The sequence below is a fragment of the Dryobates pubescens genome, chromosome 10, assembly GCF_014839835.1.
Source record: "Dryobates pubescens isolate bDryPub1 chromosome 10, bDryPub1.pri, whole genome shotgun sequence".
In the NCBI taxonomy this organism is placed as follows: Eukaryota; Metazoa; Chordata; class Aves; order Piciformes; family Picidae; genus Dryobates; species Dryobates pubescens.
Window position 1 is genome coordinate 36,719,107 of NC_071621.1, and position 288,358 is coordinate 37,007,464.

The 288,358-nt window shown below is 44.1% G+C and overlaps 2 protein-coding genes across 2 annotated transcripts; one reads left to right on the forward strand and one right to left on the reverse strand.

Moving 5' to 3' along the window:
• Window positions 1-41,097: 41,097 nt before the first annotated feature.
• TMEM135 (transmembrane protein 135) lies at window positions 41,098-229,689 on the reverse strand. Its single transcript, XM_009901512.2, has 15 exons — window positions 229,467-229,689; window positions 209,842-209,969; window positions 206,135-206,227; window positions 184,887-184,920; window positions 149,245-149,310; window positions 111,262-111,308; window positions 63,704-63,745; window positions 61,676-61,822; window positions 59,607-59,676; window positions 52,366-52,533; window positions 48,175-48,238; window positions 47,420-47,496; window positions 45,335-45,433; window positions 43,692-43,759; window positions 41,098-41,505 (listed from the first exon to the last, which is right to left on the reverse strand). Exons 1-15 carry the CDS (start codon window positions 229,605-229,607, stop codon window positions 41,373-41,375), a joined length of 1,377 nt encoding a protein of 458 aa, XP_009899814.1. The 5' UTR covers window positions 229,608-229,689; the 3' UTR covers window positions 41,098-41,372.
• Window positions 229,690-249,925: 20,236 nt separating this feature from the next.
• FZD4 (frizzled class receptor 4) lies at window positions 249,926-253,247 on the forward strand. Its single transcript, XM_054164673.1, has 2 exons — window positions 249,926-250,257; window positions 251,444-253,247. Exons 1-2 carry the CDS (start codon window positions 249,994-249,996, stop codon window positions 252,770-252,772), a joined length of 1,593 nt encoding a protein of 530 aa, XP_054020648.1. The 5' UTR covers window positions 249,926-249,993; the 3' UTR covers window positions 252,773-253,247.
• The last annotated feature ends 35,111 nt before the right edge of the window (window positions 253,248-288,358 follow it).

Here is a 288,358-nt window from a genome sequence, read left to right on the forward strand (position 1 = left end):
CCAAAGATTTAATTCAGTACAAGCTTCTAGTGTATTATGAAGTCTCAGTAACAGATATGTTTTAAACACTATTTCTTATTTGGTGTGTTTCCTTCCCATGTCAGCATGAAATTTTATATGATACTGAATTCTATCTGTTGTAATATTACCACCATAATTCACTGTAACACTGAACCCTAGCCAGAGATTGTGAAATGAGCCATATCTTGTTAGCTAATGTTCAATCTAAATCATAATGATGTCTTAAACCGTACACTAATTCTCTGCTTCTTACTGAACAACCTCAGATTATGGCCTTCATCATCTTGCTTGTACAGAAACCTGCAGGAGTGACTCCATTGAACTAAATACTATTGCAATGTGCTATGAAAACTCTGTAAATCTTTGCCTTTTAGAAACATCTTGCAACAGGTGTTGTTTCCTTTGTTTTTCACTGATACTTTAGAATCATGCTGCTCCACAGCAACAACTACCTACAGCTACCTCTACAACTGAGGAGAGGTTGAGGGAGCTGGGGTTGTTTAGCCTGGAGAAGAGGAGGCTCAGGACAGACCTTGTTGCTCTCTACAACTCCCTGAAGGGAAGTTGTAGCCAGGTGGGGCTTGGTCTCTTCTCCCAGGAAACCAGCACCAGAACAAGAGGACACAGTCTTGAGCTGCACCAGAGGCAGTTTAGGCTAGAGATGAGGAGAAAGTTCTTCCCAGAAAGAGAGATTGGCCATTGGAATGTGCTGCCCAGGGAGGTGGTGGAGTCACTGTCCCTGGAGGTGCTCAAGAGGGGATTGGACGTGGCACTTGAAGCCATGGTTTAGTTAGTCCTGAGGTGTTGGGTGACAGGTTGGACTTGATGATCTCTGAGGTCTTTTCCAACCTTATTGATTCTATGATTCTATGGAATTAGCCATTGTACTATCTTCCATGTTACTTCCATTCAATGAACTGAACATTATCAAGGAAGGGCTGATGACAAGGAAGGAAAGTGTGGAGAATTACACACACTACACTGCCACATTGAGAGGGAAAATGAGTCACTCAGAGCAGTCTTTTTTCTCCTTTTAAACTGATGGAATGGACATTGTTGTCAGTTCTGCAGTGCTTATATGAGCAGGACTCTCCAGGTGGACAGATGTGGATACTGAATGATTGAAAGATGATACAAGGCAAAAGAAATATTCTTTTAGTCCCAGCTGTGTGAGTTTTGTTCTACAATGGAAAAATTACTCTTTTGCTGCAGCAAGCAGCCATCCACCCAGGGTGAGTTTCCCTTCACTTAGCCATTTTTGCAGTTTTCCAAGGTCTTAGAGCGCTTCTTCATTATTCTCTTTTAAAAGGTCTCTGTTGTTCCTCCCAGTATTCACAATTTGGGAATATTCATCTGAGCTAGACAAAAAGTTTATGAAGTAGGTATGAAATAAGCCTGGAAGTACACCTTGCTGGACTTCATGGGGGTGGCAGGTGTTGGATGCTCCTCATTTAACAACAGTCCAACCATCAGCTCAGTGTCCTGAATTCACACTCTCTATGATTCCTATAGCTTAGTTCAAATCATCTCTTCTTACTCCCATAAAGATAGATAATAATTCTGCAAAAGAAACCAAACCCAAAGGATTCAAATGCATCACTTTACCAAAAGTAAGCATCTTAGGTGATTTAGGCCCAGAGATGATTTAACTTCAACTAAAGAGACATTTCTTGTAGTATGGCAGGAAAAGATATGTGCTATTGTTTTTCACTGTACAAAATTTAAGTCTAAGAACTCGAGTTATACTGAAAAGGGACAGAAATTAGCTCATTCTCTAATACAAAATCCAGACCTACTCCACAAAAGAAATCAAGAAGGCAGAGGCAGTTTCTTTGCACTAAACTTGCACTAGACTGAACTGACAGAGATGGGAAAAGTATGAAGAGGAAGAGAAAGACTCCTGCTGTTTTGGGACTAGCTGAGCAAATAGGAACTCTTGGCTACCACACTTGTCTAGGAGAAGTGATTGCTGAGCCAGGCAATTATTTCTAGGGGAGAGCACTGGCTTCATTCACTCGCCTTCTGAAACAGCTAGCAACTGGCTGAAGTTTATATCTTAACAGCAGGGAAGTTTCCCTCTGTTTTGTGACTGCTCCACACAGAAACCACAGTCAGGGTTCATTGAAGTATGTTCTGGAGAATGTCTCTGACTCTGTGGTTCAGCACTGAACGAAGCAGGATGAGTGGAAGGAATCAGTAGTTGGTCCAATACCATATGTATGAGATGGAAAGGCTCACTGCCTCTGCTGCAGGCAGGAAACAACTATGACCTCTGAAGTGGCAGTGCCAGTTTCTCTCCACACTATGGGGTGAAATTCTGTTGCCATAAGCATCATCCTACCTCATAGAGAAAACAACGTTTTTGTACCTTCATATTTCCATCCCTCTTTTCTGCTTCAGAATTTGAATGAAAGGCCAAAAAGCACTACTTAAAACCCAAGCCACGTCTATTTTGTATTCTTACTGTGCCAGGAAAGGACACACAGTCTGTCTGTAAGGTGCTCTGATTTATTCAGTCCCCACTGTTTACACAAGCAATCAACATTGTTTAGTGTAGGCTTCAGCCTCATTAATATTCATAGGTTCCACTGTGGTCTCAGCTGACCTCAAGATTTCAGATAATACCTTCAGTGTCTCACCAATAAGTAGTGTCCACGTGAAGCCAGGCACCACCATGTTAATATTTATGTGGACAGATGGATTTGCTCCACACAGCATTTGTGTTTTTTTCTAGCACAATATGTGATGCCCACTTGGGAATGGTGTACAGCATCCTCACAGGGAAAATCCCTCTCCTATACAGCAGTCAGACGGTCAGAGGTGATTCCAAGCTGCAAGTTATCTTTGTGTCACAACAACAATTTTAAACCTTCTAAAAAATCTTATCAGTGTGTTTGATAATGTTTTTTATCAGTTATGAGGCAGACCCTTCTGTTATGAAAGACAGACTCCAGCAGTGGAGTTTCTTGCAAAGCACAGATGCTACTGCCAGGCACTGCATACTCTCCTTTGCATCACAGAGATACCCTCCAGTATCTGTCCACGAGTGGGTGCTGAAACAACCTTATTTGCATTACTTCCAATTCCATTCACTTGTAAGACAGCCCTTGATGAAAAGAGATATAACATCAACAGGCAGTTTTGGCAACCATTAAGAACATCCACAAGGAGCAAAGCTTGATGTTGAAGCTTTAATGAAACTGCACAGATCTGCAACAGCCTGAACACATCACCTATCCTACATTTGATTGTATTCAGCTATCAAAGAGAGGCCCTTCAATATTTAGGTATAAAAGAAGTGTGCAAAATAATCCAAGCAAGCCTTCTGCATTAGGATGAATAACTGCATTAGGACGGATTTAATCAAAAGGTAGTTCATGTTTGGCTAAACCTTGCCTCCTAGGAAGACAATGGAAGATATTTTAAGTGTTAATCTATTATCACAAGTTTTCTTTCTCCCTCCCTTTTCCTTTTTCTCACTGGAATTATCTTACTTTCACTTCAGGTCCTTATATTCTTCTCTTCCCCCTGAAAAGCCACACCTTGAATCCTGTGTCCAGTTCTGGGGCCCTCGGTTTAGGAAAGATGTTGAGCTGCTGGAAGGTGTCCAGAGAAGAGCAACAATGCTGGGGAGGGGTCTGGAGCACAGCCCTGTGAGGAGAGGCTGAGGGAGCTGGGGTTGTTTAGCCTGGGGAAGAGGAGGCTCAGGGGAGACCTTATTGCTCTCTACAACTGCCTGAAGGGAGGTTGTAGCCAGGTGGGGATTGGTCTCTTCTCCCAGGCAACCAGCACCAGAACAAGAGGACACAGTCTCAAGCTGCACCAGGGGAAGTTTAGGTTGGATGTTAGGAACAAGCTCATCATAGAAAGAGTGATTGGCCATTGGAAAGTGCTGCCCAGGGAGGTGGTGGAGTCACCATTGCTGGAGGTGTTTAAGAAGAGCCTGGATGAGGCACTTGGTGCCATGGTTTAGTTGATTAGATGGTGTTGGGTGATAGGTTGGATTTGATGATCTCGAAGTTCTTGTCCAACCTGGTTAATTCAATGCAATGCAATGCAATGCAATGCAATTCTATTCTACTCTACTCTACTCTACTCTACTCTACTCTATTCTATTCTACTCTATTCTATTCTATTCTATTCTATTCTATTCTATTCTATTCTATTCTATTCTATTCTATTCTATTCACCATTTTAGTGACTGTTGTCTCCTTCCCATGAAGGCACTTGCTCACTGTAACAAACCAACCCTTCAGCCTTTCCTTTCAGAAAGGCTGAGCTGTGTAATCCACTCACCCTGGAACTTCTCTCAGCTTTCATGCCATCTCATGGAACCGCAGACTACCTGAAGTTGGAAGACATCTCTGGAGACCATCTAGGCCAAATTTCAACTCAGAGCACGTTTACCTAGAGAAAACTGCTCAGGGCTGTGTGTAATCAGGTTTTGAACAAATCTCAAGTGTTAATACAAATAAACAATCAATAAAGTGTTTGCACAGGTGGGGGTTGGGTTGGGGTTTTTGTTTCTGTTTGTTTATTTTCTTCTCCAGAAACTTTGGCTGTACAGAGTAATCCCTCATGCTTCTCTTGAGGGGACAACCAGTTATGGGAGGGTTGCTTTTATTTCTGTCATTCTGACAAGAAGAAAACAGAGCATTAAAAAATCAGTAGCCTCAACACACCGTGTGGTATTTACACCACTTAAACACATAACCAAACACCAAAGAGCCAGGGGCTTTCCTTGTGTAGGAGAAGACAGGCACATATTGCCTGTCTTGACTGGTCAAAGTCTGAGGGTACTGCGAAGAGGACACATAGAACAGTTGGGAATGTTTCTTTCTGTTTTCATAGTCAAAATGCCAAAACTGACTTTGCCTCTGCACTGGTTATGAGTTTGAAGGATAAAACACAAACAGCAGATTACAGTGTTCAGAAGAGGGAAGAAAAAAGATGAACTACCCTCTATGAGAAAAAAAGGGAGTTTGGGGTCAATAATTGTGAGATTCACCTCACCTAACTTTGTGTCCCAGAGTTAGACTTCTAGTCACAGGTGGCCATTTAATCCACATCTGTTGTCACTGGAGAAAGAGGCAGCTTCTTTCCATTTCTCTTTGACATCAACTGAGTCAAGCCCTGCAGGTTCCTGCCTTTCTTTCCATCGACTAAAAACAGCCTCAGAGGATTAATGAACATTAATTTATACATAGAACATATTCAGTGAGATTAATTACACAGTCAGGTTAGAAACCTGTAAAATATCTTTGTGGCAATTTTAACTTGCCTTTCTGAAATCAGGGACCCAGCAGCAGACACAGTCCTCCAGATATACCTCACAAGTGCTGGGTAGGAAGGAAGACCAATCCCCTGGCTGGCCCTGCTGCTGCTGCTTCAGCTTCATGCATGGTTAGCTTTCACTGCTCCTAACTCTGCTTACAGAAAGCTGGTCCAATGAAGAATGATTAATGTTTACCCACCCAGACTATCACACCCTAGGGCATTATGACAACAGCATTAAGATCCAAAAGTACAATATTAGAATATTATTTTTTTACTCCACTATAGTCATAAGGGTATTAGCTTTTGAGAGAAAAGGAAGAAATATGACAAACCTCTGTGATTTATGCATTCATCCAAGCCAGCCAGAATCACCTAGGAGACAAATAAATAAACAGAGCTCTGACACTTGGATGGTCTAGACTAGAAACCACAGACCTCACACCAAAGTGTGAGACAAGACTCTCATAAATAATAGCAAAATGTGACTCTATCTAATGTCTTTTAATTGCATATTAATCAGCTTTCAACCAACAGCAAAACTTTCCAAAACAAAATACAGAGCACATAGAATAAAACTTTGGGTCAACAAAAATTGAAAGGAGGTTGTAGGCACAGCCCTGTGAAGAGAGACTGAGGGAGCTGGGGTTGCTTAGCCTGGAGAAGAGGAGGCTCAGGGGAGACCTTATTGCTCTCTACAACTACCTGAATGGAGGTTGTAGCCAGGTGGGACTACAGGCAACCAGCACCAGAACAAGAGGACACAGTCTCAAGCTGTGCCAGGGGAGGTTTAGGCTTGAGGTGAGGAGAAAGTTTTTCCCAGAGAGGGAGATTGGCCATTGGAATGTGCTGCCCAGGGAGGTGGTGGAGTCCCCATCCCTGGAGGTGTTCAAGAGGGGATTGGACATGGCACTTGGAGCCATGGTTTAGTTAGTCCTGAGGTGTTGGGTGATAGGTTGGACTTGATGATCTCTGAGGGGTGTTGGGTGATAGGTTGGACTTGATGATCTCTGAGGTCTTTTCCAACCTTATTGATTCTATGATTCTATGAAATATCTATTCTAGCTGTACATCCAACCTATTTAATAGGGTTTGGCAATTTTTTTTCCTATTAATAAAAGGCTATTAATATTTTTATTAATATTTGCCATATCATTCATAAATTAAGGAACTCTATTCCTTAACAGAGGCAAAAGAATGTCCTGGACCTAATACACCCAAGCCCAACCCAACCCAGCCCAGCCCACCAATCTTGGGCTCCTTTTAGAAGGTGCATCATCTCCTCTGTAACCTTCTTTGGGACCTGCCTCTCTCCTGTGTGCCCAGCCCCTGGAGGTGCTCATGAGGTGTCTTATGGTCTTGAATATCAAAAGGTTTTTTTCTGTGGCTCACATTTCAGGTTAATACATTTTGTCACATATCCTCCTAAACTCTCAGACTATTGCCATGAAGTAAAAAGCATCTGAGAGTTTCTCCCTGTGCTGCCTAGAGGAATGGATGACAAGCTTTATAAGCACATGCAAGGAGGAATGAATTAGCACTTCACCAAAGCAGTAACCCCAAGCAAGAACTCCTCAATACACACATAAGTGATTTGAAGACATTTGTGTGCAGTGCCACTCGATTAGAATGGCTGTACTAAAAGTGATGAAGAACATCAATACTCTACTAAATAATTACATCACTGCAAGGGCACTTTTAATTCCCAAATTTAGTCCTCCTGGTCCTCAAATCAGAACAAATGGTTCCTTGTGGAAAACAGGGCCCCCAAAACAGACAAATTTGGTTCAGAAGCATACCAAATTCCTTTTAAAATGAGTCTTTAATGCCAGGAACACAAAGATTAACCATTTGGTAACGTGGCTTTTAAGCATTCCACATGAATTTGCAGTTACAATGAAGCTTCCTGTGAAAGACAAGCAACACTCTACACAAACTCATCTGCCAGCTCAGTTCAAAAACAGAGTGATGGAATTGCTTTGTAACATGGCCTCATATAACATAATCCCTTGTGCTTAAACTGAAGGAGTAGAAAATAGAGCAAGTGTGTTGTTAAGCACTCTGCAGAGTGGTTGCAGTGGCCCTCCTATGGCGCCAGCCAGGCTAGACCTCTAAGTGAAGGTCGTGGGTAAAAGATTTCAAATGGATCTCACATCCATATTGCAAAATTTTATTTGCACAACTTATCAGATACATATGATTGGCACAGAAGCTGGTTCTGCTGGGAATGCATGTTTTTCTCTGCCTTATTTTCCTCAGAGGGAATTCTCCACTGGTCTTCTGGAACCAAATTTGTCTTTGACTATTTGAACTGCACAGAGGGACCAGACCATAACACTGAAGCTGGCTTAAGAGGTCCAAGTCACATATTCTGTCCCCCACTTAATATGTTTAAATTTACAGCCTGCCAATGGAGCAGAGACAGGAGGTGGACAAACTGGCAAGCTGACAAGCAGGACTGGCTGGAGGAAATCTGGTGATGATAAAAGGAAAAAGATGAGGAAACCAGCAGCACTGATCGCTGCAAACAGAGATTACCACACCGAGATCAGGCTGCAGCAAATTCAGAGTGGTGCTCTGCTAGGGAAGGGATGCATGAAGGTGGCCAAGGCTGAAGAAAGTCCTTTTTGCATTGCAGTGCCTAGACTGGAAATGGATGTGATGGCTCAAACAAGAGGGTGGCAAGCACTGAGAAGCAAGAGTCATTTTTTGTGGCCTGTGCATCTGCAAACCCCTCAAAATATCCCCACAAATGTTGACCATTACCAGCCCACCTACAAGAAGACAAAAATGTTTGATTATTTTCACTCATTTAGGCTTTGTTGCATTAAGTAGCACTACTGATACCAGTCCTGTTGAATGCGGGAGTCCATATCTGGGTCTGGACGTCCAGGTAACCTTCCAAGTTAACCAAACAACTGTTGCTCCTAAGGACATATTCACAATTCAAAACTAGATGGTCTGAACAGACTTTGCATATATCACAGTGAGCTATGATATGAAGAGAACAAGCTAGAATACCTTCTGCAAGGTGACTCAGGGTCAAATTCTTTGGGCTGAGCTTGGCCAGTCTCTGGGGTTTGGCTGGCTGGCTTGGAGGCTGCGGTCACGCTTTGAAAGTTTTGCCAGATCAAGTGAAAGTGCTCAAGTTCTGGGAGGAGAGAGGCTTCTCACTCATCCTAAGCCTATTTGGGATATGTGGCTTTGTTACACTGTCTCTTAACTGACTGTCAGACTTCTGATGTCTGTCAAATTCAGCTCCTCTGTTCCTGTGTTTTGGTACCACACTAAAAGTTATCTGAACTTTGTGTTTCCTTCTCTTTCACACCACTGGCAAATTAAACTTGTAAGTCATGCCTTTCAGAGCTAACCCCAGGGATTCCATGAGTAACCTTAAACAGTACTAGAGTAACATTTATCCTCTTCAATATATCTGAGATTTTCTTTCAAATGTCATTACAGTGGAAGTCATGCAGGAAAGGAAGCTGGAAACAGAGACTTCAGCAGATGGAAGAGCTGAACAGTGTTACATTTTGTTCCCTGCCATTAGCTGCCTTGGTTTTGATCAGTTGAGCCTAAAGTTTGGTGTTGTCTAAAATTTAAAGTGGATTGCTGTGGCTTAACCTGGGCATTGGAGACCCAAGTCCACGTCTCAGCTGTCTCTGCAGCTTCTGTTTTTCCTATTTGACAACAGCAGGAACACCAGTGGCAAACACTGCAGAGATGCTTTAAATCCTTCTCCCTCTAATTCTATCTCAGCAGCCCACAGTGAGCTCTCAGCAGTTCTGGGGTGCTGGGCAGGACACTGGTGCTGAAACCTGGGCAGAGCTTCCCCTGCACAGCCTTGCTCCAGGCCAGCCATGGGCTCCATTCCTCCTGCTGACAGCACAGCAGCATTTCAGCAGCAGCCTCATTTATCTAACTTGGTGTCAGTTTGATATCACTTTGCTGTTGAAACCATACTGCATGGTCTTCATGAAACGCCTGGTTATGAGTGAGTCACTATTCTGTCTACTCAAAGGAACAAGTGATACAATATTCAGGAGCCCTGTGTGTTCACCTTTCCAGGCCAAAAAATTGCCTTCTCTTACTCTGGATGCTATTTGTGACTCCTCTTCATCTTGTCACTTATCTCAGCAACAGGTAACAGGGTGCCTACAGCCATCCTGCAGGGTGTGAAGCTGAGGCAAAGCTTTGCCCAACACAAGACAGCAGAGACACGGACAGCATCAGAGGCAGCCCTCCTCTGCTCACTCGCAGCCTCCCCCACCCCCACCTTGCCCTGTTGTGTGCTACAGCTAATTTCTCACCCCTTTGGCTAAAACAACACACAAGCACTGCCCCAGAGACCAGAAGTGAATCATCTCAGGCTTTAATGAAAGTGTTCTGTGCCGGTGTGAATTTGTGTACATGGTAAATATCAGACAATGAGGACACTAAGCGCTGACACTAATGGGCAAACCATGTGTGTGTGCAAGCCTGCCAAAGGATTTACATGTCCAGCTACATAGACTTTGCTACATTTAAGGCCTTTAAAATGAGTTTGGAAAGGATGTTTTAAAAATCATTTTGCCCACCACCACCACTTACAGAGTGAGGCACTGCAACTTTGTCTGCAGCTTTGTCTTACAGCTTGCAAATCACTGCGCGTGGGGGATTTGGCATCTGCTAGGAACATGTAACACACATCGAGTAACAAAGCTGATCCCTGCATAGCTCATTTGTTTCATAAGTAAAGGCAAAGACTCTACTCAATTCTCCTTCTGTAGCACTGAGATGGCAACCTCACTACTCAACTATCCCAGCAATGCTTTTAACCCTTGGCCCAAAGGCCAGCATGGAGACACTGAGCGCTCTGCTCAGCTGGCTCTGCAATAGTTCTGCCATGCTTGGGCCTGCAATGGAGTGCAGTTCTCTGTGCCCGGTTATCTCTGAGCACTGTGCTTATACTCAGAGAACAATCTCACTAATGATAAGCTATATTACTCAAAAGCTAACCTTCATGCCCTTCACTGTGAGTTTCAGCAATTAAAGAATAGTTCATTTGAAGATTTGGTTCTTGAAACGGAGGTGTACGTGTAATTCTGCCACACCTCACCCCAGTCATGCAGAAGTAACCGTTAAAGCCTGGCTACTAACAAGAAAAGTATATAAAAGTATACTGTCCTGCTTTGGAAGTAATCCTGCCTGTCTGAGATGCTGCACTTACACATGAGCTACTAGACTAGAATAGGTTGGAAAAGACCTTCGAGATCATCGAGACCAATCTATCACTCAACACCATCTAATCAACTGCCCCCATCCAATCCCACAACAGCCCACTGCTGAGCAGTGTGCCCTGGAAAATCAATTACCCAATCCTTCTGCATTTTATTCACCCCTGGTAGAAGGAACAGGTTTTAAAATGAGGGCAAAATCTTCCCCAGAATGGACTTGGATCCAGCAATAAAATCATACACGTACTCAACTTGAAAATGACAAACTGTAGTACAGCTACTTATTAGCTGTGCTTCTGCAGAGCCACCAGTCAGCCAGGAAGGTTGTGCTCCCTGGGCAATTCAGCGATGTAAGATCCATATGCTATTAAACAAATCAAGAAAGTATATTGAGAAAGCTGGTTTGAGGTATGAATGAGCAGATGCCATAGTCTGAATTGCTCCAACTTTACTGCTGAACAAGTTGGAAGCAGTTGCTGTTAGGCAGTCACTTATATCTTCCTAGCATGCTGCAGGCATAAAATAAAATGAGCTATTTTATTTCAGGGAAGTTAAGTAACTCAGCTCCTCAGCAGTAAGCCATGGGGCCACATCAGCCTATTTTCTTGTAGCCATATGTATATGCTATTAAACTACAAATCTTTGATTGTTACAAGAGGACAACACTACTTCCAGGGGGGGTAAAAAAATCACCTCAAAATATACCATAGCAAACTCCAAGCTATGCCACTAGTAGCAGATAATAAATATTAGGACTATCTGGGAATTAATGTATATATGTATATAAAAAAATCCCAACCACCATAAGGATGAATGAAAGTAAGGCAAACTTTTGACAAAGGAATGAATCCCCAGGTAAGAAGGGAATGATTTTGTTCCAGCAGAAATTAGTGCATGGTGGAGGAGCTTCATGTTACTGAAGAGGTGACTTTGAAAGAAAAAGCTGGTTTCTGGCTTTTCTCATCCTAGGAGGAGAAGACTGACTCTCCTGTCACAAATGCTTTGGTGAGATTTTTTGTGGAGGTGGGTGGAAAGGGGAGTAAGGTAAGGTAAGCACTGAAAGGATGAAGTGTTGTCCCAACGTGCACAGCTGGACATTACAAACGAAGGGAAGCTGAGAATCACTGGATGAGATAGAGAATATCCCAGAGATCAGCAGGAAGCCACAAGGGAAAACAGAAAGCCTTAGGAGGAGGGGGGTTTGACATAATGTTTTGCATGGAGGGGGAGTAACTAAGTAATGGAGCCAAGTACATAATTCACTTGGATTATGTTAAATGCTCTCAGCAGAAGGCTGGAAAAGCAGCTACACACTGAGAGGGAGGAACAAGTGCCCTGGTAAAGAGCTTTACTTTGAGCTTACTTTTGTTTCTCAGCCCTTAGCTGAGAGCAGCATTTGTTCCTGGAGTTTCCTGAGTGAAAACTGTCCCTGAAGTACAAACTACTTAGTTATAAATCAAACAGTTCCCAAATGAGCTGTTGCAGCTAAAGACGTGCATTCCAGTTCCCTGGTCAGCAATACACAGGTGGGCACCAAACAGGCAGGGAAGCAGAAGCAGCACATCCATCGCAGCAGCAGTGACAAGCAGTCACAGTGGAAAGTGGAAAGTGGAAAGTTCATAACCTAGAAGGAGGTTTGCAGAGGAACCTGAAGTGGACAACCACGGTATGGTGGGCCAGGCTGAAGGAAGATAGACACTTTCTCTTTTGGCAGCCCTATGCAGTATCTACAGATATTTTGAACTCTAAGACACACTGGGTGAAGAAGAACAAAGTTTTGACAGAGAGGACAGTTTTGGGAAGCTGGAGAAGATGTCAGGATATAAAATGTCTGTAAGCACAAGAGCAGGAACTGTAATGATGTTGAGAGGCAGCCAAGCACTCAGTGAGCTGTGATTTAGGTGCCTGGGGAATAATGCACCATTGATAACACCAATATTCATAGCGTCTGATATGGGAACTGTCTTTTGCAGTCTACATGGGGAAAGAATGTTCAACACTTGGCGTAAATCAAGCCCTCAGAGAATCTACTGCTCTGGTTTCTGTGTGTCCTCTGGCTGCCCCCAGTGTGATGCACAGAAAATCTGACAGAGAAACAAAACCAAATGTTGACGAGTGAGGATAAACACCCGACGCTTTGTGTGGACGCTGCAAGAGTTCCCAAACAATGCAGCCCAGCCCAGACTGAGCTAATTTCAGAGTTTATTAGTCCTTCACTGCTCTGTCTGGAGTAATTTGCTGAGCAAAAAAAAACAAACAAAAAAGAACATCAGCTTAAAATGTGGCAATTCCATTTGTTTGGGGAGGTTTTGTGGGTTTTCATTTTCCATTTCTTCCCTGAATTTAGCTACACGTGCATCTAGCTTTTCTGAATGATGTCCACATCTCTTCTAATGAAACTTGCTAAGTGCAGGTCACAAGTCAGGTTATAGCACTGTCTGCCATCAGAATTCAAGTTGATCAAATGAGTACTGGGAGCAGCCAGCATGGAAATGGTCTTAATACTATTAGTTTAAATTGAATTAAGAATGCCCAGACCTTACTTTATCAGAAGGGCTACAAATCTCTCCTGAGAAACCCTATATACCTTATTTTATAAGGGTAAAGTTCTTTCTGTCTCAGATGCAAGGAGGTAAGTGAAAACAGTTGGACTTAAACAACAGAAAATATGTAGAGAAGCCTGCTGTTTCTGCCTCTGAGCCCCCATCTCCTAACACCTGCACGTGCCTTGTCACTCATGCTTGGTGAACTGGATGCATCTTTAAGGCCAGGCTTTGCACAAGTAACTTTTAGCCTTAAATGCCTGAAATTGTCAGAAAGAGCAGAACAAGAAGCAAGCACTCTTGAGTGATCTGCTTAACCTGTGCCCTGCCTGCTACTCTTACAATCCAACTGCTTTATTCTAATTAGAATACAGAAGACAGAAAAAGTGTTCAGCAGCTATCCAATCTGTTCAGACCAGCAGTAATGAAATCCCAGCTCCCTTCAAATATCATTTTCCCTCTTGTTTTTATGAAGTCTGCCAAGTTCCCAAAGAATTAAGGTCTTACTCAGCTTTGCCTTGACTTCAAGACCGATAGGGAACAACATTAGCAGCCAGGAGCCCGTATCTGTTTCTGTCAAATGTTTTGTGTGGGCACAAAATATCAAAAGGCTCCTTCACTTATCCATGTGATCACTGCACTCTGAAACACAAACTCTGCATGTGTTGCAAGAACACAGAAGGGGAATATCTCTCTGGAGATATTCAAGACCCGCCTGGGTGAGTTCCTGTGTGATCTGTGTGCTGGAGGGTGTCCAGAGAAGGGGCACAAGGATGAGCAGAGGGCTGGAGCTGCTCACCTATGAGAACAGGCTGAGGGAGTGGGGTTGTTCAGTCTGGAGAAGAGAAGGCTTTGAGGAGACCTTATTGTGGCCTTCCAGTATCTGAAGGGGGCTACTAGAAAGCTGGGGAGGGACTTTTTAGGGTGTCAGGGAGTGATAGGACTGGGGGGAATGGAAAAAAAAATAGAAGTGGGTAAATTGAGATTGGATGTTAGGAAGAAGTTTTTCCCCATGAGGGTGGTGAGACACTGGCACAGGTTGCCCAGGGAGGCAGTGGAAGCCTCATCCTTGGAGGTTTTTTGCAGCCAGGCTGGAAGTGGCTGTGAGCAACCTGCTGTAGTGTGAGGTGTCCCTCCCCATGGCAGGGGGTTGGAACTAGATGATCCTTGAGGTCCTTTCCAACCATTAGATGATCCCTGAGGCCCATTCCAACCCTAACAATTTTATGATTCTATGATCTGGTATAGCTTATCCTGCTCTGGCAGGGGGGTTGGACTAGAAGATCTCTCGAGGTTCCTTCCAACCTCTAACATTCTGTGATTCTGTGATGCTGTGAATTTCCTAGCAGTAACAATTCTTGTTGATCCTTCCATTAGAGTGGTGTTGAAGCAGCTTGGTTTGGTGGGTGCATTAAACAAACCCTAAGTAACTACCAGAATGGCTAAAAAGATTTAATGTTTTGAGATATATGTATTAAATATATACATATATATACAAATATATATGTCTGTGTGTACATATGTATGTGTGTGTGTGTGTGTGCATATATATGTGTATATATATATATAATATAAAAGAACACATCATTTGCATTTTGACTTTTTGAGGCAAAATTGTCAAGTAACCATCAACTGCCAGGAACCACAGGAGGGTGAGTTACAATAATAGATTGGTCTCCATTACCACAATGCTCCTTTTGAACTATCTCTTACCCAACACCATGGCAGATCAGTAGGGAACTACTTATCTGTAAAATCTCCCTTCACACACAGCAGTCTGTCAAAAAACAGAAAAAAAGAGTTTGGTTGGTTCATCCAGCTTCTCCTGTCAGTTAAGATTATATTCACCAAAAAGGGAACAGTGTTTCTGCCAAAGGTAATATTAACATTGGTTAGCATGCGTTCTTGCAATTAAATCTCCCTGAGAAACATTAAGAAACATCCTTCTTCAGCAGATTTTACTCAAAAGCACAACCATCTGAAAGCAAATCTCATGGGGAGGGGGAGGGGGGGGAAAGAAAAGAAAAGAAGGAAATAAAGGTAAAGAAAAGAAGGCAAGGCAAGGTGGGGGAAAGAAAAGAAAAGAAAGGAAAGGAAAAGGAAAGGAAAAGGGAGGAGACTCAAGGAGAGGAGAGGAGATTCTAGGAGAGGAGAGGAGACTCGAGGAGAGGAGAGGAGAGGAGAGGAGACTCGAGGAGAGGAGAGGAGAGGAGACTCGAGGAGAGGAGAGGAGACTCGAGGAGAGGAGACTCGAGGAGAGGAGACTCGAGGAGAGGAGAGGAGACTCGAGGAGAGGAGACTCGAGGAGAGGAGACTCGAGGAGAGGAGAGGAGACTCGAGGAGAGGAGACTCGAGGAGACTCGAGGAGACTCGAGGAGACTCGAGGAGACTCGAGGAGACTCGAGGAGAGGAGAGGAGAGGAGAGGAGAGGAGAGGAGAGGAGAGGAGAGGAGAGGAGAGGAGAGGAGAGGAGAGGAGAGGAGAGGAGAGGAGAGGAGAGGAGAGGAGAGGAGAGGAGAGGAGAGGAGAGGAGAGGAGAGGAGAGGGAGAGGAGAGGGAGAGGAGAGGGAGAGGAGAGGGAGAGGAGAGGGAGAGGAGAGGGAGAGGAGAGGGAGAGGAGAGGAGAAGGAGATGACTACTTGGTTTTCAGTCTCTGAACAGTGAGATTAGTGCTAAAATAATTATGAAATTGCTCCAGTCCGAGGGAATTGGGGGGGTGAAGGGGGAGTTGGGGGAGGAGGAATTACTGAGTGATGATGCACTGAGGAAACGAGGAGGTTTTGTGTTTGCTGAAGGCAAGGGCAGGTAGCACATGAATCTGCAGGTGGAGGCTAAGGCTTACTCACAGACAGCAAACCTATGCCAGCTTCACCAAGCATCTATTTTTCACTTTGGGAGAAGGCAATTTGGACCCCAGCTCCCAGCCAAGATTAGTTTTACTTGTATTAAAATCAAATTATATAAGGAAGCCCCAGCCAGAGCCCCAAAACTCTCCTGGTTTCGTGTTACAGCTTAATGAAGCCACCGCTCGGCTTTACATGGCTTCCCCACTACAGCATGAATTACATTCAGGTTTGGCAGGAGGCAGAAGAACATATCCCCTGCTCAGGGTTAAGAGTGAATGAAAGCTGCTTGTTTATGGGCTTCCTCACAAAGTTTTTCCACAGCTGTATCTGCTTTATAAATAGACCAAGTCAAACTAGTTGCAGAGCAGCATCCACTGCAAAAGTGGCTTCTCTGTATTTTTCCAATTCATACTAAATTTGGTTCATAAAAATCAACTCTGTTTGGGTATTCTTTGCCAATGTCTTGTTTGGGCAGTTGTGCAGGAGAAGCCAGGACTCTTTCCAAACGGCCAATGTGATTATTCATTACTTTTTTACGTGTTAGTAACTACTCACACACTCTGTGAGTGGTAACTGAAACACCAGAAGCTGGAGATTACGAATGGATGAGCAGTTTTCTGGGGTGCCTTTTTGGATGAGATCTTCATGCAGAAAGCCCACAAAATTTCGAAGACTTTAGTCTTTCCAAATACAGAAAGCAGCTTTCCCAGCACTCACAAACAAATCACTTCTTTTGTTGGGTTTTTTTAAGTCAGGCTTGATATCACTGTTTGGAATAGACTAAGCCATTCTTTCTGCTATCCAATTAATCCTATACACAAGTGTGTTTATCCCTTAAGTCTTAAAAAATACTATACTATATCCTCTGACTCTTATGGTATTAAAAACAATTGCAAAGTTATTCCAATGTATTTATTACACTCCTTCAAACTCTAATTGTAAAGAGAGAAAATAAGGGACCAAGGGGAAAGGCTTTTTTGGCCCAAAATAGCAAGATAGTAAGGACAACAAGAGTAAGCTATTCAGCAAGCTGACCTAGAAACCAAGCAACTGCACTATATTCAAGCTGAATAATACAACCTTCTGCTGCACAGAGCTGAGATTTGAGGTGAGGACTTCAGCACTGCCTTGGTCTTGCTCTCTTTGACCAGCAAGAAATGTGGAGAAAACTGCTTCTTACAGCCAAAAGATCAAAGGGATGCCTCCAGGTCTGACAATGACTGCCAGAGCAAGGATCTTCCTGCTGACTTCACATGGGATATCATTCCTTGAAATCCCTTGATCTCAATGTGTCAGCATAAAGATGAGAAACCAGCATTTACTGGCAGTATACACAGAGCTAAGTCAGGGAACACCTTAGAGTTAGTCCAACCCAGCTCCAGAGTGAGCATTTGCCTGCCTTTACAAGAAATTAGCCTCTAGGTGCAAAGACCAAAAGAGTTGCCCAAGTGAAGCAACTGAGGAAGGGTGTTCCAAGCAAGCCCAAAGACTCTCAGTCACCTGTAAGCAGTAAGACAGGGAAAAGATTGCTGCTGCTGCTGCAGTCCCTTCCTACTGTAACAAAAAGTCTTGCAGAGCCATGATTTGATCTGCTCTCCCTACCAGAGAATCACAGAAGCATTCAGGTTGGAAAAGACCCTCAAGATCACCAAGTCCAGCCGAGAACCCTGCTCTACAGGGTTCACCTCCTAAATAGCCCACACCACAAACTGAACAGATGCAGGGTGGTGGACAAGTTACCAACCTCTTTGCACAGTATTGATGAATGCTCTAGGAATTAATGACTGTCAGGGCACCAACAACTGTGGAAGGGGCATTTGTCTATACATGCCTCAGATGTTGTTCCCATATAGGTTTTCTCCTCAGCCACCCCTCACCCCACCCCCCACCCCCATTCTAAACAAACAAACACAAGTAAAAATCTGAGCTTTACGTTTCTATACAAGAGAAAAATAGCATCAAAGGTCAGGTCTCTGGAATCAACAGAAAGAGGAACTTCCCTTTTCCTTCTCTGGGTTATGTTCTAGCCACCATGCTGTCTGCAAAGACTTTTACAAGTCAAAACTCCAGCAGAGACCAGTGGTCATGAACACCAAGGGAAGTTAGATCCTGGCAGGAGCAGTTCCCCATCAAGAAAGACTTGTGAGGGCCCCCAGGACGAGAGAAAGGATCATCACAACAGAGCTGGCATGGTCATATATGAGGCGAGCCATCTTGCAGGGTAAGTACATGGGATGGAGCAGCAGGCAAGAGCCATGGCTGAGTCCTCTATGGAGTAACCAGGGAATAGAGAGGATGAAAGAGGAATGTAGAAATCACACAGTGTGAAGCAAGGGTTTACCTGCACAGGAAAAATAGAGTCTTTGTGGGTGGAACTGGGAGGCTGGGGTCAAGACAAGTCCAAGTCCTCAAGATTAAAAGAAGAAAAGGATGTTCCTGGCAACGGAAAGGATTTAATTTCTTATGATATTAATTGCTCCAAACTCCATGCAAAGAGTCAACATCTTTAGAAGGTAACCCACAGGTATTTTTGTGCTATGGTAGTGCTTTGATTTCTCAGGCAATATGGCAACACCAACAGGAAGCATCTCCCAGTATATACAGTGGTGCCTTCTCATTTTTGACACCATACCATGGTGTGTAATCACACGAGTTAAAGGATCCCCAGGACGAGAGGTGTCCATACACCAACTACATCAGCAGACATGAGCAAAAGGCTTGGTGAGAGACCACCACAACAAATCAGACCCTTCCTGGGTGAGAAAGGACACCCCCTGGTTGGCAGTCCTTCTCACATATGCTGTCACACACATGTTGTTAAGCACACATAGGGCACAGCAGAGCAGTTGTTCATAATGGGCCATGACTAATTATTTTCATTTGCCAGCACATTTGGGACCCTATTTCATAACCAGTACGTTCTTGCGTGGTAACGAGACCCCAGGGTACTTACCACACTACTTATCTGATATTAGAGCACATTACTAATGTGTCTGTGGGAAGATGAACATTAACTGAGGGGCTGGAATAAAAGGTCATTCAAATGCCAAGAAAAATGAAATTCATTTCATAAAGGCATACACCAGAGCTGAATCAAGCAACCATCAGCACACTGATAGAGACAAGGCAGGCAGGTCAGCTGCAGCGAGTGTCTGCCCTTCAAACAAAGTCTGGATCTAGGGAGCAGAAGTCAGCTCCTGCTCCCTGAGGTCGTTAATGCCTGTGTCCTCTCACTTGTGCAATGCTATGGCATGGCCAGACACACTGTGCTGCCTGCAGCTGACTTGGCTTAAGAGATTACTACCACCAGACTGCCCCTGGATGTTTGTCCCCATCTTTTCCTCCCACTGCATCTGATACTGGTTATTACCCTTGCATATCCACTAGCAAAACTGTGCTCATACCCAGGTTTAGCTGCAACTTTTTGGTGCTTTTAACTTGTTCAGATCTTTAAAGAGGACATTTTGGCAGATTGAGGCTAGCAAAAACTACACCAGAAGAACTTAGGAGAAGGTGAGGAAAGGTGGTCATTGGGATGGTGGGCCAAGCCCTTTTGCATGAGACCAGATACAGTCAGATCAGCTCAATGAACCATGCAGAAAAAGAGGAGCAAATCTTCAAAGGGTGATCCTACAGCTTCAACACAGGGAGGTGACATAAGCATCTTTTTGTTCCAAGACTTGGGTCAAATTTTGTCTAACCAGGGGCTCACATTATTTCACCAATGCTGTATTTGACAGCCCAGAATGTCTACACTCTTCTGCTTCCATTTCTTCCACCAAAAGGAAGTCCCAGAGGTTTTGGCTTTTTGAGTGGACCTACAAGAAAAGAGATATCTGCCTCAGAAATGCAGGTGAAGAGGCAGGCTTGATAAAACCTGTGGAATAGTTGAGATTCATGGGTTGCACTTTGTGACACGGAGATTGTGCAGTACAGAAAGGGATCTCTTTTACAACCATAAAAGTCCTTCACTGATCAAAATTATCCATGAGGAATCCTAGATGAGAGTCACCATGTCAGTCATGCAGCATGAGAGTACTGCCAAAGCTGCTGCTGCTCTGCAGACAGGGCAGTCCATAAGCTACAGCTGCATGCCTCTCTTGTAGCCCATTTCACTCCAGCACACGAAAAATAAATCCAGAAACAGAACTAGCCAAGAGCAGAGTACATACAGCATCAGAAGTGCCTGTCTGGGATCTGCCAAGCTGATCCTGTAGAAGAGGAAACTGTCTCTGTGCCAGCCTGCTTGGGAGGACTAGTATCACGCAGAAATCAGGAGCAGCACACTGGCAGAACCCAAGCACAACCTGAAGGTGCTGCAATGCTCCACCCTGTCAGCGCTGCTGCTCCCTCCGCAGCGGGGAGCTCGACACCACATGCAGATTTCTGTGAGCACTTGCACAATCATACAACCCCCAGAGGGTCCTGGAAAGTCTCTGGTTTGCACTGTAGAAGCTGCAACATGATCTCCATTATATCTTGCACTGCATATGGAAGAGGCCTTGCTCTCTGATTTGGGAATGGTACCTTCAGTGACTAAGATAGTGCTGCTTTTTATTTCATCCCACCACAAATGCTGGCCCTGCTGGCCATCTGTGATTTGGTCCAAACCCCTAAATGGCAAGATGAAAACATACTCCAGGTCACCAGCAGCTTTGTCTTTATCTCAAGAAGTAGAAGCTCAATATCATGGGCAACTCCCATTCCTTGTCTTGCATCATTCCCTCTGAAAATCCACACACTCCTGTTTTCTTAACTGAAATTCACAGAAGGGAGATTTCAGTGCTGTATACATTGAGTGACCTGCAGAAGCATTCCATAATCGACCAGGCTGGATGTGGTTACACTGCCTTGTGTTGCAGGGGCAGTACCGACACCGTGTGTCCCCATAGCCAGTCGCTGCAAAGCCCAAGTAAGATTCATAGCATAGCCATAACAATCTCATCAGAAAGAGGTTTGTGATTGAGTTGTGGGAAATGGATGAAAAGCTGTGGATGAAAAGCTGGACATGAGCTGACAGTGAGCACTTATAGCCCCTGAGGCCAACCATTGCCTGGACTTTGTTAAAGGAAGCAAGACCAGGAGGTCAAGGAAGGTGATCCTGCCCCTCTACTCCACTCTGCTGAGACCTCGCCTGGAGTACTGAATCTAGCCCTGGAGGTCTCAGCACAAGAATGACCTGAATCTGCTTCAGTGAGTCAAGAGAAGAGCCACAGAAAATGATCAGGGGGATGAAACTCTTCTCCTACAAAGAAATGCTGAAAGAGTGGAGAATATTCAGCCCAGAGAAGACATGACTCCAGGGAGAGCCTACTGCAGTCTTTCAGTACTTCAGGGGGGTCTATAAGAAAGATGGAGACAATCTTCTGCAAAGTCTGCTGTGGCAGGACAAGGGATAGTGGTTTTAAACTAAAAGAGGGGAAATTTAGACTAGATATGAGGAAGAAATACTTTACAGTGGGGATGGTGAAACACTGCCTGAGGTTGCCCAGAGAGGGGATGTGTATCCCATGCCCGGAACAATGCCAGGTCAGATTGGACAGGGCTTCCAGCAACCTGATCTAGTTAAAGATGCTCCTAATCACTTCAGTCAGGGACTAGATGACCTCTAAAAGTCCCTTCCAACCCAAACCATTCTATGATTCTTTGAAATGTCATTGAAGACATTTTAAAGCCAGGAGGAAGCGTGGCCCTGAGATATCTGGGATCATGAGAGTTACTCAGAAGGCTCAAATACCCTCTTTAGAAACGGTGTGGGAAATTCCAAGGTCACTCCTGAAGATGAAGCTGGTAAATTTTCCTCCTGTATATCACAGGCATTACATTTGAAACAAACCTAGGGGGAATGGAATGAAGCTGGAGGTGGGGAGATTCAGGCTGGAGGTGAGGAGGAAGTTCTTCACCATGAGAGTGGTGAAGCCCTGGAATGGGTTGTCCAGGGAGGTGGTTGGGGCCCTGTCCCTGGAGGTGTTTAAGCCCAGGCTGGATGAGGCTCTGGCCAGCCTGATGTAGTGTGAGGTGTCCCTGCCCATGGCAGGGGGGCTGGAACTGGATGATCCTTGTGGTCCCTTCCAACCCTGACTGATTCTATGATTCTTTTGTCTAAAGGACTAAGTTACTGGAGTTAAGGGCAGCAGCCTAACACTCCTGAGTGTAAGTATAGCCAGAATATCCCACAGGCAGAAAGGAATCCAGATTTGTCACATAAATGATTTACTGTGAGTTTTTGGCACAGCTCTGCTACTCGGATTGAAATTCACCCCGAAAGTCCCCTTCCATATGCCTGAGATCCCGTGGCGCTGGTGCTTGTCAGTACAATGCAGCAATCACTAACTGGCAGGTTGACCAAATACTTTCCACAGTCACAAAGAACAGATGTTGCACCATTGCCTCTGGCTATTCAAGACAGGAATAAGCGGTCTTTGTGCTAATATAGTGACTTCTATTGCCCCGTGATCTCAGCACTCTTTCATATCTCTACTGTCTCCTCTGAAATAGGAACAATGATCCATTAGCACAATAAACCAGGCTGGAGTGGCTACCAATGCATTAGGAGAGGTCAGGCAAGCACAGGAAACTTCTCCTTGGCCAGTTCAATTACTAGGGTCTGTTAATCCTCCTAGCATTCAGTTCTGCCCCAGAGAGCTCAAGGCTGAATTAGCCTTTTAAAACCAAACCATTATTTAAAAGAGTTTTGCACGGTTCAGCTTGAGTAGAATTTGTAATTTTGGCTGATTATTTTCATTTTGTGGGGGAAAAAAAATGCTGTAAATCATCCTCTACTGAAGCCATTCTTCTACACCCATGTGGCTGTTTTTATCAGAGAGATTGCTTTGTTTTACACTAAACTAAGCCATCTCACAGCGCTGCGAGTTACAGCCCTGACAAAGATGCTTATTTCTCTCATAAAGGGGAACTTGCCTTCCTCACCTCCCCAGCCTGTCCTTCCTGTATCCAATCTCTAGAGCACTCCAGCTGTGTGAGCAATCCCACTGTGTCACTGTGATCCCAAAGAGATCTTACCCCTGTACCAGCACTTCCGAGAGGCACCCAGTCTTGAGTTCCCAGAAGGGGCATCAGAGGTTTCCTACCTTCAATTTTGCACTAGTTCATCAGAGTTCCTTTAATTCATGAGGTTCAACAAGGGCAAATGCTGAGTCCTGCACATCAGTACAGGTGAGGGGTTGGTCTGATGGGAAGCAGCTCTATGGAGAAGGACCTAAGGGTGCTGGTGGACAGCAAGTTCACCATGAGCTAGCAGTGTGCCCTTGTGGCCAAGAAGACCAAGTGTTCTGACATTCATTAAGAAGAGTATGGCCAGCAAGTCAAAAGAGGTTCCTCTTCCCCTCTGCCCTACCCTGGTGAGGCCACATCTGGAGTACTGTGTCCACTTCTGGGCTCTGCAGTTCAAGAGGCACAGGGAGCTACTGGAGAGAGTCCAACAGAGGGCCACAAATTTGGTTAAGGGACAGGAGCATTTCTCTTATGAGTAGAGGCTGGGAGACCTGGGCTATTTGGCCTGGAAAAGTCTGAGAGGGGATCTTATATATGCATTTAAATATCTAAAAGGTAGAAGTCATGAGAATGGGGCTGGACTCTTTTCAGTGGTGCCCAGTGATAGGATAAGGGGCAACAGGTACAAACTAGAACACAGGAGGTTTCACTTGAGCATAAGGGGTTCCATCACCTTACTTTGAAGGTGAGGGAACACTGGAACAGGCAGCCCAGAAAGGTTATAGAGTCTTCTTCCCTGAAGACTCTCAAAATCCATTTGGACACATCCCATGTGCAACCTGACCTAGGTGTACCTGTGTTAGCACAGTGGTTGGACTAGGTGATCTCCAGACCTCCCTCCCAACCCCTGCCATCCTATGATTTCCCCCAGGCAGGCAGAGTGATGACAGGGTGTGCACTGGAAGATGCACCCAAGATCTGCCCCTGCTTAGGAGGGCTGAGCAATGATTTGCTCTCCTGTGTTGTTCCTTCTTTTAAGGCCTTGTGCACTGCAGTGTTCAGAACAGCCCTATGGAATGTTGCTGGTTCCAAGGAAAAGTTTCATCTAGTGCTTTTAAAGCATTGCATGTTTCTGCATGCTCCTGCATTGCCAACGTGGACATCATCCTCCTGAGCAATTCCACATTTCAGACAGCCCCAAACCTCTCACTGTTTGCCTCCCATGATGCACACAACCTATCAACACCCTCTTGTTGGATTCATCAGTATTTCAGTCCCATTTTCAGGAGCTGGGACCATCACACATCCTGATGTGATTCTTCAGGGGCAGAACCTACCTGGCAAGTGTCCTTAAAAAGCCAGGAGGTGAGATTTGTTTCAGAAGAGGGATGCTCGACAGGGTGCGATGTTTCTCAGAGCCACCTTGAGACTGAACCAGTCAGACTTTAAGCCACTCAGAAAAGGATAAGAAGCCATGATGGCTGAATCTGTTCTCATTTATATTCTGGAAATTTCTGATGCTTGAGAGGAAATATCATATGTAAATAGAAAGACTCTGAGCTGCAGATCCTTAGCAGTGGATGAAACCATGAAATTCAGCTCATCACTGGATTACTCCATGTGTTCCAGTGATGCTAAATCCCAGGCTAAAAGGAACAGACATCAAAAACAGGTGACCAAACCCCACACATTTCAAGGAGGTTTTCATATCCAATCATTCCTTTGAAACAGAAAGATAAAAGCACAAGGCTTGATAAGTATTTATACAATGCCACCTAGTGTCATTTTGATCAACTTTTGCTAGCCCAAAGACCACTCAATATTCTGAAAAACTCGGTGTCCTCCGAAGTGCTTTTCAGCTACTGTAAACCAGCAGCAAAGATTCCGTGTCCAGAGCTCATCCATTATCTCCATTTTCCCCATGCTGTCTGTCAGAGTGCATGCAGGAATGTATCTGTGAATGTATAGAAGACATTTAATTCTTACTCTTCTTAATTTGCAGCTGTTTTATGAGGCACCTTTCAGTGTCACACGCCAAGAAACATGATTTGTATGGCACCTCTCTATCTAGAACACCTCTGAGGTCACTGGAGAAAACCTCTAAGGATGATGTCATCTGACCCTAAAACAGACAGATGAATCACGACCCCAAAGTGCCTCTTTCTCTCTGCTAACTCCACTATTCTGCAGTAGAGAAACAAGCAGAGTCTACCCCCAACAGGGGTAAGCAAAACCTCTGGAGAAGGGGAGGAGAGTAAGCTAGAGACTTCTGGCACCAGGGTGAAGGCTCCTGCCCCACCTAAGGGCTCACAGATCCATAACAGATTCAATACCATTTAAAACAGAAGGGGTCAGATGTGACTACAGGCAAGACTACTAGGAAGGACCAGCAAGTCTTTGCAGTGGGTCAGTCACTGTTGAGGGGCATAGAGGCACCTGCTGGTGAACCTGACTACTCATCTAGAGAGGCTTGATGCTTGTCTCAACCTACCACAACAGGCCAGAACCCAGGATGTTGTAGAGAGACTACCAAAGGTCACCTGGCCCTCTGACTACTACTACTGCATGGTTTAGTTGATTAGGTGGTGTTGGATGATGGGTTGGACACGATGGTCTCGAAGGTCTCTTCCAACCTGGTCTATTCTATTCTATTCTATTCTATTCTATTCTATTCTATTCTACTCTATTCTATTCTGCACAGTATCGTTCCTCTATGTGGGCACAAACCATATTGCCAAGGGAAACCCAGACACTATCACAAGAAGTTATAGAGCTCAGGGGGCAGCAGTCAAAGGCATGGGGACCCAGGTGGTGTTGTCCTTAACCATACTGGGGAGGGGAAAGGGTGTGAGGCCCTATGAAGGTAAGTCAGTAGTTGGCTGCAAAACCAAATGCAGGATTGCCATTGCTAGGCAAAGGCCACAGACTCCATTCTGTCTCTGCAAGTCCTCAGGGCTTGTCAGACTTTGCTCAGTCGTGTCTTGGCTCGCCTCAGGTTTTGCTTTCTCCAGTTCAACTGCAGCAGTTTTTCTCGTGACCACTGTAGCTATTGCCTAATTTGTCTCCTTTGTAACAATAATCTGGTAAACCCATCTTTTTTAATAGAAACAACAATTATTCTGTACTAAATATTTGTGAGCCCAGGATAATGCAACATTGTGCAGGAAAGCAAGGCTGGTGTGGCAGCAGAAGCCCTGAGGACAGAGGCAGGGATGTGATGACAGCAGGTAGGGCCTGACTGGAGAAGGGACACTTAGGCACTGGAGACTTGCAAAGCTAGAAACAACTTACCAGTGGTCTGTTAAAGAAATGCACACCTGACCCTGGGCAAAACAGGTTTAGGCTGAAACCAGGAGACAAATGAAGGAATCTTTTCACTTAAGTCCTGTTGATAGCTGGAATGGTCACCTGCTATCCTGGGCATTGATCTAGAAAAGCTGTTAAGCCCTATGCTTAACTTGAAAGAGCACTAATGGAAATCAAAGCCTGAAGCAAACTGGGTTTAAGCAGAAGATAAAATACCTTGCTGAACTGAATATGTTGTTTATACAAAAGTATTGCAGCTCTGTGAAGAGGAACAGTTTTTCCAGTTCACTCATGGTTAAATAATATTCCAAGTACAAATCTCACAATGCATGTGTAGTTGTGAACACAAGCTTACAAATACCTCCTTACTGACTACAAGGATGAGCTGGCCTCACAGTTAGGCTGTTTGCTACACACCCACTTAAAATTCTATGGTCTTAATCTAAATTTGTAGGGTTTAAAAATCACATCTTTAGAGCAGTAGTGCCAAGGACAAGCTTAGACCTCAGAGAAATGTAGTCTTAAGCCAGCTTTTCTTTCTCTGTTCTTTTTTTTCTCCTGGGGAGAATCATAGAACCAATAAGGTTGGAAAAGACCTCAAAGATCATCGAGTCCGACCTGTCACCCAACACCTCATGACTACTAAAACATAGATTGGGGTTTTCTTATTTTGAGAATGGAGAGTTGTCCTCCAGCCTCTGCAGTAGTTCACTCCTGCAGGCTCACAAGGCTGAATGATGCTCTTGCACCAGCTATGGCCCTGGTGGAATGCTGCTGAAGTTAGCATCTGGTGAGGTGACGTGCGTTGAACTGAGGTGAGAATCGGACTGCTTGCAGTAGCCCTGATTTACTGAAAAGTGAAAGGAAATCAGCGTAGAGATTTTGAAGCCTTCTCATGAAGATAACCAGGTTGTCTCTCATGCTCAGACACTAAGTGTTGAGAGAAGCAAGTCCTCAACTGGCATGAAGTAGCACACCTAGGCAGGCAGAGCCCTCCCAATGTGTACCTGCTGAAAGCTGGATTTGGAGGCATTAATGTCCTGGGATGACAAATGTAACCTCAGGTTCCTTAGGCTGTTTTCTTGCTGGTTGTCTTAGCTGCAAATTCAGCTCTTATGGGATGGGAATGGCAGTGAGTGGGGAGGGAATTGGGCAATATGATACCCTTAGGTCCTCTTTCCTGGCTGGTAATGTACTGCTGTTTCCCATGTGGATGTAATTATGCAGTACTAACCTTTGAGCCACTTCTGGTAATCCTCTACCAACATTAGAAGATATTCCATTTTGGGCACATCTTGGTTTTCTAACATCCTAGATTATGCAGTTTCAATGGATCAGACATCAGTGGGCTGGCAATGAACAGAAAACAGGAAAATTTATCTTTGTCAGGCCAGGCAGTGAGAAGTAGATGAATTCCATACAGCCCATATTAAAAACAGGTCAACTTCTATTAACTGTGTTTGGCTTTGACTACTCCATTACTTGCACTAGGATTCTTCCCCCACTCTCAGAGGTCAGAAACAGCTATTTCTACCTGCAATTATCAGCTGCATAAAGGAGAGTAAAGCATGGAAAGAATCTAACCAGAAACAGAGCAGAACATTTATTATCACTGGCAAAATCTCATGGACATGAAATGACCAGATCTGGGCAGGGAACTGGGCCAGATGACCTCCTGTAGTGCCTTCCAAACTACATTACTCTGTGATTCCCTAACAGCAGAACCTCCTTCTGTTGTATAACTGCAGGATGACTGATTGTCTTTAATCAAAACCAGCTCTCATTGTTTGATCCCAAACCGACGTTCAAACGAAGCAACCTTCCGAACGAACAGCACCAGGCAGGATGTGATGGACACTGAATACAGAGGAAACAAAAGAAAGACCTTGAATAGTTTTGTCTAGTGTCAGAAATGAGGCTGAAAGCAGAAATGGAAATACAGCGTGATCCACAAGTCAGAATAAAGAAAGAAATGGGAGTTTTTACTCACCAAGTCAAGGAAGATTGAGGAACATAGCTGCTGAGGAGGGAAGGTGCTTCCAGAAGTAGCACTCTGCATGTGATAATTATCCCCTAATGGTACTTTCCAGCCAGGTCCAAAACCCCTACCTCCTCTGCAGCTGTGTCATCATGACTAATGGTGGCTCAAGACCTGGCCATGTGCTGCAGAAACAGATGGGCTTGTCTGTGGGGAAAACGCACCCGACTGCTCACCATGCCATAAGGGGAGAGAGGGGCCCAGAGTTTGTTCATTTTAAGATCTCTGGCAAGGAATTTTTTTCCTCTTTCCTTAACCCAGGATACTCAGGAGAAATGGGGTTAGAGTCTGTCATGCTATTGCTGTCTCCATGAGGTCTCAGTTCCTGCCAGGAGCCTTCTGCAGTATGGGCTTCCCAAGGACTGCCAGCCTTCTTTGGGCATGTCCACCTGCTCTGGCATGAGGTCCTTCACAAGCTGCAGTTGGATATCTTCTCCATCATCAACCTCCTTGGGCTGCAGGGGGACAGCCTGCCTCACCCTGGTCTTCATTGTGGGCTGAGGGAGACTCTGTTCTGGCACCCAGTGTAGCTCCTTCCTTCTTCCCTTCTCGGTGTCTGCAGAGTTGCTGCTTGCATTCTCACTCCTCTCTCCAGCTCCACCGCTGTCAGGCAGCGATGTTTTTCCTTTTCTTAAATACATTATCCCAGAGACACTACCATCATTGCTGATGGACACAGCCTTGGCCAGGGGCAGGGCCATCTGGCAGCTAGCTGACATTGGCTTTATCAAACACAGGGGAAGCTTCTCCAAGCTGCTCCCAGAAGTCACCTCTCTAACCCTCCCACTACCAAAACTTGCCCACACAAACTTGACACTTGCCATGTTGTGAATGGTCTCTCCCTTGGGGATGCCAGGACCCTGTGTGGAGGATAAGCAGCACACTAAGGTGGGCAAAGCTTGGCAGGAGCATTGCCTGGGAGAAGGGCACCAGCAGGGCAAAAGAGCACCTGCTGGTCCATTTTTCTCACCCTTGTGGCTCATCTGAGCTGACTTACTTCACAGCTTTTTCAATGCACTGGTGTCCCTGCCTCCCACTGTCCCTGACAGCTTTTCCCCTGGTCCCACTACCATCCAGGGTACAGTCCTCCAAGCTCCAGAATGCAGCAAGAGCCAAGGAGGACAGGAAGAATGAAAAGACCTAACACTGAGAGCTGTTGACATGGGCCACATTTCTTTCTTGATGTGAGCAGGTTTGGTCTTGCTGCTTGGCCAGGTGCCTAGAGTAAATATCTCGTTTAACCTTCTATTTTAAAAACAAGTCATTGACCAAAACCTTTCCAGTTTGCCATTGTCTTATAAACACTTTCAGCATCTGCTGGAAAAAAAATATGAAATGGAAGTGCAAAAAATGTATCTTTCAAAAGATGATAATGAGTGTTTCATCATAAACAATGAAGAGACAGCTGGAGCCCTTCCAAAGAGGAACAGGAGACAAGGCAGAGAGCCTTGCTCAGCCTCTCCTGGCCCTGTGACTGTGCAGGGCCACTGTCCTTGTGGGCTGGGGGATGCTCTCCTCCACTGTCCTCCGTTCCCCTGCATGTGCTGCAGAGGAAGAGTATTTATCCCCTGAATCTGTGTAGAGACAAATACATCAAACACTTCAAAACAAAGCAAATACCAGGAACAGCCATGCTCATGCAGGGGGGAAAAAAAGGGTCCACCAAGATGCTCTGCTTTCTGGCAGGACTTGGCATTTCCCAGCTGCTGCAGAGTTTCACTTTGGTTTCTCCTTTTTTTTTTTCCACCTGCATCCTAATGAAGAGAGGGAGGATGCCTGTAAGGAGCTAATCTGGACAAGTGGACTCAGCTGCTCCCTGAGCCCACACACTCCCAGCCTGGCTTGCTGTAACCTGGTACTCAGGATCTTCTTAGAATAGATGCTGCTGACAGCAACTGGCACAGAGTATCCCAGCTCACATTCCCACGGGAACCAGGAAATAATATCTTTCCAATTATTTCCAGACCATATTGGCTTCCAATCTGGCCAGTCAGGGACTTAAAGAAAAGGTTCTTCTGCAGGGTTTGATGTGTCTTAGTGTCAGGGCTGCTGAACATTTGTCCAAACTGATTGGCATGTACATAAACACAGTTTACCTCTCCCATTTCACCCCTCTCTGTCACCAGCAAGCTCACTCACTTCTGTCCTGTCTGCTCTTGCCCTCCAAACCCAGAGAGCAAAGGATTGCTCTATTGCTGTTTCCTTTCTTTCAGCTATTTCCACTTCTTTCTTATTTTCCTTCCCCCTTTGCAATAGTATGAAGAATCTTAGAAGCATTTCCAGTTGTGTGTAATGGATAGAGATATTTTGTAGGTTGGCTGCTGGACTTGAGACCCCCTCAGAGACTGATCTCTGGATCAGCACTATTTTTATTATGTCACTCTTGTATTTTGTAGGAATGAAACCTCACAGAGGTTTGGGGATGGAAGCCCTGCTTGGGGCTTTGTTGGTTTGTTTGGGTTTTTTTCCTGGTGTAAATTCAGCTCTCTGAAAGACCTTCTGCTGATCAATCATCTAATGATGAAGCAGCAGGGCCAGCACAGATTGCCAGACACTCTTTCCAAGGACTTCTCCCACCTTAGCTCTACATATGCTCTGACTTTGAGGGTGCAGATAGTTTTACAGGACAGGTATAATCTTTAATGATCCTGGAAAAGGTTGCAAAAGATCCTTCACCCTCTGGGTCATTATCACAGCACACAGCTGTGTTCCCATTAGGTTCTATGCACCCAGGGCTGTAAACATGGTGCTGCTCAGCAAATCCGGTCACTTGAGCCAGCTTTGTCATCTGCTGATGAACCAAAGCCATGTTCTGCAAAGGTCCCAGCAGATGTGGAGTGCAGGAGAGGCTGTGGTGGGAACCTCAGGCTCAGCACATGAAGATCAGCCAGTCCATGGTGGTGGGTCCAAACCCACGTTTACACCCTTTGCTGGAGTAGTTGCCACAGCAGGACATTAGTGTGGCTTAGCATCCCATTATGATGAAGCAAGGGGAGGTCTTGTACCAAAACCTCATAAAGGGCAGCAGAGCAGATTCAGACCTCAGAAGTATTTTTGTTCTCATGAAAAAATAACACATGGGCTTTACCCTGCAAAAGCAAAAGACAGCTCCTTGTTGACATGAAACCCTTTGGCTCAAAACATCCCTGCCATGGGCAACGCAGGGCTCAGAGACCCACACAGTGGGTGCTGCCCTCCATCTAGGGGGTTCAGGGAGCCAAAGCTTGCACTGCACTGAAAAGCACCCCAAGAGCAAACCTGCCAGCACCCATCAGCACCCTTGTATCTACTGCATAGGAAAACCATGCTGGTGGGAGCCCTTGTCCTGTCCCCTGCCAGTGTTCATCAACAAACTCCAACCAAGCAAGTGATTTCAATATAAACACAGACATCAGACTGGATCTCTGACTTCTCAGCTGTGTCATCAGCAGGTGCCAGTTATGAGGGTTTATGCTCATTGCAGAGGGGGTGTGAAGTTTTCTAAAAGGACATGGAATTCAGGTCCTGCTGCAATGAAGTCTTTTGCATCAGAGGAAGCTGCATCCAGTGCAAAACCCATCTCATACTTCTTTTTTTTCTCAGCTAGAGCAACCCCAAAATTAGAAGGCAAGATTTTTGCCTGAGTGAATTTGAAGGCTTCAGCATGGCAGGACTACATGCAGAAAAATCCTTACCAAAGACAGACTGCTGAGGAGGGACAAGGAGATGTGTATCAGTGTAAGAAATTAGCTTGACCACCATTTATTTGACAGATACAATTTAGCTGTATGCTTTTATTTCCTATGGTTAATTTTTAATTGGCAGTTGTGCCTTTACCAGAAGAAGATTGGTATCAGTGCCCAACAGTACAGCCCTTCATGAAGGTGGCAAAGGGATTCATACACAGTTGCTAAAAATGTGTTTCCTTTTTATTCTGCTTTGATTAAAAAAAAAACCCAAGAAAATCCAAAGTCCCTTCTCACTGCAGCTTCACATTAAATGAGATGAAGCAAAATGAAACCTTGTCAGCAAAGTTCCAAACCTCTAATACCCACACAGCGATCAGCTGTAGGTGTTCGTGCTGTTGGGTGTATTTTCACGTGTGCCTAAGCCACCTCAGGGCATCAGGGCAATCAGGGATGTGGATTCCTGGGTGAGGAGTTTTGGAAGCGTGTTTATTGCTAGGGAAGTATTTATTGCATTGGCAACTGAGCACTGTGTGCAGTTAAGAGGCTTCACCTTCCACAGGGGAAGGCCAAGCAGAAAGCGGGGTCTGGTCTGGGTTTTCCTGACAATCACTTGGGCAATGGCCTCTGTGGCTGGAAAGTATGAGCAACTCAGTTTGTAATTAAAAAATGAATGGTTTTCTTCAGCTCTTTCAACTGGAGCAAGCCTCGAAAAGGAGAAGAGAGTGGAGTCCAAACCCCACAGCACCTTACAGCCATGTTGCAGGTTTGAAGGTTGAGCTTCTCCCAGACTGTCTGGATGAGAAATGGGTGATCTGCCTGGAAAGGGGCAATCTCTCAGACAGAAGGATGGCAGGAAAGCAAGAGCAGAGATCCCCTGACCTTCTCAAAAGATGATTCCACTTCCATGTGCTGGTGTCCCCATCTCTCCTACTTGAGCAGAGCTGCTCGGGTCCATGCTCATTGTCTTCCCTTTAATGCTGTCCAGTTCTTCACAGATGATCTCAGATCCTATGGCACACACAAATTAAACCTGCAGAGCAACGCTTCCTCTGCTGCAGTTGCCACTTGTGTAAAGAGGAACCCCAGCCAGTTCAAAAGAGACATCAGAAACGTCAGAGTCAAGTCCTTATCTCTGCCTGCCTCCTGGTTTTGTTAGCACAAAACGTACTGGTTTCCCCGTGGAGTTTAACATAGGCCCACCTAGCTTATCATCACCATATATGCTGGAAGGGCCTCTTTACCCTTACATGGTAATGGCTTGTTTTAATCCTTCATTTCCTGAACTTCAAGGCAAGAAAAAAGCATGTTTGTTTAAAGAAGCAGCACTGAAAGGATGCTGATGAGAGCAGAGAGAGCTGCTTGGAAGCCAAAACATCACCAGACCCAAGTGGCTGGCCATTGCAGTATGTCCTCACATCAGGCTGAAGATACCCCTCTGGAAAATGAAAATGCTCCTTCTGTGCTGCAGCAGGCACCTCTGCCCTTGGCATCACCTCTGGGAAGGTCTGCTCTGGCCAAGGAGGGAGGGCAGGGATGTATCTCCTCCCCAGGACACCCACAGCAGTGGCCCTGTGGCTGGCCCTGCCTGGGACACGCTGGCTGCTGCAGCCGGTGTGCAGCAGGGACCACAATTAGTACAGCTCTGTCAGCAAAATAAATGTCAGCCTGTGACCTTCCCAGTAAATTCAGCTTGACCTCCAGAGAGCAGGGTGAGGGCCGAGCAAGAGGAAACAGCACATCCACCTTTGCTCTGCACGCATCCCGTTTCCTCCCCTGCTTCAGCGGAGCAGCAAGTTATGGAAGTTAAAATGCATGTCACCCTGCCTAACCCCAGCCCTTGACAGAGCAGCACTGCCCCCTCCTAGAATGATTGCCCACAAGGGAAACGTGTTCATGTCCCTTACTGGTTCAGACAATTAATTTGCAGCTACGCTAATGAGTCGGAGAGCTCTTTGCCCGACTTCTGCCACGCTGCCAGGCGCTCGGCTGTCTGGGCAGAGTCCTTCCCTCGCAATTTCTCTGCCTATCTCCTCAGGCCAATAGGAAACTCCATGACTCACTTTCCTCCCTTGCAGGAGCTATAAGGGATGGCTGGGAATCAGAGACTTCCTGTGAAAACAAAGGGACAAAGCCCTGTCTTGAGAGGTCCCATCGGGACTCTGCTGAGTCCCTCCTGTCGCGTTGTGCCCTGCAGCGAGCACAGCAGCAGCCCCGTGGTGGTGCTAGGGGCTGCGGGAAGCCCTGTCCTCTCCAAGCATCGATGCTGCATCAGTCCCTGTGCATTGATGTGTGCCAGGGGATGGAATGGGCAGGCTCTCAGCCTTGCCATTAGCAAGTGCCTTGGCATGCATCGGCCAGGACCAAGCAATACATGGCCAGCAGATGCTGGGATATGTGGCATACAGGAGGTTGCTTAGCACTGTCACACTTGAGGACATCTATGTAGGGGAAGCAGCATCACAAAAGGTACATAGAGGTGTTCACATTTGAAAGTAGCCCATGGATGGTGAGTTAAACTGCCAGCTGGGGTGGGTATTGAGAACCATGGCTTGAAGCTGAAGCACCAAAACCGAGAATGAGACTCCCTAGTCCTCTGTGAGTCTAACCTGTGCTCTCATCTGCTGCAGGAGAAAGAGCACAGGAATGGAGGGACATCTTTCTTCTATGTGATGGCATAAAGTGCTTAAATAATAAGGTGTTGGGCAACACCTCCCAACACAGCAAGCAAAAGGTCACTTTAATAACACTGAAAAGTTTTAAAGACCAAAAGCTCAGAGAAAGACTTGGTCTAAGGATCTGAGCTGAGGACTGAAAATCTGGCCCCAGCCTGGCCCTAGGTTCCCGGGAAAATTACTTTTCATTGCTGTTTTATTTGGACTCATTCTCATCTCTGTGAGAATATTCTCTTCCCACCCCAATTTATTAAAGCAAAATAATTTCAAAGTCATTCATGGAATCAAAAATTAATCCCATGCTGAGTGGTATTATGATTGCTGGAGCAAGCCATAATTTCTATCCAGCACCTCTGTCTACATACAGATCAAAGGCAGCATTAGGGCCAAACACATCCTTGGCTGAGAAAGGCAGCCCCACCACTGCTGTTCCCAGCTGAGCTAAAAGGTCGAGCCCACCCCACTGGATCATCTCTGGATTTTACATGCCCTGGAGCAGGGATACAGATAATCAGCAACTGGAGGTTACTGTGGGCTTGAATGAGAATCCTGTGGGTGAAGGGAGACCCACAAGTGAGCAGGAACTCCAGGTGGGGTGAGGAAGACCTCAGCATAGGCCTTCCCACATAACTGCAAATGCTGTTTTTCAGGCTCTCTGTTTCAGGAGCTGCAAAGCAGCAAATGTGAAGCTCGAGCTTGTGCTCAGAGAGCAGATGATCACTGGGGACTGCAGAGAGACAAGTTTCCAGACAGGCCAACGCGTGAAGGGCACTATCAAAGGAGGAGGTTTTCCATCAATGCAGTTTTCTTCTAGAGGTTGCAGACTGCAGGAGGCCATCAGGCATGTCTCAGACAGCAGCAGCATCCTGACAGTGGCTCAGTCCTGTTCACTAGGACTGATATAATCCTCCCAGTCCTTGGTTGACTCTAGTGGCATCCTGGGAAAGTCTCCCAAACATCTGAGGAAGCCTGAAGAGATGATGAGATGAGTGTCCTTGAACATAACAATCTGAAGCTCTTGCAGGCTGCCAGTTTCCTGCCCTGATTTCATCAGGCTGAGTGGGCAGTTGAAGGTGCTCTGCTGTTGATTCCATCAAGAAAAACATACATGAAAGCTGCTGATTTTTAGCTCCTTGTAATCCTGGGAGTGTGAAGTAGAATTATCAATTCAAATTCCAGATTTTTCATTTCCCTGGTGTCCCCTGCATGACCAACACTGCTTTCCTTTGGGGACCAACAGCAGAGTTACACTTCACTGAACACTGTGGCTGTAGGACTGACCCACCGGAATAAAGAGGGTTGATCTCCAGGACACCTCTTTGCTGTCAGTGTGGCCCTGCAGAGGATTCAGCTGGCTTGTTATAAAAACAACTAGATTTCCACCTCCCCCCTGGTATGCTGGCTGGCAGATCAAGGCCAGTGGCTTTCAAAGATTCAGTCAAGGCAAAATTTGCTAACCTGTTGCAAAAGAACATTTGGGTTGGCAGTTGTGACAGAGCTTCATAGTTCCCTCCCAGAAGCGAACAAGCAAAGTCCCATTCCAAGCCACCCTGACAAGAGATCCACCCTGACTGAAGTTGTGAGCAATTGCAGTAGTGATAAATTTGGGACTGCAGCCAGGAGGTGTAGATCAGCTCCACACAGGACCAGTGCACTCCCATAAGAGACCACTGGCCAGGATGCCTTCCTTTACTCCTGGGGAAATAATATTCCCAGCTTGATGGGGCTGACACGAAGCACTGGGTAAAGACATGTATGGAGGGAACAAGTAAAGGTGCAGGGACAGGACCACCTTTTTGGGAGGCACTGATGGAGATGAGGCTGGTAGAAGTGCACTGTGGCTCAGTAAGCCAGGAGCACTGTGGCTGTCAGCCAGGGCACCTTCTAAGAGTGGGGAAACATACCCACCTGCTGCATACCTCACCAAGCTGGTGAGAAACAGTGCATTTTATTGAATAGAATAGAATTAACCAGGGTGAAAAAGACCTTTGAGATCATAGAGTCCAACCTATCACCCAACATCATCTAATCAACTAAACCATGGCACCAAGTGCCTCGTCCAGTCTCTTCTCATCTAGGCTCTTTTAAAACACTTCCAGGGATGGTGACTCCACCACCTCCCTGGGCAGCACATCCCAATGGCCAATTACTCTTTCTGGGAAGAACTTTCTCCTCACCTTGAGCCTAAACCACCCCTGGCACAGCTTGAAACTGTGTCCTCTTCTTCTGGTGCTGGGAGACTGGCAGAAGAGACCAACCCCCACCTGCCTACAACCTCCCTTCAGGGAGTTGCGGAGAGCAAGAAGGTCTCCCCTGAGCCTCCTCTTCTGCAGGCTAAGCAACCCCAGCTCCCTCAGCCTCTCCTCACAGGGCTGTGCTCCAAACCCCTCCCAGCTTTGTTGCCCTTCTCTGGACACCTTCCAGCATCTCAACATCTTTCCTCAACTGAGGGGCCCAGAACTGGACACACTTTCTTGCAGACCCTACATTCCCAGAGACAAGGGCTGGTGCCTCTGGTGCCTGAGGAGCTGTGGTGAGCTGATGGTGTCCTACCAGCTCTGCCCATGGCCAGGTTACCCTGAGAGGTAACTTCTGTCCAAGTGCCTGTTGCTTATTACACAGTACTCAAAGCTCCTCTAGGTGGATGTGATGCACTACTAATATGGTCCTAAACCCACCTGGCAGTGACGGCAGCAGGGTGAGAACCGCACGGCACGAGCCGCTCTTTTTTCAGCCTTCAGGTGTAGTTAGAGGTGATCTTTGGGTCACTTTTTTCAGCTCCTGGGAATGGTCAGTGACAAGGAGTTCCCCAGTTGAGGTACATGTCATGGGGGAGATTGAGGTTTAAGATTTTATATTAAATCTTCTCAAGCTTCAGCTTGAGCTTCTTTTGGTGCTGCCAAGTCTGACAGCAGAGGAGATGGTGAGGGCCTGCCCCACGTTGCTGTAGAGGAGGCCAGGTCTTGTCTCAGTCCAGAGTTGTCCTCTCCTCCTGTGCTGTTGACACCACTCAGATCTGACAGGTGAACCAGTGGGGGCACTTTATGCCTTAGTTTCAAACTGTTTACAGGGTATCATTTTCTTGTGTACACAGAGATGTAAGAGCATCTGAGTGCAAGCTGGATTCAAATGATAAATCCTCTTGTAAATATGATCACAGGTCACCTGGGCTGGAGAATGCAGAGTTTTAGGGCTTGTTTCTAGGTGCAATAGGCAAAGAGCAAAACACCACTTCTGGGCTGTTCAGAGCTGGTTTATGTTTGCATCAGAACAGTGCAAGCAGCAGTACTCTAGTGTGGGACTCTCTCACAACAGGGCTGCTCACCCCAGCCCATTCCACCCTTTCTTGCAAGCTTTGATGGCCTGCAATGGGAAAGCAAAGTAATAGCAAAAACACAGAAAAAAGCCTTGCTCTTGTCCCTAACCCTGTGTGATCAGGTCTTCTGTAACCTTCAAGCAGCCCTGGGAACACTCCCATCAGCTCCTGCTCCCACAGCCATGGCAATGCTTTCTATGTCTCTGTTGTGGCAGCTGAGGGGGAAAAACATCGATTGGATTTCACCGGCGTGAGATTATTCGTCCTCCTGCATTTCCAACCAGCTTTTTGCACCATGGGTAAAGCCTTGGCATTAATAGTTAAAATTCCTGAGATTGTGCTCTGTTTTAATTAGCAAGTGGAAAACTCCCTGGCCTGTGCCAGGTGGAAAAAAAGTCCTTAAGATCAAAGTGGGCTCTAATTCACATTTCTGCTTGCCACGTTCAAAGGAGTCCATTGGAAAAATAAATGTCATGTTTGATGGAGATGGAAGGACAAAATCCATCAGCTGAGTGCATGCTGTGCTGCATCCCATGTGAAACAACCCCATTTCAACGTGGCCAAAGGCAGGGGGAAGCACTGAGTGATTTTGCCAGTACATCCACGATGGCAATTTTAGGCTCCTTATGGGGGGGGGGAACCCTTTGCCTCAACTGTTACTGTAGATGTATCTGCATCAGGATCTCCTGCTAAAAATAATACATGAAACTCTGTAGCTCAGAGGAAAGTGTCGAATTCTTCTGTTGTGTCCTCAATGAAATGGGAGAACAAGCCTTTGTTTTGTAGAAAGAGGTGACTTATGAGACATCCTCCCTCGAACTGAGTCACCTGCAAGTACCCTCCAGTGCTGGAATCACCTGGGTACAGAGTGAGGAGTGGAGTGAGGAGAATGCTGGCCAGCGTGAAGGTTGGACTTGATGATGTCAGAGGTCTTTTCCAACCTGGTTAATTCTGTATTCTGTAAGCTATTGTCATTGAAAAGTTATGAGGAACATGGAGCTTCCTGAACACACCAACAAAACCTTGTACTTTCTAAAAGCAGCTTTGTCTGGAGACATGCGAGCCTGGCAAGGCCCCTCTGCAGAGCCCTTCCACCCTCTAGCAGATCAACATCTGCTCCCAACTTGGTGTCATCTGCAAACTTACTAATGGTGGACTCAATCCCCTCATCTAGACAATGAATAAAGATATTGAATAGGATTGGGCCCAGCACTGATCCTCGCTGATGTCTCCAGCTTAACCACGACGCAGACAAAAAGTCACTTGTTCAAGGAGCAACTGTTTATTATTGGGAAAGACATTAGGGCTTAATCTTTTTGTTCTCTTGGGTACACTTGATTTTAATAAAAATAATTTAAAATTTTAAAATTTCTCTTACACTACATGAAAACAACTCCAAACATGGACTCCGGCTTTTGGAGGCAAGAAAACAGACGACAAAAACTCTTGTTTAGCTGCTGAGATGTAGCACTTGGATTTCCTTGGAAACTCACACAGAGAAACAATCACAATTGTCATTCCAGTGAAGAAAATGATTCCACCTATAAAATGCCCTGAAGGCTGAGAATGGCATAGGGTTACACTAGAAAGTGATCATAGGATAGTGTGTGAGTAATAACATATTACTTAAAATATATAACTTCTCAGACTTTACAACATCAAGTATTTTAGAGCACGTTCCAGTGACTACAAACCTACTATGATCCTTTTAAAGTTCTTGCAGAATCAACATTTATTTCCCTCAGAGGAATTTTAAGGTATTTTAAGCAATAAAATATTGCATACAAAGTAGCTTGCAGGACTTTATTCACACTAGCTTGGGTGACTGCTCTTTCACAGAACGAAGCACCTGTCGGAACAGAGATAAAAGCATCCCTGCTGCAGTAGCTGAAGAAGCAGATCTTGTGCACAGATTGGTACAACTCTGATGACCTCTCTGTAAATCTGATAAAAATGACTGCATATTCAGCAAAAAGAAATTAAACTAATAGGAATTAAAATGTGCTTAAGGCTGGGGCAGGATTACAGTGTTAGGAGACAAAGACTCTAGTAATTAATCCAATGCCTACTATCTGGCAAAGACTTTCAATGAAACACTGATTTCTCTTTCCCTTCTTGATATACATGCAACCTACTGCACTTTCCATTCCCTGACTCTTTTCAGTTGAATGTGAATATAGTTCATCTTTTCATTAAGTTGTAGGGTAACAAACACCATTCACCATCATCTGAATGGGTTCTGATATAAAAATAGCCCCCTTAGAGCAAAACAAACAGAACAAAACCCAACAACAACAAAAAAAGCCAACCAATTAGCATGCCAGGGTCTCACTTAGGTCACCAACTCTTTATCTGCAGAAATACAGGGGGCAAAAATGAGATGGAATAGGTGCAGCAGTTATTCGCATCAAGAGCCAGATTAAATTGAATGTAACTGTCCCAGTTGTGGCTAGCTGGTGGGCTGAGGGAAAAACCACTCTTCATGGAGCAGGAGGAAAAGATCCTATTAATATGATAGTCAAACCCATTCTCTTGTAACAGCCTAACCTCAGGGTCAGTTCCCTGTCAAAGGACATGCTGGAAACGCTGGCTGGCGTCGCAGCTTGACGAACGGCTCAATGCCATCTGAGGCGACAATGTCAGGCCCTTTAAAAACAAACATTTAATCTCAGTGTATTTTGGGGCATTTGTTTCTTCTGGTAGTCGTTGTTTTGTTCTTGGCTTTTGTTGTTTTTGTAGCTGTCTGCTGTTTCCAGCACCATCTCAGAGGCTGGAACGTTTCATTCCTTCCTCCGCTGGTTTTGTCCTTTTCCACTTGGCAGATATTGGCCACCACACCCCGCGGCTCCTCACGGCGCAGCTGGCACTGGCACTGCTGCCTTGTTTTCCTAGTCTGTTATCTGTATTGCCAGTGGGATTTACAGCCCTGGAATGTGATTTCTCAATTAATATGCATTTTCTTTTCCTAAGGAATGCCTTATTTTGCAGCCACAGCCATAGAAAACTACTGTGATGGTTACACAGTGAGTGGGCAGTGGCTGTTTTGAGATACATCAGTGACAATTTAGAAAGCCAAGGAGGCACTTTCACCTGACTGTAATAGATCAGGTAAAGCTGTGGACCTGTACTATGTCATTTGTCTGTCTTTGCAAAATTAAGAATTCCTTTTAGTTTTAGCAAGAAATATTCTGTTGGCAGGGGCTACAGAATATTGGAAATGATGATGCACATTTCTGTTTCACTTCTCTAAATATATTACTCATTTGTTTAATTCATTCAGGAATCTACCACACTGTCAACCAGCTACAGAAACCCAGAAATATTCTCTGTGTACAGAAGGGGCTTAATCACTTAGCCACCCTTTCCTGTGAAGTTGCAGTATCTTTGATTGGTAAAAAGCATTTCTCATTGCAATAATACTGAAGTGGAGCCCAAAGCCCCCTCCTTAGGTAAGACTGTTAGTTAACTTTGTGTGACAAAATGCTGATCACATTCAAGGACAAGATTTACTGCTGCTCTCAAGACTGCTCCAGCGGTAGATCTGGCGGTACAACAGTGTATCTTGGGTCAAGCTTAGGTGTGAAATCCTTGAAGTTCTTAGATGCTTCGGTACCAAATACATCTAAAACTTTCCTGTTCATGAGAGCAAACCTGAAAAAGAAGAGTCAGGAGAGAGTCAGCAGATTGTTAATTTACTTTTCAAAACACCCAGACCTTCTAGCAGCCTTCCAGTACCTGAGAGAGGCCTAGGAGAAAGCTGGGGAGAGGCTTTGTACAAGGGCCTGCGGTGACAAGACGAGAGGGAATGGACTGAGGCTAGAAGACCCAAGTGTGAATCGCAGTTCTATCGGTGTTACAATTTATTTCCATGTCTTTAGACTTGAAAATTGTTGAGTGAAAGCCCTATGAAATGACAAGAATCTGCCTCTACTGAGAGTGTCAAAATTACTATAGCAGAGATTTACTTCAGATAAAATAAATGAGCAGAGTAGGATTTCTTTCCTTTCCTCTCCTCTCTTTCAACTAAAGCCATCTTAGGATTAGCACGAGAGGGGAAAATGCAGCCAAAACTGAACATCTGGAGTGACATCATCCCCCATATCATGTTTGTACAGCCTCAGAGGTTGCCTGCAGACTGCCTCCAGGCATCTCGAGGAAAGCTTCCCACTATGTCTAGCAATTTATTTGGTCACCTCGTGTCCAGCTAAGAGTGTACTGTGCCATGGGGAGGGCAGGCTCAATATGCTCCAGGGACTGCCCTCTGATTTCACTTCTGTTTTTACAGTCTGGGGAGCTCACTGTCACAACAAACTTTACCTTTTATAATCCCATTTCACATCAAGATTTGGATGCCTTGTTTCTGCCGCATACTACATCAGTAAACCAGTGTACACTTCACTAAATCATGCTGCAGTGTACATTTATGGTTATTATAATCAGTGAAAATCTTTCACTAGCTTTCCAAGAAAAATAATTCCTGTCCCAGCTGAGACAGACCTCTGATCAAAAACTACTGCATCCTCAAGGTATTCTTAGGAAGTACTCTGACATCTCTAGCAATGCCTTTAAACACGCAGTAATAGCGTCCTGTGGATCAATGCACACAGCAAGTGATGTCCTCAACCTGTTCAGTTGTTTACCAGATTCTTCATATTCCACTGAAAACTGAAAGCATTCCACCCTCCAAAGGTAAAAATGGTTTCAAGTAAAACATTCATCTGCTAAACACTCTTAGTGAAATTTAAGTTTTTGCTTCTGTCACCAAGCTAAACGTGTTGGTGTCACTTCAGCAGCACACAACTTCAAGTGGATTGGAAACCATTTGAAAGAACAGGATAGAATAGAATAGAATAGACCAGACCAGGTTGGAAAAGACAACTTTGAGATCATCAAGTCCAACCTATCACCCAACACCATCTGATTGACTAAGCCATGTCACCAAATGCCTCATCCAGGCTCTTTCTAAACACCTCCAGTGATGGTGACTCCACCACCTCCCTGGGCAGCACATTCCAATGGCCAATCTCTCTTTCTGGGAAGAACTTCTTCCTAACATCCAGCCTAAACCTCCCCTGGGGCAGATTGAGACTGTGTCCTCTTGTTCTGGGGCTGGTTGTAAATACTCTGGCCTGTATTAGGAATAGTGTGGCCAGCAGGAGCAGGGAGGTCATTGTGCCCCTGTACTCTGCATTGGTTAGGCCACACCTTGAGTACTGTGTCCAGTTCTGGGCCCCTCAGTTTAAGAAGGACATCGAGACACTTGAACGTGTCCAGAGAAGGGCAACAAGGCTGGGGAGAAGCCTTGAGCACAAGCCCTATGAGGAGAGGCTGAGGGAGCTGGGATTGTTTAGCCTGGAGAAGAGAAGGATCAGAGGTGACCTCATTGCCCTCTACAACTACCTGAAAGGTGGTTGTAGACAGGAAGGGGTTGGTCTCTTCTCCCAGGCAACCAGCACCAGAACAAGGGGACACAGTCTCAAGCTGTGCCAGGGGAGGTTTAGACTCGAGGTGAGGAGAAAGTTCTTCACTGAGCGAGTCATTCGTCATTGGAATGTGCTGCCCAGGGAGGTGGTGGAGTTGCTGTCCCTGGAGGTGTTCAAGGGGAGATTGGATGTGGCACTTGGTGCCGTGGTCTAGTTGTAAGGTCTGTTGGGACAGGTTGGACTTTATGATCCTTGGGGTCTCTTCCAACCTTAGTTATACTGTGAGACTGTGATACTCAGGAGATTAGTCCTTATATACTGCTACTGCTCTGCTGTTGACAACTAATGAGCTAGAAAGGTGAATGTGATCAATGGTGTGCTTAGACAAGCCGTGAGACAGCACTGGTTACATACCTGCCCTTCGTTAGTCGTAAAAGAAATTTCCAGTACGATGGTCTCAGGTTCTGAACTTCCATGACAGCCTGCAAGGAAAGGATTCTGTCAGAGCCAGGAGACAGCATCAGGCAAAAGCTTCATCTGCTACAGCATGCTGCCAAAGCACTCAAAGGATAGTTATAGAAATAAACACAGAGGTATTTCAATTAAAACAAAAATGATCTCATGATTCATGAACCAAAGTAGCTGTGTGCCAAGGTCCAGCACCGCCAGCAGACAAACCACTCACAGCTCAAGCTGATGCTCTGTATGATCACCACCAGCACAAAGGGATGCTCCCAGAAGACTCTCTTTCAAAAGTGGTGGCAATTAACTTAGCTCTCATTTCAGACAAAGCAACAATAATCCTCATTATTTCTACATACATGATTTTGCATGTGTGGCTGCCAAATTGCCCTGCTATTTTATCCTCCACTCGCTGCATTTTGTGATCTGCCATTTCTTGTAGTCAGTCACCCTTATATTTCATCTTACCTCTCCTAAGTAACCTTATATAACCAAACTTTTTGTCTCCTCTCCATTCCTTTACTTTTCCAGGTCACTTATGAATATAGTGAGTAACAACCATATCAGCATAGGTCCCTTTGCTAATTCCCCCTTCCTTCATCCCTGCTAAACCTAGCAATTTATTTCTAGCCTTGGATTCCTTTTGCAATTAGTGGGTAATGAAAAACCTTTCCTCTTTTCTCATAAGAACTTTATTTCTGTTAGCCTGATATATAGCCTGATCTATATAGCCTGATTTGCCAAGAGTAATTTGGAGGTTTCAATGCTGCAGACCTTCAGGCACATCCCAAGCTCTAAAATATCAGTTTCACTTTGATGTTAATACTAGAATGAGAGAGATTCCCAAATGTATGGGAGCAATGAGCAGGAGGAGTAGAACTGTCCTGCTAAGCACAAGGCAGTAGAAGACTGCTTTAAGGGCATTTTGTAGTCTCTTTATTGAGGGGTACAAAAAATACATACAGCTATGAACATCCAGAAACCATTGAGTGGATGTTACAGCAGAAGATCTATACATGGAGAGATGCAGTGGAACAGTAATTTGAGTCCCACTGAAAAAGAGCTTTTCTCACTGTTGCAGCCAATAAAGGGACTGAGGGTGAAGACATGTAATTACTTGGAAAGTGCAAAAGATGATAACTACAGCTTGTTTCAAACATAAAAGTTCACATTTTCCTACTAACTTTTGCAGACACATTCAAGTAGGCAATGTGAATTCAAGCTAGCTGAAAGTAAGAACTATTAGTTGATTTCAAAAAGCATAAAATATTACAACATGTTGTTTGTCTCCTTGACTAAGAGTCTGGACACACTGCTATGAAAGCCCACACACTTATGTTAGTTTTCTCCTCAAGTGCCTTTTGAGATCTTTTCCAAAGAATTCAGTGCTTTGTGTAAGACATTCAGCTATAAGCATATGAGGAATTTGAGCCCAAAAGTGACTTCCCCACTGTGACACTCAAAAGCAGGCTGCAGGAGCCCTGATTCACAGCATCTTGCTGGAATCACTGTAACGCTGTAGCCCTGTGCTCCTCGAATCCATTCAACATCTGACTCAGAGAACTTTGTGTTCTGTCAGAAGGGAATATACTCACTGCCTGAAAGCATATTGCTGTAGAAAAGGCATAGATGATGCTGTCTGCATGAGGAAAATAGGGAACCTTCCCTGCTTCGATGCCTTTGAAATACATAGTCTATAAAAAGAAACAAGAAACCATAAATACAACAAAATAAACAGCACAGCTTTTCAGTTTTTATTTATTTCACCTTTTCAAGGCAATATGGCAACATTACTACCATTGGCTCACATATTCTTGTGTGTGCCCACATATGTGACTGTGAGAGAGCTTACGGAAGTTATCCATGATGAATAGAGCAAGAGGCTATCAATGTATAAACCAGGGCACAGCAAAAGCTTGAGTGCTACAACAGGGTAGGATAGACCCTAAAGACAAGGAAGGGAAAGTTTGCTATGTTAAATTCTTCACTTTTAAGAAGCAGAAGAACAACGCAGTGACTATTTCAACAAAGTGAATATTCACTGCTCTTAAACAGCTTGAAATCACATACTTTCCTTTCTGAGAAAACATGTAAAGTTTATTTTCCTGAGCACAGCTTGACCTTCCAAAGCAGCACACGCCTCTTTGGTCAGTTACCCTTGGCTTGAGTAAGATGATGAAAGCAGTTAAGAGAAAAAAAAAAAGAAAAGAAGGATAGCAAAGACAAAGAAAGAACACACAGCACTTTCCTTATTTCATTGCAGCCACAATGTCTCCAAGTCCAGAAAAAAACCATCAGCAATGCAAGACAATATTGATTTTTTTTACAGCTAGTATACCAAGCCAGTATGGGTAACTGGGATGTTATACAAGCAATATGTGAACTACCTTCAGAGCTTGATCTAGCATTACAAGCAGCAAGAACAAACAGACTAAAACTTCCCTTCTTATGTTTAATTTTATGCTTTAAAAAGTTCCTTCTCTGTATATTCTTTCAAATGGATTCTGCTGAATAGAATACAGAATACAGAATTAACCAGGGTGGAAAAGACCTTTGAGATCATAGAGTCCAACCTATCACCCAGCACCATCTCATCAACTAAACCATGGCACCAAGTGCCTCACCCAGGCTCTTTTCAAACACTTCCATTGATGGTGACTCCACCACCTCCCTGGGCAGCACATTCCAATGGCCAATCACTCTCTCTGTGAAGAATTTCTTCCTAACATCCAACCTAAACCTCCCCTGGTGCAGCTTGAGACTGTGTCCTCTCATTCTGTCACAGGTTGCCTGGGAGAAGAGACCAACCCCCACCTGGCTACAGCCTCCCTTCAGGTAGTTGTAGATGGCAATAAGGTCTGCTCTGGTGATGGTGGTAGATAAATATCACTAGGGAAGGAGGCCAGGAGGCCCTTGAGGTCTGCAGGTCTGCTCTGTGATTCAGGGATGATGCACAATAAGAGAATGCTCTCAACTTATCCAGCAGGGAAATAACCATGACCAAGTCCCAGCTTTATGGAAAAATCACAGTAAGAAATCAAAAGCTGGTGAGCAAAGTAAAATAAATATCCCCAGATTCTACAGAGTTGGTTTTTATTTTCCCCTGAGCTCCTAATCTTAACAAGTTCACAGAAATATTTCAAGCCTGCAAAATAGTAATTAGAATGAAGTTCACTGGAAATCTGGGAATCCAATCAGCTGCAGCATGCTGACAAACAATTCCGGCTATAGACTAGAACCTAAGCTATTCTCAGTTATCTTACACTGATGAATGCCAAAATTAGGGAACAAAGGCAGGAAGTCAAGCTGTAGCCTTTGGCAATAAATCTGCAATTAAGGCCTAGGTTTGATTTATGTTTCTGGCGAAATAGGCATTCTTGGAACTCTCAGATTTAAAAGCTGCAAAAGCTGCAAAGCAAAGGGCTATCAGGAGACTGAAAAAATTCAGGGAAATACATGTGGAAAACAGTGGATGAAGGGCAAATGAGTTACAGAAAAGAAAATAAGAAAGAAATGAGACCATAGAACAGCACTGCCTCTTGGCACACTCATTCTGAAACACACCGCCACTGCACAACTTGGTATTGCATGGGAACAGTCTGACAAAGCCTCTGGAGCTCATTTTCTTGCTTTGAATAATAGATGAAATGAAGAGATCTGTTACAAGGATAATATCTTACCTCTACTAATTTGGATGCCAGATACATAGAGATATTGGTACTTTTGTAAAACATCATAGAAATGCCTGCTAGACACCCTGTAACAATTAGAAAATGAAAGCATTGTTAAGGTTGTGATTTATTGCTGCTGTTGCAGTCTCTCAGCTAAGAGCCACTGCCTAAGATTATGATTTCAGTTGCTGCAACAAAGTTCAGGGATGTTCCTGTGCTGCCCATCAAAGTAAGGTTTATATCAGTACAAAAAGGAGTTTTTAAACACTGAAATAAATCTCTAGTCCAGTGCTTAGGAGCACAGCATCAAACTTCCTCTCTCACTCCACAAGGAAGAGAGAGCTCTGAGTTCCAACACGTGGTACATGCAGCATCAGACAAAAGTCATGGCAAAAGAGTCCTCCTTTGGAACCTGTGGAGCCCACCCTTACAAGTGTGTATTCTGCCACAAATGGAAGATTCAGTACTTGAACCTTGCATCTTCAGAGTTGGAAAACAAAGGACAAGTTCACATTTGTACAAACAACTACTGCTGTCTCTAAGGCTGATGGTAGAACTCTCATCATTTGACGGCATTTGCCTTACAGTTTTAATTGCAGCTTTTTATTTGAAGCTACCTGAAACATCGGTGTCACTTTGACACAGACTCGATGTACACAGTCCTGTTTTCACCCCAGAAGTCTGAAAAGGGAATGAAAGCACAAACAAGAAAATATTTGCAGAGTCCCAAGAGAGGCAATGTAAACTTCTTGTCACAGACTCACCAGCTACAAGTGCATGAAGCTCATCATCTAGGTTTCGCACCCAGCGCAGGAAGCAACTTGTACCCTGCAGGAGAAGAGAGAGCAGGGTTAGCCCTAGGTATTTCTCTTTCATAACACATTGACTGGAGATACTCCTCTACAAGCCAGTGGATGTAGCATGCAGTAAGAATTAAGAGTGCAGAGTGATAATACCCATAATCCACAGTACCTGAGACATTTCAGTGTCTTCATGCACGGTTTACCATGACCATTTCATTCCCAATCAAAGAGCAGATCTAATTTGGATACCTATGTCACTCCAAAACCTATCTTGAATTGACAATGTCCTGGTTTCAGTCACAACAGAACTAATTATATATATATATGTATATGTATATATATGTATGTATATATGTATGTATTCTATGTAATTTTGTTTGGTGTTTTTTTACTTTTCAGCTCAGCCTCCAGGTGCAGTTCCTGAAGTGAACACCACAGCTCTGCAGACACTCTCTGCTTCTAGGAGTGATAGGGCTTGATGTTTAGTTACTACCACGGACTGGTATGCAGAAAGGCTCTTGCTTATCCTGCTCCTATGCAGATTAAGGTCACTCCTGTATCTTTTTCACCATGTTGAGAGTGCAGCAAGAGGTTGCAGCTGCATGGAGGAGCAGGCAGGACAAGTGACCCTACATATGTCATATTTGGTATAAAGCTGAGGGATCACCAGGGCTAAGCCTCTTCTTCAACAGCCAGCGTGCGAGGAGGACTCTGTCCACTCCACCTTCAGTCCCAATCTGAGTATTCCTGAATCCATCTCTTGACTCCAATTCCCACCTGCTGCTGAGTCCAGTCTGGAACTTCCCCAGTGCTGGTCTGTTGCATCAGTGGTGATGGTGATGTAGCTGCCATCAGGGGGGCTGAGGTCAATACTGGGTTTGTATAGATCTGCATGTATTTCACTTTATTGTTACTGTTTCACAAAAGCTGTTTCAGTTTTCTTTTCCAATCCCTAAGTCCTTCTCCCTATTCCCTTTTTCTTCCTCTTTAGGAAGAGAGAGGGGTTAGCAGAGAGGGTCTGTCACTCATCCAGTGGCCAGCCCAGCCTTACCCTCGACACATAGCATCTCCATTTGCTGTAGTTGTCTAGACTTTGCCATGATGAGGTCTGTTTTCAGGTGCACACCAAACACCTTGAGATTTTTCCATATATCCAAAAAATTCTGGAACCAGGAAAACACATCAATCTAAAAAGTTAAACTGCATATGACTAAAAGACACAGTGAAAGGCACAACGACCTCTTTGCTGACACAGACAACAGCACACAGCTGTTGAGGCCAGAATATATGCAAGTAACTGTGGCTTAGGCTGCATTAGAATACCTTTAATTTGGATGACTGTAGGCTGCCAAATGATCCAGACTGTTCCACATCTGCCTCACCCTCTGCATGCTTTGGAAATCCATATTCTCTCTCCAATTTCTGTAAATTTCTGTTTGCTTCTAAATGGTTCAAGTTCTGCTTAGTTAGACCCAGTCCAGTGCTGATGGGTGTGACAGACTGCTGATGCCTACTTTGAGATACCTGTGCTAGTCTCTTGACACTTGTCACGTATCCTTCTCAAAGAATCAAACACTGGAATATGACTATGGATGTGTTGGAACATGAATATGTTGGAAGGGACCACTGGAGACCACCTGGGCCAGCCTGAAGCAGGTTGAATTAGGGCAGGTAGTTCAGGAACTTGTTGAGTTCTGAGCACCTCCAAGAATGGAGATTGCACAGCCTCACCAGCCATCCTGTTTCAGTCTTTGGTCCCCCTCACAGGAAAACTATTTCCCTGTATTTCTTAGGACTCTCCTGTATTTCAGCTTGTACCCATTGCCATCCATTCTCACACTGCACACATCCAAGAGGTGTAAGTAGCAATAAAACCTCCCCTGAGCCTTTTGCTTCTCACACAGCATATGATTCAGTCCTCAAATCATCTTGGTGGGCTTCGAGTGAACTCACCACTCTTGGAAACACAATGAAACAAAAGAAGCAACATGTTGCATCCCACAATGGACACTGCATCACAGATGGGATCTCCCTAGCTATTGTGCAGTGCACACTTTCAAAATACATTCCTTGCAAAGCCTCTGACACTCTGCAATTAAGGGAGTCAACTCACCTACTAGTAAACTAACTGAAAAAAGGAAGCCAGGCTACCACAGCCAACTTCATTTCTGCAAACCTGTGTTTGCTGACACCAACTAACAGTAAGAGGAACAAAAACTACCAATAGCATGGCTACTACAATCCTACAATGGCATTTTAGGCTGCTTTTAGGGCCAAGATGGATATTTTTAAAAGCAGCTCATAATTCAGCTTCTTTGGGTTTAAAATGCATCAAGCATTTAATCTTTTTGACTGTGGTCTAATCTTTTGGAGTGACTCAAACCCCTGCTGCCTTACATGCTTACTTCTAACTGGAAGAAAAAGAATGCCACCCAAATTGTGGCAGTTATAGAGCACAAACAATAACAGAAAGCAGAATCACAGAAACATAGAAACATTAAGGTTGGAAAAGACCTTTTAAGATCATTGAGTCCAACCATGAGCCCAACACTACCAAATCCATCACTAAGCCACGTCACTAAGCACCACAACTACATGACTTTGAGCTACTTCCAGGCATGGCGACTCCACTACTTCCCTGGGCAGCCTGTTCCAGGGCATGATAACCTTTTTGGGGAAGACATTTTTCCAGTGTCCAATCTAACCCTTCCCTGGCACAACTTGAGGCCATTTCCTCTGGTCCTATCACTTCTATCTAGGGAGAAGAGATGGATCCCTACCTCACTACAAATTTCTTGCTATCACTATCACTTTTTGCAGTGAAGTGCTATTTATCCTGAGTAACACAGGACTAGCTTCACTTTGCAGAGCAAGTATTATGGTAGTTAAAAATGACATGTGTGATTAAGAATACAAATGAGCAAAAGCCACTTCAGCACTGCACTAGGCAATATGTTCTCCCTCAGGGTATGTGCTTTGCCACACTTGCTTTTGGCATGAATAAACAGAGTTTCACTCATTCCAGCAGTGCTGTCTGAATGCATATCACTCTGCAACCTACCGCCTTGCAAGGTCGGAGGAGGACAGACATCCAAGGGGTAAGTGCAATGTCTCCTCAGCTGCACGTGATGTATGTTCTCTCATCTCCAGTTACTTAGTGTCAAGTAAGAATTCTGAATATTTGAGCCCCAAAAATCTGCAAATGCCTTCTCTTTGGCAATGCTGCTGCTGCTCCTGCAGCCACCACTGGCCTGCACCAGAAATAGTGTGGCCAGCAAGAGCAGGGAAGTCATTCTGCCCCTGTACTCAGCACTGCTTAGGACACACCTTGAGTCCTGTGTCCAGTTCTGGGGCCCTGAATTTAAGAAGGACATTCAGACACTTGAAAGTGTCCAGAGAAGGGCAACGAGGCTGGGGAGGGGTCAGGAGCACAGCCCTGTGAGGAGAGGCTGAGGGAGCTGGGGTTGCTTAGCCTGCAGAAGAGGAGGCTCAGGGGAGACCTTATTGCTCTGTACAACTACCTGAAGGGAGGTTGTAGCCAGGTGGGGGTTGGTCTCTTTTCCCAGGCAACCAGCACCACAACAAGAGGACACAGTCTCCAGCTGTGCCAGGGGAAGTTTAGGCTGGAGGTGAGGAGAAAGTTCTTCCCAGAAAGAGTAGTTGGCCACTGGAATGTGCTGCCCAGGGAGGTGGTGGAGTCACCATCACTGGAGGTGTTCAAGAAAGGATTTGATGTGTCACTTGGAGCCATGGTTTAGTTAGTCCTGAGGTGTTGGGTGACAGGTTGGACTTGATGATCTCTGAGGTCTTTTCCAACCTTATTGATTCAATGATTCTATGATTCTATCTATGCTAAAATGGTTTTGTGTAACATCGTTGCTTTGATAGCTGAATTCACTTTCTCTGAAGTACTCCCTATCTCCACATCTTGATAACATGCTGCAAAATCCATTTGGTTTATTCAGAAACAATCAAAACCCCACACAGAATGGAAGCTTGGTTTCCTATGTGCAGTTTGATTACTGCAATACTATAGAATTTGTCCCTGCTGTGCCGCAGCAAACAGCAAGCAGCTAAACTTTTCAGCTCTTCAAGTTCTGAAAAGCAGAATAACCTCCACACATTCCTCATTTCTGTATTTTATGAGCTTACTTTGTATATACTGACAAAAGATCCCAGAAAAGCTGCAAGCTGGAAATTTTCCTTGCTGTAGAAGAGGGGAAGTATCTGGGATGGTTTTGTAAACAGATGCCGGAAGGCGGATGGAATCCGAAGGCAACACTGGATCAGGTAACCGATGCTAAACATCCTAATGAAGCCCTGGAGAAGAGAAAGAAATGTTTTGTGGTGAGAAACCATGAAAGCAGAAGAAGAGGAAACATCTACAGAAGTAATTAGTTTTGACACTGAGCAGATCAAAACCCACTCTGCAGATACAATGCAAAATGCATGCCCATACATCTGTGTCTTTCGAAATCAAGATCTGCTGTGTTTGGGCTTTTTTCCTCCTTCCCCTGTAAAACAAGAGAGGCAATAAAATCAGACAATTGACTCTTCTCTAATTCCATGAATACATGAAAGGTCTCAAGGGACCAACTCCATTTCTCTTCTGCTCTGAAATTCTGTGCTTTGAAATAGTCCTGATGACTTAGTTTCCAGGTTACTGACCAGCTTTTGACCACAAATGGGGACAAAGAGGAAAGCAATGCAGTGGAAAAAAAGAGCACTTCTGCACTCAAATGTCAAGAGAAAGCACCAAAGGAGGAGAACTCCACAAAAAATACATTTCAGAGTGTGTGAGAATTAGAACTAGATCTGGATGGTTTGGCATGGGCTCAACCAAACTGGAGGCTGAGTGCTGCCTGCAACAAGAGGAAGAGTGCAACTGGAAGAGAGATTATGTGCAGAGCTACTCAACAAGGGTAACGCAGCTTCCTATGATTTTTTCTTACTGCTTCACCCTGGATACAAATCTGCTTTTGTACACCACGTCACAAAACCACACAGACTTTTTCTTTCCAAATTCTTCTCCCCAGTTTCTTATAAATTCCTCCACAGCCTCTTCTCATTATTCTTACCCTATGGCTGAACTTCTCTAATCATTCCAAATAAAATCTATTCATTTTTCAGCTGGAAGATGCCTTATCTGAAAACTACCTGCACACTCCCTACTGGCAAATAAGGCAGGCACCAATTGCTCATGGTCACTGTAGTAGCTCAGTGGACACTCAGAGACACCAGAACATTCCAGTTAAAGGAACAACTTGCAGAGACTTTGAGTCAGCAACCTTTCAAACACAGCAACTCAAAAACGTTTTGCCTCCTGCAGAACTTTTTAATGCATCATAAAGCTTATAAACTGTATTGTGGTTAAACATCCAGTAGTAAACTCCTCCTGAGGCAATCACTCTCCCTGCTGCTCAAGAAGTGGTTTATGAGAACCAAGTGGAAGAAAATACATTGCATCACCCAGTAGCTATGGATGAAAAATGTCCACTTCTCCCTCTGCTACACTTCAAGGTATGCAGATGATAAGTACTGGAGAGCTAGTGAGCCAGGGTTTCCTGATAGAACCATGAAAACACCCAGCAAAAGGTGTGCAAGGAAGGCAGGGATGTAAATGCACTGTGGATTTTGTGTAGTTAAAATGGCACAATTAAGATGAATGTTTATTCACCCCTAAAATGAAGAGGATTACATCACCAGGTATCATTACATGAAGAGAAAGTCCTGAACCCAGCAGTTACGAACCAAGCCAAAAGCATGAGAACAAACAACGGTACGGTGTGTTTGGCACTTTTTTCACCTATCTGCAGGAAAAGTAACTCTGATGGGATAAGGAACAGTGCACTAAGGGAACTTTAATTCCAACTGGAAACACCTCAAGCATACTTGATTGGGCAGTGAGGCTGGTGAAGGGTTTGGAGGCCATGTCATATAAGCAGTGGCTGAGGAAACTGGGTTTGTTTAATCTGGAGAAGGCTAAGGGAGATCTCACTGCTCTCTACAGCTGCCTGAAAGGAGGCTTTAGTGAGGTTGGTGTTGGTCTCTTCTCCCAAGTAACTGGCAACAAGATGAAAGGAAATGCACAGAAGTTGTGTCAGGAGAAGTTCAGGTTGGATATTAGGAAAAATTTCTTTACTGAAAGAGTGGTGAGGCATTGGAACACACTGCTCAGGCAGGTGGTGGGGTTACCATCCCTGGAGGTACTCAAGAAGAGTCTAAATAATAATAATAATAATAAACCAGGTTGGAAGAGACCTTCAAGATCATCATGTCCAACCCATCAACCAATCCAACACCACTTAAACAACTAACCCACGGCACCAAGCACCCCATCAAGTCTCCTCCTGAACACCTCCAATGATGGTGACTCCACCACCTCCCCGGGCAGCCCATTCCAATGGGCAATCACTCTCTCTGTATAGAACTTCTTCCTAACATCCAACCTGAACCTCCCCTGGTGCAGCCTGAGACTGTGTCCTCTTGTTCTGGTACTGGCTGCCTGGGAGAAGAGACCAACATCCGCCTGTCTACAACTTCCCTTCAGGTAGTTGTAGAGAGCAATAAGGTCACCCCTGAGTCTCCTCCTCTCCAGGCTAAGCAACCCCAGCTCCCTCAGCCTCTCCTCACGGGGCTTGTGTTCCAAACCCCTCACCAACTTTGTGGCACTTTGAGATAAAGTTTAGTGTTCATGGTAGTTGGGTTACATTTAGACTCAAAGACCTTAAAGGTGTCTTAAAATTGCACCAAAAGCACCGCATTTATCTATTTGGCTCACTAAGCCAACAGGTGAGTCTACATCATGCCTGTAGGTGCTTTTCCAGAGCCAAAGAAAGTTGCCCATCTTAACATCAATGCACAATATTGTAAATTTTACCTTCCATAAGAAGGCCTCAAATGATGCCAGAGATAGAAAACACTGCACTACACAGAGGATACTATAACACAAGCAAGCAAAGAAAACTCTGCCAAGTGCCATTTCTCCAGAGAGTCTGAGTTGCTCCGCTGATCAGCCAGAAGCAGCAGCACAGTGAAGGCATGGATCTGCAAAAGCCATTCAATACACATTCTTTTTTTCCTTCCACCCCCCCTACCCCTGCTTTGGAGAAACAGATTTCTTTAAAAGTTAATAATACAGTCCAGATAGCAGCTGTAACTCAAACTCACAAAAGCAAGTGCCAGTGGCATCCTGGCCTGTATCGGGAACAGTGTGGCCAGCAGGAGCAGGGAAGTCATTCTGCCCTGTACTCAGCACTGGTTAGGCCACACCTTGAGTCCTGTGTCCAGTTCTGGGCCCCTCAGTTTAAGAAGGACATTGAGACACTTGAACGTGTCCAGGGAAGGGCAACGAGGCTGGGGAGAGGTCCCAAGCACAAGCCCTGTGAGGAGAGGCTGAGGGAGCTGGGATTGTTTAGCCTGGAGAAGAGGAGGCTCAAGGGAGACCTTCTTGCTCTCTACAACTACCTGCAGGGAGGTTGTAGCCAGGTGCGGGTTGGTCTCTTCTCCCAGGCAACCAGCACACCACAACAAGAGGACACAGTCTCCAGCAGTGCCAGGGGAGGTTTAGGCTCAAGGTGAGGAGAAAGTTCTTCCCAGAAAGAAAGATTGGCCATTGGAATGTGCTGCCCAGGGAGGTGGTGGAGTCACCATCACTGGAGGTGTTCAAGAGGGGATTGGACGTGGCACTTGGAGCCATGGTTTAGTTAGTCCTGAGGTGTTGGGTGCTAGGTTGGACTTGATGATCTCTGAGGTCTTTTCCAACCTTATTGATTCTATGATTCTAAGTGTGTGCACGTAAGCAGAGCTCAGCAACGTGCCGAACTCAGCCAATGTGGTGCAATACATTGGGAGCTAGTTAAGATATTTGGGATTTGTTTGGGGTATACAGTAGCCCATGCTCCTTCAAGAGAGAGAAGCAGAGACTCTAATGATGATTCCTTTTAATCATCCTAGTCATTAGGTAGGTCATGAGGGTTACCTGCTGGCATCTGCAGCATCAGCAGAAATAACGGACAACTGGAGTCCTGCTGCTGGCTAACATCTCCTCGTTGCAATAGAGTAGAAACCAACAGAGGGGAAATATTTCACTGCTTCTGGTACTTCTTTTCAGACATTTACAAACCTAAAGCATTTGAAGTATTTAAAATATGAAGGGCAGCCTAAGAAATCAGGTGGAGTGATTACTAAAGGTTACATAAAAGCCATCACAGATTATGTTAACTAGCTAACGTGCAATTAAACGTGAAGCAGGAGCAAGAAAGCATGCAATGACAATTAAAGCACAGACACGATAATGAGAAGACAAGATGCTCAGGGGTAAGGGAAAATACAGGCCAGCAGGACATTTTGGCAATAAGAGCTCATCAGATCATAAGCAGATTTGAAAGCTCCCTTACAGATTTGGAATTCCAAAAGCATGCTCAAAGCATGTCAGCTGACAGTTTATTACTGATTGAGTCCAGGGACAACCATAGGGAGAACTGAGAGCTTTTTAGGAATGTTGGATCTTCAAAAATCCAAATACATCAAAATAAAACCTTTCACTCATTTTAATGTGAAAACAAAAGTCACAGAAAAGGCAGGAAATTCAAAGACCTGGCTGCCACTTCAGTGATACTTTCATGATTAAATTACTGCAGTCAAAAAGCCAATAAAATACCATACAGGGCTGGTATGAAGCTCAAATGCACAACTGCTTCCTCTGAAGAGAGAACAGCCTCATAAATTTGTATTTCATGTAGTTGTTAGTTTTAGTCAGGTCAAGACTTGATTCAGCTCCATTATCAGCGCTGTTTTCTCCTTCCCTCATTCAGTTTCAAGGGTATATGATATCTGAACCAAATAATGCTGAATAAACCATTAAGCAGCACTCCTGAATATCTGCATTTTGAATTTCCTGTTGGTCTCATCATTAACACATCTTCCTACTCATCTGAAAAAGGACAGGGAGAGCTGTGTAAGGACAGTTAACTGTGATCTGAAGAGCTCGTAACCTGGAATCAGATTTGGGACACTTCACTTGAGTGACTCAACAAGACTACTTCCCATTTCACAAAACACAGAATTGTCAGGGGTGGAAGGGACCCCAAGGATCACCTAGTTCCAACCCCTGCTGCCATGGGCAGGGATAGCCTCCACTAGACCAGGCTGCCCAGACTGGGTTGACATTTTCTTGGCCACCTTTCTATTTTAAATGCACTTCAAGCTCATTATATTCCCTACTGGTCAGATCATCTCTCTCTTTACCCATGAAGTCTCACACTTGTTCTTCCAGCGGATTATGGTGGTTTTCCATGGAGAAGAGGCATCAGTTCCATTATGAGTACTCAAGAGAAACCTTTCCTTGTGGTTCTGACCACACTTGTAAAACAATACAGTGCTACAAGGGTGCTTATAGATTTGACTGCTGAGCATGCACACAGAATGTGTAAGGATTTTCTGTGAGATTAATGAATGAGGTCAGGAAGCAATTCCAGACTAACAGTGGTTAAGAGCCAGTTACTAAAAAATATGCCTGGGTAATGAAAGACAACACTTGATGTAAAAGTGCATCTGACACTGGCAAGGCATCCATGTAGTAAAAAAATGCACACTAGGAGACAATACCATCAACAGAGTCTGGAAATGCAGCACATCAACCCATAAAATCACTTCTGCTTAATTGTAATCTTTGTTTTGAAGTTAGTCTTCACGGCAGTCTTGGACACTGATTTTGAAGGCCAGACACTGATATCTCTGGGGAAAATCATAGAGTTGTTTGGTTTGGAAGGGAGAATAGACTAGACTAGACTAGACTAGACTAGACTAGACTAGACTAGAATAGAATAGAAATGAAATATAATATAATTAGAATAGAATAGAATAGAATAGAATAGAATAGAATAGAATAGAATAGAATAGAATAGAATAGAATAGACTTAACCAGGTTGGAAAAGACCTTGGAGATAATCTCAACTAAACTATGGCACCAGACCATCTAGTTCCAAAACCCATGACATGGTGGGAAGGAACACCTTCTACTAGACCAGGTTGTTCACAGTCCCATCCAGCCTGACCTTGAATACTTCCAGGGAGGAGGCATCTGCAACCTGCTCCAGTATCTTGTCACCTTCACAGAAAATAATTTCTTCCATACACAGAATACTCAGCAAAAGTGAGCACTGAAGGAATTGCTGCCCAAGTGAGGCAGGAGGCACTGAACAGCAAAAATCCATGGCAAGGCACTGAACAAGTGCAGAACAAATGTAAAGTCTATGTCGCCCAAAGAAGTTATGCCTTGAAGAAAAGAGCCCATGCATGAAACATTAAGTGGACTGAGTGTGGTGAGAGGTTCTGAGATTATAATTTTAGTCTGGGTTCTCTGACCTACCACAGAAGTGTGACATAACTATCCCAAACTGTTGGTGAATGCTCTGCTGCACATTCCCATTGAAACTGAGCAGAACGCTCCAGCACCGTCTCAAATCCTACCAGCTCAAGTGCAACTTATATCCATGTGACACAGCGGCATGCTAACACACTGCAGTGCAAAAACAGTGTTAATAAGCACACATGGATACATGTTATGCTAGGTCTCTTGTGATGATAGATTTAAGCCTAGCTCTTCTGAGATAACATTAACCATACATAAAATCTTAATGAAAATAAGTTCTTTTTGAAAGTGTTATCAAAAGCATCTCCAGATACCATAATCCATTGTTGCTACTCCATATATATACATTGGAAATTATTAAGTGACTGAGATCTGGTGGAGTCTTCCCAACTCCTAAAACAGGCACAGCAGGTGGCACCACCTGTGCCAGTCCAATGCCAGCCAAAACAGAGCTCTGCACAGTACTCCTCTGGAAAAAAAATATGCCCTGATCACATGAATAATGGAGGATAAATCCTGCCACTGGACAGGAACAGCTCTTCCTGGGTGCAGCAACTGTGACCAATCTCTCATTACCCTGAGCCCATAAAACAAATGAGTGGAGAAGCGAGCCCAGCGTGCCAGAGCGGCGCAGCTGCGCGTGTGCCAGAGCGGCGCAGCCGCGCGTGTGCCGGGGCCGTGCCCTGCCAAAGCAGCACATTCCAGGTGCTTTATTTCGGGTGGAGTCACAAGTGGGCTCAGCCCTGCAGCGCATCACAGAGTTAACCAACTCCCTCGCTTGCTAGCCCGGCTTTTCCCACGCATTTTGTGTTACTCATTCACTAATCTGACAGACCAGAGAGCTTCAGTCCCACCACCACCACCCCAGCCTAAATTGAGAAAACCTGGTTTTGGGCTTGTCACATTGTCAATAGAAGGAAAATGACTCATAGGCTACTTTCACACTTCCCGAGCATATGATTTTTCCTTTTACTCTGCCTTTACCAGAATTTGTCAATCTGCCTTCTTCTGCACTTACTTTAATACAATATGAGATGCAATTATCTCCATAGTGTTTACAGCATCGATGCCTTGGGCCGTGTTTGCACCTGCAGAAAAGCACAATGAAACACATATTGACTCGTAGCTGTTTTCAGCATCATAAATTTTTCTCACCTAAAAATACATAAAGTGCTATTTTCTCACCACTCATTCCCCACATTACCCATTGGAGGGCACCCTGAACTTTTATGATGCCATAAAAGGCCAATAAAAACTAACAATACTTTGGTTGTACAGCAAGAAGTGTCTGCACACTTACTTGGATTCAAACTCTTGTCACGCTACACACTGAACACAAAATAAAAGAACAAATTTTCTGCTGTGGCCAACACAGAGTAGTGTTGTGACCCTCCCAGTTTGGCTCTGTGCCATGGTTCTGGAAGGACACTTGACCAAGAATCTTATTACCTCTGTCCTCACATCATTCATATCATTGTAAGGTTCACTGAAGGGCAATGAAGAACATACCAAAATGCAGAGATGCCCTGTGAGACTTCTGTCAATTAGAAGCTATCTGTCAGTTGAGCTGTTTCTTCTCCCCTGTAGGTTTTCCTGTGGCTCTTACTTCAGACTGAGAATTTGACTATAGGCATTTAAAAGAGACTGTCCTGGGCTTGGCTGCATGGATTGCACAGTTAGCCCTGCATTATACAGAATGAAAAGTAATGCCACACCAGGCCTGAACCTCCTATTTTGCTGCAGTCAAGTATTTAAGTTTTAATGCAAAATAAATCACGCAATTTATATACTGCGTCAAATACCTTCGAAGTTTGGCCTTGTGTGCTATAAAGTCTAATGGCCATAAATCATCTGTGAGGCCAGTTTGTGTAGCAGAAATTGTAATGAGAACGTGATCAGGTTACAGGCATTTAGACTCAATTAGATTAAAAAGAACCATATGGAAGTGAAACCTGTGAGAGCATTAGGACTGAAAACTGAAAGTTTTCTATGTGGCTGAGTCTAGAGTTTCAAAACCTTGAAGAAAAAATGCTCTTCTCCACCCACAGTCCCTTGGTCCTTGTATTTAATGAACAGTGGAAGGGCTAGGAACTCTCTCTAGCTAAACAACTCAGCTAAAAGAATCTGCATATGGCTGGAGCTGGGTTTGCTTGGAGGTCTTTTGTTGTCTGATACAGTCAGGCCTGAAGAGCCACTGCTGATTTCCTTCATACTTTTCAATTAAAACCCACAACAAATCATAGGAAGTCTCCACATGATGTAGATCACTTCATGTTTGTTCATTATTTGAGCAAGTAAGATGAGCTAATTCTTTGAGAACACAACACACTTAAAAGACCTATTTCTCTCCTGCACACCACCAGCTAAAGATCTCATCATAAAACTGCTCCTGGAGAGGTCAATGAAAGTGAAGATTCACAGTTGTGGTACCTACAGACTCCTAGTCCACTTTTCATTCCATCTTCCCTGTAAATGAATGACTCCTGAGCTACCCAATGTGTCTAAAGCAGACAAATGACACACAGCAGAAGTACACAATTTGAACACATTGGACTGAAAAGCTTCTGATGTCGCACCTTAAAAGCGATACTAACGGACAATGCACTGGATCCTGTAGCACAGGAGATCGAATCTCTAGATCTAAGCTTGTGCAAAACAGTTTGAGACTCACTATTTCAAATCTCCTGACAGTGGAGGAAGGCCACGTGCTACCAATCCTGGTCTTAGGCACTTCTCCTTTATGCAATGCAGGGATGTAGGTCCCCAAGGAGATGATGTTATGGTCACTTATGGTGACCTAAGTAAGGCGTGCTGCTGTGCAATTTCCCCTCAGCTTCGCTACCCACAGCAGCAGCACGCCGTGAAACTGCAGAAAAAGCAACCACCCCCTCTGCCCCTTAGACCTGACTGAATTCATCCTCCCTTGTTAGACCACTGCATGTTGCAAGTCACTGCTGTGAAAATTAAATGCAAACCACTGAATTCCAAAGCAAATCCCTTATAAAACATTGTCAAATACAAGGTAACAAAGCATCAGAATAAGCTAATTAAGAATGAAGCATTTTGGGTTGTTTTTCTTTGACTCACACTTTGTCCATAAGCTTTTTTATTAGAGTCAGTATGTTCATTGACTGTGACACTTTCTCACAATGCTTTATCTTGGTGTCTACTTTTGAAAACACTGCTTCAGGTGAAAATGAGTGAGTAGGGATTTCTTCTTTGCCAACAATGAACCTGAAAGAAAAATCACAAAACAGGACCAAAACAGTAATTATATAAATAACTCAAAGACAAACATCAAGTCTCTAAGACAAACTTGCAGTCACACTAAGGTCTGCAAAAGACAATGCATACAGCTGCCAAACCTTGTATCTCTTTGAAAAGATCCCTCCACCAACATATATTTAAACTTCAGCACAAGCCCTGTGAGGAGAGGCTGAGGGAGCTGGGGTTGTTGAGCCTGGAGAAGAGGAGGCTCAGGGGAGACCTTCTTGCTCTCTACAACTACCTGAAGGGAGGTTGTAGCCAGGTGGGGGTTGGTCTCTTCTCCCAGGCAACCAGCACACCACAACAAGAGGACACAGTCTCCAGCAGTGCCAGGGGAGGTTTAGGCTCAAGGTGAGGAGAAAGTTCTTCCCAGAAAGAAAGATTGGCCATTGGAATGTGCTGCCCAGGGAGGTGGTGGAGTCACCATCACTGGAGGTGTTCAAGAGGGGACTGGACGTGGCACTTGGTGCCATGGTTTAGTTGATTAGAGAGTGTTGGATGATAGGTTGGACTGGATGATCTCCAAGGTCTTTTCCAGCCTGGTTAATTCTGTATTCTATATTCTGTGTAACAGTCACTATTGCTGCTGGGATTTATTTTAACAACAATATTACTGGGACAGTCTGTCTCCCATACAAAAGAAAAACAGCAAAAAAGAAAACCAAAAGGCACACAAACTATCTCAACTATTTCATAGCACAAAGAGGTTTCATAAAGGTTGATCACTACTAGAATAGTTTTAGAAAATATCTGTCTTATAAAATCTTCAAAATGTTTTTGCTCCCACCAAGAGCATCAACTTTGTTTTGCTTGGCTTCAGCCTTAGCCCTCTTTCTTCACCCAGAAGTTGATACTGTCAACACACCAGCTCATCTGAGATGGAGAGTTATTGTGTACTAAGGACAACGAAGGACATAATGGCAAGATGTTTCTTAACTCTTGGCACCAGAATCCAAGTTACTGTGGACTGTGGTAGCCTTGCTGAAGGTGTAAAAATGCTGCTTTTCAGTGTGCAACTGTGAACTGTTGAGTTCAGAAAGCAGCATTTTGCACGTTGCTGCAGGAGGGTTTCTGGACTACAGACTAAATTCTTTAACTATTTGCCACTGCTATCAAATTCCCTGGCTGTTTCATAGCTGCAAACTCCATAACATCTCTCTCACTACCAACATCAAGTCTGTCTCTTGAATTCATCTGTTTTCACCACCTGTGAGCTGACTACACCCATGCACCAGGCTGTCCCAAGTGACAGGCAGCAGAGTATGTAAGGGAAAGGCAACAATAACCTTTGTATTGCTGACATAGAAGAACTTGGTATAACTACCACAAATAAATGAGTAACACTAGAGGGTCCCATCGCAGAGTAAATTCTAGGAGAGCCTGGACCACGATGGCAGACAAGACATAGGGGCATTTTGAGGACATCTCAAATGAACATGCAACAAATCCATGCTTTATTTGGGTGCTGGTTACAGAACTCCTGGTGTTCATTAAACATTGTGTAAATGCAGCAAATAAACTGCAAACCCCAGCAGTGATCTGCTTCCAGGAGAATATCAGGAATCACAAATCCCAGTTTTAGAAAGAGAAAAGATTAATGCCCCTTCAGATCCACTCAGCTGTGTGTCTGCGTTTCATTTAATAACAGCTCCCAATATAAAACTTTCCTCCCTTGCCAGCACATTATGCCTTCTTCAAAATATTCTGGAAACCCCAAAAGCTGGAAAAGTTTTACAACAGCAACATTTTTCTAAGGAATACTTTTTTTTCCACACAATACAGCTACCACTGTGCACGATTCCTTATAGTCTTCACTTTATGCTACATACCCCCAGAAAGTTTACTTACTTCAGTGCAGAGTATGTAAATCCTTTCAAGCCATCTTTGCACCTGAAAAATAAAACCAAGATTTCTGTCTGTAATGGGCTGCTTTCAGTAGAAAGTTTTATACATCAAATATTGCATAGCAGGACGAACATTAGCTTCTCATTAGTCTAAACCAACACATCTGTAACAACTCTCCAGCTGCTCCCAACTTTGCAGTTGTCATCACGACCTTGAGACATCTCTGAAACAGTGCACAGCATATACAGTGCCAATGCTTCTCTCCTTTACCCAAAATTTTTAAAGCATGGTGACAGACCACTGGAGTGAAAATGGAAGATTTCCTTTGACAAAGAACTGTTGCCCTATGGAAGTCATGAAATAGATGTTACTGCAAGGAGCGCTGATTGAACACCCACCCTCCTCTGAAGGAATGGTTATTCTGACTTGGAGATTAATTGCTGCCCTTTGCACAGTGCTGATCTCTGCAGCTTGCTACCTGAAGAAGACTCAGTCCAAAAGTCCTGGGTTTTCAGTTATACAGTGGTGGTGCTGATCCTGAGCTTCATTATATAGATCCTTCCTTACAGACTATAGGGTTTCATGTGTGAGCAATGGCCACAGAAAAGCACCCAGAAAGCTGAGAAAGATTTCGGTTATTGACTTTCTTCTGCCGAGGATACACCAAAAGGAGCTGAAGCTTGCAGCCATTCTTGGAAAACTTCTTAGTGCTGTGTTGGTAGCAAAGTGAAGAGCAGATTCTTGAGGGTTTCTCCCCTTCTTTTAAACAGAAATAAATGATGGTAAAAATGCATTCCTGGCACACTGCAGAAAGCACAAACTGATACCTTACCAACAGCATCATTTCAGAGCACAGCTACTCTAAGAGAAGGCAGGAAGGTGGTCACAGCAGCTTCAGAAGTGGGAGTGGGTGAACACAAATCTTTGCTTACTGCCTGCAGAGACCAATCATTTGAAATGACTGTACCTAAAACACTGGTCATGCATATATGATCTATAGGGGCCCAAGGTAAACACATAGAAATATAATTGCTCCCTGTATCTTTAATATAGCACTTTGTAACCAAAGACATGCAAACATTTCACTTTGTCTGACTGCTTTACCTATGGAATTCAGAAGCTGAAAATGATCAGAACACTTTTACAGAAAGACGGACTGAAAGACAGATTGAAACAACTGCTGAACGATGAACAAATGAAAGCAGCTTTGCTCAGAGATCACAGCCAGTGCCTTGCAGAACTACAGAGCTCAAAATGCAGAGGGTTTAGACACACCTTACCCTCAGAACCACGATCTGGCACCACAAATCTGATTTTAAACCCACAACTGACTACAGGTTAAGTGCCCTTTGAGTCAAGGGTGTTCAGCTGCCAGCTCAAGGATAAGGCCTTCATTTCCACTGTTCCAGTAAATTGAAGCCATACACAAACAGGCATATAAGAGTTCCTAGAATAATACTGAAACAGAAAAGTAATTACAGAATGAGCATAATGATGTTTTTGACTTAAACACTCCAATGCAACTGCACTTCCCCTTGCAAGAGTTCCTTGACTACACCACCAGATGTCCCTGCCCAACTAGCGCTGGAACAGACCTGACCGATGCCAGCCGACAACTCACTTGTTTTAAACCAGTCTCAAAGGACTTGTCATTCAAACATTTTCTTCACTAACACTGAAAATCAGAAGACATTTGAATCCCCAAAACCGAATGCAGCACTCCAGCCCTCTCCTCATTACTCCAAGAGAAATAGAGAAAGATTTGTAATGCCTGTTCTAATTGCATGATGGAAGTCAAGGCTAACCAATATTTTATTGTTCTTACTTTTCTGACGTTCATTATTCTGTACAGAGCTACAGCTATGAACCCCCTTGCAAAATGACAAGTTCAATGTGTGGCTCAACAAGGAATAATACTAAAGATAAAATGCCATTTTTCCCCCCTTAATTTCCCTTTTTTTAAAATAAAAAATTAAACCAGTGCAAAATGCAATTACACTTCTCAAACAGGATTGTGTTCATGATGCTGGCTGGCTGTAACGTCTTGTGTAGAATCGACATGAAGCTTGTAGAAAACTAATAGGTAGATGGAAAGACTGAGTGCTAAGGGTGTCAAAACCAGTAGCCCTAGAGAAAAAATACTGTTGATGAAGAGTAATTCACACTGTAATTTCCCCTTCCTTGACAGGACAATTTTGCTCTTACAAATGAAGCAGCAAACCTGGAGATCTAATTTTTGGCTTTACATCACGAATTCTGTGTATTAAAGGTTTCAGAATACTGGCCTAGAGATTGAAGTGGTCTTATTTATTCACTCACCAGGTACACAACAATACCAGCAAACAAAAAACCCTCTTCACACTGACTTCAAACATTTTGGGGTTTGTTATGGTTTGGGTTTGGTGTTTTTTTTTGCAGGAGGGTGACAGGACAGAACATGACAACAAAACTCCATGCACAGACATCACAAATTCAGTGACTGGCCTGGAGGGTAACTGCTGAGCCCCACTGAGAGCTGCACATGGCCAGTTTCATGAACACCTGGCTGCTAATAACTGAACTAAGACTAACGATTTGCTTCATACAGCCACTAATTGGTAATAATAATGCCACCACTAATTGGTAATAATAACTTTTACTCAATGCTTCATTGCTCAAGGGGTGAAAAAGCCTGCACTCTGCTGCTGACCCCTGCCAGCCACTCAAGCTGCAAATGAGAGCAGCAAAATGCCTGAAGTGCACCTAGCACCACAGAGACTGCTGAGGCAGGAAAAACTTCTGTAGAGTATTATAAGCTTGTTTGCAGGGTATTATTCATCCTACAAAGTCTGAGACAACAGGTGAGCTGCATGCCATTAGAGCTACTCAGCATAGCTCATCTCTGCTCCATTTCTGTCTGGATGCTTGCCTGTGTCTCAGGTGATCCTGTTCTGGCAGGATCCTACCATTCTACCATTCCCACTACCCTGAGTGTCCCAGGGACTAGATCCTCAGCTGCAGGAGGCTGGCACTGTTTTTCCCCCAATAATTTAAAGGGCACCATAACCTGGTTACAGTTTCCCATCAGAGAAGAATTTGTCACTGGTACAAAGCTTGTGGCAGCAGCAACTCAGTGAGCTGTGCCTCTTGGGCACCACATCAGATCACACAGCAGAGATACTCTGCTTCACTCCAGCTTGGCTTTGACCAGAGGCATGGTGGGAGCCAGAAGAATAAACACCAATAAATTTGGGTTCTCCCAATTCCCCTGCTGGGACAATTTTGACACGTGAGCAGATCGGGTCCATTTTAATTGTGCATATTGACAAATCAAATTGAACCCATGGTCACACGTTTATTATTTTCATAAGGAAAACAGCAAAAGTGGAATAAAGCCAAGCCTTGATACTCCCTAGACTTCCAACATGACACAAACTATCTCTAACTATATTTGTGTATGGAAAGAGGTACTGTATATGAGTTTACACTACTCTCCATTTATCCTGTGGGAAGGAGAAGTTCCCACACTGAACTGTAAGGCTGGATGCCAGCAACCATATTTTGAGGGTTTTTTATTAGTATGTCTTCTCATAACTCTTCTAAAGCTTGTCTCCATGACCATTCAATATATCCTGCACAGTTAAGTCATCTGAGGAAACAGGTCACTTTTCCCCCATGGAACTGGTAAAGAGAAAGCAGCTCTCAGCAACAGCATATGCCATGTTTAACAACATCCCTATATGGCTTATGTTCTCCTTCAGGGTAAGATTAAATTAGCAACTCCTATATGCAGAGGTCTCATTATAGCCATGTGGAGAGGAAACACTACAAGTATAGGACACGTGCTGGCATATTGCTGCAGCACATCTGCCCACAAAGACCTGTCAGGGGAACCACTTTCCCAAGTTAAGGTGTCTTGTTTTATAGAGAAAGAAGGTTCATAGTGGTGAAATGTGACTGCCTCTGAACACACCAGCTACATCTCTTGCTGCAGGAACTAAAAGCTGTCTACAGTCCTTTCTGAGCTGTGCTGAACTCTAGAGGAGAATCCATTTTCTGTTCTCGGCTCCTTAGAGAGATTATTACACTGAAAAAGAAACTCAACCCAAAGGAGTATCCATACTTCAAACTCAATTGTGGTCCCCTACCAGATGTGCAAATGTTTTTGTCCAGCCACCCATACTGAATCACATCTCTTACATACACTGAACAATTATCACATCAAGGCACCTGGAAATTCTGAGAGCAAAAATAATCTGTTCCATGCACCATCTGCTGTGAACTTTAACATCTCCCCCAGTATTAAATCTAAACCCTTTCTCTGTGCTACGTCTCCACATCCCAATCTTTCCTAGGTGGTGCAGAAGCAGGAATAATCACTTTCTTCTTTTCCTCCACTTTGCCAGGAGTAGGGTGGAAAAATTGATAGAAAACCTTTTCTTTCCCTCCCCTCAACCAAGGATCAGGAAGGAGACCGAACCACGTTGGACCACAGAACCACAGGAGAACCAGTGACAGACATTAGATGGTGGAAGACTGGAACAAGTTGCCCAGGGAGGCGGTGGAGGCCCCATCCCAGGAGACATTCATGGTCAGGATTGATGGGGCTCTGAGCAACCTGATGTAGTTGGGGATGTCCCTGCTTACTGAAGGGGCTTGGACTAGAGGACTTTTAAAGGTCTCTTCCAACCTAATGCATTCTATGATTCTACAATAACACCACCACACTGGGAGCTGCTTCCTCCAAGACTCAATGGAATCACAAGGCACAACTTGTGACTTGTACAGAGGAAACCCAGAGGCAAACTGAAGGGACAAAAAAAGAGATTTGTACCCAGATTCTCTCTCATCTGAACTTCCCCTTTTCAAGATTACACACTTATCTTCTTTCTACTTTTACTTACAGTTCTTGCCTACTCAACCCAAGACTATGAAAAAAAAATTAAGGGATTATAACCAAAAAACTCTCATCTTGCATCCCAGAGAAAACACGTATCTTGTAGAAGATGGGGAAAATTAAGATTCAAAATAAGTGAAGTCTCAGCAGAGTTGTAGTGGAAACTCTTATAAAAATGGTACCTCACACTATTAAGTGTGCAATGCAGCTGGGATTGAAGTGCAATGAAAACTCTCATTGCTTATGTTTCCAAATTAGATTGACAGCTTAACTCTTGTGTGTTTAGATAAAATGTCCAAGGGTGTATCCATGACATTTCTTCTAGCTGTGCCCAAAGTATAAAAAGATCATAGAATCATAGAATCAGTAAGGTTGGGAAAGACCTCAGAGATCATCAAGTCCAACCTAGCACCCAACACCTCAGGACTAACTAAACCATGGCTTCAAGTGCCACGTCCAATCCCCTCTTGAACACCTCCAGGGACGGTGACTCCACCACCACCCTGGGCAGCACATTCCAATGGCCAATTACTCATTCTGGGAAGAACTTTTTTCCTACCTCCAGCCTAAAAAGGCTGTGTTTTTGTAACTATTACATGCAGCAAATATAGAACTATGCTTAAAAAAAAAAGTAAGAAGCAAATGGACAAAGAAAGAGCACACAGGGACAACATTCAGGGAAAAGGGTGAAAGAAGCACAGTAGAGGAGGTACATAGGAGGAAGCTCAGGGGAGACCTTATTGCTGTCTACAACTACCTGAAGGGAGGTTGTAGGCAGCTGAGGGTTGGTCTCTTCTCCCAGGCAACCAGCACCAGAACAAGAGGACACAGTCTCAGGCTGCGCCAGGGGAGGTTTAGGTTGGATGTTAGGAAGAAGTTCTATACAGAGAGAGTGATTGCCCATTGGAATGGGCTGCCCAGGGAGGTGGTGGAGTCACCATCACTGGAGGTGTTTAGGAAGAGACTGGATGAAGCACTTGGTGCCATGGTTTGGTTGATCAGATGGTGTAGGGTGATAGGTTGGACTCAATGATCTCCAAGGTCTCTTCCAACCTGGTTAATTCTATCCTATCCTATCCTATCCTATCCTATCCTATCCTATCCTATCCTATCCTATCCTATCCTATCCTATCCTATCCTATCCTATCCTATTCCATTCCATTCTATTCCATTCTGTTTTTCTAAAGCTATGCTGAATGCACCAATTACAATACTTGAAAAGAAAGGTTGAATCGAGATGATAAATGGTGTAGTCACCAGGGAATTGTCCCGTTGGGCTTTCATGGACATCCAGGGAATTACTTTTTTGAAGGAAAAAATCTGCAATTCTGGCAAGAATGTGACACTGCAATTGAAAAGAAAGCTGGTCTTACTGAAGTTCAATGACAATGCTGGATTCAGGCTTGCAAACCAAAGCTGTTATCTGCCAACATTTCACATCTGATTGCTAATCAACTTTCACGTTATTACTGAACATGAAATCAGATTACTAGCGATGTTAATTATCCTGCTACTTACAACATTCTCACTTCCTCAGAGATTAGTGTTTCTTGGAATGTGCATTTGTGTGTAAATGGAATTTCTCCTAAGAGATCTTGAAAACAAAGAAAACCAAAATCTTTAGCTATTTTAGGCCTTCCATGGTTTTGGATAGCAACAACGCCATGCTGTGGGTTCAGACACAACTGAGTCCCTCAGCCATGTTCCCTTCTCAAAGCCCCTACCTCACACAGCTAGTATCACAGTATCACAGTATCACCAAGGTTGGAAGAGACCTCAAACATCATTGAGTCCAACCTGTCACCACAGACCTCATGACTAGACCATGGCACCAAGTGCCACATCCAATCCCCTCTTGAACACCTCCAGGGATGGGGACTCCACCACCTCCCTGGGCAGCACGTTCCAGTGACAAATTACTCTCTCCGTGAAGAACTTTCTCCTCACCTCAAGTCTAAACTTCCCCTGGCACAGCTTGAGACTGTGTCCCCTTGTTCTGGTGCCAGTTGCTAGAGAGAAGAGACCAACCCCTTCCTGGCCACAACCACCTTTCAGGTAGTTGTAGACAGCAATGAGGTCACCCCTGAGCCTCCTCTTCTCCAGGCTAAACAATCCCAGCTCCCTCAGCCTCTCCTCACAGGGCTGTGCTCAAGGCCTCTCCCCAACCTTGTTGCCCTTCTCTGGACACGCTCAAGTGTCTCAATGTCCTTCTTAAACTGAGGGGCCCAGAACTGGACACAGGACTCAAGGTGTGGCCTAACCAATGCAGAGTACAGGGGCACAATGACCTCCCTGCTCCTGCTGGCCACACTATTCCTAATGCAGGCCAGGATGCCATTGGCCTTCTTGGCCACCTGGGCACACTGCTGGCTCATGTTTAGGCGGCTGTCAATCAGCACCCCCAGGTCCCTCTCTGTTTGGGAGCTCTCAGCCACTCTGACCCCAGCCTGTAGCTCTGCATGGGGTTGCCGTGGCCAAAGTGCAGCACCCGGTGCTTGGACTTGTTGAATGCCATAGTAGAAGCAGCCAACATCAATTAAAAGAGCTAACTGATCCAGGAAGTTAAGGATTCATCTGCTTAGCTCAATTGGTTTGTCGAATCTTAGAAAGCAAAGTCATTTTGCCACTACCCAATTTTAGCTGTTTTCTTACAAGGTTTTATTTTAAAAAAAGGGGAAAAAACCAAACCCAAAACCAAATCAGGCAAAGAACAACAATAGGAAATGGTAAAGAAAAATCTCTGCAGTATCAAGATGGGAAGTGAAACTGCCTCTAGGGACAGGGGAGACACAGAAAGGTACCTAGACGTGCGCACCAACCCACGTCCACCTCCGCACAGAGGCTGCCCCGGTGCTGTTCCATTGTTGTTAGAACAATGAGAACAGTCAGTCAGTCACCAAAGGGACAGGCTGTCATGAGATTAAAAAGCAAATGAGCCTGAAATCACGCTGGATTTGGCTCAGGTTAAACAACGGCGATGTCTGCGGCGATTCCGCCTTACACGGAGACCTGGGCTAAGTTTATCTCCTGTCAAATTGTCCTCTGGCTTTTTCTGTTGGCTCTCTGCAACTGGAAAACCAACCAAAATAAAAAAGGCAAAAATGAGAACAGAAAAAGAGAGGCTAAAGCTGATGGAACTGTATTTTGGCAAGCAGGACTAATGATATTTGCAGGTGATTCAGTATTTCAGTGAGCTAAACCTCTCCTATGTGGATGGACTGATTAATTCGGGTATCCAAGAGACATGGATACAAGATTTCCCTTCTGCAAACGATCCCATAATTGGATTTGAAGGAACTGTGTGGCTGTTTGCTTTGTCTCAATTTGGGGAAAATGTGATTATCAGGACATGATCCATTTATATGTTTGTATTAAATTACCTCTATCTCTGACATTTAATAAAAATGACTTCAGTAATCAGAATAACTTTGTAATAAAATGGAAAGCTATGAAAAGATTGGAAATTAAAAATTATTCTGTTAGGTTAGGCTAGAGAGCAAAGGCAAAGATGAAGATTAATTAGCTATTTGTAATGACTTAGAATAGAATAGAATGAACCAGGTTGGAAAAGACCTTGGAGATCATCCAGTCCAACCTATCACCCAACACCATCTAATCAACTAAACCATGGCACCAAGTGCCTCATACAGTCTCTTCCTAAACACCCCCAGGGATGGTGACTCCACCACCTCCCTGGGCAGCACATTCCAATGGCCAATCTCTCTTTCTGGGTAGAACTGCTTCCTAACATCCAGCTTAGACCTCCCCTGGGACAGCTTGAGACTGTGTCCTCTTGTTCTGGTGCTGGTTGTCTGGGAGAAGAGACCAAACCGCCCCTAAGGTAAGAAGTACTTGAAGGAAGATTTTCACTCTGTTGTTCAAAAATATTCTTGTCTAAAATGTAGAACATTACTGAAACCACCCAGACTGTAACAACTAGGTACTGAGCCATAAGCATCAGGACAACATCAGTTTGTTTCTACACCCAAGCTAAATAACCACATTGCAAAGTTTGCTGAAACTTAACCTTTTATTTCTGGCTTTATAATGCTCCTTTGTGATGGCTGCCCCACGAAGATTTACCTGCTTACCTGGACTTCACACACAGATCTCTGCTCTGTGTAAACATGCTTCTGAGGCTTTTAAGTAGGATAGGAAATCTTGAAAATGCATTAAAATCCCAAAACTGTGCTCGATGAACCAAAGAGTGAATAAAGTACTTGCACACAGCCACAGAAAGAACGATTTTGAGAATCAAATCTCAGTGCTACCACAGAAATTCCCTTGAGGAACTCCCCTGCTGGCTTATACTGTAGCAAGGGTCCAGATTTTGTTCTAACATGGTATTAGTTAAATTATGACAGTGCTGTTCAAACAGATATTTTAGTGCTGCACATCTAGGTGTAACATTTGAAACAGAATTTGCATCATCAGAAAAAAAGTAAATTGAGAGACTGGTGATGAAACTCGGAGTGCAATAAGCCCAAGCCTTTAAGGCCACAATCAGAGGGAGAACTGTCACCTCTGTGATGTACTTCTGATCTTTTTCTAGTCTAACAATCACATAAATGTGGCTTCTGAACATCTGTAATGCTTCAAATATTATTTTTCTTTCCCAGCAAACAACTTCAAAAAACCCCACAGCTCCCTAGCACGTTGTGTGCAAGCACCCAGATAAAACACAGAGTCTCTCCACAAAGATGGAAAATGATACTAATTATATAGCATGGAATTCTTAACTAATTTGACAGAGTGAAAGAACATAGCATTTATGAAAATACCAACCCAAAAATTATTGTTGGTAAGTTAATTGCTGTTTATGAGATCAATAAAACCTCCCACAATTGTGTTTGCTCTGTAAATATACCAGGGGCACTTACAACTACCACACAGAAACAGTGACCGGGTAAGTGTCACTGTCATAACAGAAGGAGGCCATCCAGAATACTGGCTAATGTTATCTGAATGAAGACATAACAGAACCCCTGAGGCAGAGTCAAAGTTTGGTTTAGGTCTATCAGTTTGAACTGAAATCATTTGTGTATGCAAACATATCCCGAAGGAAATCACTACGAAAAAGGTGTCAGAAATTCCTCAGTGACTTCACTCATTTTCAGTTAGAAAACCTCTGCATTCTATCAAGCACATCCATCACTTGATAGCTGTCACTGCTCCAGTAAGAGGGAACAAATAACAAAGACAAGTTCCCCCCAAAATCACAAATGCAAGATTTGTAAGGGTAAACTTTGCTTAGTTTTGGAGTTGAATAACTTTTTCCCATTCATCCCTTACATGTCATCTCATTGCTAGAGAAGGGCAGCTGCAGAGTGATTATAAGCCACCAATGCTACTGCAGTAGTGAAAAAGCCAAAGTAACTTCAGGATGCTTTAGACAAGTTACTTTTTAAGTTAAACAAAAAACCTCATCCTGTCTGGGAAAGAGGGAACTAGACAAAACTGCAATTCAACTGGCTTCCTCAGGAGGAAGGTGCCTACTGTGAGAAACCCTCACACGTAAACAGCCACGAGGGCACGTCTGAGAATCAAGGAGGTAGCATTTTGTGACTCCAGATGATAAGCAGTATGTGTCATAGCCTCTTGACTTGATTCAGGCTTTGGACCCTGAAGCACATGACATTTTCTTTTAAAAACAATCAGAGAAGCATAATCTAATGGCAGATTACTAGAAAGAATACAACACTGGTTACACAAGAGTAGTAAGAGGGCAGCTATCAACGACTTCTGACAAGCTGGAAAGAGGTACTAAGTGCACTCCACTCCACTCCTGGGTGTACACTACTCAGTAATTTCAGTACTGAGAGAGGAAACAGGGGGGCTAATGGGGGGGGGAAAGTGTATGCATATTACATTTGCAGATAATACAAGGAGAAAAGGGCTACAAGAGAAAGAGATAAGCTCAGAAAAAATAGGATGCTATCCATCAGTAGCATGTGCATCATATGTATGTGAAACAATCCACTACACAAATCTAGGTTGAGAACTGTGGAAGGTGAAGAAAAAGCTGCCACTGAATAATTCCACTCCTTCATCAGCTAAAATTAATTGTCTTATGCATCACACTCATTTGAGGGAAACCAGAATAGAGCAATGAGAATTATTCATAAGGAAAGTTTCAAATCACTGCAGTTGATCAGCCTAAAGAAGAGGGGAGAAGCTTAGAGGAGACATGGAAAGAGGAAGCTGGGAAGAGGTGGCAAATGTTCACTATTAAAGTTTAATGCAAAGTGAATAATCTGCTTTCTTCAATGTTTGTGTGGGGAAAAAACACTAATGGACTAAAGTTGCATCAAGATACATTAAGACACTCAGAATACATTGTGATAAAAATAGGAATAGCATGTTTATATGTCCTGGATTCTCCACTCCTGGAGATTTAAGGAGGAAAAAAAACCCAAAAGTTAACCAGACATTTGACATGGAGTAACTGATGATTCCTTAAGGCTCAGGTAAAATCGAGCAGTCTCTCAGGATTTCCGTGAGTCTTTTTATTGTATATTAAAATACACAGGGGAAGGAAAAGTAGATGGCCTTGAGAGCTGAAGATTTCTTTGTCCTAGTAACAGAGAAGTATTACTGCAGTGAATGAAGATCCAGAAGGGACACTCACTCTGAAGGCAGTGTTCTACCCAGGTCAGCCCTTCAGCGGAGAAAAGCCTCAAAGAAATACTAAATAAAGGCAAGCAAATAAGGTTTCAGCTTTGAATTAACCCATTTGCTGTTAGAGTTTTCTTTCACCTCTAATGCTAAAGTCACAAATGTAACCAAATGTCCTTCTACAACTGAATTTGTGTTGTCCTCATTTCAAACTCAGATAGAAGGCTCAACACACTTTGTTGTCCCTGAAAATATGAAGTCAATAAAATGGCGTGGCAAACAAATCTTCATGTGGCTGCAATCCCAGCAGGTCTGGGAAGAGAAACTGTTGGATTATGTTTATTATCCAGAAGTGAAGGCCAAATTTGGACTTTAAATTCAGCTATGAGAACCTGAAGAAAAAGTCCCCCTAATTGTTACCTCAGTTATGGGTCTGCAAAAGAGGTGCAAGCAGGTAAATAAATCCATATGGCCGCAATACTCACATAGAAAAGCAACACAACTTAGCTGCGAAATACAACCAAGGGTCATCCTAGAAGGGCCAGAAAGCACATCTGCCACTACTTCTGTCTTCAACACAAGTGAGCAGCCAGCAGGAATTAACTGTTCTGCTTGCTTGTGCCAGGTACTTTTTCCAAAGTCAACATTTTGTAAGAAACTATGTCAGCTGTGACTGACGGGCCACGGATTCTGAACGGGAAGATGGATGTGCTTGTACACATCCGGGTTAAGCAGCCCATCCTTTCCTTCCTTTTGCTGTGAGTTTTATTGTATGGAACGCTTCAGGAAACATGTTATATCTCAATCTTGCTTCTGATGAGTTCACTTTATAAAGCTTTAGTAAGAAGAAACAAATAAATAGGAATTTCCAGTCACATGCTCCTTTAATTCCATCAGAAACACCAAGATGTAGCAAACTAAAGAAAGAGTGCAGTATGTGAAGGTAGCTTTTGGTCCCCTTGACCTGCTGATACTACACATTTTAACAGCAAAGGAGAAAAATCAGCTGACAAAAGATTTGCACCATGAAATATTTCTTAAATTCTGACAGCTGTCCAGGGAAAAAGTTCAGTCTGCAGGACATTTGCAGTGTTTTCTTCAGGGGATTACATTTCCCCATCTATCTCTGCCCAAGCCAGAACATGTCTGTTTTCTAACTGCACCTGATGCTGACTCACAAAGTGCTCTGGATGCTGCAAAGACATGACAGCAGATTAGACAAGGCTGCTTAATTTTTAATTGGCAGTAATTAGGTGGAGATGAAGCCAAGTTCTAGTGGCATGTTCTTGGCATTTTTTTTTTACCACTTTGAAATACTCATCAGTGTTATGTAAACAACTTTACAAACTTCATATAGCAGATGGTCATTCTTGGCCCTATACCATTTCCAGTGTTTATAAAAGAAGTTATAAAATGTACTTCATCCAGAAGCTAGGAGTGGAAAAAATTATTATGGTTTCAGAGTTTCATTTGTAGCAAGTGACTACAGTAATAGCTTTACATTAGTAGAACAACCACAAGTCAACAAAATTATGCTTAAGCTGGGCAAGTTATTGATAAGTATGTGAATAAGGCAATATGTACCAGCTGCACAGTCGTTTAGCCTACCAGTTCATGGATTCATAAAATGGTTTGAGGTGGAAGGGAACTTAAAGATCATCTATTTCCAATTCCCCTGCCATGGGCAGGGACTGGGTGGCTCAAGGCCTCATCCAACCCGGCCTGGAATGCCTCCAGGGAGAGGGCATCCACAGCCTCCCTGGGCAACCTCCTCCAGTGTCTCACCACCCTCACTGTAAAGAACTTTCTTCCTAATATGCAGTGCAAGTCAAGTTTCCTCAAGTTTCACTACTCATGTTTTCTGCTGACTACAGGCATAGAATAATACCCAAGAAGAGCAGTATTGTACATGTTTCACCCAAAAGACACTAACAGCTGAAGGTGAAAAGCAATGAAGTATTGGTCAAAGTGAACTAAATTTAAGGTTATGAAATTAGGTAATCGTATGAACCTTGGAAATGTGAAACACATACTCACAGAAGAAGAGTCTTCAACTAACTAAAAGTGAATTGCTCTCTGAAAGGATTTAGGAAATCCATGACACTTGTGCAAAAGAGATGATTAGGACTGGAATCAAGCAGGAGCTGACGTTTCCCCCAAAAAATGTGAAGAAGCCATGTTTTGAAATGATGTGTTTCAGCCTGCAATACTGAGAATAAGGAAAGGATTCATGGCAAGGATTAGGATGCTACAAATCATATGGAACACATGAATAGGAGTCTGTTTCCATGTATCAATGGGGGTTTAATTTCTGAATGAGAAGCTTAAGCAAGGGCACATTCTTTTGCACAGCATCCCACGGGTTTCCTAGAATACACACGCTTGGTAACGTCCTCAGCTCTAACTTTACTCCACAGGTTCTTATGAATCTGATCTCAACGGTTTATTTAGTGCTTAAAACAGCAAAAGATTTGGCATTTATTTTTGAAGAGGGGATAAGGTTCATGACAGGTAGAAAATAAACTTCTTTCATTCTGTGAATAAATATTTATTAAGAACTGGTTGTAACTTCTCCAACTGTCATCAGTTGCTGTCTGAAACAAAGATATCCCAGGAAAAGAAAAAACAAACAACCAACAACAACAAAACAAACAAAACCCCCCAGACAACCAAAAAAGCCCAACCAACACATAAAATCCTCAAACAGCTGGAACTCATCCTCTAAATATGAAATAAATCACTTGTGAGTGAATTCCACGCTCAAAGCCCTAACCAGGACACCACACAAGCAACTAAACAAACAAAGCCTAGGAGGAACATTAACATCCTTGGTAACTGGTGTCTACTAATTGCAGAGCACCAGGACAGCTTCAATAGCAAGGCACAGACTGAATAGGATTGTCTGATAAATCTACTACTCTCGAACACTCCACACAGTATTCTTGACCCTGCAGGTCACAACCTTTTGCTCCCAAGTCACTCATGCAAAGGGGGGTAAAGAGGTTTAGCCCATTCCATTAAATCCTTGTAATTATTGGTTAGAGTTTTAAGTCATCTAGCATTATATACACAGTAATTTGGCAAATCACACAGGGGCTTGTCAAACGAAACACAGCAGACAAAATGGAGGTAATTTAAAAACCTTTAAGGCAGCTCCAAACTTTGGAAGTTTAATTCCTTTTATATTTAGCTGGTAAGAATTCTTTGCAGTGTACAAACTGTAGTAGACAAACTAATCTCCAGTTATGCCCAAACCAAACAAATGTGAATTGTTTTGCAATTGAAGGATATTAGGAATTTATCTAAAGCTTAAGTCCACAACAATGACGGGAAAAAGCATCATGATCACAACTGGGTATGAAAAACAGGGTATCATCAGACAGCAGCTAAATCATAACTCTCTGGATAGTCAGTTTTTATTCTCAGATTTCACATCCCTAACAGTTTGCTGTCAAGTACAATATTTCTTTTATGGTGTAATTTGGCTGTAATCTGCCAAGTGCACTGTGTAAAATGATTACTTCACCTTATGAATCACTTTTCATCAACATACTTTCAAATGCAGCTGCAAAACCTTTGTTCCACAGAAAAACAACAATTTTGCACTGTTGATTTCTCCGTGATGGAGTGAAGGGGGGATCTGAGGATTTGGGATGGAGTTTTGTATTCATTTACTTGCTTCAGAATCTTTATTTCATGAAGATCATTCAAAACACATAAACCAGTCTATTTTTCTCTTGCCAAACAACATTACGTGGGAATCGGTGATGAATGTGTTTCGTGACTCCTGGAATCCTGTCAAGTTAGGGGTGAAAAAGTCCCACCTCCAGTCCAGAGTATCAGAGCTCTGGGCTTCATTAGGGAGTAAGTTTTAGCTGTATCTCTAATGATGAGGTAGCCTTCGAGCTTCCCTTTTCAAGCACCGCGTCTGGCAGCACAGACAGAAGTATTTAAACTGACACTCTGAAAAGACAAAATTGCCAACATCTGTCTTACTCATGCCAAGACCTACCAGAGTATTTCATTAATTTTTCCTAATTTTGAGATTCATGCTCCATCCCCAGGGTCTTGGGAAAAAAACATGTGCAAGGAAGTTTAGTATTTAAGGAGCAGAGGGATGTTCATTGCAAGCAATCTGCATTACAAATAGCTTCAGTGCTTTCTGAGCTCTTTCAGAATAAAATCCTAGAGGGGTCTATTATATCTTTATAAGGTGCTCCATTTGAAAGTGCTTCTCTGGAAGGCAATCCTCCAAAACATCAGGTAATTCAATTCTCAGTTCAAATATTCCAGAGTTAAGAGGCTTCTTCACACAGGCGAGCAATGCTGATGTCTAGGAGACTCCTTAGTCTTGTTGGCAGATACTTGCCAAAGTCATCCATGACTTGAAATTTCAGAATGTTTCTGTGGTTAAGTCACAGAGGCCCAAGACAACCCTCCTCTGCATCTTAATTTGCCCATAGCATAGCATTCTCTCTCTGTTTTTCATGGAGTTGAATTATGTTAAGGTGAGTCAATTTTGTAATTCATTTGGCACCTGGAATCAGCTCTGTATTTCCATGTCCTGTACAACTTGGATTTTGAGTAACTGTATACAGGTAGCATTTTGTTGCTATTTATCTAGCTTGCCTTAACTTATCTAAGGATTTTGTCTTCTTTTTTCTATTAACAGTTTAAGAGGGGGAAAAAGAAGTATGCTATATTGAGAAGGAAGCACATAAACACTTAAGTCTTTTTAGAGACAGGCAAAACAAGAGGACTTTTAAATGACATTTATTATTGACCATAGAAGTTTTAAGGCACTTTGATCATCCACATTAAACTTGTCTAGGTATAGATAAAAAACAGGAGAGCAGCAAAGCTGTTTAAAAAGAGTTAGGTTAAATAAGTCTTGCTTGTTTTTCATTAAAAGTTGAAGGAACAGCTTTTTACAGGAGCAAACAAATGCATCAAGCTTGACTTCCTACCAATTGCACAGCAAGCATATTCCACAAGTTTGACTCCCTTGTGCAATCTGTGGGTTCTACAAGGGCCTGGCTTCACCCAGGAGCCTGTGATCACCAGCAGAGCTGTCTTGCCTACACAGCTGCCTATTGTCATGAAAAAAAGCAGGATTCTCTGTATCTTTGGGACCTTTATGCTTTTGCAAATACAAGCAACTGGCTCTTGCAACCAAAAGCTCCTTGGAAGAAGACAGGCAGAAAGACAAGGCAATGCTGCCCAAAACACCCCTCCTTCTTCATGCACCCAGTAAAACACGGCTGCAGGGTCAGGATTTCACTCAACAAACACACATGAGGTTCTGCAGCTATCTCCCCTGACAGAAATTATGCCTGTTAAAAGGAAAATGTGAAAAAGATACACTGAGAAAAAACAAACTCTCCTGAAACTTCTCTTTTTCACATCTCCTCATCTGTTTTTGTGGGAAGTTTCTAGGAACATATGTTCAAAATATGATTGTAAGAAGCTGCATATTAAATTCAATCCATTATATTTTGAAAGTGTGGCCAGCAGGAGCAGGAAGGTCATTCTGCCCCTGTACTCAGCACTGCTTAGGCCACATCTTCAGTCCTGTGTCCAGTTCTGGGGCCCTCAGTTTAAGAAGGACATTGAGACACTTGAAGGTGTCCAGAGAAGGGCAACAAAGCTGGGGAGGAGTCTGGAGCACAGCCCTGTGAGGAGAGGCTGAGGGAGCTGGGGTTGCTTAGCCTGGAGAAGAGGAGGCTCAGGGGACACCTTATTGCTCTCTACAACTACCTGAAGGGAGGTTGGTCTCTTCTCCCAGGCAAGCAGCACCAGAACAAGAGGACACAGTCTCAAGCTGTGCCAGGGGAAGTTTAGGCTCAAGGTGAGGAGAAAGTTATTTTCAGAAAGAGAGATTGGCCATTGGAATGTGCTGCCCAGGGAGGTGGTGGAGTCACCATCACTGGAGGTGTTCCAGAGGGGACTAGACATGGCACTTGGAGCCATGGTTTATTTAGACATGAGGTGTTGGGTGCTAGGTTGGACTTGATGACCTCTGAGGACATTGCCAACCTTATTGATTCTATGATCCTATGATTCCATGAAATGGGGACTCATAAATAACTTTTTTTCCCCACTTTTACCCTCACTCCATCGATTCAAAGCAGCTCCATTCAAAACCCACAGTGAATCTGAACATTACACTGTTTCTCGCTTAAAAATGTGTTAAATGAGTAGTTTTAGAACCTACATGACACATTTTTGTGATCAGATACACCACAATGACAGTGAACTCTCATAGCAATGTGCCTCCTCCCCTGCAGAACACTATAAAATGATACAAAGAGCATGAAACTGCCATAGTTTGTTTGCCATAAATTTCTTATAGGAATGCCTTAATTTCAGCTGTAAATAACTTACAAAAAAAATCCACACTCCAAACAGATCTGTACAAAAAAGTGTGGATGGGTACAGGAATTGGACTATAAGCAAAGTATAGTCCAGGCTTAGAGCCCTGGGGATTTTTAGTCTGGAGAGAAGACTGAGAGGGGAGCTAATAAATGTATGTAAATATCTGAGGGCTGGTGTCAAGAAGGAAGGGACAGCCCCTTCTCACTTGCACCCTGTGACAGGGCAAGGGGCAAGGAATGGAAACTACAGCACAGGAGGTTCCACCTCAACATGAGGAAGAACTTCTTTACTCTAAGGGTCACAGAGCACTGGAACAGGCTGCCCACAGAGGCTGTGGACTCTCCTCCTCTGGAGATTTTCAAGCCCCATCTGAACGCACTCGTGTGACCTGTGCTGGATTCTATGGCCCTGCTTGGCAGGAGGGGGTTAGACTCAAAGATCTCCAGAGGTCCCTTCCAACACCTAACATCCTGTGACCCTGTGACTCCTCAATCCTTACCATTCTCAGTTCCCAGTTAGACTAAAAATTAAAACATTACTCCAGCTTGGGCATCAACATCTGTAGGTATACATTCATACATATCTGCACCTAGACAGAATTATTCACTGTGCTGACCAAAAAAACCACCCAACTTTGTTTCTTCTCCCAGATGAGTCCTGAGGAAGTTTCACAAACTGGCAAAAAGGGGAATTTGCTGTTTGATGCTGTTCCTTCTTTATACTGTTTGGAATCACTTTTGCTAAAGATTAGGTCAGTTGAGAAAGAGGACATTGGTTACTGCAGCATCAACCACACTGTCACAACATGAAAACAAGTGTCACTTGCCATGTTCCATGGCAAGTGAGTGCAGAATAAAACAGGAATCTAGGCAAAACAGTAAAGCATTCAGATTTGAGACATGTCCATTTTCCTCATCTTTTAATGAGGTTCCAAATAGGAGAGGAAACCTAACCTTTTTTCCTGTAAATGTTTGGGTTTGGTTGGATTTTTTTTGTTTGTTTCTTTCTTTCTTTGGTTGGTTGGGGTTTTTTCTCTTTGCAAATGGGGAACATATGGTGGTGCATCCTACCATCCAACGTGGCATGCCAGAAAGGAGGATAGTGTTACTGAGCTTTTCCTTCATGATTCACAATCATCCACGACACATGCATAAAAACATATCTGTGTGTATGTATATATATGTGTATATATATATGTATAACAACAACAACAACAACAACAACAACAACAGGTTGGAAGAGACCTTCAAGATCATCGTGTCCAACCCATCAACCAATCCAACACCACCTAATCAACTAACCCATGGCACCAAGCACCCCATCGAGTCTCCTCCTGAACACCTCCAATGACGCCAATCCCACCACCTCCCCAGGCAGCCCATTCCAAGGGGCAATCACTCTCTCTGTATAGAACTTCTTCCTAACATCCAACCTAAACCTCCCCTGGTGCAGCCTGAGACTGTGGCCTCTTGTTCTGGTGCTGGTTGCCTGGGAGAAGAGACCAACATCCGTCTGACTACAACCTCCCTTCAGGTAGTTGTAGAGAGCAATAAGGTCACCCCTGAGTCTCCTCCTCTCCAGGCCAAGCAACCCCAGCTCCCTCAGTCTCTCCTCATAGGGCTTGTGTTCCAAACTCCTCACCAACTTCATTGCCCTTCTCTGGATATGATAGGACAAGGGGCAAGGGGCAATGGGTGGAAGTTGAGGCACAGGAAGTTCCATGGAAAAATAAGGAAAAACATTTTCTCTGCGAGGGTGACAGAGCCCTGGAGCAGGCTGCCCAGGGGGACTGTGGAGTCTCCCTCTCTGGAGAGATTGAAAACCCACTTGTATGCATTGCTGTGTGACCTGGTATAGGTGATCCTGCTCTGGCAAAGGGGTTGGACCAGATGATCTTGGGAGGTCCCTTCCAGCCCCTAACATTCTGTGATTCTGTGATCAGCAAATCTTCTGCTGTGACCTTATTCCAGAAACTTAATCAGGCTTGCTTGCTGTGAAGCCTTTCACTAAGGAAAGATGAGAAAATAAAGGGAAACTAAAAGGTAGATTTCCCTTTTCTAAGCATGTGGCATTCAGTTGGACTCGGGCAGGCAGTTCAAGCCTCAGTCAAATCTATTTAGATTTAAAAGTCATAAAACACATGTTCAGATCTGGGTGGTCTGTGTAATGTCCAAAAATATATGAATTGGCTGATCTTCAAAATAGTATTTTTCTGATTTTTTTCCCCTCAACTAATAAATTATATCCCCTGTTGCAGTAAGGTCACAGGCTAGTATCTGACAATGCTGCTCCTCTACATGCACTGCTGGATATATCACTGACATCCACACATCTCTTCTGTTCAAAATAGTGGGGTCACTAGAAGGAGGGATAAAAAGCAAGGGCACTGGTTTTATAAAGCTTTATAAGCAGATGGAAAACCTAATTTCAATCATGCCCTAACAAAATGAAAATATGTAATAATTAATTATCCATTTGTACAGTTAGCTGTATGGGAGGGGTAGATCACGTTTCTTGGTCAGAACTCTGCTGAAGACAGAAGAAATCAAGGCAGAAAACAGCTGTAAAACTGAGTCCTGTCATTAACTGCTGAAGAAATCAATGCTCCAATCTAACATCATCTCTGTTTGTCCTGTGACAAAATCAGATCTGCAACCTCAAAATTAGCCAACCCTTCATGAATGCTTAACTGCAACATAAAATCAACACTCAAATGGACCCAATCTTGGCATGTCCTACAAGACCCTTTTATTATGGTCCCCATAAATACACTGATTAGTTTGAATTTTTATTTTCTATTCCCTAGTCCCCAATTATGCCTAATTGTTACATAGGAAATACTTAAGTCCTGGTAAGTATTAAGAGAATATTTGATTTTCCTCCCTTACTGATGTGAATATGTTTCCTAAGTGCATGTGCTAAACGCAGTATTGACTTTTCCAATACCAAAACCCACGGTATGCCACTGTGGTGCTTTTAGGCTGTGCCTCTAAGATTCAGTTACAGACTCTGAGCAGAAAAGTAGAAAAAGATACATAAATCACTATTGGGTGTAAAAAGGAAAACAAAAGATTATTCTACACAAATTCATTGGGTAAATATCTGGAATAAGAGGAGCTGTACCATAACAATTCTTCTCCTCTTCTCTTCTCTTCTCTTCTCTTCTCTTCTCTTCTCTTCTCTTCTCTTCTCTTCTCTTCTCTTCTCTTCTCTTCTCTTCTCTTCTCTTCTCTTCTCTTCTCTTCTCTTCTCTTCTCTTCTCTTCTCTTCTCTCTTCTCTCTTCTCTCTTCTCTTCTCTTCTCTTCTCTTCTCTTCTCTTCTCTTCTCTTCTCTTCTCTTCTCGTCTCTTCTCTCTTCTCTTCTCTTCTCTTCTCTTCTCTTCTCTTCTCTTCTCTTCTCTTCTCTTCTCTTCTCTTCTCTTCTCTTCTCTTCTCTTCTCTCTTCTCTTCTCTTCTCGTCTCTTCTTGTCTCTTCTCTTCTCATCTCTTCTCTCTTCTCTTTTCTCTCCTCTCCTCTCTTCTCTTCTCTTCTCTTCTTTTCATCTCTGGCTGTTTTGCTTCACTCAGGAGAGATAATCTGTGTGCTTTGAATGGCCTTGGCTAAGTCTAACTTCTCTGCTCCTTTCTCTTGTCCCTTTTGTACAGGGGGGTAAGGCAGGGTGGAAGAAGCTAGCAGCTTCCCCTGGTCCTTGGCCAGGGGGGTCCTTGTGCTGTTTATTAACTGTAAATATCTGTATCATGTTGTAACTCCTGGATATTTTGTACACATTCATTGCATTCCATCATAGAGTAGAGCTTGTAAGCACAGTCTCATTTGCTTCCAACTGGGTTGGTCTGGCAAAGTTATTGTTGGGGGGAAACTTCAGCCCACCACAGCCAGCTTTGCATTTGTAGTATGTATTTTTAAAAACAATAAAATCTATTTAGATGTGCAAGACATAAACCACAAGTCCAGATCTGGGTGGGCTGTGTGATGTCCAGAAATATATGAATTGGCTGATCTTCAAAATAATATTTTTCTGATTTCTTTTCCTCAACTAATAAATTCTGTCCACTTTTGGAAAAAACCCCTGGTTTCTTCTGCAGGTCTGGCATCAGTGCATGCAATTCCTTGTGCTGCATCTTACTGCCATCAAACGTTCATGAACAGATTATCCCACACAAAAGTTTCCAAGCAGCTTTAACACCCAACAACTTCAATTCCTATGAAGTGGAACATCACTTGCTAGTATGCTTGATCACACCTCCAGCAGTAGTACTGCTGGATATCCACCAGAACATGCCACTGCCAGAGACCAGCGCAGGAAATCTGCTGTTGCAAACAAGACTCCAGTTGAGCCTAACAGATTCCTCTCTCTGCACACCGTGGCCTGAACTCCGATCATCACCCACTGGCAACACTCATTTCTTCAACAATGAAGAATTTCCCAGTCCTGAGAGAGCCAGAGTAGCCCAGCAGACCCCTAGCAGGACAACTTCCACATGGCTTCCTCAATATTTCCTCAGCCTACAATAGCTAGACTTTCAAGTATATTATTAATGTTTTCTCCTAATTGCCTCCCAGAAGAAAAGGGAAATTCCTTTGCTTCCATTATCCAATACAGGATTGACAACCCACACACCACAGAGTACTCAACAACCTGCTTCCTATCATGCTTTAAAATAGGCATGAAAATGCCTTCATCAGTTTTTCAATAGCAGAGGGTCACTTATACATCTCTCATATTCATGGCTAACCCAACATAGACTAGTTTACATATTATGGGGCCTCAGTGCAATCATGAGGGGCAGTCTTGGCTACACCTGAAGACTGCTCTTATTTCTCACAGCTGCAGTAGATCTATGCTGTTTGGTTTGCAGCTTCATGAAATATGCTGTACACTGCAGGTCTTGGCTGTTCTGATGGCTCTACTTATGCACCTTCTCCCAAGAAAAGAGGCAACTGTTTGTCAATAGCAGAAGCAGGGAAGGACTGTTTAGAAGGGCTTGTAGCCATAGGACAAAAGCTCGCTCCCTCCCTCCCTGCCTGAAGCAGGGCAGGTTTAGGTTGGACATAAGGAGGAAGTTCTTTACAGTGAGTGTGGTAGAATACTGGAACAAGTTGCCCAGGGATGTGGTTGAGGCCCCATCCCTGGAGACACACAAAATTAGACTCGATGTGGCCCTGGGCAGCCCGATCTAGCTGGAGGTGTCCCCGCTCACTACAGGCAGGTTGGACAAGATGATCTTTGAGGCCCACCTCCATTCAAATGCAATCTGTGCATCTGAGATCAGATTCCTGCTCTTCCAGGACTTTGCACAGGTATGAGAACAAAGAACTACCTCCTCTGTTTCTGGGGAGGGCAGGGCAGGTACAGAAGATCTGCAGTGCAGACCTGGCTTTAACAGGCTCTCCTGGCTGCACAACCCCATTTTGCGAGCACGGAGCAAGTGCCCACAGGTGGTGGCCTCCCTGCAGTGAGCACACCCAGGAGACCTCTGCTCCATTACACATTGTTCTGAACTATCTTCCAGCAGTGAGACTTTTCAAGTCAATGAAGGAACAAGACCTCCTGTGGGGGAGGAAGATGGAGGTGAGGGGAGGTTAGTCACCCATGATTTGTACTCCGTTGCCAGGCCTCCAGCTGGGTTAAGCACGGCATGACAGACTTGATATCCTGATCAAGCCCTTGATTTACGTTTTGGCATGCCTCACCAGCGCTCCTCAGCAGGACTTGATGAATCATCGATCTGTTCCAGTACAGCAATTTCTATGTATGTTCATAACCTTGGAAGAATCCATATAGAATTTGAACCCACATTCAGTTTTGCACACCGCTCAGCAGGGTCATTTTCAGTCATTAAATGCTGAATCTTATTCAAGTTGTGCAGTTCCACTAGTGCTGCATATTTGTGTTTGCAGGTTTACAATGAAATTGGTTTTGGAAAAGAAAAGGGAAAATAAGAGTAAAAAGATTGTCTCCTAGGTCTTATTTTAATTCTGTTGTGAGGTAAGTTGATAAATTATGTGTCTCACACAATGCTACTCTGAAAAATCCCGAACCTCATAAAAGCTTTATTTGCTTGCTGAATAAAATAAGTGTAGCAAGAGGGATGGCCAACCCTTTTGTTCAGAGCTCTGCCTCAACCAAGATGGCAGGTGCAATCAGAAAAAGAGCTCACCTACAAATGGAAGTAAATCCCAGTGAGTTTGCTTGGGGAGATGGAGCACCTCCACATGTCACAGACAGGAGCTCACTGACATGGCTTTGCAAAACTAAGGACAAAAGTAAATTAAAAATTATAATGAGCTAAATTTCCTGTTGCTCTGCACAAGAGAGAAATCCCCCTCCCATGTCCTTCATGTATGTAAGAGGCAGACAGCATTCTGCAGGCTCAGGACTAACACAGTATCTCCTTAATGAGGTTTACAGACGGTTTTCTGCAGCTTCATTTGCAAAGCCTTCAGTGCCCCTTGAGCTCCAGGCTCCAGCCAGCCCTCAGCATGTCCCTGACCTCATCTTCACAGGTGAGTGCTCCAAGATTGAGGATCAGAGTAGTTGTGCTTCCCACCTGCCATCTCAACAGCTACAGAATGAGTTTACAGCCCTGCCTTCCCCTTGCTTTTCCTCAAATTAAATTTTAGTCTCATTTTGCTCCTTAGAGTTCCACTTCACATCCAGCGTACCACTCTGAGCCACTCTGCCCATTAGTATCAAGAGGAGACCAAAATCTGCTTACAAAGAACACTTTAAACAACGCAAACATTTTTTTCTGCATGTATCTGACAATGCCTGTGGTTTCATAAAGGTATTTAAGAAATATTGACTATATAATTATGTAAAGGAAGCAACTCATATTTGTCATGCCTCTGCCTTGCTCAGGCTGGGGAACACCAACACGTTCAACATCAGCTATCAGCTCACTTCAGAGTGAAAGCTAAGCAATTTCTGTATCTTTGTTACATGTACATATCAGAAAACATTTCAAATTGTATCAAATTAAAGCCCCAGGTCCCAAGTATCACTTTTCATATAATAAGTAAATTAATTCAGGTGATAGTCTACTTAAAATAGTCCTTGTTTTTCCTCCCTTGCCCTCTTTTTATTGTTACTATAATAATAATAATAAACCTGGTTAATTCTATTCTATTCTATTCTATTCTATTCTATTCTATTCTATTCTATTCTATTTCTATTTCTATTTCTATTCTATCCTATTTCTATTTCTATTCTATTTCTATTCTATTCTATTCCATTCTAATATCAGAAGTCAAAAGTTCTTAGAGAGCCAGGAAATATCACTGTAGAACTACAACACTGGGTATTAGAAAAGGGGAACTTACTACTAAATCTCAACTTACAGAAACTTTAAGCAGCAATGCCTTCTGAAGTATCAGAGCAATTACATTTTCACTTCTTTAATCTCCATCTTTTAAGCTGCAATCCTTATACAGTGTGAAATAAAACACAAACCCAAAGCATGCTTTAAAACGACGCTTGAGTGTGTATCTTAAAATAAGAGTACTTGACACCACTCAGGTGAAGAGGAGATTTCTGGACAATTTTTGTCACTATCAAAATGCAAATAAGCTTCAACCAGCTTCTACCTGCTGCGGTAAGCAGCAAAGCAAAAAGTCTGTACCAAATTAGATCTGACATAAAGTGAAACAAGACAGGAGAAGGGAGGCCAAGTAGAATACCGAAGGCACTGAGCTCCTGAGATGAATGCCAAGTATGCCAAGCATTTCCAGTACAGTAAGAAAAGAAAGTGGAAAAAAGCCTGATCAAGCAGATGGCTACCTGAAGAGTCATTCCACACAAAAAGATCACTCCACGTGATGGTACAGCAAGAGATATGTCCAAACACCATGCTGATGTTTACTGTCAGTCTAATAGGACAAAGTATGACAAGGAGTATTTGCACAAGAGAAAACATAACCATCCATTGTGTACAGCTTAGAGAGCTTTAAACCTTAATCAGTTTCATCTGTGTGTTATCAGGGAGCTTTTGAAACGCTGAAGGGGAGCCTTCCTTAGTTTCTTGCTATTACAAGTAAACTTAAATGACTGAAAAAGCACAAATCTAGCAGGCCATCTGATTTGTGGAAAGGAAACCTCCAAGGCTGATCTAATGGGAATGCTAGGATAATCTGGGCTGAAATGAGGTCTCCCTGACAAGGAAAGCCTCTCTAAATTGATGACTTCTTTAAGAGCAATGTATAACAGAGGGGAAAAGACTGGGAAAAAACTAAGACCTTGAACTTACACATTTGCAGATCTCATCTTGATGGTACGAAAATTTCAAGCACTGTATCTTTTATAATATGGAACATTATTTCAAGTAACAGAGGGCTTATATATGCAATATAATATACATACAATACAGCACTTACACAGAAATTCATGTTACTCAAACACACAAAATACTTGGAGCTAAGTTTGCTCTTCAGGAGAAGGAAAAGAGCTAGAAATAGAAATAGGTACCTGAAATCCACATTTTAAATGTAATTAAGGAGAAGCTACACAAACAAATAGTTCTTAGAACCCAAAACATTTCAACATAGCTTTGGATGCTTTCTAAAACCTTGTTAACTTTACACTAAATCAATACATTATAAATCACATCCTTAAAATTCCTTTGCAGATCCAGTTACAGATTACTTCTTCAAAACCTGAATTGAAAAGAATCTCACAGATCAGCCATTTGCAGCTTTGAGTACATTATTTAATGAGACTGCACTTCAGGATACTCAAAAGAAAATGAACTTTGTATTCATCTTCTCCTGCCTGAGAAATGCTGCATTTTTCTGCAATGCCTTTCACTGAGGCTTAGATAACTGCTTTTCAACGGGGGCATGTGTGTGCAAATGTGCATAGCAGTCATGGGGTTATCTGTAATTCTGAGAACCAGGTGGCGTGTTCAACATGCTTGTACTAATCACTGCTCTGCTATTTGATTGCAAGGGTGTTTTAAGAAGACAGCAATGAAGGGAATTATGCAAGGCATATGAACTCAATGTGATTTTTTAAATTGGTATTTTGTGGTTTGATACTAAGCTGGAGAAGGGCCTGGAGAACAAACCTTATGAAATGCAGCTGAAGGAGCTGGGGCTGTTTAGTTTGGAAAAGAGGAGGCTGAGGGGACCACATCACTGTCTACAACTACCAGAAAAGACATTGTGGAAAGGCTGGTGCTGGTCTCTTCTCACAGGCAGTTAGAGATAGAACATGAGGGACTGGCCTCAAGCTGTGACTGGGTAGGTTTAGACTGGACATTAGGAAAAAAAATTTCACAGCAAGAGTGGTCAGGGGTTGGAATGTGCTGCCCAGGGAGGTGGCTGAGGCACCAACCTCATTAAAGTTCATTTGGATGTGGTGCTTGAGGTGGTTTAGGGGTGACCCTTGTAGAGTGGGGTTGGACTTGGTGATCCTGTGGGTCCTGAATGTTTCTGTGATTCGGTAATATTAGCTGTCTATGAATCAAATGTATCTGAAATAAGGATATGCTAGATGATCTTTCAGGCTCCCTTCCAGCCCCTGAAATTCTGTGATTGTGATTCTCTGATTATGCTGAAAGACTGAGAATTGAAATGCAGCAAAAAAACTACCTGCTTTGGCAAGTCAAAACAATAACTCCTGGGTATTTTACCATATGCTTCCCAAAGGCAGCATAGACACAGCCAGCAAACCCACTGCAAATGATCACACCTTCAACTTCAGATTAGCAAGCACATAATGTAAGCAAATGACACCAAAGAGAAAAGCAGAGATATTGTCTAACAAATGTGAATATTCCTGCACTTGCCCTTTATATTCTGTATAGACTGTCTAGAGAGGTCAATGAATTTACAGCAGGATGTTAGCCAAAATTGTTTCCAATACTATTACTCACGAGGTTAGTGCTGCTTGGGGGGTTATGGTGATTTAACTCAAGCTGACACCACCTTGTCACCAACTCACAGCACACACAGTAGAGTGAAAACTTTCACACTTATCTGAAGCCACAAATAATGCTCCCAAAGTCTTAAAAGGTTTGAAAGTTTAGCTTTCAACATAAGGTTTACCCTTTGCTTGCGCCCGTGAGAAGAGCTGTATCGGCAAGAAGTTATCAGTAACCTGTCAGTCTGTATTACAGAGTGACAACAGGGGATGAGTTAAATTCCACATTCATGGAGTCAGCTTTGGAAGGTGACAAATATAGACAACCCAATGGTGACTCCTTTTAGCTAAGTCTAGAATGTAACTTTTCAAAAGGTCTGGAACAAATCAAATCACTTTTTTTTCTTTGGCCTTATTTTATCAACAATTCTTCACAACATTGAAATAACAAACTGGAAGCAGCATTCCAGAAAGAAGTTTGTCCATTTATTTCCACATTCTGGTTTCAAACATTTGATCAACTTAGTTTTCCCTCAGATGCTTTTGGCAGTTATCTATTTATTTAGCTCCTCATGAAGCAACTGAGAGTCAAAAGAAATTCTACACCAGGAAATGAGTAATTGGAAAAGCCTTAAGCTACTTGCTGCTTCCATCGTCCAACTGGTGAGACTTCAAGATTGACAAGATTCCCCACAGCAGCTCTTAAATAAAGGTCTGGGCCACAACCATGGGTTGTATTTTATTTCTATAGGAGGCCTTGCACTTCTAAAATAAATGCATGTAAGGATGTAGTAAAGACCCAGTATACAAAGACTACCATGTGTATTCACGTTGCATTACATCACATAGGTGTTCCAGTTCCTCCTTAGCACGTCACCTCTCTCTTACAATCGATCTTTGTCACTTCAGTGACTGTGGTGGGTTGGAAATTCCCACCCCCCCAACATTAAATTTGCCAAACCATCTCAGTTGGAAGGAAATGAAAGCTGTATTTACAAGCAAAACGACAATCTACAATGAATTGCAATGAATATGTACAAAATACACAGTACTTACAGGTATTTACAATTAATGAACAGCACAAGGAGCTGCTAATAGCTTCTCTCTCCCTGCCTCCCCCTTACTCCCCTGTACACAAAGGGACAAGTGAAAGAGCAGAGAGACTTTAGCCAAAACAATGCAGCCAAAGTCAAGCAGAAGCACAAAGTTACTATCTCCCAACCCGAAGCAACAAGAAGAGAGAAATTGTTTGGTAGATAACTCCAAGGGGATTGTTTAGAACTATCATTATTTTCCCTTTTACACCCAATAGTGATTTATTTACATTTTACTACTTTCTCTTCAAGATCTGTGAACAAATTTGAAGGCATAACCTAAAACTACCACAGTGACATATTTATTTTCCTGGTAGTCCTTCTTCAATTTCTCCTACTAAATACAATTTCCTCTTCTCTGGCACCTAGGTGACATAAAAAATGTACTGTTTCTAATGGATTCAGTTTAAGGGGTGATGGTTCACTAATTATGCAGGAGCAATTCCTGTAGGCCACAGAAATGTGTTTATTCTTTAAAATCTAATACAAATCCCAAAATGTGTAAGTTAGACATTGGAAGACGTCACCCAGGGAGGTGGTGGAGTCACTATCCCTGGAGCTGTTGTAGAAACAGGTGAGGTGTTGGACTAGATGATTTCTCAAGGTCTCTTGCAGCCCCTGGCATTGTGTGATTCTTTGACATGGCCCTTCAGGCCATGCTTTAGTGAGCATTGTGGTGCTAGGTCAATGGCTGCGTTCCATCTCAGAGGTCTTTTCTAACCAAAACAATTCTATGATTCTATTTTAGTTTAACACCACCTAATTAGCCTCCACTTACAAATGCTCAGCCACTTGAGTAGTTCAAAATCAAGAGTCTCAAAAAGAGAATCAAAATTACACTTCCCCTTCCATCACAAGTGATTTAGAATAATCACATAAATTACAAGAGGTAGGAACAGATGAAAGTTCCTATAGTCCATTCCCTGTCAAGAGCAATGACTGCAGCCCAGCCATGCATTTCCAACCCGGTCTGCCATGATGGACAATGGAATGATGGACTCTCAGGAGGTGTTTAAGAGGAGACTGGATGAGGCACTTGGTGCCACGATTTAGTTGGTAAGATGGTGTTAGGTGATGGGTTGGCCTTGATGATCTCAAAGGTCTTTTCCAACCTGGTTAATTCTATTCTGTTCTATTCTCTCAGTCTGTGTAGACACCATGCCACTGTTTGGCCAGTCCTGGTAATTAGAACATCTCTCCAATATAATTTTCCCAACCTCCACCTGCCTTGCTTCAATGTTAATCTATTATTTCTTTTCACCCAAGAGAATTCATTATTCTTTTCCTCATTAGAGAAGTATTGCAGACTATCACAGGACCATATTTTTTCTAGACTAAAAACATTTCAAATACTTTAAAGTTCCTCAAAGAATACAGTCTATAAATACTTGCCACATTCTCCTGGAGGCTCTGCACAATTTCTCCATGCAAAGGCTGAAGTTAGTTACTCCAGATGACATTATCATCACTAAGAAGAGGTCAATGGTAACTTCATGTGCTTTGTATGCTGAACTCTTGTTCATATACCAAATTGCCTTCTTCCACATTCTGACACTTGGACTCGTGTTCGGCTTGTCTCAAACTCAGGTTGCACCTGTTAGGAAGAGCTGTGGCCTAGGAAGAGGTTCCAAAGCCTCCATTTGTGCAGTTAATTCTTCTTGCAAAACTGCAGAGCCTTTCATCAAAAGAGAATTGTGGTGGGTTGAATTTTAAAGGCACAGCCTGAAACCACCTCAAGAATAATTCCCCAATTCACCACACTGTTTAAAATTGTCTAAGCATTAAACCTGTAGATAAAACATCTTGGAAGACTGGTTGGGTCTCACTGTTCAACAACTTGAGACCAAGATAATGACTTAGGGTTGCCAAATCTATGAATGGAAACGATTATCCCTGGACAACACTTCTGCTCTGACTGCAAACTCAGTACTTGAGTTCTTCAGGCAGTTTTAAGTAGGATTTTTTTTCTACAGTGCACTTTGAGGCTTTGCCTATGAGAAGGTCACATGAGAGTCTGTCCTAAAGACTTGCTGAAGATATATGATATTTTCTATTACTTCTGAATGAACGAAGCCTCTTATCTTCCCAGAAGGGAGCCAGATTGATTCGACACAACTCCTTCTTGACCACTAACCATGCATACTGATATTCAACTCCTTGTTTCTTCTAAGTGCCTTCAAAGAGTGAAGGGCAATTTGAGGGATCACCCCAGAATTTTTGACATTTGCATGATCATGGGGTAAGCATTACTTTAATGTTTCATTGAAAAAAACTAATTAAATATACTTGCAGTCACATTTGTAGAGAGAAAAAAATCTCAGAGTATCCTCACAGAGCAGAAAAATCAATATTTAAAGATTTTTTTTTTACTTTAAAAAACCATGAATTTTAACCTAAAATGGATTAATTTTTACTTATTAGGGCAAAATTTTTAGGCTCAAGGAGAAAGTTCTTTAGGCTTGAGGAGAAATTTTTAGGTGAGGAGAAAGTTCTTCCCAGAAAGAGAGATTGGCCATTGGAATGTGCTGCCCAGGGAGGTGGTGGAGTCACCATCCCTGGAGGTGTTCAAAAAGAGATTGGATGTGGCACTTGAAGCCATGGTTCAGTTAGTCCTGAGGTGTTGGGTGACAGGTTGGACTTGATGATCTCTGAGATCTTTCCCAACCTTACTGACTCTATGATTCTATGAAAATCTCAGCTGTGACTGCTTTAACTCAATGTTTCTTCAAGTTTTTTTCTCACTATTTACTTATTCCATTTTCTTATTCATAGAATCATGGAATCATGGAATCATGGAATCAATAAGGTTGGAAAAGACCTCAGAGATCATCAAGTCCAACCTATCACACAACACCTCAGGACTAAATAAACTGTAGCTCCAAGTGCCACGTCTAGTCCCCTCCACCACCTCCCTGGGCAGCACATTCCAATGGCCAACCTCTCTTTCTGGGAAGAACTTTCTCCTCACCTCCAGCCTAAACTTCCCCTGGCACAGCTTGAGACTGTGTCCTCTTGTTCTGGTGGTGATTGCCTGGGAGAAGAGACCAACCCCCACCTAGCTCCAACCTCCCTTCAGGGAGTTGTAGAGAGCAAGAAGGTCTCCCCTGAGCCTCCTCTTCTCCAGGCTGAACAACCCCAGCTCCCTCAGCCTCTCCTCACAGGGCTGTGCTCCAGATTTATGCCATAAATGAAAGTGAAGTTTCTTAAAACTTCACTGAAAACCTGCCCTTGAATTTCTGAACCATGGTTTCACCTGATGATCAGACTGCTGGTTTAATCTTGATGTTAGTAAGACCATGAATTACAGTTTGCATTTCCATTAGTCAGATCTAGCTAGTCTGCGGCAAGTATTACTTAGGCTAAAGATACAAGGCAAAAAGTCTTTCCTCAGCAGGGTTTCTAGTCAATACATCAAATGTATGAAAGATAATAAAGAATGTCTCATTCTTCAGAGTATTTTAGATGCCCCATAAAGTTTCAGTTTCACATAAGAAGCTGCTTCTTCGCAGCAGTTCCTTTTGCTGTGAAACTGAGACTTCATGAGCTGAAGCATGTCTGTGAAAATCATCTGTGACATAATTTATAGTCTAACCAAATAACGTACAAGCAGAAGGTAGAATGAAGAATGATGTAATTCAATGTTTATAAAGTAGCAGACTTTTGACAGGCTTCAAATTATGCCCAGGATACACTGATTGATACCATTACCCGCTGTGTTTTCCCTGACATTTTATCTTAGGGCCGAAAGCCAAAAGAAAGACCACAAGCATCTAACCACAAAGTAGCTCTTATTTTCCTATTCTAGTCAGCAATTAGCTCACAGGAACAGAATCTCAAGCATTTCCAACGTCTGTAGTTAAAAATACGCCTGTTTCTAAAACGAAATAGAAATGTCATATGTTAAAAGCCCTGTTTGGGGCTGCAGGCTTTGGAGTATAAATATATATTCAAGTTGTGAAATATTTTAATTGTGTACAACTCTTACATCAAGTCTATTTTTATAATACATGCCAAAACGTGGGGATTCTAATGTAATTGCCTTCTGCTTTTAATGAAAGTGAGATTTTCTGCCCTGACTGCTGTCAAATAAGAACCATGTGATGAGTGAGATTTAGTGATTGGCCATTGGAATGTGCTGCCCAGGGAGGTGGTGGAGTCACCATCCCTGGAAGGGTTTAAGAGCCTGGATGGGGCACTTAGTGCCATGGTTTAGTTGCTTAGATGGTGTTGGGTGATAGGTTGGACTTAGGGATCTCAATTGTCTTTTCCAACCTGGTTAATTCTATTCTCTTCTATTCTACTCTACTCTATTCCTATTCCATTCTATTCTACCAGTTTGAGACTTCTATGTCACGACCACAATAGCGTCCACAAGAACTACAGCTCAGTTTCTCCACAAAGCAGTCAAATAAACACAGGTAACATTCAAAAGACAAGCAGAGATTTCTGACATCTAATCCACCCTCTTAAGAATTATGATTTCTGGGTGTGGCTTTCCTTTCTTAGCTGCATTCTGTTCTGAAAAGTTTCATAACTGCTGCTCAACAGGATTTCTTCTTTCTTTGTGTCAGGAGGAATTTGTTTCCCTAAATTAAATAAGCAGCTACACAGATAAATAGAAATAACAGCATAGCATAGCATAGCATAGCATAGCATAGCATAGCATAGCATAGCATAGCATAGCATAGCATAGAATCAAATCAACCAGGTTGGAAGAGACCTTTGCGATCGAGTCCAACCTATCATCCAACACCATCTAATGGACTAAACCATGGCACCAAGCACTCCATCAAGTCTCTCCCTAAACACCTCCAGTGATGGTGACTCCACCACCTCCCTCAGTTCAGCAAAACTAAATAACTATTTTTAATGAAAGAGCAGAAAGCCCATTAAGAGCTTACAGGAAACAGCTGGGGAAAAAAATAGAGAGGGGTAAGAGTACAAAAGCATTAAATCAACTTGACTATATTACAGCTCTCAAATCCTAATTGACATGTAAGTTCCCCATGAAAGCATTCTGCAAGATAACAACAAAAAGTTAAAAAAAAAGGAAACTTTTGCAGTTGCACACTCTGATTTTCAGCTCATTCTACTTTGAAATTTGGTTATAAAGAGATTAGGAAACTGAAATTCAGGTTCCTACTCAGAAAGCCTAAATATAATAGAAGCGTTTGACTCGGCTGATAAAGAAGTGAAAAATACATCTATTGAGATAGTATTTATCTAGCTTAACACTCTCTCTTGCTATACAGCTGCTTACATAGCATCTTAATTCTCTGACAGCAAGCCTGTACCATGTCTCACTTTTTAAGTTACGTACTAGAAGTGGGACACAGGACAGGTAGCCTTGTGATTTAAGAGCTAGACTGCAACTCTGGCTCAAAGGCATTGCTACCACATATTTTGTACCTGACCTTCTGTAGGTTACTTAAATCTTCTCCCTTAGTATCCCATCTGTAACATGTGAAGAGCCTCAAATGTAAGTGAGAGGGAAAACCTACTATCTGTCAAATCTTTACTCTGTAAGCACACATGTCAGAAAAATCTTAACAGAAAAATGATTTTAAATAAGGAAATAAAAAGACCTAAACAAACAAACAAACAAAAAGCCCCACAAAACCAAAAGACCAAACTTCCTATAATGTTTGGCAACAAAGCATAAGCAAAATATGTCTAAGCTTTGAAATCCTGCAAAATAAAATCCAGTTCCTATGCCCTGTGAATAGATCTTTTTAGCGCCAGGATTAAAGCAGCCGGAAATCTTGCCTGCACTATGCTTCCACTCGCAGACTCTGACACTTCAATGCCAGGATCAAAGAGAGAAATTGAATCTGTGAAGCTCAATTGCTTTCTCATCATCTGACTTGTAATGTCAGCCTTGTTCTGACCAGTGCCTCAGGAGCTGGGAGCCACATGGATCATGGGCAGTACTGCCAGTGACTCCTTTCCTGCAGAAGGCATTCCAGGGCAGCTGGGACACTGAGGTCCTCCGCAGCCACAAGCAGTTTATTCTCAAAGACTGAGAACCAGAAGCTATTTCCCCTCTTTTATTTTGCATTTAAGGATGACAGGAAGATGATAAACAGCCAAAGCCCAGACACATCAACATGCTAACAGGACAAAAGCCCTTTGTGATTGACAGAGGAAACCTGAAGAAGGGGAGGAGACCCTCTTTTTCTTCCTTTGGGGATGGCTCTGGACAGAGACGCCTGAAACTGTAGCCCTCAAAAGCTTCTCCCATTACCACCAGATCACCTTGCAGGTAAACACCTTCCTGGTTCATTGAGTCACTGTTACGTATCTGAAAAAGAATCTCCACTGAAAATTGATAATGGTGGAAAAATAGTCCCTATTGTACAGCCATAATTCTTGTAGTGCTTGTGTGTAGGCAGTGCATTTCCTCCCTTGATGAGCCTGTCCAACTGGATCCAACTACATGTAAAGCAATCCGTTACAACCAGGACAAGATTTACTGTTGGAGAGAACAGGTTTAAATAAATTCCAGCAGCCTATGTACCATATGCCTAAAAGTGATCCAATGTGGGAAAATAAGTTTAATCTCCTCACATTATAATCAAAAGTTAGTATTTTCCATGAAAGAGCAAACTTGCTGATATGGCAAACGCAGTGAACTATGTGCAGTAACTAATGTTCTGTTTTGACTCCTAAAGAAACTAAACATTTCTACAGGCTGTTTAGCTCCCTGTTTAATAGTGCATGCACAGTACTGAAATGCCTATTGCAGTAGTTTTACAGCATGCAAACAAAGTGGCAAGGGAAAACATACAATACTTTGGTGAAATGCATTCCTTTCTTCCCAGAGAGCCAGAGTGTAAAAGTGGGTTGGTTTCTTTTCAAAAGCAGAGAAGCCCAACAAAAGTCAGCTACTTTAAGAGTGTTTCCCAGGCTTTTGACCTGTGTGTTACTAAGAAACAGATGGATCAGTGTAACACCCTCCACCCCCACCCCACACCCCCCAAAAAAAGAAGAATACAAATTTTCTTCACTCACTGAATACAGAATACAGAATAGAATACAGAATTAACCAGGTTGGAAAAGACCTTGGAGAGGTCCAACCTACCACCCAACACCATCTAATCAACTAAACCATGGCAATAAGCACCCCAGCCAGTCTCTTCTTAAACACTTCCAGTGATGGTGACTCCACCACCTCCCTGGGCAGCACATTCCAATGGCCAATCTCTCTTTCTGGGAAGAACTTTCTCCTCACCTCCAGCCTAAACTTTCCCTGGCACAGCTGGAGACTGTGTCCTCTTGTTCTGGTGCTGGGTGCCTGGGAAAAGAGACCAATCTCTACCTGTCCACAACCTCCCTTCAGGTAGTTGTAGACAGCAATAAAGTCTCCCCTGAGCCTCCTCTTCTCCAGGCTAAGCAACACCAGCTCCCTCAGCCTCTCCTCACAGGGCTGTGCTCCAGACCCCTCCCCAGCTTCGCTGCCCTTCTCTGGACATGTTCTAGCAACTCAACATCTTCCCTAAACTGAGGTGCCCAGAACTGGATGCAGGACTCAAGGTGTGCATTGCTGAGCACAGGGCAGAATGACTTCCCTGCTCCTGCTGGCCACACTACTCCTGATGCAGGCCAGGATGCCATTGGCCTTCTTGGCCACCTGGGCACACTGCTGGCTCATGTTCAGCCTACTGATAATGGAGAAAGCTACCCTGCAGCCTCTCTGCATACCAGAGGTTCAGGACTAGCATGGGAAAATTAAAAACTGAGTCTGACTTCAGCACACAGAGTTAATATTCCTCATTTGAACCTGATCTAACCATAGAGTATACCTTCAAGAACAATGGTAGTTTGAGGACACAAATATAACACAGCAATTAAATACTTGCCTACTCATTTCAATCCACTATCACCTTTTCAACCTGAGAGATAAAATGAAAAGTAGTATGAAGTGGGAGTGGTTAACCTCCTGTAACAAGAAAGGTGGCTCGTGGGATTCAAGACAGTATCCATCTTGGAAACAAAAACAAAAGCAAAAAAAGTTTAAAATGACCTAGTAAATGAGGATGATCCAATATGTTATTACACAAGTAGTGCTCCCTCTGAAGAGCTTTAGTAAAACCCAAGACACAAAGCTGCCCCACAGCTCCAATAAAGCAACCACTCATTTTCTCTCACTCCTTTAGTTACACCTGGCTCATGGCTAATGGAAATCCTGTCCTGCATGACCTCATATTCCTTCTCTGAAGACACTGCCCTGTCTGCCCATCTCATATTCCTCTTTTCTTCTCTCATCAAGCAGTGCATCTGATAACAAGAGCAGGTAAAGGGGAAGCAGCCAGTTTTGGCAGTCACTCATGTGTATCCAGAGTCAAAGAAGCAAGATTCAAAGAACAAAACATTTTGAAAGGCACTTGAGAGGAGCAACCTTTTCCCACTGTACCCAGTGCCCAGCCAGAGCCTCATCCAAGTCCCTTCACTCCCTGCAGCTCCAATGGGCAACAAAGGACGACAGGGAAAGCGACACAAATCATCTGTCTGTGCTGATAGTAAAACTGCTGCTGTCACAGGCTCCATCTCACCCTTCCTGCCCTCTTGCCCCGTTTCCAAGAGAGGTTGCAGAGCTGCCAGCTGAGAGAGAAGGCAAAGACCGATGTGCCATCTCATCTCTTGTCCTACAAATGCAGCTCTCTTGGATGCTGACTTACATCCTTGTCCTAGTTCTATGACCAGCACAGGACGCTGGCACAGCTCTGCACCATGATGACACCAGGTAACAGCTACTTTGATTTTTAAGAGACTTCTCTCCTTTTAAAACTTACTGTCAGAAGGTTTGTTTGAGATTTTGTAGAGGTATTTATAGTTATCCCTTTGAATACCTACATTTTACCAAACAGATTCTGAGGTTTGCTTTTGCTCCTTGGGATGTACACAGAGAGGTACTCTGTAACCTCCGGAGACAGGCATGGACTTCTCAGCCTTGTTTGGCTTGGCATGACAGTAAAACAATGAGTGCAAGGAATAAAGCCTGGTGTGGCACGTATCTCAGAAGAAGACACTGTAAATACTACAGTCATCAGGTAATTAACAATGATCATCAAAATGTCAACAGTTTTCTCTCAGGGTATTTTCAGGAATGCAGTCCCCTAACCCCTGGTATCTTAAGCTTAAGGTAAGTCCGCTCTAGCAACATTTCGCTATCACTAACACATGCATTCAGAAGGTAAACACGGACATGAAATGTTACATTCTAATCCCTAGATTGTTATCACATGCTCTCTCAAGAAAATTTATAGAGAACCAGGAAAAATACCCTTAGGAACCTGAACATTATTTGACAGATGGCTAATTTGAAGGAATACTTTAAATGCTATTCCCAAATTGGCCAAAAAATCTGGTGAGTATTACCAAAAGCACATGTGAAATTCAGTAACAGGTCAATGACAACACAGACATTTATGTTTTGAGGGAGTGAAATAAACAACAGCAAATCTGATCTCTGAGGCCTTTTCCAACCTCATTGATTCTATGAAATTTAAATTGCCTTTCCAGTTCATAAGATGCACCTCTAGGATGCATCAGAAGCATAAATGATTTCTCTTTTTACTCTAGACAAGGGTCTAGAGATCAGAGAGTTTGCTGTTCTTTATGACACTGTATAAATTAAAAGAATTACATTTAGAATTTAGAAGCAGGTTTTCAAACACTGCACTTAATCTTCCCATGTAAGACAGCATATTGTCCTGTGATGTCTTTTGGTCCTGTAACTTCCATCCAAACACTTTGTTAATAACCCAGGAAAAAAACAATCCTTAAATATATAATGCAATATATGTCTCCCCTTCCTTCTTTCTCTTATTAACAGAACAAAAGTTGTGGGGTTTTTTCATATTAAAGCAAAAAATGGGTCCAAGAAATAGAGGGATAATTCAAGCCATGCATGCAGAATAGGCTAACAAACTAATAATCTTTCATAATATCTCAGCATTTCATTAATTGTATAACTTGCCTTCTCTCAGAATTCTTTTAATATGGTTTCTAGGTAACTCCAAGGGAAAGTCATTAGTCTACATTCATTCCAGCTACAATTATTCAAGTTTGGTGTGCAGTCACCTGTATCATCAGTTAGACAGAGGCAGCTCTGCAACATTAATTAAGCCCCCACAAAATGGGAATTGCCCTCTTCATTTGTCCAACTTTTCCTCATATTTCCAAACTTTAATATCTCAAGTGCCTAAAGCTGAAGATGAGTCCTGAAAAGAGGGCCCACAGGCATCCTAAAGATCTAATTGTTGTAAGGTTCTTTTCAGTGCTAGATTAGCAATCAGAACTGATTTAACTTTATAATACCATTATTGTCCCATTTCTCCTGCACTACCCAAATGGACAGGTGAGAGACAGTGATTTCTGCCTGCAAATCTAACACAGGAATAGAAAGAATGTGATTTGCTCCTAGATGTCCTACAGCAGCCCCTGCTGATCACTGCATGAGGGTAAAACACCATTGTCAGGAGAATCTCCCAAACCTACTGAAGATGCCCATTCTTCCCACTGGACACTGCCATTGTTTTTTCCCTAATGTGTATTTTCTTGGGCACCCTGTGGACACTGTGGAAACCAAGGGGACATCACAGGACCCAAGGGGCCATCAGGGGACCCAAGGGGCCATCACAGGACCCAAGGGGCCATCACAGGACCCAAGGGGACATCTCAATACCTTTAAGTCTAGAAATTATTCTTGCCTGTACAAAAAACTAATACTGTCATGTTCTTGCACTTAAGACATATCTTTACCTCTATTACATTAGTTTTGAGACAGACGTGGGGACACAACACAAGCCTGGGGATACCAGCCTCCCCCACCCTGAGGTAGGGCAAGAACACTCTTGCCCTGAGCCAGGGCAGGAAGACTCAGCAGCTACTCCCCTTCAATCCACAACAAACAATGCCTGATGGCATTGCAAATTGTAAGGGATGAAACAGACAAAGTGAAATGCAGTGGAAGTCTGGGGAAAGAGTATGAGAGAGAGAAGGGGGAAAAAAAAAGCTGCATTAAAATACAGAAGCAAAACTACTTTTTCACCCTTGATTTTATTGGTACAGAACCAGAAGACAGATGATCTCCTCTTTCTACCCATATCTGCATCTGGACTAAGCAAACACAGCCCTAAATGCAGTGCTCTGCCAGAGAAATGTCACAGCTAACCTACAAGGTTATCTTCTCATCTGCAACCCCCTTCCTCTGATTGCATGTTTTACTTTTGCTCTTACTAAATAAAACTAACTGATATTTATAGCTTTCTTAGGAGACTGAATGTTTTCATCTACTCCCCAGGTCATCCAGAATACCTCAGAAATCAAGTTTCATGACAGTTACCAAAACAATGCTTTGAACCACTAACTTTGAGATGTTTATAAAAGGACAGTAAAAAAAATAGGAAGATGGGGGAAAAAATCTCAACTGCTTTTTTCTTCTGATTTATTACCTACTAGTTCAATAGTGGAGGACTTTTAATGTACTCCTGTAATACTGCAGCAAATGTAAAAGGCTTAGAAGTAATCTTTATAAGAAAGGGGATGCTTATTTGCTATAAAATCCCTGCAACAGCAACTCTGACTGTTAAGCTTGCTTATCCCACTGTAAAAGAGAGTAGCATTGAAGGGCACAAATATCTTGCAAGTAGCTGCTTCTGTACAAACCTGAGCTTAGGTGATTGAATGAGAGACTGATATGGCACTGGTACCACACACTTTTAACAGAAAATATCATGTTGAAAACACAGAATAAATTACAGGTTATGCGTTTCATGGGGAAAGAAGAGTAAATAGCTGTAATTTGGGAGGCTAGAGTTTCATTAATGAGCCAGAATAAAGGGCTCTGCAAACAAAAGGACCTTTCTTAAAGGTTTACAGTGACTTTACACAAGTTTCAGTAGTCCATCTTAATGGCAGTATATGACAATGCATCTGCATTTTAGATGCTCTTTTCACCATGTTTTCTGTTGCAAATCAACAGGTAAGTGACATTAAGACACCAGGAGCTTTCTGCTGTGAACTATGCAAATGAGTGATGAAAAACTCCATGTTCTGCTTTGTGAAGTCACAGCAACAACTTCTGGTTGTCCAAAACTGTTTCAGAAAACAACCTTCTAACATTTGTCTCTGCAGAAGGCAGAATTCACCCTCAAGTTATGATCAGTCAATCATCAGAAACATCCAAATTCCCATAATAGCTGGTTTCAACTTGCTTTCCTTTCTAGAGTTCAGAGCAGATGAATTAACATTTGCCTATTATAAACTGGTAGTATATAGTCTAAGGATTAACTACTATAGCAACCAGAGCTATAGTCTGCCAACACATATTCACCCAAATTGCTGGATTTTCCAAGTTTATGTGGAGAGGATTTATGTGTAAGAGTTCATTGATTGTGCAGAGATTGCAAGGTTTCCATTCTATGGATTTCTTCAAAAATGTATGAAAGCACAGCTGTTGTATCACCCTTCCCAAAAACCCAGGGTAACGTTCTAAATGAAACTCCTACTAAGACAACATTCCTTCAATTGCATTTGACATACATTTACTCTATGCATGATGAGATCCTGCCTGCTTGTTTTGATTTATACTTATACTCTTCTGGCCCAAAAGCGCCGTGAATTAGTTGAAGTGAGATGATGTGAAACCAAATCCTTTCCTCACATAACCTTAATTCCACACAACCTGTACGTTTTGCAAACAAATAACAGCATGAAAGAGAAGTGTGCTTTTGTTCCAAGAGACTCTACAAATTAGTACATTGTTTAATAAATTGTACATGACATCATTAATGTAATTTTAGTTTGAGTATGCAGTGAGTATTAAGATCCCAGTGGACCTTGATGTGCCCTGAAAATGAATTCCTAAAGATAGGGGACCGTTCTTTCCAGACACACTTCTGTGTGTAAATATTGGAGAGGCATAAAAGAAAAGGCAGAAGTGGGAGGAATCCTGTTTCAACTCTGGTTACCTGTATGAGTGCACTAAATACACACTGTGGGAGATAGTACCATTCAAGTTACTGCATACTGCAATTACCCACAAATGAGTGATGAGCAATTTCATCACTTTCAGTAGAGGTGAGCAGAAGCATTTTTGAGACAAACCAGAGCACAACTTAGCAGTGAAGTCCCAGAAAAAGAGGATGGAAGGAAAAAGAAAAGACACTAAAATATCCTTCTGCTGTCTGTAAATATAACACTGCTGCTTCTAAACCTATCATCTGCATTGCAGCTGCTCTTTTCCTAGTATTTTCTTCTATTTTTTGTCCTGTCTGTTGACACCATCTTAATTTTCCCTCTTCAGTTCCTCTCCCCTTCCCTCTTCCTACTGTCCCCCTTTCTATATTGCTCTTCTGAATTTACCTTCCTCTCTGACTCCCTTCACACTTTATCTGTTCTGGAGTAAGTTTTCTTCTACCATTTCAATTCTGTAACCTCACAACTTAACTCTTGAGATTCAGCACCTTCTTTTTCTTCTTGTTTTGTAGTAGATGCAATAACATTTGAACAGACCCACAGAATTTGGGGGAAACTCCAGTGATACATATCAAGGCTGTTTGGTGAAGTTTTCAGCTACTGTGGAACATCTGGCATAGGGATGAGCTGGGAGGAATAGAATAGAATAGAATAGAGTAGAATAAACCAGGTTGGAAGAGACCTTTGAGATCATCATGTCCAACCTATCATCCAACACTACCCAATCAACTAAACCATGGAACCAAGCATCCTGTCAAGCCTCGCCCTGAACACCCCCAGGATCAAGGGTAGCAAGGCAACATGATACAAGGACAAAGCTTTCCAACAGAGAGCAGTAATTGTACAAATGGCAAAATCTTGTCTATACCAAATAATATGAACATGATCTGAATAGTTCATATTTATTAACAATAAGCTTTGTGATCCACTGCACAGCCTTTTGAGCCCTTCTGTCACTTGGAGGCAGAAACTGGATACGTAACAGTGGGCAGAGAGAAGTATCAGCAAATCACAAGTCCTTGGTCAAGGAATTTTGCTTGTAAAAATAATTCAAGACAGACATTATAATGATAAATCTCATTATATTAGTAAAGGAAATACTCCAATACATGCAGAAGAACTTGCCTGCACTTTCATAGCCCAAGATTCATACACCTGTTGCATCAGTATTTCCTCATGGTGTGCATAGGAAAACATCCACACCACAGAAGTGTGAGCATGTCCAACCATGTGCCATACTCATTTTGTTCTGTTAGTGGGTAACTATCAACCTGAGAGCTTGCTTTCCAGAAGCACCACTAAGCAAGCTCAACTTAACAGGCTGTTACCAACATGGCAACCTGAAAGATAACCTGAAAACTGTGTGATGAACAGAATACATCTTAATTCCTCCACAGAGAAAGCAGTCCTAAGCTTTGCAACTCAAGTAACTTCATCTCCTAGATTCAGCAAAGACCATCTTAAGCCATGCTAATATTCAGCCACTTTAAAATGACAAAAGTCCACAGGAATGATGAAAATCATACCTCCCTGCCCTGTTTCTCTCTATCACTTACCACTGCCAGCTCATGGGGCTGATGCCAGCACATCACAGCATGAGTTGTGCAAGGAAACTGATCCAGCTCAAAACTACACTGAGTAAAAACAGTGGCTAAACTTAGTTAACCCTAAGCTACCAGGACCAGAGCTACCAGGATGGGACAATAACCACTTTAAAGCTCAGAAAACCTGATAACCTCAGAGAAGGCAATTTATATTGCTGTGACATGTTGCCTCTAGGAACCAGTCACATTTTGGCAGCATGCAGGTAGATTCTTCTTAGAAATGTTCTGCTCTTCAGATGACACCATTCAGATATTCAGCTTTTACCTTTAATGATGAAAGGGATTATGTGTGATATTGGTGACCAAGGCTGCTGCTGCTGCTGCTGCTCTCAGCACATTTTTTTGATTTTCTGTGGGGCAGAACAAAAAGCCACCCTGGGAACAGAGCTGCTTTGGAATAAAGTAAATTTTAGGTTGATAAATGCTTGTTAGCAGCAAACAGTGTTTCACAGTCAGTGGGAAGATATTCTACAAGCAAAGCAGATCTGACTTTGGCTAAGATTCAGGGGTTTTTCTGAAAGTACTACTAACATGATTTTGTCAGTTTGATCCTCTTGTGATTAGAGAAAGGCCAAAGTGATTGTGAGTCATTAAACAGAGGAAATCACAGAATCACAGAAACATTCAGGTTGGAAAAGACCCTCAGGATCATGAAGTCCAATCGATAACTCTACTCTGCACAGGAAATGCAGTGTAATGGCTCTCCTGATTCATGTCTGCTGCAGATAACAACAGAGACAGGAAGCTGGCCACTCCTGGACTCTGGATAGATCCACAGAGAATTTTTTTCAAGGGCTGTCCCAAAGGGGATCAATTCATACAGGGGTTCAAACAAAACCAACTCATGGTCCCAGTCCAGGTGAACTGGACAACAAACCCGAGGACCAACAAAGTAACCCCTCTGTCATCTCTCCTCTCCCTGAGCAGTTGTCTTCTCCTATTGTCTTTCTATGACTACAATTTGTGGAAGAACACTCCAATTCATCGTGGTAGAAAAGTCACATTTCTCCCTCTACTCATCTTCAGAGATGCCCCTGACCACACGGACCACTGATGTTTCCCCTGCTTTGCCTGGCCTCTTGTCTCCGCTCTGTTTTCTATGTGACTCAGCGATCTCTACAGCACACTGCTGTAACCTGGACTTTCTTTCCAGGTATACCTTTCAAGTTTCATTCAATAAAGCACAGCAAGGTTATCCTTCTCTAAAGGCTTTGCTGGCCACTGTCTTTGACAGCTTATTACATCAAATACCTCACAGTGTGGCAGTCACTGCTGTGCAACAAGAAGTGGAAGAGACTGAGGAAGTCAACTATTCCTTTCTCTAAGTCATAACACCGATACTATGCAAAATCTGTTCCTATGGATCTGAAAGGATGATCTGTAGCCTCACATGGCAGTTATTTCACCACTTCAGGATTTCTTTCCTCAGTATCAAGTGCATTCTTTAATGCTGCAATTTACTATTGCAAGAACAAAAGTCTTGCTCAGTTACCCTTTCTATTTCAGCCAGCAAGAGCAGACCAATATTCCCTTTTCAGCAGTCTTGTACATACATGAAGACAGATATTCCATCCCTTTTTTCCCCCTTTGTAACTAAACAACCATAATCCATCCTTCTTAAATAAACCATTTCTGAGCTCCAGACTACCAGAGGAAACATTCTGAGGTTTCTCTGCCTCTTCTTGGCATGTGATTATCAAAAAGGAGACAAATGCACAGAGAACTTCTCATATTGTAGGCACAACAAAAACTTAAGTACAACTTCATGTACCTCACAAACTCTACAGACCCTGTCACAGTATGTCCCTTGTTACAGGAATGTGACCTTATTGGCTTACATTCAGCTGGACAATGTGATAACTACTGTTAGGTCTTTCAGTGAACTGCTCCCAAACCATTTGATTCTCCAGGGGTGGCCTTATTGCTCTCTACAACTACCTTAAGGGAGGTTGTAGACAGGCAGAGGTTGGTCTCTTCTCCCAGGCAACCAGCACCAGAACAAGAGGACACAGTCTCAGGCTGCGCCAGGGGAGGTTTAGGCTGGAGGTTAGGAGGAAGTTTTACACAGAGAGAGTGATTGCCCACTGGAATGGGCTGCCTGAGGAGGTGGTGGAGTCACCATCACTGGAGGTGCTCAGGAGGAGACTTGATGGGGTGCTTGGTGCCATGGTTTAGTTGATTAGGTGGTGTTGGGTGATAGGTTGGACACGATGATCTTGAAGGTCTCTTCCAACCTGGTTTATTCTATTCCATAGCTCCTTTCACTTGTATTATCTCAACTTTGCCATCACAAAGCAGCTTTATACTTCTTCAGATCATGTCTCCAGGCTACATCTATCTGAACTCCAAGTCTGTTCTGCAAAGTAACTCAGCCAGCAGTTTTACCTACACATGCAACAACCATGTTCACTGTTATTTTTGTCATTAATTAGGTATAAAATTATCAAGCAAGGGAAGACTTCAGTAGGTGTTTGTCAACATAGTCAACACAACTTCTGTTTGACAGCCAGCCTGGCAACAGCTCTGCCCACGTATTATCCTGGGAATTCTGTGCTCACCCAAAGGTATTTTCACACTGAACCATCTCTACCTTGTTACTCCAGGAAAGTATCACATGAAGCACTGTGAAGAAGTTCTAATCACAACAGAAATTGCACTCAGGAAAATAACTTTTAAAAATTGTCTGTGCTAAACATTTTCTGATTCATCTTCTTTCAGGTACTGTTTGTGTTAGGAACAACTATTATTTTTCACCTGGCACTTTAACTAATGGACCTATAACCTCTGCATCCCATGTTTGAATTTCTCTGTTACAATATGAGAGACAAAGGAATTACATGTTGCTGCTGATTGCTCAGTGAGATAGGCATCAACCTTGGCATAGAGAGACTAATTTGAAAGGAGAAAGTGGTTTGGAATCCACTCAATTGTCAGTGTTGCTATGTCAGGTCAGGGAGGAATTCACCCAGTACCTCCGGGCTCTGCTCAGTTCTATTTAACTTTCAGGTTGTCTCTACAACACTGGTCCATTACTAAAGACACAGACAGGAAACAACTGGCTTCCTCCAAACATCAGACAATGTGTGAAGCTTTCACCAGCACTTTAGCATTTTGTGTTGGTTTGATCAGTATTCAGATATCTAACTTCAGCCTCACAAGTGTGAGGCTCTTATACCGCGACTCCAGGAAGTGTGAGAAAATAAAGCAAGACGTCTGCTGGTGACAGGGTCTTAATGGGTGGTAGATGGAGGAATGGTTCTTTGAATCCTTTCACTCTACAGCTCTCCTCTACCCACAGACTGCTCTTGGCCAACATTCATAAACTATTTGTTAGTCATAGAATTACAAAAAAATAAGCTGCAGATGCCAGAGTTTTGCAATTACCATGGGACCACATGGCTTGAAGAACCAGAGATGGCTACCTGCCATACGAAACTCTAAGTCAAAGGGCTGTAGTCAGAGCTTACTTTACCAAGCAACTTTCCAGCTGGAAATACATTACAGAAAACTTGAGAGGTCTGGTATTTAAAAGGGAAACAATGACAAAGTAAATCAATTATTACCTATACCTTGCAAATCAAGACAGAGCAAAGCGATCACTTGAGTGTCTCCTCCAACGTCACTATTGTATGTTTTACAAAACAGGAATACAACCAGTAACATGAAAAGTTGGCAAAGAAGTTTACATCAAAATGCAAAGAAGGGAGTTGCACCTGTATTCAGGACAAGTAGTTTAGATTTTCTTTAAGACTGTACAATCTTTTTCCTTTTTTCTGCTCTCCTCTATTTTGACCACAAGAAAAAATGTGATCTTCTCTGCCCTAAGCTACTAAAAACATATATAAAAAGCAGTATTTCAGCTGTTTTCATGTTAGATCTCCAGGGTCTTAATTATGAAATGAGAGAAGGTTCCTTAAGTAATCAGTATAATCCCCAGAAGATTTGAAGCATTTAACTCAGCATTTCTCTTTTTAGCCCAAGTCTGTTCACAGTGCTGGGGTTTTAATGCCAGGGAAGCACTCTATGCAATTCAGAAAGCCTGAGTCAAGAAGATACACATTTTCAGATGAATATTAAAAAAACCCATCAAGTGAGCTCTTAGAAATGTCATTCAATAGAAGCTTTACAAACATAATTAGATACAGCAGCAACATACCTGAAGAAGAACATGAACAGCGCAGCTGTGATGCAGAACAAAAGGACCTACAAGAAGGAGAGAGAGTGTTGTTTAGACAAAACATCACAATGCTACTGGCATGTTCTGGACCACAAAGATTTTACAACTGTTACACTTTATTTATGTTGTTACTGGAAAGTTTGTCTGAATCCACCAAGAAGGATTTCCTTGTTTCTAGTGGGCTTTGAACCGTTCCTGTGGAAGTTAAACAAAATATGAAATCCAAAGCAGGGTAGTGGGGCAACAGACACAGCAAATGGTACCAGCTAAATAGTCTGGAATAAAATAATAAACAAGAACAATAAAACAGTAGAATGGAAACAAAAGAATGGAAATAGCAATAGAATGGAAATTTAAACATTATATTTTGTCTGTCTTTGCTGTTGTGATTTATTCAAATACCACGTTGCCAGTTTCAATTTAAAGGCAGGATATTTAAGATGTCTCTACTGACAACTGCTTCCACTTACTTGCTTTCTGGCAAGTTTGAGAGTAGATACATCTATTCCCACATGAAAGTATCCTTTGATCCTTTCTAGTAGTTTACCTCAATGTTTAATTCACTTGGAACAATCCTATCTTGCTCTGTGTCATGGTTTGTGGCTGGGTGCCTTTAAGAACCATGAAGTTACACTGGTCTGTGTTAAACTCAGGTTATGACTCTTGTGCATTTCATATGCTTTCCACTGCAGCACGTAGTTGATGAACAGCACTTCCAGTTAAGCTTTCCAGTTCTATCCAATCCTTAGAATCACAGAATAGAATCATAGAATCAGTAAGGTTGGAAAAGACCTCAAAGATCATCAAGTCCAACCTGTCACCCAAGACCTCATGGCTACTAGACCATGGCACCAAGTGCCATTTCCAGTCCCCTCTTGAACACCTCCAGGGAAGGTAATCATACTGAAACAGTGGATTATGGACTAACAGCTACAAAGGAACTGCCTCAGTCTTTTAAGATTAAAATATCACAATTCATAGTCCAGAAGAAATTAGGTGTTTTTGTTTGGTTGGTTTTGAGTTTGTGTTTGGGGTTTTTTGTGCTAACATTTTTAACATTACATATATTTCTATTTCTGAATGAATTATTCCCAAACAAGAATACCAATGTGATCACATAAAAGTAAGTCAGCAAATTTAGCAGCTCTCCAGCAACGAGTGGAACATCCCGCTTCTTTCTCCCAGAGCTCAGTGCTCCTATCTCTCTTCCCCTTACCACCTGCACAGTGACTCACAATGGCTGAAGAAACCAAACCCAAGAAGGGAAAACAAACAAACAAAACCAAACACAAAACACCCCACTAACAAAGACCAAACCAAACCAATAAACAGTGATAACTCCCTTGCACATGTATGCTTGTACATACAGCCGTTTCAGGAACAACTCTATCATGCTTTTAATTAATAAACCACCTTAACCAACCCCATCTTGAGCTGCCAGGTACAGCTCAAGAGTGAAAAACTACTGTACTGCTCTAGATACACTGCCTCACATTCATGCAAAAACCTTACAGCAAAGCTGCAAGTGTTTTAGGAAACACACTTATTTTCAAGGGTTGAAGGAGTTTTGATCATGCTAGGATAAGACAGTTTAAGTGAAAGGCAGTACACATTTGAAGCTTATAAACACAAAGAAGAAAGAGTAGGCTGCTGCAGGCTGATACAGATTGGAAAGTGTGATAACAATGTGAATAGGAAAAGTTTACAATGGCTGCCACAGAGGGAACAAAAATTAACACTCTTACAATGAGAGCATTTCCCTTTTCTAAATCCTCTGGTGAGTGACTTAAAATTAGGTCACACAAGACATTATAATGTTTACTGTCTAAGCTAGTCTTTTTCTTTTCCCCCTTTTCCTTCACCAGTACTACAGTATTTTATTATACCACATTAAAAACGTGAGCATTTGAAATAATCTTAGATTAAGTCATTAGAGGAAAGCGAGGACAATAATATATCTCTGCTCAAGCTAGCAGAAAAAGCACACTTACAATTAAACCTGAGTTCTGCTTAAAAAGGGCTGTCCTAACCCCCCAAAGTTCAAGCCATCTTTAATCATTCAAACAACAGGATCACAGGATGAATTTCCTTTCTCAGAGGCGTTTCACATCAGCAGAGACAAACACCTCCTGGAAAAGCTCTGGGCACGTCTGACGCTGTCTCTTCCAATATTTAAAGTGAACGACAGCAAGACCTTACGTAGCTGAACCAGACTGCTTTACACAGAGTGCCTAAGCCAGTGTGGAAAGACTGGTGATTGTCCTACTGCAGCACCACGAAACAGAAAGCAAACTGTCACCAGGCTCCAAAATTAAGCTACTTTCAAAGTATTTTTTCCAGTTTTTCTCCATTCTGTAGACATTTCATTATTGTACTTTTTTTCCCCCTTTGGCAGCATTCTCAGTACAATCTGCAATCTTCTGTTTCAGATTTGAAAACAATTAAACTACAAAAAAAGAGAGAAAAATACGAGGGCCTACCAAAAAACTTAAATCTAAATATTGAGTGCATGTAAGCCTCATAACCTAGTAAGCAGGAAGTCTCATTGGGGATTTGTTTTTGCAGGCTCTGTCACTTTCTGATTTATGAGGCATGGTCAACACACTGCGCTTGGCAACACACAGACCTTGAAACTTTCCAGTTGCAGAAACAGATACACGAAGGAGACAACCTTGTTTCTAATGAGAGAGAGATGCCCTAAATATCTTAACATTTTCAAGGAGATTCACACAGGTTACAAGGGACAATCCCCACGCTCCAGGACGCATTAGAATATTCAGTGTGTAAGGTGAGCACTGCCATTTATTACGTTGTAAAGTCACTGCACTACACTAAACCATAACAAAGAGGAAAGCTGCTGGCAAAACTGAGGGAGAACATTTTTCTAGAGCTCTGTTGGCTGACAAAACAATTTTATTATTATTTTTTCTAAGAAAGCTTAGTCCTTATATAAACAGCATCATGAAGCAACACTCAGCAGTTCCCAGTTCTGAACACTAAACTAAAAGCTATGCCTGAAATCGGTTACCAGCAAGCCCCAGCACCACCGGCAGGCCCTGGGCACCACCAGCTCACAAATGGTTTGCCCTCGCAGCCACACAGAAACCTTGATCCAGAGAAAGGTAAAATAGCACTGACAAAACCACTGAAATCACTCTTGAATCTTGTGCATTCAGACCTTCCATTGCCAATACCTAATCCTAAAGTTATATGTGTTTACTTCAAACATTTTCATTACAGTCAGATATGCTGGATAGTCAGATATCAGCCTCAGGAGAGGCTGAGGGAGCTGGGGTTACTTAGCCTGCAGAAGAGGAGGCTCAGGGGAGACCTTATTGCTCTCTACAACTAACTGAAGGGAGGTTGTAGCCAGGTGGGGGTTGGTCTCTTCACCCAGGCAACTAGCACCAGAACAAGAGGACACCGTCTCAAACTGTGCCACAGGAGATTTAGGCTGGATGTTTGGAAGAAGTTCCTCCCAGAAGGAGAGATTGGCCATTGGAATATGCTGCCCAGGGAGGCGGTGGGGACACCATCACTGGAGGCGTTTAGGAAGAGACTGGATGGGGCGCCTGGTGCCATGGTTTAGTTGATTAGATGGTGTTGGGTTATCCAGGCCAGGATGCCATTGGCTTTCTTGGCCACCTGGGCACACTGCTGGCTCATGTTCAGCCTACTGTCAACCAGTACCCCTAGGTCATCAGATATTGTATTAACAGAAGTTATGTGAAAACAGCTGCCATTTTTTGCTATGTACAACCCCTTGAAATCTGATCTGATGATCACTCTTACTAATGCAAGAAGTTATTTTCTGTTATTACTGAATGCCCCAGGCAAGAAATTAGCAATGTAAATAAATATCTGATAGAATTAGTCACCATTAGCTGACACAAAAGTTCTTGCAAAGCACAGCTACATCTTCGGCTTTATGCGACTAAGGGGCAGGGCTTCACCCTCAACTCGTGAGCTGCTAATAGTATCAGCTATCCTGCCAGAGTTCTCTACTATAAACAGCACTTACACTCTGACCTGGGGCAGAGGAAGCTGTAGCAGCCACTTACTACTAGATTAGTATCAGCAAAGGGTTTGGCAAGTGGTTTCCCTGAGCACAGAACTAGTTTCTACCTGTTCTTCTGCTCTCTATCTCAGTTCTCTATTTACTGTCCCGAGTGGGGATTTGGGAAGGGGGCCTGTGCCATCACTTGGGGATCATTTTATTATTGCTTCACTCATCACTTTTTCTCCATCTCCTAGACTGTTGGTTTTCTGGGGTTAGAAGAGTGGATTCTCCTGAGAGCAATGCCAGTATTACTTTATACAGTTAGAGAGCTAAAAGAACAGCAAACAAACAAAACCAGAAGCAATTCAATGCTCAGAATACATGACTTACAATAAAACTAAAGATACCAGTATCCTTTGGCTTATCCAAGAGCCAATGGAGAGTGGCTGGAGCGTGACTACTAGAGCCTGGATGAGTAAAGACCATTCTTTAATTTGGTAGGGAAAAAATGTATCAACACACAATGGCTAGAACCTGAAGTCTGTCAAATTCAGACTAGCAGCGTGGCAACTTTTTCTCCAGCTAGCAAGATTGAGGAAATATGATTGGAATTATTGGTGTACACTAGATGAACAATGTGGTGAGACACACTGGCCAGTGTTAACCAGTATCCAGCTGGATAATCCCATGGTCTCCTGCAGCACCAGCATTCATGAAAGCAGTATTACTGATGCATCTGCACCTCATGTGCACTGCCTACACCAAAACACACATTCGTACACACCTTAGCAAAAGCTTCTAAATCCACTCCTGCTGACTAAATGTTGGTATTTAATAAAACATACATTAGGGAACCTGTCAAATTATTCATTAAGAGTACAAAAAAAGTAATGGCTGAAGGGAAAATATCTGTACTGCAGCAACCTTTCAGCTGTCTCAGCGTCCCTTGTTACTGTCTCCAATCCCAGATCTGTCTCACAGACAGCACCTGAGAGGACCAAACAATTCCATTAGACAGGGCCAGATTGTTCTGAAAGACTATGCTGTGTACTTAGCCACATTCTTAGATTTCAGTTGACTGGGGACATTGAAGGAGCCAACAGGGAATGCATAGCACTCTGAGACTTCTCAAGCACATGCACATCTGGAACAACCAATACTCCAAGCCCAAGATCTGACCCAGATTTAACAAAACACATGTACCATAATGAGATATTACTCTCAGCATCTGCCAGGTACAACTATGTACAAGGTCTGGAATTGTCTGGTTACTCTGAAGTCATATACAACCTCTCTTTCAACTGATTGAAAATTTGTCATCTACTTAACTGCCCTTCTGTTTTTTTAATTGCCTTTTAAATGGTAAGTTTTTCTAATATCCCTTATTTCTCTGTTAACAGCACCCTTTAGTTCTCTTCTCCCAGGCAAGCACCAGAACAAGAGGACACAGTCCCAAGCTGTGCCAGGGGAGGTTTAGGCTGGATGTTAGGAAGAAGTTCTTCCCAAAAAGAGAGATTGGCCATTGGAATGTGCTGCCCAGGGAGATGGTGGAGTCACCATCACTGGAGGTGTTTAGGAGGAGACTGGATGGGGCACTTAGTGCTATGGTTTAGTTGATAAGATGGTGCTGGGTGATAGGTTGGACTTGATCTCGAAGGTCTTTTCCAACCTGGTCTATTCTATTCTATTCTATTCTAAGACCTGTAGTAAGTAGCAAAAATGAGCTATCCAATTCTAAGGGTTGCCATTGCTCACTAAAGAAATCACACAGATTCTGCACAGAAATGTCATTATCAAAGTTTGTAAAGAAAAGACAGAAAGGTACCTTATGTTGGAAACAAGTAACTTGGGTTTGTACAACAGCCTAACAACTCATGGATCATGGTGGTTTGTCTTTCACCAAGCTCACATTTCTAGTGATCTCAGGAGACATATGCCAACCGAACGTGCCCAACTGGAACCACCTCTCTCTGGACATTTCCATTGTTTTTTCTCTATTAAATCCTGTTAAATCAAAATCTTTGTAACACCCAGTGTCCTTCTGTACTCAAAATTCACTGTATTTTGGGAGAATTTCATGAGGTGGCAGACACACTGGCTCATCAGAATCTTGGTCATCTGCATAATGATTATTTTTCTAGTTGAAATTAGGTAACATCCAAAAGCAATGCAGGGTTGCTGCTGCTGCTTCAAAATTGACAGGCTTTATGAAAATGTTGAAAACACTCTGTCAGTTCATTATTGGGCACTTGGCCAATTTAGCTACACCTACACCACTTAAGCTGTTAAAGGCTCCTGATTTTTTTCCTGCCAGCAAGCCTCCAGCAATCTCTAGATAGATAAGATCAAAAGAAACACTAGCTTGTGTTATTAAACAAGAGATTATGTAGATTCATGTTAAATCACTGTTGTATGATCATGATTAAATGATTACAATTGACAAATGTGGAAGGTAATTGAGCCAAGACAGGAAGCACCTGCCAGTCTCAGAAGAGCATAAAAGAATACAAGAGAAAATTCAACCCTTGATTTTCTAGCTTACAAATTCCATGTAGGCACAGAACAGTTAAGCACCTTTCATTTGTTGTCTCAAAAAAACACTTCTGGAGTCTCTTCCCTTGTTTTTTGCATTATCTTAACCACAGAAAAATCTACACACCACCATCATGGAGACGTGAAACAGCCTTTCTCAGAGCTATTGAGGAGAGCTCACTGCTTTCAAAGATTTACAGAGCTTGAGAGACTGAAGCACATCCAAGTAATTGTCAGTACCTTATCATTATGCCTTCCTACAAGTGCAAAGAGCAGCTATTTAACAGCGTATCACATTGGAAGAGCTGGTCCAGGCTTGTTTCTGAAACCCTTTGACACACACCTTGCAGGCAACTCTGACATGAAGCAATGAGAATACACCTCCAATCCTGTTCTGTACCTTCTAGTACTCCCATGTCTCTAAGCCAGATCCCACTCTGTAAAACATAAACACTCAATTATCAGCGGTAAAATATCACTGTGAGGCGCCACACATCCGCATGCTCGCTTCAAATAGGACCTAACTAGGGAAAGTTAGCACACACAAAAATACACAGCAACAGAGATTAAGTACAATACCTAAGGGCTACAGTGCCATCAAACTTCTTGGGAGGATTGCTCTTTCTTCAATTAAAAACAAAATATTGATCTGGCTTAGCAATAATAGCAAGAGGAAGAAAAGTGCAGGGAAGTCAAATCACTTGATCAAGAAACTACTTTCCTGAGGTAAAATACTGAGAATGAATCACAACAGAAATTCCAAAGCAAATGACTTCTTTTCAAAGCTCAAGTCTTTTAGTATTTCTGTACTCTAAGATGCATTTAAATTAAGCTATTTTTTCCCCTCCATGTATCTGGTTGGATAAGACTATGGACTCGACTGCTCCCTACAGACACAGGAAGTATCACTTGTGTAACCTACAATTTAAATGGGATAAATAGAATTCAAGAACATGAAGCTTCCTTAAAGACAGCTCATTTTAATGTAGTTATCACCCAGCAGTAGGACTAAAACCAAAATGCCCCCAAATTGACTGAATTTATGAGCACATATGTCTCCTGTAACCACCAAGATACAGAATAAAGGATTAATGAGGTTGGAAGAGACCCTTTGAGATCATCGAGTCCCACCTATCACCCAACACCATCTCATCAACTAAACCATGGCACCAAGTGCCTCATCCAGACTCTTTTTAAACGCTTCCAGTGATGGTGACTCCACCACCTCCCTGGGCAGCACATTCCAATGGCCAATCTCTCTGTGAAGAATTTCTTCCCAGCATCCAGCCTAAACTTCCCCTGACACAGCTTGAGACTGTGTCCTCTTGTTCTGGTGCCGGTTGCCTGGGACAAGAGACCAACCCCTACCTGGCTACAACCTCCCTTCAGGTAGTTGTAGAGAGCAAGGTGGTCTCCCTTGAGCCTCCTCTCCTCCAGGCTAAGCAACCCCAGCTCCCTCAGCCTCTCCTCACAGGGCTGTGCTCCAGACCCCTCAAAAGCTTTTTTCCCTTCTCTGGACACCTTCCAGCATCTCAATATCTTTCCTAAACTGAGTGGCCCAGAACTGGACACAGGACTCAAGGTGTGGCCTGAAATCAAGAATGTAAGCATCATATTTATGTTTGAGGATAACCCTTAGATGTACCTTTAGCAGCTTTGTTTCCTTATTTTTCATTTACCAGAGTGGAAAAAAACCAACAGCATAAAAGCCAGAGACTTGGTGCTGTTCCTTGGGATCAGGCACAGGGTTTCTGCACTACAAACTGCTGAGAGGTTACACTGAGATTCTGACCAGTAATGGAAAAACAAATGGCTTTGGTGATGAGTTGCCAAAGAGAAGATTTTAGCCATTTGCAGTTTACACACCACAAGAAACCTATTGAAGGTGACACTGCTGCATTTCCAGCTCATTTCCCACTTCCTGATGGAGTTCAGCTTTAAGCCCCCCAACTATGACTTTAATACTGAGACAGCTGGAGGTTCAGGGCCTTTGGTTTTGTAGACCTGCTTTGTTTTTTGAGGCCTCTTGAGAAAATCAGCAGGACAAGTCTTTCTGCATTAGCCCTGCCTGGGTGGAGATGAGCGTGGATGGCTTTTGAAACCTTGATTTTCATGACTGTGTTTTCGAAGGATAACTCACAGCTACTTGGCAGGTTTTACAGTTGATTTCTAATTACCACAGAATAGTTGCAGTTATGTTTATTGTGGTTTGCCAACAGTGACAAGGGAAGCTGTCACAAAGAAAATTTCTCCACACATTACAGAAGTCAAGAATCTGACCAATGAAACCTTTTCATATGAAAAAACAAGTAGGCCAAAGAGAGCCCTGTTTTAAAGGCTTCCCATTGCTTGTGAGCTGGAAAGCTTTCTTGCATAGAGATTTTCAAGGCAGGGAATGTAGATAAAACAAACCAAAACATTTGTAAGTCATAAAAGCAGGCATTCAGGTCCCATTAAATATCCAGGTTGTCTCTGTCCAAGAACCAGGGGTAACACAGACGTGCAGCTAAGGAAAGACTCAAGAACAACTCAATACCTTCCTGTTGTGAGAGGGATTAGACATGAAGTGGAGTCACACAGTCACAGGTCATCCTTCACAGCGCTCAGGCACTCACAAACTGAAACAGTTCAAGTTTCTCTGCCTTTCAGATAAAAACACTCTCTAACTCATACCATAACTGTGGTAAAGACTGCTGGAGGAACACATGGCATTGAATCAAATTCTTCAGTGATCTAACAGAACAGAACTCCTTCCTAACAAAGGGTGTTCTGGGACTATGGAGTCAGGCAAAAATCATGGGAGTTACGTTCTGGACCAGGACCTTACCAACAAGACTGGGTACAAAGAAAATTGTCATAGTTAATGTTCTATAGGCAATATCCTTGAGAACAGGCTTCATGAGACTGAAAATTCTCATGTATATGTATTTTATATTTATGCATGCATGCATGTATGCATGCACGCACATAAGGACATGCCAGAGAAAGTCCAGCTGGTAGGGGGAACTGAGATGACTGAACTGGACTCTTCAGTGGCACCTAGTAATAGGAGAGGAGGCAATGGGCACATTGAGAGAGTGGTCAAGCACAGGAATGGGTTACCCAGTGAAGTCTGGTCTGTCTTTGGCAAGCCTCAACACTCCAACAGAAAAGTGCCAAGCAGACTTCTCCACATTGAGAAGCGAGGTTTCACTAGCTGAGCACCAGAGCTGCCTTCCACCCTCAACCCTTCTGTGAGGTGGTAAAGTAGTAGATCTTAGAATAGCCTAGCAGACTGCATTTGCATATAGACTTGATACAGAACTCCATTGTACTGACTGCATCATGAAGAGAAGCGTTTCCCCCATGATTGTTAAAATGACCTCACTGTTTGCCCTCTGATTTTCCTAAATCCATAAATTAACACAAATGAGACAGAAAAAGGTCCAATTGCTTGGGACCACAAATGTCACATGCTCTAACAAATCTAAATAGACATTATGCCCTTATGCAATAATACAGGATCACAGAATTAACCAGGTTGGAAAAGACCTTCAAGATCATCAAGTCCAACCTATCACCCAACACCATCTAATCAACTAAACCATGGCACCAAGTGCCTCATCCACTCTTATTTTAAACACTTCCAGTGATGGTGACTCCACCACCTCCCTGGGCAGAACATTCCAATGGCCAATCTCTCTGTGAAGAATTTCTTCCTATCATCTACCCTAAACTGCAAAATTGTTTTAGAATCATAGAATTGTTGGGGTGGAGAGGACCTCAAGGACCATCCAGTTCCAAGCCCCTGCCATGGGCAGGGACACCTCACACTAGATCAGGTTACCCAGAGCCACATGCAGCCTAGCCTTAAAAACTCACAGAGATGAGGCTTCCACCACCTCCCTGGGCAACACCCTGAAAGTCCCCCACCTGCCCCATTTTCCTCCTTTTTCCCCTCAAACCCAGAGCACCTGGGCTCTGTTGGAGCCTCCTCCCACCCCAGGTGTGGCCCCTTGGCCCTCCCCACCCACTCCCCTATTTAATCCCACCAGAAGAGGCAGCAGCCCTAAGCTGAGCCCATCTGGGCTGGAGGATCCTCCTCTCGTCTCTGGTGAGTGCCCCTGGTGCACACTGGGTGATGGTGGTGGTGACTACAAAGGCCGGGGGGCCTGCTGGCCCCCCGGTTGTTAGGGCCAACACTGATGATTTCTCTAATACCATCCACGGGTGCTGGCTGGGGCTCCTCACTGGGGCTGAGCTTCTCTGGGTGGTATCTTGGCTGGTGAGGGTCTTGCCCCTGGCTCTGGGAGGGATACAAAAATGGTAGTGTTGGATCAGGAGGTGTTTAGGCAGGGTGGAGGATGGTGTAGAGGGAGCAGGAGCTGCTTTGGGAAGATGAAGAGGACTGGTGATGGGTTAGGTTAGATGGTTAGACTTGATGATCTCAGAAGTCTTCTCCAACCTTAATGATTCTGTGATCTTTCTAGGTGTGCTCTGATTGATCAACATCTTTCCTGACATCCAGTAACCCACCCTGTTCCTCCAGCTAAACCCTTCCTAGTGGTGAGGCTAACTTCACCTGTCCATAAACACAGCTTAGCACAAAACTTGGCAGAGTTAGACAATGCTTTGACTTGATGATCTTAAAGGCCTTTTTCTAACCAAAACAATTGATTCTATGAAAAGACAGAAAATGAAGAACTCCTCATTGTTCTGCACACAGAAAAATGGCTGATTTAGATGTTGAAATATATTTGGACCAAAAGTGTAGATAATTTCAAATATATTCCCTGTGGGCCTCAATATGGCTTTGAAATAGATTTGGGACTGGGACTAATCCAAGGTGGGATTTGGAAGGGAGCCCTGGAGATCATCTAGTCCAATTTTCCTGCCAAAGCAGGGTCATCCACAGCAGGTTACAGTATCACCAAGGTTGGAAGAGACCTCAAAGATCATCAAGTCCAATCTGTCACCACAGACCTCATGACTAGACCGTGGCACTAAGTGCCACGTCCAATCCCCTCTTGAATACCTCCAGGGATGGTGACTCCACCACCTCCCTGGGCAGCACATTCCAATGACAATGACCCTCTCAGTGAAGAACTTTCTCCTCACCACCAGCCTGAACCTCCCCTGGCACAGCTTGAGACTATGTCCTCTTGTTCTGGTGCTGGTTGCCTGGGAGAAGAGACCAACCCCCACCTGGCTACAACCACCTTTCAGGTAGTTGTAGAGAGCAACAAGGTCACCCCTGAGCCTCCTCTTCTCCAGGCTAAACAACCCCAGCTCCCTCAGCCTCTCCTCATAGGGCTGGTGCTCAAGGCCTCTCACCAGCCTTGTTGCTCTTCTCTGGACACATTCAAGTTGCCCAGGATCACAATGTCCAGGCAGCTTCAGAATACATAACAGAACAGTGCCACAGCAACAATGTCAATTAAGTCAAGTAGATGTGGTGGTAAAAACTAGAATGTGAACAGCTGATCTGCACTCCTGAACAATGAAGTGATCCTGCCACCACCTGCATTCACTACTCCTCACTCATTGCAGGTTACTGGGAATATTTGCATCTGTATGAAATACCTCAATGATTAACCCTCAGGGACAGGGCAGCCTGTGAGCATCTGCTTCTGTTCACATTACTTTGCAAAAAATAATGTAGAAACTCTTGATCTACAGTGAAGGCTGAGCTTAGTGTTGGGTTGTTTTCATTTGGGGTATTTTGGTATTTCTATAGGGACTTAGCAGCTCTTTTCCCTTTCCCAGCTTACAAATCTCTGAAGGCGTTCACCAGCACAGAATGAATCTCAGTGAATATAATTAGAAGTGCAATAATGTCAAATCACTGAACTTGCCTAATTTTTGTTCAATTCCCAAATCCAACTTTTAGACATCAATGCTACTTTTCATGCCTGCTTTTATCATATCTTATTTTGGTGCCTTGCCTTGTTTCTCCTCTCCTCCAGCTTTCCTGGTTCTCTTATCAGTGCAATTTCAGCTATAAATTTCCTGTACTTAAACTGCCCAGTTCTGGACAAGTGCAGCTTTTCTCTGTTGGTGTTTTCATCACCTTGAAGTTCTACAAAGGTATTCCTAATCCAACTGCAGTTAGTGTGGGCTTCTATTGTGTTCCCTCAAACACTTCAAATTGTTTCACATGAAGAAAAAAGTTGTTTACACAGAGCAGACTTTTCCACATTTCTTCAAACCACCATGTTACACCAGGGTAAAACACCTCTCAAACACCTAACACAGGCCAGATTAATTGAATTTCAGCCCACAGAATGCTACACAGGGCTTTGTACTAGATGTTTTAAATATTCATTCACTTCAGGACTACAAACCACCTGCAAAATTACTGTCACTTCAGTGTTTTTAAATTATATAAAACTAATCCATGCTACAGGGTCCAGGATGTTCAGTGGCAACACATAGAATCATAGTATCAGTCAGGGTTGGAAGGGACCACAAGGATCATCTAGTTCCAACCCCCCTGCCATGGGCAGGGACACCCCACACTAGATCAGGCTGCCCAGAGCCACATCCAGCCTGGTCTTAAACACCTCCAGGGATGGGGCTCAACCACCTCCCTGGACAACCCATTCCAGAGCTTCACATGTGAGAATGTATTTATTTTCTATTATACCAGTGGTCTGTATTGAACCAAATTTAAAACACTACACTTCAAATTACAGTTCAAGTTTCCACGACACCTACACATTTGGCCACACAGCTTTGCTTGTCACTGGGTCATGCTCTCAGTTCCAGCTGAAGCTTCAAGAACAACTTTCAGCCAACACCAGTTTACATAGTCACTGCTGATTTTTGCTTTTTTCTTTAATTACAGCCATGTGTCTTCTGCTGCCACAGAGAAGAACAGAAAAAGACAAAACACAGACCTGAACTGATTGACAGATGGCTGAATATGCACCAGCAGTGTGCCCAGGTGGTCAAGAAGGCCAATGGCATCCTGGCCTGCATCAGGAATAGTGTGGCCAGCAGGAGCAGGGAAGTCCTCCTGCCCCTGTATTCAGTACTGGTTTGGCCACACCTCGAGTCCTGTGTCCAGTTCTGGGCTTCTCAATATAAGAAGGATATTGAGACACTTGAATGTGTCCAGAGAAGGGCAGCGAGGCTGGGGACAGGTCTTGAGCACAGCCCTGTGAGGAGAGGCTGAGGGAGCTGGGGTTGCTTAGCCTGGAGAAGAGGAGGCTCAGGGGAGACCTTATTGCTGCCTACAACTACCTGAAAGGAAGATGTAGCCAGGTGGGGCTAGGTCTCTTGTCCCAGGCAACCAGCACCAGAACAAGAGGACACAGTCTCAAGCTGTGCCAGGGGAGGTTTAGGCTCAAGGTGAGGAGGAAGTTCGTCCCAGAAGGAGTAATTGGCCATTGGAATGTGCTGCTCAAGGAGGTGGTGGGGTCACCATCCCTGAAGGTGTTGAAGAGAGGATTGGATGTGGCACTTGAAGCTATGGTTTAGTTAGTGATGAGGTGTTGGGTGATAGGTTGGACTTCATGATCTCTGAGGTCTTTTCAAACCTTGTTGATTCTATGATTCTATTTTCCCCACCCAAGGACTGAGTGCAGGCAGGGGCAAACACCCGAGACACCTGCCTAAACCAGCTTAAGCAAATGCAAGCTCAAACTGTAGCATGTTACACGCTGCAGACTCACAATGAGCCAGTCAGTTGAACCAGCAAGATTTCAACTTCTCATCTTTATGGATTTGATGGTTAAAGATGAAGTAATTGTGAATTGTTTAGACTAAGACACACTGAAAATGTAGAATCAGAAATGTACTTGAACTAAAACACTGCAAACGAGAACTAGAAAAACAGTACCGTTTCTAAATATGAAGTCCACATGTAAGCTGCAGTTTAAAGCTGGTTACTTATCCTACAAGAGCATTACAAATGTAGTAAATACTAAAATAACAATAAATTTTCTGAGTAGTCTGTGCAGATGTCTCATGTTAGAGTTCTGAACCTAACTCCTTAGCTCATGTTACGGATATCATCCAAGATTTCATTTCTACCAGGAGGGTTGCTGCTTGCCTCTTTTCCTTCCAAAGCTCATAATCACTGAAGAATTACAAGGTTTGATATTACCTTAGTATCCAAAAAAGGAGCTGCTAGAGATATTTGTCTTTAGAACTTTACAGGTGCTGAAATAATTTTGTTGCTGAGAAGCACATGTATTAATATTCCCAGCACAATATTCTGTACAAGGCAGCACCATGAAAGCCCCAGCCTCCAGCAATTATTCATACTTGTGAACATTATAAACAGGATCACAACACAATGACATTCTGATAAGCACTAAAAACTGGTGAAGAGAGAGGTTTAAAGGATCATTCAGAAACAACAGCAGGGTGTTCCCACCATTGCCACCACCAAAGTATTACCTTGAGCAGTGTATTTGATAATCAAAGTTAGTTAGACAAATGTAACGTTTTTTTAGAGCTTTTAGCATGTTCAGTGTTAACTGTACTTGAGTTGCAACAGAAAAACCGTTCTTTCTCAGCCTCAAAAATGTTCTGACCCACAGGCCCAAGCCTGTAGCTGCCTTGCGTTCTGCTGGTGAAACTGCAGGGGTGGGAAGGAGCTGAGGAAGCCAACACTGCAACCAGGAGGAAGAGCACATTAAAGAATGAGCTCAGGAAGCATGGATTTCTCTTCTTAGAAGTTAAAACTAGCAGACACCTACTAGAAATGTGGGGGTTTATATACATATATATATTTGTACACATAATGGTATTTTAGTGTTTACTAAGTAAAGAAAAAATCTTTCCAATTGATCACAGTTGGCCATGCTTATGCACAAATCCTTCCACCTTGCTTACCATGTCATTTACCGCCAGTACTCCTGTATCTCTCCACTACTTCAGCAGACTTTTCACTCACACTGTGAACCTCACACATTTCCTTGCAAGTAAGAGCCCCCCTGAGAACATGAGGAGGGGGAAGTAACATGGTAGACTAAAATGCCTCTGGCATTTCCCGAGACAGGAGCCTCCACAACATTCAGCTGACAGCAGTTGTCATCGTAAGACACGGTCAGCTCCTCAGGGTAGAGGGAGCTTAACAACTAAGATTCTATGTGAGAATGCTAGGAAAGACATAGTCAGAATTGTTTGGAAGGGGTGAAAGCAGAGATTGTTATCAGATGAACATAAGAGTTCATGCTGCAATACAATTACTTTACAGAGAACCTTCCTGAGATGGTACAGCTACTTCTGGCACGGGAAAGGAAGGACTTTGCAACTTAGGACTTAGATGTCTATCCACTCCACTGCCAGAGGTTCACCTTTTCTTTGGTTTTGCACAGCAGCTTCTGCAGGCACTCAGCATCTGCTCCTCTGTGTGAGCCAGGTAAAGAATTCATGCTGGTGGTGACAGCTGAGCAACACAGAGCAACACATTTTGCTTCCAAAAGCCTCTTATTTGGTGCTTCTATGTGGAGACTGAGTGGAAAGAGGAGATGTTAACCAGAAGCTAAGAGAAGGCCTACACTAAACCATTCTAGCTGGATTCCCAGTGTCTTTCCCTAAACTTTTTTATTAAGCTTTGAGATTCTCTGAACTGAAAACAGAAGTGAAACTCAAAACTGCCATGGAAATGACAGGGAAAACAATGGTGCTTTGCTGCAATACACAGTAACATACTTCTTTATAAAAGACAACACAGCAGAAGCTCAAGCACCAGAACACATGCACTTTTCCTCTATTACAGAACTTCATTAGAACTTCCCTGGGAGAAATGTTTACATGCCACTTTTTCTCCTGGCAGTTTAAAACAACAGAAGTAATGTGAAACAAGGTTAATATAAGATTATGTCTTTTGGCTATCCTATAACTGTTCTCTTAAATATTTAAAAGCTGGTACAGATGTTTGTTCGTGCCTGGAGGCATCACTTTGTTGCTAGTACCACAGCAATATCCCAGCACAGAATACAACAGTTCAAAACTGGCATGTAGCAAAACAGCTACAAACAACACTATTTCCTTAAAGTTACACCACTGCCCTATTCTGCTCTGCTCCTTTTTGGTTGCTCTGAACCTTCCTCTATTGCCCTTCTCCAGGAAGACTGGATGGCTTCCTACACCCAACACCTCCTAGCTGGGAGCTGAGGAGGGTAAGGCTGTCACAGGAGCTGTCCCATTCCCTCAAATGACATCTGTCATGGTGGGTAAAGTCCCCAATGGCAAATTGCATCCATACAGTGAGAGCAGACGAGTGGGAAAAGGTAGGGAGGGGTGCCAGGAGAGGGGAGGAAGTAAAGGTTGTAGTCTACCTGGTCTATCAAATCTCTCCAGTCGGTTTCTGGAGAACTTTAAAAGCATGGTGACACTTGATGGCACCATGATTGGTTTTTTTCCCCCACTATTTTTAAGATATAAATGAAGATAGATTCAAATAACAACATTTACAACAGTCTATAAAACAACCTTGTTGAACACAGTTCACAAAAGCTCTTTAAAAGCATATAGCTATGAGCTGCTTATAAAGATCTGAAACAACTCATTTGCAAGGTTTATTTGGATTCAGGAAAACTAAACACTACTGTGGAAATTAATTAAAAGCCTATCTTCAAAAAGCAGCTGTGCAACCCACTGACAGAACTGTAGATAGCACCCATGTCCAAGAGTATGCTGCTGCCTCCCAACAACTACCTACTGGGAACATTAAAAAGTTGTTCTGGGGAGATGAGCTGCATTTAAAACTGCCCAGATGATCAATGATGCAGCTAAATTTATCGAGCCCTTGACATTACTGTGGTGTTTCGACTGTCAGTAAACAGTAGTTTCACATTTCTGGCCACATTTCAAGGAAATATCCCAACATTTCAATATTCATCTAGCACTGCCTCACAGACAGTTCCCAAGCTCTTCCAAAGAAAATAAGATTGCTCTGTTCTTATTATTTTTTGGTATGGATCTTAATTTTATCAGCTAAGTCCACTGTAACTGGATAAAATGTAGCCATGCATCAGCACAATAAATGTTTTTGTGGGAAAGCAATAACTGCTCTTGAACCTTTTCTCCTTATGATCTCTTCTGCATCGTAAGTGATGTATCAGTCAGGAAGTACATGAGTGTCCCACTCCAAAATGTGTCTTTTGGAGAGCTACAGCTACCTTTCAAGGAAAGGAAAATCTCAGAAAACAAACATCCTTCTATCCTTCACAAGAAAATGTACAGACCCATTAAAAAGATACCTGACATCCTTTCCTTAACTCATCATTATTAGGGACTAGAATTTGATTCTTAACACACCAGCATTTCTGTTTTATGAGACAGTTCAGAATGTCTAAAAAAGGCTCTCACCAGAATAAGCTGAAAGAATTTAAGAAGTCAACAAATTGGAGAGGGCAGACCTCTTGACATTGCCTTTAATGGACAGGATATACAAGCTCAGGAAGCATCATCAATAATGTTCACGGCACCACAGCAAACAGATAAGATTGGAGGGTCGCAATCCATCTGCAGTGAGGGTTGTTTCCTGATGGAGACAAACCCTTCATGAGCTGGATAAAATTACCCCTCCTTTAACCAGCTGGGATTATACCCCTTGATCTCCTTGCCTGCACACTTACATATCCATACTGAAGATGTTAACCTCTTTGGGATGATGGCCTCTTAACTTTGGCTCTAACTCCCAAATGCACACTACTTCTGAACCCTTTTCACCAGGTCTGCAATGGTGGTACATTCAGCCTAATGACCACTTTGCATCTGGAAAGGTGGTGGATAAATAAGGGATCTGAAAGTTGAGTTCCTAACAGGTCACTGAGTTGGCTTCTATGCAGCAGAAGGTCTTTTCAAAAGACTGTGCAGTGGCAGATGGCACAGTATCAGGGCTTACATTAAAAAACATTTGGCTCAATTTAGAAGAGCTTTGCATTGTTGAGAAAGCTAAGGCAGAAGACTGGGCCTGCATCCTTTAGGTCAGCCAGTATCTCTTAAGATCATCTAAAAATAACACATGAAAACCAAGACAGTGCAGCTCCTGGCAGTCAAGCACCGGAGTGGAGCAAATCTCGTGCCAAATGGGTTGTTGAACTTTCAGCTCAATTATAAGATGCATCCAAAAGCTGTAATTAGACTACCATTTTACACACATAGGGAATCAGAAATTAAACTCACAATTTACAGTTCTCACCTGAAAAATCTCAACCACAGAAGGCACTCCTGCAGAGACACTGGCTACTGATGAAACATAAAACTGGACACCTTCAAATGCACCATGCCTGAACTACCTGCTACGTACAGAGCTGGCCTTGCCCTCCCTCCCCTTACTAAACAATGAAAATGATCATTATGAGTGGAATGTGAGTATTAGTGCAAAGAACCAGCAATTCTGTTTCACTGTGCTATGCAAATAATGTAAAATACTGCAGGGAGGGGAATACACCTCATCTGAGGTTGTCCCAGGAGTTTAAAACTTCCTGTTAAGCTCTCTTTAATTTAGGCTCTTTTGAAAGACTCAGGCAAGCATCTCCCTGAAATCATAAGACAGTCCAGTCTAGGAAATCTTCAGGAATGGAAAGCTGGGTGGGAAGCCCGCTCTTTTTTTGCAGCAGCACTTCTCATAGTCACAGCTTTTCCAGCCTACATCACAGTCACTAAGTGCTGGGCATCAACACAACACCAAAGAGCTCAACCAACTTCTTTATGCTTTCAGAGCACATCTGCTGTCCTTTTGAAGCATCTCATTAAGCACTGCTCTGAAGCACAAAGACAGCAAGCTTTACCTAGTGAAGATTACAGGGCTCCACACATGGCTCTTTCAAAAAACATCACTTGAGTCTGTATCTTCTGCATCTACAGCACTCAAATGGTGAAGAAGAGCAAATGTTATGTCCCAGCAGTTAAAGGCTTTTGATTATAGGATAGGCACTTTGAAAGCAGTACAGTAAAAGGTGAAATGCTAGTCATTAATTATTTCCTCCTTCAAAAAGTGTTCCAAATTGCAACTGAGAAATTCTCCACTTCCCAAAGTGAGCTGTGCAAACAGATGAACTGCACACTTGTGAAGTCAAACAGCATCCAAAATTATACTGAGAAAATTCTATTGAAACTTCAAAGACAACAGATGATTATAAGTGAAACCAGCCAAAGCTCCTTGGGTACAGGCAATTCAAGTTGAAACCACCTTTCCATCTCTCAGCTGCTCCTAGAGGGTCTCTGCAGAAATGGTACTAGGAAGAAATTGTGGGGCCAGTCCCATACTCCACCAAAGAGTGTTCTCCTGATGTTAGTTGTACTCAACAGCATCAGTGAGACTAGACTAGACTAGACTAGAATAGAATAGAATAGACCAGACCAGGTTGGATAAGACCTTTGAGATCATCCAGTCCAACCTATCACCCAACACCATCTAATCAGCTAAACCATGGCAACAAGCACCCCATCCAGTCTCTTCCTAAACACCTCCAGTGATGGAGACTCCACCACCTCCCTGGGCAGCACATTCCAATGGCCAGTCTCTCTTTCTGGGAAGAACTTCTTCCCAACATCCAGCCTAAACCTTCCCTGACACAGCTTGAGACTGTGTCCTCTTGTTCTGGTGCTGGTTGCCTGGGAGAAGAGACCAACCCCCACCTGGCTACAACCTCCCTTCAGGTAGTTGTAGACACCAAGAAGGTCTCCCCTGAGCCTCCTCTTCTCCAGGCTAACCAACCCCAGCTCCCTCAGCCTCTCCTTACAGGGCTGTGCTCCAGACCCCTCCCCAGCTTTGTTGCCCTTCTCTGGACTGGTTCCAGCACTCAACATCTTTCCTAAACTGAGGGGCCCAGAACTGGACACAGGACTCAAGGTGTGGCCGAACTACAACACAACAGCGATAGAATCCAACCACAAATGTAGCACTTCTATGTGATTAACATTGAAAACAAGTGGTAAACAACATGTCACAGCTCAGCCTGCTATTCTATCAGTGAGTGGGTTAACAAATTCTAGCCCAGAAAAACAGAAAGAAATGAAAGGTACAAGCTCTTTCCTGCAAATTACAGCAACACAACCAAAATTAAACTGCTTTTAGTTTAAAATCCTATTACCACTGGAAACTCTTGTTAAAAAGTCAGTAGTTTTGGCATCATTGTATTTCTGGCCTGTTTCCTCAACAGTCTCAAAAGACATTCCTGCAAAACAGCTTGACTGCACGTCCCACTCTGTAAAATGCCAGAATACATAAAATCAGGGTATCCATCATCTACAGAAGACAGGATTTTTCCTTTTCCAGTAGGGAATGTACAAATAAATCAATCAACCCAATAAAAAAAAAAGCTCTCAACAAATCTTATTGAAAGTAACTTATAACAACAACAAAAAAACCTCTTTCTACTAACTTAGTAAGAAAGACACCGGAGATAAAGACAGCATTATAGGTTATCTTGCCAGATATCACCATTCCATGTTGCACAGACGCATACATTCTTAGAATGGTTTAGGTTGGAAGGGACCTTAAAGATCATGTAGTTCCAACCCCCCTGCCATGGGCCAGGACACTGCCCACTAGGCCATGCTGCTCAAGACTTAGAATACCTCCAGGGAGGGTACATCCACAACCTCCCTGGGCAACCTGTTCCCGTGTCTCACCACCCTCACTGTGAGGAATTTCTTCCTAATATTCAGTTATTTCAGAGAATGCTTCCACCAGTACTCCCACAATCTGTAACATGCTACATCACAGTTTCCAGGGATTTCAGTCATTGCCCTCAAATTCAAGAGCGCAGCAAAATAATGTTACCTTAACAGCAACCACAGCTCAGCACCACCCAGCACCATAACCACTTGCACTCACATTTACAAAGGCAAAGGGCCTTCACAGTGAGGCCAAGAGCTCCTCCTTAATTTCTAGCAGCCAACTAGAGCTGTTCATCAGAGTATAAGCCAAAGCCTATAACCTTACCATTTAGAATGGACTTATTAAAAGGATGGGGGGAAAAAGAGTTTTCTGGTTGCTGTCATTTCTGTTTTCTTTTCAGAATGGTTTATTGGCTTTACTACCTCCTAGCACTGTGACAAGTATTAACTAAATTACCTCTCAGAATCAGCTGGTGGATACAGAAATCCTCCAAGCTTGCAATCACCTCCATCTACACAGGGAAGCTACTTCGCAAAAGGTATTTTCAGCCTGGAGTCAGCTCTTCTTCTGGGAACCCAGAAGAAAACGTTTGGGCTCTCAGAGTCATTACTGACTGAAATGATTCCTTAGCTGGACCAATTTCCTTTTCACATTACCGAGGTTCAGGTGGCGGTTAAACAGAAACAGCTTTGTTAATCCAGACCCATTAAAAGCAGTGAAATAAAATACACATGCAAAACACGAGTAAGACAAAATCTGAGACAGAAGATCTCCAAACACAGTCCTTTTCCAGGAGGTGTTTAAACAACAGAAAACAAAAGGAGGTCAGGAGGAGGAGGAGAATATTTAGGGAATCAGGTTTGACCCTCAAGACAAACCATACTATATGCAGCATCCATGCAGGCTGCTCACAAACCACCAGCCTCTAAATTAAGTACAGGAAACAGGAAACACTGTGTGACACACATCCCCCCACCCCCATATCTGTCATTACTTGCACTATTGTCACTATCTGCAAGGTATGGTTGACCTCACATGGACCTTAATGTTCATGGACCACAGGGAATCACTACAAAAGTGAAAACAAGGGAGACAAAAGCAGAACCGAGCAAAGCAGGCAGCACATGCCCCAGTGCAGCTAAAATTCAGATGAACTGATTAAATTACACATATTCAAGGCAAGTACATGCCAGTGTCAAATACAGGCCCACAGTTTCAGCTATCAAATTACAGAAAAAAGCCTTGCAGAAATACAATGTCATTATACACAAAGCTTTCATCTGGGCAATACTTTAATAGATTAGTCATGTTACAGATATTTGGCTTAAAGTTTGAAAGTGAGTACAATAGTTTTGGTAAGCGAAAATGAACTTCTGTGCTCATGTAAGTCTCTTTTTAACTAACATCTTGCAAATAATACTTTAAGAAACTACTTTGTTCGTACAATCAAAGTTATCTTTCTGTGCAGTAACAGATAAAAGTATTTTTGTATTAGCAGCATTAATGTTTTTAACACTTTGCTTGCTTGGAATCAATTACAACCCCCTTTCAGAACAAAAGAAATACTGACAGAAACTCAGTATATTGTTAGGAGGAGCACATAAGACTTGGATATATTCTTTCTGGCGAAAAGACACTGTCAGCAGATCCACAAAGGATCCATGCCAAGAGGAGGCATCAAGTAAAGTAAAAGCACCAGCCATAAGCTTTCAGTGGGGGGTTAGTAAACAACTTCCTTCCCAGCAGTAAGAATTGCTCAACTTTACTAGGAGTGTGTTCCATTCCTACAGGGACTAGGGCTTGAGTATTCAAACAAAAAGTGTCTACTCTTTACTGTTACAAAGCTATTTTAAATGCAAAGCAGTGGGAAAATAGTATGCCATTCCTCCAGTTCATTAGCTTGTGTCTTTGAGGTGTTTCCTCCTTTCATAACTGATTTGCACCCACGTGCTATATGAGGTTGCTCGGGCTTTTCCCTGAACATCAGCACATCGCTTCCTTGAGCAAACTGATCTCCTCAGACCAGCCACTGTAATTTTCTGTTTCAACTGTAATAACAACAAAGCTTTCAAGTGGGAGACAGCCTGTTTCACCGAGTCTGGAGCACCAGGTGAGCACAGCACACACTTGAGGTCATCCCTTTGTACAACTCACTGCGCTCGCAGCACTCTGATGTGGTTTTCTTCCTGTATAATTTGGTTGTTTCTGTCACAGTGACAACACAACTTGGGCAAAAGTCTGTCCACCATGAGATAAGTTCAGGAAGACTCATTAAAATCTATCAACTATTCCAATTCACAGAGTAATCCATTTTACTCCCCCATCGTGAAAGGTTTTTTTCTCTATATACTCACGTAGGACTCTTGGTGTTTAGACCGGAATATCACCTTCTCGCTTTTCTGTGCCCTGCTTATCACTTGCCATAAATCAAATGCTACTGCAAAATTATGCTGTTCAACCCCTGTGAAAAAGTGAAACTGATCATCAGCACCTTTCCACATTTCTTCAGAAATAACCTGAGCACATCCAGAAACTAGTTATCAGATGAGATGGATCAAATAGAGACAGGCTAATAACAGCATAGCCCTTGTAATATAGAAAGCACTGAAGGAGGCAACAGCAAAAGGTTGACAGGAAGGCAGAAAAGGACTTAAATCCTTCTCAAAATTATAACAGAGGGTCATTTTGGAAGGGTTTGGCCTGTGTATAAAACTGTGTGCTTCCTAGCCTGAAACTGACACAAAAGATGCCTCTCCTGAAGAAAAAGGAAGACATTTACGGAGAAAATATGGAAAAGTTCAAGATGTCAAGAAAAAATACCAGGAATCTAGGAAAGAAAAAAAAACATTACAAGAGGGAGGGAGGCAATTTTTGTTTATCTTTTGTTTCAAATGCATTGCAAAGAGATTACAGCTTTAAGGGGAAATACTGCACCCAGTAACTGATTTAAAGACTCCAAACGGCAGCCAGGGTGATCACAGAGGAACTGGAAAAAAGGACTTGTTAGAGCCAAAGACAATGTCTGCATGACTTATTTACAGGGAAGTAAAACACAGGTTATCAGCTGAGGAAAAATAATTAACTGGAAACATTTATGGAGGGGGGAAAAAAAGACACACCAAAAAAAGACCCAAAATAGCAAGAACAGTTTAACCACTGTCCCATCATCAGTGGAGCTGGTCAGTTCTGGGCTAGTCATCAGTCTGCTCACTGATACTTAACAATAATTAAACCTGTCAGGACAAGGAAGAGGAATAAATTAGTACACCATTAAAAGTCCTTTTAAACCCTAATTATAAGCTACCTGCCTTTGTTTAAAAAGAAAAGGAGGGGGGGGAAAAAAATGGTAGGGGTTTTCTGTTGCTCCCTTTTGTGCTGAAGAGCTTTAGTTTGAATTGCAAAACTAAGAAGCTGAAGTGAGCCTTCAACCAGTTCCTTAAACTTGGGATCCATGTACACATAGTCCAACATCAAAGAGGTTTTTCAGATTACTTCCAGAACTCCTGGCAGCGTTTCATACTATTTGAAGAACACCTATTTGACTGCTGGGGCAATAAAAGGCTTCTTCAAACACTGACCAATATTGTGGCGTATTACCAAGGCAGAAGCACATACAATAATATTGATATGGGGGGAGAGGGGGAAAGACAGACCATTATTACCATTTGGCTCCTTGAAACAAAACCCAAATACACAACACAGACCTAGCACAATAAAACAGAATGAGAGCTTAATAGCCATTAGATCTAATGGAAGAGGCTTACATGAATCTGACCTGAGCTCCCTATGCTTTTAAGAAATAAATCCAAGACACAAAACAGCCAAAATTAAGCAACTAAGAAAGATGTCCAAATTGAATTCTGTTATCTTCTGGCTTGTTTTGAAAACACATCTTCTGTTGGAAAGCTTGGATACAAAAATCAGGTGCCTTCTCAGATCCTACCTATCACACATATTGAATTATTAGCTATGATGTTTTTTTTCCTTCCAATTTAAAAGAAGAATTAAAGAAATGCTTGCACTAGAAAAGTTTTGATCCACAAAAAGACAGCCTTACATAACTGGATAGAAATTCTTGGATCTTGTGAATGGCTGTAGCTGCTAATTCTAGGAGAAAGAAAAGAAAAGAAAAGATAAATGGATACAGAAAACAACTCTTAAATATTTTCTCTCTCCCTTAAATACAGCATTATTTTTATCTGCTTATTAGGTCACCTGAGCAGAAACTACTTTAGAACACTGAAAAACAAATGACAAATCAGGTCTTATCTTCAAAGGTGGTGGTGGGAAAACCCAAAGGAATTTCAAACCCCTGAGACAGCTACAAAGAATTTAATTATCAAGTGATTTATTAGAGGATTTTGATACTATAATCTGCCTACAATACAGGAACATGCCAAAGAAAAATTCAAGCAACCCTGGTTCATTAGTTTACCTCCACAGGTCAGATAAAAACATCAGAAATAGAAACACAATTTCTTTTTTAAGGGATCTTGAATAAAATTCCTCAAGATATGCTGAGGGAATTAGCAGACTGAGCAAATGACTGAGTTAGGCATTCCAGTAGTCAGAGCAGCTCCCCTGAAATCTCTACTCAGAGAAACTTCCACCTTCAGCGCTGTGGGACTGCAGACACCTTAATAGCAGAGAGCAGAGAAATTATGTTGTAACTTACTTCCCTAAGAGGAATCCTTTCCTGATCAGATGGTTAGATTACTCCAAAAAGGCTCCCTTCAACAGGCTGGCCCAGTCTTCCCAGTACAAGTGTCTAACAGCACCTCTCTGCACATAGCTCTCACTCTGGGGATAAAGCTCTAGAAGCACAAATTGGGAGGGCTGTTTCTACTCATTATAAGAAAATATTTTTGTCATTGTAACACCTTAAAAAAACCACCACTGGAGTGACTGAAATATTGGATAAAATGAAAATGGGGAGAGGAAAGTATGCAAAGACATCCAGGTCCCTGGGGCAACATGCACTGGGGAACTGCATGGTTACAAGTCTCTGCCTGGCCACCTAACAGAAGCATAGCAGGACTTAGACATTCAGGAGTACAAGCATGTTTTTGCACAACCACATGGAAGAACGAAAAACAGCCCAAGGCAAAACTTAGAAATGCTTTGTTTTGTGGTCCCTACATGGCCCATAATGAAAGGACATCTCTGAAGTGACAAGTGATGGTATGGCATAAGCAGAATGAGCACTTGGGCTAAGAAGATACCTGTGACAGAACAAGAGGACACAGTCTCGAGCTGTCCCAGGGGAGGTTTAGGCTGGATGTTAGGAAGAAGTTCTTCCCAGAAAGAGAGATTGGCCATTGGGATGTGCTGCCCAGGGAGGTGGTGGAGTCACCATCACTGGAAGTGTTTAAAAAGAGACTGGATGAGGCACTTGGTGCCATGGTTTAGTTGATTAGATGGTGTTGGGTGATAGGTTGGACTTGATGACCTCAAAGGTCTTTTCCAACCTGGTTAATTCTGTATTCAGTTGTTAAAACTATTCCAAAGCAGAGATTACACCAAGTGTTCTGCAGCATGCACAGGCCTAGTTGCAGGATCCTCCCTGCCCCAGTAGTGTGACTGAACATATGCTCCAGCCCCAGGCGAAGATGACCCTTGGGAGAGGGCAGCAAGGAGGACTGCATAGGCTGCGCTGCCTGCTGCATGGTCACACCTAGTCATGACACCTTGCACCCCATGGGCACGTCTGGCAGAGTTCCACCACGCTGACAAACACAGCTTATGATAATGCTGCATTTCTGTCCTTTGTGTACACAGCTCCAGTATTTATATTTTCCTTATTACTGTCACATTAAAATACTTCCTGGAGCTCAATGCAAAATACTATTTCTGGAAGCTCCATACATTTGAACTGATAAAATTTATATTGGGAGATCAAGCTGTGAACAAGCCCACCAATTTAAGGCACTTTCACAAGTAGAGTTAACTGTCAGAAGGACATGCTTTGTAAAACAGGCATTTCATGTCTCACACTGAAATTATTTTTTGATAATCAGTGCCAGGCCATTTTTCTTTTTCCCAGCTGCTGCCTCAATGGCTCTTTAATATCTTCAGTGGTTATCAAGAGCATGAAAGCAGGTGTCGGTCAACCTTTCCTTTACACATCATCACCCCCATTCCAATAAAATGTAAATGAACGACACTAGCTTTAAGTCTGATAAACATATCCAGGGTCAGATCTTATTACATAACAGCTCTGAGTTTCAGCAACTTAAAAGAGTTCTTTCTTTAAAAAGAAAAAAAACAGTTTTATTAAACTCATGTGCACACTTCCAAATGTCTGCAATTTCAGGTACTTTACTCGTGACTAGAAAATTGTACCCACTCATGGCCACTTGGACACAGTCCTTGCAAAGTAAGACTGAGTTCAAGGGCACGCAGGACATATGGAAACTTTGTTGGTCTCTTTTTCTCCCTGAAATTACACAAAGTCCAATGAGCTGCAATGAATGACACAGGAATGGAGTACATTGTGCACAAAACACTACCAGGGAAAAGAAGGATTTCTGCATCTGCCTCCGCTCAGTTCCGTTCTGCACAGACCACAAAACGGCACAGCTCAGAGCAAAGAAAACTCAGAAGTAAATTAAAAAGGATTGTTGAACTCCTACAAACAAATCAGAGATTCAAAATCCAACACATGCATGGGACTCAAAGTCCTTGTTTTAGAAGATTATAAAACCAGAGAGAAACTTTGTAAAGAACACAGTTCATCCCCATCTATACTACAAACACTTGAGTAAGATAGCAAGGGAGGCAGCCACGCTGTTAATGTTATCCCAGTAATATTTAACAGCCTTTGCTCCTGCACAGTGCAGCTCAGCTTCCAAACTTGAGTGAAATTCAAGAAGCAGGCAAAGCAGTATGCTTCCAGCCTCTTCCCAAGTTTATCTCTGTAGTTAACCGTTCAGAGCAGTAATCATCCCTGAAGTTCATGTGGCTCTTAACACATGGTGGTGGTGGTGCCTGTAGTTCAGGTCTCGAGTGCATGTGTCTCTTGTTACTTCATCATGTGGTGGGTTTTGCAAGAGGCCTCAGCCTCCTTCAGGAAAGAAGGCCAATCAAGATTGCACAGAGAATATTTATATGAGGGGCACCATCCTCATTTGCTTTAGGAAATTTCAACCTCAGCAGTTCAAAGTAAAAAATTAGAATTAGAAACAGGCATAGAAAGGGACAGAGTGATAAGTTCTACTGATTGATGGTGCTACAAGGCCATCTACAAAAAGCAGAACTTTTGTGGTTAAGAAGGAATCACAGCATAAATTTTAATGGCTGCTTTTTATCCCAAACCACCTGCTCCTCTTCGTTATAGGAGAGTGGTGAAGCCCTGGAATGGGTTGTCCAGGGAGGTGGTTGAGGCCCTGTCACTGGAGGTGTTTAAGCCCAGGCTGGATGAGGCTCTGGGCAGCCTGATCTAGTGTGGGGTGTCCCTGCCCGTGGCAGGGGGGTTGGAACTAGGTGATCCTTGTGGTCCCTTCCAACCCTGACTGATACTATGATAATGAACAATTCCCTCAGATACTCCAAGGATGGTAAATATAAGGCAAGACTGGTAAATGTTCCAGAGACTATACACATAAGCCTAGGAGAGTGCTCCTTCCAATGAGTCTGTCAATGCTTTTATTAAAAATCAATAAATATTACATCCAAGCACATGAATCATTAAAACATTATTTCCTGTCTAGCAAAAAGGTTAAGTCACTTATTTGGTTAAATCCTGTTGAAATTAAGGGGACATCCACACATACTTAAATTCATTCCCTGCTGGGTAAAGCATTAGAGCATGTGCTAAACATGCCTCTGGGAATTAGTGTCTGGTGCTGCAACACTCAGGCACATGTTTAGTTTTGTTACCATGAATATTTCCATTGATAAACGCATCCATAGCAGTTAGCAGGAACAAGACTTTTAGCACTGCTGAGAAGGCAATTATATTGAACAAATTACAACTGCAACATGAATCTCATAGAGGTAAATGGGAGATTTATCTATATGATGAGTTAAGAGTAAGGGAGGCAAAACCTTTAAGGGGAAAAATACATTACAACAGCAAAGCAAATTATTGCCACAGCTGACAAACACAAAAGGACATTTTCTTTGCTTAACTTCCACACATACTCTTCAGAACTTGCTGTTCTCCAATAGGTTATATAAATTGACTACAGCACAGTATTTGTATTTTTAATTCACGTAATTAATGAACAGGTTTCCCTTTCACTGCAATCAGAACCTCCATATAGGAAAATAGAAGCCAATGGATGCCATATGTCCCTGTGAATTGTTATTCCAGATGTATTCCTTGGAGTCACAGAATTGAAGTTCCTGTTTCCTTCAAAAAACACATTCCTAATAACTCAAACTCGAATTCCAAGTATAAAGTAGTTTGTTAATATGATTTTAGTTGGGGGTTTTTGGGTAATGTTCAGACGCTTCACAACTTTTTCCTATGACCTGGTTACAAAATAAAGAAACCATTTACCTATGACATCAAATTGTCAAGAAGCACATCTGCATTCAGCCCTAGCTGTCAGCCTGAGGTTCCTGTGGCCCAAGTGGTGACCTCACCATTATGCAGGCATTTGTGAACTCATTGTTAATTTCCATTAGCACAGGGCTTCACCCATATAGGATTTCATGACACCTGATTTTAACAAGTCACAAAGTTTCATTATCTTCCTCTTTAGCTTGTAACAGAGAAAGAAAGAACTCTGCACAATCTGGGGGAATATTTGCTTAATTGAAGGCTAAGAGTGTTAAATATTGCTAACAGAAAATCAGAAATGGGAGAGTGAATTTCAGCAACAGCTTTCCCACATTGCCCTGCCAACAGCTTCAGCCTTGTTGGGTCATTTTCTCTAAGGGCTAGAAGTAATTAAGTTTCATTGCTAAATCAGTCTTGAGCCTGTCTTGAGCAGAAAAATCACTTACGCTTAATTGCATGTGGTGATGTGGTGAGCAGTCCATTAGGCAGACTGCAGATACCAGCTTATTTTTTGCAGCTCTGCAGGATACTTAAAAATGAGAGGCCATTATTTTCTCCAGGTAGTCACTTGTATAACACGTATTTCCCATGGAAAAGAAATGTGCTGCTTCAAGAAAAGCTCATTATTTGAGTTCCTGCTACATAATTATACAAAGCATTATCTTGAGGGCTGTTGAGTTTCAAAACACAAGACTCTGAAACTTAGAAACAAACAAAAAATATGCATGTTTGCTCTACAGCACTAATGTTTAACAACAAGTGTATGTAAACAGACAAACCACTGAACTGTGCACCATTCTGAATGCAGGAAGATGCATTCATCACACACCTATGTGCACAGTCCTACACACACAGCTGAACACAAGCACATGTCCAGAGGAATGTTCTCTATGACCTTAAGAAACTCTGCACACTGTTTGCTAATCAGAACCACATATTTTTCACCTGATTCCATCAACAAAGAATTAGTTTCCCTAAAATTGTAACCGACAGGAACAGATTGGTTTCATGGTTCAGAGTGGGAGAATTGCTCCAAGAGTTCATGCACGCTAACACTCCTGTTTCTGGCAGACGACGTCTTCACCTATTGCAACCATCTTTGCTAAGACACTAGTCAAGGAAAACACCACTACTCCTTCTCACAAGATAGTGGTTTCACATTCTAAAAGTATTACAATGAATTATTGCACTAAGCCAATGCAGGAAGTTACTAGAGAACTTTAACAGTCTGAAGCCCAATTAACACCCAGTTCCTGATGCTCCAAGTACCTACAATGCTCCCACTTGAGCACTGAGCAAGGGCATTTGATCCTTTCCGTAAGTCCTGCACTATGTGTGTAAAACAGCTGAGGCTGGACTGTTCCCCTAAGCATGCTGGTATGTAGGTACAGGGTTGGCCTCTCAAAACAAACTCTTAAAAGCTCTTTAAAAGAAGGAAAAAGATCAAATATTTTTAAGTATAAACTGAATCATAGAATCAATAAGGTTGGAAAAGACCTCAGAGATCATCAAGTCCAACCTGTCACCCAACACCTCATGACTAACTAAACCATGGCTTCAAGTGCCACATCCAATCCCCTCTTGAACACCTCCAGGGACAGTGACTCCACCACCTCCCAGGGCAGCACATTCCAATGGCCAATCTCTCTTTCTGGGAAGAATCTTCTCCTCACCTCCAGCCTAAACTTCCCCTGGCACAGCTTGAGACTGTGTCCTCTTGTTCTGGTGCTGGTTGCCTGGGAGAAGAGACCAACCCTCTCCTGGCTACAACTTCCCTTCAGGGAGCTGTAGAGAGCAAGAAGGTCTCCCCTGAGCCTCCTCTTCTCGAGGCTAAGCAACCCCAGCTCCCTCAGCCTCTCCTCACAGGGCTGTGCTCCAGACCTCTCCCCAGCCTTGCTGCCCTTCTCTGGACACATTCAAGAGTCTCAATGTCCTTCTCAAGTTTAGGAACCCAGAACTGGACACAGTTCTCAAGGTGTGGCCTAACCAGTGCTGAGTACAGGGCAGAATGACTTCTGCCTCTTACTCCTTACTTTATTCCTTGTCAAAAGCACTAGCCTGAAGATCCCTGGCAAATCCCTCTGAGCATAATTCAGTTTAGTTTTTAGCGCTGTGTTTCACTTCACGAAGGGGAAGTTACAATTATCATAAAATAAATATATACTATCAGCATGCATTAAGAGAGAAGCCCACTTCATCATAAAAATAATGTAAAGCACATGTGAAACACTTCAGTGCTAAGCCCCACCGCTCTGCTCCACCAAAAAGACACACTTGGTATTTCTAAATGCATCATCCATGTATTTTAAGGAGAAACACAGCACATGAATCATTTACATAACTTTCGAAACCGAAGTGAAAATCGTAAGATTTCCAGGTTTCCAAACTCATACATTACCTTCTTACAGAGATAACTCTCCATATTGTGCAACACACAGCCATTGTCCTGCTTTCATGTCTTTCCAGCTTACATTCACACCAGGTACAATTCCTACAGCACATTCATTTTTCCCATTCCATTTAAAATAATTTGAAGCAGGTCAGTAATCACGATCACTTTTAGTAAGGAACAGAGTGTGTCCTCTGGCATATTCATAGAATCACAGAATCATAGAATCAATAAGGTTGGAAAAGACCTCAGAGATCATCAAGTCCAACCTATCACCCAACACCTCAGGACTAACTAAACCATGGCTCCAAGTGCCACGTCCAATTCCCTCTTGAACACCTCCAGGGATGGTGACTCCACCACCTCCCTGGGCAGCACATTCCAATGGCCAATTACTCTTGCTGGGAAGAACCTTCTCCTCAAAAGAGCACAAAAGCTCTCCATATTCAACTAAGGTTGTGAGGCAAATTTACTTTCCTCTTTGTGATTAAAAAACAACATATAAACTGCATGAAATGGGTAAGTCAGGGCAAGCTAGATGAATGACACCTTCATACAACTGAATGCATGGCAAAAACATCCCTTGAACACAGTACACTGGAACACCTCTAAATGCAATCTGCCGGTATTCCTCCTCTGGGTTCAGTGGCATTATTCTCCTTCCTCCCTCCAAACAAGCTTTATTTTCACTGCATTTAATCAGAAGAGTGAGTTGCTTTTGACTTACTTCCAGATAATACAGATAAGGTATGCCAGTCTTTAGCAATTAAACTACCTTTGAACTGCTACCCATTGTGACCTGCCAGAAGAATTTTCCAGATACCAGGACTATTTTTAAATACTTCTGACATATATCCCCAAACCAAAACCTTAAGTAGACAGACTGTAAAACTGCTCTAGTCTTGTGGATATGTTTTATCCATTTGCTGCTCCTTTACAAGAAGTTATAAAAACCAGGCTAAATGCTACTTCCCAAAAAGACTTCATTAAAGAGAGAGCTGCAGCTCTGTGTGCCACAGCTGCGGTTTCAGAACACTAATGCAAGATGCCTTCTTTTTTTCATTTCAAAACACTTATCAAAATCAAAGTAGAGATTTTCTTGGGGACAGAGGGAAAAGAGATTTCCCTTTGGAGGAAAAGGGACTCGGATCTGCCTGACAGCAATTCTTCATAGCTGCGTATCTTTCAACAACGGGGTAAGAGGAATTATTCTGAACCTACTAACACTTTGGCTCTTACACCAGGCATTCAGAAAGTAGGGGGTTGTTACATTCAATTCAGGTTGCTTTACAACACATTAAATTTAAAAATACACACTTCTTCTGTGTACTTGCAACTCTTACACAAGAAGGGGGGAAAAGTCACAAGAGAAGATCCAAGAGACTGACAATCCTCCTTGGAAGGCAGAAAAAGCCCAGGGAAGCTCTGACATTACACAAAAGATCTAAAATTGCAAAAAAATAATCCAAGTTTCATTGCAGCTCAACATCTTTCTTTTGTAGTGTCAAACACAGCTTGCTAGGAAGCACTGTCACCTCGGTGAGAACAAACCAGGCTCATTTTGACCAACAGTGCTGCTTTCTCGTGTGTCCTTGGGTAAAGACAGAAGCGAAAGTTGAGAGCTTTCAGGACCATCACTAAAGCATCTCTGCTGCTGTAAGATTTATGTAAATATGAGAAAACATCTTTCCTCACATATTAACATGGCAGTAACAAAGTATTCAAGACAAAAGCATGGAAACCAGAGATGCTGGGGTAGTCTGTGAAAGCAGAACTTTTGAACCTCAGATAATAAAGACATCTTTGTAACAGGAAGGCACGAGGGCGAGAGGATCAGATGTCCACTAACCCACTGCCAGTCGGTTTCTTAAGTGCCTGCAAGCCATTAGAGCCAGTGTGCCCATGAGCTGAATCACAGGAAACACTGTGCCCAATGCAGTTTTATTTCAATGAAATTAATCTCAAGTGATTCCTGGTACTTCTTCAGAACCTATAGTATTACTGCTTAGGAAGTCTTCCTGTGTTTCATGTATCACAAATGAGGCTGGGCAAAAATACAAGCAGAAAAAACCCCACCATTTAAAAAGCAAATGCAGAATTAGGCAATTTCTGTGATAAACATTAGAAGGGTGTGGTTAGTAGGTTGAGAGAGGTTCTCCTCCTCCTCCTCTGCTCTGCCCTGTTGAGGCCACATCTGGAATATTGTGTCTAGTTCTGGGCCCCTCAGGTCAAGAAGGACCTCAGGGAACTGCTTGAGAGAGTCCAGCACAGAGCCACAAAAATGATGAAGGGCGTGGAACATCTTCCTTATGAGGAGAGACTGAGGGAGCTGAGGGCTCTGTAGCTTGGAGAGGAGGAGACTAAGGGCTGACCTCATTCATGTTTATAAATATGTCAAGGGTGAGTGCCCAAAGGCTGGAGCCAGGCTCTGCTGGGTGATGCCCAATGCCAGCACAAGGGGCAGTGATGGAAGTTGAGGCAGAGGAAGTTCCATGGAAACAGGTTGGACTTGATGATCCTTGGGGTCTCTTCCAACCTTAGTTACTGTGATACTGTGATACTAACAGGAGGAAAACGAATTTCCTGGTGAGTGTGACAGAACACTGGAGCAGGCTGCCCAGGGGGGCTGTGGAGTCTCCCTCTCTGGAGATATCCAAAACCCACCTGGATGCATTCCTATGTGACCTGGGACAGGTGCTGCTGCTGTGGCAGGGGGGTTGGACTGGATGAACTTTCAAGGTCCCTTCCAGGCCCTACCATTCTGTGATTCTGTAATACCTGGGCTAAATTCATAAAGCTTTGCATTTCACTTTATTTACCTTACACAGAAAGCACACAGAATGCCAATTTAATTCTGAAATTCATTAAACACAGCTTTAAACAACAGCAAAGACCTGCCTTCTTCCAAGAATTCTGTATGTACAAAAGCTTGATGAGTCCCAATAAATGAGGAAATGTTGGAAAGAGGAAAGGGATTTCCCACATTCGTTCAGTATTATAAATGATAAATCCACCTGGTGATGACAACTGCATCCTAGTGGATAGTTTTTCATGCACTCTGTTTTGCCTGTATAGAACAAATGTTTGTGCACTGATCTGTTCAGCAGTGCAGACAATACTGTCATTTGAAAACTCTATTCATTTAAAACAAACAAGCATGATGTCTGTCTTCTAACATTAAACAGTTTTGCCCCCTCTTCAGTGTTAAATGGGCTTCCATTTTTAAGTACAGCTACGAAAGCTGAATGGCTCTTTTGCACATTTGGACTGCTGCCTCTGTAGCTTGGAATCTGCAATAAACAAGTTGCTGTGCTTTGATTATCACTGCCAAGTTCACACTTCTCAAACAGAATACAGACAACTCCAGTTCATATTCAACTTTTTTCTGGCTCCCTTTCTACTTACACACTGTGCAAACATTCAGCAAGTTCTTGGAAGAGCTCAAAAACATTAGTATGACTCCTGATAATTATATGTTTCTTCTGCACAAACTCATTTCATTTGCTTAATGTCATTCCTCATTTTCAGAGTAACTCAGTTTTAACTGCACAATGCAGTTTCATGCAAAGATCTTCCTCGAGTGAAAGTATTTTTTACCCTGATATACAGCCAGGTGTACATGAGAATAGGAAGGTCTTTTTTGTTTCTCCCATTGCCTTTTCACACAAAAAGCCAACCCTGGACAATTCCTAGGTGCTTTATCTATACACTATCAAGCTTAGCATTAACTGCATTTCCACTGAAGCCCCAGGAACTCCTCAGAAACTGTCACAGGACACAGTACACCAACATAAAACTCACAGTCATCAAATAGATGCACTTTCACCCAGTTCTTTTCTTGCTAGCCATGGCTACATCCTCTCAACACTTATCTCCCTGCTTCTCATCCAGCTCTCTCCAGCCCTTGAGGCAGTTTGTCTGATAAAAGATCAGAGAGAATATCTGAAGAAAAAAATAAAACCCTTTTTTCTACCAGATCAGTGAGCTGAACTGTCTCAAAAATAAGATGTATTAAGTACAGGCACTACCAGTATCATTCACAATGGAGATCATTGTGCCTGCAATCATCCCAGCCTTTTGCCCTGCATGATACAACGATTTACACTTTAAAAAAAAAGTAAGTTTGATTAGTCCATAATTCACATACTACACAACTAACACTTCTGGATACTGCATTGCACTCTGCTGCAGAAAAGAATGGAGAGCAGTGCACAAAAAGCAGAGAGGATCCAGAGATTCAGAAGAGCTAAAACTGTGGACAATAGGAGGACAGGAAATCGCTGATGAAGCACGGATGAAAACATGCATTGCTTTATTTCCAAAGAGAAATTAAGGCAACTGCATCAGCACAAAGAACATTTTACAGCACAGCTGGGATTCCAGGGTAAATCTAGGCTGAGATTCCAGATTGAATGGTGTGTCTATTATATATGAACTTTTCACAAAGTTACCTAGCAATTTGATCAGAATCAGATTACCATGAAAAAATACTAAGGTTTCTACGCTTAGAACTCTATGCCACACTGCAGCACCCAGCTGTGGCCATGCCCAGATCAGCTCTCCTTTCCAGCAGACTGCAATAGTGTATTTTCTGATGAAATCCAGCCTAAGCATAAACTGCACCACCTAATATTAGAAACATTTCATCAGCAATGTTCAGCACGATGTTTACCTCATATAAAACCCAAAAGGGAAACAAATGTTCACCTTCAAGAGATGCATATATGAGCAACCCCATTCAGAGCTACAGGCTGGGGTCAGAGTGGCTGGAGAGCTCCCAGAGAGGGACCTGGGGGGTCTGATTGACAGCCTCCTAAACATGAGCCAGCAGTGTGCCCAGGTGGCCAAGAAGGCCAATGGCATCCTGGCCTGCATTAGGAATAGTGTGGCCAGCAGGAGAAGGGAAGTCATTGTGCCCCTGTACTCTGCATTGGTTAGGCCACACCTTGAGTCCTGTGTCCAGTTCTGGGCCCCTCAGTTTAAGAAGGACATCGAGACACTTGAAGGTGTCCAGAGAAGGGCAACAAGGCTGGGGAGAGGCCTTGAGCACAGCCCTGTGAGGAGAGGCTGAGGGAGCTGGGGTTGCTGAGCCTGGAGAAGAGGAGGCTCAGGGGTGACCTCATTGCTGTCTACAACTACCTGAAAGGTGGTTGTGGCCAGGAAGGGCTTGGTCTCTTCTCCCAGGCAACCAGCACCAGAACAAGTGGACATAGTCTCAAGTTGCGCCAGGGAAGTTTAGGCTGGAGGTGAGGAGAAAGTTCTTCGCCGAGTGAGTAATTGGCCATTGGGATGTGCTGCCCAGGGAGGTGGTGGAGTCACCGTCCCTGGAGGTGTTCAAGAGGGGATTGGATGTGGCACTTGGTGCCATGGTCTAGTCATAAGGTCTGTGGAGGTTGGACTCGATGATCCTCGAGGTCTTTTCCAACCTTAGTGATACTGTGATACTGTAATGTAATTTTCAAATGCATTCAACCTCTTTAGAGCAATTTAATGTACTAATACTTCATCTGCTTCCCAAGGTTACTATTTCTTGAAAGAACACAGGAAGGACTCCTCTGCAGGTATGCAACAACAAAGGCTGACCTCATGTGAATTTCTCCAGATTCTACAATTTTTAATAGGGCAAAAACCCAAAACATCAACAACAACAAAATACAGTGAAAAATTACCTGGCTAAAATGTCTTATGAGGCATCTCTGTTATAAGGAAAAATCATGATTCAAGCAAAGAGATAAACAGTGTGGGGTTTGAAGAATACTTGACATCCCTCTGGGAACCATTTCAATTCCTGTTCTGCCCTACAAATTTTGCAGTGTATGTATGCAGGTTATACACAGGCCAGCCCTCCTCACCTACCTGAAGATGGTTCTGTCTCCAAAGAGTTATAAAGTATGGTATGAACAAAACATGACACTGCACATAAAAATAGAAGAAATAGATAAATAGAGAGAAATATTTAGCCTTACTTCTCCATGTCTTACAGGCGTAATAACTCCTCTTGCTACTGCCATTCGGAACAACGTTTCTGTGGCCTGCATCAAACAAACACACACAGGTTGGTTATTTAAAACACACTGAACCCAGCTCATGAAGATTTGTTTTCATTTTTACAGCATCTTTTCACGTGCTGGCTACCTCTTGCACCTGTTTCACAACTGAATCCATTCAGTGAAGTTATTTAGAGCAGTCTGCACAGGTTAAGCGAAGGTTTACTGCAAGGTAAGAGATCTGTGGAGCGTTTTTAACTAAACAGTGCATGTCCCTCCTGTGACACTGCAGCAATTACACAAAACTCTGCTCAGAGAGGCTCAGCCCCTTAGGACGATCTTCCATGGGTTGTCACGTAAAAGTGGGACACTAAGGGAAGAAATAGCCCTGTGGGATTTCACAACTCAGGAAACTAATTAATTAACTGCTGTTTAATATTCTACACTTAAAAATTAACAGGTAAGTATCAAAACCCGAGAGCATGACACAATTATTTTCCTAAAAGCACCTGAGTCCCCGTTAACAACAGCAGCGTTACAGAACACAACACTGCCATGTGCAAATGACAGGGAACACAACTTCGACGAAGTCTTCACTTAGGTTCATCTTCAGTTAGGCTGCATACTTTGCGCTGTCCCATCGTTCTTTAACCAAGAGGGACAATTAGCACATACTTCTGACACAAACGCAGATTAATGCCTTCTAGTGCGGCCTACAGCACACACAAAAAGCCCCACAGGCTCTGCAACACATTTCTGCCTACAAGCTGTTTGCAAAAAGGCATGAAAAATCGCTGGTTACATAAAGCCGTGCATTGGCACATCAGCGCACACAAGAACAGATCTGTTGTAAAGACTTGTTTCCATAGCAAGTAGTAAAGCTGGTTCCAATTTCATCTGTAATGAAACATGTTTTTAATATCTGGTTCTAATAAAGCAAAATATTCCAACATTTACAGATCTATGTTAAAAAGTAATTATCAGGTGGTTTGGGGGGACAAATAGTTTAGAAAGTTTATAAACAAAAGCAGTTTGCGGTAGCTGATTATCTGTCTCCATAGTGATTTCAAAAGTAAGCTGCTCAGGGCTTTACATGCTTGTAAGACTTGCTGCATTCATGCTGCACTACCTTGAGACAGCTGTATCTCAACAGCTCTAATATCAAAGACAACTCTTGAGATTAATTCCTCAGTCTTCATAGATACAGACAGTGGGGTTTACCCTCTCTACACAATTGCCTGCAGAAACCTCATGTTTTCCCTCTCCCATCTGTAAATGAATGCGTGAGCTCCAGAACCACGACCAGTGCAGGGCAATGCCCAAGTGTAATTCTTCTCAAACTCTTCTTCTTTGAGAGACCCTCATACAGCCTTTTGTATTTCCCCAAATTGGTTTCTTTCACCAGCGTTTTTAAGGATGTTTCAACTGAATTGAGCATTCTGTCAACATAGCTAAGCCGCTTTTGTTCCTTTGGAAAACCACTGGTGTGTGTGACTTTCTTTTCATCTGGACTAGTAAAAGATCCCTCTGAACACACTTGTACTCGCAGAGTTAATACCAGTTGTCATTCAGAAACAAAGAAATCACAGCAACAGCAAATCCAGCACCACAGACGTCCTCCTGTGGGCACCACTTTTCATGTGCTGAGTAGTGCTAAGAAGATTAGCCCCACAATCACAGCTACCTACCCAAACAGCTTGAGGGAGATGAGGCCATCTAGAGCCAACCACACACTGACAATGACAAAGCTGGAGGAAGAGCTTTTGGGCTTTTAGGTATGCAAAAATCAAAGAAGATGCTTAAGGAACTTCATCTTGGAAAAGAGTGATCAGAGCCAAGCTTATTGTTGTGTTGGTGAAGGAGGAGGGCATTAGCAGAAAAGATTTCAAGTTTGTATCCTTTCTACAAAGAAAACAGAGTGAACGTGCTGTGATTCAAATAAGGCAGCGCCTCACATGGAGGAAGAGCAAGATGGAATCTACCACCTTCACAAAACTAACATCACACAGACTAATGGTAAGAGAGATCAGGGCTAGGAAAATGCAGCCACTTCAAAAAGCTGAATTATCTGTAATGCTTCTGCTTTGAACAAACTCCTTCACTGCCTTCAATTTCCACCTTTTTCCTTTCTGCCCCACAGAACCATTCGGCAAAGACCAGCGGGGTCTTTGAAGCAGGTTGCCCGGGTCTTTGAACTCTTGAAGCAGGTTGCCCGGGGCTTGTTCAGGCACATTTCCAGCACTGCTAAGGATAGAGGTCCCACCATCCATCTGGTCATACAGACGACTGCCCTGACACAAAGTAATCTATCTTTCAACACAGGCCACCTAGTAAAGTAATTTCTTTGACTTCTTTAGCTGTAAATGTCTACTGGAAAAGTTTAGCAAACATTTGTGCATCAGGTCAAAAAGTGCCATTTTGCCACAGAGAGCTCACCAGGAGCTCTCAGTGTACACTTGCTGCCCGGAAAGCCAATCAGAGCCTGGGCTGCAGCAAGAGAAGTGTGGCCAGCAGGGCAAGGGAGGGGATTCTCCCCTTCTGCTCAGCTCTGGTGAGACCCCACCTGGAGTCCTGCCTCCAGTTCTGGAGCCCCTATGACAAGAGGGATCTGGAGGTGCTGGAAGGTGTCCAGAGAAGGGCCACAAGGATGAGCAGAGGGCTGGAGCTCCTCTCCTGTGAGGACAGACTGAAGGAGTTGGGGCTGTTCAGTCTGGAGAAGAGAAGGCTCCAAGGTGACCTAATTGTGGCCTTCCAGTATCTGAAGGGGGCTACAAGAAGGCTGGGGAGGGACTGCTCAGGATCTCAGGTAGTGATAGGACTAGGGGGAATGGAATGAAGCTGGAGGTGGGGAGATTCAGGCTGGAGGTGAGGAGGAAATTCTTCCCCATGAGAGTGATGAAGCCCTGGAATGGGTTGTCCAGGGAGGTGGTTGAGGCCCCGTCCCTGGGGGTGTTTAAGACCAGGCTGGATGAGGCTCTGGCCAGCCTGATCTAGTGTGAGGTGTCCCTGGCCATGGCAGGGGGGTTGGAACTAGATGATCCTTGTGGTCCCTTCCAACCCTGACTGATACTATGATTCATGGTTCTTCTTGTTCACCATTCACAGCAAGGACACCCACAATTTACATGCCATTTGGAATGAGCTGAATTACCTGGCTGCAGTGTCAGCCCTTTGCCATCCTTAAGGTATCTTCTAAAATTCTTTCATATAAACTTGCATTAGATGTTTGTCCACTGAATGCCAAGTTTTCACATATATTTACTGCTTCTCAATTTACAACTCCATCCACTTTTAAATGCTGAAAGTACGACAATAACCTTGCATTTCATGTTAGGATGTGCAACTGTGATTAGGGGAAAAAATATCTTATTTGGAATAGTTATCATCATGTTGGGAAAAGTGATTAAAAAGGCAAAACCATCCATTTAAAAAATACTAGTATATCCCAAAGAAACTGCTGACTAGGAGTTTAGATCATTTTTAACTGCTTTTGCAGTTAAATGTTAGCATTAAATGTTTCATTATAATCAGGGACTTTTATGAAGCTGTAAAAATTTAAGATTTATTTGCATTCAAATAATTGTGAATAAGCCTTAAAGAAGAATCATTACAGGCTTAGGCAATGGCTTTAGGTACTTCTATTCAGAGATGGGAGTCAGAGGTCTTTAAGAATGCAAATTATCAACAGATGGTTTTAGTGATCTCAGTGTGAAATAAATGTGTTGCCAAGCTGATAGTTACTGACTCCAAAAATCTGTTCTTCATGGTAAGGAATGTATACTGTGTTACTGGATACGTGAGGTGAAATGGCTGCCTGGTGGAGCTTGCCACTCTCTAACACCGTGCAGGCTCTATTAAAGGAGAAACCACTGCTCTGAACCAGAACAAAAGTGAAAAATTATTGTGCATTACTGATGGAAATTGATTGGGGGGGGAAGGCAACAGGAAAAATAGTGCTTTATCTTCCAGATGTTTTGAGTTTTCTAGGTATTCACAAAAACAAAATGGTTTTATAATGTATCATAGAATTGTCAGGGTTGGAAGGGAACTCAAGGATCATCTAGTTCCAAACCCCGTGCCATGGCCAGGGACACCTCACACTACAGCAGGTTGCTCACAGCCACCTCCAGCCTGGCTGCAAACACCTCCAGGGGTGAGGCTTCCACCACCTCCCTGGGCAACCTGTGCCAGCGTCTCACCACCCTCATGGGGAACAACTTCTTCCTAACATCCAATCTGCATCTACCCATTTCTAGTTCTGTTCCATTCCCCCCCAGTCCAACCATTACCTGACACCCTAAAAAGTCCCTCCCCAGCTTTCTTGTACCCCACTTCAGACACTGGAAGGCCACAATAAATCCTTTTCTTCAGGGCTGCTCTCAAGCCAGTCCCTGCCCAGCCTGTATCGGTGCTTGGGATTGCCCAGACCCAGCTGCAGGACCTTGCACTTGGCCTTGTTGAACTTCCTGAGGTAGGCTTGGGCCCACCTCTCCAGCCTGTCAAGGTTGGATGGATCCCTTCCCTCCAGTTTTACCAAGGTGAAAACTGCAAACACAAGCAATGGACAGGACTGCTAATGCAAATTAATTGATTTAGAAATGCATGCTTTTTAATCACCTGCCAAATTTTGGCATCTACTTCTAAACACACATTTTAAAACCAAGAAATAGCTATTTAAAGCTACGTCCTGAAAGGCAGAGACTTTTGGAAGTCATTCTCAGCAATTTACAGATTCAATTAAAATGAAAATGGGGCAATTTATTGTAAGAATAAAAAAGGGCAAGACACCACAAAAGACTTTTTGTCACTCCTATTAGGTTTGCTGATCTTGGCTACAATAGCTGGCTGACAGCACTGGTTGTAACATTTGTGTTTCTTCATGAAAAGCAAATTGCAGTCAAAAAAAGGTTCTTGACAGTCCATCTGAAATCATCACTGACATTTTTCAACTTGATTACATACTGCAAGTGAACTATTGTTGTAGGCCTTATAAACAACCACAGAGCTTTTGAAAAGAAGAACAAGTGCTACTCAAAAAAGAAGAAAAAAGGAGGTTTAGTGAGATTTAAAAGCAAAAATGTGTAAGAAGTTTCTGAAACCAAATTATCTTTCTTTCCTAATTTCTGTCCACAAAACTTCAAATGTAAGGCAACCCTCACCATCTAAAGCTCACTGCAGGTGACATTTAACTTAACTGGTGAGCTTATTTATTGCATCCAAAGAAATGTGACAGCAGGATGAGGGAGCTGACTCTCCCCCTCTACTCCGCTCTCATGAGACCCCCACCTGGAGTATGGCATCCAGTTCTGGTGCCCCCAGGATAACAGGGGAATCAAAATGCTGGAGCAGGTCCAGAGGAGGGTCATGAAGGTGATCAGAGTTCTAGAGTACCTCCCCTATGAGGACAGGTTGCAAAAGCTGGGGCTGTTCAGCCTGGAGAAAAGGCAGCTCTGGGGGGAGACCTCATAGCAGCATTCCAGTAGCTGAAAGGTGCCTACAAGAAGCTGGGAAAGGACTTTTAACAATGGCTTGCAGTGACAGGAAAGAGGGAAGAGCCTTTAGCTTGAGAAGGGGAAATTTAGGCTGGATATTACAAAGACATTCTTTACAATGGGGGTGGTGAGACACTGGAACAGGGTGCCCAGGGAAGTTGTGGATGCCCCCTCATGCAGGTGGTCAAGGCCAGGCTGGATGAGGCCTTGAACAACCTGCTCTAGTGCAAGACTTCCTGGCCCGTGCCAGAGGGGTTGGAACGAGATGATCTTTAAGGTCTCTCCCAACCCAAAGCATTCTATGAAACTGTGTTACAGCTTTTGATGAAATTGCTACAATAGAAACACAGAATTTGCTGCCATTTTATATATTTTATGAATTTAAATTATATGTAAGCCACAACACTGCAGCTGAACAGATGCTTTCAAACAGACATATCTGGATTCTCATTTTTCTGGAAAATCATCTTTCAGGTGTAAATTCCATGCACCTCTCTGTCTGGACTTCTCTGCCTTTAATACCAAACCATTTGAACTCTGTTTGTACAATAAGTAGATCAGTCTATAGTTGACCATCTGTGAGATGCAAGTTCTTTCCATTCACCCATCAGAAGATCAAATCACTTACCCTTGCCTTCCATAAAAGGAACTTGACTGTGAACTCTGAACAGTTTAAGTCCCATGATTAAGCAGAGTTGATGATAGCCTTGCACCCATTTTCTGAAACTTCTCTTTTATCCAGTTTTTGTGCCTGAGGAATGTGAGCACCCAAATATTGCACCAAACACCCACCTCTGCAGTCCATAATATTCAGCCTCTCTTTTCCCTCGTTACTTACACAGCATTGGTGCATCTTCATTAGAATCATAACATCATTCAGGTTGGAAAAGACCCCTATGATCATCAAGTCCAACCACTAACCCTACTCTGCAAGTCCACCCCCAAACCATATTCCAAAGAACCAGAACCACATCTAAACAACCTTTAAACATATCCAGGGATGGTGACTCAAGCCCCTCCCTGGGCAGCACATTCCATTATCTGAAAGGATAAATCAATTCTTTTATATAAATCACTGTCTACTGCCTGCCCCAAATGAAAATGAAGAGGCACTTCAGGAACAGAAGAGTTCACAAGCCCCAGCAATTCTCAGCTTGCAGGACTATCTCTTGGAAGCTCTGGATGCACAGGAGATGGGTCAAATCTGCTGCAATTTATGGGGCAGGATGGAAGAGTAGCTTGAAGATGAGATGGCTGAAAGGAAATAAAGCACACACCTGGCTATGTAACCTGCACAGCAGAAGTCTCCCTGGAAACAGTTCTCCTTTCTCAAACACTAAACCTACACTGTCTCCCTAACTCGACGTTTGGGCATTTGTGGAACTCATCACTAAAATAACATAAATCAATTAGTACTATAAGTAAGAAGATTACTAGCACAGGGTAGATCTTCTTGAGTTACAGCATGCAGCTCCTTAGAATATTTGCAGGTTTGTTGTGTAAACACAGGTTCAAATTTACAGACAAATACTCTCTTGAACTACCAAATTCCATTTGCTCACCGAACCAAATCTGCACTTTCAGGGTTAACGAACTGTCTCACAAACTAATTTACCTCTACCCTAACTAAATTACCCTGTTGTTCTTAATGCCCAAAAGATAATCTACGTCATGCTGACCATCTTTACCTTCAGCCTTCGCTGTATTCCCACTGCAAGCAACCTGCCTTGCTGCAGAGCCGCTCAGGAACCTTAGCCTCTCCTCAAAAGAGCTTTAAAGCTTACAGCTGTAGAACATGTACTCAACAAATGATCCAAGCACAGAAATAATCAAGTACTGTGAGCTGCCAGGAGGATAAAATAAAAGCATTAGTGTTTATTTATCTCAATCTGAACCCAGTAGCCTGCAGTTGTGGTCTTTGTAACTTTTTCCAAGATGATGGTTTGTTGTTGGATTTTTTTTCCCCTGAGTTCTTTTTCACCTGTTCTCCCTTTCCTTCCTCCCATACCCCCTTCCCAAAAACTATGCTTGGCATTTCATTGGGATTCCTGGTCCCAGCCTGTAACTGACTTTTCTAGTTTTCTCTGCACAAAGGATTGAACAGCTCAAAGTTGCAATTAACTGGATATCAGGAAGCCAGGGGGGGAAAAAAGCAAAAATCCAGCAGTATAATGCTCATGAACTGAATTACCCACAAACCAGGCCAGCAGCCAGCATGGGAAATTGGAGAAATAGGCCATTTAATCTCTGCCTTGACAGAAATGCCAGAGAAAAGAAGTCTAAGAGAGGCTGCCTCACCACCAGCACCAAAGTTTCTGCGTCTGAGAAACAATCCACTGAAGCCAGCTAAAACCTTCCTCCTTTCCAATCACACAACAGAAGGGCAGAAAGCAGCTGCGAGCCAGCCTGCAGAAAGCACATGACAACTGTCAAAATGGTTTTGATTAGTAATGCTGTCAGATAGAATAAAAGATAAAAGCTGAAAGACCACTCTGGCCAGGCTAGGACTATACGAGCACACTCGCACGTAGCCGGTGCTCCCCCAGGATTCAGGGGCAGCGAACTCTGCAGATTTCCAACTCCAGAAGGCTGAGAAGGAGCACATGCACCCATCCATCCATCCTGCACCACCCCTGCAGCAGGAAGACTTCCCACTTCCCTCCATCCCATTTGGAACCAGTCCATGGGGCATGTTTCTGCTGCCTGGCCAGGAGCCACTGGAACAGCAAAACATAAACAACAGGTCTGATGCAGCCACCAAGTGTCAGGATAACAGAGCGACGCTGCTCTGAGCCTTCAGCTGTACACTACTCCAGCACTACACAGAATGAGAGAATGCTTTGGGTGAGAAAGGCCCTTTAAAGATCTAGTCCTGCAGTGAGCAGGGACATCTTTCAGTAGATTAGGTTGCTCAAAGCCCCATCTGACCTGACCTCAAATACTTCCAGTGATGGGACATCCACAAATTCCCTGGTCAACCTGTTCCAGTGACTCACCACCTCTCACCACAGCAAATTTCTTCCTTATGTCCAATATAAACATACTCTCAATTTACAACCATTGGCCCTTCTTCCCTCTGCACAGACTCTGGAAAAGAAGTCTTTCCCAATCTATTTTATAAGCCCCCTCCAAGTACTGAAAGGCTGCAACAAGGTCTCCCCAGAGCCTTCTCTTTTCCAGGCTGAACAACCTCAACTCTCTAAGTGTGTCCTCACAGGAGAGGTGCTCCAGCTCTTGAACCATTTTCACGGGCCTCCTCTCGACACATTCTTGTACTTAGAGCTGGGCACAGTGCTCCAGCTGAGGTCTCAGGAGAGCAGAGTAGATGGGCAGAACCACCTCCCTTGACCTGCTGGCCAGACTTCTTTTGATGCAGCCCAGGATACGGTTGGCTTTCTGGGCTGTGAGCGCACATTGTTGGCTCACGTCATCTTTTCATCCATCAGTACCCTCCTGAGCCCTTTTCCACTGGGCTGCTCTCAATCCCTTCATGCCTCAGTCTGCTGGGGGTTGCCCCAAACCAGGTGCAGGACCTTGCACTTGGCCTTGTTGATCATCCTACCCTTAAAATTACATCTCTGCCTATCCATCCATTCTGACTCTTCACTGTGACTTTCCAGCACCTGGCCCTGCTGGTCTGAAGAGCACTGAGGAGTATTACTCTGAAAGCAAGCCAGCTGGGAAGGGAAGGGTGTGTGACATGGCAGTGCCCACCAGGATGTTCCTGGAAAAATTCATTCCCAAGCTTCCATAAATAAGCAAAGCAGACTGAAGTGAGCTTTCTTGGTCCACCCACAGCTCCTCAATGAGTTATTAGTACAACTGAAAGCAAAATACGAAGATGCTGATCCTTGCTCTCTAACCTGTGGAAAACGGCAGAGATTTAACCAGTCAGTGACACTGCAAGGTCTTCCAGCAGCCTTGGGTCTTGTAACACACACATTTTGAAGTTTCACCATGACCACCAAGCTAAGGAGCTGCATATTTGTTTAGCCTCATTCCACGCTATCCAGGCACGTGTTCTGGAATTCCAGCCTCATTTAAGTGCAGCCATTTACAGTTCCTTCATCTGCTTTTACTGACCAGAATTTGGTGTGAGCGTGAACTCTGCACAGGTTCAATTCAGTGCACTCCCTACAAGCTTTACAAGATTTATGTTTCATGTGTTTCACAACCATGGTCCTTTTTCTCCAGGGGATTACCTCATCTTTCACGTTTCCCACCGGTAGCATTTTTAAGCAGTAACTCTCAGTATCTGCAAAAGGAACAAAAACCTCTTTGTCTCTGTTGGTTTGTTTCCACGTATTGTAATTTGCCCATGGAGTTATGAGTTAAACTAATACAAACCTAATCTAAACACCAAGTGTTATAGACTCCATCTACTTTGGATGGGACACTCGACTCCCTTCCCAACCTTGCTGGTTAAAGGTGCATGTCTCGCAGCTCTCTGAAGCAATCAGAAACAGAACGCAGAGGCTAACACCACTTTTTTTGGTGTAGTTCATAAAAATGCCTCCCCTCCTTTGTCTAGAAAAGTTTCACTGCTGCTGGCCAACAGCTACACTGTTTTAATGAAGGACAGGGATATGCTGGAGATGACCTGAGGAGAAAACATGAATTGGTGTGATGCTATTTATCACATGCTCATCTGTGAAAATAAAGCAAACTAAAGTGCTGACTGTTAAGTGATCAAACCCATTTAATACAAAATAATCAGCATTTCAGAAAGTCTGATGCTATATGGGGAATTATCTACCAACATAACAAAGAGTTCTGAATTATTTTTTCACACACCAATTTCTTTGTCTTTTAAGGAGAGCTAAAAATTTCAGGGCTTAGAACAGGGCTTAGTATTTTGGGAGCTGGCTGAAGCGCTGGTCAACCTCTTCCTGTTCTTCAGAAAGCTGCTCTTATTTTGCCCAAGAGTAACTAAGAGAGAGCTTCATGTACAGGCTGCCTAACCCTCAAAGCAGTTTGCAAGTGAAGCCATTTCAGGAAGATTTCTTCCTCCCAAGCACCTTTCTTCAAAATCAACAGCAGTACCTGCAGGGGCTGGGAACAGCCACCTCTGGCAAGCAGCGCAGGGAGCACAGCACAGCACACTTCCATACTGTTTTCTCTTTTCAAGAAAGGCAGGAAACTTCTATCATAAGACCAATCTAAGAAGGAAGCCACACTTCTCCTTTCCAAACACTATCAGAAGGGCCACATCTATTCTGACCACTGAGACTGTTGACAGAAGCCGTGGTGCAATTGTACTCCAGAAGCTCCCCTTTTCAGTAACGAAGCCTTTGACGTAACACCTACCCACAGGCACACCTAAAGTCTGGCAGGTCTGCTCACACAAAAATGATGAGAACTCACCACCCCTAATGTTGTGGCTAAAGAATTCTGACTATCAAAAAATGCAGAATTTACCCACATATATTAAGTAAGTTTGAAAAGCTTCACTTCTGTCATGCCAGGATCTCAATGCTCCTCCTTCATGCTCTTGAATGGTTTCTATGAAGGGAAGTGGACTGGACTGACTTTCCCAGCTCATGAAGTACTGTAGCCAGCCCTGCAGCAGGACTGGGGGATAAATACCAAGTGTCAAAGCAGAAGAAAATACCTCCAGTAAGCTAAATTAGTAAATGCCCTTAAAAATCAAGCCATCAGCCAGACTCAGGCTCAAACCCCCCATGAGATGAAGCTGGCTACAACCTCTATGTCCTAAAACTCAGCAAGGTTGAAATTGCCAAAATTACTGTTGTGAACTGACTTCAACACCATGAAAAAATCCCACCTGGTGTGTATCAGCCTGGTTTTTATTGCCAACTAGCTCTGTAATCTTAAAAAGTAACAGGCCATGATTTATATAGAGAAAAATTTAGCCTATTCTAATGCAAAAAAAACCCCAACATGAGACCTGATTTTTGCCATGACATATCAGTGGTCTCATAGGAGATTAGCCAGTGGTGGTACTGACATGTTTGCATGAAAATTTGGATGGTTGCTATCAACAACAGTAAAAGAAAAAGGAAATAAAGCTAAGTGCAGATGAATGCCAGCTGTGTAAAACCCCTGCTTCACTTTCTCTAAAATCTGGCAAATGATGAGCAAAGCAGGAAGAACCACAATGAAATTATTGTAAAACCAGTAAAGTTCATGCAGAAGAGCTGGATCCTGTCCTTTGTGCCTCACAGCCAATGCCAGGCAAGAACACTGCACCACAGAATGTCTTCCTGCGAACAGGCACACTCTGATCTTCTTTCGCCATGGGTGGGAAATCAAAAGACCCTAAGAATCTACTCCTGATGGTACTATCTACCAAGGCAATTCTTCCTCCAAAAGAGACATAACAACACAATTTAGGCTGGATGTTAGGAAGAAATTCTTCACAGATAGAGAGATTGGCCATTGGGATGTGCTGCCCAGGGAGGTGGTGGAGTCACCATCCCTGGAGGTGTTTCAGAAGAGCCTGGATGAGGCACTTAGTGCCATGGTTTAGTTGATGAGATGGTGTTGGGCAATGGGTTGGACTCAATGATCTCAAAGGTCTTTTCCAACCAGGTTAATTCTATTCTATTCTATTCTATTCTATTCTACTCTATTCTAATTCTACTCTATTCTATTCTAATACTTTTCACTTCCTTTCCAAAGTCAGGAAGAGTATAGAATTAATTACCTCCACCCATCCATCATCTTAGGAACCTACAGACCAATGCAAATTCTGACAGACTAAAAAGAATAAGCTGACAAATTGAATTCTCTCATGATGACATGAAGAACTTTATTATTCAGTATTGCTATCCAGAAGTGTGCTACTCTCAATTCCCATTATACTGAAAGATATACAGCCTGAAGGCTGAAGCATCATGTTAGTCACAAAAACATTAAATACATAAGAATAATTATTTTTGAAGCTAGTTTTAGAAATCTAGACAAAATAATAATATTCAAATATTGGAACTGTAAGAAGAATTAGCAGATGAATGTCTGGTGGTACATTAAGCACAGGTTTGTATATTCTGTCCCAATAGTCTGCTCTCTTCATAAAAAGTATTACTTATGAAAATTGCCAATTTGCATGTCCCAATGCACAAGGTGTGACATGCACACAGAGTAAAGGTGAAACAGTCTGCACTTTTCCTAGAAGACCATCCAGAGGGACCTGGACAGGCTGGAGAGGTGGGCTGAAGAGACTCTCATGAGGATCAATAAGGCAAAGATCCTGGACTTAGGTCAAGATAATCCTAGATATCAACACAGGCTGAGGGGCGATGACACTGAGAGCAGCCCTGTAGAAAAGGACTTGGAGGTGCTGGTGGATGAGAAGCTGGACACAAGCCAACAGTGTGCACTTGCAGCCCAGAAGGGCAACTGCATCCTGGGCTGCATCAAAAGAAGTGTGGCCAGCAGGTCAAGAGAGGTGATTCTGCCACTTTACTCTGGCAAGACCTCACCTGGAGTACTGCATCCAGGTCTGGAGCCCTCAACACAGCAAGGACATGGACCTGATGAAGGAGCTCCAGAGGAGGGCCACAAAAATGATCAGGGGGCTGAGGAAGCTGGGGTTGTTCAGCCTGCAGAAGGCTCCAGGGAGACCTAATAGTGGCTTTCCAGTACCTGATGGGGGCCTACAAAAAAGCGGCAGAGGGACTGTTTACAAAGGCCTGGAGTGATTGGACTACAGGCAATGGTTTGAAATTAAAGCAGAGTAGATTTAGACTGGATGTTAGGAACAAGTTCTTCACCATGAGGGTGGTGGAACACTGGAACAAGTTGCCCTGGGAGGTAGTTGAGGCCCCATCCCTGGAGATATTCAAGGTCAGGCTGCCAAGGCTTTGAGCAGCCTGATCTAGTGGAGGGTGTCCCTGCTCACTGCAGGGGACTTGGACTAGTCCTTTAGAGGTCCCTTCCACCCCAAACCATTCTATGATTACCAGTAAATCACCTGCTAGATTCACCAACTCCTGAAACTGCAGTGTGGTCCCAGGCTGCTCCAAGTGATGCGGAGCTGTATCACATTCACAGAGCAGGGAATGCAATGTGGAGACTGCTTCAAGCTCCGTTTCTTGCTCCCGACACCTCAGGGGCAGGCAAACCACAGAATCCTTTCTCCAGAGCACTTTATTCACCCTTTATTTACCCATTCTCTTGATGTTAAACATGTAAGTGAGCTATAAAAACTACACAGATTTTAAGATTGACAACAAACACTTCTACTAAGTACTAAATAAGGGGAAAGGATTTTTGACCAGGAACAAAAAGTACAATTATTCCTGGCAAGGTTTAAAGGTACCAAAAGCATGCAGTAGGTCTGTTCTATAAACTGCAGTGGATAAGCATGTTCATTTGAACAGCCTGTATGTTAGCAAAGCCAAATAATAGCTCATACCTCTTGGGGGAAAAGTACATAAATCACACAAAAGAATGAACAGTATAAGGAATGTGGCAATAGTAAAAACAACTCAGAGACCATGGCAGACAATCAACTGAGTCTAAAACATGCTGCATTCCCTATCAAAAGAGCAAATTGATCCTGATAAGTGCAGAAACATCAAATGGGCTCATAAATCAAACTGTTCAATGTCTCACCCAGGCTCACACCCTAGAAAGCTTTCAAAACATGGCTCTTTTGCAAACATTAAGAGTAGCTAACAACAGGTTAAACGATCGTGTATCAGGCCAGGTCTTAACCACAAGCTTTACCCTCTCATCTACCAGATGTGAAAAATCTCACCTCTTCACTGACAATGTACAGAAAAAACAAACCCTGGTGCTGAAGCAGGGCTTCACTGATGGCCTTCACTGATGGGCTTCACTGGCATTGAAAGGAGTTGCACCATCGAAACATCAGAACAATTGTCAGCATGAATCGTCAACGCTGATACGCTTCCCAGATGTAGCCCTGTTACAGGCTTTACCCTAACACAGGTATCTACATGGGAACACTTTCTGACAGCAGGCAGCTCCTCCACTCAGTAGAAGGAGGGAAGGATGTTCTGGGCCCCTCAGTTTAGGAAGGATGTTGACTTGCTGGAACGAGTCCAGAGAAGAGCAACAAAGTTGGTGAGGGGTTTGGAACACAGCCCTGTGAGGAGAGGCTGAGGGAGCTGGGGTTGCTTAGCCTGGAGAAAAGGAGACTCAGGGGTGACCTTATTGCTCTCTACAACTACCTGAAGGGAGGTTGTAGACAGACGGATGTTGGTCTCTTCTCCCAGGCAGCCAGTACCAGAACAAGAGGACACAGTCTCAGGCTGCGCCAGGGGAGGTTCAGGCTAGATGTTAGGAAAAAGTTCTATACAGAAAGAGTGATTGCACATTGGAATGGGCTGCCTGGGGAGGTGGTGGAGTCACCATCACTGGAGGTTTTCAGGAGGAGACTTGATGGGGTGCTTGGTGCCGTGGGTTAGTTGTCTGGGTGGTGTTTGATTGGTTGATGGGTTGGATGTGGTGATCTTGAAGGTCTCTTCCAACCTGGTTTGTTCTATGTATTCTATTCTATGTATTCAAACCATTTTACAAAAGCCTTCAGATAAGATGGTTTCAACTAAGTAGTGAGGCATGTTCTTGTTTCCAGCACTGGTGTTATCGATGGAAGCAGCAGATGCTCATCTGTGTTAAGTCTTGATTTAAAGGCCCAGTAGTTGTTTAGAAAATAAGTTATCAACTGGAAGTCTCCAACAATAAAAAGAGCTGAAGGGAAAGGTCTTGTATCAAGCTGGGAGAGGTCTGTTACCAAACTAGCCACTAGACTACAGCAGTGCGTGTATGTAAGAGCTGCAAGGAAATCCTCATCCAAAATTGATCCAGAGCACTGACAGTAAAACCCTTCAACCCCTCCTCCACCCCCAGAAAGAAGGAGGTGGCATATTAGGGTTTACTGTTAGGCCACAGAGAGTCTTTCTCAGTTCCTTCCTAGGCACAACGTAGCGCAGACGAGAGGCAGCGCAGCGAGGCAGGATCGTAAACAGCCAGAGCCCATTACTGCTTCCAAGGCTCAAGTGCCACAGAAACCTGGAGACGTGAATCGGGATTAGGCTTCAGAACTTGCTGGAGTCTCTGTGGCTGGCACCCCCGGAGCCAGAAGCACAGAATGAATGGATCCCTCAGTGGTTTATAGTCATTAGGTGCATTTCTGAACCCGGTGCTTCCCTTGCTCCGCCTGCACTAATTGAGCACAATGCAAAGCACTGCTCTGAAACGCCAAATGGCAACTTTAACAACCTTATAAGGGAGCCAGCAATACAGATTAGGGTTGGTTTTTACTATTATTATTAAAGAAAGAATGAAAAAAAAAAAATAAAAAAAGAAAAGAAAAGACTGGCCTAACTTGTAGCTACACAAAACACAGAGAGCTGGAAAGTGTCCCAAATTGCTCCTTAAGTGTTGTTTTATTAGCCCGAGCCTCTTAATAAATGTATTGTAAATGAACTTACACTTGCTTGGGTTGATAGAAAGAAACAATTGAATCAGTGTTCTTACCACACTTACAATTTACTCCAGTTCTTCAGTTTTTTATCCTAGTTACAGGGTTTCCTCCGCTCGTTTACCTTAGCAACTGACATTTATTTGGCCCATAAATTACTCTAATGCAGTTTAGTGCCCTTCCATAAATTTTACAAACACGAGGCTTCCAGAGCACAGCCATGGATTAATTAAAGCCATGGCTACACAAATCTAACATTTCCTTTAACTTTTTGTTACTCACTGCTAATTCTGCAGAACATGGAGACAGACTGAGGCACTCCCTTCCCTCTCACCCAGTGTGTATTTAAGGTTTATATACACATACAAATGTGGGGGCTTTTTGTGTGTGTGTCTCATTGCCAGTGTGCCACAGCTAATAATATACAGACTTTGACAGGGGGAAAAAAAACCAACCAACAAAACTGTCTTCCAAGGACTTGGCATACTGAGCTACAAATTGCATCCTTTCATTAAGAGACAATTAATCCCAAGCAATTTCGACTTTACCACTGCTGCAAGACTTTCATTACTTAATTTACTTGTTAGAAACAGCTTTAACTATTTCTAACTCTAGATGTTGAAGTCTTTTAAGAGAGAGTAAAACTTGACACCCCTAATAAAGTTCAAGACATGTGAAAAAGGGGGCTTATTTCTTACAGGAACAAAAAAGGTTCGACCTACATATTGATAGACAGCCACGGTAAACATTCAGATAACTTTACAGTATTTTTCATGCCTAAGTTTAGTTTCTGAAGGGACAAATGAAGCTCTTGTGGTACCATAGAGGCATATGGACATTCAGTGAACACACTGAATAAAGATGCAATACATCCAGCAGCAGGCTACAGAACAATACAGAGAGACATGTACAGCATGTACATGACAACAGCATGTGGCATGCATTTCCTGTGCTGTTCAGCCCTGCTTCTCTCTTATTTGCACACATTTTGCAATCTCCTGTAGTTTCTACAGAGAATCCATATTGCAGTTGGGAAGAGCCACCCATTCAGGTGCTCTGCACCCTGCCCTGGGCTCGCTTGCCTCATACACAGCCCCCAGGCTCCCAACACACTAACCCACACCCAATATCTCACTGAATACTTGGCCAGACCACCCTGTGCAGGGAGCTGTTTGTTGTGTTGCAAGTAGAGGCTGAAGCTCCAGGGCTGTGTTTTAGCCTGCTCTGGTCGCTCACTCGCCACGACTGCAGAGACAGGTCTGCGAGTCCAGACTCTCACACACACACACAACATTCCCACTGCAGACAGCAGCAGGAAGCGCTGCTCACAGGCAAATATAAACTCCACACAGGCATTTAATCCAATGTGACATCTTTGTGAACAATTTAAGCTAACACAGCAGCACTTAGGCCACAGTAAAACCTTAGAGATATGATGAATAATTCTGAGGAGCGGTGCAGTCACTACCAGTGTTTGTTTTCTCAGTGGTCTTTATTAAACCAAATCGCTAGGATTAAAGCTACTACAACAAAAACTGGAGACAGACATGAGTGGGTTGACAGCTTCTCTGTTTGTTTAAGCTAGCCTTAGTGAGGAGACTCATGTTAAATATGACCAGAAATATATTTGTCATAACACAATTTCGGTTCTCAAGTATCTGGAACCAATTAACTTTGGGAAAGTTTCAAAAGGCCACCCAGTAATAAACACAAAATAATTTGTGTCTGCTGTCTTGTTTGTGATAATTTTTTTTATTGCTACCTCAGTTTCAGATGTCAGAGTAATGACTTCCACATTCTGATTAAAATGTGGATTGGATCCATATGGAAAAGATGCTCAAACCCATAAAAATCAAAAGAACTCCCTCATTTCTAACTTCTTATACACAGTGAAGTTTATGAAGACTAACAGTTTGACCATTCCCATTTTGAACTGGGACTCTTTTTATTACTATTAACGAGGGAATTAGGTATGTCATCAGAAAACTTATCTACTACATGGAAATGTCACCATCATCTGTTCTCATTAAGAGTCTTTAGCAAAAATATCATTTAACCCTTTAAATGATGTAACAGTTGCAACTGCCCAAACTCTTCCATTTACCATTATTTAGAATAGAATAGAATAGAATAGAATAGAATAGGACCAGGTTGGAAGAGACCTTCAAGATCATCACGTCCAACCCATCAACCAATCCAACCCACCTAAACAACTAACCCATGGCACCAAGCACCCCATCAAGTCTCCTCCTGAACACCTCCAGTGATGGTGACTCCACCACCTCCCCAGGCAAGCACAGGTTATTGTGATGAAGTAGTTCTACACTTTCAGCTATTTACAAGGAGGATTCCATACGCAGCATACTTATCTTCCCACTTAAAAGTATGCTGAGGAACTTGCTGAGACTCAAAAGCACTGCAAAAAGAAGCTCCTCCTCTTCTTAGTCACAAAGCCATCACCATTTCCATTCTTCCAGTATGAGAAAAGAGATTTCTTCAGCTGAAGATTTGTTTCTCGCTAGAGCAGAGTTACAGGCTGAACTGCTAATGACACTTAGGATTCTTTGAAATTACTCAGTATGTATTTTAAAATCAGTATAAAAGAACATGCATTTTGGCTTGTATCTTCTGTCACCAGGCCAAGTGCTTTTGAACTAGTGAGGAAAGAAGGGGAAGAGATCTGCTTTGTCTGACAACAAGCCGAAGTGAAATGACGGGGTCTTTGTTTCAAAGGTCTTACTAATCACATTGCCAAAGAGCTTCCCCATCTCCATCCACTGGAACAGAGATTTCTGTGTCTGTCAGAGACAGCCAGCCTCAGCTGAAGAGAGTACTTCCCACCATCTGTACACATGAACAAAGGATTCAGTAAAGTAAGCTATACCCTTCCTAGACATGCACCACCTTTGAGTAACTGGGTGCTAACAGCACACAGTTCGTGTCCAGAGATGCCACCAAATGCACTCCTAAGTACCAAATGCCACATGGCTTCCCTTCATTTTCTTTTACTGCTTGCCACAAGCTGCCTGGTTGTTTTACCTAAGGTAAAAGAATTAACATAGAGAAAATCCTGCTTATATATAGTTCAATTAATTATTGTATGGACAGCTAGGATAACAGGTAAGAGGATACACACCTAGCTGCAGTGAGAAGCAGAGTGATGTGCTTCAGCAAGCTCTGCGCCAGACTGCTTGGGGCCCAGCTGGTCAACTGATGAACCTCAGGAATGGTGTCTCAACTTAAGACACTGCAAAATAACCTCCTGCTGCTGCAGTTGAACTGCCCCAAGATACAAGACCTCCCCAGATGTAGATGTATGAAATCTTTAAACTCACACTCCAAAAGCAGAAGGAGAAACACCTGTATTGAACCCAAGAGCACCAAAATGGCCATACCAGCAGGTGCCCATGGCCTACCTAGCTCAGTTCCCTGTCTTTAACAAGCAGCAGTGAAAAATGCCTGAAAATACCACTCCTGTCATACATTTCAGCAAGCTACAGGGCAAAACTGCCAGAAGATGATACAGGAGCTTCACGTGAGATTGCCCTAACAGAATCTTTTCCCCCCAGTTTCTCCTGTTGCCCACAAGAAAGCTTTCAGCCTTCACAACATTCTGAGTCAATGAGGTTTGCATGTGCATCACTGTGTTTTGAACAGCTAACAATTTTCCTTGGCAGCCCTTCATTCTTGTATTACAAGTAAACAGTTCATGGCTATCCCCCTCTCTGTACAATTTTACATCCTTGTCTCCTGTTCCTCCTTGGTCATCCTCCCTCAGGCAAAGTTTAATTAGTTTAGCTCCTCCACTTACATGTGTTCTTCAACATATTTGCTTCTTTATTTTCCCACAAAGTAATTTTTATACTTCTATTACACTTCAAAGAGGACCAGAACTACAGACAGTAGTAAACCTGTCAGCACATCCATGATTTATATAGTGGCATGCTAATGATTTTCCTGGTTTATCTTCTATTCCTTTCCCAATCATTCTTATATTGAGGGGAATTGGAGGTGTTTAATGGCTGCAAGTGTTGAACTGACATTTTCCTCATAATTCCAGCTTCCTGTCCCTCTCAGTAATAATTCATATTCCAACAATGTGTATATAAAAATAAAGGATTTTTTTTCCCTATTTGCGCTGCATTAATGCCATCTCACCAGCAGAACATTGTCATGAGCAAGTCTCCAGTCTCCCTCGGTCCAGGAGAGATGTTGAGGTGCTGGAACGTGTCCAGAGAAGGGTAACAAGGCTGGGGAGAGGTCTGGAGCACAGCCCTGTGAGGAGAGGCTGAGGGAGCTGGGGTTGCTTAGCCTGGAGAAAAGGAGACTCAGGGGTGACCTTATTACTCTCCACAACTCCCTGAAGGGAGGTTGTAGACAGACGGATGTTGGTCTCTTCTCCCAGGCAGTCAGTACCAGAACAAGAGGACACAGTCTCAGGCTGCACCAGGGGAGGTTTAGGCTGGATGTTAGGAAGAAGTTCTATACAGAGAGAGTGATTGCACATTGGAATGGGCTGCCTGGGGAGGTGGTGGAGTCGCTGTCTTTGGAGGTGTTCAGAAGGAGACTTGATGGGGTGCTTGGTGCCATGGGTTAGTTGTTTAAGTGGTGTTGGATTGGTTGATGGGTTGGACACGATGATCTTGAAGGTCTCTTCCAACGTGGTTTATTCTATTCTAAGTTGCTTTGAGCTAATGATTTCAGTAAACCTCAAATTAGTTATTACCTGCTTTTGCTAAAGGTCATGATGCTCACTGACAGTCTGCTCTGCTGGCCTTTCTTCTGAACACAGTGGTAAAATCCTTGTAGCTGTATTTTCCTAATACCACTCACAGCACCCTTTCCTTCCAGCTGATAGCTGTTTGGGAACAATTTAGTGCACAGGCTGAAGGATTGCCACACTCCAGACCTGTGTTTGTGGTCTCCTTCCAGCCCTCCTTCCACATGAGAGGATATTGGTTAATACAAATCAGTTTGAATTTGTTTTAATTTGCTGCTCAAGCTACACATTGCAGGAATTCCATTCAGCAAGGTTCCAAAAGTAATCTTTCTAGCTGGACACACACTCTTTGCGTTGCCACATGCACAATACACAACCTACATCACACACAGGCTGGGATTCTGGGAGAGAAAAAACAGATATCTTTGCCAATTAGTAAGAGTTTCTTAACAAATCAGTGAGAGGTCTTACTGCACACTTTCTCAAACCAGAAGTGTCTTCAGCCCCTGGCACATCCAGGTTCATGAAAGGAGTGGAAGCAGGCAGTCCTGCAATGCAGTAAAAATCCTACTCAGGTTTTCTTACGTGAGGAGGGGGGAGGTGTCCCAGAGCTTTGTTATTTATGACCACGGCAAAGTTCTCCAGAAAGGCTCTTTACATCACTGAATTCCCATTACTTTTTGCTTTGCCCAAGGCCACTCACTTACTGTGATTTGCAAGCATTAGCAAACAATGCCTATATTCAAGCGCAGCGTATCCATTTCGACACAGAACGGTTGATATTGTACGCCGGAGTCATAGCTCAGGACTCAAGGGGCCAGTTTGAACAGCTTAACATGCTCAGGAACCTGGTTCATTTCCCAGCAGTCTTAATTAGGCTAAGAATTAGAGACATGGTGAACATCAAGGTTTAAATGTAAAGCAGAAAGGTCATTTCTTGGACAGCAGAGAATTTCAGTGTGTTAAAAGAACTGTTGTCACCAAAGACAACTGCATGTTCTTATATGGGAGAATGACCATAAGTTGTAAAGCTCCTTCTGGTTAATAAAAACATCCATAAGGGTGGGGGAAGGAAGGATAGAAAGGGAAAAAAGAAAGGAGAAAAAGGAGAACAGTGGAAAGAAAGCCAGCATGTGCACGCAGGCACACGTGTGTGTGTGATGGGAAGCAGGAAAGGGGATTCTTAAACAACAAAAAATGGCAGAACTATCTAAACTAGTGAATTTTTCAGATATTCATAGCACATACAATTTTTTATCCAGACTGAGTCAGCAGGCAGTGAGGCAGGAGTTCACACATACACACAGTGTGTATTTCCAACACAACTGCACAAGCATCCTCCCAACATTTCTGCAATGCAACTGACATTGAAAGACTTTTCAATCAACAACCACACCTGCAAAACACCACAGAAGCTTATGTAAATTAAATGCTGAAAGCAGCATTTTGCCTGAGGAACTGCACCACTAAGCCTGGATGGAAGAGACTGGAGCCACCAGATACTTTACCCACAGTTACTGACACAAATGATGTTATATAAATGGAAGTTGATAAGATGAGGATACGTGCAACTGAAAAAGAGTTCCTGATCATGGTGAAGTATGACCCCTACACTCTGACACTTACTCTTCCCTTCCACATCAGCCAGTGCTGGAGCCTGGGGATCATTCTGGTGCTCACCTGGACAGCCTGGCACTTCTTCATCCAGGACATCGCTCTGCAGCACAAGGAGATCAGGAGCCAGAAGCAGCAGCACAGCTCTAAAAAGATTTTTTTGCCTCTAGAAGAGGAGGCTCAGGGGAGACCTTATTGCTGTCTACAACTACCTGAAGGGAGGTTGTAGCCAGGTGGGGGTTGGTCTCTTCTCCCAGGCAACCAGCACCAGAACAAGAGGACACAGTCTCAAGCTGTGCCAGGGGAGGTTTAGGCTGGAGGTGAGGAGAAAGTTCTTCCCAGAAAGAGAGATTGGCCACTGGGATGTGCTGCCCAGGGAGGTGGAGGAGTCACCATCCCTGGAGGTGTTCAAAAAAGGATTGGATGTGGCACTTGAAGCCATGGTTTAGTTAGTCATGATATTTTGGGTGACAGGTTGGACTTGATGATCTCTGAGGTATTTCCCAACCCTATTGATTCTATGAGCTTCGTTAACACTTTCTTCAATTACATTTTGAAGGAGACTTAAACAAATTCTATCATGTGGAAAGAGCAGAGAAGATAGACAAGAAATACAGAATTAACCAGGTTGGAAAAGACCTTTGAGATCATCCAGTCCAACCTATCACCCAACACCATCTCATCACCTAAACCATGGCACCAAGCACCCCATCCAGTCTCTTTTTAAACACTTCCAGTGATGGTGACTCCACCACCTCCCTGGGCAGCACATTCCCATGGCCAATCTCTCTTTCTGTGGAGAATTTCTTCCTAACATCCAGCCTGAACCTCCCCTGGTACAGCTTGAGACTGTGTCCTCTTGTTCTGGTGCTGGTTGCCTGGGAGAAGAGACCAACATCCGTCTGTCTACAACCTCCCTTCAGGTAGTTTTAGAGAGCAATAAGGTCTCCCCTGAGCCTCCTCTTCTCCAGGCTAAGCAACCCCAGCTCCCTCAGCCTCTCCTCATAGGGCTGTGCTCCAGACCCCTCCCCAGCTTTGTTGCCCTTCTCTGGACACCTTCCAGCAACTCAACATCTTTCCTAAGCTGAGGGGCCCAGAACTGGACACAGGGCTCAAGGTCTCTGGATTTTCATGTAAAAATGCTCTTCAAGTCATTTTCCCTCCTGAAGACAGAACAGTCTTGAGGACAACACTAACTGTAAAGGTTCACATGGGAACAGGGCTTAAATCGGCATTAAAACAATTGTCTTAGGAAAACCAGGCAGCTTTGACAGAGCTGAAAAGAATTACTCTGTCTTCAGCTGCCTCCCCATTTACTAGATGTAGCTTGATACTTCAGAATTACTTCCTTCTGCCTCACCAAAATTTATCAGACTTCTACATTTGCTTCAGCAGTGTTTCCTCCTCAGAGCTCAGACTCAAGAAAGGATTTTTCTCCTTTCCCTTTTCCACCGCCGGTTTTGTTTCCAAAGTGCCCTGCCTTCCCTCCAGACTGACATTTACAAGCTGTGCTAGAAGCTGTCCTCCTCCGCTTTTGCAGCCTCATTAGAGGCATAAGGAGCACATCACAGAGACAAGATTGCAAATGAACCACCTCCCCCTGAATGCCAAACCAATGACTGTTTACATCATTAAAAAAACTTAGTCTCAGCACAGTTTACAAATCCACAGATCCTGTAAGGGCAGCGTGCAGTGAACTGAAGCAGCCACGTGAGGAGGTCTGCCTCACAAGGTTAACCTCACACAAGGTTATATCCACACACCAGCAATTCCATTAGGTCTGATTACAAGCATAAGGCAAAGTACCTCTTTGCAGCAAGGCTTTTCCATCATTTTTATATACAGCCACAGGACACATGTTTCAGACACGGGAAACACCACTCCAAAATGGAGAAGTGAAAATATAGACCCAGTTATTACTTCAGACTCTCTGTGCAGAGTTTCTGTTTAGCATCACAGCAACTGTGGCAAAGGGAAAGCTACCTGCAGTATTTTCCAAAGCAACTCACTTCTGGGCAGCCCATTCCAATGGGCAATCACTCCCTCTGTGTAGAACTTCTACACAGAACTTCTACTTCTTCTGCACAGAGAGAGTGATTGCCCATTGGAATGGGCTGCCCAGGGAGGTGGTGGAGTCACCATCACTGGAGGTGTTCAGGAGGAGACTTGATGGGGTGCTTGGTGCCATGGGTTAGTTGATTAGGTGGTGTTGGATGATAGGTTGGACTCAATGATCTTGAAGGTCTCTTCCAACCTGGTTTTTCTGTCCTATTCTGTACAGAAGGAGCTGCTTAGTGCTTTCACACCAAACTTTCTTTGCTCCCAAGCTTTCTGTGGGACCAGTATTTAAGCACTCAAACACATGACTGACTTGTATTTTGACAGCTTAGAGGTTTTTAAGGAAGCAAAATTATTTCTGGGCTAAAATTGTCGCTCTGTTTAATTATCATTACAGTGTAAATGACATCAGGAGCAACATCAGACTGTATCTGGCACTGGGACACTGGGAGGGGACACAGGTTATTAAAAGCATGAGGGATTCAATTTCAACTGAAACATTTGGAGCACAGGAAATATAATTAGATGTAGCATATATTGAAGTGGAAACAATGGATGCTCAGTGCACAGGCCAGCTCCATGGGAAGAGTGACACTGTCTTTGAAAAAAAATTCAATTACAAAATAATAGAAGAAAGAATCCAATCACAAGGCAGCAGGATGAGCTCACCCTCTGCAAGCTGCATTCTGCTCAGCACTGCTTCCAGTCGGGGTTATTTCGAACACAGAACTGAAACAAAGCAAAGCAAAAAGCAGGACCCCAAGGCTGGTTTTCAGAATGCTCCATCCACCCCAGAAATCACACAGAAACAGCCTGACAGCAGCTGCCATCCACACAGCAACCACAAGAATTAAGTAAGTGCCAACACCTCCAAAAAAATAAAGCTTTTTTTTCAATCTATGCATTAAAATGTCCCAGCTCTGCTAAAAGGCAGCAGAGAGACATTAATCCAAGTGGGTAATTAGATGTTCTAGCCAATACCCCTAGTGAACACCAATCCATAGATCTCTGACTACCTAACTTTTCCCATCTCCTTTATGCTCCAACAAGAAAGAGTCCCTCCAGCTTTGTGTATTCCTGGGAAATCTGGTACCAGGCAAGAGATCATTACAGCTGTGCCCTGAAACACTGAGAGCGTGCAGAGAGCCCAGCTCCCAGCTCAAGAACACTTTTCCTCCGTTCTTCACACCTCAGCTTACCATTTCAAAATGTAGATAGCAGAATCCACCAGGTTGGAAAAGACCTCAGAGATCATCAAGTCCAACTGATCACCTAACACCTCCTGACAACTAAACCATGGCTCCAAGTGCCACATCCAATCCCCTCTTGAACACCTCCAGGGACAGTGACTCCACCACCTCCCTGGGCAGCACATCCCAATGGCCAATTACTCTTTCTGGGAAGAACTTTCTCCTCACCTCCAGCCTAAACTTCCCCTGGCACAACTTGAGTCTCTGTCCTCTTGTTGTGGTGCTGGTTGCCTGGGAGAGGAGACCAACCCCCACCTGGCTACAACCTCCCTGCAGGTAGTTGTAGACAGCAAGAAGGTCTCCCTGAGCCTCCTCTTCTCCAGGCTAAACAACCCCAGCTCCCTCAGCCTCTCCTCACAGGGCTGTGCTCCAGACCCTTCCCAGCCTCACTGCCCTTCTTTGGACACCTTCAAGTCTCTCGATGTCCTTCTTAAACTGAGGGGCCCAGAACTGGACACAGACTCAAGGTGTGGCCTAACCAGTGCTGAGTCCAGGGGCACAATGACTTCCCTGCTCCTGCTGGCCACACTATTCCTGATGCAGGCCAGGATGCCATTGGCCTTCTTGGCCACCTGGGCACACTGCTGGCTCATGTTCAGCCAGCTGTCAACCAGTACCCCCTGGTCCCTTTCTGCCTGGCTGTTCTCCAGCCGCTCCAACCCCAGCCTGTAGCTCTGCGTGGGGTTGCTGTGACCAAAGTGCAGCACCCAGCACTTGGGATTTGTTAAATGCCATCCTGTTGGACTCTGCTTAGAAAGGAGGATAATCCCTGTGCTTCTTGAAGGTTTGAGAAGAAAAATGACTACCCAGCGATGTAAAGATGTGAAAGGAAAGATGACTGCCAAGATTGCTGTGAAGTAGGAAGAGTCTTGCTCTCACAAGCTTCCCCCCGAAGACCTCTGAAACCCTTTCCTTCCACCAGGAAAATCCTCAGTTTCCTTGAAATGCTACTGGCATTCAGCTGCTGGGAAGTCTTGACTTCTCTCTTGACCCATCTTTTTGATCTAGCATTTTGACACTTGTGTTACATGCACCAGAGATGGGTGTCTGAGAGCATTTCAGAACCTGAAATTACACATTACTTCCATCTCAATTACTAACAGCCAGGAGTGAGCTATAAGTCAGCTAGCTTTCCATAGCCCCTCATGTATCTCTGGTACAAAATTCTGCATAAGCTAGAAGCTTTAGCCAAGAAGAGGCAAGTCTCTAAACTGATTTGAGATACTGATACCTCTGCTAATTCTACGAAGGGAAATAAGTAGTAGTTCACTATAAAAGATCCTGCTGAAGGAGCATAAAGATAAGCATTGCTCTGAGCTTCTAACCAGAGACAGTAGAAAGTTCAAAAATGCAAAGCAGCTTTGCATGGAAAGCAAGAGACAGAACATGAAATGTTGTCCCCGACTCTCGCCACACGTCCCACTCTGAAGGGATGGATGAGGTTTCCCCAGGCTCCGATGCCAAAGCCAATTAGCCATGTCAATCCACAAGAGCACCAGCTGCCAGGACCTAACTTTATTACTGTATTACTTACAAGTGAAGACATCAGCAATGTTTAACTTCCCATGACTCCTGATCTTAAAACCCGCCTTTCACAGTTTCAGGGCGGGGGCAGTGACAGTGACCCTAAGTTTCAACCCTTTAAACTCATCACAGAGTGCCATGAATTGGCCATAATTTGATTATGCACAGCATTCTGTTGATCAAATCAGGCTGCATGATGCTCTACTCGAATGCAAGCAAGCCTTCAGCTCACTTCCCTCCTCGCAGGAGCTTTATATAATGTTTAGATTTCAAAGTAGCAATTTATCTCAGCATTGCCTGTTTCGCTTGCCAAGCTGCCTACCCCGCGGAACACGATCCCTGCCGAGTCTATAGTTTAGCCATTTATGGCATCTCCTGCTGAATTCCACAATGAAGCTTTTGGAAAGGGTCTTGAGCATTTGTTGTCTACAATAAAGCAGGTCCAAGTCTTTGATTATTTGGAAACATCTGCATTTAATTTCTAAGCAAGGAGCTTGGAAAAGTTGATCACACAATACACCTCCTCCCTGCACAGCCACCACAACGATCTCATGAAAGGGTAAAATTGTTCTGCTGCTGCTTAGGTGCTTGTGGAATAGAACTGAGCATCACTGTCAGGCACTACTTGCTTTTTAATAACTTCTGTATTCCTCCAAACTACTCAGAAAATTGTGCTCCTTTTCAAGTGGTCTCTGTTAACTTCATTGTCATCATACCTGAAACCCTTCTGCCTTTTTCTGCTACTGCATTGACACTTCCTTGACCACTTCAACACACAACTGGCACATGGTATTCACAGCATCTCTGCCAGCTGTCCTGTACCTGGCAAGGGGGTTGGACTCGGTCTCCAGAGGTGCCTTCCAACCCCTACCATTCTGTGATGCTGAGAGAATGAGACAAAAGCAGAAGTATGAGGCTGACAATAGCTCTAAGTCTTCTGAGAAGAGTAAGCAAACTTTCTTTTCCAAATTCTCACACACAACTGACTTTAGTTAGTTTCAATTTTGTACACCTAAGTACTGCAGCAAATAAGAAGCAGTGAGAGAGCTCAACATGAGCAAGAGCTCTCTCTCAATTATTGATCCTACCTGTCAAGAGCACAAACTAAACAAATTAGAATGAGTAATGAGTATATTCTAGTACCTGAGTTCACAGCCTGCTTTTTTCCTGTGCAGTTCTAGCCATTGTGTATCTCTCTGCTATAGAATAGAATAGAATAGAATAGAATAGAATAGAATAGAATAGAATAGAATAGACCAGACCAGACCAGGTTGGAAGAGACCTTCAAGATCATCAAGTCCAACCTACCATCCAACACCACCCAACCAACTAAATCATGCAACCAAGCACCCTATCAAGTCTCCTCCTGAACACCTCCAGTGATGGTCATGCAGACATTTCAGTCTGTAAGCCTTCATATCTCACTGTGAGTTTGCCTTTCTTTGAGACACTCCTGAAAGATAACTTCATCATTTGGGCCTTTATTTTGCAAATTAACCACAGTGCCATTAGTGCCCAAGTGCACAATCACATTAGCTCACAAGGGAGAAGTGGTCAAATGCATCTCACTAGAACCCAGTGCTTCTAAAACTTTTAACTATGCATTGGGTAAATCCATCCACTATTCTTCACTTTGGTTTGCCTCCATCTTTTCACAGAACCACAGAATACCTTTGGTTGGCAGAGACCTTCAAGATCATCCAGTCCAACTTTCGACCCAGCACAGCAGGGTCCGCACTAAATCACGTCCCTAAGCGCCAGGTCCACGCATCCTTTAAACACCTCCAGGGATAGGGATTCCACCACTTCCCTGGGCAGACCATTCCAATGTTTGAGAGCCCTTCCAGTGAAGGAGTACTTCCTAATATCCATCCTAAACCTCCTCTAGAGCAGCTTGAAACCATTTCCTCTAGTCCCATCACTTGCCACCGGGGAGAAGAGGCTATCCACCTCCTGGCTTCAGCTTCCCTTCAGGTAGCTGTAGAGAGCAATGAGGTCTCCCCTCAGCCTCCTTTTCCCTAGACCGAACAACCCCAGCTCCCTCAGATGCTCTTCTGTTTTGACCAACACAGAATGCTCACAATGGAGAAGAAAAGGAGCCAGCCCCTGCTTTGTCTATAAAATGTCAGTTTAGTTTAAACAGAAAACTTTGTTTGACAATAAATAAACTGTAGCCAAATATTCCTTGTTTGCCCCAAGGAATGGGGTGTGGTAAATACCTACTGCTTCAGAGAACTATCAAAGAAGAAGTGATGGTCATGAACTTCTTTTAGTCTAAAGGCTACTTCCAAATTAGTGTAGCATGGTTTACATCGTGTGGGTGACAATTTCACACAGTTGCTAAGCTATGGGAATGACAGACATGATCTTACAGCTAAACAGCACAGTGCTAAAACCAAACCAACCAACCAGACAGACAAAAAAGTGCCCTTGCAACTGAGCAACCCCCTCCAACTGGTATTATTCAGGTCATCCTCCCACACTGAAGTGCAGCTGGCACAAAGCACTTCTTGAAACAAGCATAACAACTCGGACACATTGGCAATTTTGTACAGAGAGTATCTGATAAGCTGGTGAGAGAAGTCCTTCAGGAATGCTCAGCGTCAGAGCATTTCTTGCTTTCAAACACCTCCTTCACAGTAGTACCAGCTGGCCCTTGGCATTAAAACTGCAAGATCAGCAAAAGCCCAGCTTAAAAGTAGACTTCTGTTGTTTGTTTTATTCCTCTTGCCATAGCAAGTCTTACTCTTCTTCCTTCTCTCCTCTGCACACCACCCCCACAGAGCACAAAACTGGAGGTGCAAAACTGGCATATATGGAGCTCGATCCTGGAGGGCCCTTGGCTTCCATCCTGTGAGCATGCTTTCTGTTGCACCCTATCTCCAGCAAGCTCGGTATCTGCTTTGCTGCCTGTGTGTGCCATGGATTACATGAGCCAACTGGCTCTGATTTCTGTTTTTAAATATCAGAAAGCGGTATTTTGACTCACTACAACTGCCATCCTGTTAGAAACTACACAAATATCTCGAGCTAAAGCTGACTGCCCAGTACTGGATACTCATTTCTCCATGTGATCCTCAGGGATTTCTTCTTGAGTCCAGGCTCCAGCATTTTTGCATGACCAAATATTTCAAGCACAACTTACAAGTGGCCTTCACACGGATTGAAATAAACAAAGATACAGCCAAAATTAACCCAGATTTAGTCTATTTATGCAACTGAAAAACAATTCAACTGTGAAACTGCTTGGACTACTTCAAAACTGCCAGAAATGTTGTGCTCAGCTGCATTATTTGCTCTCTGTCATGTACAGAAGCAGAGCATCACCCACTGGAATGTCTTTGATCAACTCGTTTGGTTCAGCGCTCATTGTGAACAGTATTCCTGAGCAGCTTCATTTCTTAGCTGGATGTGAAAGACAAGTGAAAAAAGAGAAGTGTTTCTGAACTAGCAGACATAGGGAAGGGAGGGAGCTGCTATGTCTGAAAGGAACATCAAGCAGGTAAGCAGGCCTACAGCTTCATTAGCAGGCTGTTACAGTGCACAGGGTCACAGCAGCTCTCAGAGGGGTTCCAAAAAACATCACAAGATTGGATGTACAAAATTTTGAAGGCCTTCCCTTACCTCACTCTTCTTACACCCTTGGCTGTCCTCTCAGCATTTCTTCTCACTGTCACCAGTCTAATGAAGGATCACTGTGTTGCACTGCATCTGCAAAGATGTACCCTTCCTCCCACACTTTGCTTTGAAGCTACTGATGACGTGCCTAGCTCCATACATCTTACTTTAAAACAGTATCTCCTCCTCTGTATATGAGGGCCTATGTACAGAAGTGGCAGAGGCACTCAGGAGCTCACACACAAAATGTTCAGATTTCTTTGTAGATCATATCCAGATGCAACTGCTGGCAACAATTTCTCCAACTCATGTGTCCAGATTTCTCTAATACCCTCTGTCTCACTTTCTGGGCTCTTGCTAAATTTCTCCTCACATTAATTGCAACAGAATTCATCCTTTCCCCACAAACCCATCCCTCCCTTTATCATCTATTCACTCTTTTAACCAGAACAGACTCCACATTTTCTCATCTTCCTTCCACTCATTACACCTGTAACCCTGCAACAAACCAATTCCCATTATATAACACTTGATGGGGTGCTTGGTGCCGTGGGTTAGTTGTTTGGGTGGTGTTGGATTGGTTGATGGGTTGGATGCGATGATCTTGAAGGTCTCTTCCAACCTGGTTTATTCTATGTATTCTATGTATTCTATATCAGCCCAGCTCAAGTCCCTTCATGTCTCTTGCCACAATAAAGCCTCATTTCTCATCTTTAGTTCTCTGTCTCCTTTTACTCCTATCTTTCTTGTTTTTCCAATTTATACTTTTCTACTCCCTAAAGTTCTCCCTAGGGCTGGGCCAGATTCCTACACATCTTCCTCACGTCACACTCAAGAACCTGTCTTCAACAGCACCACTCTGCCTTTTGCACCCAGATGCTTTGTCTCATGCTTGAGCTCAAGAAAAAATTGCTACTATCACCATTTCCCATTTTGTAAGTACAGCACCAGGCAGGAGAAGCCATGGCACAAAGTGAGGAAAGTCACCTAGTGATGCATCATTTGAATTTCAAACATAACACACAAAGAAACAGCCTTTTCTTTCTCTTTTTTATTAATCAAGGAAAAAACCTCCTTTTGCCATTCAGCATGGGCTAGGCTGACTGCCTCTCTGCTGCTGAATTTCAATGACAACACATCAGTTTTCCTAAAGTTCTGTTTCTCAGGAGCCTTATCAAATTTGCCCTTGTCAAGGTTGGCTTCTTCCTATCTGGCATATTGAAGGCAGTCTGTTTGTTTTGTCTATAATACACAAGAAAAAAGTTCCTAATCCAAACAAAATGTTTCTTTAGCTTAAAAGAAACAACTCAGCTGTTCACAATGACATATGCAGTAACTGGTTTGAAACATAAGAGACACAGGCCAGGGCAGTCATTACAATCATAGAATCAACAAGGTTGGAAACGACCTCAGAGATCATCAAGTCCAACCTGTCACCCAACACCTCAGGACTAACTAAACCATGGCTTCAAGTGCCTCATCCAATCCTTTTTTGAACACCTCATCTCCAGCTTAAACCTCCCCTGGCACAACTTGAGACTGTGTCCTCCTGTTCTGGTGCTGGGTGCCTGGGAGAAGAGACCAACCCCCACCTGTCTACAACCTCCTTTCAGGTAGTTTTACACAGCAAGAAGGTCTCCCCTGAGCCTCCTCTTCTCCAGGCTAAACAACCCCAGCTCCCTCAGCCTCTCCTCACAGGGCTTGTGCTCGAGACCTCTCCCCAGACCTATCACCTGCACTCACAAGCAGTCATTGTCATCTACTTTTCATGCTGAAAGTAACTGAAGAGACTACATTTCACTTTCTACCTTTTGCCAGATTTCTTGATTTCAAATTATCTATGAAGGACTATTTTACATATTCACTCTAAATAGATCTTAAGATCCCAGAAATTCTTGACTTTAACACATGCAATCCAAAACAGAACTTGAAAAGCTCCATGCTTGTGTGGTTCACAGCAGTGACTACTGCTACTCTGCTCTAGAGCATCACAGATATGTCAGGTCCCAGCCCCTAAGCAGTTAGAAATTGCCCACGTCTTCAACAATGTTAGGCTCACACAGACACTTTAACTGACTTGCAGTGAGAAGCTCAGAAGCTCATTTTAAACTCTGTGTGTCATAATTGAAACTCCAAATCTTTCATTCCTGTACTCATTTCTAGGTCTTACGAAATAATATTTAAAGCCAAAACCAAATTCTAGCCCTGAAGTACACTGTTGTATGGCTTCAGTTTTCAGTGTAACACAAAGGTAAGTCTAAGCAAGCATTTTTATTCAACTTTTGCACAGAGCATAGATAGTCTACATAGCTTCTTTTTAATCTTCTTTTATTGTGTAAGCAGCAGGGAAATGCAACTGAGGTGTTCAGGTTCACATAATCTATGCTCACTTCTTTACAATCAGCCAGGACACTTATTTGCATGTTTCCATTAGTTCCAGATTCAAAACCAATCAAAATGTCACCCTTAGAACAAAAGTCCTTAGGCCCAGCGCCTTTCACCTTCTGCTCCGTTCCACTCACTGAACTGAGGAACAGCAGCCGAGCACAAAGCTTTAGCACAGATTTCCCCCTGGCATTAAGCAAATTCATCTCTGAGGACGAGCTGTCACGTACTGCCAAGAGGACAGCAGCAATAACATTTTCTGATTTAAAAGCCCTAATATGGCCATAAAAATTCACTGCAGCACTATTCATGGTAAGTGGTTATAATAACCAATAAAGGTAATGACAATTACCTTCTGTCTGTCTAACTGGGCAAAGGCACACGTGAAGAATCACCCAAAAAGCCTCAATTATTGCTGCTCAGGCTGCAAAGCCACAGCACAGCAAAACGTGAGACTAAGCTAAGGAAATCATTTAGCTCAGTGAATCTCTTCATAGGTCCTGATGTGAGCTTTACAGAATATAAGGAGGAGTGTAATGGTTAACCTTGGCCAGCTTTCGAAATGGGGCATGCTGCAATCTAAAGATGACCAAAACAAATGTTTTAAAGCTTAGTAAATGTGTGAGTGAATCTTGTCAAAGCATAGAAAGCTCTCAGCCAAACACAAGGAACCTAAACAGGAAAACATTTACCGTGATTGCACAACTTGCTCAGGAGGTAAGTATGTCATGGCCAAGGGCAGTTTACAAAACAAACCCTGGTAGCCCTGAGATCACTGAATCCCTATGCTGATTATTTGGTGTGCCAAACACCACCCATCACGTGCAGCTGCCTCAGCTGCTTTGTCCCTTGTGACACCCTCCAACGTCACGCGAACTGCATGGCACCGCAGCTTAAGAACACAGCGACAGCTTGCTCAGAACTGGGGTACTCAGAGGTGTTGCTAGCTAATCACTCCTTTCACCCGTCTCTTGGAAAGTACATCCCAAGCTCTTCTGACTTCAAGGAAAAAGTCACACCTCAGAGGAATCAATTCTTGTTACCGTGCGGTACCGAGCGCCTGGCAACATCTAATTAATTCGATGTCAAGACAAGGATTTGTCCTCTCTTCAAGTCAGCTTAAAAAAGAAACTTTCTAAAGGAAAAAGAATCCTAGAGTAGAGGGTATAAGCAGCTGTGAAAGATGCAATGGGACTTCACAATAACAAACTTAATGGTAACCATTCACTTCTTCTCTTCTGAAGTCTGTAAGCCCCACACATGAGTCTGTAATCACAGAACGGTCAGGGTTCAAAGGGACCTCTGAAGATCATCTTGTCCAAGCCCCCTGTCAAAGGGCAGGTCACAGAGAAACACATCTAGATGGGTCTTGAAAATCTCCAGAGAAGGAGAATCTATAATCTCTCTGGGCAGCCTGTTCTAGCACTCCATCAACCTGACAGTACAGAAGATTTCCTCCTGTTGAGATGGAACTTCCTGTGTTTCAGTTTGTGTCTGTTGCTCCTCATCTTATCACAGGGCTCCACTGAGAAGAGCCTGTCCCCATCTCCACTTCCACCCTTCAGATATTTATAAACATTACTAAGATCTCCTCTCAGTCTTCTCTGTTCCAGACTAAACAGCCCCAGGTCTTTCAGCCCTTCCTCATGAGACAGATGTTCCAGTCCCTTACTCATCCTTGTAGCCCTCCACTGGACTGTCTCTGGTATATCCTTATCCCTCTTGAACTGGGAGGGGGCAGAACTGGCTGCAAGACTCCAGAGGTGGTCTGACGAGGGCAGAGGAATGACCAGCAGTCTATGAATACAGATTAACACAAGAAAATGTCTGCATGAAAGAAACTGTTGAACACCAGAATTTGAGAGAGAACTCTGTAACAAGTTTGACAAACACCTACAGGGAGTCTCCTGGATATTTACCTGGTAGCAAACATCTGCCTTCACCTGCCAAAAGCTCCCTCTCACACCAAGCCTTCAGAATTACAATAGTCTTTACAAGGACTTCACCAGGATGGAAGAGAAGTTGCCCATTTTGTCACCCCAACCAAAACATCACTGATACGAATTCACTACTGTTTCTCATTTGAATGTAATTATAAGGAATATGACACAACATTTAAACTGATCCAACCACATGGCAAAAATGTTTGCCCACACAACTGAGCTGACAGCAGTCTGAAAAACAATTCATTATGCAACTTGAGTATATGGTGCTGGATTCCTCCTCAGTCCAATGATTACCATTGAAGTACCAGATGTAGAGAAGACAACACTGCCCAGCTTCTTGTGGCTACAATACAATGGGCTTCCAGTAGAGGACAATGAACTACATTTCAGCCTCTACTTTACAGCTGCTTCTGGAAGACCTGCAGTAATCATTGGATCTTAAGGAAATTGTAATTGCCTAATAACACATCATTCTTAATTAAGAAGAAAAATCCTGTAACAATAGCAGAGGCAGCTCATCTCAGCATCAATCAGTTCTAAGCAAGACACATTTCCAATGGATCTTATGTACTTTTAATCTTGAAATAAAGGATGACTTACTTGGTTGGCCATGTAAATTGTGAGGAGACCTCTCCTATAAACAGAAATGATAAAATTAGTGAACTACTGATACTCTTTGCCATGCTGAAGAAAAATACTTTTAACCATTGAGACTATTTTAAAAGAGAGTTTAAACAGCAGATTATTGATGAAGGATGAATCACTACCATGCTATAGAAAAACAAGTATGAAACCAAAACTAGCCCTTTGCTGGCATGGCAGCCAAAGCAGTGAGGGATTACAAGAACTAAGCTGTATTTAGAATTTGCTACTGCACACATCCTGAAGTTTTCCTGAAGGGGCAAGGCACAGATCACAGTATAAAACCCTCTACACAAGCTGGTGACCTGAGCACAGTCAAAGCCTATGTTAAATGACAAGGCTTGACAGGATGCTTGGTGCCATGGTTTAGTTGATTAGGTGGTGCTGGATGATAGGTTGGACATGATGATCTTGAAGGTCTCTTCCAACCTGGTCTATTCTGTTCTATTCTATTCTAAATTGTGAATTTACAGAGAAATAACTGTGTGCAAGCTTCTGTTTTGTGGCCACTGCTATGCAACTCAAGGTGCCTTAGCCCTTCTGCTTATGTCATCATTACAAATGTTTTCTACTGAGACTAATGCAGAAATCTTGGGTCACACTAGTGTACCCTGCCTTTTCTAGCTGAGTCACAACACCAACAGTGGCCTGGTACAGCAGCCACCATTTTCTCTTCTAACCTTTATGGGTTTTGTTTCGTTCCCTCTCTCTCCCCTGTTCTTGGATCTGTCCCTGTGACTCAGCCCCCAGGTCACACTGCTGTTTAGATAGGGTAAGTACAAATCTGAGCTCACACTTTCACACTTCTGCTGATGCTACTGCAGCACCAGACCAAAACTGAACTTGACTGTGAATGTGTGAGCTGCTATAGTAACAGATGTCACTGTACTACTCTGGGTCCAGATGTCCTTTCTGTACATCATTCCCAAGTCATCACTGGCCTTGAAAAGGAGAAAAACCCTTACCACTGCTGCTTTATTTTGCCGTCAATTCCTTCCTCCTCTTCTGCAAAGATTAGCTTAGAGACTACAGCCAAAGGCTGGAAAACTCAGTGTCAGTGTTGCTTACTGGAAATCTGTTCTTGACTTCTGGGTTTTACTGCTAGCCTTTCAGTATCTGGCATTTCTCTTACTGCCCCCACTGCTACTACACACAGAACTGGAAAATAACACAGCTGGGAGCAAGTGTGTAACCATTAAAGTTTCTCAATATGGAAAGGAGTTTATAACCTGATCTCATTTTTGTTTCCACATCATTCCTGGTTTATATTGCTACTACCTCACAGAAGGTCCAGCCCAGGTTTGTATAACCCATTTTGTCATCTGACTTTAAGCTTTCACACAATCACAGAATCAACCAGGCTGGAATTGATCTCCAAGATCATCAAGTCCAACTGATCACCCAACCCTAACTAATCAACTAGACCCTGGCACTAAGTGCCTCATCCAGGCTTCTCTTGAACACCCCCAGGGATGTCAAACCCACCCCCACCCCGGGCAGCCCACTCCAATGGGCAATCACTCAAGAGAATGGTATTTCAAGGGAATATATTGCACACTTTCAAGCATTAAACACACACACACAAATGTATGTATGTCCAGTATTTTATGGCCCAGAATCTAGGTGTTTATAACTTTACCAAGCCGTGCATCCAGATCAAAGTTTTTCATAGCACTTGAGCTTAAGTGCTTTCACAACACAAGCAGTTTGTGAGAAGCAACAGTATACAAATAGAATAGAATAGAATAGAATAGAATAGAATAGAATAGAGCAAGTTGGAAAAGACCTGAGAGATCAAGTCCAACCTGTCACCCAGCACCATCTAATCAACTAAACCATGGCACCAAGTGCCTCATCCAGGCTCTTCTTAAACACTTCCAGTGATGGTGAATCCACCACCTCCCTGGGCAGCACATTCCAAAGGCCAATCTCTCTTTCTGGGAAGAATTTCTTCCTAACATCCAGCCTAAACCTCCCCCGGTGCAGCTTGAGACTGTGTCCTCTTGTTCTGGTGCTGGTTGCTTGGGAGAAGAGACCAACCCCCACCTGGCTACAACCTCCCTTCAGGGAGTTGGAGAGAGCAAGAAGGTCTCCCCTGAGCCTCCTCTTCTCCAGGCTAAGCAACCCCAGCTCCCTCAGCCTCTCCTCATAGGACTGTGCTCCAGACCCCTCCCCAGCTTTGTTGCCCTTCTCTGGACACATTTCAGCATCTCGATGTCCTTCTTAAATTGAGGAGCCCAGAACTGGACACAGGACTAAAGGTGTGGCCTGACCAGTGCTGAGCACAGGGGCACAATGACCTCCCTGCTCTTGCTGGCCACACTGTTCCTGATGCAGGCCAGGATGCCAATGGCCCTCTTGGCCACCTGGGCACACTGCTGGCTCATGTTCAGCCAGTTGTCAACCAGTACCCCCAGGTCCCTCTCAGCCTGACTGCTCTCTAGCCACTCTGACCCCAGCCTGTAGCTCTGCATGGGGTTGCTGTGGCCAATGTGTAGAACCCGGCACTTGGATGTGTTCAGTCTCCTGCCCTTGGACTCTGCCCATCTGTCCAGCCTGGCAAGGTCCCTCTGCAGAGCCCTCGCTACACCACCCTGAGTTCCACAAGTTGCTCTCTGTTCACAGGGAAGATTCAAACTTGGTTTAAATTCAAAACTTTAACAAGATTTTTGCTAGTTGGGTTTTGCTTTGGTGGTTGGGGTTTATTTCTTTGAAAAGAGGGAGAGTTACAAACCTGCTCTTTGGAAACCTCCTCTACCTACTAACTCTCTCAACTATAAGCAATAAGACTCTAACACAGGAATCTAAGAGAAAAAGCAAAAAAGCTGAAGATGTGGTGAGGATGCTGCACACAGGAAACAAAAAGACAACCTCCAGGGAACAGGGTCTGTGATTGTTAAAGCAAACAAACCTCGACTACTTGTAATAAAGCATCAAAACACTGCACAATGTTTTTGACCAGGAAGGGGTGAAAATTCACCCCATGTAATATATGAACTAACTCCCAAGCTGGCAAACAGTCACAGAGCCTTGCAGCCAGTTTGCTCAGTCAAAAAAGTATAATACAGGTGTCCTGATCCTTCCAATTTCCAAACTGGCAGCCACTACAGCTCTGTGCACTGTAAATGTTATTTCAGTTTGTTCTCATGAGGAAAAATGCTGAATATGTCACAGTTGGGGGATTTTTTTATTATTATTTTTTACCCCATTACTATGAGAAGTTTAGGATAAACACCCAAACACTCAGCTGTTTGCAAACACAACATTAAATTTACCCATAGGAGCTAACCTGGTACACCAATACACTCAGTACTTCATAGAATCACACAATCATAGAATCAATAAGGTTGGAAAAGACCTCAAAGATCAAGTCCAACCTGTCACCCAACACCTCAGGACTAACTAAACTGTGGCTTCAAGTGCACATCCAATCCCCTCTTGAACACCTCCAGGGACGGTGACTCCACCACCTCCCTGGGCAGCACATCCCCATGGCTGACAACTCTTCAGCAAAGTCCTGCAGTAACACACTCACTTGTGAGAAGCTACCACCAACTACTGAGTGAGACACAGGTTCAAACTGTATTGTGTGCGGCATGCACATGTCACACAGGCACAGTCTCTAAGCCTCCCAATGAAATTTACTAAATACTAAAAAACTAAGAATTTGACCTAAGTGAAGTTTTAGCTTCTGCTGTGATCTCTCCTGGCTGACGGCAAAATGCAACCTGCCAACCACAGAGACAAAGAAAGGAAAAGGGGTGAGGGAAGAGGAAGGAAAGAACTTAGAAGATGCAGCGCAGCTGCAGCGAGACCGATGCAGCAGTCGGTGGTCAGGAGGAGGGGAAACGCGCAGCCGACAAAGGCACAGATGGAAGGAGCCTCCGCAGCTGGAAGGAACCTCCGCAGCTGGAAGGAGCCTCCGCAGCTGGAACTGCACACAGCGGCCGGGGTACGTCATCGGGGAGCGCCCGCGGCAAGGCTCTCCCTGCTGCTGCAGGAGCCCCTCGCTACCTCCAGGCACAACGTTTGCCTCCTCCAAATTCACTTAGTGACTGCTTTACAAAGAAATAGCCCCATATTTCCGACCGGGGCGGGGGTGGGGGGGGCGTTGAATGGAAGGAAAAAACAGGAAAGGGAAAAAAAACAGGAAAGGGAAAAACAAAAGACAGGAAAGGGGAAAAAAAAACAGGAAAGGGGGGAAAAAAACAGTTAAGGAAAAAAAAAACAGTTAAGGGAAAAAAAACAGGAAAGGGAAAAAAAACAGGAAAGGGGAAAAAACAGGAAAGGGAAAAAAAACAGGAAAGGGAAAAAAACAGGAAAGGGAAAAAAACAGGAAAGGGAAAAAAAGGAAAGGAGGAAAAAAGGAAAGGGGGAAAAAGGAAAGGGAAAAAAGGAAAGGGGAAAAAAAGGAAAGGGGAAAAAAGGAAAGGGGAAAAAAGGAAAGGGGAAAAAAGGAAAGGAAAAAAAGGAAAGAAAAAAAAGGAAAGGCAAAAAGCGAGGGGAAAAAAAAAAGAAAAAAGAAAAAAAAGGGAAAAAAGAAAGGAAAAAAAGAAAGGAAAAAAAAGAAAGGAAAAAAAGAAAGGAAAAAAAGAAAGGAAAAAAAGAAAGGAAAAAAGAAAGGAAAAAAAGAAAGGAAAAAAGAAAGGAAAAAAAGAAAGGAAAAAAAGAAAGGAAAAAAAGAAAGGAAAAAAAGAAAGGAAAAAAAGAAAGGAAAAAAAGAAAGGAAAAAAAGAAAGGAAAAAAAGGCTCTTCCTGGCCCTGTACAAACGTGACCAGCAACTCTAACCCAACCCTGAACTCGGCTGTTAAGGAGCGGGTGGAATTGCACTGTTTTGTAGCAATGACAGCTGATGGAAAACAGGACAGAAAGATGGAGGTAGGCCAAGCAAAAGGGTCACTGCTATAACCTAAGGATTGTAAGGATTGTATTAAAACTGCAGCTGGTAAATAAGAGAAGAATCTAATTGGGAAAGGGCATTACAGGAGCAGGAAATAATTAAACAACAAAAATAATTAGTCAGCCACATTTTATCACCTGCTTTGGGGAGGTTTAAAGATACTAAGAAGCAGATAGTATTTCACCCCTTAAAGTGAACCAGCACTTAACATTCATCTCAGGAGCACCAACTCTACCAATGGTCCAGCAAGGGTCACTACAAGAAAGTCCAAGCAGAGACACAGGAATCCTTACTACTCCTTCCTCCTCCATTGACTCTGATGCCATCAGAGACTGCTCTCATCACAATCTTCATTTTGGCTTCCCACTGCCTCCTTCTCACCTCTTTAACTGACAGTATCTTCCATCCCCTGCTCTGATTCCAATCACATATGCAATCTTAAATATGGGAAGGAAAAACACAAGCTAGGGAAAAATTCATAGGCAGCAGACCAAGACTGAACTAGGACAAGGATGTAAGTCAGCATCCAAGAGAGCTGCATTTGTAGGACAAGAGATGAGATGGCACATCCTGGTTGATCCTGACAGTCTGTTGTGTTAAACCAAACCATCATTGCTCTCTACAACTACCCGAAGGGTGGTTGCAGCCAGGAAGGGGTTGGTCTCTTCTCTCAGGCAACCAGCACCAGAACAAGGGGACACAGTCTCAAGTTGTGCCAGGGGAAGTTTAGGCTGGAGGTGAGGAGAAAGTTCTTCACAGAGAGATTCATTCGCCATTGGGATGTGCTGCCCAGGGAGGTGGTGGAGTCACCATCCCTGGAGGTGTTCAAGAGGGGATTGGATGTGGCACTTGGTGCCATGGTTTAGTCATGAGGTCTGTGGTGACAGGTTGGACTCGATGATCTTTGAGTTCTCTTCCAATCTTTGTGATACTGTGATCAAATCAAAACTGTTCTGTAAGTGTCTCCACAAGACTGGCATGTTTTAATCAGAAAAGGAGGACTGTACAAAGGTAATCACATTGTTTAATTACTCTTTTCTTCAGGTGCCAAAAGCCATTAGTCTGCAGCACTTTTCATTCTGTTTCCTCTTTCCCTGCCCCCCCGCCCAGTTCACACTTCCTCATGAATTTTCCTGTATGCCTGTCAGAGAAGCGAGCAGGCAGTGTCTCGGGGGTTCAGTTATTCACCATAGGTCATGTTGTCTGCAACTGAACAATTCCTTGTGGATTCTACTTTGAAGGCTAAAACCACAACAGACCACAAGCTTGGAGAAGGTAATTCTCTTGTTCAACTTAATCTTCCTCAAAGAAAAGTTTCACTTGATAAAATTTGCTTTTGGGACAACTTATTCAGAGCAAATTCTAACAGCAATAGCTCTTAAACTATGGCCTATAAACCTCAACAGAGAGCCACATATTTTTGTGACTGCAGTGCCCAGAGGAAGGAGTCTAAAATAACTGTTAAAACAGCAAAAAGCTATAGGATAAAAATAGCAAGGAAGCCTAGCAGTGCACTGGGCTGTACTACCAGAAGTGTAGGTAGAAGGTCAAGGGAAATGATTAATAGCCTTTACTTGGAACTCACTGTAACAAGAGTATTGGACCCAGTTTTGGTCCCCAGTAGAAAACAGGCATGGATCAGCCGGTGGGGAGGACCATGAGTACAGCCAGAGAGACTTTGACTTGACCTCCTCCATCAAGACAGTCAAGCAGTGGAACAGACTCAGAGGCTGTTGGACCTGCGTCCTCAGAGGTTTGCAATGCTGACCATAAGCAAGCTGGTATGAACCCAGTGCTGGGCCTGTTCTGAGCAGGAAGCTGCACTAATTGACTTCCCAAGGCTCATCTGAACAATTCAATTAGTCTGGGGGGGAAGGTATAAGGCAGAAGGCAATTGCAAAATACCACAGGTATTTTCTTCCACAATTATGTAATCAGAAGACACGCGGTGATAATTGGGCCTCCTAACTAATAGAAACCACAACATTTTCTTTCATGAATTAGCCAGCTCATCAAAAAAAAACACATCAAATTTGTCTGTAGATCACAACAGCCACTGACAAATTACTCCACCAATTTTCACAACTGGTAGAAGACAACTTGCAAATCTTTGCAGTCACTGAAACCAGACAAGTTATTGCCTCCACTGCACAGAGTCCAACTAAGGCATCCACACACCACTTCTTAAACAAAAACTGAGCCCATCCTGGTTTTCCACAACATTCCCTAAGATTTTAAGAGTACTCAGGGATCTTTACTGAATCTGCCCCAGTTTTTCAGAACTCAAATAGAACTAGAATAAAAAAACCAGACTAAGGCTTTGCTGTTCTTTGCTAAATCAACAGCACTTTAAAGTCAAAGCAATCACTAAGTGCTACTCTCTGAACTTGAATGCATCTGCTGTGAACAAGGTATTTCATAGAATAGAATCGTAGAATCAATAAGGTTGGAAAAGACCTCAGAGATCATCAAGTCCAACCTGTCACCCAACACCTCAGGACTGACTAAACCATGGCTGCAAGTGCTACGTCCAATCCTCTTTTGAACACCTCCAGGCACGATGACTCCACCACCTCCCTGGGCAGCACATCCCAACGGCTAACAACTCTCTCTGGGAAGAACTTTCTCCTCACCTCCAGCCTAAACCTCCCCTGGCACAGCTTGAGAAGTTCTGTAAATTCTGTTAATGTACTTGCTTGAGGCCAAAGCCCAATTCCCCTTTCAGATGAGTTACACATCCTATGCGTGCCAAGAGAGGCAATGACAACTGTCCAAACCTTCATACCAAGACATTGTTAGCAGAGCACTTTCCTGAAGAATGGGTTTTTTTTTCTTAGCTTGACATGCTATAAAATTCAAAGAACAACTTCACTTTTACAAGTGGCATGAGCCTTTGCTTCCTGTGACAGCAAAGCAGACAAAATACCAATTTTTACAATAAAACCAGTATGCTTTTTCCTACAAAACTCACTGCCAAGTCTCTCTCCTTATTTATGGTTTTCAGTTTGCTTCAATGTATTTATGGTTTTCCTGAAATATGTTGTTGCTAAGCTAAAAAGAAAAGAAAAAAAAGGGGGGGGAGGGGCAACAACAAATAAACTAAACAAAATGTAAAATCTTGTCTGAAAGTGGGATGAATCCTTAGCACATGCTTACTCTAATGGAATTCATAGACTCATGCAATCAACAAGGTTGGAAAAGACCTCAGAGATCATCAAGTCCAACCTATCACCCAACACCTCAGGACTGACTAAACCATGGCTTCAAGTGCCACGTCCAGTCCCCTCTTGAACACCTCCAGGGATGGTGACTCCACCACCTCCCTGGGCAGCACATCCCAAAGGCCAATCTCTCTTTCTGGGAATAACTTTCTCCTCACCTCCAGCCTAAACTTCCCCTGGCACAGCTTGAGACTGTGTCCTCTTGCTCTGGAGCTGGTTGCCTGGGAGAAGAGACCAACCCCCACCTGGCTACAACCTCCCCTCAGGGAGTTGTAGACAGCAAGAAGGTCTCCCCTGAGCCTCCTCTTCTCCAGGCTAAGCAACCCCAGCTCCCTCAGCCTCTCCTCAGAGAGCTGTGCTCCAGACCCCTCCCCAGCTTTGTTGCCCTTCTCTGGACACATTCCAGCATCTCAATGTCCTTCTTAAACTGAGTAGCCCAGAACTGGACACAGGACTCAAGGTGTGGCCTGACCAGTGCTGACCACAGGAGCAGAATGATTTCCCTGCTCTTGCTGGCCACACTATTCCTGATGCAGGCCAGGATGCCATTGGCCTTCTTGGCCACCTGGGCACACTACTGGCTCATGTTCAGCCAGTTGTCAACCAGTGCCCCCAGGTCCCTTTCTGCCTGGCTGCTCTCAGCCTCTCTGAGTACATAGCAGCACTCAAAATTTTCAGAGGAAAGCAAACACCTGACCTTTCTCTAAACAGCCCCAGAAGAGAGCAGTTCTATTTCTCTCTCAATATTCATTCATTCATGCTTTTCAGTCTTTATTTCTTTCTCATTCTTCTCTGCCCTGTCCAAATCACAGCACTCCAGTCCCTGCTGTTTTCTCAGCACCAGCTTTTTTCAGGCAATACAAAGTTTATGGCATCGTTTTCTCCATTGCCTTGCTTCCATTAAACTGCACACCTTCCTGAGCAGACATCCTAAAATCCCAATGTTCCCTACCATTAATTAAATAGATCTGAACTACTATAATTGCATTTTTTACCAGTCTTCTGTTTCTTTATGGTCACCTTGTTTTTCTTCCTCAAAGCTGAAGGGGAAGTGATTGAGCCAGAAACAACAGGAAGTAACTACAGCAAGATGATTACCACCATCTACAACAATTCACATCAACTGACTGAACAGGCACCTCTCTCACTGAGAACAGCTCTAGGTGAGAGCTTTAAACAGCCAGACACACCACAGGGCGAGGTACACAATAGGGCAAGTACATCCAGACTCCATTCCCTGCTTACAGCTCTTGTAATGCAGTGTAGAGCAGCAGTGAGCAGCCAAGATGGGTAGAAAGACCCTGAGGATGGATAAAGCAGCATGCTATCCCTCTATGCATGCAATCAAGAGAGCATGTTCCCTGATTAAACAGCCTCACTGATGGCTTATGCTTCTCCACATATACAGTAAATTTAAACAGTTGGTGGGAGCAAAACTCCACAAAATAAAACCATCTAAGTCACTGCTAATAATAGTTTAAACTTTGCTATAAAGCTTTCCTGCTTCGTTCCCAGTCCAAAACAGCATATTACAACTAGTCAGTTTCCCAGCAACTCTTTTAGTACTGTCAGGCCAACATGCCTGAGCTGATAATAGAATGAAACATGTCTTGTGAGCTACACAAGACCTGAACTACAAATGGCTTTAACACAGTAAACCTGTTTGAAAAATTCAAGTTTGACTGTGACACAAATACCACTGCTCACTGAGTCTCTGCACACTCTGACAGCTGTCACCTTGTTTTAACTGATAATCCCATTTGGGGTTCTCTCAAGTCTAAGCAAACACAAATAAAAGTATATTCAAAGGAACTGGTGGATTCAAAGGCATATATGGGGTGGAATGTAAAACAAATAAGGTGTTGACCTGTTACAGTGAAATTTGAGACCACCTGTCCATCTCTTAAAAGGAGAAAAGAAGACCAAAAACACCTCTGACTTTATTTTCTGAACATAAACTAAGAAGCTAGCTTAATAGTTTGTAATTGCTCCCCAGACAGGACTTGTGATCTGCAAAAACAGGAAGAATTCCTCCCCCCCATGCTCCCTCCCCCAACCACACTGCAAAACACACCACTTTATGACCTGCAGAATTAAATCAGACACACAAATCACAGGTTTCCCCTGAAAAGAAAAAGGTCAGAATGAAGAGGGAGGGCTTCTTCTGCTCTACAGCAGCTTGACACCACAAGCTAACCAACTATAGATCTGGGGCTGTGATTGCATCCCTGTAATAACACAAGTACTACAGATTATGTTTAGGGTATCATTAATCTCTCACACCCACCAATTTCCTACTGACAGCTGGAGGCCAGCAGTGAAATGGCAGTGCAAAAGTTCACTTAAAATCAGCAGGAACAGATAAGCTCTCAAAATAATGCTGAAAATTATGAAAACACACTGAAGGACTCAGGTTTTTAAACAGAAAGTGACCACTTGTTGAGCTCAGTAACCCCAGATGCAAGTCTTTCACACGAAGCTCAGGCATGCAACCTCACGGCAAAACCATACAGCTTGAGAACCCAGGAGCCATGGAAGGAACTGAATGCAATTTCCTATTGCACAATTCAGTGCTAGGTTGGAAATGCACACTTCACAGGCTGGGGAAACTGAAGGTGCTCACAACTGGAAATCAGTAATACTTGCTCTGAGCACATGGTAAGTAAACTGTTTTCTTGCAAGCACCTCGATTGTGTTGCTCCTAAAAGGGAAGAAAATAAACTCCACATGTTCTATGATTTGAACACGTGCCAAAGAAAGGGTATGAGAAAACTGGAAAGGGACAGAAGCCAAGAAGAAAATATATCTACAGTAATACATTCCAGTTAAATTAGTCCCAATAATTCTTAGAGAGTTTTCAGCTAGTGCAACACAAGATAACATCTAGAGTTTCATTTTTTAACTGATTTATACTATTTGCAGATTTTCTTTCAACATTCCTTCCCTCTTCCTTCTCTCCCAGTTTCTCTATGGTGTCTACAGAGCCAACAAAGTCAAAACAAAGGCTGACCTACAGAGGGGGGGGGAAAACCTCTTAATTAAAGTGTGATTTAACCTCACAAGATTCCATGAAGAGATAAAAATCAGATTCCAAAAAGCTTATTCGTTTGATAAAAGGACTGACCAGGAGATAACAGAAGAATAACAAATTAATCAAACCTCAGGAAAAGAAATGAAGGATTTCCAGCAATTTTTAAATCATTAACATTCTTCATATAGAAAGCCTGGCTAGTGTGGAGGAAGGTTCCCCATAAGCATTTCTTTGGATTGTTGACAGCAGCACAGAATTGTTTTTAATCAGCTCAGTCAATCAAAAAGAAAACACTCCGTTCTTTCCTGGGCACCTCCTCAATCAGGATACAAGAGGAGCTGCTTGGCCACGCTGGAAGGCATGTGTGTAGGGCACAAAAACACTTGTTTTCTGAGCAAAAACTCCTTGGAGATCCTCAGCAGCAACAAGTCATTGCTTTTATGTATTCTGCTGGCAATCACTACTGTTTCATAGCAAGTACAAGACACACTAGAACCAAGAGCAATAAGGGGCACAGGTAGTTCAGAGTTACAGAGGTGTACAATATTCCCCAGCTTTGGACACACACTCAATACATTTTAGGAGTGAGGACAGCAAGGGAAAAAAAAGCCTCATATAAGGCTACTGCTCTGGCAGAAAGCTTGAGGTTGTCCCAACACCAGTGGAAATTCATCCAGTATTTGACCTGTTCTCCTCCACCTCTGCTCTCTGGCATTCACCCATACCCTATCTGCACATCTCAAACCCAGCCCACAGCAGCTCAGTGGGAAGCTGCTTCAGATGCAGGTCCCAAGAAGCCCCCTGAAATAGCTGCCATTTCCTCCCCAAGTCATACTCTGCTGAGTTTGAAATGGGCCATTCCACCACACGAGTGTTTTGATAAGCCATGTAAAGCATTAAGATTTGGTTAACTTATTTCAAAAGCCTTAGGCAGCCTCATGGTTTTTTCTATTCAGTCAAACTAGTAGCTATTGTTTTGTTTGCATGTTTAGAGCTAATTTTCCCCTTAGACTCAATGTTTTCATGATGTGTGATCAGATTACACTGTTTACAAAATACCTGAAGCAATATGGAGGGAAAAAAAGCTAAGGTGTCAAAGCAGTGCAACTCAGAAAGACTACTGACATTTTCTTTGTGGTGCAGACCACTTCTGAGTGCTCATATACCCTCAGCAGCACCAGACCAGGGTATGGAGGTAGTCCTGCCAACATACAATGCCATTTGCAATTTTTCCCCTTCAGAATCCAAATGACAGCATATTAAGTCACATTAAAAACAGGTTTCCAATCCAGTTAAGAGCTATAAGTTAGTGGTGCAGAAGACAGATTAACACTGAGTGTGCCTAGACCCATAAGGGCCTGGAACACAAGGGGTCCTAAGGAACAGCCCTGCCAGAAGCCAATGTAAACCTTCTCCAGAAAGGTAGGCAAAGCATGCAAGTTTCACTGAGAATTGCTTCAACACATCCCTATCGACTGAGAAGTCATTTTCTGGCAGGATACCACTACTGGATCATGAACCGTGCCAGATACTACATCCAGATGTTACTGTGACATTTCACCTACCAGAGACAGAAAAAGCCATTGCCAAGTCCAGTCTGAACACACTATTTTCTACCTTTAAGCTCAAAGATCAAAAATGCCAGTGGTTTGACATTAGAACTCCTCTGCTCATGATGAATGAGTAACAGCCACCGAAGAAGAGCTTAAAAGGAAAAACATCCCTGATGAAGCTAGATGGAGCACATACAGATTTCTTAAAGCAGACAAAACAATGCTGTACTACCAGACAGCCCATACTGTTTCAGCCTTTCACCAAATCTGAAGCAGTCTGGATCATGATGAAATATTGGCCCAAATTCACCAGTCTTGCTTTATTCTTGCCCTTAATGTTGTGAACTCCATTGGTGCTGCTTTTCAAGACAGACTGTCTTTAGGAGAAAGTTTTAACAGCACTATATCAAACTGTTTCAGTCTGAGTAGAGGGCATCTGATTAGAAGCAGCACTATGCAATCCCTAGGATTAATAAAGGAAATGAAAATGTCATTTTCTGTACTGGGATGTGGAGGGGAGAAGGGCAGGAAGGGGAAGCAAGATGTCAAACCACAGCACAGTGTCGCAATCTTCACCACAGAATATCCTCGCGTGGTTAAATATAGCACATCATTGCCATTCTTGGTTCCCACCTTCACATTTGTCCTACTGCAGGAGCTAACAACAATGCCAATTCCTTGAGACCAGTGAGGTTACAGGGAAGTCACATCATCCTCAGAGGGTTTATAGGTGTGGCTCACACAGAAACAAAGGTTTAAGTCCCTGCTCTCTAAGGGACAGTATCCTATGAGCAGACTGAGGCACATGTCACGGAAAAGCTCCCTCACAGACTTGCAGCAGTTGTACCAGAGGTATGATAGGCACAGCTGTTACCTCAGCAGGCATATGTCACGTTTTTCACTGCCACTCTGGGCAGTGTTCCAGCCAGCTTGCTGAGCCAGCATCTGAAGTTTATTCTATACCAGCAAAACATTGATTTTTCCGCCCCCGGGAGCTGCGTGTTCCACACAAGTACTCAGACACAGAAGATGTATGAAGTGTTTGCTTAAGCCAAGGAAGCCCAAATGAGTGTATCCTGGATGCCAGTGCCAGGCAGAGAGAATAGAGTCATCAATCCACTGTTTGTGCCATTTGAATCCAAGTCAGACTTGCAGAACAGTTCAGTGTTCAGCACCAGCCTGAATGTCAACATTTCAACATTGCTGTAAGTTTTCAGGGGGCTCACGGATGTTTCTGGAGGGAATGATGAAAAACAACACAAAATTATACTAACAACTAAATCCCTTTCACTTAGTCTTCAACCTACAAAGTGAACCTTTCAAAACCAGATTTGCCACAAGTAGAAGGTAGAATAACAATTAAACAAAAGAAAATGACTCTAATCAAATGCCAGTCACTCATGGAGCAGTGCAGGAAGAGCAAGCCACACAGACTCACCTGGGATCTATCACAGATTGGAGCTTGACCTCAGCACTGCCCTTTCCCCATCCAGGCTGCCCCAAAGTGAACTGACAGAGGTAGCCCAGATCTCAGTGAGTGCTGCCTGTGATGATTTTATGTTACTATTCCTGAATTACCCTCCCTGGTGTTGGTGTGCCTAAGGTGGTAAATCCTCCTGGAACTCAGGGGACCAGAGATCACAGAGCAAATGCAACCAAAATAGCCCTGCATGATCCAGCTCAGTTCTGACTGTAACAATAACAGAAAATAAAGCCAGTCTATACAGACCCCCCCAGGTGTCTCCAGGGCCACTGGTCTGTATTTTACATGGGATCTTGCAGTATTCTCGCTCTGGCTGCCTGTGCAATCCCAGCAAATGGGATAACGTGGTCCTTTGACTCAGGGAACCCCAATGTCTATCAGTACTACTAAAGACTGGAACAAACAAAGCACTGAATGCCTCCACCTTTTCTTCATGCCTATTAGTCATCAGGTTACCATCTTTGACAGGCATGGGTCACATATTTCCCTTAGACCTCCTTTTGTTATTGACATGCTTAAAAAAGCCCTTCCTGCTGTCAGATACACCACTGACCAATTTCAGCTCTAACTGAACTTTTGGCCTTTCATGTCTTCAGATATGAACCACAGCTCTGTAATCTTGCTGCAGAGCCTGGCCTCACTTCCAGAGATCATACAATTCATTTTTCTTCTTGAGCTCCATGATGAGTTCCCTGCTCCGCCACGCTGGTCTCCTGACCCACTTGCTTGACTTCAGACACTCTGGCAATGACTGCTCCTGTCCTTCAAAAGTCATTAATACTGATTTAACTGAACACAGCTAAATCAACTTCAGGTATTTGTAGAATCAACAAGCAATGTTATAAGTGAAAAACAGAAATCTCTTTGAAAATACCATCAAAGTGTGTTATTGTCAGGGGCACACCCTACAGAGATCAGCATCTCCCCAGTGTAAAACACAAGGTTACTGTTTGCTTTTTTCCAGACTAGAGATTGAATAGAGTCATAGAATCAGCAAGGTTGGAAAAGACCTCAGAGATCATCAAGTCTAACCTATCAAATGTCTCAGGACAAACATAGAGTAAGACAGGTGATGCCATTTCATGAAAAGACAAACTACTGCATATCATTCATTAGAACTACTTTATCCCTATGCATGGCAACAGCTCCCAGCTCCTGGAGTTTCCCTTAAGGTCCAAAGTCAGCAGGAGATGCTACTTTCCAATGAAAAACTCTCAGGAGAGCTGCCTGCCCTGAGCTAGCTGCCAGTCAGTGTTCCCACAATCACAGCAATCATCCAGACCAACTCTTGCACTCCCAGGCAACCTTTAACTATCAGTGTTTTCCCTCCCTATGGTCATTTTAAGAGCAACCTCATTTAGCTGAAGGTGTTCCTGCCGGTGGCAGAGGGGTTGGAACTCAATGGCCTTTAAGATTATGCCTTCAAACCAAAACCATTCTGAGATGTAAGTCTGTAAGTGCAGCAGTAGCAGCCCTCAAAGCATGCAGCAAAACATGTTCAAGTATTTACATGCTGTTACTACAAAAACACAGATCTCAAACACTGGCTCACACAAGGCAGTTGTTGAAGTGCCATGGATTTACACATCCTTGGGTTCAGAAACAAAAAGCATTCCCCTCCACTTGCACAGCTTGGCTCTGTATTTCACACTAATGATCACTCTAGAGTAAAACTCCAAAATCATTTTTGGCCTGCTAGCTCTCCTTACCAGACTACACCACAAAGTACTCACGTGAGTGATCCAAACTTGAGAGGTTTTTTTCCACTACAACACAAAGACCATGGAAAAAATCCACGCTGCATGTAGCTTGCTCTCTCAGCTTCTTGCTTATAGCCAGTAAGACTAAAGCTTACAAAAACATTTGCTGTGTTAGAAGTTTGTTTACTTGTTTTGATCACATATCTCATACATACTCCCGTACTGGTGATGTAGAGGTTTCCCTAAAATACAACATCAACCTGAATAATCATCAAGTGTTTTGAGAAAGGAAATTGTCAGCTGCAGTCTCTGTATACCATACTGTGCAGAAATACACACCAACAAATTGGTGTTGCAATAGACAAACTTACACAAATGCTGTACTCATTTTCAGCATATCCTTTTTACCATCACTGTGCTGCCATGTTGTTCCTTCATGATATCTGCAGACCAACTGCACTTACAACAAGCAAATTACCCCAACAGCAACCAAAGGTTTCATCAAGAGAACAAATACAAAGAATACAGAATTAAGCAGGTTGGAAAAGACCTCAGAGATCACCGAGTCCAACCTATCACCCAACACCATCTAATCAACTAAACCATGGCACCAAGTGCCTCATGCAGTCTGGTTTTAAACACCTCCAGTGATGGTGACTCCACCACCTCCCCAGGCAGCACATTCCAATGGCCAATCACTCTTTCTGGGAACAGCTTTCTCCTCACCTCCAGCCTAAACCTCCCCTGCCGCAGCTTGAGACTGTGTCCTCTTGTTCTGGTGCTGGTTGCCTGGGAGAAGAGACCAACCCCCACCTGGCTGCAACCTCCCTTCAGGTAGTTGTAGAAAGCAAGAAGGTCTCCCCTGAGCCTCCTCTTCTCCAGGCTAAGCAACCCCAGCTCCCTCAGCCTCTCCTCACAGGGCTGTGCTCCGAACACCTCCCCAGCTTTGTTGCCCTTCTCTGGACATGTTCCAGCAACTCAACATCTTTCCTAAACTTCCACACTGCTCCAGCACAAATGTTTCTGCCACTTTTCTAGGCAATGCATAGTGATACTTCTGTTTCCAAGAACACTACATATATGCACATACAGATGTCCCCTATAGTGTGCAAATGCTGTACTAGATCACCTCTTAAATGCACATGCTTCAAATATTTGCTCTGAGACTCCAGTTTAACGTTTGTATGAAAAACACCCCAAGTTTTTCAACTCAAAACACATTGTCAGTAGTTACCCAGAGCAGAATTTTACAACCAAATTATAAAAGTCCTAAATCTCCACGTTTATAAGACCATCAGTGACACAGTCTTAACTGCAGCAAGGAGACAGGCGCCGCTGTAACGTTAACGGCCAGTACGTAAACATGAATGCAGCCTGAGGGGGAGCAAGGGGCAGCCCCAGAAGGGTCTCTTCATAACTGCCACAGAACTTTTAGCTGGCTGCAGTTAAAGTTCCTTTGGTTCAATTACTCACAAAGGGCAAAGGATTTTTTGTTTTAAACACACAAACAAATAAATAAAGTTAGGCAGTCAGACAATTAAGACTGTAACTGTGTCTCCCCTTAAAGATTTAGTTGTGGCTCTTGAAACTCACTAATGTTATTTCTGGAGAATCCAACAAACTGAAGTTTGCCACTCAGCTGACAGAAAGGACACAACTGACACAGCTTTGAAGCACCAGCACATTTACAAATCTCTCAGGAGAACATCCTTGGGAGAGCTCTGAAATACAGGCTTTGCACTGAGCTGTGGGACTTCTTTTTCTCAGAAATCAGCAAGGGCCACCTGATCTCAGCAGATGTCCAGCCACAGGCTGGCTTCAGCCAAGCCTCTCAGAACATCTCAACAGCTTCATTCACAGCAATTTAACAAGTGTCTTCAGTTACTTACTTGCCTTCTAACAATTTCAGTGCTTCTAAGAACAAGGTAGCAGCATGTCTTTCAGTCTAAGCCACATACCTGCCCCCCTCCTATATGCTCCATTCTTGTGGATAACATTTAATAATGGTGAAAAACTGGCATGAGACTCTGAATGGCAAACAAAAGCCACACACAAAAAGCAAAATGTGCTTTTTTCTTCAAAATTTCAAGTAAAACTGCATCTGATCCACAGTTTGAAACAATGAATCCATAAGGAGCACACTGGTAAAACAGCTCTATACAAAGGCAATAAATGAATGTGAAGATCTTCATGAAATTAATGTAAACAGGTCATAGCTTCACTTTTGAAGATATGCTAACCCAACTTTTAATGTCTACCACTACAAGACTAAATTCTGTGACAAAAGAATCACACATTTGGCTTTAATATGAAAAAAAAAAAGTGACACTGTAAAGAAATTGATACTCTTTTAAATACACTTCTGCAAGTGCTCCTTAGAACCTTACTTACTGCCATAGTTATTAGCACCAGACAGAGAAAATAATTAAAACATTGGTCATAGAATCAGAGAATCAGTAAGGGTGCAAAAAACCTCAGAGATCATCAAGTCCAACCTGTCACCCAACACCTCAGGACTAACTAAACCATGGCTTCAAGTGTCACATCCAGTCCCCTCTTGAGCACTTCCAGGGATGGTGACTCCACCACCTCCCTGGGCAGCACATTCCAATGGCCAATCTCTCTTTCTGGGAAGAACTTTCTCCTCACCTCCAGCCTAAACTTCCCCTGGTGCAGCTTGAGACTGTGTCCTCCTGTTCTGGTGCTGGTTGCCTGGGAGAAGAGACCAACCCCGACCTGGCTACAACCTCCCTTCAGGTAGTTATAGAGAGCAAGAAGGTCTCCCCTGAGCCTCCTCTTCTCCAGGCTAAGCAACCCCAGCTCCCTCAGCCTCTCCTCACAGGGCTGTGCTCCAAACCCCTCCCCAGCCTTATTGCCCTTCTCTGGACATGTTCCAGCAACTCAACATCTTTCCTAAACTGAGGGGCTCAGAACTGGACACAGGACCCAAGGTGTGGCCTAACCACACCTTTGTCCCAGACAAACTCAACAGGAATGGGGAAAAGGTGCATTCTAATCAGCCCGGGATGTTTCTGCAGCAAAAGTGCTTTCCTTGTTCACAAGAACATTTCCTTTGCATGTGAAAACATGTAACACACCAGGAACAGTGTCATCAGTTGAGTTTTAATCTGCTGCTGTTAGTCAAAACCGTCCTGCCTTGTGCCAGCTTCCAACATGGAAGTGCTGCTGGAGCAAAGTATGCTGGTGCTTGACGTTCAAATTGGAGCCTGAGAGGCTTCCTGTTCCTGTTGCTGCTTTTGGTTCCCGGCTTTGGGGGTTGGCTCTCTTCCACTGAGGGGGCAGCAGGCCAGAGAGGGATGGGGGAGTAGCTCCTTGGCTTGGCTTTTTAGCTTGATTGCTTCTGCTGTGCTTCTTCTCAAAAAGGCTTCAGGTAATTGTGCATTGTTGTTGTGATTACCTGATTTGCTCGGTAAACTCTTAGCTCACTCTTTCTGTCTCAACCTGGAGGGGTTTTTTGTGTATTCCTTTTCCCTCACTTCTGTGTTGGGAGAAACAGACACGTTAACTTCTTGGTTTGCTTTAACCCATCACAACCCCCTACAGTACTTTTTGTTTCATTTCTCACTTTTCAACCTCTCTGCCAGTGCCATAACTTCAGAGAACAGCGCTTGCCTGTCTGAAATGTCACCTTCCCTCCTGTGCCATGCAAAGCTGCGTTACACAGACACTAGTTCTGTAACACATGCTCTAACGTTCTCTTCCTCAGGTTTATAACACACCTAGACAAGCTATCCATCTCTTTTTCCCATTCTTCCATAAGAATTATGAAATGTGCAAGGCTGCCACACATCAATATCAACACTTGGAAGAAAATCTCATTTACAAGCCTGCTGTTCCCAAGTTCAGGACTGACAGGGATGCTGTGCAAGCAAATGCCAGCGAGGTACTTAAAATAGGGTGTCCACTTGGGAAGAGATTAAGTGATCAAGTCTGATGTTGCTGCCAGCTGCTAGTAGTAATTTCAAGGGCTAGAGATATATTTATGAACTCACATTAGGGCTTTTTCCCACCTCCTTAATTTTTTCAGTACAATTTGTTATGCTACTCCAGAGCCAGTCCAGAGACTGAGAATGTCACTGTGTCTCCACACCAAACAGTATTCTAAGAGATTACAAATCTATTAGCATTCAATTTTGTCTGTAGGAGAAGCTAACAAGCAAATAGATGTGAAACCAGAAAACCATATTGTACTAAGTCTGTCAATCAGAAGCATTTCACACAGAACAGACAGCTCACATCTGGTAACATACCAAACAACTTCACATTTGAAACAACAAAGTAAACTTTCTACCCTTTGATGGCACTTACTAATGTTATTTTGGCAGTAACAATGATCACCTATGTTCTGCTGCATCTTACAGCACCACACCACACTTTTGACAGCTGACCACAGACCCACACAACCATGGAGGCTGGAAAAGACCAACTACCACATCTGGTGCTAAACCACGTCCCCTAGTACCACATCCATGCATCTTTTAAACACCCCCAAGGGATGGGGATTTACCTTTCTCCCCAGGAGTCTATTCCAGTGTTTGAGAACCTTTTCAAGTGAGAAGTTTCTTCCAATATCTTATCTAAACCTCCCCCAGCTCAACTTGAGGCCACTTCCTCTCGTTCTATCACTTGTTAGTAGGGAGAAGAGACCAACACCACTTTGAATAAAACCTACTAACTAGATGACTGAAGGCCCTCTTTCCATATGAAAGCAATTAAGCACTGTAACTTTCACTGTGGAGAGAAGCTACCAATACAAACTGAATTTCAAAAAACTATGGCCTTAGAACCCTGGAGTTCACTTGAGACCTTTCATGACTACTACAAACAGCATCTTTCAACTATCCTTGGATGACCCAGGGCTTTCTTCACCATTCTTTACGCTTTTATAACAAACCTTCCATTGACAGCTGAACTTCAGCACTTTTCCTTAAGTGAAAGGCTTTGCATTCCCTGTCATTACACTTCACCCAATCTGGATTCCTTCAGCTCTTCCAGTCAGTTTTTCACACAACATCCTTTCACTCCTCTGTCACATTAATGTTGTCACATTAACCTAAGTCATCAGCAACTTCAATTAGCATGCCCCTGCTCATTAGGAAATCCAAAGCAAACCACAAGCAAGAAACTCTGTCTTTCCAGATTTAAATCTATGGTTGCAAAGACACTACTCAAGGTGACCTACATTTACAACATCCTGAAATAAAACCATTGAGTTGTCAAATGTCAATCACCAAGTGACCCAAACAAGAAATAGTATTATGATGTAAAATTGAAAATCCATCAACACAAACCATACCTGCTTTTCCTTTCAATTAGAATAGCCATGTAAGAGGCAGGCAATGCAGCACCAAAGCCAGGGGTCCAAAAGTAGAATTTTCCAAGTATCTTCCTGAAAATGGAATTTGTACACATATTACATCTACAGCAACTGAAACATTCTTGCACAACACCAAATTTTACCTTTATCATAAAACTATACATGCTTTGTTAATTGTGTCCCTCTACATTAATCAATACAAATACTAATCATTGGATAGTTCTCGGAAGGGTTCCCTCTGAGTTCCCTCATAAACATTAAACACCTGAAATACCTCATTAATAACATACTCATTTCATTTCAGTAACTACTTTGCTTCACAGAAAGCAGTGCTTCTCAGAGACGTTTCTGAGAAGGTGCAGATACCAATCACAGAAATCGCTTCTCTCTGCTCCTCTCTCTGCTACTTGGCCAAATAGATCTTCAGGAGGCTGTGCCTTGTGGAATGCAGGGACATAATCAGGTCAGTCAGAAAGTCAATCAAATTACTGTAATATATACTACATTCCAGAGAGAGTCACCTCATGCTATAGCAGTACACCCCTAACTTACAGCAAGCCAAGGAATCAATCTGTGCATTACAACTGGAAGCCCTAGTGACATTCCAGTTCTGCTAAGGTGGGAAAGCTCCCATGCTTTGCAAGACCTGGATTTGACTCAAAGAATCCATACACTTTCAAGTATCAACATTCCTCCGACAGTAAGAGTTTAAAAAAGTTAGTTACAAAAATGACAACATCTGAGAAAATATTTCTATGAATTGTTTGCTGTTAAAAGGAGGGAAAACAAAATGCACATCAGACACACATCCATCCACCACATTTGATATCCTCAGGACAAATGCACCTTCAAACTAATTGCGGCTGATCACAGAAGCAATTGCAACTTGGTGGCATGATAATAAACACACTTCAGTTACACCAAGGCTGCTCAGATGATAAGCACCACCAGTCTAGGGAAACTGTAACAATGGAATCCACCCTTCCAGAAACCACAGTGAACAAAATGCAACAAAGAAAATGCCCAGTGCATACAGGGTAGAAAGAGAAATAGTCTTAGATACAGAAGAGAGAACAAAGCCATCAATACCACCTGATTAGCCCGCTTCCATTCTTGCTATTAAAGGCATGGCCAGCCTAATCTCATCCTCCTCCTGCAGGAACAGCACAAGCAGTGAGCAATGCCAGCTGATGCTCAGCAGCGAGAGGAGAGCCAGTGCAGCGGCAGCCAGTGATGTAATGGCAATTACACACGCTGCTCATTCCCACGGCTGCAAGGGGATCATTTCTCAGGATGACAATGCCAAATGCTGCAGGAGTTGAAGTTCATCATTAGGACTCTCCTGGAAAACAATTACTGCAGGAAGGTTCAGAGGAGCCGTTTGAAACATCTTAATAAGTCTGAACGCATCCTAGCAGACACACCTGGTGAGGAACAGAACAAATGTCTCCTCTGTGGGAAAGAAATGGGAATCTGCTCTTTTGGCACAGGGCAGAATCCCACCACCAATGCTTACGTGCTGGGGTGGATAAGACTGGGGACATGACAGGAACATCTTCCACATAATAAATCCTAGTGGAAATTAATATCTCCAACCAGACAGTGAAACATTCACACTTCTGGGAAAGTAAATGAAAACAAGCTCCTGTTATTATTGGTATGGCTGGTTTCACATGGTCTCTGGTTAGAAACTGGCATGAGAAATAGCAGTGCTTTCAGGTTATGCATCTAATTCCTCAGGGTTCAAAACTCAAAGGCTGAATCTAATTAAACGAGCTAATAGAAAGCTGTACATGGACAAACTGTATTACTCTAATTGCTGGACTAAGAAAACCATGTCTTTGAGATGCTTTGTGCTTAAAAGAGCTGAAAACCTGAAAACCACAGCTTTCACTCAACAGAGTCAGCACTGGGCCTAGCACTTCCGTCTGAAGCTCAGACAGATGTAGTTTGCTGAATCTCACCGAAGATTACAGCCCACAGCTGCTCTGTCACGTATCTGTAAGAGATCATCACCCTCACAGCTCTGACAACAGAGCACTCTCTATACAGTCCCTGCTTCACTTTTTTTCCCCCTTTTATCTAGTGAAAAAAAAAAAAAGCTTGGTACTTCCTTCCTTGTAGAATGAGAAGATCTATCCACAGCCTAAGTCACTGCTGCTATTGGATTTACACGGGTTTGAAATTTGGCCCACCTACAAAATGCTGAGAATATTAAACAATGCCTGGGATTATTTTAATTGCTCTTTCTTGCCTGCATTCTTACATCCCTGAAAGTACTTGCAGCATTTCAATTGTAGCGGTTTTCCCTTGCTGAAAGGAAGCTAACATTACAAGAGCATCAAAAAGGCCTACTATTAGCACAAGTCAGACTTCTCACTGACAGTTACGAAAATATTCAGGTCTTTTAATTGTTAATGGATGATTAAGATGTACTTTTAGTACACAGTGGCTGAAGACTCACTGGAACTTTGGTAAAGGTAAAATCAGATGAAGTGGTCACTTTTTCCAGGACATTCTATCTGCCTGCAGACACATCTCCTCCTTGGGGCTGCCATTAAAGAAAACAGGCAACTCCTTGCAAACAGGAGCTGTGAAGGTACATATGAGTTAACACATCCAGCCTCAATGCCTTTAATCAGTTGGTTTGGGCTAGAACTCCAGGACAGCAAGATTAATCAACTGCATGGGGCTGGCTGGACACTTTTGCCTCTGAGTTCCTGCTGCTCCCACTGTTCTATTCCTTCCAACCAAAAAAGACACAAGCACTACAGCGTGCATCCCATCATGCAAATCTATCATATCCAATCTCTCACCACTCTCTAGAATGAGATCTAGAGCAACTAGGTGTCCAGTCTCAAACAGCCTCTTTGCATGGTTGCTAATTAAGGGCAGAAAGACTCAGGGCAGAGTTATGCAGAACAGCAGGTACTGATATCTCTTGGACAGATTAACACCAACAGTGAGAAGCCGCATTCCGTGCTGGAAAATTACACACAATTACTTTTGCTCTCAAGGGCTACTGAAAGGAGGCAAGTTTCACACAGCAATAAATTCAAGAAATCATACAAGTTCAAACATTTTAAAAGCACAAATATAAAAACCTCAGAGAAATTATTATTAAAAAAAACCAAAGGGTGAAGTCTCAGATTTCCATTCTCCTGCACCCACCCAGGGGTGGATGACAGAAGCAAGCTTATACATCTCAGGCTGCAAGACAAGGTTGATATTAAGTACATTCCAAGTGAAGGACTTGCCAAGATTATGATCTTAGGAGAAGCTCTTAAAACAAGACAAAAGAATGGCATATAGCACTTGTAAAGATGTCATGCATTTACACAGCTTTCTGGCTTGTTCTCCTTTGCTTGCCAAGTAACACTTACTTGGCTCCTTGACCACACTCAAGTAGTGAACTGATTTATACAAAGAACCTGTCTAGGACAGCTTTCAAACATCCTCCTGATTAATAGTAGCTAGTTTAAAGCCCACCCCTGTGTAAGGACAGGACTGCTGATTTTCCCTCCCAGTGCATTACTTCTGTCAAATGGTGACAGAAGAGTGATTTTAACCAACAGACATTGCTGAAAGTAGCCTATTATTACAACCAGATTCATGATTACATACATTGAGAAGATGCATAACAACAACTTTCCTATTACATTTCATTTTTAGCACAGGATACCAACCTTAGAATGCAAAAGCAAGCAATATACAAGGTCCCATTTGCTGTCAGAAAGGAAGTTGATTGCAAGATCTCAGGTAGCATTTTGTGCAAATAATAGTCAAGTTTTCTTTTCCTGAGAACAGCTGCAATCTGAAGGAGGAGGAAAGAAAGAAAACAAAAAAAGGATCTTTTTTGCACATTGTAAAGAAAAAATTAAAAAAGGAAAACAAGATATGCCCATTTCAGCAGTAAGTCCAAGCCTCTTCAGTCTGCTGGGTTTATGAACAACACACAAAGATTTCCTTTGAGCTTGTTCCAGCTGTTACAATATTTATACCAGGAAATACATCAAGCAATCCTAAATGGGAAGTATAGGAAGAATTTTATTACCTTGTTACTGTTGGCCATAACAGTCAGAAATGTGATCTGCCAGATACCAGGACTTTCAAGTGTGATAAATTTACACTGAGTTTTGTCAATTGAACTGTTCTGTAATTCAGGTCAGAACATCACTGAAGTAAGTCAAACACAGGGCTGAAACTGTGCTCTATGAAGAGCTAATGTATTTGTAAAGCTTTTACACTCCAGTTAACCAACTGCAAGGCTTACAAAAAATGTCAACTGCCTGCTGGAAGAACAACATGTTCCTGACACATTACAGAAATGGTATGTTAGCTTCAAAAAATGCCTATGGCAGAGAGCAGGCTGGCCCTGAAATACAGATGCTCCTCTTGCCCAATTTACTGTACATCCCATGGTTTCAAAACAGTTTCCCAACGACTCAAACACTGAAGGTCCTTGAACTTTATGCCCCCAGAGATTCTGTGGGCAGAAGGGGAAGGTACAGAGAGCCAGGCACTTCTCAGAGGTAAGACAAGAGGCAACAGAAAAGTTCAAATATGGGAAACTCAGATTAGACCCAAAGAAGAAAGTATTTCACTCGAGGGTGGCTGAATACTGGAGCAGGCTGCCCAAAGCAAGTGTGGACTCTCCATCACTGGAGAGACTCAAAACTCAACAAGAAAAGACCCCAAGCAATCTCATCCAACTGGCCCTGCTGGAGTAGGGTGAGGTCCCTCCAACCTGCTTGCTCTTACGACCCATCCTCCTGAGGTCCCTCCAGCCGGTTTGTTCTCATGACCCCAAGAAACAGATTTCATTATTTTCCCTTTTTAAGAGTGTCATCATCTGATCCCCCAGGAAGTCTCAGAACTGGCAGGAGTTTTTCAGTCAATGCTTAGAACTAGAATCATAGAATCAATAAGGCTGGAAAGACCTCAGAGATCATCAAGTCCAACCTATCACCCAACACCTCAGGACTAACTAAACCATGGCGTCAAGTGCCACATCCAATCCCCTCTTGAACACCTCCAGTGATGGTGACTCCACCACCCCCCTGGGCAGCACAATCCAATAGCTAATTACTCTTTCTGGGAAGAACTTTCTCCTCAAAGAGAACTAGAGAAGTTCCAAACAGAGTGAGCTTCATATTGCTGGTCATGATGAGAATAACAAAAGACACTTTGTCCAACTGATGCTGGCAACAACTCTGAAAGTCTCAGTTCCTCTGTTCAAACAAGGGAGAAGGAAGGAGCTGCTCTTCTGAAACACTGTCCACTCACAGTGAACAGCAAATGGATGTCTGAGATTCAGAGACAGGCTGAGGAGTCAGCTAAAACAAATCACAGGAAAGTTCTGCCAAAATTGTTCTCCAAAATGAAGCTCCAGCTAAGGATGAAGGAGCAATGCACACATGAGCAGACTTCTGCAAACAGATTTACTCTTGACACTTAAGTGTCAAGAATAGTTAAACCATGACAGATTAGGCAATAATGCAATCCAGATAATCCTTCTGTGGAAGGAAAGTCTTACCACAGTCTAAACACCTCCTCAGCTATTTCTAGCCACTTGTATGAAGATCAGGAACACCTGAGACAAAATAATGTGGGGGTTTTGGTTGAAGAACGCACAGGCTGAAACCTTGCTTCCTCAAACAGAAGTGTCAGAAATGCAATAGGAAAAGATTTCTATTGTACAAATTCATGTCCAAAGTTAAACATCTATTTCTGTAGCTCTCTAACAAGATTGAGACCAATACAAATTTCTCCCTTCTCTTCTCTTTCTATACACAAGGTGAAAACAGAAATCCACTACAAACACCACCACAGAAACCAGCTCAAAGAAACAACACTCATGACAAGTCAATGAGCTGTAAGTGTAAGGGCAATGGAGCTTGATGTATACAGACCAAAAAGTAAAAAACCCAAACCAAGTAACACCACTTCCAAAGTGCTTTACAGAATGGTCTCCTCTCCCAGATAATTAGTGATAGAACAAGAGGGAACAGCCTCAAGCTGTGACTGGGTAGGTTTAAACTGGACATTAGGAAAGAGGGGTCAGGCATTGGAAGGGGCTGTCCAGGGAGGTAGTTGAGTCACCAACCCTGGATGTGTTTAAAGGTTGTTTGGATGTGGTGCTTGGGAATATGGTTTAGGGGTGAACCTTGTACAGTAGGGTTATTGGTTGGACTTGGTGACATTCCAACCTGAATGTTTCTGTGATTCTGTGATCAAGTAAGCTAAATATTGTACACTGTCAAGAACAGGCAAGAGCAGACAATGAAGCAGGCTCTCCCTTCCTCCACCACCAATGGTGTGACTACACAGAAAAGGTATCTGGACACCACCTTGCTCTCCCTTTCAGCTCCACACACTTCAGGAAAGCACTATTAAATCTAAGGTTGGCAAGAGAGAAGGATCATGAAATCTGTCAGACTGCACCAGGGAGAGCAGACCTCACAGAATGTCAATAGATTATAACCCAGGTTTCATTCATCATGACTTATTGGCAGAACACAGCAACGCAGCCTTACCTATCTGAGGCTGAAGAATGCTGTAGCATCTCTAGCAGTGGCTTAGGAACACATTTGATCTGCTGCAACTTCCTACCCTGGCTTTCCATAAAACACTGAGTCACTCTTACAATCTCTTACTTTCAAAGCACCCAACAACCTGGCCTGAAGATATTACAAGCTCTACACAACTCGCTGGGATAAAGACTATTAGCAACTCCACCCTTCAAAGGAAGGTACATTCATCCAAGACAACCCTTCCCTGCAGAGCATCACATTTCCTTTAAAAGGCAAAAAAAAGCAGCAGTGGAATAAAGTTTCACAGATATTAAAAGCTAACACTGACTGCACCATTTTCCATTCCAGAGAGAAAGCACATGCCTTTCACTTCTCATTTACACTTATACTGTGTATCATCCATTAAACAGTGACAAAACTACACCATCAGAATCTTGCCCTGTACACACCTCTCTCTACAGAAGAGACTACAAATGGAACAAAAGCTTTCATGTATCCAATGTCCATCATGTATCCAATAGATCACAAAAACTCTATCATGAAAATCAGCATGTTTGTCACTGATACCTAAAGAAACAGTTAATGGCATTTTCTTAAGCAGATTTGCACTCTGCAGGTAAAGAATATCCAGGTTTGACATATTTACCTAACATTAAAGAGGTATTTATCCATCAAGGAAAATTCCAACCCTATCAAGAACTAAGCATTTGAGTTGGTGTGGAGTAAAGGCAGTTCTTGTAAAAACTGTTTGGACCAGATGATCCTTGGGGTCCCTTCCAACCTGGCATTCCACAATTCTGTGATACTTGGAAAGTAATAAAGGAAGCCCTCATTTCAAAACCAAACTGACATCTTCCTCTCACCACAGTTTAAGTTTTAGGATAGGATAGGATAGGATAGGATAGGATAGGATAGGATAGGATAGGATAGGATAGGATAGGATAGGATAGGATCGGATCAACCAGGTTGGAAGAGATCTTTGAGATCAAAGAACCTTTAAGCATCAGTGGAGCCTGCAGATGCAGTCTTCATCTGGTCTGTGTAAGCCTTCAACAGAGACTTCAGTACTCATCATCCACAGTTGACACCGAAACAGCTGAAGTGTTTGCCTGTCACAGCCTTTGCAGCCCTTCCTGCTATTTTAACTTCTCTCACAAGCACCAGAGCTCAAGCCACTATAGCTCTAAAAATACAACAGTCTAACTTTGCTAACATTTTCCTATTTCCATTCTAATATACTCAATAAATCCTGTCACTCCCAGGCTCCCTTAGGAGGTACTTTTCTGGATGCTCAGGCACTCAACAACTAGGAGCGAAAGGCAATTTTAAACAAATTGTGCATCGCCAAAGTTTTCAGAACTTCCCAATGTCCTTCTGCTCCTATACACAAGTTCCCTTTAGTCCAAGGGTCTGAAGAAGCACAGAACCACAGAATTATTGAGGCTGGAATAAACCTCTGAGATCATCAAGTCCAACCTATGACCTAACACCACCACAATGATCACACCACGTCACTGAGTGCCACATCCAATCTTCCCTTAAACACCTCCAGGGACAGCGACTCCACCACCTCCCTGGGCAGCACATTCCAGTGTCTAATTACCTTTGCCATGAGGAAGTGCTTCCTTGCACCCAACCTAAACCTCCCCTGGCACAGCTTCAGGCCATGCCCTCTCATCACAAACTGCCTGGAAGAAAAGCCCGACCCCCACCTGACTGCAACTTCCCTTCAGACAGTTGTAGAGTGTGCTAAGTTCCCCCGAGTCTCCTCTGCTCAGCTCCCTGAGCCTCTCCTCCTAAGACTTTCACCACTTAGACCATCTCCTCACCAGTCTCACTGTTCTCCTCTGGACCCACTCCAGCACCTCAGTATCTTTCTTGAAGTGAGGGGCCCCGAACTTCACACAGTGCTCAAGGTGAGGCCTCACCAGTGCTGGTGAGGGGCAGAATTACACCCCTAGCCCTGCTGGCCACACTAGTTCTGATACAAGCCAAGATGCCATTGGCTTTCCATGGGCACACTGCTGGCACATGTTCAGCCAGTTGTCAACCAGCACTCCCAGGTCCCTCTCTGACAGGCCACCAAGGAAAAACAGAAGGAAGGAGAAGAAACAAATGAATGGCAGCCTGAGGAAAAAGGAAGGATCAAGGTGGTAAAAAAGGATGAAGCAGAAGGAATCCTATGTACTTCAGCACAAAAAGCAGAGCCAGAAAAAAAACCTAACAGAGAATGTTTCAGGAAAAACAACTGACAACAGATTTAGTTCTTAAAAGATTCAGGTATGTTACAATATTAAGAAATAAGTAGTCAGAATCATTTCAAGCATTCAAATACCTTAATAGAGGCATTAAAGGATGTTTCAATATTTTAAATGCCTATTAGTACTTCTTCAGTGATTTGCAAACCCATAAGACAAAATGCCAAGCCTCTCCTACATACATCCCAGAAGAGACCATTCAACAACAGTCTGTGTATCACTGGGTATTATAATTATCAGGGTAAGCTACATGTGCAGCTGGATGGAATTTGGAGAGATCTCAACACTGCAGTCCTCAAAGGACCAAACTTTTGCATGCTACAGTCAGACAAGACAAATACATTACTCTTTAATAACACCTCCAAGTGAGAAATGAATTTGATGAAATATACCCTGACTGCCCTTGTGTGACATTTGTGCCTTATGCACACACAGGAGTAAGGGAAGGAATTTAATGCCTGCCAGCCTGACTTCCAGGGCAAATATTTCTGGCCTCAAAAATGTTTAGTTTGGTACTAAGAATGCAGTCAGGCAAAGCCTCTTGAATAAGGTAAGTCAAGCATGAGGGAAAGATGATTCCCTTCCCACACCTGAAGATGGATCCAGCATAGCCAAGGATCCCATCACCACCTGTGGGAAAACTGAAAACAAAAAGACACTGACTTGTTGGGGCTGTGGGGTTTGGTTGTTTTTTTAAATACCAACCCCTTCACTCACTTCTGCCCAGAACTACCTACAGGGAGGTAGTAGCCAGGTGGGGATTGGTCTCTTTTCCCAGGTAACCAGCATGTGGCCGTTTGACGCTGTGCCTTTAAGGAAGGGGCACACTGGCTAAATGTTTGTAAAATATTTTGGTATTCTAAACGAATTTCATTGGTAGGATTGTGGGAGGAGAGATTGGACCCAGGGGAGTTGGGAACTTTCTCTCAGTCTTCCTTCCTTCGCTGTCCCTTTCGGCTGGATCTGCTTCTGGGATTCTGGCCAACTAAGATAAGATACTAACTCCTGTGCAAGGCCTTTCTTCCTTTCCTGCCCTGTTAACTGTCCTCGTCTCTTCTTCTACCTCTTTTGGGGGAGAAGGGAGGTAGGGGGTTGAAGGGGGCACAGGGGGAAGCCCCCTCTGTGGGGGGTCTGGTTTCTGGTTGAGTTCATTTGCTGTATATTCCCGTATATACTGTAAAATACCTGTATTTGTTGTGTTACATAGAATCTGTTTCCTTGTAAAATATACTCTCATTTCTCCGACTGGGTTTAGCCGTGGTTTCTTTCTCAGTGGGGGAGGGAAAGCAGAGCCTTTCCTTTCAAACCACCACACTCTTTTTTTATTGGCTCACCAACGTGGGGCCGGGCAATTAAGGAATTAAGTTGATTTATTGCTTGTCTCAGCCGGAGAAACGAAATGAAGGTGCTCTGGGTTTTAGAACGTTTATTCTTCTCGGTCTGTGGCATGTTGGTCTACCGGTACTGCATCGGGTTGATGTTAGACCAGATAGGTAAATATTTAATGCGTAAAATCTATTTGTGGTTTATGCATAGGATCCAGCTGTTGTATAAACACTGTTTGGGTTTTTTTCGGCTCACTAATTACGGCAATAGAACGTCTTCCACTTTGCCGATCGAGATAAGGGAGTTTAACACTTCAGGAGGTCAAAGAGTAACTTTAAGTGCTGGCTGGGATCTTAAGGTGATTTATTTGACGGGTGTAATCCTGCTGTTGCTGATAATTATTGTGTGTCTGCTGTGGGCTCTATATATAGAGAAAAAGGTTTCTCGACCATGTTTTGTGATTAAGCAAAAATCTAGGAAGCGTAGGCGTTCCTCTAAATCTGCCCCAGAGTCCTCGAGTGACGAGGAAGGGGCTGCGTCGGTTAGAAAAATAGCAAAACCTATTGGAAAAGCTGCGTTAAATGCTCCACTCTATGACTTTGGCAAGCAGCCAGGGGCGGCTCCCATTCCCAAGATGGCGACCGGTAGTGAGGCAAGGTCATTTCCGTCCACCATGACAGGACCGGAAGGGGCCCCCACGGCAGCTGATTTAGATCAGGACCTGTCAGCTTCTATCAGGATGGCTGTAAATTCAAACACAGCTCCAGTTAAACAAGTAGCAGTCTTAAAGACCAGAGGTGGAAAGGCCAAAGCTGATCCAGGAGCTAGTGGAGCTAATGGAGGAGAAGAGCAGGAGACTGATCCCGGTGAGGGAACCTCTACTAGACAGACTGATCCTGGTGAGGGAACCTCTGCTAGGAAAGTGCCTGCTGAAGATGAGGAGAAGATTTGTCTTAGAGATATAGCTGAGTTATTGAGATCATCACAGGATGGAGATGCAGCTAAGACAGCAGCTGGCAGTGGCGCTTTTCAGCTTAAAGAGGTCCTTAGGAGAGTGACAGCAGGATTATGGGGACAAAAGGTTCAGGAAGATGTGATAGATGGAGAGCAAGATGACATCACCGAATGCTCGTCACCAAGGGAGGAGATTCGCAATGTCCGCAAAGATTACCTCAGAGCAGATAAGGAACCCATCCTATCTTGGCTTGCTAGGTGTTATGATACAGGTGCTCCAGCTCTAATAGTTGGAGACAAGTCAGCAGCTCAGCTAGGAACTCTCTCAAAGGATAATGGAATAGACAGACATCTAGCCAGGATTCTCGGTAAGGTTAATCTGTGGATACGCCTTCTAATGGCGGTTTCCCTGAGATACCCTTCCCGAGATGACCTTCCATGGAATCCTAAGCCCTGGACTACCATAGATGAGGGAATTAAGCGTCTGAGAGAGTTTGCCATTAGAGAGATACTCTATGGTGACCATGATACTCTGAATCCTGATGACATTCCTGTGGCAGCTGGTCTTGCTAAAAAGCTTATCAAGCTTGCTCCTTCCAATTATGCAAACATTCTGGCAAGCAGAATTGTGGCAAGAAATTATGGTGGAGATCCTCCTACGGTTGGCCAATTCACTGATCAACTAAGACAATTGGATGATAGTATGACACGTGTTTCTTTGGTTTCAGCCATTAAAGCTCTGTCTAGTGAGATAAAGGATTGCATGAGAGAGCTGAAGGATGAAATCAAAGATTCCATATGCCAATTGGCACAAAGAGATGATTCCAATTCTTCCTCCAGGTGGGTGCAGGTTTCAGCTGTGAGGAATAGACATCCTCCAAGGAGGTCATTCCAAAACAGGCCAAACCAAAACAGACCACCAAGGCAATCACGTAGGACCATTTGGATAACTCTACGTGATCAGTTTGGTGAGAACATGAACAGGTGGGATGGTCAACCAACTTCTAATCTTTTCAGGAGACTGAGGGAACTGCAAAGTGGCAGAACCCGAGGTAGCAATACCAGAAGGGTAGCTGTTACTTCCACAGTTCCCCAGGACAACAATGACAGCTCCAACAGTGACTCCAGTTCTAACACTGCACAGTGTGCTCGTTGCACCTGTGGAAATGTTCCCCACAATTAGGGGTGCCCTGCCTCCCGCCAGGGGGAGGAGAGGGATAATACAGATAACAGAATCTATTGGGATGTGTACATCCAGTGGCCTGGCACTTCACACTTTCAGAAGTACAGGGCCTTGGTTGACACAGGAGCTCAGTGCACCATATTGCCATCAAATTATCAGGGATCAGAGTCCATAACTATTCTGGGAGTCACTGGTGGATCTCAAGAGTTAAGTAAGGTGGAGGTTAATATAAGTCTAACTGGTAAACAATGGAAGAAGCATACAGTTGTGACCGGACCTGATGCACCTTGCATTTTGGGAATTGATTTTCTGAGAGAAGGGCGTTTCAAGGACCCTAAGGGTTACAAATGGGCTTTTGGAGTAGCTTCTGTAGAAATTGATGGACAAAAGCTGAAACTGTCTGCCAGACCTGAGCTTTCTGATGACTCTGCAGTTGTGGGACAACACAAGATTCAGGACATTAAGTTGCCGGTTGCTTCTCAGACTGTGCATCACAGACAATACAGAACCAACCGTGACTCTTTGTTGCCCATTCAGAATCTGATTCGTCAGTTGGAGAGTCAGAAAGTCATCAGCAAAACTCATTCACCTTTCAACAGTCCGGTGTGGCCTGTGCGAAAGCCGAATGGAGACTGGCGTCTGACAGTGGACTACCGAGCCCTGAATGAAGTAACTCCGCCTATGAGTGCAGCAGTACCAGACATGATGGAACTCCAGTATGAGCTGGAATCCAAAGAGGCCAAATGGTATGCTACCATAGACATTGCTAATGCCTTCTTCTCTATTCCCATAGCAGAGGAATGCAGGCCTCAGTTTGCTTTCACCTGGAGAGGAATCCAGTACACTTTCAACAGACTGCCAATGGGCTGGATCCACAGCTCCAGCATCTGTCATGCAGTAATCCATGATGCTCTGGAGGAAGGTGGTGCTCCAGAACACATCCAGTTCATCGATGATATCATCGTCTGGGGCAAAACTGCTGAGGAAGTCTACGAGAAAGGCAACAAAATCATGGACATTCTTCTGAATGCAGGTTTTGCCATCAAGAGAGACAAGGTGAAAGGTCCTACCACAGAGATCCAGTTTCTGGGAGTGCAGTGGCAGGATGGACGCAGACACATTCCAGTGGATGTGGTAAACAGAGTCTCTACCATGGCAAATCCCACCAACAAGCAAGAAACTCTACGTTTCTTGGGGATAGTGGGATTTTGGAGACTGCACATTCCTGGATACAGTCAGATTGTGAAACCTCTGTATGATGTGACTCGGAAGAGGAACAGTTTCCACTGGGGACCTGAACAACAAGCAGCCTTTGACCAGATAAAGCAAGAAGTGGTACAAGCAGTGGGTCTGGGACCTGTCCGAGATGGTCCAGACATTAAGAACATTTTGTACACGGCTGCAGGTGACAATGGTCCAACCTGGTGCTTGTGGCAAAAAGCTCCAGGTGAGACACGTGGACGACCTCTTGGTTTCTGGAGTCGAGGTTACAGAGGTTCAGAGGCTAATTACACTCCAACAGAGAAAGAGATTCTAGCTGCCTATGAAGGAGTGAAAGCAGCTTCTGAAGTGATTGGAACTGAATCACAACTTCTTTTAGCTCCCAGATTGCCAGTTTTGAATTGGATGTTCAAAGGCAAAGGTTCCACACCACATCATGCCACAGATTCCACCTGGTCTAAGTGGATGGCCCTGATAACACAGAGAGCTCGAATGGGAAATCTTGAAAGACCTGGTCTGGTGGAGGTGATCTCAAGTTGGCCTGAAGGTACCAACTGTACTAAACCTCCAGAGGAGAGAGTAACTCGTGCTGAGGAAGCTCCTCCTTACAATGACCTTTCTGATGATGAAAAGAAATATGCTTTGTTCACAGACGGTTCCTGTCGTCTCGTCGGGAAGAAGCGAAGGTGGAAGTCTGCCGTGTGGAGTCCAACACGCCGAGTTGCAGAGGCGAAGGATGGAGAAGGAGAGTCCAGTCAGTTTGCTGAGGTAAAAGCTGTCCAGCTAGCTCTCGACGTAGCTGAACGTGAGAGATGGCCAAAGCTTTATCTCTACACCGACTCATGGATGGTAGCCAATGCTCTATGGGGTTGGCTAAAGAACTGGAAGAAGAATGGCTGGCAGAGGAAAGGAAAACCCATCTGGGCAGCTGAACTGTGGCAAGACATTGCTGATCGAATCGAGAGAATTCCAGTGAAAGTGAGACACATTGATGCTCACATTCCCAAGAGCAGAGCTACTGGGGAACAGCAGCACAACCATCAGGCAGATCTAGCTGCAAGAGTTTCTCAAGTAGACAAGGACTCTGAACTTGATCTCGACTGGAAACACCGAGGTGAGATATTCTTAGCTCGGTGGGCTCACGATTCGTCAGGACATCAAGGCAGAGATGCAACATACCAATGGGCTCGTGACAGATCCATAGACATTTCCATGGATGCCATCACACAAGTCATCCATGACTGTGACATTTGTGCTGCTATTAAGCAGGCAAAGCGAATTAAGCCCTTGTGGTATGGTGACAGATGGTCCAAATACAGGTATGGTGAAGCTTGGCAGATTGACTACATCACTCTACCACGTTCTCGTTCTGGTAAGCAGTACGTGCTTACTATGGTAGAGGCAAACACTGGATGGCTGGAAACTTATGCAGTCCCACATGCAACTGCACGCAACACCATTCTCGGTCTGGAGAGACAGATCCTGTGGAGACACGGAACTCCAGAGAGGATTGAGTCAGACAACGGAACTCATTTCAAGAACAACCTTGTAAAGAGCTGGGCAAAAGAGCACGGTATTGAGTGGATTTTCCATATTCCTTACTATGCACCAGCTGCAGGGAAGATTGAACGCTACAACGGTTTGTTGAAGACCACTCTCAAAGCCATGGGAGGTGGATCTTTGAAAAACTGGGAGAAACATTTAGCACAAGCAACCTGGCTGGTGAATAGTAGAGGTTCAGTGAACCGAGCTGGACCGGCACATTCAGATTTGCTGCGGAGAGTAGAAGGTGATAGAGTTCCTGTTGTTAGAGAAAAGAATCTGTTAGGTAAAACTGTTTGGGTATTTTCACCCTCAGGAGAGGCTAAACCTGTCCGAGGGGTGGTTTCAGCAGAAGGTCCGGGTCACACTTATTGGGTAATGCAGGAGAATGGTCAAATTCAGTGTATTCCACAAAGAAATTTAACTTTAGCTGAAAGAGCTTAATTTCAGACTGTTGTACAGCTACAACGCGCCCAAAGGAAGAATCCCTGAGGAATCTACAGTGCACGAACCCTGAGAGCCCTGAGTCAACTGAGAGTCCCTGTGTTCCTGTTTGCCTTTTCTTCACTTCGTCTGCGGAGAGACAAGCTGGTTTCCATTTTCTTATTTCCTGACTTTTTGGACTTCTGAATCGTCTACATCTGAGTATAGCCGGAACGGACTATGAACTTTACTCACGAACTGTAAATATTGTTTCTGATTGGATGGACAGTGCGAACGACCAATGAAATTGTTTAGAAGGGGTGGATTGTGGCCGTTTGACGCTGTGCCTTTAAGGAAGGGGCACACTGGCTAAATGTTTGTAAAATATTTTGGTATTCTAAACGAATTTCATTGGTAGGATTGTGGGAGGAGAGATTGGACCCAGGGGAGTTGGGAACTTTCTCTCAGTCTTCCTTCCTTCGCTGTCCCTTTCGGCTGGATCTGCTTCTGGGATTCTGGCCAACTAAGATAAGATACTAACTCCTGTGCAAGGCCTTTCTTCCTTTCCTGCCCTGTTAACTGTCCTCGTCTCTTCTTCTACCTCTTTTGGGGGAGAAGGGAGGTAGGGGGTTGAAGGGGGCACAGGGGGAAGCCCCCTCTGTGGGGGGTCTGGTTTCTGGTTGAGTTCATTTGCTGTATATTCCCGTATATACTGTAAAATACCTGTATTTGTTGTGTTACATAGAATCTGTTTCCTTGTAAAATATACTCTCATTTCTCCGACTGGGTTTAGCCGTGGTTTCTTTCTCAGTGGGGGAGGGAAAGCAGAGCCTTTCCTTTCAAACCACCACACAGCACCAGAACAAGAGGACACAGTCTCAAGCTGCACCAGGGGAGGTTTAGGCTGGATGTTAGGAAGAAGTTCTTCCCAGAAAGAGAGACTGGCCATTGGAATGTGCTGCCCAGGGAGGTGGTGGAGTCACCATCACCGGAATTGTTTAGGAAGAGACTAGATGGGGCACTTGGTGCCATGGTTTGGTCTCATTAAAACACTTTGGCCATTACCACCTTGAAACAGAGAGAAAATACAAACCTATGTGAGGAATTGTACCCCATTTTAGAAAGACTGCTATGGAATTGTATTTACCATAGCTGGAAAACCCATTAAAGACAGGCTGCTACGTACCTAACACTGCTCTCATGTGAAGAAAAATGAGGGTAGAAGGTAGAAATGTGGGGTTTAGACTTTTTACACAAAATATGGAAGATGAAAGACCACCCCTCAAATCAAATGCAAACAGTCAGTAATTCACTAGTCACTCTAAGAATAAAGATGGTTAGTGATTTGATCTCTAAGGCCAAGTGCATTTTATGTTTGAAGTATATAAAAAAAAGGCTACTCAGTCAAAAGGAAAAATAGAGAGGAAAAGTGTTTGCTGGCATTCACTGACACAACTGCACTTGGATTCTGCATTCTGAAAGTGTAACAGTGCATCAGCCCACCAGATCCAGGATGCCATCAGCTTATGGAAGAGCATTACTGAGGGCCTTTCAGTTTTCCTTACTTTTGTCTTCATAAACAAATCTTAAGGGCTATAGAACTAAGAAATCAGAATTCATTTATTCCATCTTCAGCACGTTAAGAACACTTCCATTGCCAACACCATCCCCAAAGCACAGCTGCACAGTCTGGTAGCTAAGAGTAACGGCAGGACTTTCTAGGCTATCAGTGTGCTCCTGCAGAAAAGGAACATGAGACTCCCAAACAATCTTTCCCACGATCAGAGGCACCAGCCAGGCTTGATTATGTTAACAATGTGTCATGCAACGCCTACAAGGAGTCAGCATCCAACCTCAATAACCCGGGCTTCACCTCCAGTTTCCCCCGACTCCACCTATGTCCCTGAACTGCAGATTCCACAGGAGGCCTCACTCCCAAAGGGTGGTTTGATTTAATGGATGTGCTAATTGGCTGACCAATGTAAACAGTCTGACAGGTTACAGAGCAGGCTAAAAAACCACAGACTTGCACCAACCCTGCTGTCATGTGCACATCATTTTTAACTCCTCCTCCATCAACCACCTTTTGCTAACGCTGCACAAGGTGTACATCTTTCAGAGCACTGTCCCTTCATCAGGTCTTAGTGAAACTGGCCAACACAAACAGCACTGATTGATGGAAACTCAAAAATGGCTCTGTCACCTCTCTCTCCTTCCTACACAATATGCCACTGAAATCAAGCACACCACAACAAATTTTACTTACAACAATAAAAGGGGAAAAAAATCAACCCAAGTTCAGCCATCTTGCCAAATCGACAGGAAGGCAGAGTTCAATGAGATCCAGAGCAGCAACTTAATCTCAAAATGTTCTCAGGACACACCTGGGGTTTGAAAAGACACTGCTGTTCAAATAGAATAGAATAGAATAGAATAGAATAGAATAGAATAGAATAGAATAGAATAGAATAGAATAGAATAGACCAGGTTGGAAGAGACCTTCAAGATCATCATGTCCAACCTATCATCCAACACCACCTAATCAACTAACCCATGGCACCAAGCACCCTGTCAAGTCTCCTCCTGAACACCTCCAGTGATGGTGACCCCACCACCTCCTCAGGCAGCCCATTCCAATGGACAATCACTCTCTCTGTGTAAAACTTCCTCCTAACCTCCAGCCTAAACCTCCCCTGGCACAGCTTGAGACTGTGTCCTCTTGTTCTGGGTGCCTGGGACCAACCTCTGCCTGTCTACAACCTCCCTTTAGGTAGTTGTAGAGAGCAATAAGGTCACCCCTGAGTCTCCTTCTCTCCAGGCTAAGCAACCCCAGCTCTCTCAGTCCCTCCCCATAGGGCTGTGTTCCAAGCCCCTCACCAACTTTGTTGCCCTTTTCTGGACTTGTTCCAGCAAGTCAACCTCCTTCCTAAACTGAGGGGCCCAGAACTGGACACAGGACTCGAGGTGTGGCCTAACCAGTGCAGTGTACAGGGGCAGAATGACCTCCCTGCTCCTGCTGGCCACACTGTTCCTGATGCAGGCCAGGATGCCATTGGCCCTCCTGGCTGCCTGGGCGCACTGCAGGCTCATGTTCAGCCTACCATCAACCAGCACCCCCAGGTCCCTCTCTGCCTGGCTACTCTCAGCCACTCTGACCCCAGCCTGTAGCTCTGCATGGGGTTGCTGTGGCCAATGTGCAGAACCCGGCACTTGGATGTGTTCAATCTCCTGCCCTTGGCCTCTGCCCATCTGCCCAGCCTGTCGAGGTCCCTCTGCAGAGCCTCTCTACCCTCCAGCAGATCAACTCCTGCGCCCAGCTTGGTGTCGTCAGCAAATTTACTGATGATGGACTCGATGCCCTCATCCAGATCATCAATAAAGATGTTGAAGAGCATGGGGCCCAGCACTGATCCCTGGGGAACTCCACTAGTGACAGGAGTTGTTTCCATGCAGAGCTGTTGCTCCTCAGCGAGCTGGCCCCTCCCTGATCTCAGGGATTACAAAAGTTGGCTTCTAGATTTTTTTCATTTCTTAAGTCAGTTCCTGCAATAGTCTGAGGAGAAGCATGTGCCTCCTGCTCTGTGACTTCCTCTCTCCCTCGTGGGATGTTATATGACCATCAGGGGGTTGGGTTGTTTTGGTTTGGCTGTTTAAAACTGTTCCCTCTCACCCAGCTAACTCAAAAAAGCCGTGAGAGCACTCACGTACTCTCCGAGTGACACCCGAATTACCCGCAACCCTGGCATCGCTCTCACTCCACCATTACTTATCTTCACCACTTGTTCTGCTTGCACTAAAACAAGTGGAAGGCCATGCTTTGTTCCTCTCAAAACGTCTGACTGAGGAAAGTTGTCAGTGGTTCTCCTTCCACCCTAAAATTCCTGCCCTGTACTATATAGCTGTACCAGCTTAAGACAGCAGATTTATGCCTGCTTGATAAACCACATCCCTTGAATGAATTTTCCTGGTTCCCAGGGTGGTTGTAGCCAGGAGAGAGTTGGTCTCTTCTCCCAGGCAACCAGTACCAGAAAAAGAGGACACAGTCTCAAGCTGCACCAGGGGAAGCTGAGACTCAAGGTGAGGAGAAAGTTCTTCAGTGAGAGAGTTGTTGGCCATTGGAATGTGCTGCCCAGGGAGGTGGTGGAGTCCCCGTCCCTGGCGGTGCTCAAGAGGGGATTGGATGTGGCACTTGGTGCCATGGTCTAGTGGTCATGAGGACTTGGGTGACAGGTTGGACTTGATCTTTGAGGTCTTTTCCAACCTTATTGATTCTATGATTCCATGATTCTATACCAAAAATCTTTGCTTAGTTAGGCAAGGCTGAGGCTTTCCCTCACTTCCACCACTACTGTGATGCAGGCTGCAGTTTACTTCTTGTGTCCTTGAGCATAAATTCTTCAGTCCACCTGAATGCATTAACTGGTTCTTTTAAATCTCTCAGCATCTCAGTAAATGACAACTGATGGAAGAATTCTCCTGGTCTGCTCCGAAAGCCACATGAGCAAAGCCGAATGCTAACAGCCTGGAAGGAAGATGTCACAGCCAGCTTCTTACTTGAGTAATGTTTAAGCTCATTTTAGTCATACTTAACCCAGCTTCCCCTAAAATCTAAAGGCAAGCACACACTGACCTGCATGTCATTTACAACGCAGCACAGAGATACAGGACATCACACACAGCCCAGTACAAGGCAATCACACACCACCATCAGAGCACGTCCAGCTACAGGGTCCTGAGAGAAGGCAGTCTTTTGCTGGGCTATCCCAGAGATTCAAGCTGGCATACAGAAGCATATTCAAGGGTAACACTAACATCCTTTTGTGTCTCTCCATACTACTTCCAAACACATTCACAGAGCAAACAAGACTACAATTTAATATACCCAGAAATCCCAGACTATTTTAGGTACACCACTGGGCCAGCACAGCCTTCTCACACACCTCACAAAGATCAGACTTGATGACTAGGTGTATGCTGGCAGATAACACAGGCTTTGTTCAGGACCAGTTTAAACAGCTCTTTCTTTCAGGGTCACATGAAGCAACCCTGAAGTAGCAGCACACCACCTATGTGCACCACTCCTCCTTGGGGCCAGCCTCTGGCCCTATGTTACAGCAAGGTACATGCAGCCAGGAAAGTGATGTGACAGGCTGACTTTTGGCTGATGATTCTGTCTTCCATCCAACAGCTGTCAAAAATAATTCATTAGTGCAATAATTAGGCTTATTCCTGGTATTACCTCTAGTCAGTCAGTGAGCTATCTGTGAAGAGACCTGCTAGCTGCCATGTGCAAGACTACTTGCCCACACTGTCCTCGCTCCACCTTATGCTGGCTCTGGTGCTTGTCAAACCCCGCTTAATAAATCAATTCAGTTCATTAAGGCAGCTACAAATAACCCTAGTTAAAAGCAGGACAGTAACCTCTTCTGAGTCAGTGAATGAATAGAATCTGCTCAAGGGGAGGTAAGGTCCAAAACCACACAAAACCAGCAGTAGTTATGTGTCTGGGAGCAAGCTCAGCTTTAGATGACTCTGGTAAGTCAACAGTGTCAACCAAAATCTAAGAAAATTAAAGACTGTAAAGAAGGTCATGTAAAAACTGACACAAAAGTTTTGCAGTACAGCAATGCCATTGGTTGAGAAGGTTCCCACCCCCCCTTGGATCTGTGACAAGGTATAACTCTTCATGGGGCCACAGTGTAGGACAGATTGGGAAAGCACCTTGGATTTTGGGGTCTGATTTTCTCCTCAAAGAAGCTTCCCCTCAATACACAACTGCACGACTGACTGAACCGTGGCAGAGCTGTGAGCAGCAATCTCCTTACCAAGCCTGGCTGCTGGAAAACTTTAATTACAGAGCTGTTTAAGCTGCTTTATCTTTAGGCAGACCTAGCAGATCACCACTACACCTCTCATGGCTCACTCTGAGCCCATTCTCTGTTGCTACAAGTATTCATGCTCCCACACAGCAAACTATATCAGAAAACAGATATAAATAAGAAGTTACCAGGGAGGGGGAAGGGGCAGGGGAGGGAATGCTCTCTTAGTTTCCAGTTTCAGCTCACTCCATGCTCCAACAGCTGCCACTTATGTTTGTGTCAGTTCAGAGTGAAAATAGTCACTGTCAGACATGGCAGCTCCTCAGGTCCACCTTGCTACCAGTTATTAACTTTTTTTTAATCATGCAATTAGGTGTCATCACAATTTTCACTCAAGGAACACTTCAATAGGAGCTTAAACCAATCATGCCAGGACTGCTGCAGTCCCTCTCCTTCCCTTCTTCTCAGTTACATAGCTTGAACATTTTGTCATACCAGCAATGGTACAGGGCTGAAAGCACAGACTCAGTGACTTGCTTTCTTTCTTAGCTTACAGCCAGCAATCCTCCAAGCACCACTACAGGAGGCACACAGAGGTGAGGACAGAAGGAAGGGCTCACCTGCAGCAATTTCAGCTTAGGTCAGCTTTCATGATATGTTTCCACAGACAGATGGAAGCAGATCCCAGCATCTCTACCTATACTGTAATCTGCTGGAAACAAGCCAGGGGCTGAGGTGATATAACCAAGCCTGACTGCATGCTCAAACCAAGATACCTCACTTGTGGGATAGTCTCTGAATATTTAAGACTCCTTTAGCCTTAATGCACTTCTGAGCCTTGCATAATCATACCACAGAATCTCCCTGGTCCTAAGGCACTGCTTACCAAGGTGTCTCCACCAGCAGCAACACACACGTGCAGTACACTTGCCAAAGACACAATGCTAGTCTCACAGGCAAATAGTAAGTTTTTTTATTCAGGTATCACAGGTACTGGGAAATGATAAAAATACAATGTTCAGGTTGCACCCATGCCCCTGCAACCCAACAGCTTCATCCCTCTCACAGCTTGTTATGCCACCAGACCCCAACACCCTTCTTCTCCCTTCCTAGGCCCAGGGGAGCCTCCTACCCCAAGCACCAGGCTGTTCACTGTATATCCACCTGCCCTCAAGTCAAACTGCTCCCACCACCATCTTTCTCCTCCCCAACACCAGACTCCCCCTCTAAACATCCTTTTTGCTCTTCTGCCCCCTGACCCCAGGGTTAGGCTGCCCCTTGACCCCTCCCCTGCCTCTCCTCTCCCAACCTACCCTTTTCCTCCACACCAGAACCAGCCTCCCTCCCTTCATATGCCTCATGCCCTTTCCCCCACAGTATATCAGACTCATTCTGCTATGATATCCCTTATGTCCTCCCAAAACATCCCTCATGCCCTTCCTCCCTACCACAGGCCAGATTCCCCACACTCTGATATCCCTTCTAAACATTCTTCATTCCTCTCCTCCTCAGTCCAGGCCAGGCTTCCCTTCCATATCACTTATACAGTCACTCTTACACCCTAGGTCAGGCTCCCTCCCACCCTAATATCCCTCAAGGCCTTCCATCTGAATATGAAACCAGACTCCCCCATCTCTGACAGCCCTTGGGTCCCTTCCCTAAGCCATCCCACTCTCCCCATACCCCTCAAGCCCTTGCCCACTCCAGCTCAGATCTTCCTCTCCTGCCCTACCAAAAGTCAGATCCCCAAATCCCTCATGCCCTTCACCGTCGAGGCCAGCCCCTCCCCATAACCCCAAACCCCTCATGCCCTTGTCCCTCCCCAGGCACTCTCCTCATGTCCTTGCCCCTTCCTCAGACCAAAGACTACCCTCCTGCCCTTGCCTCCCTCCCCAGACCACACGCACTCCTCATGCCCTTTCTCACCCACCCCCCCAGCTCAGGCCTGACACTGCTGTCATCCCTTGACCCCGTCCCCAGGCCAAACACTACCCTCATGCCCCCACTTAGGCCAGGATCCCCTCCAGCCCCGCTCCGCCCCCGCTCACCCACCAGGTAGAGGGTGCCGTAGATGCGGAGGGACTCGGACAGCGCTCCCTGCGTGATGTGCAGGACGGCCATGGAGCAGTGGGGGTGCCAAGTGTGCCCGATCTCATAGCAGCTGTGGGGGATGGACTTGCTCAGCGCCGCCATCTTTGCCGCGCGCGGAGACAGGGCGCGCGCGGCCGCCGCGTCACCGCCGATGCAGGAGAAAGGTCGCGCAGGGCACTCGCGGCGGCGGGGTTACTCGCGGGCAACCGCTCCTCTCCCCCCCCCCCCCTCCCTCCGCGCGGCTCGCGTGAGGCCCACAGCCAATCCGCGGCCGCCGGGGGGCGGGGAGCATCGGGGGCGGGATGGCGCGAGCTGGACGCGCGCCGCACGTGGGGTTTTGGTTGGAGCGGCGCTTCCCGGCTCTCCTTGGGTGTCCCCCGCGTCCCCTCCGTGTTCCCCCCGCGTCCCGCCCGTGTCGTCCCCCGTGTCCGTCCCCGACACCCCGTTGCTCGGGCAGCAGTGTGCTTCCAGCCGGGTCTCTTGGCCTTCCTTGGAGCCGGCCGCCACCTGTCTGCCGCCCCTGGGCCGGGGCCGGTGTCCTTGTCCAGCGAGAGGAACCTCCTGGAACGCCCTCCGTCAGGCTGAGCGGCTGCCAGGCACGGAGCTGGTGGGATAGCCTTGGACAGCAGCAGGGAGACGTGACACGAGCAGCGTCATGTCGGTGCTTGAAGCTTTGATGCACACATTCCCAGTGCGGTTTGGGCTCCGCAGCTCTTGGTGGAACTGCGCTGGAGAAAGGCAGCTAAAGGCATCGAGGAAGTGAGAGAAACTGCGCTATGAGGAGAAGCTTAAAAGAGGTTGATTGTGATTTGGAAAGAAGCACGGGTGGGATGTGACGAAGGCAGTGACTGATGACACGGTTATTGTTCAGTTACAAAAATTGGCATCCCGTTCCAGCTTCAAATGTTGATTGTGTTGGTACCTAATGAGCTGGGAGTGTCAGGACCAGGGGGGTTTACTTAGGTCTTTGTTAAATAACAGCCTGTGAACACTCAAATACTCTCTCTACCTTCTGTGCAGTGGTGAAGTCAGAAGTTATTTCAAGACCTCATGGGAGACAGAGCCGAGACAAATAGGTAGATCAGCAAACTAACCTGCAGACAAATACAGACTTGGAACAGATCCACAGCAAGAAAATTCCTCCCTCTTACATCCCACCTCATAGTCTTCCTGCAAAGCCAGCAGATTTCCCCTCGTTGATTAGACTTAAGACCAGTCTACCACTCCCAACAAGATAGTCCAAATTTGTCATTAGTTTTGCAAAAGCCCTTAGCAAGAACTTCCCTCCAAGAAGCCTGCTATGCATGCAAGAACATGCTTGGATTCCAAATTTAGCAGCCCACAGATGGGTTGGACAGTTCACACAACCTGGAGCCACTGAGAGACAATTTGCAGACTCCTAGCAAATCTGCACTAGATTTTTGGCCTGAATAGTTAAACTATGCTATTTCAGTCAAGTGTGCTTGTCCAACCAACCCTCTGTGAGGCACAACTCTATGACAGTCTGTATTTATAATTAAGTAGAAGACCCCAGAACTTTAAATCTAGCTTTAGGCTGAGGTGCAGCTCCCACACAGCTGACTGAGGGAACAAATATCTTTGTCCACTGACCATCATAGGGAAGCAGTGTTGGCAAGATAGCCCTGCTGCCACGTTGTCTGGACTTTGGCTTGGACTTAGTGCCTTCCTTGCTGTTTTTGTATGGCTCTGTTAAAGAACTGCTTGTGGCAGAAAAGGCAATTATTGCCTAAGATATGGATTCTGACTTTCTTGTTTACATGGTTTGACTTTGATACCACTCTGGGCAGGGAACTATGGCATGCACAATACTAATAATTATCCAAGCAGGTAATTTCACATCTGACACACTTTTTTTTTCTTCCAATCTAAATTTTCAAGGACTTTTGCTGTCAAGGAAAAGTGGGAAAGAAGATACCCTGTTCATTTGTGCCCCGACTCTGATCTTACTGACTAGCTGCCTGCTCAGAACTGGAGGCTTTTGCATCTCTCCTGTTGCATCAGCCAAGGAAGACTCTGTTGATGCATGAATAAAGAAGGCAGCACAGCCCTGACCTTGCTCCAGGCTTTTTTCCATGGGGTTGCAATGCTCTATTCTGGGTAAAAGCCCTGGGGGTAAAGCAGCATGCAAATACTGCTGATAGCCCAGTTGGTATCAGATGCCAGCCCAGACTACTCTGTCCTGGGAGAAATTTACCCTTGATTGTAAGTGGGCCAAAATAGTCTTGGACTATCTGACTATAGTCAAATGAATTTAAAAAACCCAACAACAACACCAAAACAACCAAACATTGAAGACCTTTACTTTTGGCCCTGTAAGTACCTGGGGGTTTCAGGAGCATTCCTTGTCGCATGAGCAGGCTGTATATTTGGAATAGCTGTCTCTACAATGTTACTTAAACATCAGTGATGAATCCTGTGGCATAAAGCCAGGTGATGTAGCACACACTGTTCTGGACTTGCCTAGTAATATCCAGGTGTCTTGGAGGGAGTTACTCAGAGTAATCCCAAAAACAAAGCCAGGGAGTGAGCTAACTGCTAAGCAGCATGAATGGTGTGAGAGTTGAAAGTGCTGAGCTTAATCCCTAGTCCTCATTAATGTGACAGTATCAGATATACCAATGTGTCTGAATAAAAATGTGGGCTGCTAAGAATGTTAGATACACATATGAGCATCTTTAGGCTGGGACATCTATGATAGGTCAGCTTCCAGTACTTAAAAGGACCTACAGAAAGATAGGGAGAGGCTTTTCATCAGGGAGCATAGTGATTGTACAAAAGTGAGGAGTTTACACTGAAAGAAGGTAGATTTAGACTGGGTATTAAGAGGAAGTTCTTTGCTGTGAGGGTGGTGAGGCACTGGAACATGTTGCCCAGCAAACTTGTGAATGTCCCATTCCTGGACATGTTCAAGGCCAGGTTGGATGGGACTCTGAGAAACCTGGTCTAGTGGAAGGTGTCCCTGCCCATGGCACAGAGAGTTGGAACTAGATGATCTTTAAGATCCCAGCCAGCTCAAGCCATTCTGTGATAGTCTGGTCTCTGTGCCACAGCAAGGAGCAACGTGGCAGCATCTCACTGCATTTAGACTCTCCTCTGGTTGCCTGTGTACCTGTTTGCAGCTGGGTTAGCATAACACAGTTTTCAGCACAAGTCCAGGGCCAGAGTCAGGATTTAGCAAGAGACCTTAACTACTGGATAGCCCTGCTATCCTCCACTTTACTTATACTGATGATGACACAGATTATATTAGGGAATCAGCTGTCTTGGTTTGCAGTTGCTCAGTGAAGAACAGCAGTGCCTGTCTTTCCAGGTTTCAGTGGGTCTCAGTCTAAGAACATTCTCTACTAATACCTTCAGCATCTGACAACTCAGGTATCTCCAAGTAAGTTACTGTCTCATTTCACCCCATGAGAGTGGCTGGAGGTGTGAAGAATCAGTCCTGCATTCCAAAGAGCAGGTATCTGTGTTATGGTATAGTTTAGCTGGCAATTCAAGGTGCAGGATTTAACTAATTGAAGCAAAATCAGACAGGAGAAAAAAAAAAAACACTAAACCAAAACAGCAAACAAAAAACCTGAGGCAAGAATCCAAATGGGGAGCTTCACATTGCAAGGGGCTTTGTCTTCCAAATGTGTTGGGATGTGGGAAACCATTCTTCTAAACATTTTTAAATATCAGAACACTCTGGAAACATGTTAACTTGGAAGAAATGTGACGTTTTGCCCTCTCCTCCTGCTGCTTTCCAGCTTGTGCTGATTTTTTGCCATGTCTTTGTTTTCTCCCTTGGGACAGGTGATCCAGCTTTTCCCTGCTATTCCTGTAGTTCTCAGAGCCTGAACTCCACTTCTGGAAGTAGCTTCTCTTAACTGATAGGAATTGCTGGTTCCAGGAGAAGGGTTTTTTTGCTTATTTTCCTTCTTTTCCAATTCTTCCACACTCATTATTTTTCTTCTCCTGCCATCTGCAATTGTCTCCCACCTCCATCATACAGTTAATGAAATCCAGACTGATAAATACTGTACTGCTGAAAAAGCTAGAGATCCAGTTCATCCTTCTGCTCAGGTCAGTGGAAGCAGTGAGTACATGCAGACATCTACTTCCTTCAGTAAACTGCATGGGACCTTGGAGGTGCTGCTGTGCTGGCTCTTCTCAAGGGACATGTCAGAATATGGACATTTGTGGAAAAAAAAGAGCAAATTTCAGAAGAGAGCTGAAGGTCTTTGTGAAAAAAAAGGTGTGGAGTTTCATGCCACCAATGATATATCTAGGGATATAGATCTGTTTCTTTGCAAAAGCCAGGAGGAGTGGTGGGTGCAGTGTTTAATTACTTCTGTAGAAATAAACCACAAGCTTGTAACATCAGTAATGCATGCAATGGCTGTATGGAATGGGAGTGAATGGCTGTTAATTGAACTGGTTTTACTTTCCTCCAAGGAAAGAAGGACTCTTTAGGAACTACTATTCACCCTTGTCTCTGAAACTACTTACACTTTAAACTTGACCTATTTTGTGTCATTTGAAGAAGGATTCTCTTCTGGCTTGCAGCTGTGAATGCTACTTGTTCATTCTGTAGCAGGGAGTAATCTCAAAATATCCTTGTGTTTGCTGATAGTTCAAGGTAAAGGAATTAACTGGAAGTTTTCCCATTTTCCAGATGTAATCACTTCCAAAACAAATACGGGATGGGCTGTGGGATAATACCCTGTGAACATTTTAATACACACAATAATATCCTCCAGTTTATACAAATCTGGACTTTTTCCAAACATAAATGTTGCTGTCTTCCTCACAGAGCTACCAAGGATCGCATCAAGAAAACAAAATCATTATGTTCACCACACTGATGCTGCAGGCCAAACCAGGAGATGACACACTGAGCCATATTCATGCGACTGGCGTCAGTAGAATTGTACTTCAACTGTATTTAGCCTATGGTGCTGCTATTCCTGGAGACAGTGATTTCTTCTTTCTAAATCAGGAGGCAGAATTGGCTGTTAAAGGCTAAATTAAGCCACTGGGTTCACTAGAAAAGAAGTAAGAGGTAGTGAATGTGGACAACATCCCAAGAGCAGCCCAGAACAGCATCTGTGACCCTGCTGCTTCTCTGCTGCTTCCCTGCTTTCCAGGAAAGTGCTTTCTGCAGTTCTAGAAATAATGCAAAATCAATTCTTGCATCATCTGGGTACCTCAGCCTATCCTCATGCTTGAAACTCCCTTGCCCTACTTTGACTGAAGCCTCTCTAACACACTTTTACACCACCCAGATGGATTAAAATCTTTTCTGCTGGAAAAATTGTGCCCTACCAAAATGTATGTCTGCTCACACTCTGGAACTCCTGCCCTGACTCTGTCAGCCTCCCTTCTCAATGTTTATCAAATTCAGCAGTTAAGAAAGGCCTGTCTCACATAACTTCCACATCCTTCAGTTCTGCATACCAGCTGGGGGCAGCAGCCTTCAAACGTGCAGGTGATGTTCACCACTCTGTGACTGTGAGCGGGAAGGATGCCAGCAAGCTGGGTCCGCATATTGCTTCACACACGGGACTCTGAGGGCAGCATTAGATGGGTCTCCTCTTCCAAAACTTTTCCTGTCCTCTCCACCCATTTCCATCTTATTTTGAATTGAAAGGGAGAAAGTACTTCTGCTTCAAATGGAAGCATTTTGTTCAAAGTCACAAAGAGCTTCATGAATCATATAGGATCATAGAATGTTTGGGGTTGGAAGGTTCCACCCCCCTAGGCTATGGGCAGGGACACCTTCCACTAGACCAGGTTGCTCAAAGTTCCATCCAACGTGGCATTTAACACTTTCAGGGTTGGGGCATCCACAAATGCTCTGGACAAGGTCTTCCAATGCCTCAGCACCCTTCTTCCTTATGTCTAACCTAAGTCTGCCCTCTTTTTCAGTTTAAAACTGTTACTGCCTTGTCCTATCACTGGATTTAAGAAAAGACTCAGAAGAAACCATTTTTCCTCTGAAATTCCTACTGTACTTTAAGTTTCTGTACTAAAGCCATCAGTCCATTAAGTTCAACTGTTAAGGCCACCAGTTGAAGAGTTATTTCAAAGCAACCGAGCACCCAACGGCTCCTTTGAAAAGTAGTGATAATTTCTAGGAACTTAGCACTTTAGACAAGGCTTTCAATTTCAGCCTGATTTTTTCCACAGGAATAATTGAACAGTAAATTTCAGTGATTTAATTTCCAAATGCTGTCATTGAAATAGCCTCAGGACTCTCATCATTCCTGCTGCCAGCTCTTGGACATCACAGCAGCAGAATTCAATAGGCTTAAGTAGCAGCTGCTAAACCACTGTTTTGCAGGTTTATCTTTTCAAGCAGACTGGCAGTGATTTTAGGTTATCCTGCAATTCTGGATCCTTCAGCAGGACCATGAGCATCCAAAGCTGTGAGCAGGGTGAATGGCTTGGAAGAGGCTCATTGAAGAGCGCTGCCCCTTTTGCCTTTATTTTCAGCAGGGTGGCTGAGCAGCCACCCTTCACTGCAAAATGTATTGAAAGCATTTCAACTTGACAATAAAAGCCCCATGACTACTACCAGCTTTTGAAATACTGGGTTTAGGTGAGCAGATGTGGCTTTAGACATCCACCTTTGGACCTCCTGACAAAACTCAAGGGAGCATAAAAATCAGCTGTGGATTTGATGGGACTGAAAAACTCTGCTGTTGGGTTTCTCTCTGCTGGGCTGAGCTTTGAATCTGCATGAAAAAAGAGTCAGAAGATGAGGCAAACTAGTTAAAACTCTCAAAAGAACTATTTTTAAACAGAAGCACTCAGAGAACAAAACTTCCTTTTCAGAACCCCTGGCTCATTCCTAGGGGCCATTTCTTACATTTCTGCTAGATCAGTTGAGAAAGTCAGCAAAGCATGGCAACATTGCAGTGTCCCTAGGGAAGGGGGTGGGGGGGGGAAGTGAAAAATAAAAGCACCAAAGAGCCTTGAGAAAACTCTGCATAGTGCAGAAAGCAAGAACAAATGTTTTATATATGTGGTATTGTTAAAACTCCCAAGTGGCAGAAATATAATAAACAATAGTGAAGAATGGGATATTGCTATTTGTTTCCCCACACTCAAGATGACCTAACCCACCTCAGGCATGGTTCCACTTTGGGACTTGTGAGTTATTTGATCGGTCCAAACTTGTGAAAATAAACACTGTTATTCTACTGTTCTACATAGCACATTCTTTTGTTCTCTGTAAATAGGCTGAGAACGAGCAAATGAAAGTAAATCACACTCAAATACAAATCAAAACAAAAACAGCAGATAACCAAAACCAACACATTGGGGGGAAAAATGTAATAAACACAAAAGTAGTGGAATGGTATACTCATCACTGGGCACAGCTCTGTGTGCTCCAGATGATTCTGTCAGTGGCTTATGGTCGGGTTCTGATCTCATTTTCAGATGTCTCCTGCAGAGACTTCCCTCATACTAATGCTGGTGTGGCTGAGAGAAAAATCTGACACCTGAAGGTCAGTATTTGCAGAGAACCCCATGGGAATTAGATGCTTGGGTCCTGTTGGTTTTCAGGCTGGACACCTGAAAAAAAAAAGAAATCCCCTCCTTAAAGTCATGGGATCTTTGGTCCTCCCACTCTTGTCTTCCAGAGAGTCATTTCCCATGTTGCATCTAGTTGCAAGTGCATGCCATAGCGTTACCTTGGTATACAAGTACCCTGCTAGAAGAGATGAACTTGAGTGTAAATTCTTTATTAGAAATAGGTTTGCTCTTTGGGCTGTAAGCCCAAACCCCCATCCTTGCCTCTGTGTAACAGTGACATCTCAATGACATCTTTTGCAGGTTGTTTAGTGTTTTTCCAGCTTGGTGCACATCATGTGAAGAATTACTATTGTTTATAACAGAAATGATATGGCTTTCACCACTCCCTAGGAGTGGTCATTTTGCAGCCTGATGTATGTCTCTTGACATTTATGTAGGGATTTAGCATTGGAAGATATTGAAGACAGGGAGCAGAAAACTTACTGTGTTGGCTCGAGCTCGATATGCCTATGCATGTGCCTCTGCATGGAGATAAGGTCAGACATGACATCATTTTACATTCTGCTCCCACATCAGGAAAGCACCTTCCTTCTGCATCCTATCTATAGAAAATAAAATCATTTTGCTTGAGTATTTTGGAGAAGACCTGTAATGATAATGTTTCACAGAGATCTCTTCAGTCAAAACCCCAGGGGGCACTGATACTGCCCTGGCCGGGGTAGTGTCCTGCCCCTTCAATAAAGCACTAAGGGTGGTTAATGACCTGATGCCCAGGTGCATTTTATGTCTCAATGCCACAAAGCACCATTACCCCAAATGATATATTTCAAACAAGTTCCCTCATACCAGAATTTTAGTAAACTTTGGGAAATCAGAATGTATGCAAGAAATTATAGCTCCTCCCAACACTCACTGGACTGCATCCATCTGTTTAGAAGGACTTTATGTAAAAATAGTGCAGCAAAGCATATTTTCAGATGGATGCCAAAGCAAAGGTTGAAAGAATATACAGCCTTTACCACTGTATGGAGGAGCTATAATTATTGATGGTCCAAAAAAAGAGCTACACAAGGTCTACAGTACAGCTTACCAGGAGTTCATTGTCTCAAAACAAATGACATTTGACATCCAGCATCTCAATTTGTTTCACCTGAAAGGCCATCTTTTACCAGTACCACTTCCTAGGGGGACTTTTGCAAAAATCCCCTTTACCCATGTGTCTACTTAACAATCTGGATTGGCTGGCTTTCTGCTTACTGGCTCTTGGAAGCAGTTCATCCTTTCATAATTCAAGTCTGGAATGGCATGGTATGTGTGAGTCCTACAATAAAGGTGTTCAAATGATCCCCTACTCAGGCTGAAATCAAGAATAGTTATCCTGCAGTCATGCATTGTTGCCCAAAGGTTATTGCATACATTCCTCCTGGATCCCCACCTGCTTATTACACTTGAGCTTATCATAGTTCTTCTTCACTTTATCCAACTACTTAGAGCAGCAAAGGAGTAACAGACATCCTGAGCTCCTTTGATAGTCAAGGAATAGTAGAGCATCTTCAGTACAGCCACATTAGGTCTGGCCAAGGGAGGTTCTCCTCGCCCCTTTATTCTGCCCTTAGGAGGCTACACCTGAACATTCCTGGGCATCCTGCTCTAGCAGTGGGCTTGGACTGGCTGATCTAGAGGTCCCTTCCAACCCCTACCATTCTGTGATTCTGTACCTTCTCTGTCTGCTTTGACTACAAAGGATTCATTGGCAGAGTAACATAGCAGTGGCAAAACCCATCTAAAAACACTCTTGGCTACACAACCCCTACATTAGATGTGTAGGAAAGAGAGGCAGGATTTGGGGCAGTGCAGAGAGCATCACTGGCCTTTTTAGTGGTTGTCCTCCATTGCAGTCATCTTGGTCTGGTGGCAAAGTTCACCTTTGAGGGCTTTTCCTGCAAGATGAAAATGAGGGCTGAGTCCGGGACTTAGCCTCAGGAACTGGCTGCACTGGAAGAACAGATACAGTGGCATTTGTCTAAGTTGGGAGCCTGACTCCTCACTGCTTTGCACCTTGCATTCAGAGCAACGGATTTCTTCATATATCTGGAGCGATTTGGTGTCATAATGTTACCTCTCCACACAGCACTGTGCCCAGCTGTGGCCTGAAATTTACCTGTTTGGGAAATAATTGGGGTTTGGTTTGTTTTGTTCAGGAAGTGTTTGGGTTAGGTGGCAGCTTTCTTATGGTTTTGGTCCACATTTTTAGGAGTTTTCTTTATGTATTTTTCATAGTTCCCCAAGGGGGCATGTATAGTGTCAACAATAATGAATGACATAAGCTTTTGCCATAAGGAACTGAATTTTCATGGTAATTTAGTTTTCATGGTAATTCGGCCCCATGGAAGCCTCTCTGAGGAATAAAAATGCCTGAGAAAAATGGAATTCACATAAACTCTTGTTCTTTTCTAAATTCATCTATATGTCTATGGGGAACTAGAGGAATTGTCTGTCTCCAGATACAAATTACACTACTCAGATATGAAAGATTTGTAGATACTCAAATGCTTGATCCAGCAATAATAAAATCAAAGTTCTGTATTGGTTCCACTGATAACAAAACCTCAGTATAGTGCTAAAATACCCTCCTGATTGGCACAATAAAAAAGAACAAGGGTGTGGTTCCTTGACACTTGAAGCCAATCTAAGCTGTTCTGCTTTCTGGCCCCACTTTCTCAGCACAGCACTGTTGATTTTATTTTGTTAGTTTTCTCACTGTAAGTACTTAAGGGCAGCAGGGCTGGTGAGAGGCCTTGAGCACAGTCCTATGAGGAGAGGCTGAGGGAGCTGGGATTGTTTAGCCTGGAGAAGAGAAGGCTCAGGGGTGACCTAATTGCCCTCTACAACTACCTGAAAGGTGGTTGTAGCCAGGAAGGGGTTGGTCTCTTCTCCCAGGCAACCAGCACCAGAACAAGGGGACACAGTCTCAAGCTGCGCCAGGGGAGGTTTAGACTCGAAGTGAGGAGAAAGTTCTTCACCGAGCGAGTCGTTCGTCATTGGAATGTGCTGCCCAGGGAGGTGGTGGAGTCACCGTCCCTGGAGGTGTTTAAGAGGAGATTGGATGTGGAACTTGGCGCCATGGTCTAGTCATGTGGTCTGTGGAGACAGGGTGGACTCAATGATCCTTGGGGTCTCTTCCAACCTTAGTTATACTGTGATACTGTGATACTTGAATTTACCCTGCCAGGGAGTCAGAGGAAGAGCATGTATGCAGTTAGAGTCCGTAGGTTGCACTTCATGTAATCACCTGTATGCATGCAAGGGACATAAGGTAAATGTGAAATGACAGCAAAGCCTTCTGGATAAGAGTGGATGGCATTGTTTTTGCTCAGATAGATTTTGAAAGCCATCTAGTCTGTGTAACAGTAATCCATATGATTAATTTGCCAGTTTGGATAGAAATGAAGAAGCCTGTTTGCCAAAGACTTGCCCAACCAGTCTTTCTTAGTGTCTGGTATGAAGCTTATGTTTTTGTCCCCATATGAATGTAGCACTGCTTTAACTGTATAGAAATAGAAAAAGGAAAAAGGGAAACTGTGACTCTCATATGCAGATGGTTTATGGAAGAGCAGCTGTGTCGGTGTGAGAAAGGGAAATGAACTGCACTAAAAGAGGGAGCAGTATAAAGCAGGTATCTTTTGCAATCACATCCATGATTTGGGTATGAATACACTAGCAAAAACTCATCTCCTGAACTTAAATAATTATATCAGCTCCCAAACTGGGTACATACTGTGATCATTTAAAGAGGAAATAACCGCTAACAAATGACAAAAATTAGAGGAATCGCAGAGGGAAGTGAAATTGAGACACTTGAACGTGTCCAGAGAAGGGCAGTGACGCTGGGGAGGGGTCTGGAGTACAGCCCTGTGAGGAGAGGCTGAGGGAGCTGGGGTTGCTTAGCCTGCAGAAGAGGAGGCTCAGGGGAGACCTTCTTGCTCTCTACAGCTACCTGAAGAGAAGTTGTAGCCAGGTCGGGGTTGGTCTCTTTTCCCAGGCAACCAGCACCAGAACAAGAGGACACAGTCTCAAGCTGTGCCAGGGGAGGTTTAGGCTGGAGGTGAGGAGAAAGTTCTTCCCAGACAGAGAGACTGGCCTTTGGAATGTGCTGCCCAGGGAGGTGGTGGAGTCACCATCCCTGGAGGTGTTCAACAAAGGATTGGACGTGGCACTTGGAGCCGTGGTTTAGTTAGTCCTGAGGTGTTGTGTGATAGGTTGGACTCGATGATCTCTGAGGTCTTTTCCAACCTTATTGATTCCACGATTCTATGATTTGTAAGCAATTATCACCATATTTTAAGTGGCCTATGAAGTGAAGAGCAGCGCCACTGCAAACTGCTCACTCCAGCTACAGCTGGAAGAGTCAAGAACTGCGGCATGTTTAAACTCCTCTGTGATTGCATGAGGACCTGAAGGCAGTTGTGTGTATAACTTGAAGCCACCTTACTGCCACGTGAAGCAGCTCCTTGGGCGAGTCGTGCCAATGGACCTTATCAGCAAGGGGGCAGGTTTGGCTGCTGCATCCAGTCCCGCTTGTGTGCTCAGAGGCGCAGCAAAAGCAGTGTGAATGCAGCAAACTTCATCTCCTGGCAGATGTCAAATTTCTCTCCCAGGGGAGCGACCCCACCGCCTGCCTACCACAACACAAAGAAGGGTTTTTTCCAGCCGTGCCCTGCAAGTCAATCCTCACTGTTATGTAATTAAACACAGCGTATCAGCTCACACGGGCCTTTTAATGGGCAAAATAGTGCATTTCAAGATTTGTGGCCAGATTCATCAGCATGCTTGACAGCTCTGTGCTGCTCCAGTGACACAGAACAACCTTAAGCCTGCACTAACTGATTGATTAAACCAGCTTGTCACAGTATCGCTGTGCACGCCAGCTGAAGCATATCTGCTGTCCACCTTCTCAGCTCTTGATTTTGAGGGACTTATATCTCAGCTTCACTTACTTTCCAAAGTTTGGTTGGTTGGTTGGGGTGTTTAAAATAAATGAATTCATTAAATTAATTTTCATGTTTACAAGCCTGGTATTTACATCTTGGGTAATAAGTTGATGAATTTAAATGTTTGCAAACTTAGTATTTACTTCTTAGGTAATGCATTAGCTTTCAAAATATTTGTGCCCTGAGCTCATAAGCAGGCTTGTGTGATGGGAGTGACAACTGGCTGTGGGCATCAGGACTAGATGCAATCTGAGTGAGCAAGGAGCAGTAATTTAACTCAGCATGCCATGCAAGGCAGAAAGAGTCCTTCCTAAGTCACGTGCAGTGAAATTTTCTTTACAGAGCTTGCACAATGCCACCCAGAGCCAAGCACAATGTTCCTTACGGAGAGCAAATATACAGGAAATAAGCTCTGACGCTGCCATAGAGTTAAAACAAAACAGGACACAGAAAGATTTAGTGGGAAAGATGACTCTGCAAAAAGGAAGCTAAGCTGTATTTATAAAACAAGGCTCATGACCTCTCAGAGGCAGAGAACTCAGCCTGTCATTCTTTACCATGCTTAAATCAGGGCCTTCTGAACCATTGGCCTATTATTGCCAAAACTTTCAGGCTACTTTGCTGTTGCGAAATTTAACTTCTTCCAATGAGACACCAAAGTGCATTCCTCCTCAGGACTCTGCTCTGCACATGCCAAATCTGAAGTTATAAAACCAAGTTGTTTTGGAGTTATCTGAGCTTGGGGAAAAAAATAAAATCAAATAAAAAAAAAATGAAGGGAACCTCTGACCGGTTTTCTGAGAAGAAAACTGTTCAGCATTTTCCAGAGGCACAAAAAAGAGAGTAATGAAAAAGTCCCTTGGGTTAAGGGCAAGTGTGGGAAATTTCAAGCCAAAATGTGAATCTCTGAGGATTACAGAAGTGATGATGAGCCGCAGTTCAACCCAAAAAGTTGTTTTGGGAGGTAGAAACACTGGCTCCAAAGTTCAGGCTGAATTTTGCCTCCACTGCGGGTCTGATCTTCAAAACAGTCTGCTATATTTTCCCCAAACAAAGTGATGTTAATGAAACTGGGCATGCTGAACCTCTGCAGCAGAGCTTCCCTGAGAGGTCTGGTAAAATCAGGCAAGGGAGGAGGGCAGGTTGGTCTGGATGGTTTCATATTTTAGTACATTTTGTAAATACAGCCACACTCTGCAAAAATCATTCTGTGTCCAGTTCTGGGCCCCTCAATTTAAGAAGGACATTGAGACACATGAACGTGTCCAGAGAAGGGCAATGAGGCTGGGGAGGGGTTTGGAGCACAGCCCTGTGAGGAGAGGCTGAAGGAGCTGGGGTTGCTTAGCCTGGAGAAGAGGAGGCTCAGGGGAGACCTTCTTGCTCTCTACAGCTACCTGAAGGGAGGTTGTAGCCAGGAGGGGACTGGCCTCTTCTCCCAGGCAACCAGCACCAGAACAAGAGGACACAGTCTCAAGCTGCACCAGGGGAAGTTTAGGCTTGAGGTGAGGAGAAAGTTCTTCCCAGAAAGAGTAATTGGCCATTGGGATGTGCTGCCCAGGGAGGTGTCAGAGTCACCGTCCCTGGAGGTGTCCAAAAAGAAATGGGATATGGCACTCGGAGCCATGCTTTAGTTAGTCCTGAGGTGTTGGGTGATAGGTTGGACTCGATGATCTCTGAGGTCTTTTCCAACCTGGTTGATTCTATCATTCTATGGTTCTGCAAATCTTTGGTGGGTTTTTTTGGTTGGTTGGTATTTTTGTGCGGGTTGGGGTTTTTGTTTAGTTGGTTGTAGGTTTTTTCCTCTGTGTGTCATCAAATCTAACTACACATAATCTGAACAATCCTTTTGCTTTGTGAAACGTTTTGGTGCTATCTAAATGCAAAGCATTTCTCAGAGTAGTGCACATTAAGGAGCACTGAAATTTCCTGTTTACAGTGCTGCAAAACCAAATCCTGAGGTCTCTATGCAAAGCAAACTATTGACTTTCAGGGGTCATGGAGCAACTATTGACCCATGTTGGCATGTGAGGAATTACACATGTGAATCTAGATATGGGATCAATGTGTCACAGCTTAGCTGCACCAAAGTACATTAAATTACAGGCATCTCTGCATGAAAGCAGAGATTAACAGTGTCAGGAGACCTGCCCTCTAGACTCCATTGCTGGTACTGCCTGAGTTTCCCTTGGCAGAGTGAGCTGGCTCACATGGAGATACCAAAGCTAAAAACTTAAGCAGAACATCCTGAGAGCATCATGAGGCAAATCCCACTGAATCAGGCCCAGAAGGATGCTGCAATGCACCCGGGCAGGTAAATTTGTGCATACTGTATTCTTTTTTTTTAAGGTCTGGGACACATTCTGTCTCACTGAGATCAATGTTGCTTGGCTCAAGGGCACTGAAGCAGAGTGCCACTCTGTGCACTACCCTGTGCACTGCTATTATGTATGAATATTTCACATACAAAAAACCCCAGAGAGAGGTACACATGTATTTGCTTCTGTGTATGCATATATGCATAGATACATATGCAGCTCACTGCACCACTTTGTTTCTTGAGGTCGAGTAGAGCCATAGTCACTTAATTGTCATGGCAAACAGTTTCTTTTCTGACTGTTACTGGACAATTGAGAAGGTGATGATAGGGGATAAATACAGCAGTGTGAATACAGATCAGGGAATAGATGTAATTCCTGCTGTAAAAGGGTCAGCCTCACCAAGTACCAAAGTGAGCAGGGGAGAGAATTTATATTAAGCCTGTCAGTAGTAATTAACAATCAATTTTAAACATATTACTAGATGCCTGAAAAGCCATCACTGAAAGAAAGTGATCTGTCTTGATTTAAAAATTCAGCTCACTTTAGGGACAAGGGGAAAAAATAAAGAAAAAAATCTTCAGCAAATTTAAAAAAATATTAAATTAATAAAGTTTAAGAAAAGCATAAATCTCCAGTAGAATACATAGAATACATAGAATAAACCAGGTTGGAAGAGACCTTCAAGATCATTGCGTCCAACCTATCAACCAATCCAACACCACCTAAACAACTAACCCATGGCACCAAGCACCCCATCAAGTCTTCTCCTGAACACCTCCAGTGATGGTGACTCCACCACCTCCCCAGGCAGCCCATTCCAATGGGCAATCACTCTCTCTGTGTAGAACTTCTTCCTAACATCCAACCTAAACCTCCCCTGGCACAGCCTGAGACTGTGTCCTCTTGTTCTGGTGCTGGTTGCCTGGGAGAAGAGACCAACATCTGCCTGTCTGCAACCTCCCTTCAGGTAGTTGTAGAGAGCAATAAGGTCACCCCTGAGTCTCCTCTTCTCCAGGCTAAGCAACCCCAGCTCCCTCAGCCTCTCCTCATAGGGCTTGTGTTCCAAACCCCTCACCGACTTCGTTGCCCTTCTCTGGACTCATTCCAGCAAGTCAACCTCCTTCCTAAAATGAGGGGCCCAGAACTGGACACAGGACTCAAGGTATGGCCTAACCAGTGCAGTGTACAGGGGCAGAATGACCTCCCTGCTCCTGCTGGCCACACTGTTCCTGATGCAGGCCAGGATGCCATTGGCCCTCTTGGCTGCCTGGGCACACTGCAGGCTCATGTTCAGCCTACCATTGACCAGCACCCTCAGGTCCCTCTCTACCTGGCTGCTCTCCAGCCACTCTGACCCCAGCCTGTAGAAAGCAGATGATGGTTTGAGTGAATATGAATCCAAAAAAGATTTACCAGAATTCGATGAAACAAGCAAAACTGGGAAATGAACGGACAGGTGGTCAGAGAGTAGTGCTTTGTATAAACTGAGACCAAGAGAAAGTCACCACCGGTGCTGGTGGGCTGCTTGCTGGAAGCTGTGGACTTGTCAGTCAACAAAGCAGGTGACAGAAGCATCCAACACATGGTTTTGGTGTATATTCAAAAACATGTATGAAATGAGTTGCATGACTGAGATAACTAATAGAGATGAATGCAGTCTTCTAGTTTCCATGTCCCAAAACATCTCTAGAAGTTACACATTTTAAACACTCTGCATGTTTAGATAACATGTGAAAGATATTCTAGGATGGGAATGTCAATGCCCTCTGTCACTAGGTTTCAGGAGACTGGCAGGAAGGTGAGAATTGCTCTTACCCAGTTATAGACAGCTCTTTGGGAGTCGTCACCTCTGAGCTAGTCATCCTAGATTCCCTTTGCAGGCAGTTGAGAGGTAGAGGCATTTTGAGAATAAAATTCTTCTGACCAGAAGCTGACATCTGTATTTGGTTAAAATAATCACACCCTAACGTGGTATCCACTCTTTAAAAAACAATCAAGCAGGGTGCCCAAGGTTTCTTAGGTGTGCCCACAAGCCATCAGCTCTGTTTCTCAGTGTGATGCTGTGGGGTAGATGATGTCCTTGAGGCCTAAGCAGGGTGATTTTGTGTAGGAATGGCGAGGGTACTTTACCTGTACATTGGCTATCAGCTTCACTCCTACAAGAAAGCTGAGCCATGCTCTAACACTACAGTTCAAGCAAACATTGATGCATTGAAAACGTTCAGAGAAGAGTTCTGAACCTTCTCAGATACCCTGCAAGGCAATGGCAGACAGCTGATAGATGCTGGTAAGCATTATTTCTTTTTGTAAGGTAAAAATATACCCATTGCTTTAATAAACATTAAAAAAACCCACCATAAACAAACCAACCAACCAACCAAAAACCCCCGAACAAATAACCTAAACCCACAAAGAAGCATAAGGGGGGACTAATAAATAACAATAAAACATGAATAGCTTCTTTGTATCTACGTAATTCTTCTTATGAGTTGTCTTTTACAAGTGTTTGCCTATTCTGGCTGAGTCTAAAGGGAGCAAGGGTGATTAGGCTACTAATTCAGACATATCCATTAAGACTGTAAAGCATTGTTTGGGCTGAAAGTGCTTTTCAAACAGCAGGGTCACATCTTGCTCCTCTAAAAATCAAAAGGATCATTAAAGAATTGGAAAAGATGCTTTACAGTGAGAAACTCAGGAAGTTCAACCTATTTTGCTTACTACCAAAAGGTCAAAGGGTGACTTAATCACAGCCTGACATTACCTGCAGGGACAATCTCAGTAATGACTTCTCAACCTGGTCGGCAAAGATAGAACAAAAGTCAGTGACTGGAAGATGAAGATAACTCAGAGTAGAAACCAACTGTAATTATTGGTGGTCACAATAAATGCTAATTATCAAGGTGGCTGCTGATCCTTTAATAAAAACAACCTTAACATCAGATGTATTGAAAAAATATGCTGTAAGTAAGCCAGGCAATAATGGAGGAAGGAACACGGCTTGTGCTGTGCCAGATTCAGGCCAGTCTCTCACACTGCCCAGTAATCCAGGAATCTATGAAGCCATCTCCCAGAGGTTTCTTACTTTGATCTGTTTAAAGAAACTATTATGTACATGCTTGCCATGGAGACATTTAATCACTGTTAATGTATGCATAAGGTTCAAAGCAGGGTAATGGCCGTGTTTTCCAGTTCCAACCTCTCATATGATTTGCCACCACCTCTCCCAGCGCTCTTGTTTTGAAAACTAATTCCAGTTATCTAAAAGACTTTCCAAAGCAAACACAGCAGTGTAGCACTTTCTAATATTTATTTTGTGTTCTCAAAGAAAAGGCAATAACAGTAGGAGGGCTTGGAGGGGTGGGGGGAAGTTCTTCTCAAAAGGTATTTGTGTCGGCTGTAGCTTTAAGATGTACCCTGCGCTTTTACTGAGTCCAAGGACCAGGTGCAGAGGCAGAAGGGTTTGCTGCCTCATTTCTGAATATGCAGTAGTGAGTTTTTTCATGAGAAAATTAGGCAAAGGTCCTATGCTTTGACAGCAGCAAAGTCTGCTTCAGGGCCTATCTGCAGCAGGAGACTGCAAATGAAAAGGGTTTTCATACAGTAAGACAAAGATTCATAGTTTTTAAGGTCACCATGGTCCTCCCTCTAGTCTTCTTTCCTACATAATTTGGACCAAAAACCCCTCTGAAACTTCTGTACCTTCTGCTTTTGGATGTTTGACTGTATGGAGAGCATGCAACATCACTTGCTCGTGCTTGTCTGAGGTAGGTGGTAAACTCAGCAGGGCTGGGAGCAGCTCAGCAGACACGTGTAGCACACTGTGTGCGTTCACAGCATTATCATCCACCCCGATTAGCAGCTGAGCACTGCTGGTTACAGTGCCTGGGAGTAAATACGGGCCTTGCAAGATATGGTTGAATTACTGACTCCATCATAGACTCCTTGCCTGACCTTGGAACTGCAGCACTGTCTGCCTGCGTGTTTAAAAAGTTAAGATAATATTACATGTCTGCCTCACAAGGATTTGGGGAGGTTAGAGGCACTGTTTATTTGAGATAGCTGTAAAGTATTATGGTGATGAGAGCTGTGTAAATATCTATGCTCACGAAATCTCAGTTCAAATACTATCCATCTTAGTAGAGGAAAGCACACTTGAAGCCCACCAGTCCCTACAACATCACCATGCAGCTCAAACACACATTTCCTGCATCTCCAAGGTAAAAAAAACCCTGTTGGTGATGGAGCCACAGAGGGGAAACCCACAGTGCCTGAGCACAGGGCACTTCATAACATGAGGTTTGCTGTCCTTTGCAGTCTCCTGCCCAGAACAGAGCCATTGTTTAGTGCTGCCTCAGCCTCCTAGTTCTTAGTCTTAGCCCAGTTGTGCAGCCAAGAGTCCTTAGGGAGAAGCAAAGGCCCAGAGGTGCATATGGAGGCACAGCTCCTTGTGAGGGACATGGTCAGGAGCAGGAGCACATGTACATGCCACACACACCACAGACACAGTGAGGGATCACTTAACTGGGGCTTTACAAACATTTTCAAAGTGCTTTACAAACAATTCATTAATGGATGACATATTTTTTGCTAAAGGCACAACTAGCTTAACCAGAGTTTATTACAGGTGTAAATAATACTGAGAGAATTTAAGTGGGAGTCTCATTTCTCTACTCTTAATCCCTCCTCCCACTGATGCAGTAAAGGTCTGCTTAATCAGCCAGACCTCTCCTCTCCAAATCCATGAATGCTTCATCCACACTTATTTATTTTACAGAGATTTATACAAATGCCAGGAGGTACCTAGCAGTACCCTCCAGGTCTCTTGGCCCCAGTGAAAAAACAAACAACACTAAAACCCAGATGTAACCCAGAGGTGCAGCTCAACTTGTTAGCGAGGAAAGGCAGCAGCTCAGAAAGCCACCCTGCACATTTTCCACCCAGTAATGAGGAAGCTGAGCACCCTTGCCTGAAGAAAGACAGGCCAGCAGTGAGAGCAGAGCTGGAGCACCATGGGCCCCAATACGTGTGTGAGTGTCTCAGCCCACTGTCCCTGGGAAGATGAACTTGGGTGCCACGGGGAGCCTCTGGGACCAGTGCTTGTGTAGCATAGTGGGGACACAGGGAACGGTGGGGACACTGGTGACGGTGTGTCTCCCAGGAATGCCAAGCATAAGCAAGGGACAGAAGACAGTAGGGCATGGGCAAGTGTTACCCAGGGTGTTTCTGCGGGACAAGGATGGAGAGTGCAGTTAGAGGGTCCCTGGGAAGGAGAAGAGGGGTCGGCCCTTACAAGAAGCCGTGGGATGCAACCAGGAGGAAGAGCGCTTCCCGGGGGCGGGGGTGCGATTCGGGACTCCCCATAAGGCGTGGCAGGGACAGGGGTTAATTCCTTGGTGCCGGGATCGGGGGCGCAGGTAGGACGCCCCGCCTGGAGCGCTGGTCGAGCCGGGCTCCCGGGGGCGGGGGCGCGGGGAGGGCGCGGGGAGGGGCCGTCCCTCCCCTGGGCCGTTTCTCGGCGGGGCTGTTTAATAGCGGAGCCGCCCCCAGCCCCTCCCCGTTGGAGCCGGCCCGTGCGGCACGGCGCGGCCGGGGCCGGGGCCGGAGCCGGGCCGGGGCAGGTGGGGAGTTGCTCGGGCCATGGCGGCGGGCGGCGGCTGGGGGGCGGCCGGCCGGGCCCGGCTGTTGGCCGTGCTGCTGGCAGGGCTGCTCGGCGGGGCGCGGGCTTTCGGTGACGAGGAGGAGCGGCGTTGCGACGCCATCCGCATCGCCATGTGCCAGAACCTGGGCTACAATGTCACCAAGATGCCCAACCTGGTGGGACATGAGCTGCAGGCGGACGCGGAGCTGCAGCTCACCACCTTCACCCCCCTCATCCAGTACGGCTGCTCCAGCCAGCTCCAGGTGGGTTCGGGACCCCGGGGATCCCTTCTGTGCGTGGCCGGAACGGCTATGTGCTGCCCTGACCGGGTGCCATTCCCCTTCCCCATCCCCTCTCCCTCAGTTAAAAAAAAAAAAAAAAAGAAAGAAAGAAAGAAAAGAAAGAAAAGAAAAAGGCAAACCCTAAAAGTCCTGCCGCTTTGCAGTGCCGTTCCTGGCTGGCCGGGAAGAGCAGGGCTCGTCCCGGGTGGAGGTGCGGGCAGAGCAGCGCAGCTCTGGGAAGGCGGCGGGTTGTCCCGGCGGGAGCGGTCCTTCCCTCCCTCCCTTCTGCCTGGGAAAACTGGAGCTCCCGGGGCTTCGCCCGCACCCTGCCTTCCCTTTCTCTTACACCCGAGGTGCTGCGCCCGTCCGAAATTGGAGCCAAGGGAGCTGGCTCCTAGGAGCTGCTGCCTGCTCGGGACCTCCTCCGAGAGCCCCACCGCAAGAGTCTCTTTCCCAGGCGAATGGCAGGATCCTTGTCTTCCCCACGGGCATGGATTTCATCAAACAAAACCCAGCTTGTTTCTTGGGGCAGAGTTCCCGAATTAGCACGCAATCCCGCGTACCCTGTCGTGTCGCAGAATCGCGGTTATTCCAAAAGCGAGAAAACGAGGAGGTTTTAGTACTGCTGTAAATGGGCAGCGTGACCTTATGGTAAAACAAAACAAAAAGCAAACCATTCTTCTGTGAGGACTGTGAACCAAAGTCATTCAATAAATGCTTTTATTCTTCTGTTCGTTTGCTAGCTGCAATATCCAGGCAGTGCCTAGAACAAATATATGTATTTTTTTAAAACCACTTCAATTTGTATTTTTGCTTTCCTAAATTGCACCCTTGAGGTTTAAATCTGGCTGAATCCCGCTCGCTTTATTGAAACTGATGGGCTAAATTTACATGGAGCTAATCTAGGGAGGAAAATGTTCAGGCGTTGGCTTCAGACCACATTTGAACTGAAAGAAGACAGCATTGTTAGGTTTGGGGGGGTTTGTCTCCTTTGCTTTTATTGTTCTTCGTTTATTTGTTTTGTGCTACTTCCTGTTTTTTAAGGCAAAGGACCAAAATGTTACTGCTAAAAAGGGCAAAAAAAAACCCCAAACCACTTCACCTTGTTACCTTTTGGCCTGCTTGATTTTTCCTTAACACACTTGTGATTTCTGTCTCTCCCTTCCAGTTCTTCCTTTGTTCAGTCTACGTCCCGATGTGCACAGAGAAGATTAACATCCCCATCGGTCCATGCGGTGGCATGTGCCTCTCTGTCAAAAGAAGATGCGAACCTGTCCTAAAAGAATTTGGATTTGCCTGGCCAGACAGCCTGAACTGCAGCAAATTCCCACCCCAGAATGATCACAACCACATGTGCATGGAGGGCCCAGGAGATGAAGAGGTTCCCCTTCATAGCAAGACCTCCTTGCAGCCTGGAGAAGAGTGCCACAGCATGGGATCTAACTCAGAGCAGTACATCTGGGTGAAGAGAAGCTTGAACTGTGTCCTCAAGTGTGGCTATGACGCTGGTCTCTACAGCAGGTCAGCTAAGGAATTCACAGATATCTGGATGGCTGTGTGGGCCAGTCTTTGCTTCATCTCAACTGCCTTCACAGTCCTGACCTTCCTGATTGATTCATCCAGATTTTCCTACCCGGAGCGCCCAATCATATTTTTGAGCATGTGCTACAATATTTATAGCATTGCTTATATTGTGAGGCTAACTGTGGGCCGGGAAAGGATATCCTGTGATTTTGAAGAGGCAGCAGAACCTGTTCTTATCCAAGAAGGTCTTAAGAACACAGGATGTGCTATAATTTTCTTGCTGATGTATTTTTTCGGGATGGCTAGCTCCATCTGGTGGGTTATTCTCACACTGACGTGGTTTCTGGCTGCGGGACTCAAGTGGGGCCATGAAGCAATAGAAATGCACAGCTCTTATTTCCACATTGCAGCCTGGGCTATCCCTGCAGTGAAGACCATTGTCATTTTGATTATGAGACTGGTAGACTCAGATGAACTCACTGGCCTGTGCTACGTTGGGAACCAGAACCTAGATGCACTGACGGGCTTTGTCGTCGCTCCGCTTTTTACCTACCTGGTCATTGGGACTTTATTCATTGCAGCAGGACTTGTGGCCTTATTTAAAATCAGGTCTAATCTCCAGAAAGATGGAACTAAAACAGACAAGCTGGAAAGGCTGATGGTCAAAATTGGTGTCTTTTCAGTGCTGTACACTGTCCCAGCAACATGTGTCATTGCCTGTTATTTCTATGAGATCTCCAACTGGGCCATTTTCCGCTATTCTGCAGATGATTCCAATATGGCAGTGGAGATGCTCAAAATCTTCATGTCCCTCCTGGTGGGTATTACATCAGGTATGTGGATCTGGTCAGCCAAAACTCTGCACACGTGGCAGAAGTGCTCGAACAGACTAGTGAACTCAGGGAAAGTGAAACGGGAGAAGAGAGCAGATGGCTGGGTGAAACCTGGGAAAGGGAATGAGACCGTGGTATGAGGAAAGGATGACACCCCGATGGCCTGACCTCTTGCCAGTGAAGGACTGATTGTGTGGAAGCACTGCCACGTAAATGTTGGGTGTAGAATAAGGAGATTGTTACATAACCTGTCTCTGGGGAATGGTTAAAAATGCCTTAAAGAGTGACCAGCAAAAAGATCATGCTGCAGATACAATAGCCATAAACCATGCTGCCCAAAATAGGAAAGCCCAGGGAGGCTTCAGAAGCTGTGAAGTACCCAAATGCATTATCTTCCTTTTAAAAGCAGGATGCAATGTACTGAAGTCTTTAGAAGCTGAAAGACTCTACAGCTGTGAGATACTGTTTCCTTTCCATTATTTTGTACCTGATGGAGGAAAGGCAGTCCAGAGCAAAATCCTAGGCTGATTTAGAGTCTGATTATCAGAAGATAATAGCCCAGGGCCTCAGTTAGATGTCTTCTTTCCAAGTTCAGCATCGTGAGGGAGGGTGTCTACTAAGTATTGTGTCTTTGTGACCCAGGCAATTCTGCTGCTCCCGTACACTGCACAAGTTGGCCAAGGATCGGGTCCTCCACCACACACCAAGTGGCTTTTCAGGTCTGAGAGCTACCCATGATGAGTAGGATTTTGTGAGGTATTAGTGAGTATGATTTGATGAGCAGGAATTTGGACCTGCCTAGGTCCCTTCCCACCTGAATTGTTCTATGGTCCAACCAATGTTTCTAATTTTTTAAAAGCTGTATTCAGAGCCATTGTCAGAAGTAGAGGAGTCAGTGGGAGCTGGGAAATTCGGTAGAGTCACCTGCATCAATTAGTGTTGTCCATCTGCCTCTGTTCCTGTCCTTCAGGTGGTCCTCCTGTTTCCAGTGGACTATTTTATTCTGCTGCATTTAATAGCTTTAAATAAAGTCTTAAATGATAGTGTTCCTTCCTCCAGGAAAAAAGAAAACTGAGTTGAGGGTCTCTTCAGACAATGCTAGTTTTCTCCAAGAAAACTTATCTGCCTCTCTCTGGAGACCAATTGCAAGAAGCAATTAAGTCTTAATCTATTTCATTCAGTGTGATGGTATCTCTGCAGACGCCAGTCTGGGGAGAAGTGAAATGTTCAGTCCCTTGGCAACCTCATGTTCACACAGATCAGTTGTATAATTATGTGTGTCAGTTACAATTAAAAGAACATTCTCAGCCCATGACATCACAGGACAGCTGAGTGCCCTCACAATGATGCTCCGACTGCTTGCTGACAGCTATGGAGATTTTGGTTTTAAATACATACTTACATGCAGAATGTGAGCAGACATTCAGTCCTCAGGAATGACAAGAGGCATCTCCAGCTTTTGTGAAGGGATCTCAAGAAAAGAGATCCAACTTCTTGGTGAATAATGTTGTTTCACAGCAACTGTTGAGTTTTCTTATCCTTTTATTTGAGGAGACATTGGCTTGTGCTCATGGGGAGCTTGAACCTTGTGGCAGGACCTCGTTTGGCTAATAAGAAAGGTGATGCAAATAGAAAGAGCCCAGAAGCACTTGAGAACACTTTTTTTTTTTCCCCCTTCCCCCCTTTGAAGGACCTTTGGTTTTATCTGTATGCCCTGAACTTATACTTTATTTTTCTGGAACCTGGTCAGCTGCAGAGCATCCCCCAGTGCCCCAACTCGCCTGACCTTCGGGGGCAGCGGCAAACAGGCACTGCTTTATTACAGCCTTTGCTTTTCACACAGGTGCCCCATGTGCTTCCCTAACCACAATTCATTCCAGCTCTGGCCCTGAGTACTAATCTGTCCCAGAAGCGTGTATTGTTTCAATGTCAATGTTGAAACATGTGCTAAAGCACTTAAAAAAAGAAAAAAGGGAAAAGCGAGAGAAACACAAAGCCCAAACCCCAACAAGGCCTAACTGCAGTCTGCGCTTGGGCTCCATCTCCAGCAGAACAAGTGACAACTTGACGCATTCTGCTCGAGATGCACAAGCATTGTCCTGGCCAATGCTGCATACCAGCCAAGGCTTTTTGTCCTCTCCATCAAGTCTCTCACTGTTGGTGTCGTGTTTGGATCTGGTTATTCCTCTGTGGACAAAGAGTTGGGCAAGTAGGAGCTCTTCTGATGACCGTGCTTCTCCATTGTGCGATCTTCTCCTGGCTCAGTGGGGGATGTAAGGTCAGCAGCTCTGTGTTGATTTTTCAACGGGCAAGGGCACAGTAGGAACCTTTTCTTGTGACCTAGTGGGTTGTGCTAAGGTGTCACATTCACTTAAGAGTCCTTCACTCTGAAATGGCTTGGATACTCTTCTGGCTGATATGACCCATGTTTGACCTGACTGATTCAATAAACACCATTTTTAACCATGTTATGTACACAGAAGTGAATGTTAAGTAGTGCCTTGTTATCAGATCCCTGCATCTCTGCTTCTGACCCTGTGGACTGTGACAGGTGGATGTCACTGGTCATTTGAGACATTGGAAGTGAGTTGGATGAGGACAGCAATGTGCAGCCCTATGAGAGACCTGGGGGAATATTCCATTGAAGAGTGTCAGGGATTAATACTATAGGGAGGAGATGGGCTGGGGAGAGAAGCCAGCTGCTGCTCCTGAAGGAACATCTTTCCCAAGCAGTCTAGGGGACACTGTATCAACCCCAAGTGAAATTAGCTGCTGCAGCAATGAAATCATTCCATAACTGTGTTCATCCATGAGCACTTGCTGCTTCAGGGATGTTTGGGTGGGAAGTCACGGCAGAGTGCCTTAAACACAGCGACTGCAAGGAGTGGGTGTCTGCAACTTGTATGTTCTCTCATTTCAACATTGTTATGAATTTAAGGCCAAAAAATGTGTGACTAATCCTGTCTCGGAAGTGTAGTTGCTGTGCTTATACAAGTAGAATCTTTGCAGCAGTTACCTTCCTTGTGCAGTCCCTGCTCACCTCTCCCCCCCTCAGCACATGCTCTTCTCACTGCAGCTTTTGGAATCATCTGCCAGAGAGGTACAAGCCTTAGCTCTCATGTTGAAGAGACAAGTTAGCTCCTTTTTCTGAATTGTAAGGAAATAAACACTGATTATTTTGGGGTGTACAGAAAATATATCTACTTCAATGTATGTACTGTAAATTTCTAATTTATCACTGTAAAAAAAAATACAAAGCAGCAAAAAAACCCAAAGCAACTTTGCTATTTAAAGTTTTATATCGAAATAAAATGTTAACCTCTGTGGATAACAGGTGTTCCTGGCAGCCTTCACATTTTTGGTGAGTTTGTTTCTTCAATGGGCTTCATCATTGCTGGAAGGGCTTTTTTGACTCTGAAGGAAGAAGGTCTGAAATGCTCATGCTGCAGGGAAGGGATGCTCCAAGTGGGTTAATCCAGCACGGGATGGATCCAAAGTTGGGTTGCCAGAAATAACAGAACCAAGCATCAGTGGGCAGCTGTGAAAGTCTGTACGTGCTCCAGGTCTTGCACACTGGGTGGACAGAAAGCCTTTCAAAGGCAAGGCAGAAGTCCTGGGGGGCTGGCTGGGGGTGCAGCTGGAGCTTTGGACTTGTCTGAGCGCACCCCCAAAACTGAACGGGTGCGCAAAGATGGAAACACAACCATCTGCTGCTGTAGCACTGCTGTGATGGGACGAGGGGAGCCTCCTGAAAGGCTGCTTTCTGTTTCACATGTTGTGGGGTATGTGAATTTAGAGCTGCACTGAGCATTGTGATCCAGGGCATGTGGTGGACGAGGGCAGCAGCACCACCTGCCTGTTGAGTACATGAGAACTATTTGTGTCTTTTGGAAGGGGCAAATTCTGCTCTTGGTAACACACTTGAAATGAGCTCAATCCTAGGGGTGATTTCAGCTCATCAGAGAACAGATCTGACTGATTGTCTGCATTTCCTTGCCTTTTATTTTTATTAATTAATGCCCCACTTAGTTTTCATTCCTTTTTTTGCCATTTTTGTTCCCAGTTAGGATGTATGGTGGCAGTAAGGAATTCCTTCTTTTTGTGTACATCCCTCACCAGTTCTTCTGACATCAATATTACAATATTAGTAACCATCTAAACCCACTTAATCATCATCATGGAGCGTTCTGTGTGCAGGATTACTTAATTAGCATAATGTTATTCTCCTAAGAACTTAAATCAGACTGGAGTGGATAATGATGAGGATGTGCTATAAAGAAGACATTAGGAATGATCACCTGTGTGTCTGTAGCTAATCAAGTTCTGAAGAGCAGCATCTAAAACTGGTAATTAGAGTGATTTGCTCCTGCCTTTGGCACCTCATCACTGTAGTGTTCTCAGGTTGCTGATTAATGAGATCTCTGAAACTTAGGAGTCTTTAATATAGCTGCAGTTAAGTGTAACAAACACAAAAGAAAAGAACTTCTGGGGGAAGAGTGGAATCTCCTTCTTACCCAGTGAGGTTGATCACACTTAGCAGAGAGACCTTCAAGCATAGCATTCAAGATGGTGTTGGCTGCTCCAGGTCTCTCTGATGGCCGCTTGGCCTTACACGCATCTCCCACACAGGTGTTCCAGAGCATCACTTGTAAAGTGACAGTGGATTGCTGGAGTGGCTTTGAATGGAGGACAGCCTTCCCAAGCCACTGGCATGATGAATCAGCCACAGTTTGCCTATGAAGGGGATTATGTGTTGTCCTGGGTTAACACAGCCTGCTCTCACAAGCCCCTCTCCACCCATACAGATGAAAGAGAATGTAACACATCAGCCCAACACATCAACTCCGACCCATGACGTGTCTGTACACCACTCACCACAAAACAACTCAGGAGTTTTCTTGGGGGTTTTCTTTGGTTGGTTTTGTCTTGGTTTTTTAAAAGCTGCCTTTAAAGAGAGCCAATCTTAAGGAGTTTGTAGCAAAGGCGACCAGAGTCCTTCTGCCAGAAAGCAAAAGCATCCTAAGCTCCAATAATGTGAGAATGTGCTACCGTAAGACCTTGGCTTCAGCAGTGGAGTTTCCACCACACCCTCCTCTGTCCTCAGCCACTCATTCCCATCACTGTGCAACATTTCAGCTCCTCCTTCCTTCCTTTTGCCAGCAGAACTATTTGCAGTGCTGCGCTGCAAAGCAGATCAGCAAAAAGATCTAGGTTAAAAATAACTCTCAGAGGTTTTGCTCTGTTTTATTCTGGAGGCTTATTTTTAACTTGGATCATGGCAGCGATTTGGTTTATGCAGCAGCCCCACCAAGAACTCTGCTGGAAAAACAAGGTGGGGTGAGCTGCTGGGTGACAGGGGTCTGACTTACGTTGCCTTGGCTCCCTAAAGCAGCATCCTGTGAAGCTGCTCTCCAAGCCCTCTTGCACCATCATCCTCATGAGGCCAGAGCAGTGTCTACCTGCAGGGATGCAGGAATGGGCAAGAGACAAGTGGCAACTACCTGACCCCTTCCAGCTTTCCCAGCCTCAGCTGAAATAACAAATCCTTCAGGAATGGTGTTGGTAACTCCCTAGGTTTGATGCTTTCCCTGGAATGAATGAGTCCAGCTTTGAACTGCTCACCTATAGGTGAAAGCCCATTGCACAGCCCCATAGCAGCTGTGTCACTGGTGCTTCATAGTGGCCTTTTTGGTACTCCCAAGGGCTAATTTGCTCTTAATATATGCCAGGAGTTTGCAGCCTTCATCTTCAGCCAAAGATGGTTCAACCAGCCTGTCAAATATTAATGCAGTTTGAATACAAACTGGAGCAGCTTTTCACACTTCCAAAGCCAACACTGTCTGCACTGGTGATTAAGCAGAGCACAGTCCAGGCTGGAGCTGCTTTGTGCCATTCTCCTGCTGAAGCTTTCCAAGAAGAATGGATGAGAGGATGGGTGCAGATTAGGCAGCTCCCAGCTGATGCTGGGCTGGTACAGTAGATCCCATAGCACTGTTTCCTGCAGCTGGGAAATGATTTCTGGCCAGAGAATCTGTGCATCCTGGCAGGCTCCAGCTGTTATAACAGCTTTGTCTTGTTAACAACCAGATGTTTTGTTTTATGCTCTGGGAAAGGCCTACCAAACAGTCACCATGGGGCTGGAAGAGCACAAAGGTGGCTTAGAGGGTAGCAGCAGCAAGTGAGAACCCATTCTGAGGTATCTCTGAGAAACTGTCGTTCTCTTTTCCTAATTTTGGGGGGCAGCAGGAGCCTCCTGTGTGCCAGATATTAGGTACAATCCAGAGGAAGAAGGTTAAACTCCAAATGCAAATATTATTGTGCAAAGAAATGTACTGTCATTTATAACTTGTGATTTTATTGCTGTGTTTGCCTCCAAAAGTGATGATTAATTAGATCCACTTCAGAGGGATCAAAGAAGGAAGGCTTTAATTTTCTTCATTTGTGAACCAATGGTTTAAAAAAATTAAAGACAAACAAACAAACAAAAATCAACCAAACAACCAACCCCACTAAAACACCACCAAAATAAACCCCAAAGCCACCAAACAAACAAACAAACAAACAAAACCCAATTACCAATGGCTTGTCCAAACACCGGTGAGGAAAATCCCCTGCTTTTACATTTCCATCATCGTTCAGACAGTTTCCTGCCTGGTTCTATCATTTCCTGAGCTTCCTCTGAGGAAGGAAAAAACATCCTTCCTGCAAAACAGATACAAATCTTTTGACAATCTGCTGCTACACTGTTCAGGTTTCCAATGTTACTAGGCAGAGAAGCAGCCTGACATTGAATGTTTTAATGGATGAAGAGAATTATTTTCTTCTGAAGCAGCTCAGTGATGCTGACTGAGGGACTTGGTAAGGGATGATAAGCAGCGTGGCACGGAAAGGCAGGAATTGAATCTCTTCAGGGACTTTTCTTGCGGTTTCGGGTCTTTTGCTTTGCACAAGGGGTGGCTGACATCTAGCGGCAGCTGCGCTCTGGCCCCAGCCCCTTGCCGCCGCTTGCCAGCCCTGCTAGCATTCCGGCCATGTCCAGGCTGTTCCCGGGGATTGCCTGGGACAGATTTGATCTTCCTGGTGCTGTGGGGCTTCAATCCGATGCCAGGAGCTGCTGCTGCACCAGAGCTCCTCACTTCTGCCCAGTCCCTAACCATGCCAGGCTGCATCCTGACCTGTGTTGCATGACTCCTAGCAGGGTTGATCCCTCTTTGGTAAGACTTCAGTCACTGTAGGCTTTCATAGAGTCCTAGAATGGTTTGTGTTGAAAGGGACCTTTAAAGGTCCTGTAGTCCAACCACCCTGCAATGAGATCTTCAGCTAGATCAGGTTGCTCAAAACCTTGTCCAGACTGACCTTGAATGCTTCCAGGGATGGGAATTCTAGCACCTCTCTCGGCAACCTGTTTCAGCGTTTCCCGACCCTGGCTCTCCTCCTGGCTTCTAAATCTGAGCCTATTACATGAGTGTTCAGAGGCAATGATGTGCAGCAACAGGAGGACCATCCACCCTCTCCCTCAATCAAGGCTCCAAACCAGCATCTGGAAAGGTGAGGGCAAAACGAGGCATGTACCTCAGCTGCTGGTGGTAAAGGCTTTGCCCAGCAGCCTGTCTACCAGCTTTGAGCCATGCATGATGTTTTCTATCAAGTGTATCAGCTAAGGAAATCACAAGCTCACCCTCTGTTTAATATTAATCTCTCATTCTTGCTCAGCCCTGGACTCAGGGCTGGTGTGGTGTAGTGTTAGCAGGTTGCTAACATTGCTCACAGAGGGAAAAAAAAAGACCTGATAACATCACTGTGATAATATCACTGTGTGGCAAAAGAGCCAAGGGACATCTGCCCCCTGCTGTGGTAAGGGAAGCTGCCAGGAGCAGAAGCCAGTAGCATGTGTACTCTAGAAAGGTTGTTTGAAAAACTTAACACTATCTCTTCCTTGACCTCACATTAGTTATGTTTAAAAGAATAAGTACTGAGTAAGCACAGCAGAAAGGAAAGCCTCCAGCCAGAAATGACAGCCTCTCCTCTTCCTGCTGCTGGCAGCAGTGGGGAGAAGCTGACAGGCTCCAGGCAGACAGCACAAAGCATTTGCAAAGTCATCTGCAAGAGAACCACAATAAAAATGTCACATCTTTTTGAAAAGCAGAGACTGCAGTAGAGGCCTGGAAATGGGGAAGAAGTGTCCTCAGAGAAGGAGGGAATATATCATACATAAAATGCTGGAAAAAATCATCTAGAGAGGCCCCAGAGTATGGAGGTTATGACAAACAACAATACCATTCCACTCACAAAACAATCATGTTTCTACAGCTGTGACCTGAGCAGAGCCAAAAGAAGTGAGAAGCCATCCCTGCTTCCCTGGAGGGTGGTTTTAAAACCAAAGCAGGGAAAGGAGCAGGTCTCATCCTGCAACACAATCCTATCAGTGTCAGCAAAGCCAGCCCTTAGTTTGCTATAGGATGAGCTGGATTTCTCTTCTGCAAGCCCATAAGGTTCTTCTGAGTTGCTGGAACTTGTCCAGAGAAGGGCAGCAAAGCTGGGGAGGGGTCTGGAGCACAGCCCTGTGAGGAGAGGCTGAGGGAGCTGGGGTTGCTTAGCCTGCAGAAGAGGAGGCTCAGGGGTGAGCTCATTGCTGTCTACAACTCCCTGAAGGGAGGTTGTAGCCAGGTGGGGGTTGGTCACTTCTCCCAGGCACCCAGCACCAGAACAAGAGGACACAGTCTTGAGCTGTGCCAGGGGAGGTCTAAGCTGCATGTTAGGAAGAAATTCTTCCCAGAAAGAGAGACTGGGCATTGGAATGTGCTGCCCAGGGAGGTGGTGGAGTCACCATCACTGGAGGTGTTTGAAAAGAGCCTGGATGTGCACTTGGTGCCATGATTTAGCCTCTCCTCGTAGGGCTGTGCTTGAGGCCTCTCCCCAGCCTCATTGCCCTTCTCTGGACACATTCAAGTGTCTCAATGTCCTTCTTAAACTGAGGGGCCCAAAATATATTCATTTCTATCATTTCACAATGAAAAGAAAAAAGAAAAAAGAAAAAGGTGAGTTTTGAAAACCTGATTTATAAATGTGAGCACAACTTCAGTGAGACCAACAGCATCACCAACTTCAGTGAGCAACTTTAACACATCAACAGGAAAAAGTGGATTTATCTTCAAAAGCATTGATTTTTACACTTGATTCAAAGTATTTTAAGCTAAATTTTGTGAGAACAAATACCATCTGATTGATTACTGCCAAAATATTGACTCTGCTCTGGGGTGTTTGCTCAGTGACCAGCCTCAGAGCACTATGAAATCATGGGGGTGCTGCTTACTTGCTTGATGGATGCCAGACTGGTGAGCAGGAAGAAGGCTTCAGTAAATAATTTCTGACATTAACCTTGCAGAAACAAATTCCCATGAGTATTTGTGTTAGTTCTGCTACTAGTGCCTGTGCAAACACTGCAGGACAGAGTTCACAGTGCTATCTTCCTGTGACTGGTTTTGCAAACAGAAGTTCCTCATCCACAATTTCAAGCAAAGTCAATGGGACAGGTAGGGATGAAGCAAAATGTGCTCTGTTTATTCAAACAGCTGTACTGTGGCACTGTCCCCCACAGCAAGCTCCTGGCCAAGCTATCAGCCCCTGGCTTGGACAGCAGCTCTCTGAGCTGGGTTGGGAACTGGCTGGAGGCTGAGCCCAGAGAGTGGTGGTGAATGGTGCCACAGCCAGCTGGCAGTCAGGCACCAGTGGTGTGCCCCAGGGATCAGTGCTGGGCCCCATCCTGTTCAATAGCTGTATTGATGAGGGGATTGAGTCCATCATCAGTAAATTTGCAGATGACACCAAGTTGGGAGCAGGTGTTGATCTGTTATTGGGTAGAAGGGCTCTGCAGAGGGACCTTGCCAGGCTGGACAGATGGGCAGAGTCCAACAGGATGGCATTGAACAAGTCCAAGTGCTGGGTGCTGCACTTTGGGCACAACAACCCCATGCAGTGCTACAGGCTGGGGACAGAGTGGCTGAGAGCAGCCAGGCAGAAAGGGACCTGGGGGTACTGGTTGACAACTGGCTGAACATGAGCCAGCAGTGTGCCCAGGCAGCCAGGAAGGCCAATGGCATCCCGGCCTGCATCAGGAAGAGTGTGGCCAGCAGAAGCAGGGAAGTCATTCTGCCCTGTACTCAGTAATGGTCAGGCCATACCTGGAGTCCTGTGTCCAGTTCTGGGCTCCTCAATTTAAGAAGGACATTGAGACACTTCAACATGTCCAGAGAAGGGCAACAAAGCTGGGGAGAGGTCTTGAGCACAGCCCTGTGAGGAGAGGCTGAGGGAGCTGGGGTTGCTTAGCCTGGAGAAGAGGAGGCTCAGGGGAGACCTTATTGCTGTCTACAACTCCCTGAAGGGAGGTTGTAGCCAGGTGGGGCTTGGTCTCTTCTCCCAGGCAACCAGCACCAGAACAAGGGGACACAGTCTCAAGCTGCAGGTTGTGGCCTAACCAGTGCTGAGTAGTATGTACATATATGTCTGTGTGTATGTGTGTATATCTATCTATCTGTGTGTGTGACTGCCTGACATCTTCCAGCGTGTGGGGATGTCATATCACCACCACAAAGGCTAAGAACTGAAACCCCACAGATGTCCAACCAATTTCAGAGCTGTGCTCTTAATGGCTGTCTCTTTCCAAATAGAAAGTCTTTTCTAACAATGAGCCCTGAACAGTTGTTTTCAGATCTTGAGGGTCAGCCAAGTGCTTTCAGCCTTAGGATGAGATTTGGGATAGTCTAGATGCCTTACATGGAGATCTGCCACTTTCCCATTCTTCATTGCTTCACTTGAGAACAAGCAGGGTAATCTTGGTACTGCCACTAAATTAATTAGGAGGCTCTGACCTCCTCTGGGGAGCTGGACTTTGACACTGTTCACTGCCTGGAGAAGGCTGTGGGTTAGACTCTCCTGGTGCATGATGTGCCTGGGCTGCTCAGTCCCACACAGTGGACATTTGTGCTGTGGTGGCACTCTTTCTACCCACACTCCCACTTGCTCCTGGAGGGCACAGTCCACACAAGGGTGCATCACCCAGGATTTCTGCCTGCTTGGCCACTTACCCACAGACGAAGAAGGGTGTCCCAAGGCAGCAAAAGCCCAAAGCAAAGTTTTCCAGTGTGGGTTGCCCAGCTGATGTACTCTGCATGGCCAATAATACCAGTCTGCCCTGTCTGAGGTTGGACCTTTCCACCAAAGCCATCTCAGAGACAAGGGAAAGTTTTATTTCTCCGAAACCCACAATGTCACTTACTTCAAATAAGAGGTGAAAAACATCTCTGACCTCAGCAGAGCCCTCAGTGACCTGCCACAAACACTCATTAATAAACACCACACTTTCCTGACTGCTCCTGTAACTTCTGCCACATGTTAAGCCCCTCAGCAGGAGACTGGTTCCATGATCTCCAGGGCACCTTTCCTCACACAGATAGATTAAAATTCTGCCATTGACAAATTAACAGGAAAACTTCCCCGGGGTGTTTTGGCAGGTGGCTCTTCCCACATCAGCAGACTCAAAGTCCCTTAGAAACATGTTCTTTTTCCTTGGCAGAGAGGTGAAAATAACTGACTGAGATGTGAGAAACCAGCATGTGGACTTGACAGACCACACTGCCCACTAACCTGCCACGGCCCGCTCATCCAGGCAGCTGCAGTGAGAAGGCAAGGAGAGGCAGTTTTCCTTCCTGGGAATAACAACCTGGAGAATACCTCCCCTCCCAGACAGCAGTGGAGCCAGGGCAGCCCAATGCCACCAACCACCCCTGTACTCTCTCTAGTATGTCCCATTTGTACTGGGAGAGAGTCCAGCAAAGGGCCACGAAGATGATGCAGGGAAGCGGAGCATGTGTGAGAAAAGACTGAGAGAGCTGGGACAGTTCAGCCTGGCAAAGAGCAGGGTCAAGGGAAATCTCATCAACATATATAAATACCTGAAGGGAGGGAGTGAGGAAGATGGAGCCAGCCTCTTTCCAGTGGTGCCCATGGCCAGGAGCAGAGGCCATGGGCAGAAAGTGAATCACAAGAGGTGCCATCTGAGCACCAGAAAATGCCTTTTTTTTCCCCCTTCTAGTTGCTGCAGGAGTGACCAAATAATGGGATAGGTTGGCCTTGGGTTCTGTGGACTCTTCATCCTTGGAGATATTCAAAACCCAGCTGGACATGGTCCTGGGCAATGAGCTCTAGATGTCCCTGCTTGAGCAGGAAGCTTGGATAAGAGAACCTCCAGAGGTCTCTTGCAACCTCAACCATTCAGTGAGTCAGTGACCCCTACCAAAGGCAAGCCTGCAGCTGTGACAGTGGGAGAAATCAGTTCACACCCTGAAAGCTCAACTTCCCAGTGATGAACACAAGGCCTTCCTTCTATCCCCAAGTTATTCTTTTCACCCTGCTGATAGGGAGCATGCTCACCAAATCAAAGTGCAATAGCTGCAAATTCAAGAGGAACTTCTCCTTTGGTGGCCATAGACTTGGTTGGTTCCCATGTGTAGCCTCCATTGTGCCTGTAAGTGTGTCCAGGAAAACAACTCTGCTGACAGCAGCAGCCTGCATCGTGTCTTGAAACTCTGTGGGGCTCTGCCAAACAACAAAAAAAGTTGAAAACCTGTGTTCCAGTTAGCATCCTTCATCATCTTTTTGTCCTTACTTTAGTCCAGGAATGAGGAACAATGAGCAAAATCTGCTGTCAGTTTATCTATGGGTAAGCAGTGCTGTCCCACAGGCAGGCACATGGCAACCTTGTCATGTCCCCACTACAGAGGGAACCAAGAGGTGCAGTTCTCCAAGCCCTGAGGTGCTCAAACATTTATTCAAAGCTGCACATGTTCAGTTGGACAGAGTGTGTAGAATGCTTTTGTGTTGAAGCAACTGAAGAGGCTGACCCTCAGGAGCGAAAGGACAGCCTCCTCCCAAGGCACCGGCCAAACTGCTCGGAAGGAAGAAAGCATTTGTCAAAATGAAGCAAGAATGCCTGGAATCTCACCTGGCTTCAGGGTGTGCAAGTGGAGTCTGCCAGCAGAGAGAGGCTGTTCAGAGATGCCATCCTGCTTGCTTTCTGTATTCCCAGCCCCATGTTACTCTGTTCCAGCTACCCTTTGGGTCCCGGTTTGCTTGACACTTCTGAAATGACAAATACAGCTTACACTATGTAGAAGTGAAAAAAATACTTGGATGTAAGCTCTGGCATAGAAAGGTCACTTTCAAGTCTTAAAAATTATCACAAAGGTTTTCAAGGGTTTGGTTTTTTTTATTCCTCCTGACAGAGCTAAGGGCAAAATGGTTCTTGAAGAGTAAGAACTTCTGGCACCTCTTGATTCACAATCGATCTGGAACTGCTTTGTTGAGGTTTAAGTCTAGAGGCTGAATGCTTTGTAGATTCTGCTGCTAATACTCTGCCCAAGACACAGAGAAGCTGGCCTGGTTACTGGTCAGTCAAAGGCAAAAGTGTGCTTGACTCTAAAACTTGCATCCACTCTGTTGACTTAACTGGGACCCACTGGTCAGTGAGCTGAGTCTACCAGTTCTGCTGCAGCAGCAACGTCTGCGGCGGATCTGGGCAGATAAACCAGCTTTGATAAGGGGTCTGTCCTGTCAGCTACACGTGGTGTGCTTCAGCAAGCTGCCACGCTCACAAACAACTCCTTTGGCTCTCAGCTGGGTGAAATACACTTCAGCCAGTTCTGTCATTTCACAGCATTTTCACAGGGGAGTTCCTCTTCCATCCTCTTTCCCTCATGCTTTTTATGCAACCTTATGCAATTTCTGGGGGGGTATTTCTGGGAGGAAGTTCTGAGGCACCTCCTTAACAGGGCTGTCCTACAGAGAAAGCCAAAAGAAGATACTTTAAAGGTTATTCAAGTCTGTGACAATGCGTGACATGAAGACTTCCACAGACCATCCCAGCTGTGGCTTCCAAAGTTGTCAATTGCTTCTGGAACTGGTGGCTTAGGTCTTGCTCTTTTCTACTGAGGATCATCCAGGCTTACTCATCTCTTGCCAGCACACAACTGTCAGCTTTTCTACCGGTCCATAATTTGCCACCCCCAGCCTTTTGCCTATGTCTGCTCAGGTCTTGTAAATATTTCACTACCTTAACTTAGTTTCTACTGTGTATTTACAAAAGTTTGTGACCTTTAACAGTAGTCAATCATTCCCCACGGTCTCATTTGTCTCTTTCCCCCCACAACACCTTCATCAGCCTGCCACTGCCTGTAAATGATTTACCCAGCACTTGCAGAGTGCCAGCTGTATCCCTCGAGGCATGCACAGCTCACTCAGACTCCTGCTCTGATTTAGACTTCCCAGATTTTCAGGATTCTCATTCTCCTTGCCCCTCATTACAAGCTCATCTTCTGTACAGCAGGTAATTGGCTGCATTAAGAAGGCTCTGGACAAGGTCTGTGGTGCATATAACTGCAAAGTGGGCAGTAACTCATGCAGATGCAAGAGCATAGATCACTGACATGGAGTTCTGGGAGTGTGCCCTATTTAAACCCATCCTTGTACACACACATGTTTGTGTGTCTGTGTATGGTCACAATGTTTGCATGCACTACTAGTACCTGAATGTATTTTGCATACAGAATAAAGTGTCAGTAATTTGGGGACACCCAGCTGTATCTCCAGGTGAGTTTAGCAGAACATTCTTTATAATAGAGTAGAGTAGAGTAGAGTAGAGTAGAGTAGACTAGACTAGACTAGAATAGAATAGAACACAACAGAATAGAACACAACAGAATAGAATAGAATAGAATAGAATAGAATAGAATAGAATAGAATAGAATAGAATAGAATAGAATAGAATAGAATAGAATAGAACAGAACAGAATTAACCAGGCTGGAAAAGACCTTCAGATCACCAAGTCCAACCTATCACCCAACACCATCTAATCAACTAAACCATGCAACCAAGCACCCCATCCAGTCTCTTCTTAAACACTTCCAGTGATGGTGACTCCACCACCTCCCTGGGCAGCACATTCCAATGGCCAATCTCTCTTTCTGTGGAGAACTTCTTCCTAATATCAAGCCTAAGCCTTCGCTGGCACAGCTTGAGACTGTGTCCTCTTGTTCTGGTGCTGATTGCCTGAAGAAGAGGACAGTCTTAAAAGGGAGTTTAATCAATATAAAATTAAATGTTAAATATTAACATTTAAATATAAATCTTAGATGCATTCAAATAAAGTAACTCTAAATAAAACAATGTTAGAAATAGACCCTATGGTAAGAAACACTCCTAGCCCCAGAGAATGCCCTGTCTGTGCATGCCTCACATGCCTCATCCACCACTGGCAGGATTGCCACAGCGTTTGCACCTAGAGCAGGGGTTTAGACCCCAGACTAGAGGCCATCAAACTAGAAGTCTAAAGTTTCACTTCTCAGCACCACTGCATCTAAACCCTTTAAGGTTTCCCCCCACCCTGTATTTGAATGCTTGGGTGAGGTGGCCAACAGGAATGCCTGTTACTGCACTCTCTGGTGGAATTTGGAATAGTAAGATTTGTATTTTAGGAGGCTAATCAGCCCATCTCACTGCTGGAAAGATTAGTACAATATTAGAGATAAGCCTCTGGAAAGTAAATCATCTACTGTGATAAATTAATTGTTTGCCTGGTGGAGAAAGCAAACACGCCAGTAAAAGCCATCGTGCTTATTGGCCACATCTGCTGCACCTTGGATTAAGTCGCCGGTCAGATGTACTCTCACAGCAATTATTGCCCAGAAAAGCTGCAGGTAGTGTGCAGACACTTGAGGGCACGTGGGCACAGGAGCCAGGAGCTAGGCAGGACATGCACAAACAAACCTGCTGCCCAGAACGAGTCTGAGCACAAGTTTTCTGACCCCACTTCTAAGTGAGGCAAAGGCCACAAGCTATTGCACGGAGGCAAACGTGAATTTCAGACCCCAAACCTAGCAACGAGCATCATCTACACTGGTTTCAGGGTGGGGGGGGTGAGTTCTGCATCGTTGCCACATGCCCACTGAACAGCAGGCGTTGGAATCAGACCCTCAGGAGTGGAACAGTGACATCGGGAAAGGAGACAACTCACAAGACCCGCGGGGTATCTGAGCAGAGCAAAATCTTCCTCAAATATGTGGAATTCCTTTCACATGTGTGTTCCGATGCTCCCACAGGTGCTCTTGCAGAAACCTGGGGTCCTTTTCCCGTTCCGGGCGGTCAGCCAGGGCCGCGGGAGCGGCCGGCGGCTTGCTGGCGTGTGTGACCACTAGGGGTCACAACCGTCCCACCGAAGCCGCCCTGGTCCCCGAGGCTGGGAGCGGCGGGAGGGTCCCTGCCTCTTGTCGGCTGCCGGAAACCAGGGTCTTGATTGAACAGCGCGGAGGAGGCAGAGCCTCCGTCTTGCACTGCCCTGCCTTCACGGTGCGGCACTAGAGGTGGAGGAGTTCCCAAGGTGTCACCAGAGGCCACAGTCTATCTCCAGTGCAGCACGCTGCGGGCAGGAAACTGGAGGTGCAGAAATGGTTGTTCAGATTGGCTTCCAAAAGCTTATTCGTAAGACAAAAAGGGCTTATGAAACAGGGTCCCTGTTCCCCGTGTGTCTTTGTGCACAAGCTTCAGGATAATTTAGTATTACTTTAAGATGGCTAATTGGCCTTGTACTCAGTACTTCAGATTAGGTTGCATGGGCGTCCTATCCTGGTGTTAGCAGTCCTCATCCCCTCTCCCTTCCTGGGGTGTATTTTCCCAGGAGGAGTTTTCCCAGTTCATTTCAAGCTCTGGTTCTCCACAAAAGGAGAAGTGGCAGATCATAAAGTCAGTCATTCAGAGAAAACTGTCCTCTGAAACATTTCTATATGTGGTTTATCAAATCCTTTTTGTTTATACTATGTTTGTCACCAAACCATGAGCCAGGCTTTTGCTGGAACTTTTATGCAACTAGATTGTGCCTGCAAGAAAGGAGGCAGCTCAAACATTTACTCTACCTCTGAAGTATCTTATTCCCTGCTACCAAGAACCCCGCAGATCTCATCCTCTATTAGCACCAGCCACATGCCTGCATCCAGCCAGCCCCTCTGTTTGCTTTTTCACCACTGGAGCTGGGATTACCCATACAGGGAGACTGTGTGGATCAGTCACTTCCCATTGTGATCTGTTTCATTATTACAGCTTTTCTGTGCGGGGTCTGTCTTCAAGATGCCATGTGGGAAATGCACAGCACCTCCCAGGAATGTAAGTGAATATGAATTGAGCAGAGTCCCTCTGAGCAGCTTTGCAAAGACAGTCCTGCAGCACGTCGGGAGTTGTTAACACATCAGCTGCAGCACATCCAACACTCTGAAAAAGATTTAGAAGGGACTAATCCCTTCTGTGGTGGAACTTTGTTGGCCTTCAACAGAATTGCGTCATGGGTGAGTTTAGCCTCTATTGTCTAACATCAGACAGACTTGGCACCAGAGAAATAGTGATGACAGTAGCAGCTGAGCGTTACACAGGCAGAGCTTGACATGCCTGAATATCACTCATCCCCATCTCCCCATCGTTTCAGAAGGAGTTCCAGAGCCCATTCAGTTGCCAGACATGTTCAGAAAACTGAAGTGAGCACAGGGAGCATGCAGTGGGGTGCCCCACAGCATAAGCACCTGGGCACCCTAACAGCTTTTCTCTCTGTTAATTACATACATCATTCCTAATGACAATTTCATTACACGAAACATAATTGTTCACTCCAAGAGTCACAAAATGGACTCACTGCTATGCTTCATCATGGCTTGGCATACAAGACCAGGAACTGTGGAACAAAACAAGACAGGAGGTTATCATTTCTTGGTGCTGCAGTAATTTGTGCTTTCATCAGTGGCATTTTGTCAAGGGTTTTGCTAGACAGTGACAGAAGCTCTGGTGCCTTTATCACAGAGCTCAGCACAGGTTTGGCTGTGATTCATGCTTCTGCTCAGGGGTAACCAGGGATTGAATCTCTCTGCACCTCTGAGAATCACTTCTCCTTTCCACTATGTTTTTGTCTGATAGTCTCTTTTCCTTTCTGTCTGTGCAGTGCCTGGTACATTAGAACAGTCTCAGCTGGGGCCACCAAGTGTGTCAGTGACCTGACAGAGAGTACAGAGAGCTCCTCTGACTCAGAAATGATGGTGGATGTTTGTCTCATGTAGGTGCTGGGATCTCAGAGCAGTATCCTTGTGTGAAATCAAGAGAGTTTGGATGGCTTCACTTGGGAAATGCAAACAAGGCAGCATGAAAGGAATATGAGAAATGAAGAGAACTTGCTGTACTCCTCTTAGGGAGTACAGTTCCAAAGGTCTGCAATTAAATCTTGCAGACAGGAAGACTTCTGGAACAGGATTACTTTCTATGTAGAGTGCTTGACAGTTAAAATTGGGGTCTGTTGAACTTTGCTATGTAAATGTACTTGTGTTTGTTTTTTCCTAGTCAGAGTAGTCCATTTTACTGGCATGTGTGAGATGAAGCTTTATGAAAAGATGTGAAAAGCAGAAGTGTGTCTGCTGCTGCTGCTCAACGTACCTGCCCACAAGAAAACCGAGGAATATCTTCGGGAAGGAATGAGTTCTGCATGTGTACTGCACTTCATATTTTTATGACAATGTAACTTAAACAGAATAGCCTTACATCCTCAGAAACGAGGTGTGAAATCCAGGAGGCAGCTGGTCCTGTCACTAAGCAAACAGATTAGTAAATACAATGCACAGCTAGTGCTCTGGCTCTCTGCAGGACGCTCTGCTCCCTTGTGGGCAGCCAGTGCCTCGTGGGTTTTTACCATTACTGCTCTTGAGTCCCTGTGCTTTTTGCAGCCTGACAAAAACTTATCTGCCAATACTGCGTGCCAAATATCCCCAAGAACAAGCAAAGGCACTTGGTCAAGGGCTCAGGAACCCTCCAGTTCAGCACGGAGAAGGGCCTGTGCTTGTCCTGGAAATCAGCTCTGTGTTTCTGTTGCTAATGTTTAGCTGCTCTGACAGAGGATTTAGAAAAGTGGAGGCCATTGACAAAGCTAAGGACATTAAGGGAGCAAAACAAAGACTTTTTTCTTTTCTTTTCTTTTCTTTTCTTTTCTTTTCTTTTCTTTTCTTTTCTTTTCTCCTTTCCTTCCTTTCCTTTCCTTTCCTTTCCTTTCCTTTCCTTTCCTTTCCTTTCCTTTCCTTTCCTTTCCTTTCCTTCCTTTCCTTTCCTTTCCTTTCCTTTCCTTTCCTTTCCTTTCCTTTCCTTTCCTTTCCTTTCCTTTCCTTTCCTTTTCCTTTTCCTTTTCCTTTTCCTTTTCCTTTTCCTTTTCCTTTTCCTTTTCCTTTTCCTTTTCCTTTTCCTTTTCCTTTTCATTTTTATTTTTATCCTTTTCCTTTCCTTTTCCTTTTCCTTTTCCTTTTCCTTTTCCTTTTCCTTTTCCTTTTCCTTTTCCTTTTCCTTTTCCTTTTCCTTTTCCTTTTCCTTTTCCTTTTCCTTTTCCTTTCTTTTCCTTTCTTTTCTTCTTATTTTTTTAGGCAGCATTCAGGGGCAGAACTCAAAGAAGTCAACAACTCCCCAGTGGCATTTAGTCTGAGGAGCAGAAAAAGCTGCTTGCATGAACATTTTTATTTTTCCCTCTCTGGGATAAAATTCAGAAAACCTCTCAAAATTTTTGATGACCTTCTCAACTTCAGCATGGGGTTACTGGTCAAAGCTTCCTGAATTTTGACCCAGAACTTCAGATTGATCATACCATTGCTCCGGGACACACAAAGTATGTTGGAAGTTCCAAGTCTGCCAAAGTCAGACCAAGAACTTGAACTTGGGTCACTCCTTCCACTCAGACTAAAGTGCCTCTGCCCCACACACTTGATTATTCTGGTGGTCTAGCTCATATTTTTCCTAACAAACTCCAGAAAATGTTGACTTTTCACCCCTGATAAAGATCACAAAACATTTCATCCTAAGATGGGAGTTGAGTTGAGATGCTGCCTCTGAATTGTTTGACTGCTGAGTTCAAATGGTGAAATATTTTCAACAAAATATGTTTTCTGGAAACACATCCTACGAAAGGCAGCTTCCACAGCTTTGTAGCTCCCATTCACACTGCAAACCAACCCCAATACTCCTTCCTGCTCACAGCAGACGTCTGCCAATCCTTGTCAGTGTTTCATCAACTAAGAGATGGAAAGATCATACCATTGGAATTAAACAGGTAGCACTGAACTTGCTGTTAAGGGGAAAAAAAAGCTTCAAAGAGAACTCTGAAGAACCAATCCAATCCATCACAGCTACACATTAGTTATCATATCAGGGATGCTGAAACATTCATGGCACTGTGGTACAATGTGGTGATTTCAGCACAGGACTGGCATAGCATTTCCCTCAATCCTATTTATACCCTCTGATTCTTACAACAAATAGCTCTGTAAAATGCAGCTAGTTCCCATCAGTGCACCATAAAAGCAAACACACTGGCATGCCAAAATACCAGACACAAATTGTCATAACCCACACCCACCCACAATCTTAAAACCAGAAACATAAAAATGCAGCCCAAACAAATTATCACCAGAATGTATGAAAAGCAAAATTGCCCACAAAATGAGGTCCAAGATATTTTTTCAAAGCTGAAACTGTATAATGTTTGGCTAGGACCTCTGGAGACAAGGGTGCAAACATCTGGAGAGTGTCCCTCACAGCCCAGTGCAACATGGATTGACCTCACCCTATGTAGAATCATAGAATCAATAAGGTTGGAAAAGGCCTCAGAGATCGTCCAGTCCAACCTATCACCCAACACCTCATGGCTAACTAAACCATGGCTCCAAGTGCCACATCCAATCCTTTTTTGGACACCTCCAGGGATGGGGACTCCACCACCTCCCTGGGCAGCACATCCCAATGGCCAGTTCCTCTTTCTGGGAAGAACGTTCTCCTTGCTCGAGTCTAAACCTCCCCTGGCACAGCTTGAGACTGTGTCCTCTTGTTCTGTGCTGGGTGCCTGGGAGAAGTGACCAACCCCCACCTGGCTACAACCTCCTTTCAGGTAGTTGTAGAGAGCAAGAAGGTCTCCCCTGAGCCTCCTCTTCTCCAGGCATGATAGAATTAATATCTGAGCACCTACTGCTTGTGAGCTCCACTGCCTGGTGGACCATGCTTAAGATGCTTTAGTAAGACTGCTGGGATGGGACAAACCTTGCCAAGGGAATAAGATTTCAAGGCTTGAGATGGATGTACTTCTTGGGAACTTCTCAAAAGAGAAGGCCTATAGAATAGAATAGAATAGAATAGAATAGAATAGAATAGAATAGAATAGAATAGACCAGGTTGGAAGAGACCTTCAAGATAATAAAACAGCCAAGGTCAGAGTTGAAGGACAGACTCAGGTGAGAAAGAAAGCAGGCAACCTCAGAGACTGTACACAACCTGCAACTCTTATGCACCATCACTCTATTACCTGAATGTCTTGGCTGCCCTGTGGCAACCATGGCCATAGACAAGACTGGACAGAAGCCAACCTTCCAGGAAGGTCAGGCGGTGGCACAACACAGCTGGCTGTAGTAGAAATGTCAAAGCAGAGTCTTTGTGAGCAGTTATAGCTCCCTCCCATTGTAATGATGTTTTTATTCATTTCATTTCATTTCCTGTTTATCTGCAGGATTTTCTCATTTGTAGGCTGCTTCTGAGGAAGTCACACAATAGATGCAAGGGCCATCAAACCCGGTTCAAGCTATATTTTTTCCCTCTAATTGCAGCATAGAATCACATGCAGCACTCACTACAGCAAGATTTCTGTCTTTCAGCCTTTAACAGAAGCCAACAGTGTTGGAAGAGAGCTTTTAACATGGAAGATCCTGGAACAAAATGTAATCTCTGATGAAATTTCAGGGGAGTTTCACCAGACTTTTGTTCCTATGGATATAAATGTACACAGGCAAGTGCATATTTTCCCCATGCATTTTTGAAACAAAGAAGAAAGATTTACCACATACACAGTGAAAGGCTCAAGGGAGTTCAAGGCTTTCTGTGGCAGCTACCTTTGTTTATATCATAGCCTTGAAAGTGTTGGTTTCATTGGTGAAATTGTGACCTCCTTTGAAAGCTGAAGAAAACTCCTATATAGCTCTTGATCCATGCACCAGCTCACGCTGTCCACAGGAATGTGAAGGATGTTTGCCTGGGGAGGCACTGGAGTGAGATTTAAGTTTGAATTCTGATTGTCACTGGAGCATCCATGCTACACTTCATGGGCAGGTATGAAGCCAGCTGTAAGCACCCAGCAGTTTCCCCATCTGCTGCCCACAAGGATGAGTGACTGACATGTAACTACTGATACATAACCCCTCAGACACATAGGCTGCAGCATGCCCTAGCTGTTCTGTATGTCCATCTGTGGCAGCTTTCAAAAGTCCTTGGCAGCTGCTGCTTAGGCTCATCAGCTCAGGAACGTTTATCAGAATCTGCACCTGTCTCTCACTGTAAAACTGGGACAAAAGAGCTTCTTTTCTCCCTTTTTCATGTTTGCAGAACAGAGGATTTTTGAGTCAGAGGTCACCTCTAACTGTGGGGTATATGTAAGGCTGTCCAGGAAATGTTTTGTCTGCTCTGTGTGAAAATACTCATGGTTCACAAGTGTTTCCAATCTCTCATTCAGGCAAAAGGAACACCTTTGACTGGAGCAACAGCCTCGAAGAACTGTGCTGCAGGTGACACAAGCCACAGATGAGAACTCCTTCCTCATGGGAAGATAATTTCTGTGAAGAACATCAGTCAAAGGAGAGTCCTTAAGAGCAGTGGCTCAGCTCTTGGAGGATTCAGAAAGAGGAGTGCTAGTTAGCAATGCTTCCTGCTCCTCCACATCAGGAAAGAACAAGGGTGCTTCCCGTTAGAAGCACTCTGAGCTGCTCCAAGAGCTGGTTCACTACTCTTGAGGAGCCTCCTTTGCCTGATGTTTTCCACAGAAAAACCATTCATATGCTCCTTCCCTTGAGAACCTTCATAAAGAAAATTCATTCCATAGCAAGGCTCAGAATTCTTGGTCTGTCCTGTTTCAGGTATCCCGAGGGAAGCAGGGAGCAGCAGCAGCAGCAAGAGTCAGAAGCCCCAAGCATAAGGATCTTCATGTTGCATCTCTTTTCCTTATGTTTACCTCAGAAGTAAGTGAGGTTTTGATGTTCCTTGCTTCTCTTGCCTGGGAGAATAGCTCATGTATGAAAAATCAATAAAGAAAGAAGCTTCTTACAGGGCTAAACTCAAGCTTGTCAACAGCAATGTGACTGCTGGCTGCAGCAGTCAGGCTGGCTTGGGGTGTTCAATATTTTTCATCAAGTCTCATCTGTGCTATAGCATCTCTACTATTCCCAGCTTCAGCCTAGCAAGGATGAGGCCTTGGCAGAAATGGTATTAAGGGAATAGTGATGAAGACCACAAAGGAGTGTAAGACATTGTGGTGGTTTTAGGCTTTAAAATTTGGTTACATATTCACTTTAACTTTATTAATACATGAATGCACCTGAAATGAAAATCACATGCAGACACTCCTCATATTTATTGAATTCAGATCCTAATTTGAATTTTCAAGTGTTTATCAAATTTGACTACTCAAAAAATATTGAACAGCACCATTTTGCCTTTCTCTTTCCTTGGTCCTTCTCCCAGTCTGTAGGAGCAGCACTCCTGATGAAGAGAGGTATGAAACAATCTTCCTTTTTTTTTTTTCCTGGAGGGAAAAAGGTTATCTGCAGCCCAAGCTGTGCATCTGTATTTTATTTGAGCAAGGAGACAAACCCAAGATAATCCATTTTCAGCCAAAATCAACAACCTTTATAAACACAGCCCTGTCCATCAGCTTAGTCATCCTGTGTGTTGCTCATTTGATGGAGCTGAGAACAAAACAAAGAACTAGAAAGAATGCTGTGTGTTGCGTTAGGATCTGTACCAAAGCCTGTAAGGGGAGCCAGAGAAAAAATGACTCACACACTGGGAAGAATTCCACCTGTTCCCATCCAAATTACATTTCCCTGTCAGGCTGGAAGCAGCCAGTGCACGGGTTCCCATGGGAATATTTTCATCCTGAACAATATGCACATTAAAGCCCACTTCCTGAGTCTGTCTTATTTACGGTTGTGTTTGCATCGAACACTGTCCTCTAACCAGTGTGGGGCCAGGTGCTGAGTGAGCATTCTCCCCCCTACCCCAGCCTCCAGCTCTGCTCTGAGTTTTGAAGGAAATTAAGGGTAGCTAATGACAGAGTCACAGAATATTAGGGGCTGGAAAGACCCTGGAAAGATCATCTAGTCCAATCCCCCTGCCAGAGCAGGATCGCCTAGAGTAGATCACACAGGAACACGTCCAAGTGAGTTTTGAATGTCTCCAGAGGAGTCTCCACAACCTCTCTGGGCAGCCTGCTCCAGTGTTCTGTCACTCTCACAGTGAAAAAGCTTTTCCATCTGTTTATGTGGAACCTCCTATACTCCAGCTTGGACCCATTGCCCCTTGTAATTGGACATCACTGAGAAGAGTCTGTCTCCATCCTCCTGACACTCACCCTTCCTGTATTTATGAACATTAATGAGGTCACCCCTCAGTCTCCTCTTCTCCAAGCTAAAGAGATCCAGCTCTCTCAGCCTTTCTTCAGAAGGAAGATGTTTCACTCCCTTAATCTCTGTGACTCTGCTCTGGACCCTTTCAAGCAGTTCCCAGTCCTTCTTGAGCTGAGGGGCCCAGTGTAAGAAAGTCAGTAATATCACTAGGTCTGGGAAAGCCATTGAGAAGCTCCTCTGTGAAAAGGGTTTTATTGGGAGGGAAGAACAGGGGAAAGAAAATAATTTGCTTGATGACATACACTAAAGACTATGAAATTCAAAAGAAAGACATGCCACATAAAGAAAGGCTCACTGGATGGCTGTGCCTAAAGTACAGAATACAGAATACCCCACGTTGGGAAAGACCTTCAAGATCATTGACCCCAACCTATCATCCAACACCATCTAATCAACTAAACCATGGCACCAAGTGCCTCATCCAGGCTCTTCTTAAACACCTCCGGTGATGGTGACTCCACCACCTCCCTGGGCAGCACATTCCAATGACAAATCTCTCTTTCTTTCTAAACTTCTCCTGGCACAGCTTGAGACTGTGTCCTCTTGTTCTGTTGGTGGTTGCCTGGGAGAAGAGACCAACCCCCACCTGGATCCTGGGGACTCCTGGGTATCCCCTCAGGGAGGGAAAAGGGAAGTGTTGGGAGGCTTTGGGTGTGCTGTAGGGGATTCTGTATGCTTTGGGATTCTTTTGTCACTATGCTTTGTAGCCTCTGTGAAGCACTTGCTGCTTTTCCATTTAAACTTCCCATCACTTTGCAATCCATTTGTGTGATGAGTGTCATTCTCTTGCCCCTCTCATAGGAAGGGAGGATCTGCCTGGCCTCAAACCAGGACCAGGTTCTACACAGCTGTTGTTTCTGCCACACTGTCAGCATTTATTACAAAAATAAATAGCCCTAACGTGATGGAATGGAAAAATGAAAGCTCTTCTCCCTGGTTTAGCTGGTGCAGAGGAGTTCTGTCTTCCATTATGCCTCCATTTGCTGTCGATCAAGCGAGATGTCGCTGCTCCAGACCCACCAACTAGAATGCCACAGAACCATTCTGCATGGCTGTTTCTCAAAGAAAACTCATCACCTTTACCAGTCAAACCGATGAGCCCTTAGGTTAAGGTCATGAGTCTCCCCATAGCATGTTCATGGCATCGATCTGAGCCAGGTGTTTTACATCTTTCATGCCTGAGTCATGAGCTGAGTGCTTGAGTGCTTTCACTCCTGTTTTGGAGTGAAAACGTCAAGAAACCCTTTGTGGTGGCTGTAGTTTCCTGTGAGGTGGGGAAATGCTGGGAACTCTCATCAACTTCTGTCCCTCACTGGCTGTATTTCTTGCCCAAGAGCTTTCTAAGTGGGTTGGCATGGTGACAAACTTTATTTAATATTCAGTTGCTAATTGGAGAAGCTGTGACTGAAGTGGCAGCTTAGGCACGCCCTATGGAAACTGTTTCTCCTAACTTGTTTTTCTAAGGCTGGAAGGTGTATGGTAAGAGTATAATAATTGTGTTTTGTGTGTAATTCAGACCACTGCCCTCAGAGCAGCTGCTGCTTAACATTTGTGGTTTCACAAAATCATAGAATCATAGAATCAATAAGGTTGGAAAAGACCTCAGAGATCATCAAGTACCACCTATCACCCAACACCTCAGGACTAACTAAACCATGGCTCCAAGTGCCTCATCCAATCCCCTCTTGAATACCTCCAGGGCCAGTGACTCCACCACCTCCCTGGGCAGCACATTCCCATGGCCAATCTCTCTTTCTGGGAAGAACTTCTTCCTAACATCCAGCCTAAACCTCCCCTGGCACAGCTTGAGACTGTGTCCTCTTGTTCTGGTGCTGGTTCTGGGAGAAGAGACCAAACCCCACATGGCTACAACCTCCCTTCAGGTAGTTGAAGACAGCAATTGGTCTCTTAGTAGCCTTGAAAGAAGCTTCTGAAAGGATTGGTGCTGCCAGGATGTGTTTGCTTTCTTTTGAAGGATTTAATTGAAATTCTGTTCCACAGTAGACATTATAATGGTGATGTAGCTTATTGCTCACCTATTCATGTCCCTAAAGCACCCCTCAGTGCCTCCTTTCCTCTTAGGACATTCAATCAAAATCAACAAGAAAAGATTTCTGTGAATCCTTACCATTAGATAGGTATTTCTTAAGTCAGGTATTTACAGAACAAGATTTAGTCTATATGATGAGGAACAGTAAGAAAGAAACCCTCAACCCCAGGCTCCATGTGGTAGCCACTCAGGGCATACACTTCTCAAGAGGATCACAGTGTCATGACAGACTTTTCCATTCTGAGATTGTTCAAGAAGGCAAACCAGAGATCACTGTCCTAGGGAACATTTATCTTATGCTGCTGTAGATGCTCCTTTTCCTTCAGTCACGCTCTGACCTACTGAAAATAGATCAGCTGGTACAGCTGATTCTATTAGCTGCTAATGGGCATGCAAGCTTCCAAAGTGGACTGTGTCTGAAAGGTTAAGCAGCTTCGTGGAGGGAAGTGCTAAATGTGTGGTTGCTATGACCAGGTGCCTGAATGCATAAGTAGCCACTGCAGTTTGTTTGTGGATCCATTCTGTGGCCAGAGAAACATGCACATAATGAACCAGACTTTTCTGCTGCTTTAACTGGGGACAGCAAAGGCTATTGAACTATAGATAAGAGGAGATCTCTGACTTTAGTAAGATTATATGAGTTCCTGAAGATGAAAAAGCTGACTTGAAAAAGCTAGATGTAAAGTGAGGCTCCACAACAGGTTATAAAATGAGGCAGAAGCAGGGAAGTCATTGCCAGCATCAGAATGATAGTCAATAGTGGAATAAGAGGAAAACCAGTATGATCTCAGGGGAATCTACCAGCACCAGCTACTAGGTAGAAAGGGGGATGAAGAAAATTCAGCCTTTTAACCTGCAGTTCTGTGCATCATTGCAGCTTATTTACACCTCCTACCAAGCCAGGTGATAATTCAATACCATTATAAGAATTCATATTGTCCTCTCCACCCATAGCAGCTGCTTGGTTAAGCCAAACTCCTCTGTTTGCTTTACTTACTTGCTGTGTTGAAGCTGAAAGCATACATTTAATATGCAGCTAAGGAGACACTTCAAGAATGGTGACAAAACATGAGGAAATGGCCCCTTGATTTTCTAGTAGTAAATTTGTCACGCTGGGGCAAAGCTGCCTTGATTTTGGCTAGTACAGGATATTTCAAGGTGGCTGGAACTGGGACAATTTTACTGTCACTCTCTAACTGCTTCGGAACTCATGGCCAGGAGGCAAATTATTCAGGCCAGAAACAGTACTTTTTAATTAGTTATTTTTCAGTATCTAGCACAATAGATTAAGATTATTGGGGCACAAGCAGAGTGCAAATAGTAAGTGTAATGTAAAGAATAAACAAGCATTCAAGACATGAAGCAGGATAAACTAAGACCTCCCATTTTCAAAACCCTTTGCTAAGATAATAAAAATGTGAGGGCAGGAGAAAGGTTTTGTACAACAGGACACCACCTTCTTATTCAAGCAATGTTAGGCTATTCTTGCCAAGCTGAAAGCACAAGTGGTTAGTTAATTGTGTGTTATAAACTCTTTCCATAGAGAAATGACATTTCTTTCATCAGTTCATGTAAAAATAATTCACTGTCTGAATGACCTAGCAAGAGATGTTTCACATGGTGAAAATCTTTTCCCTTCTCCCACCTGAAATAGCAGGTTTATAAGTGACAATACAGAGAAAATCTCCTTCAAGGGTTCTCTGAGCCCAGGATGTCAGCAGTTAAAACAATCATTAAACCTAAGCTCCATTTTCCAGTAAAAGCCTCAATCAATGCCCCCAGCAAGCGGTATAAGGCACAAGCCTTCCTCAAGCTGACTCCCACAATGTGCATTCCTGGAGAAAGGAAGACAGTTCTGTAGATAATAAACCTGCTCATCTGTTGAGAACAAAAACTGGCTTCCATTTGTGAGTCACTGTACAAACACACTCTTACTGCACACATACAATTTTCTCATCCTCTCTATTGAGAATCCTTTCACAGGATGTGTCTCTCCCCTCCCCATCTGCAGTTACAGGTCGTTATAAACTCACGTGCATGAATTCCATTATTAGAAGGCCCGTGAGCTCAGGCAACAACAAGGCCATGTTAATCCTATTATCAGGCATGGTTTGGCTCTCCAATCCAAGTTCCAGCTTGCAAAAGAGGCCAGACAGTTCTGGAGGTACAAAGACAAGACACAACAATCAGTATGGGAAGGTCTAGCTCAGGGAGAAAGAGCTCTCCTTTGACCAGAGCTTGCCCAGTCCTTTGCTGGTGTAAAGCCAAATCTCAGGCCATTCATCCATTACTTTCTCATGTCCCTAAAAAAGGGATGGTGACAAAGCAAACAGGAAGGTGAAGTAGAGGAGTGTAAAGAAAGCTGAAAACACTCAGCTCCTCCATACAGGTGCCCAGGACACACTGCACACCTTTTCCAACACATCATAGAGCATTTGTCAACAAAGCAAGAATAGAATAGAATAGAATAGAATAGAATAGAATAGGATAGGATAGGATAGGATAGGATAGGATAGGATAGGATAGGATAGGATAGGATAGGAGAATAGAATAATAGAATTAACCAGGTTGGAAGAGACCTTTGAGATCGTTGAGTCCAACCTATCACCCAACACCATCTAATCAACTGAACCATGACACCAAGCACCCCATCCAGTCTCTTCTTAAACACCTCCAAGGATGGTGACTCCACCACCTCCCTGGGCTGCCCATTCCAATGGGCAATCTCTCTTTCTATGAAGAACTTCTTCCTAACATCCAACCTAAACCTCCCCTGGTGCAGCTTGAGACTGTGTCCTCTTAGTTTGATTTGGAAAGGTTCTTCAAGGGTCATCCAGTCCCAGGCCCCTGCAGTGAACATCTTCAACTAGATCAGGTTGGTCAGAACCCTGTCCAACCAGATCTTAAATATTTCTGCCTTATATTTAGTCTAAGTCTCCCCTTGTTTACTTTAACATCATTTTGCCTTCTCCTATTGCCACAGGTCCTCATCTCATAAGTCCTCTTTCATGTTGAAAGGCCACAATATGGTGTCCCTGGATCCTTCTCTTCTCCAGGCAGTAATAACCTGGCAGTAGCCACATGCTTTTCAGTGCAGGAGGTGTAACTGTAAGGGGAGAATATATGGGAACAGCGCTTTAGTGGTACATGTAAGAGCAGGGCTGGCAGCAGAGGACATCTAGTGGTGTTTAGCTGTAAATTATAACAATAAACAGGAGCCTGTGCATTATTGTGCTGGCAGTGCTGGCTCCCAGGGTAGTGTGGTTGTGGCCAAGTGCTCTGTGCCTTCAGGAAGCATTCATATTCTTGCTCTTTGAATCTCAGAGCTATATATCTGCACCACACAATAATGAAGTATGGATGTAGGCAGGCTAGAGGCAGAGTTATCATTTGTGTAGTTATATATGTATATGGAGGGGGAAATCTACTGCCCTCTTGCTTTTTGATGTACTATGTGCTTAATGAACTAAGCTCATTCAAGGGTGTAAACAGAGTTCACTTGAAGATTTTAGTTGCCCTATAGCTGCAAAGGGATGGGCAACTTTATTTATTGATTTATTTAGCCAGGCACTTATTTATTTCTTTCAAAATGCAGTTGAAAGTGGAGGCAAGCAGAGCCACTGGGAAGGCTGGGGTTTTCTGATTAGCTACACAGCAAGCATACCTTCAGGATGGATTTTCATCACAGTACCCTCTCTGGCCCTGATCCAGCAAAGCACTGAGCTGTGAGGCTGAAGCTGAACACATACTTACACGCTTTGCTAGGCTAGGGCCAGGATGCTGAGTGCTTTGCACAGTCACATCTCAAGTGTTTGCACAACAAACAAAAATGACTGTAGCAACTCACCAGAAATTCCAGCTCTGTTTGGAGAGCTTATTTCTGTACTTCTGGAAAACTAATTTCAATGCTGAGCAGAAACCAATCAACAGGTTAAATCCAATGCATATTGCAAGCTGTGTGGTGAAGTTAATATTGTGTGTCTGCAGCCTAGCACAGCAGAACTTTAAAAATGATCCTCTTACAGTAGACAAGACAATTTATAGAATCATAGAATTGTCAGGCTTGGAAGGGACCTCAAGGCTCATCCAGTTCCAACCCCCCTGCCATGGGCAGGGACACCTCACACTACAGCAGGTTGCTCACAGCCACTTCCAGCCTGGCTGCAAAACCCTCCAGGGATGAGGCTTCCACCACCTCCCCAGGCAGCCTGTGCCAGGCTCTCACCACCCTCATGGGGAACAACTTCTTCCTAACATCCCATCTGAATCTACCCATTTCTATTTTTTTTCCATTCCCCCCAGTCCTGTCATTACCTGACACCTTAAAAAGTCCCTCCCCAGCTTTCTTGTAGCCCCCTTCAGATGTTGGAAGGCCACAATAAGGTCTCCTTAGAGCCTTCTCTTCTCTAGACTGAACAGCCCCAGCTCTCTCCGCCTGTCCTCATGTTTTTTGCTCCATGTAAAACCATTTTCCTTGGAGCCACTGATTTTTCTTTTATGCTGGGACTGGAATGTCCTCACTTCAAGACAAAAGGAAGTGTCAACCATTGGGAAACCCTAACCTGAAAATCTGTTATGAGAATAATGTTTTACCAGAGCCCTCTTTGATAAAACACATTGCAGTGAAGTAGGAAAGTTTGCTGTTACAGATTAAAAGTGGGATTCAGTTCCAGATACATAGAGATGTGACACTGCAAGGTGCTGCTGGGCATCTGATGGCAACTGAGAGGCCTACAGTATCCTTCCTGACCTCCAGCTACTGCTTCAGCAAATTGTGTGACCCCCATAGATACTTCATAATAATAGTGAGCTCCACATATTTTGAATATCTTAGAAGCATCCCTCTCTTGTTCCAACTGATTTCCAATGTCTCTTGCCCTCCCATCCTAAAACACTGTGAAGATTTGTGCTCTGTCTTTCTGATGACCTTCTCATGGATAAGGGGAGGCTACTCTAAGGTGCAAATCCTGCCTTCTCCTGGCTGATCAAGCCCTGTTTCCCTCTGTGCCCCATCACAGGGCACGTGCTCCATGTCCCTGATGATTTTTGTGACCCTCCACTATTTTAATTTTGTTAAGGTCCCCCAAACTGGGCATATCACACTATTGCACATGCAGTCTAACAAGGGCTAGAGTGGAATAGTGACTTCCCTCTAACACCTGACTACACTGCTGTTAGTACAGCACAATACCTACTTAATTTCCATTGTTGATGAGACACTGTTGGTTCAGGTTGTTGCATACCAGGCCCTACCAGGAAAGCTCTTCCTCAGCTAGTCAGTGCCCAGCCTGCAATACAGAAATGACTTCTTCCTTCTCAGGGCCAGTTTAAAGTCATTATTCATCATCCTATCTCTACACTCCCTGATAAGGAATCCATCCTCATCTTTCCTGTGGTAGCCCTTTATGTACTAGAATGCTGCTATAAGATCTTCCTGGAGCCTTCCCTTCTCCAGGCTCACAACCCCAACTCTTACCCTGCTCTCACAGGAGAGCTGCTCCAGCCCTCCAATCAATTTGTGGCCCCTCTCTGGTCCAGCTCAAGCAGGTGCATGTCTTATGCTAAAGGAGCTTAGGACTGAACACAATACTCAAAGTGAAATCTCACCAGAGCAAAGAGAGTCACATCCCTCTACCTGCTGGCTATGCAGCCCAAGGTATGGTTGGCTTTCTGGTCTGGACATGCACAGAGAGCTGTGAGGATGATCATGGTACTTGAACATCTCTGATATGAAGAGAGACTGAGACACCTGGGGCTATTTAGTCTTGGGATGAGAAGGCTGAGAAGGGATCTTATCAATGTCTATAAATATCTGGGGGGTGGGTGTAAAGATGAAGGTTCCAGTCTCTTTTAGTGGTGCTCAGTGACAGGACAAGGAACCACAGCTACAAGCTAGAACCCAGGAGGTTCCATCTCGATACTAGGAAGTATTTCTTTACTGTGAGTGTGATGAAGCACGGGAACAGGCTACCCAGACAGACTGTGAAGTCTCCTCTGGAGACTTTCAAAACCCACCTGGACGTGTTCCTGTGCAGCCTGATCTAGGCAATCCTAGGCAATCTTTGGCACAGAGGTCAGTCTCAGTCTCTGGAGGTCTATTCCAACTCCTAACATTCTGTGATTCTGTAATTACCAGGTCATGTTGAGCTTCTCATTAGCCAGCACCGGCATGTCCTTCTCCACAGGGCTGCTCTCAGTCCACTCATTGCCCAGCTCCATTCCAGATGAACTCATTCTTGTTTGTGAGTAACCAGTAGCATAGTGGAGGGGCAAGAGGACCCGCCAAGTTCCTCAGCTCGGCTCAACCCAGCCCAGCTTGGCTCAGCCCAGTCCAGCTCGGCTCAGCCCCAGACCAGCTCGGTTCAGCCCCAGTCCAGCCCGGTTCAGCCCAGCCGAGGTTAGCCCAGCCCAGCCCAGGCTACCCCGGCCCAGCCCATCCCGGCAGTACGTTGTTCAGCACCCTGGCCAGCGCCGCGGCGCCCCTCGTGTCCGGGCGGATCCAGAGAGGCCCTGGGGAGGGAACGAATCTCTGCATGAAGCAAACTCTTCTCCAGCCTCTTCCTCAAAAACCACACAGCCCTGCACCCTACGTGAAGGGCGGAAGGGGTTTAGAGGTGTCTCTTGTTGGGGCTGAGCCATACTTTTCCTGCTGGGTGGGAAAGTGTTGGTCAGCTTTTAAGCATTAATACTTGAACCAAGTGCAATGAGATGCTTATGAGGCTCAAGCCCCAGTGACTTCTTGTCTTGTACTGAAAGAGCTGCAAAATTCTTAGGAAAGGGCAGGCTACTTTGTTATGGTGTCTCAGACTTCTTTTTCTTCCACTTTGTCTAACAGTGCCTTGTTACTGCTCACAATGCTTTTGTTTGAAAGAAAAATACATGCATGAGCAAAACAGTGGAGAACTTCTCAGGATGTGACCACAAAGACATGTCAGGAATTTATGACATCCCAGTGCATTACATGCATTGAAAGGGAGAGGATGAAAGAGGAAATGAAAGGTCTGCAACACAGGAGTCATTAAGACCCCCGAAGATGTGCTTTGTTAAACTCACATGTGGACAGTCCTCTTTCTTTGTTTATCACCTGGTGATGAACGTCAGAGCTCAGATCTGGTTGCTCCTTCTTCAGGTCCCTTCCAACCTGGTATTCCATGATTCTATGATTCTGTTGTGGGGGTGAGGACCTGCCACTCTCACTCTGGACGCAGCCGGTGGTGACATCCCACCCATCACGCCCTTCCTGGGAGGCAGGGGATGGGAACAATCCTGCCCCTCCCTCTGTGGCAGCAGGAGTCACAACGCGCCCCACACCTGAGGGGCACATGAGGTAACAGCCCCCAAGCCAGTGCCGGTGAGGTGTCTGGGAGGACACGGCGCACACACAGCCACCCCCTCGCAGTCAGCCGCCGCTCCCGGACGCGGCGCCCCCTCTGCTCTTGCCTTCCCCGAGGGGAACTCAGCCGCGCTCAGCGCCGCTCTCCCCGCCGCCGCCGGCCCCTCTCCCCCTCCGGGCACCCTCCGCACCGGAGCTGGCCATGCCGGCGGGGCGGACCGGGGCCGTGCCGCCGTCGCTGCTGCTTCTGTTGCTACTGCTGGCGCTGCCCGGCCAGGCGCCGGCCGGTGAGTGCGGGGGGAATACTGAGACCACGTCCCACCTGCGATCGAGGTAGGGATAGGGGGAGAGGGGAGGCAGGGCCTCACCCCCGGGCCGCGGGGAACAAGCTCCGGACCCCCTCTGACCGGCCACACCGGGCAGAGGAGCCGCCGCCGGGGCAGGCGAGAGCCGGAGGCTGGGGGAGTTCTCAGCGGGAAAAGGAGACTGAAAATTAGTGTTGGACAAAACGATTATCGGAGGGGGGGCTCGGGGTGTTTCCCCTCTTTGTGTTCTGTTTTGTAAATACCGAAGCCTTTTCTGATGGAGCAGCTTGGAAGAGGAACTTGGATGGGATCAAATGGGTTGGGGTTTGCATGTTTTGTTTGGAAATGCTGGTGTGTCCTTTGGCAGGGGCTAGATGCTTCACATGACATTTCTTTCTACTGGCTGGGCCCTGACATACCTAAACCATGTGCCTGAACAATGAGCTAAAGCATCAAGTGTAAGAGCAGGTGCTCTCAGGTAGCCCCTGCTTCCCTTGCTGTTCCCTCATTCCCCATGGGGTGGGCAATTGCTGGAGAAAAGCTGCAAGAAAATAAGCTGGCAACATGGAGTAAAGCTCCTCTGGCTTCCAAATCACCCCAACACCCCAAGCCAGTGTCCAGTGATGTCCTGGGCCAAACCCAGCCCCTTAATAGCATCACAGCAGGTGTAAGGCCTTGGGACTCTCTGGTCTCTGCATGAGATGTGATCCACACATCCTGCCTTGGAGGAGGTGTTAGTGCTCTAACAGACCATCACAGAGATGCAGGACACCTCTAGCGACCATCCCTTCCATTGCTGCCATTTAAGCCTTTATAAGTGGAGAAGGAAATTCTCTGCATGCAAGAAAATGCAGAGAAGTTGGCACAAACAAATTAAGCATGAACTTCTCCATTCTCACCCCCTCGTCTGTCCCTGTAAGCCATTCCCAAAAGATGAAAGCATTGCTATAACCATGCATTCCCCCCCAGCTCTACATGTTCTACCACAAGGATAGGAGAGCAACGTCACAGATCTCCACAGGATTCTCCATCTGATGCCCCAGAACCACAACCACATACCTCAGAATGTCAAGATCTTCCAAACAGGCCTCTGTGCTAGTTTAGTTTTAGATCTCTCTCCTATAGCTCCTATGGCTTCTTCATCTATGGAAACAGGGTAATGAATACAGGATGTATGAGCACAGCTGAAATAGCTTTAGGTTGCGTTTACATGTATATGTGCACACACACACACACACACACACACACACACATATGAATAGTTTAGAAAATGCAGGAAGGAGAGCATGATTATTGTGAACTACAGCTGTGGGTGTTGGAGACATTCTTGCATATAGAAAGATAAGAGCCATATAAAGACTTATTTCCAGGACTAAGATTTTAGAGGCCTGAAACTGAAACTTCTAGCCCAACTGTGTACAAGACATTACAGCTACCAGTCCAGCTGGAAAAGAGCACAAAGATATACAAACCCCATCTC

What these genes read in the sequence shown, in the direction of transcription:
- TMEM135 (XM_009901512.2), bottom strand. Translation starts at nt 229,607, where the DNA reads ATGGCGGCGCTGAGCAAGTCCATCCCCCACAGCTGCTATGAGATCGGG. An exon ending in CTAATTGAAAGGAAAAGCAG is followed by an intron (nt 184,921 to 206,134) that starts GTATGGTTTGTG and finishes TTCTGTTTATAG; the next exon opens with GAGAGGTCTCCTCACAATTT. An exon ending in CAATTTACATGGCCAACCAA is followed by an intron (nt 149,311 to 184,886) that starts GTAAGTCATCCT and finishes TGTTTGATGCAG; the next exon opens with GCCACAGAAACGTTGTTCCG.
- FZD4 (XM_054164673.1), top strand. Translation starts at nt 249,994, where the DNA reads ATGGCGGCGGGCGGCGGCTGGGGGGCGGCCGGCCGGGCCCGGCTGTTG. An exon ending in GCTGCTCCAGCCAGCTCCAG is followed by an intron (nt 250,258 to 251,443) that starts GTGGGTTCGGGA and finishes TCTCCCTTCCAG; the next exon opens with TTCTTCCTTTGTTCAGTCTA.